This window comes from Phyllostomus hastatus, unplaced genomic scaffold (assembly GCF_019186645.2).
Source record: "Phyllostomus hastatus isolate PE091 unplaced genomic scaffold, TTU_PhHast_1.1 phas_contig_38, whole genome shotgun sequence".
Classification (NCBI taxonomy): domain Eukaryota; kingdom Metazoa; phylum Chordata; class Mammalia; order Chiroptera; family Phyllostomidae; genus Phyllostomus; species Phyllostomus hastatus.
Window position 1 is genome coordinate 13289362 of NW_025333869.1, and position 279551 is coordinate 13568912.

At 37.3% G+C, this 279551-nt stretch overlaps 1 protein-coding gene, 1 non-coding gene and 1 pseudogene across 9 annotated transcripts; 2 read left to right on the top strand and 1 right to left on the bottom strand.

The window, feature by feature from the left end:
* Window positions 1–5800: 5800 nt before the first annotated feature.
* On the bottom strand, window positions 5801–228662 carry CCSER2 (coiled-coil serine rich protein 2). 8 transcript variants are annotated; one of them, XM_045841930.1, is made up of 12 exons: window positions 228438–228662; window positions 187301–188753; window positions 183900–184096; window positions 129350–129440; window positions 120355–120517; window positions 105099–105294; window positions 60854–60937; window positions 51975–52061; window positions 49020–49109; window positions 27612–27660; window positions 19792–19831; window positions 10811–11006 (listed from the first exon to the last, which is right to left on the bottom strand). In XM_045841930.1, the coding sequence occupies exons 2-12, from the start codon at window positions 188712–188714 to the stop codon at window positions 10943–10945; spliced, it is 2475 nt and encodes an 824-aa protein (XP_045697886.1). In that variant the 5' UTR covers window positions 188715–188753; window positions 228438–228662; the 3' UTR covers window positions 10811–10942. The 8 variants fall into 8 exon arrangements, 7 of the variants coding, with proteins under 7 accessions (XP_045697883.1, XP_045697888.1, XP_045697890.1 ...); XM_045841928.1 differs by having other exon boundaries at window positions 27612–27696; XM_045841931.1 differs by lacking the exon at window positions 19792–19831 and having other exon boundaries at window positions 10770–11006.
* On the top strand, window positions 55733–56423 carry LOC123820872 (annotated as a pseudogene).
* Window positions 71587–71696, top strand: LOC123821228. The gene has a single exon (XR_006786079.1). It is a non-coding gene; the product is annotated as a U6 spliceosomal RNA (small nuclear RNA).
* Window positions 228663–279551: the final 50889 nt, after the last annotated feature.

A 279551-nucleotide genomic window follows, 5' to 3' on the forward strand; every position in this document is an offset into this window, starting at 1 on the left:
TGCCAAAGCTAGATGCTGCTTGTTTGGGGTTTGTGAGCCTTTGAGAGATTTTAGAAAAGTCTGAAGCATTAGACAAGGCAGGCTGTTTGTATAAAATAGCCACTGGCAATGGCTTTGGTGGCCTACCAGTTGAGTGAGGGCAAGGTCTCAGAAACCACCAGCGTGGGGTGAACAGTGCTAGCCAGATTGATGCAGATTCCCATATGGCACCCATCTGTTTTATCTGTGGTGGGGAGGACTCAAAAAGGAACAATGGCCTCTGCTAGCACTTCTGTCTGGGAGGAAGCTGCCTTCTAGCTCTCACCCTGATGCCAGACAACTCGGTTTCTCCCAATATGTCTCTGGTGTCTTCAGAGTGGCTACCCCAGCATTGGAGCTAAGAGATAGTGAGTCTGAACCAGTCTGAGCAAGTCAGTGTAGGCCCTGTAGGAGAACACCTGGGACTCCAGACAAACTGTCTCACTCAGCCACAATTCCCACTGATTTTTACAGCCAGAAGTTATGGTGACTTCTCCCAGCACTGGAACACTGGTTTGAGGAGCCTGCTATGGGACTGGGACCCCTCACTTCTCAGGAGGGACCTCTGCAGCTGAGATAACCCTGCCAATTTTCAAACGCCACACCCGGGTGTGGGACTGAAGGGTTCCACTCTCTCCACCCCACCTACCAGTCTCCATGTAGCTTCTGTTTATCTTCCGTGGTTGGACTTTTGTTCAGCTAGATTTCAGACAGTTCTCAATGATGATTTTTCTATAGTTCAGTTGTAATTTTGATGAAGTTGTGAGGAATTCAAGTACCACATTTACCTATGCTGCCACCACGACAGGAACCTAATGTTTTAAAAAAGAGAGTAAAATGAGCCCTGGCTGGGCGGCTCAGTTGGTCGGAGCATCATTCTGTACATGAAAAGGCTGCAGGTTTGATTCCCAGTCGGAGCACATACCTAGGCTGCAGTTTTGATCCCTGGTTGGTGTGGTGTATAGGAGGCAACTAATTCATGTTTCTCTCTCTCCACCTATCCCACTTCCTCTCTCTCTAAAAATCAATAAAAACATAACCTTGGGTAAAGATTTTTTAAAAAAAAGAATAAAATGAGGTGACACACCTTTGGAAAACCAACTTATCTTAACTCTCTACCAGTGTCAAGTCTGGGGAAGGAAGCAGGCAAGGGAATGATACCTTATTTAAAGATGCTTAATCAACATGCATTACAAAAAACTGAGGGAGGCCAGGCAGAATCCTGTTGTTGTTTTTTTTTTTATTTTAATCATTGTTCAAGTACAGTTTTCTGTCCTTTACTCCCATTCCAGCCCACCCACCCATCCCTCCCCACCTCAAGAATCCTCTTGTCTCGTGGGAATACTCAGAAGCTGGAGAAAGTATAGAAAACATGGATTAACAGGGTCTAAGAGAGTGTTGTATCTTTAGCCTACCTCAGGCAGAGGAGAAGGAGCAGACCTTGCTCCTACCTCCCCCAGCTAATAATCCCAGTGCACAGAGCCACCTGTGCCCTGGTCTGCCCGGCTCATCCTACTCTGAGCCCATCTCTTCTCTCCTCTCAGGCTCGGCAGAGAATCAGACATTAAATGAACACAGTGCTAAGGCACTTGTCTTTGATGTTCTGAACTTGTCACATTTGATTTACAAGTGTTGGGTGGCAAAACAACATAGTTAAGTTTGAGTGACCTAATCAGAACAAAGAAAAAATTGCCATTTTCTTAAGGGGTAGAAAATAATCAGTGGTCAGATAACTTGATTTGCAGTTACAGTCTATTAGAAAAGTGACCCTGAGATTTGGCCCTTAGCTACACAAACCTAAGTACTAATAATGAGAAAAACAGTTAGCATGGGAAGAATTTTCTGTGTGCAAAATGCATGAATACATGTTTGGATTTTCATCAGGTCACTTGCCATGAGTGCCCTTTTCTCTCTTATTTGTGAACAGGGGGCTGTGTGTGTGGTGGTCCTCAGGGGAGGGAGCTCCCACCTGCTCTACACTTCTTGATGCTGGGCAGCTGGACTCAGGCAGACTTTTCCTACTGACTCCAAACCAGAGTGAACAAGTGTGCAGGAAAAAGTACATGGTCTAATTAAAGGCTGGGGAATCCCTCCTTGGCTCAAAACAAGCAGAATTGGGTTCTTCAGCTCATCCAAGAACAGGAGGCAGCAGGGCTGTGGCTGAGCAAACTAGAGGAGTCCTCAATTCTGCAACCAAAGAGTGGTGGGCAAAGCCCTGAGATTTGCCTGTTCTGGTTTCTAGCATCATTAAACCATACTTTAAACAATATATTAAATTGCAAGATATATTCCTTTATAGCCAACATGAAAGTCCAGTCAATATATGAAGAGCTGACATCCCACAGCCTGATCATGCAGTGGGACCCACGTGGGGATCAATCAGTTTATACAGATTTTCACTCCCTGGTACTCCCACTGGGGCAGAGCAGGTATGTCCACAGGCCTAGGAGAGGCCTGGTGGCTCCTAAGCTTCCTGTGGCTTTACTATTTTATCCCCTTCCATTTGACTATGTCCTAGCCACATCAGCTCAGAGAAGGTTCTAGGTGTACTCTGGGTCCAAAACTTAAACAAGGACTAGAGGATTGTTGTAAGAGCCATGACTACACTAGGAAAGCCCCAAGGACAAGGTGACCCAACTCTCACTTCTCAAAAGACTTCCAGACTCCAAAACAGTGTGTCTGGGGAAGAGGGGTGGGATGGAATAAAGGGGACCAATTATTGAATTGGTGCATAGGCAATAGAAATGACATGCTATGTAAAACAAAATGTTTCTCGGATTATAAGAGCAGTCTCATAATTTAAAAAATAAAACAAAATGTGTAAGATGAAAAAAATAAAACCACCCATTCTTATCATGTTCTTTATATAGGAATTCGTATGTATTGGGGTTGTACTATATTAACATTTTTGTTATTTTGCTTTTCTCCCCAGTTATATTTTGAGTAAATAATGTTATAATTTTAATATTCTGTATATTCAAGAGCACTGGCTATAGAATTATTTTGTCATATAGATGAAATAATTTAATCACTTTCATGCTGTCATTTATTTCCAATCTTCCATTCCTTCAAATTGCTCTTCATATAAAGGCATATACATAAATAGCCTGTCATTTGGTTTCGTATTTCTCTACTAGCAAGGTCTATTTTTCATGTTTCATTGTCCGGTCTTTTGTCTGTGGCTGGTCCACTCTGTAACTGAAGTAATGCTTTTGGCACCATTTGTCAATATTGACAAATGGACAAATATAAGTCCATGGTCTCCTTTGCTTCTCCCTTAAATTCTCGGGGAGCTCTAAAAGGCAGATAGATCACTGTTCTACTCCCTTTCTGAAACCCTACTCCACGCTGCCTAGCCCTGGGTCTTTGAACTGGACAGAAGCAGGAACGAGTCTGCAGTGTACATTAGCATTAGTCTGGTACAGTTTAAGAAAAACATGTATTAATAATTCATTCAGGTCCTATTAGTTTTTTGTCTTTTAACGCAATTCATATTTGCACTTGAACTATCTTTAAGTATAGAGCCTCAACTAAAATTTGTCTTGAAAATTCCCTGAAATTCTGAAGTGTTTTGAACTGAACATATCTCAGGCTGGTTGAATGTATCATTGCCCACTACAGATTAAGATTACACGACAATGATGTAATTTTTGTCTGGCTCTATTGTTTTTTATTCTAATACAAATGCACATTTGTGGAGAAAGAATGGTTTTGGAGACAAATTTACATGTGATGGCAAATGTCTCTTTACTGTACACTTAGTCCTCTGACAGTGCTTTGTTGGGGATTTTGTGTCCTGCTGGGACACCTGGATGGTTTCCTCTGCAGGAACTCTGTCTCCCTGATCCCCTGTAAGATCACACCAGGGGCCTGCCACACAGCAGGAGGCATTTCAACAAAGTTTATTGTGAAGAATGATGGACAGGCAGTTACCTTTCACTTTAACAGATTAGCATTTGAGATGTACTTTCACAGTAAACTGTAATCACCTAAAATATAACCTAAGAAGCATTATTCATACTCAAAATGGATGTGTGAATGAATTTATGTATGGATTAAATGACAGATCATTTAGGAATCTGAAGAACAGCAATACCATTTTTATGGCTGAAAAATCAGAGAAATGCCTGTACACTATTTCTTGGTCTCTTTCCTGTTTTCAGGAAAGAAGGTACTTTGGTACTTTGAGGGTTGTTTGGGATAGATAATTAATGAATGAGGACAAGACTCTTCTAATCAGTGGCCCTCAATATTTTTTGGCGCCAGGGACCAGTTCATGGAAGGTAATTTTTCCAGGAACCAGGCTGGTGTGGGGAATGGTTTTAGGATAATTCAAGTGCACTGCATTCAAGCTCACCTCCTGCTGTGTGGCCTGGTTCCTAACAGGCAGACTAGTATAGTTCCTGGCCCGGAAGTTGGGGGCCCCTATAACTAGATGAACTAAATTTCTTCTCAGAGACCAGAGAGCAAAAAATGGCAGGTAACCGAGTAAGAACCAGGCCACATTATACTCGGTCTATACAAGAGAATGGGATGGAAGGAAAATAAAGATGACATAAACTGAATGTTAAAGGCAGACTTCAAAAAGTGAGATCTTATGGGCTGAGGCTAAATGGGAAGGCAGCTTAAGATAGTTGAGAAACCTCAAAATTAAATCCTGACTAATCACCTATGGAAGAAAAGGCAGAGTAAGACTATCTGCTATGACAAAATGAGTTCTTGAATAAAATCCAGCTACAAAAGGCCAGGTTTACCAAGGGAAATGAAGGTATATAAACAAAAATTAACAAAATATAGAAGCAAAGATAATAACAAAGCAGGCAGTTACAGCCCAGAATGAAACCAGGTAAAAGGAGCTTTATTGTTATGTTCAAAACAAGATGATGAACAGGGAATGCAAGGGCACTCCTGAGCTGGATGGCATGAAGTTAAAAACTGCCTGTGGTCAGTCCTTCAGGTCCAAAAGGCAGAAACCACGTGGTTTTCACCTCTGAACACACAACTAGCAGAGTGACTGACAAATATAAGACAACCTATTAAAACTGCTTAAATTCAATTAGCAGCAAAAGTCAGAATTAACTTCTACTGTCTTTTCTGTGGGGGAAAAACTTTTTCAAAATGAAAATGTGGAATGAACATAATGAAAGACATCTGAAATAACTATACTAAATGACATTAAAAAAATGTTTTTGAGTTAGTCCAAGAAAATAACTTACTCAGTTATTACTCAAAGGGCCTTAAAACTGATATAAGAGGTGACTAAGGTGATAAATGCCATTATCAAGTTTATTATGAATGAAATTTCCTTCATTCTCTTTCCAGCATTCATGTAATCATTTTGGATTAATAACATGATGTCAATACCAATGCATCAACTTTTTATTTCCTATTAATTAGTACATATAATTGGAAAATAAATGATAAATTCCCTACTCTTTTTGTTCCTAAAACATTGCAATATTTCACTAAATGTTCTTGTTTCAAGCTATTTTGTACATGTGATCTTTAAAAATAATAAAACAAAGCAATAAAAATTATAACATTTCCCCCTTTTATGCAGCATTCTAATTCAAGGTGCTAATGCTTATTTTTAAAGTAAAAATTATCCAAGTCCTATTCAATTAAGGTTTGGAGTATATGTGTGTGTAGAAGGGAGTGTGTGAAATGACTTTGCAAAAAAAACAAACAAACAAATGAGCAGTATTTAAATATTTGTGTGAAAAATAGTATCCAAGAAAAAGTAACACTATGGAAGTCAATGTTGAGAAGAACAAGAAACTCCTTATAATTATGGACTTTATTTTTATTTACTATGCAACATTCTGAGGAAAAAGACTTTACATTCAGTTCTTATAATTCATTTTACAAGCAAATTCTAATATACAGTATTTACTCTGAACTGGTTTTTTAAATCCATGGGGAAAAAATATTGCAGGTATTAAAGACTGTGGTGTTTTCTGTTTTTAGTTAGTAATGACTTAGAGGCTTTAAATTCTTAGGGTCAGTATTATTTTGTTATGGCAATGCTTTACTAAGGAGAAAATGGATAGCTTTTCCCTATCAGCATTAAAACATAAGATGTATCTTTAGTTAACAGCATAGTTGTAGACTGGTGCCCACCATCACAATAATTTATTTATACATATTCTTTCAAATTACTGCAGCAGAAAAATTGAAGGGAGGTGTGGAAAGAAAATTAGAACAATCTAATCCAAGCATCAGAATTAAGAAAAATAGCAAGGCCATCGTACCAAAGGAAAGTATCAGGTATTTGGATTACAGCTATAATTAATTTTCAAATGTGTGCATAAGCATGCAAACATAACCACCCTAATTTATAAACATGAAAACTACTGTATAAGTTTGAGAGTAAACTAAAATGTGCTGCAGTCTTGTTGATCTTCATTGCAAGCCTATTTGGTGATTCCAAATTATATCCCCAGTGCCCTAGAGACCAGGAAACCATCATGACAACTTTGCTCAGAAATGAAACGTGTACCTCTGTGTCTGTACCACCATCTACACTATAGGAAGATTCAGAACTTACAGCTATAGGAGGATCATGTTCTCTTTGATGTATTGTGTAAAATACTTAAGGGGTCAATGAAACATTCAAAGAATGTAGTGCTTTAATGGAAAAAGTGACATGCTGAGAATATAATTCTGTGAAAGGCTATACTTCAAACAGCAACAATTAGAAATTTATTGCAACAAAAAAGCCACACCTAACAGGAGGCATTTCAATATTTTAGACACAGCTCCCAACAATTAAGCTCATTTAAAGTGCAAATCTGGTATTTTCTTTCATATTCAGGTTTTTACTTGTTAAAATACTTAATAGATTCCCTAATATCTATATAAATACAATGAATAGTAGTCCATATGCCTGAAAACATGGCACAAATTAAAATGAGAATTCAAAAGAAAAATTATTAGAGGGTCTCAGTCCTTATTATAAACATTCTAAATGATTTAACATCTAAATGATGTAATCCTTTAATGCATTAAAATTATCTGCATCTGTACTGATAAACTCCTTGGGGCCTAGACCAAGCTTTCTTTAAAGAATTTGATAGGCATCCCATTAACAGCCAAACATATCATTCTACCTACAGGAGTGTTTCTCTCTTTCACAAATGTGAAACTTAACCAATCCCCAGAAAATTTCCTGGACTTGGAATTCATATACTACAACCATCTTCACTGAAAACACAAGAACTAAGAAAAAGTGATCTGAGTGCTTGTAGAGGGGGTTTTGACACAGAGCTGATTTACAGAAGCACTAAACAGAGATTAAGGCAAGCTACGTCCTCACCTCGTTTCTGATTTAATGGTTAATAAGGAGCAGCCTAACGTAATATTCTTGCAGTATTTAAAGAAAACTGCAGGCAAATACTTTGTTGTTTTGTGAAAGCATCCTGATTTTTTTCCTCTTAAAAAAACCCATATATATAGATTTATAGATATATAGATATATAGATATCTATATCTCGATCAGCCTTCTACTAAGATTAAGGCTCAACAAAGGTACAGAACTTGAACTCATGGGTTGACTCATACTTCTGCAAATTCATCAGGGAGAAAAAAGAGAAGAAAAATATCAGAATAAACAAATTGCAGAAGTCACTATTTTTATGTAATAGACAAAGACATTTCCTTCAGACCTCAGACTAGGGAGTTAAAAATAATGTAGAAAACTAAAACTTTCCCTTAAAGATAAAGGCTTACTTGTAAATAATTTTACAGTCTATGTGTGTAGGTGTTACAAGCTGTGAAGTCAGCTCCAACTCCTGGCAACCCTTTGGATGAGGGGCGTCTGCAATGTCCTGTCCTCACCAGTCCTGCTCAGCTCCTGTGGACTCATGCCTATCACTTACATTACAGAGTCGATCCATCTCATAAGCTGGTCTTCCTCTTTTCCTGTTGCCTTCTAGTTTCCCAGGATTGTCTTTTCCAAAGAACCCTGCCCTCTAATGATGTGCCTGAAAAGTCTCTTATCAACTTCTAAATTAATCAAAACCCTCCTAATTCATCAGTTGATGTTTTACTTTAAAGAAATATAGTGTGATAACATCCCATCTGCAAGATAAAAATTTTCTTTCTCCTTCAAAACGAAGGGCTACACGTACCCACTTAGAGCTGCGGCCATCACTGGTCGTCTCTATGAACAAACCGGAGTTTTGCTGGTATGTCTAGTCACTTTATACTAACAGTATCTGGACAATGTGACACATTTTCTGAACTAGTGTGCTTCTCTTGAAGAAGTGTTGTCGAATGAGAATATGATGCTCTCCTGTTACCAAATCCAAGAATGATTTGTAACCAGTGAATGGCAAATTCACTCTAATGGTAAGGGAAGACTGCATCTAAATGGTAGTAATCACCTCTCGAACTTTACAGTAAAACAGGGGTATCAAACTCATTTTCACCAGGGACCACATCAGCCTCACAGTTGCTTTCAAAGGGCCAAATGTAATTTTAGGACTGTATAAATGTAACTACTCCTTAACAGTTAAGCAAGAGCTCAGTGCTGCTGCCGGGTAGAAACAAAGTGCTGGGCGGGATAAAACAAGGTGGAGGGCCACATTCGGCCCACAGGCCTTGTGTTTGCCACTTGTGCAGCAAAACACATGCTGTTATTTCTCTAAAAGGGGGCACACAATTTCACCAATGTACATTTTCAAAAGGAATCCCTACAAATTTGAGTGATGTTTTGGCCAAAGACCCTTTTGATACATTTTTAAGGTCAGCTGATCACAAATTTACATTGTAAAAGCATATCTCTTTGAAAGACAATAATTCTAATTAAAGCAGAAACAGGTGAATAACCGAAAGAGGACATGATTTGAGAGAACAGGAGGGCAAATTTACTGAACCATCTGAAGAGCGCCCGCAGCATGATTAGGTTAGTATGTCTGGTCCCTTGGGGGTTCCACTGCTACCTTCCTAGCACATTAAATAAACATACTGCCATTGAAATATCTTTTAATACTTTTTAATGAAACATAATTTCCCCTCTCTGTTTGTTTCTAAAATCTACTTTTTAAGAAACTGTCATTCAAACATATACCAACAAAGGGAAACCTGAAAAACTCAGCAAAACAAAAGTACTGTGAATAGCTAGCTTTCAAGATAGTCTTACTTAAGTTTATAATTATTGTCAAAACATTTTAACTTGTTTTGCTGCAGAAAAGTCTTAAATCCCTATTTATGAGATATTTATAGCCCATCAAAGTTTTGTGCAAACATTTCAAGTCCATTATTCCAGTCTTCAGATATTAGCAGAAAGTAAATAAATATACATATTACAATAAAGACAATATATATGCGATGGAACTCTGAAACAGCTATCATGGATCCATAAGCCTGTAGGGCTTAAAACTAAATTACCAGCAAAACTCTAGCACCAACATGTTGTAAATGAATACAGCTTTAGGTACGGGTTTCAAGATATATCTCAAGCTTCCCAAAATTTATCCAGTAGCAAAAAGAAACACAATGGTGTGTGTGTGTATAAAACAAAATGTTTAAGTAATATATAAATGATTTATATATAATATGAAATATTTTAGCCTGGGTTATTTGGTAAATAAACACTGAGAGTAGTTTGCTGATCCTAGGGAAAAGAAAACTTACGTAGACTTCCCATTGAAGGCCTGATCTCCTTTATTTATCACAGAGCTTTTGTATAGACTTTTTAAATATACAAACTACTGGCCAGAACTCTGCTTACAGACTATCATCTTCCATTATCACCAAATCTTTATTTAAAATAATACCATATTCACAAGAGGTACAAGTGAAAAAAAGGATCTGAGAACCACAATTAATGAAGACCTTAAAAGGACTAACTAAGCAAAGCATATTTCTTGCCTGCTAGGCGAAATATTATAGATTTTCTGATGTGCCAAGGTATGGACAACATGATTTAGAACTGTCTGTAGGCCTCTGAGATGGGTAAGCAAACTCTGTGTTTACCTGAGACAAATACACTCAAATGCTATGTACTTCAACCAGTATATAAAATGGAAAAGCCCAAACTAGTAGAAGGATCTATATTTTAATTTTTGAGATTTTGCAAGCTCCATCATGGCAGCAAACTGCATGTAAAGCTATTACAGAACAGATTGTTTTTTAAAACAACAAATTGGCAAGTGATGGCTATGTACTTAATGCATCTTTGGTTTAGGAAGACGAGAATATCGATTAGAAGCCAAACAATCCCCAGAATTCAAATTGCCATTCGGATTCTGCATGATCTCTTTTCTTTTTGTTAGTGGCCTTGGGATGCTTGTCTTGGCCTGAAAGTTTTGAGCCTCTGGTCGGGGGTTGCTTATTTGTTTTTGTTTGAAAGAGCTAGAAGGAGGGCGGAGCTTAGATGCTTTTAGACTTAGATTGTTTGCAAGATTTGTTTGACTAGATGTTAGCTTAAGTTTTGCTGAATTACATGGTGCAATTATTGGTGAGTTCCTATAAGTGGGAGTCCTACTGGAAGATGATTCAGAAACTGAAGGAGGTACCAAAGAATTTAAGATGGATGGCTTAAAAAGCTGTAAGGATTTGGGCTGACACGTGTAGTCCTCCAATGAAGACTGATTTCTTCCAACTCTCTTAGCCTGGTTGACTGCACTTGACTGGGTAAGTGTTTGAGGAGAAGTGGGTACAATCTGCAAGTCATTAATTTGATCATTTGCCAAATGATAAGGCTCTTGAGCATCCATGGTCGTGTTCAAGTCTGCTTCTGAAGGTATACTCTTAGCCACATCCTTAGTGAATTGTGGGCTTGAGGAAAAAGGCCAATCTTCCACACCACTGTTGCTTTCTTGTTGCAAGTTATGTGTAAAGCTTTCATCCAGATGCGCAGTACCTTGATGTATGCCCTGGGTTGTGCATTCACTGTGGTCCTCCGTATGTTGCAATTTTATTAGTTTTCCCTGGGTGTGGTCTGTGAGTCTGGGAAGGCTGCTGGAAGGCTGTAGTACTTGAGGCTATTAAAATTAAAAACAACATTAGCAACAATTCATTTTAGAAATGCCACCTAGAATTAATATAAGTTCCAATTAGTCTGTGTTGGTAATTATTATGTTTTAATGAGAAATATGTAAGAGAAATATGTTCTTTTAAATTAAAAAATGAATTGCATATTCAACTAAATTCATGAGACACAGAGTGATAATGAAACAAAAATGATACAGGCAGTAAACACTAAACAAGATCCAAAATCCAACAGAAAAGAAAAAACTTAAAGTACTTATTTACTGTTAAAGTTTCCTGCCTTAACTGATTCATTAAAAATTTAAAACTTTATGAGAGACTGACAGAAAGATTTCCATAGTACTTTGGTTTAATCTCCATAAAGCATTCAGATAATAACTGTGACCTTCAGAATATTACCAATTTTCAAGATGTTTTTAAAAAGAAAAGCTGTATACCACTTTATCACACTTGACTAGAGGAAGTAGTAATTTAAAAGTGTTGGGGTTACTTTGGTGAGCTACACAGAAAAAAATTTCTTCTCTCACAGGACTTACATTTGATACAGATTATAAACACAGAAAACTCTAAGGTAATTCAGGATAATGAGAAGTACTATAGGCAAGATAGAAGTGGGTAATAGAAAGTAACTAGTGTGACAGAGGAAGTTATTGAAGGTCAAGGAAGATACTATGGTTTGACCATAGTAATTTAGATCTAGGCTCTGTGCTTTAAAGGTCCTGCATATCACATAACACACACACGCGCGCACACACACACACGTTACAAAACACTTGAGTGCATTTGTCACTTCCGATCTATCTTGGCACAAGATAGCATTAATGCCAACTAAAGTTGGCATTAACTTTAAATGTCTACCCTAATGACTAATGGCACTCAGATCCCAGGATAAGGCTTCTTCCCCTGTCTTTGCTTTACAGAGAGGATGGCACATGGTAGGCTCCCAGTAAATATTTACTCAAGGAAGAAATCAAGTATATATTTAACTCTGCTTAACTGGGCATAAGACAGAACCATGTCTCTGCAATGAATCATTTGTTCCCTCATAAATATGCCCTTTCCTTTTTCCCAGTTTTGAAAGGCCATGTCCCACAAATATGGCCTTTCATTCTTGTGAAATTGATGTGAAAATGAAATATGAAACAAACTATCTTTCCCAGAAATAAGGGGATATGAAATTGTCAGAATATGCTATGGAGGACATTGTGTAATATTTTTCTTCATGATATATATTATATCATAAATTTTAGTCATTAAAAATAATAGAAATTATTCCTTTATAATTTCAAATGAGTAAAATTTAAAAACTATAAAAAGTAAAAGTGTCAAGGTACTGTACCTCTATCAAGAATAAGGTTTAGAATAAAGATTATATTCTCAGTTGATATGAAATTCTACTTAAACAAAAAGAGGTTAATACACATAGCTAATGCTATCTTTAATATTCTTGTTGAAAGGTTTTAGAATAAATTGTTTTCACAGAGTACTTATTCTGTCTCACTGCCATATGAGGGATCAACTAAGGTTTTGCTATGGCTAATATATAGAAAACAGATTTCCCTTGCCCAAGAATGAACATCCATTTAGTAAATTAAAAATGATCAGCCTTTGGAATGATGGCTGAGATTAAAACAAATCTGAAACTGCCTGTTACTTGAACTAAAGCTCAGAAGCCCACAGTAGCAAAGTTCTTACAGAGGCCAATGTGCCTTGCACACGTTTCTGGAGCTCACTGTGTGGTTCTCTTCTATACAAGTCAGAGGAAACCGGCCACTTCCATTATTTTTGTGCATTCAGTAAAGACATTGGAATCTTAAAGTCATCTTTCAATGGCCCAAATAGTTTATATGGGGCAGAGCCTACTGATCATGTCCTGATACAGGGAAGGTTGTTATATATGTATAAACACACTCATACACACATTCTCTCTCTGTCTCTCTCTCTGTCTCTCTCTCTCTGTCTCTCTCTCTCTCTCTCTCTCACACACACACACACACACACACACACACACAAACACTTATACTTTGTATAAAATTGTTGGGAACTGCCCTGCCTGGTTTCAGGAAGCTGTAACCCCCCATGACTAAGGCTGAGTGGGAGACCTCCGGACCAGGAGACACTAAGGAGACAAGCTTATCTCCCTGGCAGGAGCACTGCCTGCTCCTTGCCTGGCCCCCATTGCTTGGTTGGTTAGACAATGATGGGTAATACTCCTCAGAGGAGGACGGACCTAAGACAGGCATGATCACGTGAGAAGGCCCTCAGGGAAAGACTCAGGGGGGGCTGTGGAAAAGGGCGTGCTTGACCCCCCACCCCTCGGCTTTGACAAAGCCTGAGTCCTCATTCTGCCTGCGAGACATTCAAATCTGGCTGCCTGTGTCTCCTCTGCCCCCTCAAGCCTGTGACAATAACAATGGGTGGTGCAATCCACACTGGGGACAGCGGACTTCCCAGGATGATTAGACCTGAAAAAAGAATATATAAAATCCTGTGAAACCTGCTTTTCTGAGGATGCTCTTAATTAGATTATGAAGGCTCGGGAAAGAAATGAATTTAGCTCCTTAAGTTCTATAGGTGATAAGACCCCAACTCAGTGTGAGCTTTTTTTAGCCCTTTGAACGTTATCTATCTGTTTGATCCTCACTGCTAGACAATGGTTAATTAGCTGTATCTGTATTCCTCCCCAATAATGCCTAATAAAAGCCTACTCAGGCAGCGGCTCAGGGCGCTCTCCCTCCTTTAGAGAGAGTGGCCATGCCGTCCCTATTCCTCCACAGGACTCGGTAGTCTGTGTGTATTTCTCTCGTATCTCGAGCATTCACAGCAGCCGTGGATACTGCTGGCTGGTATCTGCCACATAAAATAATCTGGGCTGAAAATATCGAAAACCTTGGCACAGGGCTTTGAAACATGAACTTAAAGGACCATTTTGTACTAATAAAATAACTTTTTAAAACGATGCCAATCCATAAACAAATCTACACAGTATATCTAATTTCTGCAACAGAGGGGATGAATCTATTTATACCGACTGCATTATTAGTTTGCCACTGTTTCCACCTTCTTGGCTTCCAGGGTTGGCAATCAGGGATTAGATTATGGCACGTAACTGGGGACTTCTTGAGAACAAAGGTCATTTGATTCAAGGAGGGATGTTTGGCCATGATGGTATAGGGTTGACTTGCTATTTAAAAGATAATAAAATCAAGACAATGACTACTCAAAATTAATACATACAGAATGTTACATTAAGTTCTTATTTTAGAATGTTTAAAATAAATAAGCCAACTCAGTTTTTACTTAAAGTGAAATAACCTAGACTTTAAAGTCAGTGGGTATTTTTATAATAAATCACCAGAGAGATGAATAAACTGTCCTTCAGGAATGAAGGTACTACTAAAAGGAAGAAAAAAGAAAGAGGAAGAGGAGGAGTAGGTGGAGGGGGCAAGGGAGGGGAGAAGAGGGGGAAGGAGAAAGAAAGAAGGAGGAGAAGAAAAGGAACTAAAATCACAGTGTAACTAATTTAAAAGACTCTCCTTGGGATTCCCTTGAAAAAAATGAACATGTCAAAGTGATCATATACTCTTAAGAAACTAGTAAAAATACAGAGCAGGGCCCTAATACTCAAACTAAAATCTACTAAATGAGGGTAGAAAAAACAACCAAGGAGGAGACAGAAGCAGCATGAAATGGTTAACTGAATGGTGATGTTTTCCCCTTTCATCCTCAAAAACAATAGTTTCAAGTTAAAAATCTTGAAGCAACTAAGACCTTTGAAAATATCAGTGACTATTTAAAAGTGACTTCACTGTAATATGTCTATTGCTAGTAAGAAAAACCAGGTATAAATATGTGCTATTGACTCAAAGCAAGGCATGATTTTGCTAATTAGGATAAAGTAATAAACTTATTAAGATAACCAAATCTCCAGAAAAGGGGCACCAGGAACTGTAGATAAATTATCCATTTGCACTGTTCTAATTGCTTATATTACCCCACTGACTACTTATCAGAGAACTAAATGGAAATAGTGCAGATAGAAAGATGTGCTGCTTTTATTAAATGTAAGGAAGCTCCACATAAAATATAAAAGAATTAGAAAAAACAGGTTCTTAAAAATAAAATTGAGTTTTTTAACTAAGAGGAATTAGATTGAATAATTATATTGAAAAAGTCTAAACTACTGCTTGATTACATTAAATCAGTGGATTCTGAATAATGAATAAATAACACAGATTTTTATTTTTACTAAAAGTGGTATGATATAATTTCCCTACCCTAAAATGTATTGCTGTATTGTTTATTTGAAAACTAGTGTGGAAGGCAATTCTACTACAGTATAAAAAAAAAAAAAAAAAAGTCCACCCTGGCTGGCATAGCTCAGTGGATTGAGCATGGGCTCCGAACCAAAGTGTCGCAGGTTCGATTCCCAGTCAGGGTACATGCCTGGGTTGCAGGCCATGACCCCCAGCAACCGCACATTGATGTTTCTCTGGCTCTCTCTTTCTCCCTCCCTTCCCTCTCTAAAAATAAATAAATAAAATCTAAAAAAAAAAAGTCCCTTATATTTTGATGGTTGACAGATAGGAGGGAGCTGGGGAGAATGAGAGAAAAAGGAAAAGGGGTTAAAAAGTACAAAGTACAAATTGGTAATTACAGAATAGTTATGGGGATATAAAGCACAGCATGGGGAATATAGTAAATAATATTGTAATAACTGTGTATAACTACATATGTTGTCAGATGGGTGCCAGATTTATCAAGGTAATTACTTTTTAATTTATATAAATGTCTAATCACTGGGTTGTACACCTGAAACTAATATAATATTGTATGTCAACTGTAATTAAAAAATAACTTTTTTAAAAAAAGAAAAAGTCTCTTGAAAAGATCAAGATATGACTACAGCAAGCACCATGGAAATGATTTGCTCTTGGTATGAGGAAGATTGTGCAGGGCTGCTTACCTACCAAGGGCTGGACTGTCATTAATTACCTACTGGTAAGTTGAACAAAAAGCTGCCTCTTGATATCTAGCAAGCCGAGAGGAGATGTATTCTGATAGCTTGTTGCTTGCAGTACAATTCTCCCAAATACTAAACACTCAATTGTATTAATATAAAGGCAAAATGTTAACAATTCATCTCGATCCCATTCACTACTGCTTCTGTGCCTTCAGACATCTTTAGAATGAATTCTAAATATGAAAGGACCACATGTTCTCATGGATAATAAGACCAACAGGAAGGAATATTAAAGACCATTCATTCATTTTTAAAAAATATTAATGATGTGTCACGCACTGTAGGAGAACATGGAGCCGAACACGATGCTATTCCTGTAATTGAGAAGCCTTGTAAGGGAGGTAGGTAAACAAATGATGAGGCCATGTCTCAAGTTTAACAACACAGGAAACAGAGAAAACATATTCCTGATTAGGGAAGTCATAGAGGGTACCCAAGAATTCCAAACATCTGAACTGAATTTTAAGATGAGTAGGAGTCTGCCAAGTAGACACAAAGGGAGGAATAATCAATGTACAAAGAACCAGTATAGAGCACAGAGGCAAACAAAGAACATAGTATGTTCCAGTAACTTCAAACTGTTAGACTGAATTGGGAGAACAGAAGTCTGGTGAGAAGTAGAGGCAAGGATCAGCTCCTAAAGGCTAAGTAGGTCTGACTAGTGCAGCAGGTGAATTTTAAGCAGCAGAACCATTATGATCCAACCTGTATTTTATAATGTCTCTGGTGGAACCAGTGAGGTATTCAATGGGTGGGGGTGGTGGTGGTAGTGGTGGTGGTGGTGAGAATGTACGCAGAACAGCCAGGTAATATGCTACTGCTAGTAGCCCAGATAATAAATCATAAAGGTCTAAAATTAGGATAGTGAAAGAAAAACTGGAAAGGACTAAAAGAGATTTTGAAGGTGGGACAGGTAAGTGGCTGTTCAGGAGGAATTTAAGATGAGCTCCAGATTTCTGGTTTGGGAGATGCAAGATGAAGCGCTGCCCTGTACACACACACACACACACACACACACTCTGCCTCTGGCTCTGGGGAAATTGCTCAGTCTCAGTAGACCATGACTCAGGGCAAAAGGAACCCCCACCAGCCCTGGAGGGGTTTCAGGAAACTCCTGCAGTCACAAATAAGTGGAACTTTATTATTTGATCCTTGCAACGTGTAAAAGGGTTGGTTACTGAAGCTATAAAATATGGACCCATCCTTAGACTTAAGAGCTAAGAGCTTCTAACTGGACTCAGTAACTTCGAGTTTTACTTTAGTTAGATACATACATTTCAGTACACTATTCTGTTAATTCTCAGATGCAAGAGTTACAAGTGTCAAAGTCAAGAGTGCAGTGACAGGCACTACTGGGTAATTAATTGTGCAAGAGATTGGTAGGCATCTTCGATGATAATCTTAAATGTCTATTTTGAGCTACTTACAAAGATAACAAGAGACTCTGAGCTCCTACAGGCATGTACCATGTTTTATTCATTTTTATCACTGTAGTTGGTATCCCTAGTATTTAGCACATAGTAGAGAATACATACACATACATGCACATTTGCTAGAAAAATAAATAAATAAATACATGAATATTACTGAGTGGTATAATCCAGAATTACTACTTTGGTAATAATTATCAAAATGATACTTCTTTATGAGATCAATGATGCAGCACTAAAAATCAAATAAAAACAAGTTTTAAAAAACACTGATGAAAAACAATCTTATAATTAAACAAAAATGTTTGCCCTAAATAAATTCGGACTTAGCTTAATGACTCATGTATTGAAGGATAGCAAGAAAGATTATGTTTTTTAACTTGAACACAGCTAAGTCACAAATGTTTTTTACTTGGAGACTAAGTATTTCTGGATAAAATGAGTTGCTGTAAATATTATTTTAAGCATTCAGCTACTTTCCATTTCTAATTCTAATAATTAAGTATAATGAATAATTTATGTAATTCACATAAAACACTTATCATAGGACCTCCTAGCATATCAAATATGCACAATTAATGTTACCTATAATTTAGGTATAAAAATGATGAGTTTAAGCCATGTCTTTTTGTAATTGGGTCTTGGAAAAAAAGAGGCACATTCTATAGCAGTATAACAATAAACTAGTTGCTACAGAATAGAGGTTTCAGGGCTCCAAATACATATTTCAGTAATGTTGGTCACATCTAAATGTTTTAAATCCACAGCAGGCCTATGTGATATGACACAGAAGTCAAGGTTCCATGTCAAGGTTCCATAAGGGCCTCTCTGGAGATATACTGAGCTAGGACACACAAGGCACTTTAAAGTTCAGAAAGAGCCCTGGCTGGTATGGCTCAGTGGATTGAGCACAAACCTGCAAACCAAAGGGTCGCCAGTTCAATTCCCAGTCAGGGTACATTCCTGGGTTGTGGGCCTGGTCCCCAATAGGGGGCATGAAAGAGGCAACCACACATTGATGTTTCTCTTTCTTTCTTTCTTTCTTTCTCCCTCCCTTCCCCTCTGTCTAAAAATAAATACATAAAATCTTATTTTTTAAAGTTCAGAAAGAATTTACATATGGCTCTATGAAGAAGCTAGTATAACACAGTATTGAATCATTTAGCTCTTCAAGTCAGACTGATTTGGGTTTTGAGTCCTGAGTCTATTACTCACTATCAGCGAGACACCAGGTAAAATTATCTTACTACTCTGAGTTGGAATTTCATAACTTATAAAATGAGAATAATAACAATAATCTACATCACCTCAAATCACTGTAAATATTAAATGATAATATATATATAAAGTGCTTAATATAATGTCTGACACATTACAAATACTTGAGAAATATTATACTCTGGACTAAGAACAAGGTTTCCTCCTTTTCCAGGGGTAGAGAACCAGACTGTAATTTTGCATATATGATCTCTAATTATCACAAGACCCTAGGTGAAAGGTAATGTTTTCTTTTGGTAAATAAGTAAACTGAGGTTAAATGAACTTAAGTAACATGTCTAATTCACACACCTTAGCAAAGGACAAAGCTAGAATTTGAACCCACAGAGAATTTAAAATGCAGTGCTAAAACATCATTATTCTGTGCTATTTGGGTAATTACAATGACTTTCAGAATATGCAACATAACCAGATAGACATATCCAATACCAACATTCAGATAATGGATAATACCCTATTTCCTTGTTAGCTAATCTATCCTACACAGGATAATTCTCAAACACCAAATGCAAGCCACACTGTAGAGCAGTATTTGTGGGAAACAGTGGTCCCAAGTGGCCCACTTGAAAAAATACACTGAATACAAGGAAAGGCTAATTAGCACTCACCACTAAGAAAAACTTCACCTTTGCATACCAGTTCAAAGATTTCTAGCATTACCATAAGAAAAAAAATACTCATATCAGTTTCTATAAAGATTTTTGTTCTAAAGTCACCAGCAATAATAAGATGGCAGCTAGGTACATCAAGTCCTGATGGAGTAAAAATATTTCAGTGTATAAGATAAAAAGCAGGAAATTTTCTGTAGTGAAACAATGCTACTGCATAATAGAAACAGGAATTACTTAAAATTATTTTCTTGGTACATATGAGTTTATTATTACTAAATACATTTTAAAGGTTAAAAGAAAGATAGAAATAGTGCCATCTGTAACATGCCTATAATTTCATGCAAGCTGACATGCATCATGCAAACCAGGGGAAAAAAAAACCAAAAAAGTGATTTATGAGAAAGGTGGTAGGAAAAAATCTGAAATTGTACTGTACCACGCTTTGTCAGAGAAGTAATGGACTAACTTCTCAACTCCTTGCCAATGGCATAATGGGAGAGCAGAGACAAGAAAAAGACAGGACAATGGCGTCAGAGACCACACACAACACCAAAGAATTGCCATGATTGGGCAACAGCCTTGCCTTTGTTGTTTTTTCTAGACATTATTATTTAATATGTTTATATGAAATAAAACAATTTAATAGAGTTAGACTTTCTTGCTAAAGTGTTATGCTTTCTTGCAAGTTAATACAAATATTCATGTCTACAGAACAGTGTATGTAAAAGTTCTCACATGTTAAAGGAATCACTTGAATTTTTCCAAATAAAATATTCAAAAGAATTTTGACATAATTTAATATTCATTCTCCAAATATCTAAAAAGGTTTAGTTGCATGTAATCCCTTATGGAAAAAGCAGACATTATTTTTAATAATTTCAGAGTCTTCTGCATTATATACTAAATACAGTTTAGTATTTGTTAGTTTACTTTTTTGACTGCTGCTGCATTAAAGACCAATTAATCATAATCTGATCTTCACATATGTCTTAAATATAATGTTCTAAATTATTAATGAGGCTCCACACATCACTCGAGATGGAAGACATGACTGGATCCTAGTACAACTACGGCAGTTCCCCCTTGTCCATAGTTTCAGGTACCTGAGGCTTTAGTAACCTGTAATCAACTATAGTCCAAAAATATTAAGTGGAAAATTCCAGAAATAAATAATTCATGTTTTTAACTGTGTGCTGTTCTGAGTAGTATGATGAAATCTTGCCCCACACCACCTATGATATGAATCATCCTTTGTCCAGTGTATCCACACTGTATATGCTACCTGCCAGTTAGTAACTTAGTAGCTCTTTTGGTTTCATGTCTACTGCCACAGTACCACAATGCTTATGTTCAAGTAATCCTTGATTTACTTAATAATGGCACCAAAGACCAAGAGTAGTGATACTGGAAATTAGAATATGCTCAAGAGAAGCTGTAAAGGACTTCTTCTTTAAATCGAAAAGGTCTGTGTGTATAGAAAGAAAAAATAGTGTATATATAAGGATTTGGCACTATCCACAGTTTCAGGTATTCACGGAGGTCTCATAATGTATATCTTGAAGATGAGGGGAGACTACTGTAAATTAAATGAATTCTGCTTTACAATTCACACGAGCCCAATCATAGCTTCCAAGATTTCTTGGGAAATGCATACTTATTTCCTTATATCTCAGAATGGTGCGCCTTAAATCTCAAAGAACTTAGAAAAGATACTTGATTTGTAAATATAAATTATAAATAAGCAAATTCTAAAATAAGAAATTCAACAACTCTTCTAAGTTGATCAGTTAACTGCTTTTCAAAACTATCAAAGTGAGTAACAGTGACTTAAGTAAGCATTTACTACTCAGGCACAATCAGTATAAGATGCTCAATTTTCATATCTCTAAGACACAGAACTCATTAGCATCTACTTTTGGGATGCAGAGTAGTTCAGAAAATAAAACTAAGTAACATCATAATAGTACAATTCCATTGGCATGATCACATTTATCCAGAGTAGGATACCATAGGAACTAGCTATAGCAACAAATCCAGCTAACAATCCCCAAATCTGCAGAGCAGGTTGTTATAAAAGGCTTATAAAGAAAACAGTAATTGCTGTGTTTCTCATAATTGTAAACTGTTGAGAGAGAAACTAATCCATGCCTAGGTTTATGGGACAGCATACTGGACCATGAATTTGGTGCACATTTCTAGTCAGTTCAACCAATGACTATACTAAACAGCACTCGAATTAGCTGCAAAAATGGACAAAGAACCATATTCTACATTAACCACATATCAAAAACATTAGCTTAGTGTACAATCAAATTATTCAGTTTTTACTGAGTTACCCTGGATTCCATTTCACGGGAAAATATTTTATTTTTTTATGAAAAGTCACTCCTAAAGTTAATTTCTCATTAAAGCACTGAAGCTGATAGACTCCTTATATATAAAATTAGTCATATGGTGAAGCCAATCAGATTGAGCCACATTAATGCATATCTTAAGAGCATGTTTGACAGTTCAACAATATACAACAAGCTTCTCCAGAAAATGCACAGCCTTTAATTAATATCCTTCCAGAAATCTACTTAAGAGAAATGCTAACACTGATCTTTACACAAGAATGACCTGTGCTGCAATATCTTTATTTAACAGGGAAAAATAGAAACAATACCAATGTTCAACAACAGGGAAAAAATGAAATAAATTAGAGTATATCAACATGATAATGTAATATGAAGCTATTAAAATTATGTGTTTAAGAAATATTTACTATATGAGGGGGACCCCCAAAAACCAGAATGATCTTCTGGAGGGTGGGCCCCTTATAGTACAGGCTTCCTCCTGCTAGATGAGTGTTCTAGGAACCCATCTGTATCAGTGTACCAGTTGGCATTGTTGTGAGAGGCTGTATTCAGCTTCAGTGAAGTTTTTTTGAGGACTATTTCAGCACATTTTTCCATTTCATAATGGGTGATTTACAAGTGTACCTGCCCACACTATGCTGAGTGTTCAGCAGTTATGGACCAAAAATGGCACAGCCCACAGGCTCCACCCATCCTATTCACTTGATCTCACCCCAAGGGACATTTTTATTCTCCTAGATGTACAAAAGTCCTCAAAAGGAAACATTTTGCCAATGTGGAAGGGGTGAAACAAGAAATGGCAGAAGCACTACAAGGCATCAAAATTGGTGAGTTCAAAATCTGTTTTGAGCAGTGGAAAAAATATCTTAATAGGTGTATTTCATCAAATGGAGAGTACTTTGAAGGTGACTGAAGTTTAAACATGTAAGAATAAATACACAATTTTTTATAAATAAATTCCATTTTGGGGGGGCTCCTTCCTCATATGAAAAACATTCACATAATACTATGTGGGAAAAAAAGCAAATCAAAAAATTAGAATAAAATATGTAAGTACCATATGTCCTAAGAGAAAGTATTATTTCATGAATCTTTTGTCTGATGAATGTTAAATATACACACAAATGGTGTTGAGTTTCAAATGCATAGCTTTATTTAATGAATACATACAGGTTGTAATCTAAGTGTTGCTTTCCAAAAAGGCTTGTGAAACAACCTGAAGGTTATAGAGAAGCAGGAGGATACAAGACAGTATAATCACCATTCTTAATGTAATTCTGGTAATATCATTAGTTATTATAATATAAATTTAGAAATAAGGCAACATTATAAAAGCCTGCTAGGCCATTAAGACATATGGCTATTGAGACATAAATACGCATTTATATTATTTTTGGTGTTTCAGAACAATTTTGTGAATAACCTATGTTATTCACATATTAAGGTAAAAGTAGGTAAGATTTCTAAATTCCTTTAAGCAAGGTGTTAAACAGCAAATTTTAAGTCATTCTATGCATGGTAAAAAGTTGGTATTATCTCTAAATAAACTTTTTGAAAAGTCAAGAATTCCTAGAAGCATATGCTCTAGCAAGAAATGCAGAAAGCTGTACTTGAACAACAATAAAATTCAAAAGTAATTAAAAAAGAGAAATGTTATTTGAGATTACCATTAAGGCTTTTTACTTTTATTTCTAATAAAAATAACTTTTGTTATTTTCCACTATTGAGTAGGTTATTTTTTCTAATTTTACACTGTTGGTAATTAGAAAGACTAAACCAATGCCAGTTAAGTCAATTTGGACAAAGGCTGAAGTGCCTACTGACAATATATAGGAAGAATCACTACATGGAGATATTTTCTGCTGATCCAGAGAAAAATTTATTTTGAAATTGGAGAACAAACATCCTCCAGTTGACACTAGTGATATACTAAAGAAAAGAAATGCAAGTCAAAATGTCCTGAGAAAGAAAAAATACTTGAAGACTAGGATTTTCCTTCTATCTCCATTTTTGTAGAGTTATTCTTAGATTCAGCAAAGCTGCCAGGCTAGTGCAGCTTTCTGGAGTGACCAGAGCTAAATATTCTGTGCAAACATTACTTATTTCACTCCGCATATGATGCCAGGCTATCTTTTTTTTATGGTGGGATGTCAACTACTTTCATACATTAAAAAAATAGTAATAATAAAGCCACGTGCAGATGGCCTTACTAATGACTAATAGGTAACCCTACCTGGCTTCTACATTTAGAATTAAAGGCAGTTCACTTTAGTGAATGTTCAAGAGGGCATCAGAAAAAATGTATTAATGGAACAGATCATAATGCAGGTAAACTCTCTCAACTATCAACCATCACTTACAGAATTAAATTCTCTAAAAAATTAGAACTAGAAATCACAGATTAACTAAATGTGGAAACAAATATTATTTCACTGAATATGTTTAGTAAAGGAAAGAGAGATCTGAAAAACTAATGGATCTATTCCCATAATTCCATATCCTTTTCTTTCTCTATATTTTATTATTAAAAAATAAAAAATAATGATTTTGTTAGTACATGTGTAGGAGGGTGCAGCCAGAGAGTCCCCAAAAGAAGGATTTGTAATGGGGTTCAGAACTCAAGGTGTCCAGGAAATATTAGAAAGATATACAGGATGTCCTCACCCTCTACCACAGGTGTGAGTTGGGGGAAGGGACACATGGAGCAGGACCATTGAAAGCTGTTTTGCATAGCAGCAGCTTTGCAGCTAACCTCTGGCCAGGTCCTTTAGCACATCTATAACCTTTAACTGGTTTCATAGATATGTTAAATAGCTGTGGCCATGCTCTGAGCCAGGGAGATGGAAGGAACTTTCCCCCAAGATGTAACTGGGAGGCAGGTCCCCCTAGTTACAGTGCCTGTGTGAGAGCTTGGAGATGACTGGCTCCAGGACATGGGGCCACCCCTGCGCAGACTCATGGATGGCAGCCAGTAAAGCTGGAAGGATATTTAAACCCAGACTCAGCAGCCATTGAAGAGAAGCATGCGGCTGCAGCCATGTTAAGGAGGACAACACACTTTTGGCAGGGGGGCAAGGGGGCGCGCACCCCCCGCAACCCCCACCCCCACCCCCATCCCCGCAGCCATGAGAAGAATCACCACGCAGCTTTAGCTGGAGATCCTGGCAACACAGCTGAGGGTGCTGAGAACCGAGAGGAAAGCCTGCCAGCTGAGCACGAATTACTGGGAAGAACAGGGAGCTGCCTGAGCCATGGACTTCTATTTCTTTTCTGAGATACGTTACCCCAGAACTGGGCAAAGGGGGTAAGGAAGGACTGTGTGTGTTTGTGAGTGTGTTAAGGGACTTTGGGGTTTTGATGAAGACATTAAGTCATTACTCTTAAGTCTGTATAACTTGAATAAATAGCTCCTTTCCTTTTCACCAATCTCTGACATGGAGAGCTAAAATTCTCTGACAAAGGGAAAGGTGAACCTAGTACAGGGGGACCCCAGGAGAAACGGGGGTCAATTCGGTAGCATTGTGGGATCCTCTTCCCTGGTGGCCCATCGGGGAGGATCATGGGAGACCACATGCACAGTAACTTTAAAGTAATACAACTACTTGTACATGCGCAGTAAAGCCCACCAAAACTAGCCAGGAAGGATCCGCCTTATAAGAATAAAATCCCTCCAGCCCATGAGGTCAATCTCTACTCAGAGTTGGCCTGCTCCCATGTTCTGTGGAGTGTACTATCACTTAATAAATCTTTCCTCTTTCTTTATGCTAAAAACTCTGTGCATTCGGTTCAATTCTTTGTCCTAGATCACTAAGAACCTGGTTACCTGTGCCCACCTGTGACACATGCTTCAGCTGTTCTGAGGGTAAATTCAAAATAGCTTAGTAGTTTAGAATGTATTTCTTCTCTAAAGGAACCTTTTAAGCTCAGCTGTCAAAAAGCTATGGACAAGTCATCTAGTCACCACTTTCCACAAACAGGGTTCTGTAAGTTTCAATGATCAAGTCCCAGGCCCAGTTCTCTAAGTTGTATTAGCCATGAGAACTGACCTAGGAAAAGACTCTAATGTATATGTATCTTCTCCTAGATGACTTATACATCCAAACTCTGGAGAACCAAAACTTTCATTTTACTAACTTGGAGATTCAAAGAAAGAAGATTTGATCTAGAAAAACTAGAAACACAGATCTTGATAGTAGTGATGCAAGACAGTGCTGCTTCTAGTGTTGCAAGACAGTGCTGCTTCATAGTTGGAAATGAAAGAGAGAGCTCTAAAGCTAAGAGGAAAGGTGGAAGAAGCATTTGAACATAAACAGCCAATAACTCAGGAAAGGAACAAGAAAATTCTAAAGCTACACAAATAAACTAATGAATGAATGTTTCTGAGAAACATGTTTTAAAAATAAATCTATCTGCAATACAGAATAATCAACCTTAAACTTCAAGCCTGTATTACAGCTAGTTGAGGGGAAGGAGAATGGGGGAAAAGAATGGTGGGGGAAAAGAATAATGGGGGTAAAGAATAGGTGCTAAAAGCAAGCTTCAGTAAATTCAAGGTAGGTATATTAATCTGAGCTAAAACTCAACCAGGCTGTTTACTGGCTACAAGCCCAAAATACATTATCATTTGTTATAACTGCAATTGAAATTCAGATTAGGCCACTAGCAATTTAGCATAATTCTTTATATGCCAGAAATCTTTAAATAGAGGAGAAAAGACAGAAAGTTACTTGAAGACAAGAGAGGTAAATAAGGAAAGTTTACAGAAATGGTGGGAGATGGAAAAGGAGAAGATAAATTCCTCTTCTCACTGCACCCACTAAACAAATTAACCTGCTAGTAAATAACTTGATATAAAAACCTATACAAACACTCTATTCTATTTATCTTTAAAACAAACAGTGCAAAAGGGAAGGAGAGGCAGGAGAGGCATAAGAGCCAAAAAATAAACTTCAAACATTGTCTCAAATTCATGTTGATACTTAATCATTTTGGTTAATTTAGAAAAATAAAATTTTATTTTAATAAATCACTTAGCTGCTTAAAATTCCTCCCTTTGGACCTTTGATACATTACATAGATAAGGAAAATTTATGAAAAAATTGATATGAATCACAAATAAGGGTAAATCTATGGAGAAGATATAAAAGTGACTCTGACAATATTTATATTTCTTTTTCATTAACATTAGCTTTTTTGGGTGACTTTTCAAAAAAGATAAAATATAACCAACTTACCAGATATACCCAGGTACATAATATAAAATAAACCTTTTTAATGTAAACAGATTTTTAAAAATCAAACAATTACTAAATCATTAGAAATGTTAGTAAAACATGCATATTCAAAAGCCATTTTTTCTGTACTTGTAAAGTGGCTAATGAATTACAAGGACATATTGTTAAAAGACACCCTTGAAAAATGTTTTAAAAGATTTTTATTTTAGGATACAATGGAATAATCAAAGCCTTGTGATTGGGAAATATTTAAAGAAATGTGCAATAAACCTGTTCCCTAAACGGAATGCATCTGTTCATTATACCACTGCCAATAGTGTACATTTTTAATATAACTAGGTAAAAATTTTCATTCACGTATCTCAAGGTCATGAAAAAATGCATTAGAGACAGACGCATGTCAGTAGGTATAGGATCACTGGCAATAGGTTTCAACAACTTTAGAATGAAATTAACTTCAGAGAGTTCTCCGAAAGGCTCTAGGTGGAAGTCTATTTTCATGCAATCAAAGGAAGTGTTAATTGAGAGGAGCCCAGGGAGTGCTGGTTTAGCACGTGCCTGCAGGTCACCGGGAGAGGAGGTGCTGGGAAGGGACAGATCATGCAGAAGGGAAATACCATGAAGGGGAAGACAGAGCAGGATAGGAGTGAGAGACACAGACTCACTCTGTCTGCGGTGCGGTGGAACAGTCCGTGGGATCCCCTGGAAGGAGCCCTGCCAAGGAGAGAAGGAGGGAGCAGAATACCCACCCTGTGTAGAAAGAGACGGGGTAGGGAGGTATAATAAAAAAGGGAACCAAAAAAATAAAGAAACCATAGTTATACTTCTTTAAACAAACACAACAATAGTGTTAATGAGAAGGCAGATTTCATTTTTTTTTAATATAGGCAGCTCAAATTACTAAAAATTTGTAATTCCAAATCTATTTTTCATATATTTTAAGAAAAAATTACTTCCCCTAATATTTGTAGTTAATACATAAGAAATAAAATATTCTTTCTAGCATACATTACATTTATCATTATATCTCTTTTTAAAGTAGCATATATTCCAGTCTTGCAAAAAAAATGAAAGCATTTAAAAGGGAAGATAGACTGTAGGTGTTAAATACACAGACACTGCATCAATTATAAATTAGGCAATAAAAAAATTACCATGCAAAAACTGTACTTCTTTTGAAATCATAGGTTTTCAGAGAATTAGCAGATAAAGAACATTAGGTAAAGAGAGCAGAACCAACATAGCATTAAGAAGACTCAGGATGTTGTGAGAGTGAGTACTATATCAAAAACGTGACATACAGGCCACAGGTTACAAAGGCATGCTTTTAAATTTGAAAAACTTGTGGCATCTTAGTTTTACTTATTTTAGTACAGGTTTCTGAATTAAAATACATCTGGAATGTCATTTACTTTGATTTCTTCACTTTTCAGATAAAAGTGGGTATTTAATAAAGAAATTATTTGTTTAATGTCACACAAACCAGATTGGGTCTCATGTCTTTCTGTTCCTAGCCTCCTCAGTGACTTTGTTGTCAAAACTACTGAAACACTATCACCAAGGAAAATGAGCCTGTAAATCATATTCAGTTCAATTTGCAAAAGAAAGTATGTATAATTTTTCAAACCAATTAATCTGACATAGAAATGAATTTTAGAAGATTACTAATGTAGTTTATTGGTGTTTACATATTTCAAGAACATTGATTGGTCCAAATAAAAATCTGTTTGACACTTCTCTATCAATAACATTCCTGGCTCAGTTTGGTATAATGAGACACTTTAAATTTAAAAGTAATCCTACATTGTTCACTACAAAATAAGAGATCCCCTATTAAAAAAAAAGTCAATTTTCTATGCTGAAGGGAGGAAAAAGCTACAAAAAACTAAACAGAATGATCTTTAGAATATCCTAATAAACAAAGATCCTGTTTTTTAAAATTATTACACTTCTCCCACTAATTTAGCCATAGATGTTTATGAAAATAGTTTAGAAAATATTTAATAGGATGATTGGTACTCGGCATAGGTATTAGCCAACAAAACTCTATTTTGTTATTTCATAAATGTTTTGGTTCAAATCTTTACACAAAACAAGTCCTCAATCAAGAAGTACATACTTTCCTCCCTAAGAGTTTTAACAGGGCCAAATTCTATTCATGGTCCTGGGTAAAGAAACTTACAGATAGGAATTTTTATATAAGCTAAAGCAGCCATCAGAGTCCTTCTCAAAGAAATAAATTCTCTCTGAAGGTCTGTAGAAATAGTTAGTACTCACTGGGTGCCAAAGGAACTGTGTTTTCCCTTAGATCTTCCATAAGCCCAATAGCCTTGAGAAAGTGACTGCTCTTCTGTGAGCCTCAATTTCTTCATTTATGCAGGTCTGGACTGTGCTATAGACTGAGTATTTGTGCCCCCCTAAAATTTCATATGTTGAAACCTATTCCCCCAGTGTGATGGTTTGAAGGTGGAATCTTTGGGAAGTGATCAGGTCATAAGGTAGAACCCTCATGAATATAAGGATTAGTGTCCTTATAAAAGAAATGTCAGAGAGCTCTTTGAGAACCAAGAAATTGGCCCTCACCAGACACTGAATCTACTGGTGCTTTTAATCTTGGGACTTCCCAGCCCCCAGAAATAAGTTTCTATTATTTGTAAGCCACCCAATTATATGGTATTCTGTTATAAGCTGCCTGAATGAACTAAAGCAAAATGGTTCATATTTAAGAAATTTTTTAATGTTAATTCTTATAATTCAATTATATATCTGTCCTTCCAGTTGTCTGAAATGGATGCTATCCTTTCATTTTATAACTCTCTTTATATGGCATTTAAAACAATCAATTTTGTATTAAATTGCCCCTCCTAATAAATTCTTAGTTCTTTGAAATAATTTTAAGTAAAAGTATTTGTCACAATACCTAGAACCTGAGTTTTTTTTTTTTTTTTTTTTAATCCTCAGGAAGGGATAGAGAGAAACATCAGTGTGAGAAAAAACATCAAATGGTTGACCCTTGTATACACCCAGCCCAAGGATCATATGCACCTGGATGGGGGACTGAACCCCCAATTTGGTTATGGGACGATGCTCCAATCAACTGAGCCACACTGACCAGGGTGAACCTGACCTTTTTAAAAGATGTCAAATGTTCACCTTCTCTGACTAACAGTCCCCAGTACACAGCAGACTCTAAATAATAGTTTACTGATTTAAAATGGATTAAGTTATTGTTTTCATCTAAAAATGAAGCTATAACATCTGCTAGGCCTGGACACATACTACAAGCAGTTAAAAATCTTAAAAAACAAAAACAATGACAACCCTCCTTTCACTCTAAGACCAACATGTCGTGATCTCTGTCACAGGCCTGAGCATGAGAAGGAAAGTAAGAAAACCTTGTGAAATAAATAACAGCCCTGCCTGCTATTGCCAAGGGGAACATATTTATTAAGCTGACTGAATAGTTGTCATCTGAATTTATGTCTAGAAAGGCAAAGAATGTTATTCATTTTATTTCTGCCACTTAAAATGCCTCCTTCCACTTCCCTACATTTCAAACCCATTTTCTAAAAGCTTTCCCAATCCTACCTAAAGTAACAACCACTTCTGTTTATAAGCATCCATATCTCTCGATGGATTCGTGTCTTAGGGAACTTTTCTTCCTCTGTTCATTATGTTGATTTAAATTTTTTCTTCCACTAAACATAGCCACCCTTAGGATAACTGCTTTCTTACTTTTCTTGATATGAACTTTGACTTCTTTATACGTGACTTTCAGAGTAGAAACAACATATTGTAATTAAAATTTAATAGAAGAGGGAACGCCAGTACCAGCACAAGATGGAACAGACACACTTGTCCCCTTTTCTCCTGCAAAGTGCAGCTAAAAACCCTGGATATCATATATAAAACAAACATAAACACTGAAAGGTGAAGCTAATAAGACAGACCAGGTGGGGACCTTTAAACCTGAGGAAAAACATAGTAGTGAATTCCTGGGTTTTCTTTTTGCCTAATGAATCCTTGCTTAGGTGACAGAGAAGCCAGCACCCAGAAGTACCAATAGGCAAAGACAAAAGCAAAAGTAATAACATCTCCAGTAAAACTTGCATCCTGCCAAAGGTGTTACCAGGAAAGAGGAAGCCTAGTAATACCCAAAATTTGTACAAAATAATCTGCAAAACACCATGGGAAAAACTGCAGTTCCAGGTCCCACGATTATCAGAAAAGACTAATTTGGAAGCCTAGGATTCCACCCTTGTCTGGCTCTAATCTTATGTGGTTCTTAAGGTAAGTACAGGAAATGTTTAAAATACTTATAAGTGGGGGAGAAGAAGGGGCATAAAGTAAAGTAAGATTTCTATACTTAGTAGACTACATAAATTTAAATATATTGTTAACACATGGAGACCAGCCTTGAACATTCCCTGAGCAGACAAAACCAGTTTACTATTTCAATCAAAGCTTAATTTAGCTATTTCACAAGGCTAGTTTGACCTGGGTCATTTCCTGTGTATGCCTTTGGAAATCATTAAGTAAAATTTGAACTGTTTCACAAGGTTGATATGAGGTAACCAATGAAAATTCTTATTATCATAACCAATCACTGTCATTGCTTTCTCACTTTATAAACTGCTTTATAACAATATACATATCTCTGGTGTAGTAATACTTATATCTGACAAAATAGACTTCAAAATGAAGGCCATAGAAGATGAAGAGAATCATTATATAATTCTTAAGGGTTCAATCTAATAAAAAGATATAAGATTTGTAAATATATATGCATCTAATACAGGAGTGCCTAAATATATATTTTAAAAAGCCCTGGTGGACTTTAAGGGAGATATTGACATTAATATTGTCATAATAGGGGGTTTTAACACCCCACTGTCAACAATGGACAGATCTTCCAGACAAAAATACCCCAAGACAGATATAGTGGCATTAACACACTAGATCAAATGGTTTAATTGATATTTATGGAACATTTCACCCAAAAGAAGTATACTCATATACATCCTTCTTTAGTGCACATGGATCATTCCCCAAAATAGACCACATGTTAGGCCACAACACAAGCCTTAACAAATTCAAGAAAACTGAAATCATATGGAGCATTTTCATGGATCAAAATGGCATGAAATTATTGGAGTAGACAAAACATTTATTCATTTTTTCCCATAAGATGGCACTAGTAGTGCTCAGATGTCTTTTTAAAAAAATGTTTTATTGATTATACTATTACAGCTGTCCCATTTCCCCCTCTTCACTCTGCACACCCCCTCCCACCCACACTCCCCTCCTTCAGTTCATGTCCATGGGTCATATATACAAGTTCTCTGGCTTCTGCATTTCCTATACTATTCTTACCCTCCCCCTTTCTATTTTCTACCTATCATCTATGCTATTCATTCTCTATACCTTTTCCCCATCTTCTCCCCCTCCCACTCCCCTGTTGCTAACCCTCTATGTGACCTCCACTTGTATTTCTGTTCTTGTTCTAGTTGTTTGCTTAATTTGGTTTTGTTTTGTTTTAGGTGTGGTTGTTAATGATTGTGAGTTTGCTGCCATTTTACTGTTCATATTTTTTATCTTCTTTTTCTTAGATAAATCCCTTTAACATTTCATATAATAAGGGCTTGGTGATGATGAACTCCTTTAATTTCATGCAACACCATTTTGTTAGATTGTATTGTGACAGCTATCATATCAGTGTGCATTTTTAAAAAACTTATCAAAATTGAATTTTTGTGTAGTCATTTTATTAAAGTGGAAGAAAATACACAATATTTTTGGCATATTATACTTTATTATTTCAAGAAAGGTAAAAGCGCAACTGAAATGCAACAAAAGATTTGTGCAGTGTATGAAGAAGGTGCTGCAACTGACTGAACATGTCAAAAGTGGTTTGTGAAGTTTTGTGTTAGAAATTTCTTGATGGATGATGCTCCATGGTTGGGTACACCAGTTGAGGTTGACAGCAATCAAACTGAGACATTAACTGAGAACAATCAACATTATATCATGTGGGAGATAACCAACATGTTAAAAATATCCAAATGAAGTGTTGAAAATCATTTGCACCAGCTTCATTATGTTAATTGCTTTGATGTTTGGGTTCCACATAAGTTAAGCAAAAAAGAAAATGAAAAAAATCTTCTTTAATGTATCTCCACATGTGATTCTCTACTTAAACATAACAAAAACCTTCCATTTTTAAAACAAATTATGACGGGTGATGAAAAGTGGATACTTTACAATACTGTGGAAGGGAAGAGACTGTGGAGCAAGCGAAATGAAACACCACCGACCATACCAAAGGCTGGTCTTCGAAGGTATAATGTGTATATGGTGGGATTGAAAGCTCATTTCAGAAAACCATGATTAATTCCAACAAGTACTGCTCCCAATTAAAGCAACTAAAAGGAGCACTGGACAAAAAGTGTCCAGAATGTCATTAGAAAACACATAATCTTCCATCAGGATGATGCAAGACTGCATGTTTTTTTTTATAACCAGGCAATGGCTGTTATAGCTTAGCTGGGAAGTTCTGATTCATCCACTGTATTCACCAGACACTGCACCTGAGAATTTCCATTTATTTTGGTCTACAAACTTTTAATAAAAAATTTAAACTTCCTGGAAGACTGCAAAAAGGCACCTAGAACAGTTTGTTACTCAGGAAGAAAAAAAGTTTCAGGAAGATGGAATTATGAAGATGTCTGAAGGATGGCAGAGGTAGTGGGACAAAGTGGTGAATAGGCTGTTCAATAAAGTTATTGCTGAAAATGAAAAATGTCTTTTATGTTTAGTTTGAAACTGAATGAAATTTCTGACCAACCCTAAAGAAATCAACCTCAATTAAAAACACTCAAAAACATTCAAATACTTGGAGACTTACAAGCATGTTATTAAATAATGAATGAGTAACCAATGAAATCAAGAAATTTAAAAAATTCCTAAAAATAATGAAAATGAACACACAGCTACCCAAAATCTATGGCACACTGAGAAAGCTTTCCTGAGGGAAGGTCATTGCATTACAGGCTGACCTCAAGAAGTAAGAAAATAAACAATCTAACACTATGACTAAAAGAACCAGAAAAACAACAAAGACCAGAGCAAGTAGGAGGGAAATAATTAAGATCAGAGTAGAAATCAATGACATAGACACTAAAAAAAGTAATATAGAAGTTCATTGAAATCAGGAGCTTCTTCTTTGATAAGATAAAGAGGACTGACAAACCTTTAATCAGACTCATAAAAAAAAAGGTGAGGACTCAAATGAAATCTGAAATGAAAGAGGTGAAATAACAACTGATATCACAGAAATACAAGGTATTGTACAAAATTATTATGAACAACTATATGCCAAGAAATTGGTCAACCTGGGCAAAATGAATAAATTTTAGAAACATATACTCTTCCAAAACTGAAACAGGAAGAAGCAGAAAACCTGAATAGACCGATAACAGTGAATGAAATTGAAGCAATAATTTAAAAAACCTTCCGGCACACAAAAGCCCTGGACTAGATGGCTTCACAGGAGAATTTTAGCAATCATTTAAAAAAGAAATATCACCAATCCTTCTCAAACTATTCCAAAAAATTCAAGAGGAGAAAAGACTTCCAAGATCTTTTTATAAGACCACTATAATCCTAATTCCAAAACAAGGTAAAGCACAACAAAGAAAGAAAATTATAGTTTCTGATGAGCATAGATTCTAAAATTCTCAACAAAATATTAGCAAACTAGATCCAGCAATATATTGTATATGTAATACAATGTATGGCTCAGTTGGTTGGAGCCTTGTCTTCTACACCAAATGGTTGTGGGTTCAATCCTTGGTTAGGACATGTAATGGGAGGCAACTGATTTATGTTTCTCTCTCACATCTCTCTCTCTCTCTCATAATAAATGTATCCTCAGGTGAGGATTTAAAAAGATACCTAGGAATAAATTTAACCAAGAATTAAAAATATCTGTACTTGGAAAGTATAAGACACTGAAGAAAGAAACTGAAGAAGATACAAAAAAGTGGAAGCATATACTGTGTTCCAAGGATAGGAATAATTACCATTATTACAATGTCCATACTACCCAAAGCAATTGACAGATTCAACACAATTCCTATCAAGGTACCAATGGTATATTTCACAGAAATAAAACAAATATTCCAAAAATTTATATGGAACCACATAAGGAAAAGGAACAAAAGACCCCAAATAACCACAGCAATATTGAGAAAGAAGAACAAAGTTGGAGTAACCATATTACCAAATATCAAATTGTAGTATAAGGCCATAGTAATAAAATCGGCATGATACTGGCATAAAAACAGACATACAGGGTCTGGCACAAATAATGCCCCTTTTTATTACAAAATCATAGGCATGTAATCCTGAAACAACAAAAATCAAGCACATCTTACGACACTTTAAGTGAAATGTCCAAATTAAAACTATAAATTACTGCACCCATATTATTACCCTACCAACCACGCTCAAGCAAGCATTACTTCTGCTGGATGCTGTATATTAATGAAACTGAACAGAGAGCCCAGAAATAAACCCACACCTTCACAGTCAATTAATATTTGATAAAGGAAGCAAAAACATATAGTGAGTTGAAGATAGTGTATTCAAATAATAGCATTGTGAAAACTGGACAGATATGTGCAAAAACTGAAACTAGACCACCTTCATATACCAAAACCAAGAATTCAAAATGAATTAAAGACTTAAATGTCAGACTCCTAATCATAAAAATCTTAGGAGAAAGCAGGCAGTAAAATCTCATATATTCCTCATAGCAATAGTTTTTTTCTAATATATCTCCTTGGGCAAGGGAAACAAAATAAACAAATGGACTACATGAAACTAAAAAGTTTTTGCACAGCAGAGGAAACCATCAAGAAAATGAAACAACAACCCACTGAATGGGAGAACATGGTCATGATACACCTGATAAAGGGTTAATATCCAAAATGTATAAAGAATTTATAAAACACCACCAAAGAAACCCAAACAATCCAATTAAAAATATAGGCAAAGGACTTGAAGATACTTGTCCAAAAAGGAGATATAAATGGCCAAAAGACATATGAAAAGATGCTCAATGTCACTAGTCATCAAATAAATGGAAATTAAAACCACAATAAGATTACCACCTTACACCTGATAGAATGGCTATCTATCAACCACAATTCAACAAACAACAAGTGCTGGCAAAAATATGGGGAAAAGGGAACCCTCCTGTACTGTTTGTGGGAATGCAGACTGTTGTAGCCACTGTGGACAGCAGTGTGGAGTTACCTCAAAAAACTGAAAATGGAATTGCCTTATGACCCAGCAATTTCACTTCTGGGATTATATCCAAAGAAACCCAAAACACTAATTCAAAAAAATATATGCACCCCTCTGTTCACTACAGTGTTATTTATAATAGCCAAGATTTGGAAGCAGCCCAAGTGCCCATTAGTAGATGAGTGGATAAAAAAGCTCTGGTACATTTATACAATGAAATAGTACTTGGCTTTAGGAAAGAAGGAAATCTTACCTTTTGCAACAGCATGGATGTACCTGGAGAGTATTATGCTAAGGGTTCCTTAGCATAAGGAAATAAACCAGTCAGAGTAAGACAAGTACCATATAATTTCACTTATATGTGGGATCTAATGAATAAAAGAAACAGACAAAATAGAGACAGACTCACAGATACAGGGAACTGACTGACAGGTGTTCAGAGGGGACGGACATTGGGAAGGGCTGAGTGAATATGTGAAGGGATTAAGCAAAGAAAAAAACCTCATAGATACAGATAACAGTATGGTGATTACTAGAGGGATTAAGGAAGGTGGTAGGTAGAAGAGGGTATAGTGGGGATAAGAGGTGATGGAAGGAGACTTGACTTGGGGTGCTGAACACACAATACAACATACAGATGATGTATTATAGAACTGGACACCTAAAACCTATATAATTATTAACCAACACCACCCCAATAAATTTAATAATTTTTTGAAAAAGAGTTGTAGGACACAGTTAAAGCAAAGATAAAAACAATAAATCTCAAATTGTTAAGCTGAACTTCCACCTTACACAACTTGGGGGGAAAAAGACCAAAATACACTGAAAGTAAATAGAATAAAGAGCAGACACTATTAAAATTGAACATAGAAAATTAGAGGTAATTAAGGAAACAAAAAGTTGGTTCTTCAAGGTCAATAAAATTAACAAACCACTAAGGTTGATTAAAAAAACAGGTAAGACAAATTAAGGAATGAAACAGGGTATCAGTACATATCCTCCAGCCATTAAAAAGATGATAGGGGAATACTATGAGCAACTTTACAGTTATAAATTGGACAACTGAGAAGAATTAGACTAATTCCTCAAAACCATAAACTATCAAAACTCATCCAAGATAATAGAGATCATCTGAATATGTCTAAAACAATTTAAAAACTCCCAAGAAAGAACTCTCCAGGCCCAGATGGTTTCACTGGAGAGGGTAATCAAATGTTTACAGAAGAACTGACACCATTTCTACACAGTCTCTTGCAGAAAACAGAAGAGGAAAGAACACATTCCAACTCATTTGTTAGACCAGAATTACCCTAACACAAAACCAAACAAAGATAGTACAAAGAAATAAAAATGTAGCCCATTATCCCTAATGAATATAGATGTAAAACAATCCTTAATAAAAATATGACTGAATAGAATTCAAAAATACATAAAAGAATTATACACCATGACCAAGAGAAGTTTAGGGCAACAAGATTGATTCATTATTCAGAAACCAATTAATGCAACTAAAAATCACATGTTCACATATATTCATATAGCAAAAGCATTTAACACAAAATCCAAAACACATTCATGATATAATCGCTCAGCACCCTAGGAATAGAGAAGTTCTTCAACTTGATAAAAAGCATCTCTCAAATGTCTACAGGCAACTTTTACTTAATAGTGAAAGACTGATGCTTCCCCCCTTAGATCAGTAACATAGCAAAAATGCCCACTCTCACCATTTTTATTCAACAAACTACTGAAAGTCCTCAGAAGCAGTGTAATATAAGAAAATGAAATAAAAGACATGTAAATCAAAAGAAAGAAAAATGTTCTTATTTGCAGATGACATGATGGTACACACAGCCAATGCAATCTACAGAAAAACTCTCAGAACGAGTGAATTTAATAAATTCACATGATAAAAAGATCCATATACAAAACTCAACTGTATTTCTAAATACCAGCAATGAACACAAGGAAACAAATTTAAAATACAACACCATTTTTAATCACTCCAAAAAATGAAATGCTTAATAAACCTAAGAAAGCATATACAGAACTTGTATTCTGAAAAGCAGAATTTAGTGATTAAGATCAAAGTAGTTTCAAATTAATGGTGAAATATATCTCATCATGGATTGAAGACTCAACACACTAGAAATATTAATTCTCCCCAAAATAATATTTAAGTATAACACATTTCCTGTAAAAATCCTGGCAAAAATTATTTAAAAATACAGACAAGCTTATACAAGAAGTATGTGGAAAGGCGAAGGAACTAGAAATATACAAACAATTTTGAAAAGTAGTAATAAAGTAGAAGGAATCATGGTAGTCAATTTAAGACTTATTAAATAGCTATAGTATTCAAGACAGTGTGGTATTGGTATAGGGAAAGACACAAAGATCAAAGGAATAGAACTCAGAAGTTGATCCACCCAAGTACCATCAACTGATATTTGACAAAGATACAACAGCAATTCAATAGGAAAAGGACAGTCTTTCAAACAAATGGTGCAAAGCAATTGTATTAGTAAGAAAATAATGAACTTTGACCTAAACTTCACATCTAGCATAAAAATGAACTCAAAATAGATCACAGATTTAAATGTAAAATGTAAAGCTATAAACATTTTAGAAGAAAAAACTTTCAGTATCTTCAGCTTGGTGAAGAGTTTAAACATAACACAAAAAGCACAACCCATAACAGAAAATCAGTATGTTGGACCTCATCAAAATTAAAATATTTTCCTCTGTGAAAGACTCTGAAAAGACAAGCTAGTGAGGGAAAGTACTTCCAAACCACATACCAAATAAAGGACTCATGTTGAGAATATATAAAAATATACATATATAAAAACTCAAAATGTGAGAGTAGAAAAATAAACAGTCTAATTTTCAAGTGGGAAAAGACATTTAGAGACATTTGAACGGAATGGCAAATACACAAAAAGATGTCAACATAATTTTTAGCCATTATAAATATAACTTAATATATATATATAAATTAAAACTACAATGAATTACCACTACATACGTACCAGAACAGCTGAAATAAAAAATGACGACAACACTATGCTGGTGAGGATGCAGAGAAACTGGATCACTCATACAATGTTAATGATAATCTAAAATGGCACTACTGCTCTGGTGAACGGTTTTGGCAGTTTCTTTAAAAACTAAACATACAGTTATCATGAAATCTAGAAATTGCGCTACTGGGCACTGATTCGAGAAATAAAAATGTACACCTACACAAGATCATCTTCACATGTATTCATAGCAGCTTTACTTGTAATAGCCAAAACCTGGAAACTCCAAAATGTCTCTCAATATATGTGGTCAAATACATGGTGGAACATTCATATCATGGAACCCTACTCAGTAATAAAAAGGAATAAATTACTGACAGACACAACTACTTGCATGGATGTCTAGGTTGTGCTGGGTGAATAAAGCCAATCTCAAAAGCTCACATACTATATAACGCCATTTATATATAATTATATACAAAACTATAGATATGGAAAACAGATTAGTGGTTTCCCAGAGTTAAAAATGGCGGGGAAGAAGGGAGTGGTTGTGACTATTAAAAGGCAGCACAAAAGGAGAACTTTGTAGTGGTGCAATGATTCTGAATCTTAAATATGGTGGTTGTTACATAAATCTACACAAGTGGTAAAATGGCATAGAACTATGCATACAGTAATGTCAACTTCCTGCTTTTGATATTATGCTATGTTTACATTTATGTAACACAGAGGATATTGGGTAAAGATACAAGACATCTTTCTGTACTATTTTTCAACTTCCTATGTATCTATAAGAATTTAAAATAAAAAGTAAAGTAGCAGGTGCTAAAGGCACCGAGATGATCAAGACAGTCTCTGCCATTAAGAAGTCCACAATCTCATGGGGGTAGGTAGAAACACAGAGAGATAATTTCCACACAGAGTACTAGCGACAGTCACAGGCCCTAGGAGCTAAGGGGGTGCAGAAACCTAACCTCTCTGAGAGAGTCAGAGATGGTTTCTTGGAGGATGCCCGTGTCTTCAGAAAAGGAAAAAAAGAAGGGAAAGGACATTCAGGGAAAAACAAGTACTTCAGGGACAAGTAATTCATGGGATTAACACTTTAAGCATTACAACAAGTTTATGGAGTGAGTGGTATAATTATTCCCACTTTTTTCAGGAGAGAAACTGAGGATCGAAGAGAGCTGAAGTAGTTTTATTTAAGGCAGCTCATTCTACCTTTGCAAAGCTTTGTTAGAAAGTCCTTTCTCATACTCAACTCAAAATTTTAACACTGAGCTATAATTTCCACCTACAGGGTTCAGTTCAATTCCCCAAACTTTCCTCACAAAATCGGTATCCCTCCCAGTGATGACAACAAGGAGGAGGATTTTTATATTGATGACTTGATGAAAATAATATAGGAGGACAAATGGATAATTAAAATATACATCTTTAATGGTTGTATCCAATAAGATAAGTACAATGTATTTGACAAAAACTCATATATTAAAAACTTCATAGAGGGAAAAAAAATAAAATAAAAAGTAAAAAATTAAGATTAATAAAACCATAATGCACATTAGAGTAATACAGAGGAAAATTATTTGAAACACTGATTATATTAATAGGGTCATAGTTTCCCTGGGGAAAGAAGGGAAACATGTTTAAGGATCTCCTTATCTCTATAAACTAAAGCCTATAGATTCCAAGTCTTCACAAAAAAAAAAAACAAACCCCTCCTTCTGTGAGCTCTAACTGCAAGAGACAAAGTAAGGAACTAAGAGCCAAGTCTTTCAGAACACTTGCCACTCTTACCGCAGATCTCAGACAGCTGCTTTCTCTTACAGCAGTGACGAAAACAGGTGAGAGTTACCACCTGAGGTTAGAGACTGGTGGATTTTTTTTTTTTTGACACTAGGGGATTTTTATCTTAGCACTCAAGAGATATATAAAACTCTTCTTGATTCAGGAAAATTAGTTTACATGTCTCTCCCTCTTTTGTGAGAGCTTAGGAAGCCTTCTGGGAGGGTCTTATTTGCTCCCAAAAGAAGTCTGGCACTTCTGAGTTTTCCCAGTGGATGAGCTCTACTATAAAAGATTTTGTTCCCCACACACTTTGAATCTAAATTTTTACCTAACTTCTCCTACACTTTTCAAGTTCCAGTTCTACAAATTCAAACATCTCTACCCTTTGGCCAGAATCTCAAACTCAAGTGATCAAATAAATATATATAAATATATATAAATACATACATACATAAATATATATATATATATGAGGACCCCTCAAAAAACCCTAAATATTATCTTCTGGAAGGCAGACCCCTTGTAGTACAGGCTTCCCCCACAAGGTTCTAGGAACCCATCTGTATCAGTGTACCAACTGGTGGTGTTATAAGAGGTTGTGGTCAGCTTCAGTGAATTTTTTTTAAGACTCAAGCATTTGCCCATTTCATGATGAGTGATTTATGAACACACCTGCCCACAACACACTTTTTGACCAAAAATGGCATGACCCCCATGCCCCACCTTCCCTATTCACCCGCTCTTGCCCCAAGTGACTTTTTTTGTTTCCTGGATGAAAAAAGTCCTTAAAGGGAAACATTTTGCCGATGCGAAAGAGGTGCAACAAAAAACAGCAGAAGCACTAAAAAGCACCAAAATCAATAAGTTGAAAAACTGTTTCACGCAGTAGGAAAAAAGTCTCCATAGGTGCATTACATCAAATGAAGAGTACTTTGAAGATGACTGAAGTTTAAACATGAATATATACACAATTTTTTCAGTTTTGGGGACCCCTTATTCATAAATATATATATGTATATATATGTGTGTGTGTGTATATATATGTATATATGTGTATATATATATGTAAACATAGATGTCTAAACATATATTTATGAATATATGTAAATATATTTATATTTATGAATGAGGGAAGACCTATATATATATGTATATATCCAGCAGTTTCCTTCCCTAATAAAATCCTTTCTCTAGGTTTTCCCATTTTTTATGATTGCCATGCCATCTTCCCAGTCATCCAGGCTTCCATTCTTCACACCCTTCTCATCCAATCTTATATCAAGACATCAGATTCTGTCTCAGTGAACTTCTCTCCTCTCAATGAGAGATCAATAACCAGAGATCAGTCCTTATCTTCTTTCTTCTCTTGCTTGGCCTATTGTAATACCTTTCCAATCTTCATTCTGTGCTCACTAGGATTATTCATTCCTGCTGGATCCTTGTGTTAAGCACTGGCAGAAAAATGAGAGAAAGTTCTTGCCTCAAGACATACTTTCTCCTCTCACGTTATATTTTTCTTATAGCAAAACATGGTTAAGCCTGTTCCTTGATAGAACCTTCTGGCTACAGAATTAAGTGGAAAGTTCTCAGTAAAATACCTAGTCTCCATAATGTGATCCAAGTGTTAACTCTCCAAATTTCTCTTTTCTCTCACAATATTCTCATGTAACCATTACTTTTATCATCACCAATAAGTATACTAATACATGACCAAGTACAGTAAGTGATTTTAAAATAAAAAGGTAACAACCCAAGTATTACAGAGTTTTAATAGTACAAGAAATTTCATCTGGTTGGTAGAATTTTATTTAATCCAATGCAAGGTATATTCCTTCTGAGAAAGGTAATAAGCAGTCCCTCATGTCCAGGACTGATCTCATAAACGATCTCACAGAATACCAAAGTTACTCTGAGACCATGATAACATAAAACGAAATAAGACCACTTCATAGCTTTGTCTAAGTGTAGAATAAAAACAAGGTTACTGTACCATTTGCAAAATACCACAAACTTTTCCTCTTTCTGATAGTATCTAGTCTGAGTAAACCCCTGCTTCCAGTCACCGAGGAAAAGCTCAAATCCTATAAAAGGTTCTTTCTGACAGGCTGTATTGAGATGGTTCCTCATATTGTGTTCTCCCAGGCCACAAATAATCCTCCCAACTTGTTTCACAGGTAGGCTTTGCTAAAGGTCATTGATACTTCACTGCTCTGAATGATCTGGATGGCTATATTTGTTTAGAAATTTTAGGATTGGGTAAGAGAAATAGTATTATTTTCTGCTATATCAGGAATATTAATGTAACCCTTTGGCAGTTTCAGAGCATACTACTGATAGGGGACTCAAAACTTGAAAAATTTTAGCTTAAGGTAAATAGCCATAAATCTAGCAAGTAATATGTATGTTAAGCTTTTTGTTTCAGAAACCACAGATAAGGCCCATCTGGCACCTGAGAAAAAGCGGCTGACCTTCTGGGGTTCTGGCTAGAGATTACCGCCTGGAGACATCCGTACCAGGCGACTACCCCTCCCCCTTGGAATTTCAAGGCTTTCACCGACCCGTTTGTCCTCCCCCAACCCCCTTATAAAAGATCTGGCCAGGAAAGAAAGGGTAAGATGGTTTGTTAGGGTATGAACCTGCCATCTTCTCAGATCACCGGCCACCTGAATAAAGCGCCTATAAAAGATTCAATCACTGTCATTGGTTATTGGATTTGGTAGTGACAGGCAGCCTGAACGCCGGTGCCTTTTCTGGTTACATACTAAACAGACATTCTCTAGGGGAACAAAAACTTTAGTTACATTTGACATTTAAAATATAGTAATTTTCTAAAACATCTGTAGAAATGTTTTTGAAAATAGCGAAGAAAAAGAAAAGTAAGAATGTTTCAGCAAATAAAGGCCTAATAAAATTATCACTCAGCTAGCACAAACTAAAAGGGGAGCAAGTTTTGTTACCTCTTTTATTACCTCTTAGGAAAGCTGACTGATTTCTTCGGAAGGACTGATTTGATCAGGATGCTTCTTGGAAAGCTAAGAGGATGATCCATGTCTCACTGACTGCTGCCTAACATTAAATCCTGAAAGTAAAATCTCTCAGTGTCCTGCCTGCATTCTAATGTACAAGTCAGTAAACTAAACTGTATATTACATTGCACAAATGAAAGGGATCCTAGCAGTAGAAAACTTCGGGCTATCCTTTGTTTTCTAACTGCACTGCGGACAAACTTTGCTTCTTTCAGTGATTTCAAAAATGCCTCTCAATTATTCTTATATTTGGTAATGGAGGGCACAGATTTAGATACCCTAAAATTTATGACAAGGTAAATCAATTGCTATAATAGCCGTACTTAATTTGTTCCTAGCCTTGAAAAACAATTCTGTTTCTCAGTTATTGGTTTCAGATCCAGCCATAAAAGTCACAGTACTACTGTTTATAAAATCAGTGTTAAAGACACATAATAGAATGGAATGGAATGTGTCAGCAACATAGATGGTACCTGTCAGCATTGAGCTCATTAAAACACAGGCCATATTCAATGGTCAATATCTAATATTGACTAAACATTAAACAATTTAAAAATAATTGCATGACCACATCATAAATCTTACTTGTTTAAATATAAAAGTATATGTATACTTCATTTAAAATACTTTTAGTGGCATATTTTAAATATAACTAACAGTGACTACAATAAAGGGCCTTGACAAAGATATAAACCCCTTAATTCCCTTTGGAAATACATACAAATAGTACTGTGACATCTCTTTAATTGGGAGAAAATGGTACATCTAATTAAAATCAGGACATTAATCTCATATAAAAATTAATCAATAATGCTGCCCACTTCCAAAATCAGGAAGGCACATGATATAAAAGAAAAAGGACTCAGGAGAAAATGCTCTTAAGACAAATCTTTGAGTTATATTGTTTCTTGCATTTAACATTTCATTTTATCTCCCAAGATAAAATTTTAAATACTACAAATATGTTATATGGATTATTACAGCAGACTCCTAAAATCTCTACCACATAGCATAAACCTGAGCAGCTGTTTGTCTCTGGTCAGGGAATTAATCACAGCTTTTTCACATGAGGAAAGAGTGAGATTAATACCATTTTAGGCACATCTGAAGTTTCTGTAAGCATCCTGCGTGCTGGGACTGTATGTATCTTTTTCATGTTTGCACTCAAAGATTAGGAGAGTGCCCAGAATAGAGTAAGCACATGAATATCTGTGAATGAATAAGTGAGTATCTGCTTTTCTTCCTTTCCCCTGATCTACTACCTTATTTCATCCTCTGGTGTATTTCCTGTTGGTTCTCTACTATTAAAAACTTATTTGCAGTAATTAGTTGATACCAAACTTCTTTTGAAAACATTTAGAAACTTATGTTGGGCTCAACACATTCAAATTTAATTACTCTGCTGCTATTGGTGGTCTACCATTCTCCTTCTTCTGACAGATTCTGACTGATTCTTCTGTGTATTGTTCTTTTATTCCCATATCCTAAATAGTTGCTAACAAATATTATAGGCAGTAACTCTCTCTTCTACTGTCCTTCTCTGCCTTCCATTACAGCCAGATTTCTTTCTCCTATTCCAAGAAATGTTTCAGGAAATGCTTACATATGCCTCACAAATCTCTGAGATAGACCCTATAATCCTCAACTAACTGGAAGAATCTCGAGGAAGGCATTTAAATGTTTAACATATTACAGGAAATGGTGAAGAACAAGTACTCAGATTATTACTTTCAGTCTTCCCAAAGGGTTAATGTAGGAGACCGATCTGTTAGGTGTGGGCCCAGCTCCCAGTGGAAAGCAAGGTCCAATGCACAGGACCCACGCCCACGGACAGGTTCTCCCATGGTGATTTAGGCCTGCAATGTGCCTAGGCTGCTCTGAGTCTTGCTTTTGCTAAAAACTCCCTTACCCTGATTTGCAGCAAACATTTACTGCAAAGTAACTTCCTAAAACCCATGCTAAACCTTCGAAGGATTAGTATAACCAGTTCAACTACTTTTCCCCTTTCATTTGCAAATATCTTTCTTCTGTGATGTGACTAGCGGCATTGGCTCCTGTTTTTTCTCTAAAAGGTGACCACCTAAAGCCAACCAGGGCATAGTAAATGAGGACCATCATGTAACATGCCCAGAAGAAATAAAGGCCTGTCATGGTGGAGGCCTCGGCTTTTGGCTCCTCTTGAGAGCAAAGCCGCCCGCCCTTTTCTTCCACAGGACTCAGCAGTCCATGTGAATTGTCTTTCCCCCATCCACAATGTGGAGCTGGGGTCGGCATCAGGTTAGCCAGATCAAAAAAAATTTTACCACCCTGGCTGGCGTAGCTCAGTGGATTGAGCGGGCTGCGAACCAAAGCACTGCAGGTTCGATTCCCAGTCAGGGCACATGCCTGGGTTGCAGGCCACAGCCCCCAGCAATCGCACATTGATGTTTCTCTCTCTCTTTCTCCCTCCCTTCCCTCTCTAAAAATAAATAAATAAAATCTTAAAAAATTAAAAAAAATTTACCTATACTAAACTTGGGGAATTTTTTAAATATAACATGTTTTGATTCCTCAAATTACCACCTAACAAACTAGATGTTGCCAAAAATGAGTCTCACTGCATCTCCTCATCCCCATCATCAACATCTTGTTTAAATATGTTCTGTTCTTGTTAAAAAAGAACATGTAGAATAAGATGTAACTTTTTAAAAGAAAAAAGTAAAACCTTTGTTATTACAATAAATGGTTTCCAAAGTAATTTATTTTAAATGAAACCAACAAAGTCTAAAGAATATAAGATCAGAGAATAAAATAAAAAATTAAGATGAACATTTAATAATTAGCACTTAATTAAATAAATATATGTAACTATTTCTTTAAATAAATACTGCTATTTTCTCAGTAATTCCTGGATAAAATTTTATATTCTACCTTCAAATGAACTTTAACACTACTTCAACTATTTCTCTAAACATACATCTATGTTCCTGCCAAAATTATATTACCCAACTGTATCTTCCCACCTCTCTGCCTTTACTTGTATTGTTCCTTTTGCCAAGAATATATCTCCCATTTCAATCTGCAAAACTTCTTTCTGTCCTTCAAGGCTCTTCAGTGTGCTTTAGGGGAAAGAAACCTTGGACTAAAAACCAGCAGTCTGAAGTTAATAGTACTAATTCAGCCACTGGGTAATTATGGAAACTTTAATATGCCATTTAATCTGCCTGGCTTTTGTTACCTTACCTATAAAACAAAGGTATTCAGCCAGGTGATTCCTATAGAAATAGATAATAAGGAATCCTAAAGTCTGAGTTTGTTATATGTGCTAGGCTGAAAATTTGACCTTCATTCACCCAAGGTCATAGTAAAGCTAACTCAAGAGTATATTCAGGAATGTCTTGATGTGTTTTGCACCATTTATTTTTGTCCAGTGAGCAGACTTATAAATAATAGCCAGTTTCCAGAACAGTGAAGTTGAGGGAGCCAGAGATGTTACAGACTCTCCAAAGAAGGGCAAAATAGAACTACTCACACTTAATGAAACCACCAATTTACTTAGTAACAATGCCAGAAGACCCAAACATCCCTATGAAGATACTTGGAGAAAGCTGGAAAGCCCTAGCTCAATTTAGAAACAAGAGGCATGGTTTTTCATTTTGCAGTTGTTTCCAAACAGTTAAGTTTCCACATCCTTTGACTTTAAAGAAATACTGTATCATTTCTGTCTACTGGCATCTTTTGCTTTCTATGATTCAACCACGCTTCACCTTCTTCACTATGTTCCTTGATTCTTTCAACTATTCATTTCTTCCATCCATTCTTTCCCAATCTTTTGAACCTTACAGAGCTTACTACACTTTATATCACATCACCAGTTCCTTTATTAAATTGCTTAATGGAGGAATCCCCTTATTTTTCTGTGTATTTCCTTCCACAAATCCCCATTTCTACTTCAGAAGCCTAACTAGACGGGAGAGGCTCACCAAACTTTTGCTGAATAAATTAATTATCAGCATCATACAGAGCACACAAAAGATGCTAATCAGGTGAAAAGAAATAAGTAGTTTATAAACTTTAAAGGCCTACACCTGTTTTAAAAAATGGATTGTTGATTATATTAACCATTTCATTTGTGTTACTAGGATTCCACTGATAAAATAAGGCAAAAGAAGAGTCAAGGCTGGCTTATTAGGCATTGTCTAAAAAAGGACTATTCATTACTTAGCACTACACAATAGGATAATGATAACTGATGATCATATGATGATCTTCTGGCTCAGACACAACCTGAGCTAAATTTAGAAAAACTCAGATTAAATTATTGTCAGTGTACTTTAGCACTAAACATGTTCTGAGATGTATCATTTTTGAAAAACAACAAAGAAGGGCAGACTACATGGTTATTTTCTGTTTAGAACAAACCATTCCTTAACTATGTCTAAAAACATAACCTTTACTGTCTATATCCTAATGCATTTATACTTCCTAACAGCCTCAACATTTGAGAAATATGAGTAATCATAATAATAAAATATATTTGAAAATTTCAACAACAACAAAAAGAACATATGACATCATATATTTTCAAAGAGTTATATGCTGCCAAAGAGGGAAGACTGCATTTTGGACCTCTGTTTCTTTAAGAGTACGGAGAAATAATACCCTCATAAATATAGGCAGTGGGAGAAGACTAGACACTCAAATAAAACGGATTACAATATGCAGAACAGAAAAGCTATTAAATGCACATTCACTTACATAAGACACAAGAAAAGCTATAGAAAGCACATAAACACCTAAGAGACAAGGAAAAAAACAACTTGCTAAAAGAAATTAATAGCTATTACAGATTCAAACTTTTTAAAGACTAGAGTAAAAACAAGGTGGAATAAAACATCAAAATAGTAAATGACAAGAGAAGGGGTTATGGGTATATGCTACTTACAGGAATTCTTCTCCAGGGTGTTTGAGTATATTTATCGACATATGTGCATTTTTCCTCTTTAGATTTGTGGTGACAGTTACATCGAGTTGCCTGAACAAAAATGCAAATTTTTATACTGATGTAATATTTCAAACATATCTACATATACAAAGAAATTAGGGTCTCTTTTAGAGGGTTAAAAAAAGAGCGGCAAACATCAAGATCTATCAGGTAATCTTCCATCTTATTCAGAGACTGGGTTTGAGAGTCAGCCAGAAGGCTAAAATTTGGAATAGTCAAAATCACATTTGCAATCTCTTATATTATCCATAAAATGCACTACCCTATAATTTCATGCATATAAATATATATAGTACTTATGTATACAAATGGAAAATATACATAACAATATATAATATATAAAGAATACAATTGCAAGAATTGAAGTATTTCTCTAAACTATTATGATTACTACAATAACTGCAGCACAATTTCTTAAATTCATTTTTGACTGGTTTCTACCGCATTTTAAATACTACCACTCTGCAAGTAAGACTATCTTTTCACATGTCTAGGACTTTTAAGCTCCTTTAATGATGTGCTGACTTTACTGGACTGTAATACTTTGAAGGATCTCTGCCCTTTGACAAGATAGATCTCAATTCACAAATGAATTATCTTACCATGATTCCACTCAAAGCATACTCATTTAGACATTTATACTACACAAAGTAATGTATCTGTTGTGTAAACTTTGGTCTTTCAAGTAAATACCAAATATTTGAAGAAAAAGAAAAAAGAAGAAAAGACTGTCCTAGCTGGTGTGGCTCAGTGGATTGAGCAATGACCTGAAAATTGAAAGGTCACTGGTTCGATTCCCAATCAGGGTACAACCCTGGGTTACAGGCTAGGTCCCCAAGTAGGGGTGTGTGAGAGGCAACCAATCAATGTTTCTTTCCCTCACATCCCTTCTCTCTCAAAATAAATAAAGTCTTTTAAAAAAAAATGAAAGGATTGAGAATGAGAATTTCTCCTTAGTGTGAAGTTGGAATATAACCATATTATGAAAGGGGACCCAAATCATCATAATTTATTTATACAAATAAATATCCCCAGAATTTATTTATACAAAATCATGTATTTATTCTTACATGTTTAAACTTCAGTCACCTTCAAAGTACTCTCCTTTTGATGCAATACTATATTGATGTTTTTTCCACTGCTCAAAACAGTTTTTGAACTCATCGATTTTGATGCCTTTTAATGCTTCTGCCATTTTTTGTTTCACCTCTTCTACACTGGCAAAACGTTTCCCTTTGAGGACTTTTTTCATCCAGGGAAACAAAGTAGCTCAGGGCAAGACTGGGTGAACAGTAAGGTGGAGCATGAGTATCGTTTCCTTTTTGGTCAAAAACTGCTGAACACTCAGCATGATGTGGGCATGTGTGCTTGTAAATCACCCAAAGGCATTGAGTTTTCAAAAAAAATTCACTGAAGCCAAATGTTGCCTCTCACAACAATGCTAGCTGATTCATTACTACATCAAGATAAAATTTTAAGTTTCTAGTTAAAAAATAATTACCAATATTAAAAAATTATCTAAATTGAAACTAGATCATTCCAATTTCCATATACAAAATAAAATCTAGTTAAAACAAAAAAATCTCTGTAGTACTGACATATTTTTCATTTCTTGTAGTACAGACATATTTCTCATTCCTAAGAAATGAGATAGTCATCAAAACATAATTCAATATATAGTTGACTCTTGAACAATGTGGGGTTCAGGTGTGCCAATTCTCTGCACAGTTGAAAACCTGCACATAACATTTGACTCCCCAAGAACTTAACTACTGATAGCCTACTGTTGACCGGAAGCCTTAAGGAAAACATAGTCAATTAACACATTCTTTATGTTATATGTATTATATACTATATTCCTACAATAAAGTAAGCTACAGAAAATATTATTTTAAAAATAATAAGGATGGAATATACATTTATAATCCTATGTATGTTTATTGCAAAAAAAAACAAAACCAACAAACAAACTGCATATAAGTGGACCCACACAATTCAATCCCGGGTTGTTCATTCAAGAGTCAAGTTAGGGTCTCCTGGTGTTCACTCTAATGGGACTTAGCTTTCAACATATATGGGATGTGTATACAGAAGATAAAAGTAATATAAACTGTTTATCTTAATGCAAGCACATTATTTATTCTATCTTGACTAGTGCAATTCTGGAAATAATTTCCTTTCTGTGTCTATGTACTGTCATATGAAGAGTAAGATTTGACAAATATCTGTGTTTTCCATAATTTAGAAAACCTACTTTTTAGTAATATGCTTTTGACATCCAACAAAGATTTTTCTTGGCCTATTGGTATTTTTATGCCATTATGTTCTTGTTATTCTAGCTTTTTCTAAATCACTACAAACTAAGTTATGTTTAACTTCAAGACAGCATCCATATTATTTTCACATGGTCCTACATTTGAAACTGTAACCACTATAAAATTACGAAGATTCTATTCACCATCGTCCATGGAGAAGAAACATTTCTTCTAACAGAGTTGTACACATAGCTAAGTTGGACACCCAATTTCATTCTGCTACCAGAGAGAAAAATGCCCTGTTTTCAACTCAGCAGTACTCAGTTCTTTAAAAACACATGAAGAAAAGACATTTATCTTTTAGCAATAAAATGACTGATTGTAAATTGGTGAATTTCAAAACCCCAAAACATATGCCACTGAAAATGAATGGACAAAGATTTTCTTTTCATCTTGACTATTTACAGTTTAAAATATAAGTTAAACCACATACTTTTAGAGGGCATATAATCTAAAAATAATATAATAATGCAACTCTGAAAGCCAAAATCAAAGTCAAACTTCAAGTCTGGCTATAGTTTTATAAAAAATACATATTGCTGAGTTTTAAAAAGTCTTCTCTACACACTATAATACTTACAAGCTGATGTTCTAATAGTTGGATTTTTTCATCTTTTTTCTTTATTTCCTCTTTAAGTTGTTTTATTTCATTTAATAAATCTTCACTCTGAAACATTAAAAAATTTAACATAAAATATTTAACTGCATTTAAAATACCCTAATGAGAAACATTAAATCAATGATGAAGAATGAGCAATGATTTGTTCATTCAAGAGAAAAAAATCTCACTAAATTCCAGCTATTAAACTAAAAAAAAAACCCAAAACACATTTTAATGTTCTATGAATTCATTATCTAGTGGAGTTTGACATGTAAACAATGAACAATAATAGCAGCAACAACTAATATTGATTGAGTACTTAACAAGGTGCCAAGAACTAAGTACTGTTAGGTATCAAAGCATTTGATCCTGACCACATCCCCGAGGTAGGTACTATTATCCCCATTTTACATACAAGGAAACTGGGACATAGGCCATATAGTAGAGCAAATTAGATACAAAACAGTAACTCCAACTAAATTTCAAGGAATGTATAAGAGAGGCCTATAATTGGAGGAGGGCACAACAAGCAAAGGGAACAGTGTAATTAAAGGAACAGTCATTTCATGGCTGGTTCAGAATTCAGCAGAAAGATAAATGTGCCTGAAAGGTAACCAGGAGATATTTTCCCAGGAGCCACTTTTCTGAGAATTACCTGAATCAAAGGGAAAATACCCTGTAAACTTAATCTATGAGGATTCCTAACAGTATTAAATGGAAATCTATTGTCAAATTAAGCAGGAATCCAGCTATATTCCCAAGTATAAACTAGGATTACTATATAGTTATATATCCTGAGAAACATATACTGAGGAAGTAGTGGAAACAAGAAAATTAGAATATATACATGAATTATACTATCATCTTTCCAGGCAGAAAAATATGTAAGCAAATAGTTATAATGTGTTGTTACTGAGCAAAGTAGGCCATCTCCTTCAGGTATGCTGGAAACAAAAAAACATTGCAATCTCTTTAACAACAGATCAGAAATAGACATTTTGCAAAAGTTTTAACATAGCAAATAAACAATGGGGGAGAAGAGATTTTTTAAATTATGCTATGTATACTGCAATTGGAAAAGACTATTTATTATATGTATATAAAAAAGATTTCCAGTTAACATTAAAAAATGCATAAATCAAGACTAAAAAAAAGACAGATTGTAGATCATGAAGGATATAATTTTAAGCTATGTGGCAAATGAAACTAGTAAAAATAATAAATATATTTAATTACATAAAATTTAAAGCATCTATACAATTAACATCAAAGTTAAAAGCTGGTGAAAACCTAAGGAAACAGAACAAAGGGTTTATATCTCAAGTATGTAAGAGCCTGTTCAAACACATAACATCATCCTTTAGGCTCCAAAAGACAAACAGCCAGTTCTCACAAATACACACATAACTGGCAAAATGTGCTATTTAATTTGTTGAAGAAATATATTTTAAAGGTATTATTTTATAGGTATTAAATTTGGGGGAGAAATGCTCAATGTGATTAACACCACAACTGATCTTTCTGGACAAATTATGATTATATACAGGAATTACAAAAATACTTGCAGTCTTTGACTTGGTTGGCCCACTCCTAGGAATCTATGCCAAAGAAATGATGCTAAGTAGGAGAAAACTTACAATAAGGTGTTAATCTGAAGGTTTATAGATTTACACTTATCCTACGAGGGAATAACTGAAAGAAAGTACAGCAACTTGATGGAATATATAGCTATCATTCAGTCACTGCTAGGTTCTGCCACTGATAGAGTAAAGGACCCAAAAATGAAATCAAACTACAATGTAGTAAACATTAATAAGCAACATGTATATAGCACTTACTTTATGACAGGCACTGCTTTAAGGGATTTACACATAAAGATAAGCAAAGGAGAATACAAGAGGGAATGTGTTAACTCTAGGGGAGTCTTAAAGGATGAGTAAAAAGTTCTGAAGGTACAGAAGTGTGGCAGGCTTTGGATTTTAGTGTAAGAAACTTTAAGTATTGTATGACAATACAGAGGTGAGGACAAGCACAGCTTATCTGGAGACCTATAAGCAGCAGTATAGTCACACAAAGGTTCTGCTGAGTAATGGGGAGCAATGTGGTTAATAACTAGGCAATGGCCAGATCATAAAGGACCATGAGCATAAAGTATGGCCTAAGCCAGGAAAGACAATTTTGCATTCAAGATGTCTTTGAGAGCTGTTTGGAAGCCATATTTGACAACAACAACAACAAAAATAGGCTAGGGAACTTCTTATCAAGACATAATACTCCAGGTAAGTAGGAGCCTAACTAATGACAGTGATCATAAGGGGGAGAATGCAGAGGAGAAGACTCAAAATTGGAAGCTTTTGGTGATTCACTGCATGTGAGAGAATAGCACAGAGAAGCAGTCAAGAGTAACACCTGTTTTCCTAGCTAGGATGATATGGTGAATGACTGTGCCACTAAAAGAACAGATGAATAAGAGAGGAAGAATATATATGCCCAAAAAGAAATATTTGTGAGTTTAAATATATTATTAAAAGTAGTGGATGGGACATACAGTGGAAATGTCCAGTGGGCAACTGGATTACCAATTATTTAAGAAAGACTTTACATGTTATCAAGTATTTCATGTGTGAAATCATGACTGAAAAAGGTTCCAAGGGAACTGGGCTAAAGATAAAAATCTACATTCCAAAGAACAGAAATGAAATGGGAGAAAAAAAGGTGTGAGGGATTTCAGAAAGAAGTGACACAAAAACCAAGGGATAAAAGCATTTAAGACAAAAACCATACCAAATGTCTACAACGTTAAAATCAGTAGCTATTTTCATTTTTCCATGTTTGCACATGTACTTGAAGGAGTCTTAAGGGGAGTCAAGGAAAAGTTTATTTTTGATTTATTGAATTTAAGACAGAAAAGTTATAGAAATTTAGAATCTGAAGATGAGGAAGAAGTACATAAAGTGGCATAAGAGAGAGTCAAGAACACAAGAAGAATGGGTGATCTTACACAGCACTGTGGCCACTTTTCCCCTGTAGCTGGAACAAAGTGAATGAGAATGACAATTGCTACAGGTAAGTCAAGAAAGCAGAAAGGCAAGTAGCAGATCTTGCTTAATGAACACAAGGCTACCTGAAAAACTTGAAGAGAGTGGCTGAGAAAGGGGCTTGAAGAGAGTTTGTCTGGAACAGTTCATAAGCGGAATGGGAGACGGAATTGTCCTGAGATAAAAAGACATGGCAGGTCCAGTGGAGATTTTAAACCTTAAATATGTAATGACACAGAACTGCTAAACCATTTTGGATGAGATGAACACACAGCTGGGGATCTGCTGATGAAAGTCAAAGAGTCTAGTGTACTGAAGAGAGAAACTATCAGCTACTGCATCTCACATTAAAAAAGAAGAAAGTCTAGGAATGGTCTGCCTAGAAGATACAAGATTTAAATATTGTGTAACAGTATGTCTTTCATGTAATATTAAATATTTAGACAAATAAACACTGGAAAAAATGAAGATACTGATGTAAAAAAGTTGGAATTAATTTTTTTCTTTAAGAAGAATCTCTTTACATGTAAAAAACTTTTCATAAAAAAAAGAGTGCAGAAAAAAGTCAACTTTGCAGGGTCCCAGCAGTTTGGACCGCGGGAGCAGCAGTATCAGCCAGGCGTCCAGGTCTGCGAAGGTTCCCAGCGCAGTGCTGCTCTCAAGCACCCAGGCACCAGCAGCGCCCGCCCCACCGCCACGATGCCCAAGAGGAAGGTCAGCTCCGCAAGGGGGCGGCGAAGGAGGAGCCCAAGAGGAGATCTGGGAGGTTGTCAGCTAAACCTGCTCCTGCAAAAGTGGAAACCAAGCCAAAAAAGGCGGCAGGAAAGGACAAGTCTGCAGACAAAAAGGTGCAAACGAAAGGGAAAAGGGGAGCAAAGGGAAAACAGGCCGAAGTGGCTAACCAGGAGCCTAAGGAAGACCTACCTGCGGAAAACGGAAACTAAAAACGAGGAGAGTCCAGCCTCGGATAAAGCAGGAGAAAAAGAAGCCAAGTCTGATTAATATCATATATCATGTCTTATCAGTGGTCCCTGTCTCCCTTCTTGTACAATCCAGAGGAATATTTTTATCAACTATTTTGTAAATACAAGTTTTTTAGTAGCTCTAGAAACATTTTTAAGAAGGAGGGAATTCCACCTCATCCCATTTTTTTAAGTGTAAATCATTTTTTTTAAGAGGTGAAATCATTTGCTGGTTGTTTATTTTTTGGTACAACCAGAAAATAGTGGGATATTGAATATGGGAGGCTTTGATTGTCTTGGGTGCCGGCTAAACATTCCATAGATGGGGGTAGTTTTTATATCCTATAACACAAAGCATACTAAATGGCAATTTGGAGTCAGTTGTGCATTTACTATGTCTCGAACATTTTAAATTATTTCTATTCTCATGTTTTTGGTAGAAGTGTTTCCTAAAGAAAACCTCTCCTTGATCTTGGCTCCCCTCCATCAGAACTTTGTGCACTCTGTAACATCTTGTTGTGGTAGTCCAGTTTTCCCAGTAACTTCGTTAATGTGCTGTGAAAGACTGAAAATTCAATTATGTAGTATATATATTAAATTGTGAATTAGTCAGGCTTTGATGTAACAGCGTATCAGCATTTGCAGATATTGGTATTTGATACATAAGAGTATCCTTAATAAGATAAGGAAATTAGTCCCCAAATTTTAAGCTGGAAAGTCACTGGAATAACTTCAAAAAAGAATCATAACTACATGATTTTACATTTTTGGTACATATGTTAAGAATTGTGTACAAATTGAAATGTCAGTGTACTTATCTTCAGAACAACCAATAAAATCTCACTTATGGAAAAAAAAAGAAAACAGTCAACTTTGCAAGATAATCAGTGGTTGTCAACAGATGTACACTTAAAAGTCTTTTTTTAAAAAGGACATTCTGTGGGAGTAAAAGGGAGAAAACTGTACTTGAACAATGATTAAAATAAAATTAAAAAAAACTATGGTACATTTACACAATGGAATACTATGCAGCAGAGAGAAAGGAGCTCCTACCCTTCACAACAGCATGGATGGAACTGGAAAGCATTATCTTAAGTGAAATAAGCCAGGTGGTGAAAGACAAATACCACAGGATCTCACCTTTAAGTGGAACCTAATCAACAAAACAAATAAGCAAGCAAAATATAATCAGAGACATTGAAATTAAGAACAATATGACAGTAACCAGAGGAGAGGTGGGAGGGGATAACTGGGGGGACAGAGGGGAAGGGTTTTCAGGACACATGGACAAAACCAAAGGTGGGTGGGAAGCAGGGGAGGGAGGTAGGTATGGCTGGGGCGGGGGATAAATGCAGACAACTGTACTTGAACAACAATAAAATAATTTTTAAAAAGGGCAAAAAAAAGGACATTCTGCAGACTCTCTATTTAGATTATTATATTCACAATATGTGGAAGTGTAAAGTTGGGAAGAAATTTGTACAAGGGCAGGTCGGTCCCATGTTGAAAAGCTATGATTAGATAACAAGATGTGTCTACTCTCCTATATTCTTTAGGGTTTGATTGTTTTATATACAATCCTGTTCCCAATAAGTCACTCCATATCTGGTGAAAAAATTATGCTTCTCTGACCACTAATAGCAGGCTTCGTCACTTGGTTTGTTGTGGAAGTAACATATGCTACATTCAAGAAGAATCAAATGTGATTCTGGCAATGTTCTTTTCCCTCAGGTACAAAAACACTATGTTCCAGGATAGGTAGGGGCTGATCCTTCAGCTCTAATTTCAGAGTGAAAAAAAACATATGAAACAGAGTTCCAGTTGATCTAAAGCCAGTATGTAAGATATTAAAAATTAATAAGTGAGAAATGAACTTTTCTTCTAAGGTGCCAATATTTTGAGGTTGTCAATTAACTAGCATACACTGAAAATAAAATGTAAGAGCAAAGTATTTTATAAATCAAAACTTAAATAAATAAAGAATAAATCAGGACTTAAATAAATTAAAAATACTTGTGGGTACTTAAGAAATAAATATATGTGTCAAAAGTAGTTGCAAAAGAGCCCTGGCAATTGTGGCTCAGTTGGTTGGATGTCACCTTGCAAACCAAAAGACCAGGGGTTTGATTCCTGGACAAGACATTATTAGCCTAGGATGAGAATTCAGTTCCTGTTAAGGGCATGTGTTACAAAACACAACCAACTTATATCTCTTTCTGCCTCCCTTCCCTTCTCTCTAAAATCAATGAGCATTCCCTCAGGTAAGGACAGAAAAAGAAAGTGGCAAAAGAAAAAGTTTTGGAGCTGGAAAGCATTATGCTAAGCGAAATAAGCCAGGCAATGAAAGACAAATACCATATGATCTCACCTTTAACAGGAACCTAAACAACAAAACAAAGAAACAAGCAAAATATAGTCAAAGACATTGAAATAGAGAACAGGCTGACAGTGACCAGAGGGGAGAGAAGAGGGAATTTCAGGGGAGAATGGGAAGGGTTTACAGGAACAAATATAAAGGACACATGGACAAAAACTAAGAGGGGGGAATGGGAGGCAGGTGGGGAAGTATGGGTGGGTGGGCTGGAATGGGAATAAAAGGCAGAAAACTCTACTTGAACAATGACTAAAATAAAAAAAAAAGAAAAAGTTTTGGGAGTTCCAGCCAAGATGGTGGCATAGGTAGAAACCCTTTGCTTCCTTGCACAACCAAAAGGAGGAGAGGAACCAATCTCAAATCAACAAACAACAAGAAGTGCCAGAAAATCATACTGCATGGAACTCTGACAACCAAGGAATTAAAGAAAAAATTAACCAGAACAACCAGACCAGTAAGGTGGCGGAACTTGTGGGCCAGACCAGCTCAGAAAAACCGAGGCAGGGCGGCAGACAGGGCAGGTGGGGCTGGCTGAAGGCGAAACTGAGACTCAAGAATTGCCTGTGGACTACCAGTCTCACGTGAGCGACCGTTGGAAAGTGCGCCAGAGATGAGCAGGCGAACTGCATTGTTCCCTCTCTGGCCCTTCCCCCATAGCAGTACCGCAGAGCAGCAAAGACGGGTGCCCTGCCCCATTGAATGCCTAAGGCCCCACCCCCTTACAACTTATCAGGTATACCAAGACAAAGAAATATGGCCCAAATGAAAGGACACAGCAAAATTCAGAAAGAGAACTAAGTGATGAGGAGACAGACAACCTATCTGATGGAGAATTTAAAGACTTGGTAATCAAAATGCTCACAGAACTGATTGAGCTTAGTCAAAAACTGAAAAAACAAATGAAAGATACCCAAAATGAAATAAAGCAAAATATTCAGGGGACCACAGTGACAAGAAGGAAACCAGGACTCAAAGCAACAATTTGAAACAAAAGAGAAAAATAAACATCCAACCAGAATGGAATGAAGAAACAAGAATTCAAAAAACGAGGAGAGACTTACAAATCTCTGGGACAACCTGAAACACTCCAATATCCGAATTATATGGGTGCCAGAAGGAGAAGAACAGCAGCAAGAAATTGAAAACTTATCTGAACAATGAAGGAAAACTTCCCCAATGTGGCAAATGAAACAAGACTTCCAGGAAGTCCAGGAAGCGCAGAGAGTCCCAAAGAAATTGGACACAAAAAGGAACACACCAAGGCACATCATCATTAAGTTACCCAAGATCAAAGACAAAGAAAATCCTAAAAGCAGCAAGAGAAAAGAAGACAGTCACTTACACAGGAGTTCCTATAAGGCTATCAGCTGATTTCTCAAAAGAAACCCTCTAGGAAAGAAGGGGCTGGAAAGAAATATTTGAAGTCATGAAATGCAAGGACCTACATCCAAGATTCCTCTATCCAGCAAAGCTATCATTTAGAATGGAAGGGCAGATAAAGTGCTTCTCAGATAAGGTCAAGTTAAAGGAGTTCATCATCACCAAGTCATTATTATATAAAATGTTAATGGAACTAATCTAATAAAAAGATCAAAAATATGAACAATAAAATGACAACAAACTTGTAACTATCAACAAATGAATCTAAAAGAAAGAAAAACAACAAAAACAAACACTAAGCAAACAACTAGAACAAGAACAGAATCAGAGAAATGTACATCACACAGAGGGAGTTCAGGGGGGAGGGGGAGGGGAGGAATGGGGGGAAAAGGTACAGGGAAGAAGAAGCATAATTAGTAAGCATAAAATAGATGGGAAGAGATAAAAAATGTTATAGGAAACAAGACTCAAAGAACTTATATGTACAAAACCCATGGACATGAACTAAGGGAGGGAATGCTGGAAGGTTGGGGGTCAGGGTGGAATGGGGATAAAGGGAGAGGAATTGGGAAAACTGTAATATAATCAGTAAAAAATACTTAAAAAAGAAAAAGGTTAACTAAAAATAGACCTAAAGATGAGAATTGTTTAAAAAAGTGTACTTTCCCTAAAATGTCCCTGCATAATTATATTTTTAAATGGGGAAAAAATCTCTTTTTCACTATAGTTTTTCAGTGTTGTGATATGATATATAAGAAGTATCTGTTAATCATTTTAATTTTTATTGGTAGTCATAGTTTTAAAACTATTATTCATAATTATAAAAAAGAATTTTCAAAATTTAATGATATTTAAAATAGAAAGTATCCTGTGCCAGTATCCTGGGTAAATGATTATCCAGCTGATAAATTCAAATTAAAGCCCAACAGGGATATCATTTAAACTTAACCAGGTAGCAAAAGTTAAAAGCAAACTTGTTTAAACTCAAGACAGCAAAGCTAAAGGTTTTAAGACATTTATTAGTAAATGTTTTAATTCTGGTTACTTTACAATTTTGGTAATAAGAAGAATTTTGAAACATTCAGTATGACCACCTAGACATACCTTACATATTTGATCACCATCTTCTGGTTCTGGACTAGATGGTAATGATAGCTGGACATCATGCAATGAACCACTTCCATCATGCTGTCAGAAAAGAACAGAAGTATGAGATTAATACAATAACTATAGGTACGCAAGTCAACCTGAATTCACCCCAGACCAAATGCTAGCATGGTCAGAAAAGAAGATTTTAGAAATCTCCCTTTCATCTATACACTTATAGAAGGAATATGGGAGAGGAAAAAAGAGAGCTAGGAAAAAAGAGAGCTAGGAAAAAGAAAATTTGTGGCAATAAATAACATACTATATGAGTGAGTGAAACAGAAAGCCAATGAAACTTTCAGAGTGGGAAAAGAAATATGAGAAATTTTCTAAAGAATTTTACTGTTCTCTCACCTATAAGAAAACATAAAATACAAGTCAATTAAATCTGCTTTGCTTTCGCTGTGGTGTTAGCAGAATAAAGGAGACAGAAACAGTAATATTAAGTAATGCAGCAAAGCCTGGACACAAAACACATTTGATTAAAAATTATAGACACATGAATATATATTTTGTATCTTACATTACATCTAAGAACAGGAAAAACTAATTTATGGTGTTAGAAATCAGAAAACCAGTGGCTGACTCAGAGGGAAGTGGTTACCAATGGGAAAGGAGCACTAAGTAACCTATCAGGATGATGGAATGTTCTATGACTTGACTATATGGTGGTTACAAGAGTACGTATTAGCAAAATTCAAGCTGTATACTTAAGATTGGTACACATTCAGCAGTTTACTGTATCTAAGCTATACCCTCAATAAAAAAATGTTTAAAAACATTATACTTTCTGTCTTTAAACACAATAAAAAAAATAATAGGACAATATTAAGTCCTACGCCTTCCCAAATGGGAAAAAACAGCTAAGAAATGGCAGGTTCATTTCTTAGGGTTTTCAGGAACACATGGACATGAAGGACACATGGACAAAACCAAAGAGGGTAGGATCAAGGATGGGAAGTAGGGATGGCTGGGATGGGAGTGAGTGGCGGGGGTAAAATGAAGACAACTGTACTTCAACAATAATAAAAAATGTGAAAAAAAAAAAAGAAAAAATAGTCATTGCAATTTTTAAAAATTGGTGTAAGGAAAGTCTTGGCCCTGTGCAAAAGGAAGGATCAGGAAAATTAAGAAGAACTGTGACTCAGTATCATTTTCAAGGAAATACATTTTCTTAAATTTCTTGAAAAAATTATGTAACATTAACATGTTGCTTGGTATTATTTATAACTAATTACTATAAATAATTCTCTGTAAGGGCTGAAAAAATCTTATACTGGATAATCTCCTCAGTCACTGATTATGTCTTATTGCCACTATAGAAATATACTATTCTATAATAACCAACTTGGAAAAAAACTGCAATTATGAATAGTTGGAAACAACTGGGAATAAGAATTATATTTAAAAAACAAAAAAGAAATGCCAGGTTCAAGAATTCACAGACAACCACAAGAAAGATGAACCAGTGAAGAATATATCAATATCCGGGTGATGATCAAGAACTCAGCCACTAACCAAACCAGTATAACTCCAGCTTGGCACCTTGTTTGTTCAGACAGCATCTTGCTGCCGTGGGGAACCCACTGAGTCAATAACCTTCAAGGAACAATACCACTACAATCTTTCTCAGACATATTTGTCCTCAAGGAAATCTCCCAGACCATGGAAATATCTTGCATCAAAACAATAGTGCTAAAAAAGGAGACATAAGCATGTAGGTAAATTTTTTTCATATATTTTATTGATTATGCTAGTATAGTTGTCCTCTTTGCCTAATTTTGTGAAATTCTTACACAAAATTACAGTTCATCCTTGAACAAGATTTGAACTGTACTAGTCCACTTATATGTGAACTTTTTTCAGTAAAAACTGTAAATGCATCTTCTCTTCCTTATGATTTTAACATTTTCTTTTCTCTAGCTTACTTTATCGTAATAATACATTCTGTAACATATATAACATATATGTTAATCAACTGTGTTATCTCTAAGGCTTTTGGGTCAACAGTGGGCTATTAGCAGTTAAGTTTTGGGGGAGTCAAAAGTAATACACAGATTTTCAACTGCATGGGGTGTCAGTGCCCCAATACACGCACACTCAATGGTCAACTTTTTACGTAAAAGAGTTAACCCAAGCACAGGTGTTACACAAAATTAACTCAAAATGAATCACAGAAATATAACATACAAGACTAAAATTTCTTGAAATAAAAAAGTAGAAAAACTGCATGACTTTGTGTTTGCTGATTTTTTAAAATATATTTTATTGATTATGCTATTACAATTGTCCCATTTCCCTTCACTCCCCTTCACCCTGCACACCCTCTCCCACCAACATTCCCCCATTTAGTTCATGTCCACGTGTCATACTTACAAGTTCTCTAGCTTCTACATTTCCCATACTATTCTTACCCTCCCCCTCTCTATTTTCTACCTACCATCTATGCTACTTATTCTCTGTATCTTTTCCCCCTCTCTCCTCCTCCCACTCCCCTGTTGCTAACCCTCCATGTGATCTCCATTTCTGTGGTTCTGTTCCTTTTCTAGTTTTTGCTTAGTTTGTTTTTGTTTTTGTTTTAGGCGTGGTTGTTAATAATTGTGAGTTTGCTCTCATTTTTACTGTACATGTTTTTTATCTTCTTTTTCTTAGATAAGTCCCTTTAACATTCCATATAATAGGGGCTTGGTGATGATGAACTCCTTTAACTTGACCTTGTCTGGAAAGCACTTTATCTGCCCTTCCATTCTAAATGACAGCTTTACCGGATAGAGTAATCTGAGATGTTAAGTCCTTTCTTTTCATGACTTTGAATACTTCATTCCCGGCCCTTCTTTCCTGATGAGTTTCTTTTGAGAAATCAACTGATAGTTTAATGGGAACTACTTTGTAGGTAACTCTCTCCTTTTCTCTTCCTGCTTTTAAGATTCTCTCCTTATCTTTGATCTTGGCTAATGTACTTATGATGGGCCTTGGTGTGCTCCTCTTTGGGTCCAACTTCTTTGGGACTCTTTGAGCTTCCTGGAAGTCTATTTCCTTCACCAGATTGGGGAAGTTCTCCATTATTTTTTCAAATAAGTTTTCAATTCCTTTGCTCGTCCTCTTCTCCTACTGGTATACCCCATGTGATTCAGATGTTGGAATCTTTAAAGTTCTCTTGGAGGTTCCTAAGCCTCCCCTCATATTTTTGAATTCTTATTTCTTCATTCTGTTTTGGTTAAGTGTTTACTTCTTCTTTTTGGTCCAAACCATTGATTTGAGTCCTGGTTTTCCTTCTGTCACTGTTGGTTCCCTGTATATTTTCCTTGATTTCACTTTTCATACCTTTCACTTTTTCCTCTATTTTGTGACCACACACAACCAATTCTGTGAGCATCCAGAGTACCAGTGTTGAACTGCACATCTGATAGATTGACTACCTCTTCAGTGCTTATTTATAGTTTTTCTGGAGCTTTCATCTGTTCTTTCATTTGGGCCATTTTTTTTTTGTCTCAGTACACTTGTTACGTAGTAAGGGGTGAAGCCTTGGGCATTCTCAGGGCAGTGTAATCCACGAGGCTGCTTTGTGGTGCTGTATGGGGGGGAGGGGTCAGAGAGGGAACAGTGCTGCTTGTTCAGCTCTCTGCTGGCTTTCAGTCACTCCCACTGCTACCCACAAGCAAACTGGGCCCACCTGGTGCTGATTCCTGGGTGGGTGGTTTTGTGTACATTCTAGGATACTGTGGGTTTCTCCAAGGAACTTTCCTGTGAGGCTGGGAGTTTCTCCTACTGCCTCAACCCTCAGAGGTTTTATCAGTCTGAGGTTTTGAGGCTTTATTTCCCTGTGCCAGAACCCTGAGTTGTGCAGTCTGTCTCACTCCCCATTTGTTCTTCCTAGTCTATCCACACAGTAACGTTGGACTGCCTGGTATACCAACTGCTGCCTCGCCTGCTCCATCAGCTTCTGCTTTGCTGTCAGTCCTCTCCACTTGGCTGCCCATCTCCACCCCTCCTACCAGTCTGTACAAATGTTTCTTCTCTAACTCCTTGGTTGTGGGACTTCCATACAGATTGATTTGCTGTCGGTTCTGGTTGTTTTTTATTTTTCAGTTTGTTGTTGTTCATCTTTTGGTTGTGCAAGGAAGCAAAGTAAGCTAACCTATGCCTTCATCTTGGCCGGAAGTCTGGCATGCAGGCCATTTTGTTCTTTATGTATTGTGCTGTATACCTGCTAAATCAGAATCTCTAGGGATGGGGCCTGGGAATGTGTATACAGAAAAGTTCAATAGGCAATAATGATTGACAGTGAAGAATAAGTGTTTGCCAAATTTCCAACATAGATAAATTACATTTTTATTGGTGATGTCACGTGGATGTTCAGAATTTGACTTGAGAAGGGAGACAATAATCTAAAGAATAACAAATGTTCTCAGAACACTACCTTAAAAATATTTTTTCTTTTTTAAAAAAGAAAAACTTTACAAGACTCATGTCAGTAAAAAAGATCATCTCTGTTGTAAATGCTTTTATATATAAAACCAGGGATAGGCCTACATACAAGTATATATTTGAGAAAACAGGGACTTTAAAATTTGACTTACTTCCAAACATCAATATTTCTCTGCCTGCTGCAAAGCAGGAACCTCAAGGAATGAGTGATATACAAACACACATCACTTTGCCTTGGACATGGGTATACTTGTGGGAACTATGCAGCAAAACGGGAAATATAAAACATCAATTTTCAGACCCCAGCTAGAAGGCTCAGTTACTTGGAGCATCATCTGGTATACCAAAAGGTCACAGATTCGATTCCCAGTCAGGGCACACACCTCGGCTGTAGGCTGTTCCCAGCCAGAGCAAATAGGGAGGCAACTGATCAATATTTCTTTCTCTCCCTTTTACCTTTAATCTCTCTCTAAAATCAACAAACACATCCCATGGGAAGGATTTAAACAAAAAAATCAGCTTTCAGGGTGAAGGGACAAAATAGGGAACTCAGGGATACACATAACACCAGGCAGATCAAGAAGTAACAGGGACACAAGGATGGTACAATATTTGCAAGTCAATAAACATAATACACCACATACACAAAAGGAAAGACAAAAGTCACATGATTATATCAATGAATGCTGAAAAAGCATTTGATAAAATACAGTATGCATTATGAAAAAAAAAAAAAAACTAGGCAAAGTGGAAATAGAGGAAGACTACTGCAACATAATAAAGGCCATATACAAGAAACCTACAGCAAGCATCACACTCAATGAGCAAAAACTAAAAGCTTTCCCACTAAGATCAGGAACAAGACAAAGATGTCTACTTTCGCCACTTCTATTCAACATAGTATTGGAAGTCCTAACCACAGCAATCAGATAAGAAAAAGAAATAAAAGGTACCCAAATTGGAAAGAAGGAAGTAAAACTGTCACTGCTTGCAGATGACATGATAATGTAACATAGAAAACCCTATAGAATCCATCAAAAAATACCTAATAAGTGAATTTAGCAAAAGAGTGGGATACAAACTCAATATTCAGAAACTGAAGGCATCTTTGTACACCAACAAAGAAACACCAAAAACAGAAAACAGGAAAAAAAGTCCCATTTGCTATAGCAACAAGAAAAATAAAGTACTTCGGATGAACCTATCCAAGGAAGAAAAAAACCTGTACTCAGAAAACTACACAACAGTCAAGAAAAAAATTAGGGAAGACATAAATAAATGGAAGGATATACCATGTACATAGACTGGAAGAATTAACAGCATCAAATTGTCCATACTACCCAAAGCAATTTATAGATTTGATGCAATCCCTATTAAAATACCAATGACATATTTCACAGATATAGAACAAACATTTCAAAAATTTATATGGAAATGTAGCAGGGTGTGGGCAGGCCCCCCCCCCCAGAGGGTTACATAACAAGGCAGAGAACTTGGGTGTCCAGAAAACATAAAAATATAGGATATCCCCATCCCCACAAGTCTCAGCTGGGGAATAGGACGCATGGCATAGGGCCATTGGGAGTTATTCTTCATATCAACAGTTGGCCAGCTTCATACCTGATATGCAAAATGGTTATTTTACATGTCTATAACAGGAAGCTATCTTCATGGATATGTTAAGTAGCTTTGGCCATGCTTTGAGCCAGGAAAATGGGCATGACTTTAGCCCATGATGTAACTGGGAGTCAGCTTCCCTTTACAGCACTTGTGTGAGAGCTTGGGGATGGTTTACTCCATACCATGGGACCACGGCTGCCCAGAATTACTATGGCAGCCCAGAAAGACTGAAAAAAAATACAGGAGTGCTGGCAGGTGTAGCCAATTGTGGGAGGAGCTGGAAAGGGGGTTGCAGAGGAAGATTCGCTTTGGGATTTAAATCCCAGGAACAGCAGCCATATGGGGGCTAACTATGCAATTTTGGGGCTCCTGTTACCACATGGTGTAGGAAGCAGGAGAGCAAGATATGGCAGACATCCAGAGATCTCTCTTAGCAGTTTGGAAGAATGCAGGAGAGACAATGCAGGACTAGAGATAGAGACAATGCAGGACTAGAGATGGAGACAGTGTGAGACACCTTGCAGGGAAGGAAATAGGTGAAAGGACTCTTGTTGGTGGGCCATGAGAAGGGGCCTCGTGGGTTTGGATTAAGAAATGGACATCACAGTGACACAGCTTATGGTGCTGGGAACAGTGGGAGGTCTGCCAGCAGAGCACAGAATACTGGGAAGAACTGGGAGCTAGCCAAGCATGGACTTATGTTTTTGTCCTGAGATACGGTACCCCTGACTGGCCTGCCAGGGCAAAGGGGGTAATGAAGAACTGTGTGTAGATGTGTTTTAAGGGACTTTGAAATTTTAATGAAGACATTAAGTCATTACTCTAATTCTGGATAATAATAATATAATAGTCTTTTGAATAAACAGTTCCTTTCCTTTTCACCAATCTGTGGCATTGAGAGCCATAATTCCACTTCCCTGGAGGTGGGCAAAGAATCCACAGTGACAGAGGGTCCCTGTAATCCCATGCCCGTTCTATAACAGAACAATAAATGATCCCAAAAAGCTGCAGCAATTGAGAAAAAAGAACAAAGTAGGAGGGATCACAATACCTGATATCAAACTATATTACAAGGCCACAGTAATCAAAACAGTCTGGTATTGGCAAAAAATCAGACACATAGATCAATGGAACAGAATAAAGAGCCCAGAAATACAACCAAGTCTCTATGTTCAATTAATATTCAACAAAGTGCGCAGAAGCATAGAATGAGTAAAAATAGCTTCTTTAAAAAATGGTATTGGGAGATCTGGTGGAAATGCAGACTGGTGCAGCCACTATGGAAAACAGTATGGAGTTTCCTCAGAAAACTAAATATGGAACTGCCTTTTGACCCAGCAGTTCCACTGCTGAGATTATACTGTAAGAATTCTGAAATACCAATCCATAAGAACCTATGTACCCCAGTGTTCACAGCCACATAATTTACAATCGCCAAGTGCTGGAAGCTACCTAAGTGCCCACCAGTAAATGAGTAGATCAAAAAACTATGGTACATTTACATGATGGAATATTAGGCAACAGAAAGAAAGAAGGCACTCCTACTATTCTCAACTGCATGGATGGAACTGGAAAGCATTATGCTAAGTGAAATAAGCTAGGTGGTGAAAGACAAATACCATATGATTTCACCTATAAGAGGAACCTAATCAACAAAACAAATAAGCAAGGAAAATATAACCAAATATATTGAAATAAAGAACAAACTGATAGCAACCAGAGGGGAGAGGGATAATGGGGAAAAACAGAGGAAGGGTCATCAAGAACATGTATAAAGGATACATGGACAAGGCCAAAGAAGGGTGGGATCCAGGGTGGGAGGTGTGGTGTGGGCAAAAATGGAAAACAACTGTACTTGAACAACAATTTAAAAAAAGAAACAAAAACAGAACTCACGTTAAGACTACAATCAAAGGTAGCAAATTAGAATTTGTAGCCTCAACCCAACCAGACTGTTTGCCTGCTTATCAACAACAACAAAAAATCAGTATTTTCCATAGCATTTAAACAAGGCCCAAAATTACTAACATACAAACATGCCAAAATAACACAGGAATGGGAATTAATTTGAAAAAGAATTTAATAGAGCTATTACAAAAATTCTCCAAAAGGGCAAATTCTTGAAGGGAATGAAAAGAGAAAGTCTCAGCAAAGAAATAACACATAAAGAGAAAACAAATTGAAATTTTAGAACTGGTAAGATTTCATAACCAAAATTTAAAATACACTAGATGGACTAAATACCACCATCTGAGATGATAGAGTGAACGTGAAGGTAGATCAACAGAAATCATCCAATCTGAACAATGAAGAGAAGTAAAGGTTGGCAAAAAAACCCCAAAAACAAACAAAAAAAAACCCTTACAAACAAATCCCCCCAAAACAGAGCTTGCTAAGAAAAACATAATCCATTAAAGAAAAAATGGATACACAAATCTCAGGTTTGGTAAAAGACATTAACCATATTACTCGAGAAGTTCAATTTAAAAGAACAGAAAATAAAGTATATTCTCTGAACATGAGGGAATTTAATTAAAATTAATCAATAACAGAAGGATAATATTCAAACACTTGGAGAGTAAACAAGAAACTTCTAAACCCCTGGGTTTAAAGGAGTCTCCAGGTAAACAAAAAAATATTTTGAAGGAAAATGAAAACACCACATATCAAAATTTGTAGAATGCAACTAAAGCAGTGCTTAGATGGAAAATTACTTGATGAGATTTTTTTTTAAAAGTGTTAAATCACAACTGTAGCAAAATAAATCCAGAACAAGCAGAAAGAAAATGATAAAGAGCAGAATTTAATGAAACTGAAAATCCAAGAAACAGAAAGAAATCAATAAAACCAAAAATAGGTTCTTTGACAACTGCAATGACTCTAGCAAAACAGCCAAAGTGCAAAAGACGCAAGGCACAAATCACACACTTATCAAGATACAGGGATATCATTACAGATATTTCAGGAATTAAAAACAAGGAAAGCAATACTATGAGTGACTCTAAACACACACATCTGACAATTTATATGAAATGAACAAATTATTCAAACACCATAAACAATCTAAACAATCTAAAATGAAACAACCTGAGTAGATTTATGATTAGTAGAATGAACTCATAGTTTAAGCTTCCATAAAAAAAATATTGAAGCCAGATATTTTCCTGGCAAATTCTTCAAAATTTAAAGGAATAATACACAATCTTAGAGAAAACAAATCAAATTATTAAATTATAAAATTACTCAAATCAATGAATGGGGCCAACATTTCCCTCAGTATAACAAGACTATAGATCAATCTCTCTCATGAACAGAGACACAAAAGACATTAACAAAATATCTGTGAACCAAATTCAACATATAAAAAAAGGAAAAAATGAGAACAAATGGAGTTAGTTGATGCTGGGAATGCAAAGTTGGTTGAATAATCAACAAATAATGAAATTTACCCTATTAAGAGACAAATAATTGATATGATTATCTCAATAGATACAGATAAAGTTGCTGAAAAAATTAAACATCTACTCATGATAAAAACTCAACAGCAAAGTAGGAATAGAAGAGAACCTGTTCAACCTGATGAAGTCCTTCTAAAATATCCTATAATTAACATATTTAACAGTAAAAGACAAGGTTTTACCCCTAAAAGCAGGAACACGACAATCCTATTCACTCTTGTACTACATTTTCTAACTTTAATAAAGCAAAGAAATAAAAAAGATGGACAAAGAGGAAAGGAAGAAATAAAACTATCTCTAGTCAGACATTTTAATTTTTGTTGTAAAAAATCCTAAGTATTTACATTAATATTATTAGAATTAATACATGATTTAAGCAAAGTCCCAAGATACAAAAATATACATATATAGTGAATATACAAAAATCTACTATTTATAAAGTACAACTGAAAATTGAAATTAAAAAAAAACTGCAATAAACCTAAATCCACAAAACCCTAAGCAAACAAAAAACAAAAAAAATCAAAATCTAAAATTAAAATTAAAAAAAATACATAGTTAGCTACAAATCTAATAAAATACCAGGTCTGTCTAGAAAAAGTCCAACCATCGTTAACATAACAAAAACAGTTTGCACGACATAGATGTAACCTTACAGCCAAGGAGAATGGACTGAAATGCACATGCATGAACAATGATAACTTCACTGTACTAGTCAGCGGGGGCAGAAAACATTGTTGAGTGAGCATGTGTACTGTATGGCCATTGCCTTCATAATGACTGAGGGAGTACAGAAACGAAACTGCATCAAATCTTGTGTTAAGCTTGAACAATGCTCCACAAAAAGTATTCAGATGATTCAGAAGGACACAAGTATGGGCAACTGATGACTGACAGCTTCGTCATACCCCCTCACCCCCACATGCATCACATCTTGTGTAGTTTTCTGACAAGACATCACATCACCCGAGTGACTCAGGCCCCTAACCTCATTACCTCAACTGTACATAGTTGCCAAAAATCCTAATTCCATCTTTCAAAATATTTGTTCCATCATTTATATACCTGATAAAGGACTCATATAAATATATAAAGAACAAAAATTGATATTAAAGCAAAAGTTTTTAATGGGCCAAAGATCAGACACTTCACCAAAAAGATATACAAATGGCAAATAAGCATATAGTGCTCTTTTAGGCAGCACATATACTAAAATTGGAATGATACAGAGAAGATTATCATGGCCCCTGCACAAGGATGACACACAAATAAGCATATAAAAACATGCTAAATATAATTAGTTATTAGGCAAATGCAAATTAAAACCACAGTAAAATACCACTGCACACCCAGGAGAAAGGCTTTGAAAAATACTGTCAATACTAAGTACTGGGAACCAACCTGCCCGGTTTCAGAAGCTGTAAACCCTCCATGGCTAAGGCTGAGTGAGCAACCTTCAGACCATAAGCCACTAAGGAGACAAAGCTTATCTCCCTGGCAGGAGCACCACTTCTGCTCCTTTTTCTTCACCCTGCCTGGCCCCCAATGCTTGATCAGTTAGCCAATGATGGGTAAGATTCCTCAAAGGAGGGACGACCTAAGACAGGCACGGTCATGGGGAAGCCCCAGGGAAGGACTTGGGGGGCTACAGCAAAAGGGGGTGATGGACCCTCGCCCCTTGGCTTTGACATAGCCTGAGTACTCATTCTGTCTGCCAGAACTCTCCTAATCTCTTGGCTGCCTTAGTTCCCCTGCCTGACTTAAGCCTGAAACAATGACAGTAATGAGTACAGCCCTGTGCTGGAAAGGGCAGGTTCCCTGGTTGACCAGGCCTACGAAAGAATATGTAAAATCCCATGAAGCCTACTTTGCTAGCACACTCAATGTAAATAATAAGGGTCCAACCATAGAATGAGTTTGTTTCCCCCAAGTGTTATGGCCCTTTAGCTAACAGACCCTGACTCAGAATAAGCCCTCAGAGTTCTTTAAATGTTACCTATTGTTTGATCATTACTGCCTGATAATGACTGATGAACTTTATGTATGCCCTGTATTCCTACGCAAATAAACCCAATAAAAGCCCATTGAGAAACAGGCTCCTGGCCCTTCTCCTTCAAAAGATTGGATACCTTTCCTCCCCAAGCAGACAGATAATGTCTTGGCAGATTTAATCTCATCCCTGGGGGGGGGGTGGGCGCACTTTGGGCAGAGGCCCCCCCCCACAGTAGTATCCTCCTAGAAATTCACGCTAACCCAGAACTTGTGAACGTAACCTCATTTGGAAATAGGATCTTTGCAGATGTAATCAAATTGAGGTCATCCAACATGCCTGGACTCCTTATGAGAGAGAAATTTGGACAGAGACACACAAGTCATACAAAGATCGTAAGGGGGCAGAGATTGGGGTAATCTTAAACATTAAGATGGGGGCACAGATTGGAGTAATGCATCTACATACAGGCCAAGCAATGCCCAGGACTGTCAGCAACCACCACTAGAAATTAGAGAGGTAAGGAAGATTCCTTTCCTTCAGACTTCAGAGAGTGCATTGCCCTAAGAACACCTTAATTTCATTATTTCCAGTCTCTACAACCATGAAAGAATACTTTTCTGTTAGTGGCACCCAGCTTGTGCGACCCTGTTATGGAAGCCCTAGAAAACTAATATAAGAACACCAACAAATAATTAAAGCAAACAAAAAGAGAAATTCTAGATAAATTTCAATTAGAAAAATAAAACTGGTATAATAATATTATAAAAAGGTAGACAAGGTAGAATTAAAGAATAATATAAGGATAAACAAAGACTTTAATTAGTGATCAGAAGAACAATCTACCAAGATGTACCACTCATAAAAATTTATGTAATTTATACATAAATGTACACAGTAAATTTATAGATTTACTGTAATATATATAGTAGTCCCCCTATATCAGCAGGAAATATGTTCTAAGACCCCCAGGGATACCTGAAACCACAGATAGCATTGAACCCTATATACAGGGGCAGGTAAAAGTAGGTTAATAACAATAATAAATATACTAATTAATAAATAAATAATAATATAAGAATAAATTCTATGTTTCAAGTACTCATAACTGTAAGCTGACTTTTACCTACCCCAGACAGTATTCTTTCCTATACATAGCTATCTGTGATAAAGTTTAATTTATAAATTATGCACAGTAAGAGCTTAATAACTAATAATAAAATAGTTGTTAAATAATAAAGAATGACAAAAATAATTATGATAAATTGTAATAAAAATTATGTGAATGCAGTTGCTCTCTCTTGACATATCTGGAATTTTCCATTTAATATTTTTTGGACTACAATTGACCACAAGTAACAAACTGAGGAAAGTGAAACTGTAGATAAGGGGGTAATACTGTTCTAATAATAGAGCCTGAAAACACTACAACAAAATTCACAGCACTGAAAGAAAAATTTAAGAAATCCATAATTATAGCAGGAAGTGAACTATTCTAAGAAACTCACAGATCAAAGACAAAAATTTAGTAAAAATAAGTAAGATATATACAACACAATTTAAAAGCTTAATATAATAAACATACCGCTAATGGATATATAGATAATATATATTTTATTCAAACAAACATAGCAGTCACAAAAACTGACCATGCTCTGAGCCAGAAGAGGTTAACAAACTATGGTTCATTGGACAAATCTAGCCAGCTGCCTACTTTAATTACAGTCCATGAACTAAGAATAGGTTTTACATTTTCAATGGTTGAATTTCTTAATTTCATATTTCAAGCAAAAATATTTATTATGTGGTCCTTTAAGGAAATGTTTTTGTTGTTATTTTTCCTTTTCTCTGCTTCAGAATACAAAGAAAATATCAATATATTCCAAAGAATTTATATCTTATAGATATTATTCTTTATTATTAATGTGCTAAGATTAGAAATCAATTAAAAGTGAAAGCCCCATACACCAAACCAATATTTTTGAAACTGGAAAAATAATATTCTATATAAATTTATAAGAGCCAAAGACAACTGAAAGTTATTAATGTTTAAGTTAAGTTAAGTTATGATGGATATGCCTCCAAAAAAATCCATCTAATTTTTTTTAACAGTCTAGCAGTCTAGACCTAGGAGATCGAATAGGAAAAAAGCTATTATTTCCATCAACGTGCCAGAGTTTAAAGATCCTGAATATACTCTGTAACAATTAATAACACCATCTCCCCTCCACATAACCTTGGCACTAACCAATGGTAGTATTCTCTATTAAACCTTGACTTAAGTGAAAAGTGTCCAAGGCAAAATTAGAAAACAATTTGAGAAAAGCTTCTTAAAGCAGGAGAAAAAGCCTTAAAATGAAGATAAAACCTTTTTTAAAAAGTCTGAATAACAATCATGCATGTAATATTCATTCTTCACTTTACACATTCTAAGAAGCTAACATTTATTGACCTCTGATAGGCATTGTTTGTTCTAAACATTCTGCATGAATTTAAATGCAAAAATAATACTTAACAACTAAAACACATCACTTTACAAAATATGAGCAATTAACAGTTATCTGATTGTCTAAGTATTCTAGGTATTACTGAGTGAAGTGCTGCAGCAGTTTCTGTAAGTTCTACTTAGGATTTTTGAACTCTGAATGCCGTTAACCTTAAATTAATTAACTCTTCTGTGGCAGCATTTTATCAAATATTCAAAGACATAGATAAGCCTTCCTTTACTCTTAAGGGCATTAGGGGAATATTGTCGGCAAACCATCTTCCACTTTTTTGACACAGCACATAAGTAAACTTTTGTTCTAATAATGTAACTCTTCTATACATATTAACTTGCTGGAAAACCCTATAACAAACTCCACCTTACCCACGTGATTCTTCCAGGCGTTTGTAAAAACTGGGATTTTCCTATGAGTTCCAGAGCTGCTGCAATGGACATGGATATTTGAAATGATAAACAAACCAAAAAAAAAAAAAAATGGCAGTGATGACCAACCTCTGCTGACAAGCATCATCAGTGATGTCAACAAAGCTCCCTTATGTTTCAGGAGGAGAATGTGGTATAGTATAAAACACACTCACAAGAAGCATTTTAGAAAAGGAATTAGAGGAAGGGGAGAGATTGAATTTTTTCATTTTCTTTTCAAAGTCACTTTTTTAAAAACAAAAGTACATGGATAAAAAAAAGAGTGTCATCACACAGACTCTAGAACATTAGCTGAGAATTTTTAAGTAATGTTGTAAAATTCACCTATGAGATTTAAGACCTAATGATTCAAACTACATTTGAGAGGCTTTAAAAAAATCATACTCACAAAGCCTGATTTTACATGAGTACTTCAGAGATGAGGTGATCCTAACAGATGTTTGGAACAAAGACATTTTTAAAACAGAAAAATCTAACACATGTTCAAACTGACTAGAGTGTTGTTATATATGCATAAATGTATAATACAGGGTCAGGCACAAATAACACTACTTTTTTATTGTAAAATCTTTTATTACAAAATCATAAGCATGTAATTCTGTAATGTAACAATATCACACTCAAGCACACCATATGACATTTTAGGTAAAATGTTCAAATTAAAACTATAAATTATTGCACCCATATTATTACCCTAGAAACCACACTCAAGCAGGCATTACTTCAGCCAGACCCTGTATTAAAAGCAAATATTATTTACAAATTTTGTTTGTAAAAATTAAATGTATTTAATTTGTACATATCTGAATCAGGATAGCCTTTTCTATCAGTTTCTTTTAAAGATATCACTGAAAAATAATTAGCTGTAAATTTCTTCTAATTTAGTGAAATTTCTACATATAATAAAAATATTCAACTCCTCCAATATCTAAATTTACTATAGTATAAAACAGGAAACTAGATAATTGCCTCTAGGCTACTAAGTTCTCAACATTTACTTTAAAATCCTTCAGTGTCCAATTGTTTTTTAGTAGATACTTAAGTACGTACTTCTGGGTTTTCTATTCTCTTCTGCACCTCTGTATTTTTCTATTTGTGTCAATATTATACTTGGCTCTAAAGGGCCTCCGTTTTTTTTTTTTTTTTGTTTTAATGTACAACAAACTTTAGTTTTGGTGTTAATAATTTTGGGGTCATATTGAAGAATCCTAAAAATAAAGCTGTTGTAATTTCAGCTAAAATTTTATTACATCTAGAAATAGTACTGGGAAGAACTATAGGTTCCATTCATACACTCAGATGATTACGTTATCTTTGTCCTTTATAACATCATTCTTATAATTATTTAATACTTTAGTGTCCTCCTAGACTATAAGGTAGCTGTCATGGTTACTACATAGTCCATGAATGAAGTAAATTTTTATAATATTTAGTCTTCTTTCAGAACATTTTAAAAAAATCACTTATACAAAGTTTTGTAGGTTTCTTTGTAAAACATTACAAACATATCTTGGCAGATTTATCAATGATTTCATATTTTATTGATGCAGTGATTACTTAATTATTTCTAATTTAAATCTATGATTTCTTATCCTTGGAGTCCTGAGTCTAGTACTGTTTATGTACTAGGACAAGTTTGTTTTGGGGGGACTATGACCCACAAGAAGAACTATATTTTATATCACAACTGAGCACACACACATATATATACATATCTATATATACATAAGTATGTGTTCTTGTGTGTATATTTATATCTAAATAAGGATGGATGATGGATAAGTATAGATATCATATTAAAAACACATTTCACAAAACAGTATATGCCTTTATTACATGTGATGCCCTGTTGGGAACCGCCTTGCCTGGTTTCAGAAGCTGTAAACCCTCCATGGCTAAGGCTGAGTGAGCAACCTTCAGACCATAAGCCACTAAGGAGACAAAGCTTATCTCCCTGGCAGGAGCACCACTTCTGCTCCTTTTTCTTCACCCTGCCTGGCCCCCAATGCTTGATCAGTTAGCCAATGATGGGTAAGATTCCTCAAAGGAGGGATGACCTAAGACAGGCACGGTCATGGGGAAGCCCCAGGGAAGGACTTGGGGGGCTACAGCAAAAGGGGGTGATGGACCCTCACCCCTTGGCTTTGACATAGCCTGAGTACTCATTCTGCCTGCCAGAACTCTCCTAATCTTTTGGCTGCCTTAGTTCCCTGCCTGACTTAAGCCTGAAACAATGACAGTGATGAGTGCAGCCCTGTACTGGAAAGGGCAGGTTCCCTAGTTGACCAGGCCTAAGAAAGAATATGTAAAATCCCGTGAAACCTACTTTGCTAAGAATGCTCTCAATTAAATGATAAGGGTCTGAGCAGGAAATGAGTTTGTTTTCTAAAGTTTTGTAGCCCTTTAGCTAACAGACCCTGACTCAAAATAGGCCCTCAGTGTTCTTTGTATGTTATCTATTGTTTGATCCTTACTATCTGACAATGATTAATGAGCTTTACCTGTGTTCCTGTGCAAAATGAACTCAATAAAAGCCCATTGGAGAAAAGGCTCTTGGCCTTTCTCCTTTGAGAGATCGGCCACCTTTCCTCCCCAAGCAGATCATGTCTTGGTAGACTTATTCTTATCGGTGGCGGCCGGTGGGGGCCCTGAGGGCAGAGCACCTCCACAATGCCCCCTGATAGTTTCCATACTATTCTACTTTATTAAGAAAAAATTATAGGAGTAGACAAAATTTATATCAAAACCCACTAATCAGTTATAATGTGTAATTTTAAGAATGTATCAGGTACAGTACAGAAATTGTCTTCTTTCTTTTGTTAAAAAATATTATTGTTGTTGAAGTACAGTTGTCTGCATTTTCCCCTCACGACTACCCCCCTACCGCCATCCCCATCTCCCTCCCGATTCCTCCCCCCTGTTCGTTTTGTCTATGTATCCTTTATAGTTGTTCCTGACAACTCTTCCTCCCTTCCCCCCCTTATCCCCTCCCCACCTGCCCTCTGATTACTGTCAGATTTTCCTTAATTTCAATGTTTCTGGTTATATTTTACTTGTTTCTTTTGATGATTAGGTTCCACTTATAGGTGAGATCATACGGTATTTGTCTTTCATCACCTAGATTATTTCACTTAGCATAATGCTCTGCAGTTCTATCCATGCCGTCCAAAAGGGTAGGAATTCCTTTCTTTCTGCTGCGCAGTATTCCAACGTGTAAATGTAACATAGTTTTTTGATCCACTCATTGCTGGTGGGCACTTAGGTTGCTTCCAGCACTTGGCTATTGTAAAGTGTGCTCTGAACGTTGGGGTGCACAGGTTCTTATGGATTGGTGTTTCAGAATTCTTAGAGTATAATCCCAGCAGTGGAATTGCCAAGTCAAAGGCAGATCCATTTTCAGTTTTCTGAGGAAATTCCATACTGTTTCCACAGTGGCTACACCAGTCTGCATTCCCACCAACAGTGCACTAGGGTTCCCTTTTCTCCACAACCTCCCCAGCATTTATTGTTTGTTGATTTGTTTATGATGGCCATTCCCACCAGTGTGAAACGATATTTCATTGCGGTTTTAGTATGCATCTCTCTGATGGCTAGTGATGCTGAGCATTCTTTAATGTATCTCTGGGCCTTATGTATGTCCTCCTTGGAGAAGTATCTGTTCAGGTTTTTGCCCATTTTTTTAATTGGGTTTTTTTGTCTTCCTGGAGTGGACTCATATGAGTTCTTTATATATTTTGGAGATCAAACCCTTGTCTGCAGTATCATTGGCAAATATGTTTTCCCATACAGTTGGTTCCCTTTTCATTTTAGTGCTGTCTTCTTTAGCAATGCAGAAGCTTTTTATTTTGATGAGATCTCATTTGTTTATTCTTTCCTTTATGTCCCTTGCTCTAGGGGATATATCAGTGAAAACATTGCTGCATGGAATGTCTGAGAGTTTCCTGCATATGTTTCTTCTAGGACTTTTATGGTGTCACTACTTATATTTAAGTCTTTTTTCCACCTTGAATTTATTTTTGTGTATGGTATAAGCTGGTGATAGAGTTTCACTTTTTTTGCATGTAGCTGTCCAGATCTCCCAGCACCATTTGTTGAAGAGGCTATTTTTACTCCATTTTATACTTCTGCCCCCTTTGTGAAATATTAATTGACCACAGAGACTTGGGTTTATTTCTGGGCTGTCTATTCTGTTCCATTGGTCTATGTGTCTGTTCTTATGCCAGTTCCAGACTGTTTTGACTACATCTGCCCTGTAATACAGTTTTAATGTCAGGTATCGTGATCTCTCCTATTTTGTTCTTGTTTGCTAAAAGTACCTGACCTGACAAGTGAATTTGGCAAAACAGCAGGGTACAAAGTCAATATTCAGAAATCAAAGGCATTTTTGTACACCAACATTGAAATATCAGAAACAGAAATTACAAAAAATCCCATTTGATAGAGCAACAAGAAAAATAAAGTACTTACGAATAAACCTAACCAAGGAAGTAAAAGATCTGTACTAAAAAAACTATACAACACTGAAGAATGAAATTAAGGAAGACACAAACAAATGGAAGCATGTACCATGAACATGGTACCATGTTAATGGAAGAATTAACAGCATCAAAATGTCCATACTACCCAAAGTAATTTATAGATTCAACGCAATCCCTATTAAAGTACCAGTGACATATTTCACAGATATAGAACAAACATTTCAAAAATTTATATGGAACTACAAATGACCCCAAATAGTGTCTTCTTTCTTTTTATCTTCATTACTATTACAATCCTTGCTACTCAACAAGTGCTTACTTAATAAAGTATACTGAACGATGGAATAACAAAAAGAATATTAAAGTAAATGGAATTAGCTTTTGGGAGGTACATGAAATTGTGAGCACTGGAAGCAATTAAAAACCCATCACATATTTATTATTGTTATTGCTATTATTGTTAGTAGTATAACAGCTAATATTATTATTAATTGCATTCTATGCACTAGAAACTATGCTCAGTTCTTTGTCTGAATTTCTGCATGCATTCTTCACAACAGTCCTGAGATAGGAGCTACATAGTCTCTTATCTTTTATTAAAAAATTGAGAGAAAGAGAGTTTAAGTAATGTGTCCAAGCTCACAAAACAAACAAGTGAAAGAACTGGTCTAAGTTCTAATTCTAATTTTTTTAAATTACATTTATTCTTATTAACTTTCAACACTGATATCTAGAGATTCAGCATTCTCCAATTATCCCACAGCTAAAAACAACCCAAATATCCATCAACAAGTAAGTGGATAAAACTCTAATTGTGGTACATATACATACAATGGAATGCTATTCCACAATAGAAAGGAATAAACTACTGATACACACAGAAGTGATAAATATGAAAATCATTATGGTGGTTGAAAAAATCCATCAACAAAGAGTACACATTAGATGGTCCAAATTAGGTAACATTCTAGAAAAGACAAAACTTTAGTAACAGAAAAAAGAACAATAGTTTCTGGACCGGATTTAAGAGAGAACTGACTGTAAAGGGCCATAAGAATTTTTGAAGCTATGGAAAAAGTAAACATACTGATTGTGGTGGTGGTGGTTGCACAACTGTATACACTCATCAAAACTCAAACTATACACTTAAAAATGGATACAGTATATTTGAATGTAAATTCTACCTTAATAAAGTCAATATTTTTTTTTAATTTGCTTTTTCTTCCTCTTCTCTTCCCTTTCCCTTCCTGAACAAGTCATTAGGTGAGACAGAGCAAGATAGGTCTCTCCTCACCCCTCCAAAACAGCTTAGCATGGCATTTCAGAGCCTAAGTAGGTTAAGGAATATGTCCCTGCAGGGGGCCAAGTCAGAGCTCCAGTTAAAAGGATTACCATAGAAAGGATGGGTAAACAGTTTGACATCAGAATCAACCCTCAGTGGAATGAGGAGGGCACATATGGAAGGCCTGATGTTGGCTGTCAGACTCCAAGAATAGTGATGTGAGCAACTACACATGGGATGGACCAGAGAGGGTTACCAGAGCTCAAGTCTCATAAAGAGGTAATCTATGTAGGAAGAGGACCAGTGCCAGGTGTAAGACCCAAGTAGAACAAGGGTGTCCATGTGTGGGCATCAACTAAGATGTGTTAACAAGCCCAAGCATAGTGAGGAGGCATGCACAGGGAAAGGAAGACTAGTGTGGGGTATCAGAGCCCAAACAGGGTAAGGAAGGTGTTCACAGAGGGTGGGAAGCAGTCACGCATGTGAATTCAGAATCTTAGTGGGATCAGGAGAACAACTACATAGAGAAGAGGTGACAGTAGAGGTAGAGTATTGGTTACACCAAGGAAGACTGATAAAATGAGTAAATATATTAAAGAAAATAGAAACCAATTTTCTCATTGTTGGAGAGGGGAGTTATAAATATGAAAAAGGAGAAATGCTGTATTTAGACTGGAATTAAAGGTATGAGTATGAAACGTTTTTAACATCTACAAATATATAGAGAAATACAGTCACAGTATGCATACAAACACTCACAAACACACACAACACATCTTAAAAGAGCTTAAGGGCACTAACACTCCAATAGCAATAAGCACAACTAGCCTCCAGGTCTTGACTTCTAAATACCACTCTATACTAAGCTCCTTGACAAAATGGCTGTTTCCAGGTTAGAATAGGAAAAATACAAAATAAGCCTGGGAGATCTTGTATTACCGCAAAGGAAAGAACTACTTGAAGAATGATGGGTACAAGTCAAAAACACAGAAATCAAACTGAAAGAGTTCTCAAATGCCAAATTTTGAACAGTCTTGAGGATCAAAATAAATTATATTCCCACATTAGAACTAATTGCACAAAATAAGAGACCACAAGTATACACTGTAAATAAATCATTGAGTAAATTGAAAATCTGACAAGGAAATTTATTTTTATTTTTTAAATTTTATTGTTATTATCATTATTATTACTACTAATACTACTACTCCTACTACTACTCCTCACCCATCAATTTTAGAGAGGGGAAGGACAGAAGAAAGAGAAACATCAATGTGAGAGAGAAACATCAATTGACCGCCTACCACCCCACATACACCATGACAGGGGACCAAACCCACAACCTAGCAGTGCCCTGAGAATTGAACCCACAACTCTCCGGTTCATGGGATGATGCCCCAACCAACTGAACCACACCAGCTAGGGGAGGAATAGGATATTTGCATAGTTTCAAAATTCCTCTACAAAATACTAACTATAGAGAGGAAAAGAGTATCTTCACAGTTAAGAAGGCTATCAGACGATACCTTTATCAAGTGATCAAAGCTAAAATCACTAAAGGGACAAACCAAAATATGCCTTCTGACAGAATGTAATAAGAACAATATAGCATTGCCTCTGTGACATTCCTGTTGAAGATGCATAACCTGAATCCAATCATTTGGCTACATAATACAAACCCAAATTGAGGAGCATTCTGTCAAATAACTGGCTTATTATATTAAAAAGTGTCAAAGTCATCAGCATCAAGAGAAAACTGAAGAAACAATGCAGTTTGAAGAAAACTAGAGACGTGACAACTAAAAGCAATATGTGGTTCTCAACTGGATATTTCTGCTATAAAGGGTATTATAAGGACAAATGGTGAAGCTGAACACACTCTGAAGAATAGATAGTAATAATGTATCTATGTTGATTTCCTAATTTTGATGACAGTGTAGTAGTTATATAGGAGAAAAAGCTTTATTAGTAGGAAATACACACAACATTTGGGGGTGATGTGCTTCAGCAGGCAATTTACTCTCATGTGGTTCAGGGAAAAAAGTTCATGAAACTTGAAGAAAGTACTTACAATGTTTTTGTAAGAGTGAAAATGTTTCAAAAATGTCTTATATTTTAAAAATAAAATGAAAAACAGATTTCCTTCATGTCACAAAGTGTATCTACAAAAAAGACATAGTAGCTATCACACTTAACAGTCAATGACGGAAAATGCTCCGGTTAAGTTCAGGAGCAAGACACGAACAATCCAATATTAAACTGGAGTTCCTAGCCAGTATGTAAGGCAAGGAAAAATACAAACATTGGAAAGGAAAAACATAACTGCCATTCCTGCAAATTACATGCTTATCTAAATTTTAAAAATTCAAATAAATCTAATGATAAATTATTAAAATAATGGTTATATCAAGACTGCTAGATACTCAATAAATCCATGTCTACTGTATTTCTGTATACCAGCAACATTCCATTAGAAAATGGCAGCACTTACAACAGCTACAAAAACTTTACGTACCGGAAATATGTCGAAAAAATTATATGATGTTTTTAAGGAAAATAGTATAAAATTTTATTGAAAAAATTTAACCTAAATCAATGGACCTACATATCATGCTTTTGGATAATAAGTCTAAATAAATATTCCAAGATGTTAATTCTTCCTGAAATTGTTCTATAGATTCAATGTTATTCCTATTAACACCTCAAAAGAGTTTTTCATAGGGCTCAACAAAATGATTCTAACATTTTATGAAAAAGCAAAAGACTAAGAATAGTTAAGATGCTTTAGCAGAAGAGCAAGGGAGGGAACCATGGTGATATATTATCAAATCTCATATGAGCAATAGTTGGATTATTTAACTTGGCAGTGGGGTAGTGTCACATAAATGAAGATATGTTTTTATTAAAAAGTAGGTACTGCCTATCAGAGAAGAAAAAAATGGACTTTTTATACTTTTAATACTGAACCTACTGATTATTCACATGGAAAAAAAATGAAAGTGCATCTCTACTTCACACCTTATATATACCAAAATCAATCCTGAGGTATTATAATTTAATTGTAAAGGTCAAAACTCTTAATTTTTTAGAAAAGACAGACTATTTTTATTACCTCAGAGCCAAGAGAGGATATATCAGATGAGGATTTCTAATAACATAAACCACAAAGAAAAAGCCTGATAAACTCAACTATGTAAGAATTGAGAACTTCTGTTCATCAAAGAACATCAGAGAGTAAAAATGCAGGCCACAGATAGGCAGAAAGAAGGTATTTGCAACATATATAACCAACAAAATAATTACATCTGGAATGTACCAACCCCCCCCAAATCACACACAGACAGAAACACATGTGTGTGTGCACAAACATTTCATAAACATACAAAGAAGCTCAAATTTATGATTAATTAGGGAAATGCAAAATATTGCCATAATTAAATATCACTATACTCCCACCACATGTCAAAAACTAACAAGTTGAATAGCAAGTGTTGCACAGATGTGGAACAATGGATAATAGTACCTACTACCTAAGGAGAGTGAAACACAAACAATTTTTTTAAACATTTTGGTATTGATACAGTAGAATATTACCATGACCCATGATTCAGAAATTCCACTCCTGGTTAGTTATAGCAGAAGAATCTTTGCACATGTGTATTAGGAAAATGTTCATATCAAAATTCTTTTAAAAGATTAGAAAGAAACAAAGTAGACATCAAGAATAAAATGTACAAAGATATTGTTCACAGAGCAGAAAAATATGGAAATGAAATTAATGAAGAACTAAACATAAAAATATGAATAAACCTTAAAGAAAATGCTGAATGAAAAGAATCAAGTCACAGAAAAATACTTATGTGATTTCATTTACATTAAATTCTAAAGAGGGAAAATAAGTTTTCATAGGGATACAAACAGAGATCATTAAAAATTAACAGGACAAAAAAAGGAAATGCTAGAATCTGGTAAGGGAAGGTGCAGCAACCAAGAGGAATATAGGGAGCTTCTTAATGTCTCACTTTTTAACCTGGGTGGTGTTTCATGTTATTCATTAAATCATACCCATATGTTGCATATGCTCTTTACATGCATATTTCTCAAACTTCTTTTTCCCAGGAGTGATGAAAAAAGTCTAGGTGTATAGAAGCATGAGTTCCCTGGCTTTTATGTGGTTCTCTGCCACCAAGTGGCAGTCGTTCAGCAGCCCCTTAACTCTTAACTGCACTCACCCAGAACGCTGCTGCTGCTGCTTTCCACCACTACCTTCCACTATACACATACACGTGCACAGAAATTAATGAAGGAAAATTATTTGTTTTATCTCAACATTGGAGATAAAAGCTAATAATAAAACAAAACATTTGTATATCATATTTGATAGCTCCTAAAATACCATTTTATCTTTATTTTTATCCCCCAAACAGGTAGACAGGGTATGAACTGTTGGGATCAAGTATTTTGTAATCCCACAGAAAATGTCATAAAGAGACACCATCATAATGTTCTCATTATCCCACCTTAGACTTTTCATTTTCTTTTCAAGGTCAAAACAGATGTTGAATATGATAATATGATAAAAGCAAACAAAGAAAATAATACAAAAAATGAGAGGGAAGAAAGGGGTCATGACCACTTTGAAAAACTCCTTTGCAGTTCCTACTAAAGCTGAATATCTACCTACCTTATGACTCAAAGGTATATACCCAACAAAAGTACATACATATATTCACCAAAAGACATCTACTAGAGTATTGTAGCAGCACTACTCATAACAACTAAAAACTAGAAAATTGCCTAAATACCTATCAACTGTGGAACAAAAGAAGTTGTGGTATATTCACATCATACATTACAATATTCTACAACAACGAGAATAAATGCAAAAAATGGATGACTCACAAATATGTTAAGCAAAAGAAGCCAGATTTAAAAAAGAGTGTATATGAGTTCATTTACATAAGGTTCAAACACAGGTCAATGCATCTATCTTTTCAGAAATCTGGTAGTCACCATTAGAAATGTGAGGTACTAACTGGAAGGAGTTTCTGTTTTAGGGTTCTGGTAACATTCTGTTTCTTGCTGGAGTGCTGGCTACATAGGCATTTTCAGTTTGTAAAAATTCACTAAGATAGACATTTCTGAATGGTACCCTTTTCTATATGCATATTGTCCTTCAAATGTTTGAAATGGGATGTAGAGAATTAAAGGAAGAAAACAAGCCAATTAAAAATTACTTTTTCTAAGAGGGAAGATGGCCACGTGGTAGGAGGGAGCAGATTCCACTTCCCCCTACACTCAGGAGAAAAACCTAACCAATCTAGGGAGGAACAGAGCAAACAGCCAACAGTACACCAGCATATATGAAAATAGGATATCAAAAATTGTTGCGGACACTGAAAAACCAGACAGTAAGGAGAGTGCTTAGGATAATAAGGGCCCAGGGAACAGTGCAGGGACCAGGGAGGTTGCTGCCCCAGGCCCGGCAATCGCTGGCTCTGCCTCAGCACTTGGGGGAGAGCTGGGTCAACTGTTCCCAGGCGAAACAAGGTCTGAGCAACACTGGGGGTGGCGGGGGGCGGGGGGGAGGTCTGGTTTCTTGAAGGCACAGAGAGGGGAATGAGGACTGAGTGGCAGACCTACAAAAGGGCTGTGAACACCCAGGCATAGCCCTGGGAAGACAGCGCGCCCCAGCCTGTGTGACCAAGGGTGGCCTGGCCGCGCCCGTGCCCGAAACCTGGGGAGAGTGTGTTTTGTGGAAGGCCCAGAGCCCACAGCCATGAACCCAGGGAAGATGCGCACGCTCCGTAGGAGGCCCCGAGCCCACAGCAGTAAACCCATGGAGAGCAGGCTTAGGAGGGCCCAGATCCCACACCCAGAGCCCTGAGGAAATGCACCAGACTGACTCTGAGGAGAGTGTGCAGCTAGCCATAGGGACAATACGCACAAGGCTGACTGAGTGTTGAACAGGAAGGGAGAAAAGCCATACCAATCGACCCTCAGCCTGCTGCAGCCAGCAACACCAGAATAACCTATTTTGCCAGTTTGAAACCAACAAGAGGTTTTTTTTTTGTTTGATTGTTTGTTTGATTTTGTTTCTTTTAAAGTAACTTTTTATTTTTTAATTCTTATTATTTTTATATCTCTCCATTTCATTTGCTTCTCTTTCCTTCTTTCTAGTATTACTCCGTCTTCCTTTCCAATTATATCTCTTCTTCCTTCCGCCTTCTGCTTTTTTTCCTTTTCCTTTTCCTTTTTAAATACCCACAACTGAGACAAAAACAAACAAACAAACAAACAAACAAACAAACCTAGAACTGTGAAAAGACCAGAGTTGGACCCAAAGGGGCATCCCAACAGCTGAGACAGTGAGACAAATTTCACTTTGCTATTACAGAGAACCTGCAAATTATTCCATATTTGTATTATTACTATTTTTTTCATTATTCTTACATCTTTTAATTGTATTTTTGTATTGCTCTTTTTTTGGTATAGTCTGCTTTGATTGGCTGCTTATATTGTATCATTTGACAGATTTCCCCAAATCTCTCTTTCATAGTGTATTGCTAATTTACTTTCCTTCACTTCACTTGTGTCCCATTAGCACACTACTCAAGGTCCTATACTCCCTATTCTTGTTATCCAGATCACATAGATTCTGTCATATGATTGTTGCTCTAATATTACTGTAAATAACAGCAATTCCATACAATTGTAAATACTTCATAACACCCCTCCCAGATCTTAGCCCAATTCACAGCTTCTTGAACTCTACTACTGTAGTGGCTAACTCTATTCTGTCACAAACTACACCAATTTACTATCCTTTACTCTCACCTCACCTCAGAATCTCACCTCCCACAACCTCATTGTTCTCTAGATCCAACTCAAAATCCTTCCCTCCCCAACAAGAGTCTTATTGTCTTTCCATCCTTTCCAAAAAGTGGCTAGTTGGGTGGAAGATCACAGTTAACAGTGCACACAGCCAAAGGATCTCCTATCTCTTCTCTACTGGCTGCTACAATAAATATCATAGCATACTATCTTGCTTGTCTTAAACCATTTTGCCTTACCCCTCCAACTTACCAAAAAAAAGAGTAGGTGGAAGCTGTGAACACCAGGATACTCGAGAGACTGCACCACTGAATACCACAGGTGTTCTACCACAGAAGTTAATATCATAAACCCAGGGAGGCAGAATAGATCAATTTCAGAAGCAGAGGCTAACAAGAAGAGTCTCACAAACACTGGGAAGACAAAGAAACAATCTCCAAATGAAGTGAAAGGAGAAAGCCTCAGAAAGAATGCCAAATGAAATAGAGGCAACTCAACTATCAGATATTGAGTTCAAAGCAATGGTTATTAGGAAGCTCAATGAGCTCACAATGAACTACCAGAAACTACAGGGAAGCTACAACGATCTCACTGCAAACTATATCAATGTGAAAAAAGAAATAGAAACTATCAACGAGGGCAAAGGGGAAATGAAGAATACAATTTCTGAACTGAAGAACACAGTAGAAGGATTCAAAAGCAGAATCGATGAAGCAGAAGATTGAATCAGCGAGCTAGAGGACAAAGTAGAAAAAAAACACCCAGAAAGAGCAAGAAAAGGAAAGTGGCTCAGAAAGAATGAAGAGGGATTAAGGGGAATGAAGGAAACATGAAACATAATACTATCCATATGATAGGGATACCAGAAGGAGAAGAGCAAGGGACAGAAAACCTATTTGAAAAAGTAATGATGGAAAACTTCCCTAGTTTGATGAGAGAAAAAGTCACACAAATCCAGGAAACATAGCGAGTCTCAATCAAGAGGAACCCAAAGAGGCCCACTTCAAGACATCATAATTAAAATGGCAAAATTTCAAGACAAAGAGAGAATCTTAAAGGCAGCAAAGGGGAGACAGGAAGTAACATACAAGGGAGCCCCAGTAACATTAGAGGCTGACTTCTCAGTGGAAATGCTACAAGCCAGAAGAGGATGGCAAGCAATATTCCAAGGAATGAGAACCAGAGAAATGCAACCAAGGGTACTTTGCCCAGCAAGGCTGTCAATCAAGATAGAAGGCCAAATATGAAGCTTCCCAGACAAAAGAAGTTTAAAAGAATACTACCTCCACCAAACCATCTCTGCAAGAAATGCTAAAAGGACTGCTTTAAGGAAAAGAAGGAAGAGAGAGAAACACAGGTACGAAAATGGCAATGAATAAGTACCTAACAATAACATTAAATGTAAATGGTTTAAATGCTCCAATCAAAAAGACAGAATAGCTGAATGGATAAGAAAACATGACCCACACCTAGGCTGCCTACAAGAGACCCACCTCGGGACAAAAGATCTACACAGACTGAAAGTGAAGGGCGGGAAACAAATTTTCCAAGCAAACAGACAGGAAAAAAAACCGGGGGAGGAAATACTCATATCAGAAAAAATAGACTTCAAATAAAGGGCCATTAAGAGAGACCCAGAAGGTCACTTCATAATACTCAATGGAAGAATCCACCAATAAGACATAAAACATTTTAATTATATATGCACCCAACATAGGAGCAACCAAACACATAAAGAAAATCTTAGAGGACTTCAAGAAAGATCTTGACAGCAACACAATTATAGTGGGGGATTTTAATGCCCCACTGTCAAAAATGAACAGACCTTCCAAACAAAATATCAACAAAGATATTGTGGCATTGAGCAATGCCCTAGATGAAATGGACTTAATTAATATACACAGAACCTTGCATCCCAAAGAAGCTAAATACACATTCTTTTCAAATGTACATGGAACATTTTCAACCACAGACCACATGATAGGACACAAAACAAGCCTCAACAAATTCAAGAAAATTGAAATCATACCAAGCATTTTCTCCAACCACAAGGGACTGAAACTAGAAACCAACCTCAAGGAAAATACCCAAAACAATCAAAATCATGGATATTGAATAGCATGCTATTAAACAATGAATAGAATGAAATTAGGGAAGAAATCAAAAAGCTTCTGACACAAACGAAAATGAACTCACAACAACCCAAAACTTATGGGACACAGCAAAGGCAGTCCTGAGAGGAAAGTTCATAGCGATACAGGCCCACCTAAATGAGATAGACACATTTCAAACAAACAACCTAACCCTACATCTACATGAACTCGAGGAACAACAACAAAGACAGCCCAGAGCAAGTAGAAGGAAGGAAATAAGCAAGATCAGAGCAGAATTAAATGACATAGAGACTGAAAGCACAATTCTAAGGATCAATGAATCCAAGAGCTGATTCTGAAAAGATAAACAAAATCGACAAGCCTTTCAGAAGTCTCTTCAAGAAAAAAAGAGAAAAGACCCACATAAACACAATAAGAAAAGAAAGAGGAGAGACTACAACTGACACCACAGAAATACAAAGGATTGTAAGAAATTGCTACGAAGAACTGTATGCCAAAATTTCAAAACCTAGGTGAAATGGACAAATTTCTAGAAAAATACAATCTTCCAAAACTCAATGAGGAAGCAGAAAGCCTGAACAGACGAATAACAGCAGATGAAATTGAAGCAGTAATCAAAAAACTCTTGACAGCCTGGCTGGCATAGCTCAGTGGATTGAGCGTGGGCTGCGAACCAAAATGTCACAGGTTCGATTCCCAGCCAGGGCACATGCCTGAGTTGCAGGACACAGCGCCCAGCAACTGCACATTCATGTTTCTCTCTCTCTCTCTCTCTGTCTATCTCCCTCCCTTTCCTTTCTAAAAATAAATAAATAAAATCTTAAAAAAAAAAAAAAGAAAAAGGGATCTTGAAAAAAGAAAACCTCTCGACACACAAAAAACCCTGGACCAGATGGTTTCACTGGAGAATTTTACAAAGCATTTAAGGAGGAGCTAACCCCTATCCTTCACAGACTATTCCAAAAAATCCAAAAGGATGGAAGACTCCCAAACACTTTTTATGAGGCCAGCATCATCCCAAAACCAAATGAAAATACAACAAAGAAAGAAAACTTCAGGCCAACATCACTGATGAACATAGATGCTAAAATCCTCAACAAAATATTGGCAAGCCACATCCAACAATATATTAAAAAGATGATACACCATGGCCAAGTGGGATTCATCCCAGGCATGCAAGGATGGTTCAATATTCACAAATCAGTAAATGTAATACAGCACATAAACAAAAGCAAAGACAAAAATCACATGATCACATCAACAGATGGGGGAAAAGCATTTGATAAGGTACAGCACCCATTTGTGATAAAAACACTCGGCAAAGTGGGAATACAGGGAGCATTCCTCAACACAATAAAGGCCACATATGAGAGACCTTCAGGCAACATCACACTCAGTGGGCAAAAAATAAAATCTTTTCCACTAAGATCAGGAACAAGACAAGGTTGTCCACTTTCACCACTTCTATTCAACATAGTATTGCAAGTTTTAGCCACAGTGATCACACAAGAAAAGGAAATAAAAGGCATCCAAATTGGAAAGGGGGAAACGAAACTGTCATTGTTTGCAGGTGACATGATAGTGTACATAGAAAATCCTATAGACTCCACCAAAAAAGTGCTCGACCTAATACATGAATTTGGCAAAACAGTGGGATACAAAGTCAATATCCAGAAATCAAAGGCATTTTTGTATACCAACAATGAAACAGCAGAAGCAGAAATCAAGAAAAAAGTCCCATTTGACATAGCAAGAAGAAAAATAAAATACCTAGGAATAAACCTAACCAAGGAAGTAAAAGACCTGTACGCAGAAAACTACACAACACTGAAGAAAGAAATCAAGGAAGACACAAACAAATGAAAACATATACCGTATTTATGGATCCAAAGAATTAACATCGTCAAAATGTCCATACTACCCACAAAAATTTACAGATTCAATGCAATACCTACTAAAGAACCAATAGCATGTTTCACAGACACAGAACAAACACTTCAAAATTTTATATGGAACCATAAATGACCCCAAATAGCTGGTGCAATTTTGAGAAAGAAGAGCAAAGTAGGAGGGATCACAATACCTGATACCAAACTATTACAAGACCACTGTAATCAAAATAGCCTGGTACTGGCATAAAAACAGACAGATAGATCAATGGAATAGAACAGAGAGCCCAGAAATAAACCCAAGTCTCTACAGTCAATTAATATTTGACAAAAGGGGCACCAACATAAAATAGAGTAAAAATTACCTCTTCAACAAATGGTGTTGGGAGATCTGGACAGCTACATGCAAAAAAAAAAAAAGAAACTCGAGCACCAACTTATACCATACACAAAAATAAATTCAAGGTGGATAAAAGACTTAAATATAAGTTGTGACATCATTAAAGTCCTAGAGGAGAACAAAGGCAGGAAAATATCAGATATTCTACATGGCAATATTTTCACTGACATATCCCCTACAGCAAGGGACATAAAGGAAAGAATAAACAAATGGGACCTCATCAAAATAAAAAGTTTCTGCATGGCTAAAGAAAACAGTATTGAAATAAAAAGAGAACTAACTGTATGGGAAACCATATTTGCCAATGATACTGCACACAAGGGTTTAATCTCCAAAATATACAAAGAGCTCACACAACTCCACTCTAAGAAGACAAGCAACCCAATTAAAAAGTGGGCAAAGGACTTGAACAAATACTTCTCCAAGGAGGACATACAGAGGGTCCAGAGACACATAAAAAGATGCTCAATATCGCTAGGTATCAGAGAGATGCAAATTAAAACCACAATGAGATGCCACTTTACACCAATCAGAATGGCCATCACAAACAAATCAACAAACAAGTGTTGGAGAGGTTGTGGAGAAAAGGGAACCCTAGTGCACTCTTGGTGGGATTGCAGACTAGTACAACCACTATGCAAAACAGTATGGAATTTCCTCAGAAAACTAAAAATGGATCTGCCTTTTGACCCAGCAATTGCACTTCAAGGATTATATCCTAAGAACCCTAAAACACCAATCCAAAAGAACCTATGCACCCCAATGTTCATAGCAGCATAATTCACAATACCAAGTGCTGGAAGCAACCTAGGTGCCCATTAGTAAATGATTGGATCAAAAAACTATGGTACATTTACACAATGGAATCCTATGCAGCAGAAAGAAAGAAAGGAGCTCCTATCCTTTGAGACAGCATGGATGGAACTGGAAAGCATTATGCTAAGCAAAATAAGCCAGGCTGTGAAAGACAAGTACCATATGATCTCACCTTTCACAGGAACCTAAACAACAAAACAAACAAACAAGCAAAATATAGCCAAAGACACTGAAATAGAGTAGAGAACAGGCTGACAGTGATCAGAGGGGAGAGGGGAGGGAATTTCAGGGGACAATGGGAATGGTTTACATGATCAAATATAAAGGACACATGGACAAAAACTAGAGGGGGTGGAAATGGAAGGGAGGTGGGGAGGGATGGGTAGGTGGGCTGGGAGTAAAGGACAGAAAATTGTACTTGAACGATTAAAATTAAATTTTTTAAAAAAATTACTTTTTCTATATATCCCATATTTTTCAGGTCAGGATCAAAATTCTTACTCAAAATTCCCCAAATTTAGGTAATACAATATAGAAGCATTAAATTAAAATATTTCAAAAGTTCTGGGTTCGAACTGTAATTTGCATTGGTATGCAACTGGGTGACCTTGAGAAATGCAATAAAATCTTAGAATCTCACTTTTTTGACTATTAAAAATAGGATTACTGCTGTCCTCCCTACCCCACAAGTGTTGCTGAGATGAAGAAAGGAAGGTACATGAAAGTACTGTTAAAACTATAAAGTAATTTGGAACTATGTATAACAAATACAAAAAATAGACCAAATGCTAAATACAATGGTTTATAATTCTCAATGGTGTGCAATGAGATTTTGTTCAAGACAACTCTTAAATACAGAGGCCTACTTAATAAAATAAAGGTTCCGTTGCTTGGAGTTTGCCTGAGGGGATGAAGTATGATGGTAAGGAGAGTGCTGGAGACTGCTTTCTTATTTTCCTCTCTCTGTTGTCACCCAAGGTGTCTTCTAGAGTGCCACAGTGTGAGGGTCTTCAAGTCACAGAGACTGGAGTAAAATGTTCTGATTTTATCACTAGTTAGCTCTCTGAACCTCAACTTCTTCAACCATGAAAGTCAGTATCACCTACTTTTCAAGGACTAGAGATAAGGTATATTAGAGAACTTAGAACAATGCCCAGTATGCAGCGCATGACCATTATATAAGTTTTACATGCACAACTCTGTATGACATATGCATTCAGGTTAGCACCAAAATTCACCTATTTTCCAAGCAATTAAATTTGACCATTTTAGTCTAAAACTTGGATGTTGGCAACAACCTTCTACATATTATGACTTAAACCAATCCCTCTGCCAATCATTTTCCACAAATCTCTTTAAGTAATTTTTTAAAAATATCAATTTGTCCAATGTGACCATGTCACTCACCCCGCTTACTATTTCCTACAGGATAATGCCCAAGCTCCTTTTGTGGCACACAGGCCTTTTACAATCTACCCTGAGCCTACCTATCATTCCTGACTCTTCCCTAAAACCCAGCATTTTAACCATATGCAATTATTAACTGATCTTTAACAGGACACATGCTTTTTCAATAATCTTTTATCCCCCCCCCAAAAGTAAATATACATTGTAGAAAATTAGAAAACATATATTTAAAAAAAAAGACATCATATTCTCACCAAGCAGGTATCATCACTATAAACACTTTAATGCATATCCTCCTGGAGACAGTTATATAAATAAAGATATATGATCATGATGTATGTACTGTTTTTATAACCTGCTTTCTTTAGTCAACAGTCTCTATCTTTCCATTTCAGTAAATTTCTACCTCATCTAATACATAGGCCATATTCAAATTTCCACAATAGCCCCAAAATATCCTTTCTAGTTGATCTGTCCAACCAGTATCCAATTCAAAATCTCACATTACACCTATTATGCCTTAAATTTTTTTTAATGTAACACTGTCACCTCCCTGCACCAAATTTTTAGATTACCAACAAGCTAATGAAATGTCACTATTTTTCCTACAGAATTTTTATCAATCTAAATTCGTGTAGTTCTTTCCTCTCTTATTATTCTATCACCTGTTTCTCCTGTAAAAATAAAGTTGTAAGTAATGACTTGAGATAAGAAATTAAAAATAAATGTTCTTGGCTAGAATATATTATATATAATCCTGTATGTTATACATCATTTTGTATATCACATGAGAAGATGTATATCTGGCTAATCCAATTCATTAGTGATAAGAAAACTACTCTCTGGATTAGGGTAGTAACAGTTTAATATCTCCAGTGAATAATTATGTGCTTTTCTCTTACACCATAAAGTAATTTATACAATGCCACTTTGGCACTATATGAACTGTCTGGGAACCCACTGCCCATTCACCTAATGGTTGTAACAATTAATAATCCAGACATAATGCAGAAATTTCATTAGAGTTTTTAATATGACGTTTCTCTAATTCTATCACACTTTCTACATTTATTTGCTAGTATTCTTCAGCAAAGTTGAATTATCTTCCATCAAGGGCTTCTTTAGTTATTAAAATACAGGTATCATTATAAATGCAGCATAAATGCTTAATTCTTTCCTATTAATCCCTCAGTCATTGTAAGAATTGCAGTAGATACCTTAAAGAACCTGTACCTTTGCTCATGCTGATTCCCCTAATCTCCCCAAAATTCTTTACCTGATAAACTCAATTTCTAGTTTGTATTCCCTATAATGGCATTATTTAATTTCTTCACCTCTATTCCCAGAGCAATTTTTTCTCTCAAACATTTTTCTCTCAAACATTTGATTGCATGTTTTTTCACTCCCTGGGTTTGTCTTTCACAGGTACGAGTATCTTACACCAGTGCTGTACAGTTTGATTTGTATATCAGTTCTGGTCCACAAACTGTTTCCTGTCTGAGAAATAATAAGAAGCTTACACCACAGCTTATAAATCAACTAGTCACTAAACGGTTTAGTTTGGATCAATTTTTTTCTTTGGTAGTAAGAATTTGTGAAAGGAGGGTGAAATGTGTTGATTTTTATTCTGACAGTACTACTTTAACTCTCAATGGACCAGTAACAAACACTTCCTATACAAGATACTGTGAACAGTACTACCCAATCATCAATTTACCCTTACTACCAGGTACACAAAAGAACTATAAACAACTGTTTGTAGAGAGAAAAGTCAGTGCAGAAGGAGTGGGGGTCATAGGCATGTTGAGATATTCCTTCTAAGGTGAAGGATAAGTTGTTGTATCTGGATCTTTCCTACAACCAAAGAAGATATACAACGGCAGCCTCTTTGAATTTTAGAGGCAACATATTCTTCATTTAGGTGTGTTATTCTAACCCATTTACCGAGTGACCTGAATAGCTGCTAGTTCTAGTAAGATCCAGAAGTCTCTGCAACAGTTCCTGGCTGCTATGTAAGCTGCTTTGTCACCTGGGTCATATGATCCAGCAGATCCGACAGTGCTTGAAATGGCATTGGCAGAGGGATACTGTTTGGGGACTTTAGCAAGCCTCTATAGGTGAATCTCAGTGCAGCCCCTTAGGAGCAAAGCCCTGCCAACCTCTGTGGATAATTACTCTTTTTTTGACATACAGCTCTTGGCCTGCTACTGGGTCTTAGTGACTAAATGTTTAACAGCAGGTCACCCAGTTACCAATACTGAGCTGCCCATCATGAACTGAGTATTACCTGACACAAAGAGCCATAAAGTTGCATGTGCACTGTAACATTCCATCATCAAAGGCAAGTGGTACCAATGTGAGAGGGCCCAAATAGGCCCTGAGGAAACAAGTAAGTTATATGAAGTAGCCCAAATGTCCATGTTCCCACTCCTGCTACACTGCCTTCTCTCTCCCAACCTGCACTATGGTCTCATGGGGAGTTTCCTATGATCAGCTGACAGACCAAAAGAAGACTCAGGTATACTTTATAGATGGTTCTGTACAATACACAGGCAATACCCGAAAGTGGAGAGCCACAGTACTAGTCTCTTTCTGAGATACCCAGAGAAACAGCAGTGAAAGGAAACCCTCCCTATGGGCAAAACTTTAGGCAGTGCATCTGGTTGTTCACTTTGCTTGGAGGAAAATGGATGTGGTCAATGGTTTGACTGAACAGTCAGGAAGCTAGATGAAACATGACTGAAAAACTGATGACAAGGAAATCTGAGAAAGAGCTATGTGTATAGATTTCTCTAAATATGCAAAAAATATAAAGATATGTGTGTCTCATGTGAATGCTCATCAAAGAGTGACCTCAGCAAAGGATTTTAATAATCAATTGGATAGAATGAATCATTCTCTGAGTACTAATCAACCTCTTTTCCCTAGCAACCCCTGTTATCACCCAATAGGCTCATGAACAAAATAGCAAAGGTGGCAAGGTAGAGGTTATGCATGGAATCAGCAACATGGCTGACCTGGCTACAGTCATTGCTTAGCAACTAACCTGCCAGATGCAGAGATCAACACAGCCCCCAATAAAGCTGATCAGGCACCTGGTAGCAGGCTAATTACACTATATTACTTCCATCATGGGAAAGGCAATATTTTGTCCTTACTGAAATAAACACGTACACTGAATATGGATTTGTTTCCCGGCTCACAATGCTTCTGCCAAAATTACTCTCTGTGGACTTACAAAATGCTTCCCCAATGTAGGTGGGCCTCATCCAATCCATTGAATGCCTGGAGAGAAGCAAAGGTGGAATAAGGGAGAATTCACTCTCTCTGTCTTCAAGTTGGGTCATTGGTCAGCTGCCTTTGGACTCAAACTCATACTGGAATTTATACCACTGGCTCTCCTGGTTCTCAGGCCTTCCGACTCAGACTGGAACTATACCCCCAGCTGTCCTGGGTTTTCCGCTTGCTGAATGATGATGTTGGGATTTCTCAACCTCTATAATCATGTGAACCAATTCTTCATAATAAATCTCTCCACATACACAAAGTTACTATCGCTCTCTCTTTCTCTGGAGAACCCAGACTAATTCCAAAGGCAATTCCTTCAAACTGGTAATAGACATTAAGGGGAAGTCTAGGAAAATGTCAAGGTGGTTTCTCATCTGCTCTTAACAAGCAGGGCTTCTTGATTGGGCCCGGAAATCAAGAAAATAAAGATAAAAATGAGAGACCACTGGATTAAGAGATAACCAGCAATTAAGGCAGGTAAGGTACTTGGAAAATTGCTTGATTAAAATCAATCTAGAATAAATTTATTGAGTACTAGGTAATAGAAATTTTATATAGTTATATGTAAAATTGTCAAGAGCACTATAAAATTCTGTTGCTTCCAATAAGAATCAAGCTAAAACAATTTTTATGTTATTGATATTTTCATTAATCATTTCCCTATAAAAATTTATCTCAATCTTATAAGAAAAATAATCTAATTAAACTTTGCTAAAATAAATCAAGAAAAAGAATTCTGAGTTTCAGGGTCATTGCCTCGGGGTACGCACTTAGAGGAGAGAGTAACAAAGTTAGAGAACACAGGAGATTATGTAACTACCTCTTTCTATGTGAACATACTTCTTTCTGAGCTAGTGTTCAGTTATATCTTAAACAGCTTCATGGTCATTGAAATAAAGGTGACTCCTCCCTGTAATTCCAATCTGTTATGCATAGCTCCAAGAACATACTGGTTGCTAGTACTTATTCAAGATCTTATGTTTGCAAATGAGTGCAAAACCCTACCTCTCTACTGGTAAATCCAGTACACAAATGAGGCATATAGTAAAATGCTAGGAGAATTTTTTGACAAATGGAATGACAAAAACTAAGACAGATAGTTAAAGACTACCTGGCAATTTACAACCAGATAATAAATCACAAAGTCTTATCTTCCCTAACCACGGACAGTTAGAGCAAATGGTTTAGACATTCCAGACTGCTGGGGCAGACCTGCCTTGGTCCAGCCCATCTTTGGTGATATTCTTTAAAGGTAAAACTGACCAGAGAATGACCCTGACTCATCTTCTCATTTTGATGAATCAGCATATTAAAGCAATAGTCCCCAACCTTTTTGGCACTAGGGACTGGTTTCATGGAAGACAATTTTTCCACAGACGGGCAGGTAGGGGGAACAGGAGACAGAGTGCAGGCAGTGATGTTAGTGAAGCTTTGCTTGCTTGCCCACTGCTCACGTCCTCCTGCGTGGCCTGGTTGGGAACCCCTGTATTAAAAGACACACCTGGAAAGCTAATGAATATTCCAAATGAGACCTCTCCTAAAAACAAATAAAAACCCTCAACACCAAGGACCCACTGCAGGCTCTCCCTTGAGCATGTCTATACCCCCTACCCCACTTCCTTCCTCAGGCATGTATCTTTGCTGTCTTTCTTCTAACTCTAAAGGTTCCCAGGAGACCTGCAACCAGGGAGGCAGAGGGCCACCACAGTTCATCCCAGGATGACCTCCTGAATCTGTCTCCATAGGCCCTCCTTCTGCCTCTATAACTTGTTTCCTGAGTCCACCCAGCCCAGTTGGCTCTCTTCTTCTGCCTTGTGACTTACTTTCTAAAGGGCCAAGGCAGCCTTGTCTAGGCTTGACTCTTCTTCACATTTCCAATAGGCCAAGGCAGCACCACATAGCCTCCCTACTGTTCCTGTGATCTTGCCTCTTCTATCTTAAGCCTTTCCTTTATTTCACTGTCCCCAGCTTTAAGAAACATACTCTCAAAACCACGTGAATGTATGCTGTGAAATCTTTCTGCACAAAGTCTAGAACCCACACATTCCAGACTGTGCTGAGATGGACCTGCCTCAGTCCTGGTCCTTTTCCAGTGACATATTAATAATGTGCAATGATTAGATCAAATTTTGAGCCAGTGACCCAGTGAAGCTTCATAAGGAAGCATTTGTACAACTATAGTAATTTTTATAAAATTTTTCTGTTTACTTTAAAAAGGGGAGGGTTTCTGATTAGAGATATGTTTATCTTCTCTTTCTCTTAAATCTCTACTAAAATGGTAGTAAATAAATTTTTCAAAAACATAAACTTAGTAAGTGATTTATCAGGACTAAAAACAGAAACTTAGTGATTTTAGCAGGACTGGAAGAAGACATAACTAAAGTGTATATATATAAAAAAACATGAACAAAATATGCTCTGTAAAACCCCAAAGAGGGCCAAAATGTTAAATACAGAAAAAGGTAAGCACATGACCTGTCAGTGTAAAAATATGTGGAAATTAAATGGAAGTCTGCATAAGGCAAGAACAGACTCCCAGTCTTCTACCTCTAATCTAAGCAAAAATATCAGGTTTCTTCTCTGGAGAAACTACAATAACCTCAGAAGGAAAAATCTCCTGCTTAGTGTGGATACTAAGGATCCACTGACATCCATCCATCACTGTAAAATAAAACCAGCCAGATTATAAGCCAGCTCCTATACAGAGGAACTTTGTAGTTCTTCATTTTTAAATATTAATAAGCAACAAAGAATTATTTGTATGTTTGAAGAAAGATTCTAAGAGAAAGGAAAACAAAATAAATATAATGAACAAAACAACCATTTAGAAAGAGAGATAATGAAGGGAACCTGAGAAATCTTAACAAAACATAACAAAAACATTCTACTTAATGCAGTTACTGACAGAACAAGAATTGAACAATATGAATAAGTATGGTATACAATAAAGAGTTCTTGGACACTGAGAATACCATTGCCAAAATAAGTAATTCAACAGAAAAAGCTGGAATATATAAAGTTGAATAAATAACTAGAAAACATAATCAAGCCCAAAGAAATGGAAAATATGAAAGAAAAAATAAAAGACTGAGAAACAATTCGGTTCTATGATTCAGTTTGTGATTATGAAGAATACCAGAAAGATACGGCGGGGGGAGGGGGGGTACAGGGCAAAACAAGAAACCATAGAAATGACATAATTTCACACTATATGATTCTTCAAAAGAGTCCAACAATTACACATACATTAATTGGAAAACACACAAGTACAATGAAACTCAAATCTCAGCACATCCTTATGAACTTCAGAATGCCAGGAAAAAGATTAAAATGTCAGAAATAAAAGATTAAAAAAATCTCCCAGAGAAATTAAAAACAGGCAAAATACAATGTAAAATGGATTGGAATGTAGTGAACTTCTCTCAGTTGGTAAACTGGATCCTAGAAAAGCAATACATTCATATTTAATGGAAAACTAAGTTCCATCACAGCCGAACTATTAATATCAATGAAATGAGAGTAGATGGAAGAGATTTTCAGTAATGCAGTGAGTGAAAACAAAAACAAAAACATCCATTTGACCTGTCTTAGGAAGTAAATTAAGGGTATACTCTAGAAAAATGAGGGAGTAAACATAAGGGAAAAAAGATGTTATCCAGAAAATAAGAGGACCCTGTCCCAGAGTATAAGAAAAGAAAGTCCACACAGGACAGCCTTAAAGAACCTTGAGACAATAACCTCTTCAGATGCTAAAAGGTTGACTGAGGTGGAAAGAGGGACAGGAATGCTATTTTTCATTAAGAAAAATTTTAAACCATGTACATGTATCATAATAAGCTTTTTAAAATTTAGTAATATTAAAAGGGAAAATTAAGAGGCAGATATATGAAATCTTGGACTCATTCAGCTTTTAACATCTTATTAGCATTCTGGGAAACTTTAAAGATACCCTAAAAAGATTTCACAATTTTCTTCTCATAATTTTGCTGTCACTGAATAAACAAAAAGTCAATTTGATCAGTGTACACTATAAATTTCAGAGGCTATAACGACAGAAAGGCATTAGGAGATTCAGCTTTTTAGAAAATGTCTGGAAAAACAGTTTTCTATTCTTATGGTACTTATACACCTATTCTCTCCTGAATTATACTACTTTTCTCATTACCAGAGGTGGCCTGGTCTTATTAGCATGACATTCAATAATGCTTCATGTTTCAGGACAATAAACCCAGGTACAAAAGGGGATATGTGATATAGCTAGACCAATGATTGACTCTAAGAAGATATTGCATATATTTTAGCTATTTCCCACTCTTTCTACTACTTTGTCCCTTTGACTCTGAAGCTCCTGATCAGAAAATCTTCTCCCTAGATGGGTAAGCAGAGAAATACTATAAACCAGTCTACCTCCTGTTACAGTAACCTGTATGTCTGTATACTTCAAACAGGAAATCCTTTCTGCCTTGACAAGAGTCAAAGAATCACATATCCAAAAAGGATCCTCTGCTTTCTTGCTCCCAGTCTTAGCACAGAAAAGTTATATCTACAAGAGTGGAGAAGAATAGTCCAGAAAAATCCATAACCAAGTAATATAAAACAATTTACAGGACTTTAACAGAATATTTATGTGAATCATCATCACTGATACAGGAGAGCCATATTTTATTTCTGAGATATATCATGAGTTTGATTTTAATCAGCTCCATAAATTCTAAAATGTGGTCCCTACTCCTAATTAGCTGGAACATACAACCCCGAGGAAGATGAAAAAGTTGAGCAGAAAAGCCAGAATGTTCTTTCTCAACAATAATTTAAGCTAATTTTGGTTAGTCTACAAACGACAAATACAGATTTTTTGTTTAGTTAATACAACACTAAACAAAAAATATCACTTTAAAATTAGTATTTTATTCTTTCGTTTTCTCCTATGCGTTTGACCTTGTCTGTATGTGTTATATGTTCAAACAAAAACAGTACCATTGAATCAGATGCCAGAGTTCCCATGAAGATGGAGGCATAGGTAGAAACCTTTCACTTCCTCACACAACCAAAAGGAGGATAACAACCAATCTAAATCAATAAACATCCTAAAGTGCCAGAAAATCAAACTGCATGGAACTCTGACAACCAAGGAATTAAAGAAAAAACCAAACAGAAAAACCAGACTGGTAAGGCAGACCGCTCAGGCTCAGAAAAATTGCAGCAAGGCAACTGAGGGGAGGAACTGACTTAAGGGGAAAACAGACTCAGAGCTGACCGTGGGCTAAGGCTGGGGCTGCCGAGGGGAGAGATACTTCCAGTCTGACATGACAGTCTGTTGGAAAGTGTGTTAGAAAAGAGCAGTCAAGCTGCATTGTTCCCACTCTGGCCCCTCCCACACAGGAAGAGAGCAAAAAGGGTTGCCCTGCCAGGGTGAAGACCTAAGGCCCCACCCCCACCCCCTTACAACCTATCATCACCTGCACCAAGACAAAGAAATATGGCCAAAATGAAAGAACACAGAAAAACCTCAGAACTAAGTGATGAGATTACCAACCTATCTGATGGAGAATTTAAAGCCCTGGTCATCAAAATGCTCACAGAACTGACAGAGCTTGGTCAAAAAATGAAAGAACAAATTAGATACCCAAAAAGAAATAAAGCAAAATATTCAGGGAACCAACAGTGACAAGAAAGAAACCAGGATTCAAAGCAATGATTTGGAACAAAAGGAAGAAATAAACATCCAACCGGATCAGAACAAAGAAACAAGAATCCAAATAAAGAGAGGCTGAGGATTCTCTGGGACAACCTGAAACATTCCAATATCTGAATTATAGGGGTGCCAGAAGAAGAACAACAGTAAGAAATTGAAAACTTATTTGAACAAACAATGAAGGGTAACTTCCCCAATCTGGCAAAGGAAATAGACTTCTAGGAAGTCCAGGAAGCTCAGAGAGTCCCAAAGAAATTGGACCCAGAGAGAACACAACAAGGCACATCATCATTAAGTTACCCAAGATCAAAGACAAAGAAAATCCTAAAAGCAGCAAGAGAAAAGGAGACAGTTACCTACAAAGGAGTTCCCTTAAGGCTATCCCCTGATTTCTCAAAAGAAACCTTACAGGCAAGAAGGGGCTGGAAAGTCATAAAAGACAATGAGATTCCTCTACCCAGCAAAGCTATCGTTTAGAATGGAAGGGCAGATAAAGCGCTTCCCAGATAAGGTCAAGTTAAAGGAGTTCATCATCACCAAGCCCTTATTGTATGAAACATTAAAGGGACTTATGTAAGAAAAAGAAGATAAAAAATATGAACAATAAAAGGACAACAAAGTCACAACTATTAACAAATGAACCTAAAAGAAAAGAAAAACAATGAAAACAAAAACTAAGCAAACAACCAGAACAGGAAGAGAGCCAGAGAAATGGACATCACACAGAGGGAGTGCAGTGGGGAGAGAGAAGGGAGGAATGAGGGGAAAAGGTACAAGGAAGAAGAAGCATAATTAGTAGGCATAAAATAGTTGGGGACAGATAAAGATGGTATAGGAAACAAAAGACTCAAAGAACTTATATGTACAACTGTGGAAATGAACTAAGTGGGGGGGAGAGAATGCTGGAGGGTTGACAGGCAGGGTGGAGGCGGGATAAAGGGGGAAAAATGGGGAAAACTGTAATAGCATAATCAATAAACAATAGTTAAAAATAAATCTCTTTTATAAGTTAAAAAAAAAAATAAGAATCAGAAGCCAGATTCAACCATCAGTGCACCCTGTATCTTTTAACAAGTGACATCACTGCCATGAGTCTAAATTTTATCAAATAAAAAAAATAAGACTGGGAAAGATTAAACTTGCAGGTTTCAAAGAAAAGTGAAATTACATGGTTATGTAAGTGAAAACTGCTGTTTCTTATTTTCCACTTAGCTGAACTTACAATAGCAATCACTGACAACTGAATGCCTACTATATTTCAGGTATTCAATCTCTCAATTTACAACTACAATAAACTTAAAATGTAGGTACTATAAAAGCGAGGAAACATAAGCAGAGAGATTGGCTTACCCAATTATTACACAGCTCATAAATGTTGGGGACTATACTGAGACCATGAATCAAAATCCCATGTTTTTTTTCCTCCCATAAAAATTTCTATCATGTATCATTTACAAGCATTATTTTTACAGAAATCAAAACAGACATTGAAACCCAACTATTTTTTTTTAAAGTAATGTCAATCCATCTTGAAACTCAAAATATCACAGCTGAAAATGTTCATTATGTACTCACCTGGTGCAGGAGACGTTTCAGTTTGAGCAACTGAGTTTTTACAGCAGTACAATCCTGGACCATGTGCCGGAGGGTCATCTCATCCAGTATCACTGTGTTTTCAGGTACATCTACAAACATCTTCTGAGCCTGGAAAAAGGGGGTCCCTCCATAGCTTTCAAAATGACCCAAAGGAGATTCTCTGTAGGGAGAGCCTCTGGAAGGGCAGGAGAAGAATTTGGAAGTAAAAGATATACAACACAGTTTCAGAAAGAAATAAAGGTAATGAAATTATTGCAATGATTACTACAATTCATTTATCATTATCACAAAGACTGACTTTTACCCACCTCAGACACCTAATTTGTTTCCAACTGGACAATCAGTACAATCAGTTCTAGTTGTCACTAGAATTATCTTCTGTACTCCCTTTTGTGTTTTTTAATACATAAACCTTAATCCTTAGGAACTTGAATAGATAGAAAAAACTGGGGAAAGGCCTTGTCTGGAAAAAATTAGTTATTTTTCTTTTTTCCTGCACTGTTTGTCTGCTTTTCATCTTTTGACTTAATTGGCCTCTTAAACATCACATTGTTTTTAAGCCCCTTAAATATGCTACCTATGTTAATAATCAGCTTTGACATACTGCCAGATTCCTATTCCTTGAAAGTTCCAGCAGATGAGACTGATGAATGCTTATTTCTTCATTTTTACATTGTTGATAAATCATCTTTTCCAACAAAGATTAAACAAGGTTTTATAAATTTTGTTTCCTAATCTTAAACTAAATTTTTAAAACATCGACTCCAAAAACTTGTAAGGCTCCCTTAGTTTCATACAACATAAATTCTGAATAATTTAGAACTTTTTTGTTTGAACATTCAACACTAGGGATAATGTGGTTCATAGACATGGAAAACAATGTTTTAACCAGAAGTTATAACTACAGCAATTTAAAAGTACTGCATTCACATTACACATAATTTCACATGGTTCTTAAGACAAGAACATGCTGAAAAAATACTCTCTCCAATATCATGGCTACATTTTTTCACTATTAAAGTTAAATCCATGATTCATTAACTCTGCAAAAGTCATAATGCATTAAATTTCAACATATTGAAAAATCAGCCATATTGAATTTCTACTAAATTTTGTAGATTTAAACAAATATTCCCAAATCTCTGAATTTCAAATATTCAATATAAGATTTATTTTCACAATGTTATTTTTGTCTGAAACTAATTCTCTGAAAGTACTTCAGGCCTGATTTTTCTTTTAATCCCCATAAAAGGTTTTTAAGATCTTTTAAATTGTTGATCCAAAGGTAAGATCTTAATTCATTCACATAATTCTGCTTCATTTTTATTGCTTCTAAATATGGTTGCATTATTAAATTTCAAATACTGATCTATGAATTAGTAGGCATTTACCATCCATGACTGACAATCTATACAGAGTGATGAAAAATATATGAAATAAAAAGTTAACAAAATAGTGAGACAAAAATATAGAGTCACCTGGCAAATAAATAGCAGAGATAATGAGTCATGTTTTCAGAGAAAAAAGCTGACATATTTTCTTGGGTAGGAAAGAACTTTGGGATGAACTATAAAGTATGAGGTTTGAGTGACAAATTAAATGCAAAGGCTTTCTAGAAAAAGAAAAGTAATGACAAAGTGTAAGCATGATTTTTCAGGGACAAGGAGACTCTTAAATATAGCTTATGAGGCCAGAGAGATCCTGAATCCAATTTATTCTTCAATTTTATCCCTTAAAACATCTGCCTTTCTTAGACTGACATCTTAATCCACAGCAAATTACCTGAGATTGCCAAAGCATGGTATAATCTCTCTCATCTCCAAAACCATATCCTCAACCCCTCTGGACTTTTGGCCAGTCCACTCATCCTGTCCTCCACTGCACACGATCTGGAGAATGATTAACTTCTCTTCATCTTAAATTAGTTGGCATTTCCTCAAGGAAAGCTTCCTTAATCCCTTAAAACAGAGCCTGGTACTTCCATAAGTGTCCTTATACAGCCCTCTACTGTATATTGTCATAGTGTATTGTGTTCATTCGTCACCATGCCAAATTAGAAACTCTATGAAGACAAACTGTGCATTTTTCTCTCGATCAGAGACAGTTGGGTTTTTTGTTTTTGTTGCTGTTGTTTTCACTGAATGAGTAAGGAGCATTGATTTTAACCACCAGGGTTTTTTTTTTTAAGTTTCCATCTCTGAAATTCTAAAATTCTTTAGTTATGACATTAAAAAGCAATACTTTATAATCTGGAAACAGTCACACTAAAAATTCCCAGTTAACAATTGAGTTAAAGTTTAGTTTTTAGTTTCCCAAGTAAGTCAAAGAAAAATGAGAGAGGGAAGAGACTGAAGGAAACTAGTCTACTGTCTACAGCATTAGAATCTGGTATGGACTAGGGGCTTATATTAGGTTGACATAAACATGAACTACATTCAAGGAACTAATGAATTAAAAACAGTTCAAAGGAATAGTCAACAAGTCTTGATCATTAACTAAATACATGGATAAAAAATGGCATCTAGAAAAACCACAGCAATGTTAAAGAAACAGCTCTAGTTTAGGATTTAGGTTTAATTCCTGGCTGGCAGTAACTAGCTATTGAAAATACTATTATTTGGGGGCCATAGTTTCTTTAATTCTCAGTGTTCTCTACTACCTACCAAATAAGGTTCATATGCCTTAGGCTGCATTTTAAATACTTCCATCACAAGATGCAAACTAAACTTATATCTTCTCCTAGTACTGAAATGCCCTTCCTCCAAAAGTTCTTCTTGATAAATGTGTATACATACCACCTCTAATTAGACTGTAAGCCCTTTGAAAACAGGGCTATATCTTACTCATTTTTATATTGCCTACACAGATTATCTGAGTTCAAATACTAGCTGTTATTTACTAAATATGTAACACAAAGGACAAGTTATTTTATCTGTGCTTCATTTTTCTGATCTATAAAATGAGGATAATAAGAGTACTCACTTCATTAGGTAGCTTTATGGATTAAATGGGGTAATATATGTTAAAGCTCAGAACAATGGCTGACATATAGTAAATGTTAAATAAAAACCAATTTCTATTGTATAACTATTATCAATAATTTCCAACTTCTTTATGTTGAATATTTTTTCTAACATAAATGTCAAAAGAATAATATACTGACATACACCCTTAAGCTACATTTCCCAATTGGTAAACACTGACACAATATGCTTCATACATGTATACCTAAATCATTACTAAATCTGACAGTAAGTTGGTTGTAACATAACACCTCACTAGAGGACCATTTGAAGTCTGCTGAAAAAAAAAATGGGTATAATTGAGAATGCCAAGAGTCAGAAGATGACAAAAATGGAACAGAAAGCAAATATATAATAAAGGTTATTTTCATAAAATAAAATAGCACTATTACAACAGGAGGGGAGAAAATAGGACAGAGAGAATTTGAAATTTCACACTGTGAGAAGATAATAAAGTTCTCATGAGAGAACCTGAACCTTTGAATTGAAATAGCAGATAAAACCACTTTCTAAGAGTGCAAGCAAAAATACAAATCCAGGGATGAAGACAAAGAAGGTGAAAAAAATAAACATAAGACAAAAGAGGAATTACTAGATACCTCATATTAAGGTGACACGCACAAATTTGTATTTTATACAAATTTTAACAATCATGGGTTTCTAGTAGAGAAATTATATGGTGAAAGCAACAGAACACCGCAAGCTGTTTTGCAGAATACACTCAAAGTCAGCAGTGTTAGCAAAGGCCACAAATGTGCCTTTGAGGTCTTTGTGGACAATTATTGGCCAGGTGGGATAGTAGATATGAGGAACTTAACCAATGTATGTATAAGTGAAGGCAAACATGAGTTCAGTGGTTATAGAAGCATGAGAAAGAAATGCCCACAATCGCCAATATTATTTAACACTGTTCTATGAGTACAGCCAAAAAAACAATAAGAAAAAAAATCAGAATAACCACAGAAAGAAATCTCTAAGATATCAGCGTTTTTTAACCCATTAAAATGTAATCCATATACAGTATCAGCACCTGATATTCAACACAAACATCTAATAACCACATTGCTGCATAATCACTTATAGTTTTAAAGGAATCTCCTAAAATTACATGGCTATAACTACATATTTCTTCTTCACTTCTATTCAAGCTTCTTGATTACCAATATGTGTGACTTTGTGCTTAAGGTTCATGATTCATAGGTTATGCTGCCAAGTGGAGATGTGTGTGTGTGTGTGTGTGTGTGTGTGTGTGTGTGTGTGTGTGTGGTGTGTGTAAGGGAGAGAGAGAGAGATTTTTCAAGAGAAAAAGAAAGGTCTTTTTCTTCATTTATTTAGTGAGTCACAATCTAAATTCATAGAACCTTAAAGTTAAATGTGTATATTTTCATGTTCATGTTAATAGTTCTTAAAGGCTTGATTCAATACAACCTCAATCAAAATCCCAACAAGTTATTTTATGGATATTAACAAAGCGACTTTAAAGTTTATATGAACAGGCAAAAGGCCCATAATAATCAACGCAATATTGAAGAATAAGGCCAGAATACTAACTCTATCTGACTTTCAGACTTACTATATAAAGTCATAGTAATCAAAACAATGTAGTACTGACTAAAGAATAGACAGATTAATAAACTAGAATAGTGTTCAGAAATACACCCACCCACATAGAGCAAACTGATCCTTGACAAAGAGCACAGCCAATTCAAAAGAGAGGACAATCTTTTCTACAAACAGTACTAGAACAACTGGACATTCATATGCAAAAGAAAAAAAAGACCCTAGATACCTTTCACAAAAATTAACTAAGGTCAAAGACCTAAATGTAAAATGCAAAACTGTAAGATATCAAAGGAAAAAAACCAGGTAACCATGGGTTTTGCAATAACTTTTTAGATACAACACAAAAAGTACAATCCATGAAAGAAAACAATGACAAGTTGGATTGCATAAAACTAAAAATGTCTGCTGTGAAAAACAACATTAAGAGAATGAAAAGACAAGCCTCAGACTGACAGGAAATATATGTAAGATATATATCTGATAGAGGACTGGTATCTAAAATATAAAAGGAACTCAGAACTTCTGGTCAACATGGTAGTGCAGGCAGACATGGCTTGCTTTTTAACTCAACCATATCAAAATTACAACTAATATATAGAAAAACCAACATTTGGAACCATCAGAAATCGAGTTGAATAGAAGTCTGACAACTACAGAATTAAAGAAACCACATTCAAACAGACTGGTAGGAGGGGTACAGATGTGGAATGGGCTGGTTCCACACCCATGTATGGTAGATAAAAATTCAGGGGGATTATCTCGAAAACAAGGATATGTTTTGTTTAGCTCCATACCAGGCCCCTCAGCCCAGGATTCCAGGGCCAGGAGGAGAAGTCCCCACAACTTCTGTCTGCAAAAACCAGAGTAGACTAAGTCCATGGAAGAAACTGCTAGAGCCCCAAGCAGTTCCTCTTAAAGAACCTGCCCATGGACTCACCTACTCAGACTCCCTCTGAGGTCTAGCACCAAGGTAGAAGCTTGAAAGGTACCAGTGGCTGAAGCATCTGGCATCAAGGTGAGCAGAAGCCATTGTCCCTTTTCTAAATTCTCCCCACACAGAACCACAGAGCCAGCAAGCTAGTGCGATATGTGCGACTCCATCAGCCTGGCTAACACTGTTTGACCCATCCTGGAGATCCCCAGAGACTCTGCCCCATCCAACTTACTGGCCCACCCAAGCTGCTTTTCCATATGAATAACGAGTCTTGGCTCATGCTTCACAACGTCCTAAATCCTCTGGAACAAGCAACGGCTGACAACAGTAAGTCCCAGGTTTGGCACTAGCAGCAGCCAACCTATATTCACAGCTTGGCTTCACCTGGGAATCTCCTAGCCCAGCACAAGCAGTAGCCATCTCAGATTGCTTTATGGCTCAGTAGGGGTAGCCACAAGCAAAACACAGGTGGAGGCTAACTTTGGCCCGCACCACCCAGGAAACCCCAGGGCCAGCTATGGATTATGTGGGAACATCACCACCTTGCCCCTACACAGCTGATCCTCCATGGAGGCTGGAAATTGGTGGTAAGTGGTCACAGGCAATTCCTGCACCTGATTGGCCTAGGTAAATCCCTCCCATTGATCTGCCAACAGCAACCAAGACTCAACTAGGGAGAAGGGTGTACTCAGCCCACATGAAGGAAGCACCTCAACTACCCAGCTTGGGTGATAGCGGAGGCTGTGCCAGCAACTGGACCCTACAGGACACCTACTACATTAGGCCACACTACCAAGACAGGAAGTCAAAACAGCTCTACCTAATATATAGAAACAAACACAGGGAGGCTGCCAAAATGAGGAGACAAAGAAGCATGCCCCAAATGAAAGAACAGATCAAAACTCCAAACAAAGAGCTAAAGAAAATGGAGATAAGCAATCTATCAGATGCAGAGTTCAAAATATTAGTTATAAAGATGCTCAAGGAACTTAGTGAGGACCACAGCAACATAAAAAAGATGCATTCAGAAACAAAGGATACACTAATTGAAATAAAGAACAATGTACAGGGAAATAATAGTAGAGTTGAGGAAGCTGAGAATCAATGATTTGAAACACAAGGAAGAAAAAAACAACCAATCAGAACAAGAAAGAAAAGTGAACCCAAATAAACAAGGATAGTGTAGGCAGACCCTGGGACAACTTCAAAGAGGCCCAACGTTCACATTATAGGGGTGCCAGTAAGAGAAGAGGAAGAGCAAGAAACTGTAAATCTATTTGAAAAGATAATGAAAAAAGACTTCCCTAATTTGGTGAAGGAAATAGACATCAAATCCAGGAAGCACAGGGAGTTCCAAACAAGATGGATGCAAAGAGGCCCACTCCAAGACACATCATAAAATGCCAAAGATTAACGATAAAAAGAGTATCTTAAAAGCAGCAGAGGAAAAGCAGTTAATTCACGTAGGGGAGTTCCCATAAGACCGTCAGCTGATTTCTTAAAAGAAGTTTTCCAGGCTAGAAGGGACTGGCAAGAAGTATTCAAAGTCATGAAAAGCATGGATCTACAACCTAGATTACTCTATTCAGCAAAGCTATCATTTAGAATTGAAGGGCAGATAAAGAGTTTCCCAGACAAGAAAAAACTAAAGGTGTTCATCATCACCAAACTATTATTATATGAAATTTTAAAGGGATTTATTTAAGAAAAAGAAGATCAAAACTATGAACAATAAAATGGCAATAAATACATATCAACAATTGAATGTAAAAAAACAAACTGAGTAAACAGGAAGAACAGAGACAGAATCATGGATACAGAGAGTGTTTTGATGGCTGACAAATGGGAAGAGGGTTTGGAGGAATGGGTGAAGAGGTGAGGGGATTAAGAAGTATAAATAGGCCCTAGCTGGTGTGGCTCAGTGGATTGAGCACCAGTCTGCAAACCAAAGAGTCACTGGTTTGATTCCCAGTCAGAGCACATGCCTGGGTTGTGGACCAGTTCCATAGTAGGGGGCATGCAAAAGGAAATCACACATTGATGTTTCTCTCCCTCTTCTTTCTCCCTCCCTTCCCCTCTGTCTGAAAATAAATAAAATCTTTAAAAAAAATTTAAAAAAAGAAGTACAAATAGGTAGTTACAGAATAGCCATGGTAATATAAATACAGTACAGGTATTGGAGTAGCCAAAGAACTTGTACGCATGACCCATGGACATGAACAATGGTGGGGTGGGGTGCCTGAGGGAATGAGGGGTGCTGAATGAAGGGGGGCAAGGGGGAAAATCAGGACAATTGTAATAAATAATTTATAATTAAAAATAAAATAAAATATACAAGGAATTCTTAAAATTCAACAAGGAAACAAGTCAATTTAAAAATGAGCAAACATAAACAAACATCTAACTATACAATATGTACAGATAGCAAATAAGCATACAAAAAATTCAACATTACATATCATTAGGAAAATGCAAATTAAAACAATGAGATATAACTACACATCTATCAGAATGGTTAAAATGCAAAACACAAAACCAAATTCTGATGAGGATGTGTAGCAATAGCAGCTCTCTTCAATGTATAGCCACTTTGCAAGACACTTTGGAATTTTCTTACCAAACTAAACTTTTACTATGTGGTCCAGCAATTGTGCTTCTTGTTTTTACCAAAAGGAGTTGAAAACTTACGCACAAGTGTTTAGCACAGCTTTATTCATAATTGCCAGTTTTGGAAGCAATTAAGATGTTCTTTAGTAGATGAATGGATAAACAAATTGCAGTACATCCATACAATGGACTGTTATATAGATGTAAAAAGAAATAAGCTACCAATTCATGAAAACATGGGGCGTAACCTTAAATGCATATTGCTAAGTGAAAACATCCAATTTCAAAAGGCTACATACTGTCCATTTCCAGCTACATGGCATTCTGGACAATGCCAACCTACAGAGACAATAAAAGGATTAGTGTTTGACAGGAATATTGCTAAGGGTGGTAAGGCTGGGGAAGGGGAGGGGATGAATAGCTAGAGGACATAGGATTTCAAGGGCAGTGAAATTATTTTGTATGACATCGTAATGGTAGATATATGCCTTTAAACATTTGTCAAAGCCTACAGAATATACACACAAAGAATGAATCCCAATGTAAACTATGAATGTTAATAATAATGTATCAATATTGACACATCAGTTGTAACAACTAATGCAAGATGTTAATAATAAGAGAAACTGTATAAAAGAAGGTGAGAGAGTACATGAGAACTCTGTATGCTTAATATTTTTGTAAACCTAGAGCTGCTATAAAAATGAAGCCTATTAATTAAAACAAAGGGAAAAAATGACAATGAAAAGGAAGTACTTCCAGAATGGCAGAATAAATATCTCCAAAAATTCACTCTTCCATAAAAGCACTGAGAACACTGGCAAATTAGTCAAAATCAACTTTTTCAGAACTCTATAAATCACTCTAATCCTTGCAACAATGAAGGAGCACTTATTAAAACAAACAAACAAACAAACAAACAGCTGAATCTTGGTGAGGCCAACAAACTCTGAGGCATTTTAATTTATTCTACTGCCATACCTACCTCACTAGCTCTGTGGTAGCTTGAAAAACAAGTCTTACAAGTGTGGCAGCTATGAAATTCAGCAATCACTAGGGGATGGGCTGGTGGGCTGGGAAGTAAACTGTGTTGGAAACTCTCAAAAAACACCATTTCCAGACAACTGTTACTATGTGACCTTAACTGGCACCTCCCTAGAAAAGGCCCATTCACAGCATTTGTAGTTGACCTGATAAGGAATTCATTCTGTGGAAACAGCCTTATCTCTTGTGTATTTTTTAAAAACATTTTTTAAAAATCAGTGACAATTGTTTAAAATTCCAGTTGCCTGAGACAATGATACCAACTGGGGCAAACAAGATAACCAAAAAACGTCTACTAAGGAAAACCTGAGGAATGAGATATCTATAGGAGGTTTTGAAATGCTCTAATATATTCTTGGGCATAGAGAAGGACATGCACATATATAGGGATATGTGCACCTTTGGCCATCTTGAGCCTCTGAGCAAGCAGGAAATGAAAGCTAAGGCAGAACTACAAATTGCTTACCAGGTTGTTGAAGGTTTCTCTAAACATACATACATAAAGAGCTCCTTGGCAAAGGCTGGAATACTTATTGGTTCAAGGCATTAGCTCATAATCATTAGCTCAACAAACTAAAATATGATAGGCTAAAAGAGAGACATATCATATTTATAAGTTTAAAGCCAAAGAAAAAGTGAGAATGCTGAACACAGAAAGAAAAAAGTAAACTATTATGTAGAAGACGTGTTCAATAAAATTAACAGCTGATTTTTTCATCAGAAAGCAAAGGAGTTGGAATGTTAAAAAACTATCAACCAAGAATTCAATATGCAGTAAAACTATCCTTTAAAACTAAAAGAAATTAAAACATTCCCTTGCAGACAAAAACTGAGAGTTTGTTCCTATCAGACTTTCCTTATAAAATATATCGAAGTTAAAAACTTCAATACCTCCTTCTCATTAATGGACAGAACTAGGAAAAAGGTCAGCAAGGAAACAGAAGACCTGAATAGCAGCACAAACTAACAAAACCTAAAAGACATCTATAGGGCATATGTAGAGATGAAACTACTAATCAAAAAACTTGCCACAAGGAAATGCCCAGGCCCAAATCTCTACACTGGTGAATTCTACAAAACATTCAGTGAAGAATTAACACAAATCTTTTACAAATTCTTCTAAAAACAGAAATTTAAAAAACATTTACCAACTCAAATCTATGTGATCATAATACCAAAACCACACAAAAACATCTCAAGAAAACAAAAGATCAATATTTATTATGTCTACATAAAAATTCTCAACAAAATACTAACAAACTGAATCCAGCAACATATAAAAGGATTATATACCATGACTAAGTAGGATTTATACGAGAAATGCAAAGTTGTTATCAGTCAATGTCATACAACAAATTAAGAGAATGAAGGAAAAATGATTTTAACAGACACAAATTTCATTTGACAAAATCCAATACCCTTTCATAATAAAAACACTTAACAAAGAATGAATAGAAGGGAACTTCCCCAACCTGATGGAGTATGTATGAAAAACCCACAGCTAACAACATATTTAACAACAAAAGACTGAATGTTGTAATCCTCATGTGAGACATAAGATGCAGATGGCTGCTCTCACCACTCCTATTCAACATGGTACTGGAGGTTCTAGCCATAGTAATTATACTGGCGAGAAAAAAAAAAAAAGTATCCAGATTGGAAAGAAAAAAGTATAACTATTTCTAGTCTCAGATGACATGATCTTGTATATAGAAAAGCCTAAGGAACTAAAGAGCCAGAGGGTTATATGAGCCATGTATATGAACATTAGAAGCCCTTAGGATTGTGGCAAAGCTTACAATAAAGAGGGAAAGTGAGTCAAAGTCCAAGATGTCTGTAAACTACAGTATGGACCAGTAAGGAGGAGCTGATACAGCCAAATACCCTAAGTGTCAAAGGAAAGAGACTGAGTAGTAATTCATTCAGAAGTAGCAATGAGAAGTAAACCCAAGACCCCACTCAAAACTCTAAAGAACTAAAGTAACTAAAAAATAAGAATTCTTCATTCTAAGAATGCTGGTGGGGAATCACTACATTTGGGAAAGAGGTTTCAATTTCAATCAGAAAATGTACAAAAAGAGGTCAATGTGTGAGTTTGTTAAGATCTGAGAGAATTCCATATAGCATAATAGAAAGTATAGGGAAAAAGGGAGGTCTGGGAGAACAGAGGGTGAAAAATTAGGCCAAGTGAAAAGAGAGCACAGTATTATAATAAAAATACAGGTCCCCAACTTAGGGTGGTTCTAATTACAATTTTTCAAATTGATGATGGGATGAAAGTGGTATATGTTCAGTAGAAATCGTACTGAGAATTCTGAATTTTGATCTTTTCCTGGACTAGCAATACGTGGTACAATACTCTCTCATGATGCTGGGCAGCAGCAGTAAGCCACAATTCCAGTCAGCCACATGATCACAAGGGTAAACCACCAATACTCTGTAGTGTATTCATTGTGTTAGGTGATTTTGTCCAACTGAAGGCTAATGTAAGTGTTCTAAGCACCTTTCAGGTAGGCTAAACTAAGCTATGATGTTAGGTAGGTTAGGTGTATTACATGCATTTTTGACTTACGACATTTTCAACTGACAAAGGGTTTAACAGAACTTCACTCCATCATAAATTGAAAATTTTGTATAGTGGAAATAGATCAGTGTTTCTGAACCACCAGTCCCCTGAATTATGGATAAGACATAATCCTATAATTATGACAATGTCAGGAACTGAAGGACAGACAGAACAGGGAACCAACACCCAAGAAGTCATAGAATGGAAAGAGAAACTTTTATACATGCAATATTAAAAACGATCTGGGATTAGTACACCAAACCTTTTTATATCAAGGCACAGAGAGAAAATGATAGTTTTTTTTTAAAGATTTTATTGATTTATTTTTAGAGAGGGAAGGAAGGGAGATAGAGAGAGAGAAACATCAATGTGTGATTGTGCTGGGGGTTATGGCCTGCAACCCAGGTATGTGCCCTGGCAGGGAATCGAACCTGCGACACTTTGGTTCGCAGCCCGCGCTTAATCCACTGAGCTACGTCAGCCAGGGCAGAAAATGATAGTTTTAAGGTATGCTGGAGTAAGGGTTGTCTTGCAGAAGGAATCTCTCTCTACCACCCATCCCCATAACTAGCTCTAGGGGTCTAGATGTCGCAAACTCCAAATGAGATGATTAACTTAACTCTTCATGACAAAATGGTATGCCATAGCACATGTGTTGGGAAATTCTGCGCTACATGAGTCATATTAGAAACCCCCAAGAATGCTCTGCATTTCTCTCTCTTCATTAAGAATTACCAATGTGGTAGATCACTAGTCCTTCAAAATACATTGTATAGAAGAGATTTGCATCATATGTTTTGGGAAATGGCTACATATTCTATCTTTTCCCACCTTGTGCAAAATCACAATACTATATACATGAAAGGCACTGTGGAATCTATTGAAAACCTCATTTAACTTTGTTTAATTTGTTCATTCCCACACTCATCTGATCAGCGATATCTACACCTACTGACATCCAGGAAAATTATTTTTGGAAAAGGTGGCTTAACTTTTCTGACAGATAAACTAATCAGCCTCAGCTTGATCATTCCCAAGGACAGAGATTACCGCCACCAAGTAATCTGTTCCATTTGTATAGTCTGATTAATAGCCTCTCACTTTAAGCTGAAATTTGCTACCCTTTATCTTAAATTGCACAGTTTTGCTACCTACAGTTAGAAATCACACCTATTCATTCCTCCAAATGACCTAGCAATCCAGTTCTAAATGTAGAGTAGTTCTTTGAAAATGCCACACTATTTCATAAATGGTTTTGCACATTATTTTTTTATCTGAATATTCATCCTTCTCCTACAGAAACCACTCCTCTGCAATCTCTACAGTCATACTTATCAGTTCAACAGTAACTTCCTTTATATACCATTATCCCAGACAACAACCAGTTGCTGCTTGCTTCTACAGTCCTATAGATACCACTCTATTGAAGCACATGTCATCACTACCCTACACTAATACTGCATTATAACTATTAACAATCTGTCACTCCCACAGACTCAACACCCTGTCAGCAGGAAGTATCTACTACTCATCTTTTTATGGAATGGAAGAGGCACATGAATCTTCTACCTAACCAATAATTGCAATGATTCCAACTGAGCCCACACACTGCATAATTCATTTTATCATCTTCAAAACAATGCTTCAAGAAGCTATTACCATTCCACAGCTCTCACGCAATATACAAATTTATCCCAGCTTGAGATTTGAGCGGAGTTCAACATATAAGTTCTCAATGAATATTTGTGAAATGGTTGAAGAAATCTTATCTGAAGTATAAGCAATGGTTCACATTTTAGTTAGACTTCTAAATTTTCATAATCGAGCCTTAAATTTACCTTTTTATATACCAACCATCAAAGATGAGGGAAGTAAAATCTTCAAATGAAGACTATCTTTATATCAGATTTGTGTGTGATAATACCAACTCTCTGACGTCCACTCCTTATCAAAAGCCCAGATGTGAGAAACGGAACAGCCAAAATAATGACTGAGAGGATATGTACTGCATGCATTCTTTCAAATCTGCTAAATTTTATCCTTGCATCAAATTATACCAATAGAGCCCTGGCTGGTGTAGGTCAGTGGATTGAGCGCGGGCTGGGAACCAAAGTGTCCCAGGTTCGATTCCCAGCCAGGATACATGCCTGGGTTGCAGGCCATAACCCCCAGCAACCGCACATTGATGTTTCTCTCTCTCTTTCTCTCTCTCTATCTCCCTCCCTTTCCTCTCTAAAAATAAATAAATAAAATCTTTAAAAAGAAAATGAGTTTCTTTAAAAAAAAAAATTATACCAATAGAAAGATCTTTAGTTGGACATCATTTCATGACACACTGTAGAACCACCTTTTCTCACTTGGACTAAAGTTCTCTGCAGCTTACTGAAGAACATAAGTAAGAAATGAACTTAAGGAATTTATCATTATTTCTACTTTGGGAAGCTCTCTGAGACCTGCCCACTATATCACAAGGCATTTTCCTTACAAGAATGCATACAAAGCAATCTTTTTTTAGGTTTCTGTCTCATAAAAGCCAATCTTTTCAGGAGAAATGTGCCCTTTATTTTATGTATTCTGTAACTCTCATAATAGATCAAGTTTTGTTCTTTGCTTTTGCTGCAAGGAATGTTACAGCCAAAATTTTTTTCTTACTTCAAGAACTAAATGAGGCCATATGTTTCCCTTCCACTACTTCTTTTCCCAATTGTATTACTTGTATTGTAAATTAGCTCCAAAATAACCTCAACTCCCCAGTGGAACACAAGGAGAGTAAAAAGGAAAAAGAAATTAACAGCTACCACTGGGTGCCTACTGTAAGCCAGGCAGGCACCCGATCCTTAAACAGTAAGGAAAAGTTATTATAAGCTATACTCTACAAATGATAAACTGAAGTACAGAGGATTTAAATAAACCACTTAAACTCACAAAGCTAATATGTGCCAGGCCAGGGTTTGATCCCAGAGCTGAATGACTACAGAGCCATATTGTACATAAGGTCTAAACAAATTAAAGACTACTATGTTATGCTTTGAAAGGAATAGAATTCTAGCACTGCACAGTACCTTCTTTTGTTTTCTATAGTACTTGAGAAATTTTTAAACTTCAACTTATATACGCCAAAGACTTGGCACTAATTCTACATTATTCAAAAAACAACAAATTTCAACAAAGTCAACATTTAATCATATGCGAATGAGAACTAGAAAATCACACCAAAACTTTAAGTCCAAATAGCAGACATAAATAAAATATTTATACTTATGATAAAGTTAACAAAAAAAGATTTGAGCCAAAAGAAAAAATTAGACATGCTATTCTAAATAGTACCACATTTAGTACCACAAACAGTACTACAAATCCTGCATGTTCATGTTTAACTTGCAATGTTTATTGATGTCCACTAAAAACCAGGCCCCACCCAAAAATAAGATTTTTGGGGGAGAGGTAAAGGGGAAATTATGACTCAAAATTAATCAGAAGATAGAAAATTAGACTCACCTGCTCAAGTCACTTTTTCCATGGTGATGATAGCGGTCAGGATGGCTGAGGTGGTAATGTTCTTGTCCACTCCATCTCTGGGGTGGCCTTTTCCAAAATCCTTCCTGAGACTGCCGGACACTTCTGTCTGATCGATCAAAGCGATTCATATTGTCACGCTCCACTAGGCAGATTCAAAAGTAAAACAGTATAAATGCGTACATACTCTATAAAAACTAATCATTTACAGTTTGGCCATTAAATGCTGCTGAAATTATAAAACATTCTAAAAAATATCAATCATTTGTTAGCTAATCACAAAATCAAGATTTCCAGAAGAAAAATAACCAGTTCTTTGGTAAAAACTGGAGTTTATATCATTTGAACTGAAGAAAATTATTAAACCTTCATATCACAGTCACTTAATAATTAATGGTCCCAGTTTTAAAACAAGCAAATTATACTTGAAGTCAACATTATACATTTTAAATACCAATAATCAGTTTTAAGTGGTTTCATCATTATCACTAGTTGGTTCTGACTTCAGAATGAAAATAAGATTTTAAGTCTAGTAGAGAATTCATTTCTGAAAATGAATGTCACAATTTATTTTCCCTGATTTCAAGAAGCACAAATTAGCTTTTCATCACAAACAAATCATATTTTTTAATTAAGCTCACAGTTTTACAAAGACGCTTCGATCTGCCTGCCGTAAAGCTTGTTCAATAAGTTTAAAATGCCACGGAAAACAAAGCCAGTCCTTTGCAGCAACAAATAGTACACTCCCTGAAATCCAAATGCCACAAAAACACGAAAAGAATCTCTCTGAAATACCCCATGCTTCTCCTTCACTTACCCAAACACTTTTTCCTCACATATCTGAGCACTCACTAAGAGAGTTACTTTGTACAAGGGAGACATTGTGTTGCCTGCTGCCTACTCCGACATAGTTGCGCACAAGGCACTGACAAACAGGCCTTCCTTCCTGCTTGATTCCCAGCCCTCCCTGTGGGAAGCCAGCCCAGTTTACCCTGTGATTCCATCTTCGCCCAATGCTTACATAGCTACTGAGTTAGGACTGTTACTAAAAATATAACTCAACACTAATCCAAGCTAGGAACAGGAAAGGATTCTGTAGTTTGAGAATTATTACACAAGAAAGTTCTTATCGTGCATGTTCAGAATTCCTTGTGATAAAAAAGCTTTAAACATCAGTGTAATCCCTTATTTAAAAAGAAAACCTCATTATTTAAGTGACTGTTTTCACTTAATCTAAAACTTGAATTTGAAATGCAGAGTTTCATTACAGTATACCAGATGAAAAACAAACTTTCACACTCCAAAGAAAAAATGATGCACTTAAAGTATAGATGTTCATTCTCATGTACACTGAACTCACTGTAACATATTTCTTCTAAATGCATAATTCAAATAATGTTTTAAAAGACAATGAAATTTTGTTTGAATTCATTAGATGAATAAATTTTGGGAAAACAACTATATGTTTTATAGTTTTTAAAAAGACTTTTTTAAGAAAAAAATTTAAAAGAAGCCTTACACTGGAAATTATTTCAAACAATTTCTTATAAATTAAAATCTACTTTTTAAAATTCAATTATAGAAAACCAGCCTGGTAGGTAAATAAAAGCATGGTGACCATGATGCCTCCCCCAAAAAAATCATTAGTAGAAAATGAAATTACAAAAAAAAAATCTAAAAATAACCCTACAAAGGCATAAAACTGTGTTTAATTTATATCTGTATCATACTCATAGACTTGGTTAAGTTCCTTAAGTATTTCTACATGGCATTAAAATGTTAACGTTAGTTTAAGCAATTCTATACCGCTGAGAGATAATCTATACCTACTTTTAAATGTTCTGAGTTCATATTTTTTTCAAGTCAGGCAAATAAAATTCAACTCACTCCCCACACAAGAAATTCTATAATAACATCTGATATGTAATTAGCACATCATCAACACAGTGCACAGAGTAACAAGAAGCAAACAAACCAGGCAAACAGGTCAGAAGATAAGATTAAATACTGTGGGAAATTACAATGCAAAAATGGATGTGAGGGCTTTTCTGTTTACTAAAGGTTGTTGGTACTATACACAGCCTTTAAATTAAAGTACCTTAATTGAAATATGAATTCAAAACTGGGCATAATGAAAAATGAGTACTAGAAACAAACATTTGTCATGACCAAAAAAGATGACTGGTAGAAATTGAGAAAGAGAGGCTTACTTCTCAGAGAAAAGACTGTTCCAAGATTTTGTAGGATGGGTCCTGCTATACTTCTACTTGAGGCTCCCATCAGTTGCATCTTAATATACTTTAAAATGTTACTAAGAAGATAACGTGAAGTAACATCAGTGGTAGTTTCTGAAAAAAGGTTGAGTTCTCCAACAGAGTTAAAGAACTAATATAGAAAGAAAATGAAAGCAAATGAAATTACAAAATGGAGATAAATCAAAACTAGTTTTCACAGCCAATAAAGAAACGAGACAAAGAAGACTATGAAAGGAAATAAATCCTGAATGTGTGATATCATAGGAAATGATGGGGCAAACCTGCAAGCATCCTGGTTTGGAAAAGTTTTAATCCAATATGCTGATCAAAACTATCTATACACAGCGGATTCAGCTCTAGCTGTGAGTTTATGACTGATGAATAAAGGTCTTTTGAAAGAGGTTCCCAGCTCCCAATGTAAAAGGCAACACATTTTAGTACGTAGGGTTTTTTTACTCTAAGTAGGAGACAGATAATACCAGGATTTCTACGCTCTGAGGCAAAGAAAATCTAACACAGCTAACTGACAGGTATGGCAAAATGGAGATGCCTATGTCTAACACTCATCATACTCGTTTCTTCTAATTTGATAAAGGAACAAAACATGAGAGCCAAAGTTGTCTAGCTTACTTTTCTGGTAGCTTGTCCTAAGAAGGTAATGGAAGACACAGATAGTAATATTTCCAATATGTTGACTAACAATTGGCTATGAAGATAGTGGGAAGAAATTATACATCACAAAGCCCCCAAAAAATGTGTTTTGCAGGATGTTTTAAAATTTGATCAGGAAAAGTTTTAACTGAAATTTGGCTTGAAAGAGGAAAAGCCTGTGTAAAAAGGAAAAAAAAATAAAACCATGAAACTTGCTATTACTAAATACAATCAGTACTCAAAAATATAAATTTCTAAAAGAAAGTACAGTAACTGGAAAGTGGGCAAGAACAATACTACTAACCTCATAGGGGCTATACTTCAATAATAAGTTTAGCAAAAATGTGGCCTTAGGAAAAATAACATAAGTGTGATTTAATAGGCACCATAACTTGGTGGGGTGGAATTCATGAGGTAGACATCTTTTCAACTCAGAAAAGTTTAAAACCAGAGTGAGTAGAGGAAACAGCACATATAAGAATGGATACATAATAGAAATGTCATAAGTCTGAATATTATACTGTGAATGTGCCAAATGCTAGGCTTTAATCCATAGGCAAAGAATGACTATCAGAAGTTCCTGGGCAAGAGAGTAATACAACACAACTACACTTTTGATATAACTGTGAAGCCTGAAAAAATAAATAAGACAGCTACTAAGAAGTGTTCCTTGTGTCTAACTGGGCTCAGATTTTAAAAAACAGAGCCTAGCAACCATTTGTACACAGAGGTCTCTCACACAAATTATAATTCACAAAGAAGCCTGGGCTGAACTGCCTGCCTCTGTGCTGAACTGACTGGCTCTGCTTTAAACTGCCTACCTGCACTGGGTTTCCACCATCTGAGACTGCCCATATAAAGAAGTTCCTAGAATCATATTTCAACCAATAGGATTGAGGCTTTCTCCATCCAATCAGAGCTATAAAGCTCTGAGCAGCTCTAATCTGACCAATCAGGACAGTGCCTTTGGGACCAATCAAACTGAAGATTTAGTGCTAAGTTGCATGAGGATGGACCAATCAAGAACCGAGGGTGGGGACTCTGTCCACACGAGCCAGCTTCCTCCAGCTTTGGGAGCATACTTTCCCTTTCCACTGAAGATTGAAGACTGTGCCTCCCTGGTTGAGTTAATAACTGAAGATGTCTCATCAGAGCAAGGCAGAACAGCTCATCGAGGAGCAGAGCAAAGCTGTGTAGCTAGAGAGGGGCCTGGCCCCAGGGCTAACTGGCCCCAGAACTGTTCTATTAGACAATTCTATCACAATTGAGTTGTTCCACAGCCATGCTGTTTTTACAGCCGTGTTGCATCACAGTTGAGCTGTCTGCGTTGAATAAAGTTTCCTTCTTCATCACACCACAAATTGGGGATTCCCATTGGCAATGAATTGACACCAACTATCACCAGTTGACATACAAAACTGTTCAGTTAAGGAGACATTTTAGAACAAATCTCAAATACCTAATGGTCTGCCAAAATACATTCAGATTCCAAAACTGTTTCCTTAAGAGATTCCTCGATCATGGTAAAAGAAAAATATAAAAGAATTAAAACAATTTATCTTTTACATCCTCCTGAATTGTAACTCAACCCAAAAGTCCTTTCTCCTGTTATTCCTCTTCCCTCATTCTATGCTCCTTGATTTCTCTCTGCACAATCTCTCCCTCTGACTTGTTAATTTTCCCCCAAAGCTGGCCAGAAACCTAAAAACCTATTAAAGTTAAACCTCCTTCAGAAGAGGGGTTAAAACCCTTTAAGGTTTTGTTTTTTTTTTAAGACCTGGTGTCTCATTCTGAGCTGAGAGCCATGGCTACATACTTTCAAAGGTCTAAACAAGGTCGTTAGAAATTTGCAGAATAATTTAGAACAGTATTAGGAATTGATAATCCAGAGCGCCCCACCCCCCCGCCACCTCCCCGACCTACACCATTAAGCTCATACATTAGAGGAAACTCCAGAAGAAAAAAAAAAAAAAAACACACACAAAACCCAGAATGGGAGAGTACAGTGCAAAGAACTTGAAGATAACTTAGGAACCCATGACATTGTATAGAGGAGGAAAAAAGTTTTTCTCTATGCTCTTAAAGTCTGAAAATTAAACTGACAATACAGATTAACAGGGGAAAAGCATACAAATATATTTAACATAATACATGACATGGAGCCTTTGTAAGGAAATAAAGATCCAAAGAAACCATTAGACCTGTGTATTCTTATGCTATGTTTGATGAATACTAGGCAGTCATGAAAAAATATGACTGGTTAAGGAGTATTAGGTAATTGTAGAAAACCAGGGAATATTTAGCAAGGCCTATTGTTTAGGATTATCCTTGATGTCCTTTTGTCTTCAAAGAAAAGGATGTATAGGGAGGGCAACTCCTACATGAGGATTTTATAACCAGTTTCAGGAAAGAAGGGCAGAGGGGGGAAAAGGTCCAAGTGTCTTTTCCCTCCTGCTATCTTCTTAAATTCTTTCAGCTTAAAATACTCAATATGCCAAGGTGCCATATTTTGGGGTAGGGAGTCCTGAACCCAACTGCACACACACACACAAAAAAAGAAGTTAGAAAAGGCCTTTCAGAGGCTGTCAACAAAATATTTTCTGTGAACACAGACTGGACTCTGATTCAGCTCTGTAAGTAAAGACAAAACCACTGCAGCCTTCAATGATAGACTAATACCCTTAGATAACATTCAAGAGTAGATTCTGAAAGAGATGTGACCCTATCTTTCTCCTCACTTTTCTGTGAAAAATTTTAAGGCAGAGATACTGTAAATGGCTTCACTGACAAACTTCCAGTTCTTGGAAAGAACCTTAGAAAAAAAAAGCAGAATGAGACTCAGAATATAGTCCTTCACATATAGCAACTAGATACCTCCACCATACTCAGTTAAATACTGGAGGAGAGAATCTCTCCTCTTAACACATTTACAGATAATATAAATAGCAAGGCATTCAAAAAATAAGTATCCTGCCCCGGATCGTGCGGCTCAGTGGATTGAGCACCAGCCTGCCAACCAAAGGGTCACTGCTTCAATTCCCAGTCAGGGCACATGCCTATGTTGCAGGCCAGGTCTCCAGTAGGGGGTGTTCAAGAGGCAACCACACATTGATGTTTCCTTCCCTCTTTCTTTCTCCCTCCTATCCCCTCTCTAAAATTAAATAAATAAATAAAACCTTTAAAATATGTATTTTTAAAAAAGTGTCCTATATTTCATTAAGAAATAAAATAGAAAAAGCAAAGTGGGTGATGAATCAAAATGTTCTGAGAAAGAAACCAAGTACCCAATTTCTGGTTTCACCCTTAAACTCAAAGAGAAATTTCTCTAAATATTTAAGGACAACCTTGAAATGTTTTGATACCGATACTACAATATCAACCTACTACTTCTACATAACCTCCCCCTGTGTCACCAAACCACTTAGGTTTGAGTAAGTCCAATAACTCTCAAACAGTTCTCAAATCCTAGTCCAAGAAACATTCGACCAATATTCATGCCTCCTCTGTGCTACCATATATGCTGGTTTATAGGTAATGATTTACTATATGTATGCAATTGCCAGATAAATATTCTCATGGCTTCTACCTTGAAATCACAGAAGAGTCACCTATTCATAGTGAAGCCATTGCAAACTTTTGTCCAAACTGAAGATCCCAACGAGGTAACAGTCTTCTTATTGGCAAATATTCTACCCACATTTGTAGAATTAGTGAGTTGAACCCATCAATGTTCAGAGTGATCCATCCAGAAACTTGACTCAAATTTGCCCAGTAGCCTCAAAAACCAGGTTCTAAAGAGAACTCCAAACAATAGTCAAAAGTATGTTACAGGACTCCTTAAACCCTGTTTGGTCCTCTTAACATTCATATCCTCCCAATCAAAAAAACTCCATGGTTGGGTGTAGTATTATTCAGGATCTCAGAGCTACAAAGACACTAGTCATTCCCTAATTACTGGCAATGCCAATCTTAAACACTACTTTATCTTTAGTGCCTCTGAAGGCAACATATTTTAGGTTCATGTCCTGCTTTATTCAGTATCCATTAGCTCAAAATCAATATTTGCTTGTCTTCTAGGAAAATCTATAAAATATGTGAGATGTACCTCAGGGATTCCCTCAGACTTTTCACAAGTTCTAACCAAAACCTCAAAAAGTTTAAGTTTCCTGTGATTCTACTTTTATGTGATACGTGGATAACTTTTTGTTGTGTTCTAAAGATAAGACAGCCTCTAAGACCCACTCCATCTCTACTTCCTGTTTTAACTCAGAAAGGGGTAGTTTCCAATGAGAAGTGGTTATAATTCTGGAAAAGTAAAATGCACTATTTAGGATGTGATTTATACCCATTAGATAAATCCCTTGCTCCTCACAACCAGCCCTTAAAACTTCATATTAAATATCCTGAATCATAAAGTCTCATTATTTTCCCCTATAATTTTCAATGCTTTATGTTTCTCCTCTGTGTTCTACAATATTTTTCTACTTGATCTTCCAGGCCACTAACTCATATTTCAGTAGCAGCTATTCTATCATCTTCTGAACCATTCTGTGGGAAAATCTTCTCTTTACAGCTCCACAAAATATTGTGTTGCAATGGCCTCTCCCAAGTGCTCTCATTTTCATCTCCTTGAGTCACTCTAATTCTGGGAGTTCTATTGCTTTCCCTGTTCTCCATCTTGGGTGCTAGCTGTGATTTTTCTTTCTCAGTTGACTGGAACTCAGTTTTGGTAGCTAGAGTATCCCAAGTGACAGCAGAACCACAAGAAGGTACAAGTCTCTACCCCAGGAGTAGAGTAGATACTGTTATCAGCTTGCCACTCCCTGCTTTAATAGAATTATACATTTAATGTCCTCTGTTGCAGAACTTCTCATTGTGAATAGTGTATATCTCCCAGTACCACTGGCATAGAGTTAATAGTGTGCTAGTTCCAAGTGAAGACTTTAAGAGATGATATATGTATGTTTCTGCTCACCCTGTTGTCCTTCTGCCATCTGCCATGAGAGAAACCTGCTCCAATTTTTCCTGCTCTCAAAATGAAAAATAAGTAGACCTGAACTCAGTCCCATAGCCTTAGCCATCCCAGCTAATCCACAGATCCACAAATGAGAAAAGTAAATGTCTATTTTGAAAGTCACTGAGATTTTGAGATTGATTGTGACAGAGCATCCTGGCAGCACACACATACACAAAACATACAAAAATAAGCCTGATCAATGTGAAAAATGTAAGCAGCAACAGGCTCCTAGTACCTTAATAATGCACTAAAACCACACAGCTACCTTCTCTGAAATACCATTGTATTTTTCTAGCATCATGTATAAAAAGAACTTCACCACCCTTTTTAGTTCATCGCTGATCCCTGGGAGGCCAGAGAGACCAGGCAAATGTTGACTAACAGTGAATCTATAGATCTCCTGAGCCATTCCTCTTGCCAAGAGTGTCCCCATCTCAACTTATATCCCAGAAGCTTTACTAGGCTGGTCTCTCATTCTTGACCAGTCCTTAAGATAGAAAATCCTACAAATGCTATGTCAGTAGGGGTACAAGCACCCAGGCCCCGTTTGCATATAGATTATCTAAAGCCCCACTCCAACAGTTACTGGGGTCCACAGGGGAAGACAGACTGGATTTCAGAATAAAAAGGGTAGAATGATTTATTCAGAAGGTCACAATTTTCCCAGATTGATCTTTTAAAAATATTTATTAACAATAATTTTTAACTGATACATCACAAGTCAAAAGAATTTCTTGTTGGAATCAAAATGAGAAAAAGGGAGAAAAATTATGTATGTATATAGGGGAAGATAGGCCAAATCCTATCTACTAATTTTATGGTATAGATATATAATATTATTGGGTCATGCAGATAATGTCTAGGACCTACAAAATCAGGTTTTAAACATTTACATAAATTTGCAATGAACCTATTTAATATCACTTAAGCTTGATTCTCAGTCTAAAAAGTCTTCTTCCACTGAAATTAGGAAGTCCATAACAAATATCAAATTGGCTTATAGTCAAGTAGCTAAACTCTTTGCCTTTAAAGGTTCAATACTGTCCCCACTTACCATTTTCAAGAGGTGCATCCTCAGGCAGATCCACATCCAGCATAAGGTCATCCTCCTCAAGGTCACATGATTCAAGATTATTCAGAATATCCTGTGAACAAAAGCAGTAAAAATGCTATATGACCTAGCTCAAGGATGTGTGTAATCATTAGTTCTTTTTTTTTAAAGATTTTATTTTTTTATTTATTTTTAGAGAGGGAGGGGAGGGAGATAGAGAGAGAGAGAAACATCAGTGTGAGGTTGTGCTGGGGTCATGGCCTGCAACCCAGGCATGTGCCCTGACTGGGAATCAAACCTGCGACACTTTAGTTCGCAGCCCGCGCTCAATCCACTGAGCTACACCAGCCAGGGCTAATCATTAGTTTTAAATAAAAACATGACTATGTGATAATCTGAATTTACTCAATGTTTATTGTTATAAAAACAGATCTTGTTGATAAAATTTCTTAAATAAAAGGTAGACTCAACTGGTTTACCTGATTAAGCTATTTGTAACATTCTTCTCTAAGGTATTCCTCCCCAATACATTTTAATTTTTATTTTGAAAAGCTTACAAACTTTAAGATATTGTTCTAAGTACTTTATAAATATTCATTTATTTTTCAACATAATCCTATGATTTCATGACTAGAATAATTGCCATATTATATATCATGACTTTAATACACAGAGAGTCTAAATAATCTGGCCAAAACAGGATATAAACATAGGATAACATAAATAATCAAAGATAATAAAAGATCTCCTAAAATTTATTCATATTTGGTATAGGAGGTTTTGCTTTATTATCTCTAAGGACTGGATAATTTATATAAAAGTAACAAAATAATCCTTGAATGATGTGATTATTCCATTCCTTTCTTGTGCCAAACCTACCTACCTAACTTTAGTATGGTACCAAAAGTAACTCCTTGGTTTGCTTTAATTCATTTGGAGTACTCAAATTTCTATTAGCAGCCCATCCTGTTCTATTTGCAATCTTACTAGCGATCATCTATCCTTAAAAAGGTAATGTTTTATCCTGGCTGGGTGGCTAAGTTAGTTGGAGTGTTGTCCTGTACACAAAAAGGTTGTGGGTTCAATCTCTGGTCAGGGCACATAGGGGAGGCAAATGATCAATGTTTCTCTCTCGCATCGATTTCTTTCTTCACTTCTCTTCCTCACTCCCTCCCTCTCTCTCTAAATCAATAAACATATCCTGGGATGAGGACAAAAAAATGTTTTGCTTTCAAATACTCTTGTTCTAAAATCTAAATAACTAAATAAAAATAAATTATAGTCCACTAGTGGACTTTTAATCCAAGAATGATTCAATACTGCAAGATTTTTCCTCTGTGTGTGTGTGTGTGTGTACACACACACATTCATATACATGTAAGACGATAAAAAGATCACAAATCCAGAAATTTTTAAATGACTTAGAGATGGCCTTGAAAAACTTATAGAAGAAGCATATCAACTTTATTACAGATGATATGAATAAATTAGATTGTTCCTTAAGTCAGGTATTGCATCCAAATCTTTTCAATGTTATGTTGCTGGACCTTCCCTCCAGGATCCACTGAGAAATAAAATAACTGTAATTATAAAACAGCTCTGGATAATTTTTTTTAAAGAGAAAGGTTTCTTTTAAAAAACAAGATTTTATTAATTATTTTTAGACAGAGGGGAAGGGAGGGAGAAAGAGAGGGAGAGAAACTTCAGTGTGTGGTTGCCTCTCAAGCATCCCTCACTGGGGACTTGGCCCACAACCCAGGCATATGCCCTGACTGGGAATTGAACCAGTGACCCGTTGGTTGGCAGGCCAGTGCTCAATCCACTGAGCCACACCAGACAGGACTCTGGATAATTATTAATCTTAGCACAAGAAAGAGGTATTTCATAAAACCTCTTTGGAATCATGAAAAATTTGCTATCCTTAATATAGTCTACCTAAAAATCAAGAAAAAAGATGAACATGAAAAAAATTGACAAAGGCTACGATGGACAGATCACAAAATAAATATAAAACAAATGGCCAATAAATATGATGTAGGAAAGAACACTAATAACACCAGTTGACTTATCATGGTTGAGAGAAATCTAATACTCATGTAAAATCCAAATAGCGTTAGATTCATATAAACTTTCTTGAGGCCAATGTCTCAAAATTTAGCTAAAATCTTTTTAAAAGAGGTAAATTTTTCCTTCCTAAGAATTCATGACTAAGAAATAAATGCAGAAAATTATACGAGTAAAAGTATGCAGCTTTGTTCGGATGGCAAAAAAGCAGAAACAACCTAATAGCCCAACAATCGAAAAATATTGAAACAGAAAATGGGAGATAATCGTACAACAGAATATTATGTTACTTTTAAAAATAATAAATATACTTGTAGACATGAAAAGATGTTAATTGGGGAGAAAACAGACTGAGTTGTTTCTAATCTTTTGCTCTTAAAAACATGTTTCAATATATCCTTTTAAGTCTAAGAGTACATTTAAATAAATGTATCTAATTGTGTATCAAGCTGATGGCATAACACTCAGAAACTATCTCAAGTAGGGGGAAAATTCTCAAACTCTTTTCCGTAATTATAATATGGATGGCATTATAGATGTTATTATTCTGAGATTTGTGTACACATGGGTATAAATGAAAATAGCTGTATTGGTGTTTGCTGAAAAATAGATTCTCTTCTTAGGAAAAAGAAAATTGAAATGTAAAAAACAATGAAAATAAATAAAATCTCTATGTTCCTGAATGTAAGTGGGAAGTATCAATATGAACATGAAATGTTTTTCATCTTAAAAAACAATAAATTTCTTCCACTGAAAAGGCCTAGATGTTAACTGAAAAAAAAAAAAAGGTCTTTAATATTACCTGTTACTTATCATAAAATTATCTGTTCTATGAATAAAAACAACATTGTATAATATGCATACAAAAAAATTTGGAAGGAGGCTTGGCTGGTGTGGCTTAGTTGGTGGAAGCGTCATCCCATAGATTAAAGGGTCGCAGGTTTGATTCCTAGTCAGGGCACATGCCTGAGTTGTGGGTTTGGTCCCCTGTTGGGGCACATGCAGGAGGCTACTGATTGATGTTTCTCTCACATATCAATGTTTCTCTCTCCTGCTCTCTTTCTTGCTCCCTTCCTCTCTCTTAAAAAGAAAGAAAGAGCCCTGCTACTGTGGCTCAGTGCATTGAGTGCCAGCCTGCCAACCAAAGGGTCACTGGTTCAATTCCCAGTCTCGGGTACATGCCTGGGTTGTGGGCCAGGTCCCCATTAGGGAGCGTGCAAAAGGCAACCACACATTGATGGTTCTCTCCCTCTTTCCCCCTCCCTTCCACTGTCTAAAAATAAATAAATAAAATCTTTTAAAACTATATTGGAAGGAAGGAAGGAAGGAAGGAAGGAAGGAAGGAAGGAAGGAAGGAAAGAAGGAAGGGCAAAAGATAAAAATAGGAATACATTTAAATATCTGGAAGATGATAAACCAGAGAAAGTTTTATAATTTTCCGTTACGGGAGATAATATGAGCTTATGCTCTTTATATCCTTTTTGATTTTTCTGTAATATGGACTTAGTGCTTTTATAATAAGAAAACCATGTTAGTAAAAGTCTACCTACCTTTGCATCAACAGGGAAGTTCCAATTACACAAACCTAGCCTACTTGTGGGAAGCTTCAACCCAGCCATTCCTTCACAACAATAAAAAGCAGAGCTACCTGTCCCTCCTGCCTTCACTCAAGCCGGTCTGTACTGATTTGGGTACCTGCCATGATCTTCCCAGAAAATCCTGTTATCTGACTAATACATCTTTTCACACCTTGTTAGTACATGTGTGACATTAGACTTGACATCCAAACAAATTTGGGGGGAGGGGAGTTGACCGAAGCTACACTTATACGTCAGCCGAAGCTACACTTTCAATAACTCAACACAAATAAAAACCAGTCTATGTTAAGGGACAATTCTGGGCACTGGATATAAGCATGTAAAGACAATCCCTATTTTTGTTGAGAGTTTAACTAAACTAGTCAATGATACCACTGCCTTGGCATCCATTCTGTATGACCAACCAGCCTACAGGGGCCTTGAACTCAAACTAGTCCCTCCATGAGCACATGTCCTAGATAATAGCCCTGGAGTCACAGGCAAATGGAAGTTCCTCACATGCCATCCCTAGTAGCCCATGTAAGCAACAGTCTCTGCACCTCCCAGGACCTTCCCCTTGGGCACCCCTTGGATAAGACTCCTGTGAACTTAACCAAAACCCTGACCTTTTTGGTTTGAACTGACCCACCCAGCCTTATCCCAGTAACCGCAAAACACTTCAGCCAGACCCTAATAAAGGTACATGCCCCCAGGTCCTACCATTCTCTCTGTCTGCACTTGTAGGGGCATTTGAAATATGCTGAATACTTTTTCCAGACCTGTCATAAACTTCTCTCTTTCAATTTTCCTTGTAGTCTGTTGTCGAACTGGAATTCACCATACAACATCCCAGAGCTCTACTTAAAAAATATTAATTTAACCAAGTCACCATAAACCTTCAGGGGTATTTGTTTCCCCTCAGACAGTTCCTTTATCTTGGCCAGTATGGCTTAGTTGGTGGAATAAACCTTCAGGGCTATTTGTTTCCCCTCAGACAGTTCCTTTATCATATGATAATTGCCCAAGTACTGTGACAACACATCGGATGGGGATCTAAGTTTGGCAAGTCTGAGACAAAAGAAAAAGCAAATGTGGCCTCTAGAACATGAAAGAGAAGTCTGCATTAACAGTTTGGTAAGAGCAAGAACACAAAAATCATAACCTATTCTGTGTATTGGCAAAACATTTAAAGGACTGAAGTAAATACTTTAAATGTTGCAGGCCTACAGACAAAATCAAGTATAACATGTAGGGATGTATATAACCATTTAAAGTGTAACCACTTGAAATGTAAAAAAAAACATGGTTGGTAGACTGAAAAAACAGGTGGTTAGGCAAATTTGGCTTACAGGATATAATTTGTTGACTTGCTCTATTCAAATAACTGCAATAGCTCATTAACACTTATTATGCATTGAATGTTTATGCCCCACCCCACTCTTGCTGAATTCATATGTTGAAGCCCTAACCCCCAATATGAAGATATCTGCAAATAGGTCCTTTGGTAGATAATTAGGTTTACACAAGGTCATGATAGTAAGGATTCCATGATGGAATTAGTGTTCTTGTAAGAAGAGAAAGAGACCAAAGGCACACCCTATCTCTCTCCCCACCACATAAAGATAGTGAGAAAGCAGCTGTCTGCAAGCCAGGAATATGGTCCTCACCAGGAACTAAATCTGCCAACACCTTCACCTGGGACTTCCAGCCTCCAAAAGTGTGAGCAATAAATATCTGTTGTTTAACCCACTCATTCTATGGTATTTTGTTATAGAAACCCAAGCTCCTAAGACAATGCTCAAACACAGTATGAAAGGGGAAGAGACTAGTAGATCTAAATCACGAACAACTTACTCAGGACATATTAAAGAGTATGGGACTTTACTTCAATGACAGGAGTATGAATAAATTATAAGAACTGACAAACTGAGGTTTGTATTAAAGAAATATTATTCTGGCTCCAGTGTAGAGAATGGATTTAAGTGGGAAAGAAAAACCAATTTTGTGGCTATTGCAAGAATCATGTGACATTTATGGTGGCCTGATATTAATCAGTGTCAGTGAGAATGAAGAATAAGCAGTGATGAGACATGTTGGGGACCAAGGTTTGTAGCATCAAAGTTAAATGAGAAGTAAAAAAGGTGTCAGGAATGACTCTCTAATTTCTGGCTTGAGAAACAGATGATTCTTTTCTTCACTGAAATAAAGTATAAAAAAAAGACCAGAGGTAGTAGAAGAATAAACAATTATCATATAATTTTAAAACCTGACAATTTTTACATGACTGTTGCATCTCTAAGAAGACATGTCCAGCAGATAACTGAATATATAGGAGTGTGGAGCTGAGCACAGATTTGAGGTGCTGGAATCTCCACCACCACATGAATGAAAATGGAAGAGATAGTGCAGTGTGAGAAGACTGGATTCTAATGTCTGTCTCAGACAATCTTTACTCTATTCATCTTTATAGGAGGTCTGTGTTTTTCCAATATCAGATTTTGAGAAGTTATATCAGAGATATATGATTAAACCTTTCAGTAACTGTCCAGTCAAAGAGAAAAGGAAAAAAAATAATCTGAAGTATGGTGATTGCTGGGGGAGGGGGATACAAGGGAACTTAATGGTAATGGAAACAAATACAATAAAGATTAAATAAAAATAATCTGTTATAATTTTTATTCACCAGCCATCTGCACAGGCTACAAATCACATTATTATAGATAGAAAGGAAGCCATGTTGCATGAAGATTGATTAACATGGAAAAGACTTTCTATTCCATTTATCGTAGCAGGTTCTTTCTATGACTGGAAGCCAGCACTTGTTGGCAGCCCACATCCATATGCACCTCTTTTAACTGGGAGACCATCCAGTACAACCATTAGTTGGGAGTATGACAACATAAACCTAAATGTGTATACTCACTGGGTTCCAGAGGCTCCCACAAGCTTCACTGGAATTAAAATTCTGAGCACACATTAGCAGAATTGCCAAAGGACTCCTCTGGCCTAATGTTTTTCCATTCAAATAAACTAGAAGATGGTGGGCCAGTGCTTTCTTAGAGTTTCTCTTTTACTAAAAACTGGAGACAATCTAAATGTTTTTGACAAATAAATGGCATAACTATTTGTTTTATATTTTGGTATTAGTTTATGAGTTTGAAAACATATACAAGTTTGTGAAAACACCAATGCAACCAGGACACAAATTTCACCCTAAAAAACTCCCTTGAACTATCTAGTTATAATCACACCCTCTACCCACCCATAACCATGCAGACAATATTCTGTTGTCCATCATAGTCTTGTCTTTAAGAATGTCACATAAGCCCTGGCTGGCGTAGCTCAGTGGATTGAGTGCGGGCTGGGAACCAAAGTGTCCCAGGTTCGATTCCCAGCCAGGGTACATTCCTGGGTTGCAGGCCATAACCCCCAGCAACCGCACATTGATGTTTCTCTCCCTCTCTCTCTTCCTCTCTCTCTCCCTCTCTCTCTCCCTCTCTCTCCCTCCCTCCCTCTCTCTCTCTCTCTCTCCCTCCCTTCCCTCTCTAAAAAATAAATAAATAAAATATTAAAAAAAAAAAAGAATGTCACATAAATGGAATAATTTTTGAGACTGGCTTCTTTCACTCAGCAGAATGTCTTTAAGGTTCATCTAAATCATTGAATATGTTAATAATTCATTACTTTTTACTTCTGAGTAGTGGTATTCCATTGCATGGATGTACCAGTCCTTTACTTCAATGTCCTTTACTCAATGAAGGACACTGGTTTTTACAGTTTTTACCTACCTAAAATAAAGCTACTATGTGCATTCATGTAGATGTTTTGGTAAGAATTTAAGTTTTCATTTCTCTAGGGTAAATACTCAGGAGTGAGACTGCTGGGTGATATATTGAGTACATGTTTAATTTTACACAAAACTACTAAACCATGTCCTGAAGTTGCTGTACATTTTGCATTCCAATCATCAATAAGACTAGCCTTTCCAAATACCCTTCCCCAGCTTCGCTGCAGATGTGAAGATAGCAGGCCTTGTTCCCAGTTTGAGACTCTGGTCTCGGGTTGCAAAAAGGGCAGTGGAGACCTTATTCATGAGTTGTGTTTGTCTAATCTAACCTATGTTGGGTTTACCTGAATGACTGGCACAAAGTACTTGTCTGTGTTTGCCTAACCTTGAATTCACACAGGTCAGAAAAGCATTGGGTAATGCTCAAAACATTATAAAACAAACAAATAATCCACAATCACCCTATGCCAAAAGACAATAGCTGAGACATACTGAAAGACTCAAATGTCTGGGGAAAGAATTTCCTTCAAAAATTAGTAATTCAAAAGGCCATGTATACTGGAGAATTCAGACAGCTACAAAAAAGCCCAAGGCAGGATGCATTCTGAGTAAGGGACCTAAGAAGATCCAACTCTGGCTGATTTCTAGACTCAGAAGGAGCAACTGAAGCATCCAACTCTGGCTGATTTCTAGGCTCAGAAGGAGAAACTCAACACAGAGTCAATGTGCAAAAGAGTTTTCTTTAAATTTTGACTGAGATTTATTTTTTATTTCTTTGTTCTTTCTCTACCTTCCCCCTTCCTTCTTTCTCTCCTTTCATTCCCCTCCACCCCCTCTCTCTCTCTTTTTCTGGCTTCTAACATTTAAGAAAATCTCTGCACAAAATACTAAAACACAAGCTAAAGTAATACTGCCTTCATAGACAATACATGATTAAAAAGACTTTTACAAAAATAATTTAGAAGAATCACTATAAAGCAAGTAACTGTAGCATATAGCAAGTAACAAAAACCCTAAGGAGAGTTAAGAATATGATTTCCAGAGTTGGCTTATTAAAATATTCAAATTGTCCAGTTTTCAACAAAAACTTACGGGCAAGCAAAAAGAATATCACCCATTCCCAGAAAAAATAATATTCAATATTAACAGAAATGATCCCTGAGGAAGTCCAAGCATTAAACTTAATAGACAAAGACTTTAAATGGTCTTAAATATACTCAAAGAGCTCAAGAAAACCAAAAACCACAGGCAAAGGTAGCTAACCAAGTAGAGACTCTCAGTGAAGAGCAGAACATAAAGGAAGAAAAAAGAGAAATTCTGAAGGTGAAATTATAACAACTTAATACTCACTAAAACTTGTGGACACAAATCCAGAATAATTGGAGGAAGGATCTCAAAGAAATATTTACATACTGTTGTTCACTGCAGTATCATTCAAAAGTTACAAGGTGGAAACCTAAATAAATGTCCATCAACAGATGAATGAATAAAATATAGTATATATCCATATAATATAATAGCATCTGTCCTCAGAAAAAGACTGTCATAGGCAACAACATAGATGAACCTTGAGGATACTATGCTAAGTGAGACAAGCCAGTCACAAAACGAAAAATAATTACACTTATGTGAAGTACCTAGATTAGTCAAACTCATAGCAACAGGGGCTGTGGGAAGCAGGAAAAGGAGTTGGTTCAATGATTATAGTTTTAGTTATGCCACATAAGAAATTTCTAGAGATACTGAACACAATATGGAAATGATTAATGCTACTATACACTTAAAATGACTAAGATTATAAATTTCATGTAATTGTTTTTTACCACAATCAAAAACTCAGGAAAAAAGAAAATTACCTGACACTTCTTAAGCATTAGAGGACTATATGTTATAACTTACATTTACTGATACCCACTTGCTTCTAGGTATTGCAGTAAACATTTCTATTATTTCATTTGGTCCTCATGAATGGAATATACATATGATGGGATGTTATTCAGTTTTAAAAAGAAATAGACTACCAATACAAGCTACAATATGGATAAACCTCAAAAACATTATGAAAAGCAAAAGAGGTCAGACACAAAAGGTCACATATTTGCATGATCCCATTTTTCTAAAAATGCATAAATTCATATAGACAGAAAACAGATTGGTAGTTTCCAAAGGTTGGAGAGGGGTAAAAGGAGAGTGACTACTTAATGCATATGAGATTTACTCTGGGGTGACGAAAATGTTTTAGACTAGTGATAGTGGTTGTACAACATTGCAAATGTACTAAAATGCCACTGAAATGTTCACTTTAAAATGGTTACTTTTATGTTATATGAACTTTGCCCCCCCAAAAAGAGCTTTTAAAAAATAAAAATTACTACTCAGATATCTTAGAAAATTACTTGTACATTTAACCTTTGATCTAAAAGCAAAATTCTACACATATATCACCTATATACAAAAAACCCAAAGCTATTAAAGCATTATTTATAATAGCAAAAACACAATGTATATGTTTAGAAGCTAAGGAAGGTAGATACATACACACAGTGAGGCAAAAAAGTAGGTTTATAGTTGTGAATACATGAAACACAGAGTTTATTCTTGTATTGTTATTATTTTCCATGCAACTATAAACCTACTTTTGCCCAATCCTGCATGACTGCTTTTTGAAAAAAAATGAAAGAAAAAGTAAATTTTAAAAATTTGAACAAAATCTATGTTCATACCCCTTTCCCTACTTATCCTCTACAATATGCTATTCTTATGAAAAATAAATGTTATTTGGATGCTTGGGTTGCTTCCAATCTTCTACTATAACAAATAATACTTAAATGAATTCCTAAAAATAAAAATAAAATGATATACACATATCTGACTGTGTATCAAGTTCATGGAATAACCATTCAGAGAGAAATTTTTTCAAGTAGTAAAAAGAAATTTTAAATCCTCAAGTTGTTTTCAGTAATTATATTCCTGGTGGTGAAATTCTGTTACCTTCATAGAACAATAATCCCATCAAACCCTGCATTACTAACAGTAGCCTCCATTAAGACTTCAATTGGTTTTGATTTCACAATACTAGCTATGGCATAGGGGCCTTTTCAATTAAACATTTAGGTTAAGGAGACCAACCAATTCACATAAAGCCTGTTTAAAGGCTCCAGTTTTCATCTGAACTTAATCCCATCAACTAATGCATTTCTGTATTGTCTCAGTTTAAAAGTAGGACATCAAAAAGTTTTCATACCAAAGCACATGGGGTTCCTGGGTCAAGGAGTCCAGAAAACTCTCTTCTATACCCAGTGATCATTTTACTCACTCATATACATAAAGCCTTATGTTCCCAGAGGGGTAAGAGACAAAGGACCCTGGACTTTCTCAATCTTCATCTTGACTAATCTTCTAAACCACTGTCCCAGGTGATTCTAGATCCCCTTTTTTCCCCACTTTCATTTTTCTTTTCAGCTTCTTCAATTCCTCTAAACTGGTGTAAATAGAGCCCTTCAGTTTAGGGTTTAGGGCCCTTTAATGTTGTGGACCCAGAATTGGCTCCCATTAGCACACTCAGTCTTCAATAGTACTCATTAACACCTTTGCTTCAACCTCATCAATATCCAATATAGTCACCCCATTTCTTAACAAATTATTGATCCCTAATGAGATGACTCCCTTGGCTCTCCCCTTCTATCTTTCCCGTTTTCTTATTAATGGCTCTAGTTTTTATTTTCAGCATCTTTAATACCTATAAAGGAAACTGAGACAGCAAATCTGATGAGGTTTCTTGGATAGTAACGTGGTTTTACAGCAGTATGGTTACATCGGGTGACTATGTAAAAGGCCCCCACTTAACCAGGCCAGTTACAATGACCTTGACCTTGTCAAGGGACATATTGAGTAGACATTTAAAGCCAGTTCAGCATGGCTTGCTATAAAATGTATATCCACTTTATCTGGGGTGCTCCAAATTGCATTTATAGGAGAAAGAAGTCCCACTTCCCAAGTAAACAAACTTCACAACAGCTTTTATCCAATCTACCTACTCCCTTGGGAATAACCTGCTGTATATTGCCATTTGTGATTGTTCTATAGTGAGTAGTGAGTCCTGTATCAACCCAAACATTCTCTTCCACTCTGTAACATCATTCAAAACCAAAAATACTGCCCCTAAATTAATCCTGGTCACAATACATTTTAGTAAAGGTTCTTCAGGAAATTGATGATACTGATGCACAAAATGAGACAATTTCTTGGCACCATAACCCTTGGTTTCAGTAGTTTGTTGGTTTTGCCCTCTCCCCAAATGCACTACCTTCAGGGTAACCAGAAGTCATAACACTACTGTCTATTATCTTAGAATAATCTTTCCCATTGGGGGTAGCTTTAAGGTTATTAGCTGTAGCTCAAACTGACTGAAACTTAAACCTGGCACAGCCTCAGCACCAGCCCCAGCACTATTACTTTCATTTTAGTTACTACAGGTAGTAATAAAGAGTATTGTCTATTTAATTTGTTTCTTATCATTCTGCATTTCCTTAAGTATCTAGTGAGCCATCTTATTAGGAATTGGATCTACCACCATTTCTAAATTCCATTGCACAAGTTCTGCCTTTAGTAATGAATCACAACACAGCTTCAGTTTCTTATCAAAAGTGACTACAGAGCCATCCAAGAATCAAAAAATTCCTCACCCCTTCCCTGTCCTTTCATCCTTTCTTTTTGAAAACAATATATTTCAATGAGTTGGAGTTGTCTATCAAATTCCACTTTTTTATGACACTACCATCCAGAATTAAGACAAATTTCACAGGTGAAAGGCACAGTCTTCTGTAAGACTGACCTTAATTCAGACACCACCAGCCAAAGCTCAGGGGTTCCCAGGCCCTGCACTCGAGATCAACTGGCTACAAAGCTGGAGGTTTCCACTATTCCCTCAGGTTCAATAATTCACTAGAATAACTCACAGAACTCAGGAAAGCAACATACATTATGATTACAGTTTTATTATGGGGGGGGTACAAATCAAACCAGCCAAAAGAAGAGACACATAGGGCAAGGCCTGAGATGGTCCTTCCCAAATCTGAGGCTTCCACGTTCTCTCTCTCCCTGTCAAGTCAAAACAGGTCATCTCCTTAGCACACTGGTGAGAGTATTAACCAGGAATGCTAACCCTGGTATGCAGTGTCCAGAATTTGTATAAAAGTTTCATTACACAGGCATGGTTGACTGAATCATTGGCCTTATGATATAGCCTACTTCCTCTGTTCCCCAGGAGTCGGATTGAGATCACGTGACTCAACATCCAAACCCTCTAATTACATGTCTGCTTTTCCATATGTGGCCTACCCCCATCCAGAGTCACCTCATTAGCATAAACTGTAAGGGCCCACTATGAACAAAAACACTCCTATCATCTGGAAAGCTCCAAAGATGTAGAGTAGGGGTATCAAACTCATTTTCACTGCGGGTCACACAACCTCATGGTTGCCTTCAAAGGGCCGAAATAATATTAGCACTGTAGAAATGTAACTACTCCTTAAGTGTTAAAGAGTTGAAATTACACTCAGCCTTTTGAAGGCAACAGCAAGGGTGATGTGGCCCCTGATGAAAATGAGTCTGACATCCCTGATGTAGAGGCTCCCACACAGGAACTGGAACAAAAGCAGCTACATTTTTTATTATACAATACAAGACTTACTATAAGACAAAACAAGACAATAATTAAGACAGCATGTTATTGGTAAAAGAACAGACACTTAGATCAACGGATCAGAACAGCAAGTTGAGAAGTACACCTGCACAAATATATTCAACTGATTCTGACAAGCAATTCAATGCAGAAAAAACAAAACAATCTTTTTAACAAATAGCGCTGAAATTCTTACACAAAATTACAGTTTACCCTTGAACAAGATTTGAACTGTACTAGTCTACTTATATATGAACTTTGTTCAGTAAAAACTGTAAATGTATCTCCTCTTCCTTATAATTTTAACATTTTCTTCTCTCTAGCTTACTTTATTGTAATAATGCATTCTGTAACATATATAACATACAAAATATGTGTTAGTCAACTGTGTTATCTCTAAAGAGATAACAGAGGTCAACGGTGGGCTATTAGTAGTTAAGTTTTGGGGGAGTCAAAAGTAATACATAGATTTTCAACTGCATGGCGTGTCAGTGCCCCAATACACCCATGTTCAAGAGCCAACTGTTTATGCAAAAAAGTTAACCCAAACATAGGTGCTACACAAAATTAACTCAAAATGAATCACAGAAATACAAAATACAAGACTAAAATATCTTGAAGTTAAAAAAAAACTAGAAAAACTGCGTAACTTTGTTTGCTGATTTTTAAATATATTTTATTGATTATGCTATTACAGTTGTCCCATTTGCCCCCTTCACTCCCCTCTACCCTGCACACCCTCTTCTACCTACATTCCCCCCTTTAGTTCATGTCCATGTGTCATACTTATAAGTTCTTTAGCTTCTACATTTCCCATATTATTCTTACCCTCCCCCTCTCTATTCTCTACCTACCATCTATGCTACTTATCATCTGTACCTTTTCCCCCTCTCTCCTCCTCCCACTCCCCTGTTGCTAACCCTCCATGTGATCTCCATTTCTGTGGTTCTGTTCCTGTTCTAGTTGTTTGCTTAGTTTCTTTTTGTTTTTGTTTTAGGCATGGTTGTTAATGATTGTGAGTTTGCTGCCATTTTACTATTCACATTTTTATCTTCTTTTTCTTAGATAAGTCCCTTTAATGTTTCATATAATAGGGGCTTGGTGATGATGAACTCCTTCAACTTGACCTTATCCTGGAAGTACTTTATCTGCCCTTCAATTCTAAATGAAAGCTTTGCTGGACAGAGCAATCTTGGATGTAGGTCCTTGTCTTTCATGACTTCAAATACTTCTTTCCAGCCCCTTCTTGCCTCTAAGGTCTCTTTTGAGAAAGTAGCTGATAGTCAGATGGGAACTCCTTTGTAGGTAACTGTCTCCTTATCTCTTGCTGCTTCTAGGGTTCTCTCCTTCATTTTAATCTTGCCTAATATAATTATGATGTGCCTTGGTGTGTTCCTCCTTGGGTTCAACTTCTTTGGACTCTCTGAGCTTCCTGGACTTCCTGGAAATCTATTTCCTTTGCCAGATTGGGGAAGTTCTCCACTATTATTTGTTCACATAACTTTTCCACTTGTTGCTCTTCCTCCTCTTCTTCTGGTACTCCTATAATTCGGATGTTGGAACATTTGAAGATGTCCTGGTGGTTCCTAAGCCTCTCCTCATTTTTTTTGAATTCTTGTTTCTTCATTCTTTTCTGTTTGATTGTTTCTTCCTTCCTTCTCATCCACTCCATTGATTTGAGTCCCAGTTTCCTTCCCATCACTACTGGTTCCCTTTACATTTTCCTTTATTTCACTTAGCATAGCCTTCATTTTTTCATCTAATTTGAGACCAAATTCAACCAATTCTGTGAGCATCCTGATCACCAATGCTTTGAACTGTGCATCTGATAGGTTAGCTATCTCTTCATCACTTAGTTGTATTTGTTCTTGAGCTTTGATCTGTTCTTTAGTTTTGGGCCATTTTTTTTTGTCTTGCGCCTGTTATGTAGTAAGGGGTGGGGCCTTAGGGGTTCACCCAGTGAGGCCATCCAGTCGCTGCAGTGTGATGCTATATGTGGGGGAGGGGTCCGAGAGGGGACAATGGCGTTTGCTCCGCTCTCTGCTGGATTTCAGTCACTTCTGCGCTTCCCCCAAGCAAAGTGGGCCCTTCTGGTGCTGATTCCCATGTGGGTGGGTTTGTGTGCGTTCCAGGGCCCTGTGGGTCTCTCCAACAAACTCCTGTGAGGCTGGGAGTCTCTCGGCACCTCAACCTCCACAGGTGTCTTCAATTGGTGTTTTGAGGCTTTATTTCCCTGAGCTAGGACCCTAGATTGCCTGGTCTGTCTTGTTCCCCAGTTTCTCCTGGTTTATCTGCGCACGAATGTGGGACCACCCGGTTCCACAAGCCACCTTGAACACCAAGCCCCTCCATTATCCGCCACCTCCCTGGGTCCGCCTGCTGCCACCTTGCGCGCCCACCAGGGTCCACCAGCCATGGCTTTTTTTTTGCCTTTTTGCTTCAACCCCTCTTCACCCAGCTGCCTGACTCTACCCCTCCTACCAGTCTGGATGAATGTGTCTACTTGAACTCCTTGGTTTTCAGACTTCCATACAGTTCAATTTTTTGTCAGTGCTGGTTGTTATTTTGTTTCTAAATTTATGTTGTCCTTATTTTGGTTTTGCCAGGAGGCACAGTGTGTCTACCTATACCTCCATCTTGGCCAGAAGTCCTGCTGATGATTTTTTAATTTATCAATAGCAAACTTGTGAAAGAAAAAATTAATATGCTGGAATTTATTGAAACTTCTCCTCCGTAAATGACACATTTAACATAATGAAAGGACAAGGCAGAGACTAGAGAAATATATTTGCAAAACACATATCTGATAAAAGACATCCAAAATATATAAAGAACTCTTAAAACCTGACAATAAGAAAACAAATTTAAAAATAAACAAAAATCTAAACTGACACTTCACCAAAGACATACAATGACAAATAAGCACATGAAAAAATGCTCAAACGAGTACCACTGTACACCTCTTAGAATGCCTAAAATCCAAAACACTGATAGGGGTTCAACTGCTGGTGAGGATGCAGAGAAACTAGTACTCTACTCTCACTAACTGCTAGTGAGAATACAAAATGATACAGCTACTTTGCAAAAACAGTTTGGCAGTTTCTTACAAGGCGTATTAAACATAGTCTTACTATATGATCAAGCAATCTTACTCTTTGGTATTTTTCCCAAATGAGTTTAAAATGTCTATCCATGGAAATATCTGCATGTAAATATTTATGTAAGTTTTATTCATAATGGCTAAAAAGTAGAACCAACCAACATATCCTTTGATAGCTGAATGGGTAAACAAACTATAGTAGATCCATACAATGAAACATTATTCATCAATTAAAAAAGAGGTATCAAGCCAAAAAAAAGGCATGGATGAATATTTAATGATTATTGCTAAATCAAAGAATTCAGTATGAAAAAGCTACATGCTGTATGATTTCAATGACATATCATTCTTTAAAAGGCAAAACTACATAGTCTAAAGATCAGTGTTTGCTAGAGGGTCAGTGAGGGGAGGGATAAGTAGATGAAGTACAGGAAACATCTTAGGATGGTGAAATTATTCTTTATGATACTGTTATGGCGAATAAAAGACATTGAGCATTTGTCAAAATCCATTGAACTTTATAGCCAAAGAATAAACCTTAACACATATAAAATTTTTTAGGCAGTCAGGGTCCTTGGAGGGAATGTAGGCTGTCACAAACACTTAAATATATTCCAAATGTATGAAACAACTTCACTGAAGTGGGTGAAGGAAATTCTAGTGCTGACCTCAGTAACTCTGGAAATGAATGGAGTCTGTAAGACTAAAAGCAAAGGAGTTCTATATCAAAACTATATTCTGGTTGATAAAAATGTTTGCTGTGGGGACATACATTTAACAATTCTGAAATGGCTATAAGTTACATGGAAATGGAACAATCAAATGGATAGCTGATAGTAAGCAGCAGGTTCCTTACTGGATGAGTGCCAAGTTACAAAAAATCAAGGGAAAAAAGCAAGAATGATGCATGTAGTAAGGGATCAGAGTTGGAGACATTCTCCATTAAAAAAAAAACTTATAAAAACTGGCGAATTTTTGTGTAACTATTTAATATTGAAGATGAAAGAAAACATGCAATATTTTCAGCATATTATGCTTTATTATTTCAAGAAAGGTAAAAACGCAACTGAAATGCAATAAAGATTTGTTCAATGTACAGAGAAGATGCTATGACTGATCAAACATGTCAAAAGTGGTCTGCGAAGTTTCATGCTGGAGATTTTGCTACACAATGCTCCATGATGGGGTAGACCAGTTGAAGCTGATGACCAAATCAAGATATTAATTGAGAATAATCAAAGTTATAACACCCACAAGATAGCTGACACACTCAGAATATCCAAATCAATGAAGTTATTGGTGAAAATGAAAAATTTGTCTTTTATTTCACAAAAACAACTAAACAGATTATTTGGCCAACCCAACAGTATCCTGAATGGGATTCTGGAACAGAAAAAGTGGAGGAAAAATGAAAAATCAGAATATCTGAATAACGTGGACTTTAAGTAATGAGATCAATATTGTTTCATTAATGTGACAAATGTACTATACTAATATATGCAAAGAATAGGGGAAACTGGATGTTGGGGATACAAAAACTCTCTACACTACCTTTGCAGTAATTTCATAAATCTAAAATTGCTCTAAAACAAACATTTGCTCTAAAAATTGCTCTAAAAAACAAACATTTATTCAATTTTTAATGACAATAAGATGTTACTGTTAACTTTTCAGAAGTGCAATCATGAAACTGTAACTATCTATGTCTTAACAGTATTTAGGACATAGTGTCTGTTAATCAGAAACTGAGAAATAACTATTAGTAAGGCATTAAGAAATATCTACATATGTGTATAAGTACCTATGTACATATAAATATTGTATGACATTTAAATCATGATGTCTAAGACTTGCTCAAATTAATCCCAGTAGGGGAAAGGAATGGGTGAATAGTGATGAATAAAAATGTTGAAGTTATTGTTGAAGTCAAGTAATTCATAATAATGAACCCCCAAAACTGTTTGAATATGCTTTAAATTTTCCATGAAGAGTTAAGTAACTGCATTACTTAAAAATTTAACAAAAAAGATAAAAGAATAAAAGTTTTTTAAAAACAGAGGACTTCCGGCCAAGGCAGAGGCGTAGGTAAATACACTTTGCCTCCTCCCACAACCAAAGGAAGAACAACAACAAATTTAAAAACAAAAACCAACCAGACTTGATAGAAAACCAAACTGTATGGAAGTTCAAGAATCAAAGAGTTGAAGAAGAAACATTCATCCAAATCAGTAGCAGGGGAACAGACAGGCAGCCAGGGCAGAGAGGACACACAGCAAGATGGCAGCTGAAGGACTGGGGCGGGTGAGGTGGGGGCTGTAGGAGCGGGCAGTCCCACATTTGCCTACAGATAAAACTCGGGGAACAACTGGGGAACAAGACATATCGAGCAACCCAGGGTTCCAGTGCAGAGAAATAAAGCCTCAGAAACCTCTGACTGAAAAAACCAATGGGGTTTGAGGCAGCAGGAAAAACTCCCACCCTACAGAAGAGTTTGCTGGAGAGACCCACAGGGTCCTAGAATGTATACAAACCCACCTACCTGGGAATCAGCTCCAGAGGGCCCAATTTTCTTGTGGGTAGTGATGGAAGTAACTGAAAGCCAGCAGAGAGCTGAACAAGCACCACTGTTCCCTCTTGGACCCCTCCCCCATATAATGCACCACAACACAGTGACCTGGATAGCCCCACCCTGGCAAATGCCTAAGGCTCCACCCCTACTACATAACAGTCACACCAAGACCAAAAAATGGCCCAAATAAAGAACAGACCAAAGCTCCCCCCAAAATACAACTAAGTGATAAAGAGAAAGCCACCTTATCAGATGCACATTTCAAAACACTGATAATCAGGATGCTCACAGAATTGGTTGAATATGGTCACAAAATAGAGGAAAAAGTGAAGGCTATGAAAAGTGGAATCAATGAAAATGTATAGGGAACCAACAACGAGGGAAACAAAACCGGGACTCAGATCAATGGTTTGGACCAAAAGGATGAAATAAACATTCAAGTAGAACAGAATGAAGAAACAAGAATTCAAAACAAACCAAGGAGAGGCTTGGGAGCTTCCGTGACAAGTTTAAACATTCCAGCATCTGAATCATAGGGTTGTCAGAAGGAGAAGAACAAGAGTAAGAAATGGAAAACTTATTTGAAAACATAATGAAGGAGAACTTCCCAATTTTGCAAAGGAAACAGAATTCCAGGAAATCCAGGAAGCTCAGAGAGCTCCAAAAAAGCTGGACCCAAGGAAGCACACACCAAGGCACATCGTGATTACATTACCCAAGATTAAACATAAGCAGAAAAATCTTAAAAGTAGCAAGAGAAAAGGAAACAGTTACCAACAAAGGAATTCCAACAAGACTATCAGCTGGTTTATCAGAAGAAACCCAGTAGGCAAGAAGGGGCTGGAAAGAAGTATTCAAAGTCATGAAAGGAAAGAACATACATCCAACATTACTCTATCCAGCAAAGCTATCATTTAGAATGGAAGGGCAGATAAAGTATTTCCCCGATAAGGTCAAATTAAAGGAGTTAATCATCACCCAGCCTTTATTATATGAAATATTAAAGGGACTTATCTAAGAAAAAGAAGATCAAAACTATGAACAGTAAAATGACAACAAACTCACAACTATCAACAACTGAACCTAAAAAAACAAAAACGAACTAAGCCAACAACTAGCACAGGAACAGAATCACGGAAATGTAGATCACATGGAGGGTTATCAGTGGGAAGGGGAAGGGTGGAGAATGGGAGAAAAGGTATAGGGAGTAGGAAGTATCAATGGTAGGTACAAAATAGACGGGGGAAGTTAAGAATAATGTGAAATGGAGAAGCCAAAGAACTTATAAGTACAACCCATGGACATGAACTAAGGCGGGGGAATGATGGGGGTGGGGTACAGGGCAGAGGGAAATAAAGGGGCGAAAACAAATGGAACTGTAAGCACATAATCAATGAAATATATTAACATTTTTTTTTAAAAAATGAACAGAAATAGGAGAAAAAAGAGGCTCATGTGAGATATAATAACCAATTATTAGAAGTTCTAGAAAAACAGCACAGAAACAGTGGAGGGAATACTTATTTTAAAAAGAAAAACTTCCAGATGTAAAAAGGATAATGCAGCAAATTCCTTATTTTAGATGAGCTCAAAAATGCTCTTATGTTGTTACAATTATTACCTTGTAGGTACCCAAAACACTCTTAGTGAGTGAAAATAAATCCAGACTAACACTCAACCCCAGTAACTTCCAATCCAGCTAGTCTTCCTCCTGTGTCCCCCTCCCATCATGACACCAAAAAATACCTGCCCAGAGAAATTTCAGGAATAGTATTATTGCTATAAGACTCTTCTTGAAAAACTGAGGCACTTAGACTAATCCTAAAGAAAACTCAAATGGCCAGAGTGATCAAATTTAAATACACTTATAAAATATCACAATACAAGCATTATACAGAAAAAATGTCTCTAAAATAGAGCTGGTTCCTAGATCAAGAGAACAGAACAACAGGGCTCTGTTGATGTGTCTATACAAATTCTCTACAAATCATACCCTGGGAAACACAACTCTTTACAAAAGAAGACTTCAGATGTAGTTCAAGTCTTTTTAATTCTTCTTTTGGTCTGAAGAAATAATTATTTTAGATTTTCCTCCATTCCTCTCAAGAACAAACCTACCTTAACACCTAGGAATACCTTAGAAAAATATAAGCACAGCATATACCATATTTTTCAGACCATAAGTTGCACCTAGATTTTAGAGGAAAATAGGGGAAAAAATTTTTGAAGCAAAAAATGTGGTAAAATATTTAATAACATAAATAACATAATATTTCACCAATGTAAATGTAAACAGAACTCAACAGCAGCATTAACAACCATTATTCCTCCCAAAAGGGGGGGGGGGGGGCGTTGCATCTTATAGTCCGAAAAATACAAGTAAGTTCACAGACCTAAGAGCTCCAAGGGAAGAAATGAGTACTTGTTGTTTCATCTTGGGGTCTCCATGCTGAAATTATGACTTCTCACAAAAAACTTTAAAAATTTTTACTACAATAAAAATAGGAATTCCAGAGAAATAATTTTCCTGATAAAGAGAATAATTCAGTGAACCCTGATGACTAAGAGTTCCTGGTGGCTAACTGGGAGCAAATTTAAAAAAAAAAAAAAAAAGCAGAGCCTAGGCAGCCATTTCTGCACAGGCTCTTCTCAATCATACTACACTTCAGAGAAGCCACTGCTGAACTGCCTTGCCTGCCTTTGTACTGAAGGATTTTGTACCGACAAATTTTGTCAACAGCCTGCCTGCACTCTGGTTTCTGCTGTCTGAACCAACCCTTCTAAAGGTTTCCTGGAATCCTATTTCAAACAATAAGACTGAGGTTTTCACCATTGGAGCTGCACAGCTCTAACCAATCAGAGTAGCTATATTCTGACCAATCATGGACCAGCGTTGGGGACTTCTGTCTATATAAACCAGCTCCTCTTAGGCTGAGGGAACCACTTTCCAGGAAAGACTGTTTCCCTAGCTCACCAAAGAAGTATAGCCAGAGCAAAACAGACTGGCACAGAGCAGGGTAGAATGGAACAGACCTGTCAAAGCTAACCATGGAGAAGCATAGCCATATAGCTGAAGAAGGACCGAGCCCCACGGTGGTGCTGTTTTCACAGCAGCTGCATTGCAGCACTATCCGTTGTTTCACAGCACTGCTGGTTTCCTAGTTGGCTGTATCACAGTCAAGCTGTTGGCACTAGTTTCCTTCACTGCACCCCAAATTGGGGATTCTTGTTGGTGTTTGAATTGGCACCACTGGTTGACACCCTGAAACCTATGAATGTCAGGTTACATAGCAAAAGAGGAATTAAGTTTGTAGGTGGAATTCCTGTTGCCAATCAACTCACCTAAAAACAGGAATATCATGGATTATAGAATGGGTCCAATGTAATCACTCCTTAGAGTAGAAGAGGAAGAAGGCAAGCAAAACAGAGAGAGAGGGAGGGAGGGAGGGAGGGAGAGAGAGAGAGAACCAATGGTCAAAAAGATAAAATGGTGCTTGCTTTAGAGATGAAGGCGGGGAGCATGATTCTCAGGTACATGCTAAAATTTGGTAAAAGGAAATGGATTGTCCTCTAGACTCAGCAGGACTGCTACCCAATTTTAGCCCACAGAGACCTGTGTCTGACTTCTAACCTATAAAAACTGTTAAGATTACAAATTTGTATCATTATACCGCACTAAGTTTGTGGTAACTTGGTACAACAGCAAAAGAAAACTAGCATATTTTGTTTCCTTAAATTCTATAATTAGACTTATTTGTTTCTTCTGTTTAAATTCAATCCTATTCCTGTTGCCTATACTTTTGTTAGGCAGTTTAAATATTTGTTCCCTCCTTTCTATGTTACTTCCCAGTAGGCTGCAAGAGTGACAGGCCAACACATAACCACACTAGCATCTAAAAAGGAAGCAGTCAGTGTGTGATCTTTTTTGGGACTTTTGCTGGCTGCAAATAAATTCTCTCTGCCCTGCCAGTCCTGGAATACGTTGTGTAGCTCAGCAATAAGCCTAAGTCAAGTTCTACTTGACTTGACTTAAACCTTTACAAAATTTACTTTAGCCCTTATAGGTTTCAGATGAATAATTTTTGCTATAATGATTATAATAATAATATTGATAGGTAGCAGACTTCAATTAGCATGTATGTTTGTCAAGAGTTTAGCTAAGCTACACCACGGCAGCTTTGCCTTGGCATTCATTTTGTTTGGCCAGGCAGCCTGCCAGGGCCTGAAACTGACAACAAAGCCCTAGATAACAACAGCCTGCAGTCACAAGTAAATATAAGTTCCCTGCCTCCCAGCACCTTCCCCTTGTGAGACCCTTAATAACCCCTGCCTCTCAAGAAGATGAACAAAACCCTGCTCCTGGTTTGAATTGACCCATCTGGTCTTAGTCTAGAATGCACAAAGCACTCTAAAAAAGGGCATGTGCCCCAGGTCTTGTCACTCCCCACCCCCATACCCTGCCTTGACCTTCCCATGTAGCCCCTCAGGGTGTGTGGTGTATTTCTTCCAGGACCTGTGGGTAGGAACTGACCCTATCTCAATTTCTCTTGTAGTCTTTTGCCTCACTCTCCTGTTCCTGGGACTCCACTTAACAAATACTGATTTAACAACAATGTAACAATATTTAATAAATCAAAAGGCTGAGTGTGTTAGTGATTTAGTGTAGTCCTCTTGCTGGATGATGGAAAAATGCTGATTTTCCTTCTTTTAGATTTAATTTTCTATACTTAAACCAGTCAAGTTACAGTGCATCTGAGAATACCCATTATAACTGAGCATCCAACTCACTGTATATTACATCAAACGCAGTATCAGAAATATTGTTTTAGAAACAGCTTTTTGTTTCATTACACTTAAGAAGTTCATATCTTTTATTACTTAGTAATAAAAATTACTAAGTAGTAATTAAAATATCACAGGATGAAATTTATGAATATATTATAGTAAACTCATAAGATTGATTAATTATAGCACCTTAAGATTTGCCAGTAAGTTTTGGATAAGAGTGAAAGGGACTGAAATGGTATAGAAAAATACAGTATCCAGGGGCAAAACACTGGACTGTAATGCTGAGGAACATTTTCACATGCAGAAATTTCTAAATAACTGAAAAGGAGCTGGGATGGACATAGAGTAAGGTGATAAAAACATCCCTTTATTTAGTTTACAAAACTAAATATACACCAGGATAGTTGCTGCAGCAGTTTATAATTGTACAATATTGGAAATAAGCTTAACATCCATTGACAGGAGAGTAACTGAATAAACAATGTATCTCTACAAAATGAAGTAATATACAGTGGTAAAAAAAAATCTCTGTGAAATGATATGAAATAAATCAATAATTTCAATGAATCATGAATGTGGAGGGGGAGGGGGAAGCTCAAACTGAATACAAACAGTAACAAATGAACCTAACAGGATTACAAATGAGTAACAACCACAAGGATGAGAACTAAACAACTAATCTAAGTAAACATCATTTGTCTTTTCAGCTTGATATGCAATATTTTCCCTCCTTTCCACCTTCTTACTTCCCTAGCTTTGTCTTCAACTACTTTTCACCTCACTGTATACTCTAAGCAGTGCTAATATTCCTCTAGCACATCATGATTTTGTGATACCTCCATGCTATTGTACATGCTGTTCCATATGCCTAAAATGCTTACCTTCTTTTTCTTGGGAAATTGGTCAACTTTCTACTCATTCTTTGAAACTCAGCTAAGATGTCACTTCTTCTAAACTTTCTGAACACACACATACACACAATTAAACCTCTCTTCTGCATTATTTCAGGATCACATGCACACTAATTATAGAATGCATAATACCATTTATAAAACTATAGTATGATAAAAAATATATACATATACTAGACTGAATTCATTAAGGACAAAGACAGCCTTATCCACATCAGTATCTTCACCACTTGACAGTATGCTTGGCACATGGTAGAAGCTCAATAATTACTGAATTGAACTTCATATTGGGATAGACTTAATCTATAAGAAACAATATAGAACAAAGAAAATTATTATGTTTAAAGGGTCACAACAACTGTATTTGATATATTTAAACTTTTTTCCAAACATAAAAGTTACATTAATTGGGCAAAAAGAAGCTATGCTAATAGTTAGAAGCACATGAGAGATTCAACAGGTTGGCAAAAAAAGCCTTAAGAAAAATTTAGTTTCCTCATTTCATTGTGTCCCTTATATATAAACTAACTGAATTGGATTAAATCCCTTTTCTGCCTTTAAATTCTATATTCTGTATCAATAGCAGTGTGAGATTTTAATTTACCTATGACAGTCTCAACTTTCTGTAAGCTGTCCCTCCGCTGTCATATCTATGCTAACATGACATTTTTAGTTACTTCTACCTTGCTATTATGACACGTGGTATCTTAGAAACTTCCTTTATGAAATAGGTTATGTCACAATGAGTGTGAAAAAAAATTGAACAGTATAAAATAGTACCTTTAGTTTGTTTCTATTTATTTTGATTGAAATGGTACTCATTTCAACAAGTATGTATATGTTACATCCTTATTTAGTGCTAGAGACCTAAAAGAGAATAATGAAATACATAATGATACAATATTCAAGATACATAATAGGAACTGGAGGTTAAATACAACTAAACAGACAAGTATCAGGTGAGAACAGGACATGGAGAGTCAGTCAAAACAGAAGTTTAGATTTAACATTATAAGCAATGGCAAAATAACAAGTCAAACTGGCAATTCAAGATGGTCTGGGCAGAATAAATGGAAGCAACAATACTAATGTCAACTTCTAAAAATGAGCAAGTGACACTCTTCTCCCCTACAGTCAATGAACAACAGAAACTTGTCAATTGTACCCTCCTAGCCCATTTTCAAAATCCATGCCACCCCCCCATCCCTGCTGCCCAGATCTCCCTTCTATACCACCTTAGCCCAAGCTACTACAATCCCCCATTGGAACAGTAGTTTCTAGCATCTTGCCTAGCTCCCTTCTAATTCAATCTTCATAGAGAGAATTTTTAAAATACAAAATCGAATTATGCCCCTTTCCAGCTTAAAATCATCCAACAGCTTCCTTTCAATTTCTCTAGGTAAAGATCCAAATCCTTTGAGTTCCATAAAAGCTCCTTACTAGCAGCCTCCTTCCCCGCCACTCCTCCCCTCTGTGTCATTGTACACTCAGTGTCTTCAGGCCTTTGCACAGTTCCTCAAATGCTCCATGATCTTGAAGCATTCTGATACGCAATTCACTAAAACACATTAATATTCTTCCAATTACATATACCCTTTTCACCTATTGTATTTTTAAGCTAACTTAGCCTAAACATCATTTCCTGAAAAAGCCTTAGGACCTAACACCCACAGGAGAACAGGTTTTCAAATGATACTTTCACACTTTGTAATTCTCCTCTGCAGCACTTCCCTCACTTATCAACTGCAGATAACAAGTTAATGAGTTAGCTAAATAGCTCATCAAAGTGCCACTAATGATTAGTGACATCAAGCATCTTTTCATATGTCTATTTATCATCTGTATGTCTTTGTAGAAATGTCTACTCAGGTCTTCTGCCCACTTAATTGTATGTTTTTGTTTTTTTGTTAAGTATTAAGTTGCATGAGTTCTTTATAAATTTTGGATAATAACCCCTTACCAAATATATGACTGGTGAATATCATCTCCCATTCAATGGGTTATCTTTTCATTTGTTGATGGTTTCCTTTGCTGTGCAAAACCCTTTAGTTTGAAGTAGTCCCATTTGCTTACTTTTTTTCCTTCTGTTTCCCTTACCCAAGAAGGTATATCACAAAAAAATTACTAAGAACATAATGTCAGAGAATTATTGCTTATATTTTCTTCTAGTTTTATAGTTTCAGAAAAAAAAGCAAATTAAAACCACAGTAAGATTATCACCTCACACTTGTCAAAATGCCTAACATCAATAAATGCACAAACAACAAGTGCTGGTGAGGATATGGAGAAAAAAGGAACGCTTGTGCACTGCTGGTAGGATTGCAAATTGGTGCAGCCACTATGGAAACAATATGGAGGAGCTCCTCAAAAAAATTAAAAACACAAGTACCTTATAACCTAACAATTCCACTTCTCGTATTTACCTAAAGATATCCAAAACACCATTTGAAAAGATATATACACCCCTATACTCACTGCAGTGTCATTTACAATAGCCAAGATATGGAAGTCACTCAAGTGCCCATCAACAGACAAGTAGATGAAGAAAATATGCACATATACAATGGACCATTATTCAGCCATAAAAAGAATGAAATCTTACCATTTGCAACCGTATGGATGGACCTAGAAGGTATTATGTTAAGTGAAATAAGTCAGAGAAAGACAAACACCATATGATTGTACTTACACATGCAATCCAAAAAACAAAATAAGCTGCTGTACCAGATAACATCCTTGTGCATAACTGGGGCTGACTGTCCCCCACCCCAGAGCCACTCTGTAGCTCTTTTAACCAAGAGCTACAGAGTAGGGGTTAGAGAGAATAAAAAAATCTAAAAAACAAAATAAACAAAATATAAAAAGATTCACAGATACAAAGAACAGATAGTTGCCAGATGGGAGGGGGAAGGGAACCTGGGGCAAAAAAGGTGAAGGGATTAAGAAGTACAAATTAGTAGTTACAAAATAGTCATGGGGAGGTAGAGTACTGTAGGAGACCATTCTGCGTGGCATGGGCCCAACTCCTACTCAGAGATACACAGGACCCACACCCACGGGTAGGTTCTCCCATGGGGAATCAGGCCTGCAATGTGCCTAGGCCGCTGAGTCTTACTTTTTGCTAAAACTCCCTCACCCTGAATTGAGGACATTTACTGCAAAGTAACCTCCTAAAATCTAACCTCCTTTGAAGCTAAACCTTCAAAGGATGAGTTTAACCAGTTCAACCACTTTTGCCTTTTCCTTTGCAAATATCCCTCTTCTGTGATGTGATTAAGGGAATTGGTTCCTTTGTTTTCTGTAAAAGGTAACCACCTAAAGCAAACTGGAGCATAGTAAATGAGGACCATCATGTAATGTGCCCAGAAAAGAAATAAAGGCCTGTCATGGTGGAGGCTAAGGCTTTTGCTCCCCTTGAGAAAAAAGCAATGCTGTCCCTTTTCCTCCACTGGATTTGGTAATCTGTGTGAATGTCTCATTTCATCCATAATAACGCAGAAATTGTGGGCTGGTGTCTGCATCAGAGTACAGCATAGAGAACATAGCTAATAGTATTGTAGTAACTATGCATAGTGCCAGGTGGGTACCAGAATTATCGGGGCGGGGATCACTTCATACATTATGTAACTGTCTAACTGCTATGCTGTACAGCTGAAACTAATGTAAAATAATATTTAATGTCAACTGTAATTAAAAAATTAAAAAATACTAAAGTTGAAACACATTTTAAAATGAATATAAGCAACACTAAAATAGCACCTATAGCTGTCTTAATTACTGTATCCTTGGTGCCTTATACATAACAGCAGTTGCTCAAATATGCTGAATGTAATGATGGATGCCTTCCATTGTGGGCCAGAGAAAAAACAGTACTAGGAAGGACAACAAAGAAAAAACTGAATGCCTAAAAAGTTTACACAGATGTATATTTGGTTTAGAAAAATAATATTTGAATCATTAAAATTATGTACAGTGTTCTAAGTAAGGTAGGGGTTAGCAAACTTTTTCTAAAAGGCCAAACAGTAAATATCTTAGGTTTGTGGACAATACAGTCTATGTTGCAACCACTCAATCCTGCCACAGTAGCATGAAAGCAGCCACAGGCTATGCATAAATTAAAGAGCATGGCTGTGTTGCAGTAAAACTTTACTTACAAAACCAGGAGGGCAGCCTGCAGGTTACTGTTTGCTGGTCCCTATTAATATGCCCCAAAGATAAAAGGGATAAAAATTTAAACAAATGCCAAAAAATGTTTTTTACATCTCTATTGTAAGCTCATAAAGAATCTTTCTTTGAAATACCATACAAACCTCTCCAAACTTTGAAATGGAAATAGACTATTTGTTCATTAGTAACACATGTGGAACCGTCCTTTAATGGTGAGAATTAAGTATGTTGCTTCTCTTAATTTGGATCATGAGTTTCTGCTAAGGTATCAACTGTCTCTTCATGCGTATTTCTCAGTAACTAGAGTAGCAGTAGCACAAAGTGGGAATTTAAAAATACAAGCCGAACAAATGAATGAACCAAAAGGAAGAAATATATAGAGGAAGTCCTCCATATATTAGCTTTTCCCCTTTCAATCTCCCATTCTTCTTTAGCTTGGTACAAAGACAAAAAAGAGGGGACACTGATAATCTAAACGTTATGATTTCCAAACCAGGCATTTTCCAGTAAGATTGCAATGGTATAGTAGATAATAAACTGGGAGTCAGTTATTCCAGGTTTTAATTCCTCTGTGTCTCTTAAGTGACTGTGTGACTTAAGCTTTCTAGGTCTCAGTACCTTTATCTATAAAACGAGGAGATAAGACTAAGTATTTCTAATGTCCTTGATGCTATGGCATCTAATTTTTCTGCATATAAAAGAAACTACAGCTTTACCAAATAGTAAAAGGCCAAGTGGATGAAAGCAAATGCAAAATCTCACAAAACTGAATAATGGGGAATATTATTGTGATAGGTATAACATATCTAAAATGAAAATTCAGACTAAATGTTTAAATCTAGGTAACAAAGTGTATATATGCCCAATGATGAAGAAAACAAAAGCTGGGAGTTATAAAGTAAAGCATCCTTCTTTTACCTTAAATCACAGTGCAGCCTAACCTAGTATGCTGAGTATATACTCACATCTCAACAGAAACAAAAGAAAATGTGAAACAATTAAAATAATCAAAGGAGTTAAAATAGTTTATAGGAACAAGACAGAACAAATACTTTATCCCTCAGTCATAAAGAATCTAGATCCATGACAGGATGGGTAGACCTGAAGAACATTATGCTAAGTGAAATAAGCCTCTGAGAGGAAGATAAATACTGTATGATTTCACTCAGACATGGAATCTAATGAACAAACTGAACTAACAAGGAAAATGGGGACAGACTTATAGATGGAGAGCAGGATGACAACTAGGAGTTGAGGGGAGGTTAGGGGGTAGAGGGATTGAGCAAAAAGGAAAAGGGACTCATGGACATGGACAACAGTGTGATGATTGGTGTAGGGAAGGAGGTATAAGGGGCCTAAATGGTAATGGGAAAAAATGCAATATAAGATTAAATTTTAAAAAGAAGCTAGATATGGAATTATTTTAGTTAGCTACTGATGTAAGACAATCAATAATATCAAATATGCATTTATCATGCACATTTAATAAATAAGGATATCATTATACTTTGTAATCTATAGAGTGCTAATCTAATTTTATATTGGATTTGCCAAAAAGTTCATATTCACTGTTGGGTTCTATTATCTTCTGCCATCTTTCAGGCAACTTCATAATTCCATCTTCCCAAAATTGTTCATCCTTTTGAGCAAAAACTGTTCCAGGTGCTTTTGTAGTATTCCAATAAACTGAAACATTTTCCATGAAAACTTTGTAAAGACCAAATTAAGTGGAAATCCAAAGGTGCAATGTCTTGTAAATACGGCAGATGAATCAGAATTTCCCAGCCAAGCTGTAACAGTTTTTGCCTGGTCATCCAAAAACATGCACTCTTGCATTATCCTCATGGAAGATTATGCGCTATCTGTTGAACAATTCCAGGCGCTTCTTATTTGGTCTAATTGGGAGCAGTACTTGTTGGAATTAATCATTTGGTTCTCAGGAAGGAGCTCCTCCTAATAGAGAACTGCCTTCCAATCCCACCATATACACAAGATCACCTTCTTTGAATGAAGATTGGCCTTTGGTGTAATGGTGGTTCATTTCACTTGCCCCACAATCTCTTCTTCCACATTATTGTAAAGTATCAACTTTTCACCACCAGTCACAATGTTTTAAAAGCAGAATGTTTTTGTTACATTTAAACAGAGAGTGGCATGAGGGAATATGGTCAAGAAGGTTTTTTTTCACTTACTTTATGTGGAACCCAAACATCAAAGCAATTAACATAACTGAGCTGGTGAAAATGATTTTCAAGTGATCCACACTTGATTTGGATATTCTGAGTATGTCATCTACCTTCCATGTGGTATAATGTTGATTGTTCTCAACATCTCCATTTGATTGCTATCAACTTCAACTGGTCTACTGAACCAAGGAACAATATCCAGCAAGAAATCTCTAGCATGAAAATTTCACAAACTAATTTTAACACTTTCAGTCAGTCACAGCACTTTCTCCATACACTGCACAAACCTTTCTCTGTGTTTCAGTTGCATTTTTATCATTCTTAAAATAATAAAGCATAATATGTCAAAAAATATTGTGTTTTCTTCCATCTTCAATGTTAAAATGGCCTCACAAAAATTCAATAATTTTGAAGTTTTTTCTTTTTAAATGCATGCTAATATGACAGCTGCCACAATACAATCTAACAAAACTGTGCTGAGTGAAGTTAAAGACAACTAAGCACTACTACAGTCATCTTATGGAAAAAACAAAATGAACTTTTTGGCCAACTCAAAATTTATTTGACAGTAATGGCTACTATTTTCAAGTCAGTGTCTATAAATTATTTTCCCTAGAAAACAGAGTTGAAAATACCTAAAATCTAAACAAGGCCAATGATTTCATCATTCTATTTACTCTTAATTTCCTTTCTTAGAAATGAGTCATTTTTAAATTCCATGTCAATTCACAGAAAATACTAATACATACACACACATATATACAAGATGCTATAAGTTATTTCCAATCATCATATCAAAACAAATATTAAGAATGAAAATATCTCCAAATAATAAAACCTATAATTAGCTATCACAGTAACAATCTTTAGTGAAGGCCACTTGAATAACTATGCCATCAGTTTAGATGAACTTAAGTGAAAAACTGAGGAAAGGCAGGACTTCCGGCTAAGATAGAGGTGTAGGTAGACACATTGTGCCTCCTTGCACAATCAAAAGAAGGACAACAACAAATTTAAAAACAAAAACGACACAGACCTAATAGAAAATCAAATTGTATGGAAGTTCAACAGTCAAAGAGTTGAAGAAACATTCATCCAGACCACTAAGAGGGGCAGAGACAGGCAGCTGGGGTGGAGAGGACTCACAGCAAGATGGAGACTGGTGGAGCAGGTGGTCATACCTTGCCTACAGATAAAAAAGGGGGAACAACTAGGGAGCAAGACAGGCCACACAACCCAAGGTTCCAGTGCAGGTAAATAAAACATCAAAACCTCTGACTGGAAAAAAATCTGTGGGGGTTGAGGCAGCAGGAGAAACTTCCAGCCTTACAGGAAAGTTTGCTGGAGAGACCCACAGGGTCCTAGAACATACACAAACCTACCCACCTGAGAACCAGCTCCAGAAAGGCCCAATTTTCTTGTGGGTAGTGATGGAAGTAACTGAAAGCCAGCAGAGAGCTAAACAGAGGCACTGTTCCTTCTCAGACCTCTCCCCCACATACAGTACCACAACACAGTGACCTGGATTGCCCCACCCCGGCAAATACCTAAGGCTCCACCCCTACTACATAATAGTCACACCGAGACAAAAAAAAAATGGTCCAAATAAAAAATAGATCAAAGCTCCCCAAAAAATACAACTAAGCGATGAAGAGATAGCCAACTTATCAGATGCACAGTTCAAAACACTGATAATCAGGATGCTCACAGAATTGGTTGAGTATGGTCACAAAACAGAGGAAAAAGTGAAGGCTTTGAAAAGTGGAATCAATGAAAATGTAGAGGGAAACAACAGGGAAGTGAAGGAAACCAGGACTAAAATTAATGGTTTGGACCAGAAGGAAGAAATAAATATTCAACCAGAACAGAATGAATAAACAAGAATTCAAAAAAAAAACAAAAAACACACACACACACACACACACACACAAAGAAGCTTGGGAACCTCTATGACAACTTTAAATAGTCCAATATCTAGAGAATTGGGAAGATGGCAGTGAGGAAGGAGGGAGCAGATGCCACTTCCCCCTACACACGGGAGAAAAACCTAGCCGACCTACCGAGGAACAGAGCAAACAGCCAACAGTACCCCAGCCTATATGAAGATAGGAGACCAAAAATTGTAGAGGACATTGAAAAACCAGATGGTAAGGAGAGTGCTTCAGGACAATATGGTCCCAGGGACCAGTGCTGGGACAACGGTGGCTGCAGCGCTAGGCCCAGCGCCCGCCAGGTCTACCACAGGGTTCTTGGGAGAGAGCCAGGTCAACGGCTCCCTTCCCTGACAAACAAGGATTGAGGAGCATCAGGAAAGGCCTGGTTGCTCGAAGTCACAAGAGAGGGAAATAAGGATTAAGTGGCAAACACACAGGGACTATGAGCACCCACGGAGTCTGTGGACACCGGCTGGCAAGAGTTGAGAGCTGAGCTGTGATGGGCCCTGACCCAGATAGTCCCTGGTCTAGTTGGAGAATTGGGCTATGCAAGAGGCCAGGCCTCTGTATGGAGCAGCAAGCTTGAGAAGGAATTTCTCAAAAAGAAAAAGTGAAAAAAGAGACACTGTTTGGGGAATTCACCTGGAGCAGCCACTCCACCCTCCTCCCCACCCAGCCTCGCCAAGGTCTGGAGGTGGCATGGAAGGCCCTGTGTGTACTCCCGTAGCCCTGGGAAGAGTGTGTGACCAAACCTGAGGGACTGGAGGTGCCTGGTTAAGTTCGCATGTCTGCAACCCAGGGAGAGTGCGATCTAAGGAAGGCCCGGCGTCCACACAGCCCCAGGGAGAGTACATGCCTGAACCTATGGAACTTGCAGGACTAGAGACTGCTGGGAAACTGTGCTGGAGGATGACTGAATGCAGATCAGGAAAGGAGAAAAGCAAAACCAATCACTCCTCAGCCTGCTGCAGCCACAAACACCAGCAAAGCTGGTTTGGCCAGTTTGAAGCCAGCATGAGACTTTTTTTTTTAAGTAATTCCTTATTTTTTATTTTTATTTTTTTATCTTTTAACCCTTCCTTCCTTCCTTCCTCCTTCCTTCCTTCCTCCTTCCTTCCTTGTTTTATTCTTCATTCTTTCTCTCCCATCTTAACGCTTCCTCTTTTTTCTAATACCCACAAGTGATACAAAAACCCCTGAACCTGTGAAAAGACCAGAGTTAGACCCAATGTGGGGGCATACCAATAGGTGAGATAGTGAGACAAATTTCACTTTTCTACTCGAGTACTTGCAAGTTATTGCATATTTGTATTATTATTTTTTCATTATTCTTACATCTTTTATTTTATTAGTATTTTTGTATTCCTCTTTTTTCTGTTTAGTCTTCTTTGCTTGGCTGGTTAAATTATATTGTTTGACTGGTTTCCCTTGTTCTCGCTTTCATACTATATTGCTAATTTACTGTCTTTCACTTCACTTGTATTCCATTAGAACACTACTCAAGGTACGATACTTCCTATTCTTGTTATCTAGATCACACAGACATGTCATAAGATTGTTCCTCCATTATTATTGTAAATAATACCTGTTTCATACAATCTTAAATACTACACAGCACCCCTCCCAGATCTTAGCCCATTTCATGGTTCCCTGAACTCTATTACTGTTGGGGTTAACTCTATTCTCTCACACATGACACTTATTTTGTATCATTTACTCTCACCTTACCACAGGATCTGACCTCCCACAAGCTCAATGCTTTCCAGATCCAACTCACAATCCTTTCTTCCCCACAAGAATATTATCTTCTTTACACCCTTTCAGAAAGTGGCTAGTTGGATGGAATATCATGATTAACGCTATACACAGACAAAGGATCTCCTATCTCTTCTCTACAGGCTGATAATGTAAATATTATAGAATACACTCTTGCTATCTTAAACCACTGCCTTCCCCCTCCAACTGATCACAAAAAAGAGTAGGTGGAAGCTGTGAACACCAGCATACCTGCTGGAAGAGGAAACCCAACAACAAAGGAATGACTAACAGATAACAACAGAAGCTGGTAAAGGAGAAAGTTGAAGCCTCACTAACTCAACCCAGGACCTACCTGGAAAGACAACTAAATAGTGGAGAAAATACCCAGTACATACAACTGAACAAGAGCAAGAGAGAATCCTCAAAAGCATATACACACGGAAACCAGCTTCAACACTACCTGCCCACACCTGAAAAACAAAATACAAGAGGTGGTGGACAAAGTGACCCTCAGTTAACTAGCTGGTAGGAAGGAACCGCCAAGGAAAGACCCAACAACAATCAAAACCCAAAGAAAAACACAAAGCCAACTTAAACGACAGCCCAGACCAGTGAGCTTGGGAGATCAAGGAGACGGCACCACTGAATCTCACAGGTGTTCTACCAGAGAAGTTTATGCCATAAACCCAAGGAGTCAGAACAGATCAATTTAAGAAGGTGAGGCTAACAAGAAGAGTCTCACAAACAATGGGAAAACAAACAAAAAAAAATCCCCAAATGAAAGGAAAGGAGGAAGCCTCAGAAAAAAAGCTAAATGAAATAGAGGCAACTCAAATATCAGATATTGAGTTCTAAACAATGATTATCAGGAAGCTCAATGAACTCACAATGAGCTACCAGAAACTACAGGGAAGCTACAACAATCTCACTGCAAACTATATAAACATGAAAAAGGAGATAGAAACTATCAACAAGGGCCAAGAGGAAATGAAGAATGCAATTTCTGAACTGAAGAACACACTACAAGGAATGACAGCAGAAGACCAGATTAGCGAATTGGAGGACAAAGTAGAAAAGAACACCAAGAAAGAGCAAGAAAAGAAAGAGGCTCAGAAAGAATGAAGAGGGATTAAGAGAAATGCAAGACAATATGAAACGTAATAATATCCATATAATAGGGATACCAGAAGGACAAGAAGAAGAGCAAGGGATAGAAAACCTATTTGGAAAAGTAATGATGGAAAACTTCCCTAATTTGATGAGAGAAAAAGTCACACAAATCCAGGAAACACAGAGAGTCCCAATCAAGAGGAACCCAAAAAGGCCCACCTCAAGGCACATCAAAATTAAAATGGCAAAATTTCAAGACAAAGAGAGAATATTAAAGGCAGCAAGGGAAAAACAGGAAGTAACATACAAGGGAGCCCCAATAAGGCTAGCAGCTAACTTCTCAGTGGAAACCGTTCAAGCCAGAAGAGAATGGCAAGAAATATTCCAAGGAATGAGAACCAGAGACCTGCAACCAAGGCTACTTTACCCAGCAAGGCTCTGAATCAAGACAGAAGGCCAACAAAAGAAGTCTAAAAGAATACACCTCCACCAAACCATCTCTGCAAGAGATGCTAAAGGGACTGCTTTAAGGAAAGGAAGAAAAAGAGAGAGAGAGAGGGGAACACAGGGATAAAAATGAAAATGAGTAAGTACCTATCAATAATAACCTTAAAGATAAATGGATTAAATGCTCCAATCAAAAGACACAGAATAGCTGAATGAATAAGAAAACATGGCCCACACCTAGGCTGCCTACAAAAGACCCACCTCAGGACAAAAGATCTACACAGATTAAAAGTGAAGGGCGGGAAACAAATTTTCCAATGAAACAGACAGGAAAAAAAACCCAGGAAAGAAATACTCATATCAGAAAAAATAGACTTCAAATAAAGGGCCATTAAGAGAGACCCAGAAGGTCACTTCATAATACTCAATGGAAGAATCCACCAATAAGACATAAAACATTTTAAATATATATATGCACCCAACATAGGAGCAACCAAACACATAAAGAAAATCCTAGAGGACTTCAAGAAAGATCTTGACAGCAACACAATTATAGTGGGGGATTTTAATGCCCCACTGTCAAAAATGGACAGACCTTCCAAACAAAATATCAACAAAGATATTGTGGCATTGAGCAATGCCCTAGATGAAATGGACTTAATTAATATACATAGAACCTTGCATCCCAAAGAAGCTAAAAACACATTCTTTTCAAATGTACATGGAACATTTTCAACCACAGACCACATGATAGGACACAAAACAAGCCTCAACAAATTCAAGAAAATTGAAATCATACCAAGTATTTTCTCCAACCACAAGGGACTGAAACTAGAAACCAACCTCAAGGAAAATACCCAAAACAATCAAAATCATGGATATTGAATAGCATGCTATTAAACAATGAATAGAATGAAATTAGGGAAGAAATCAAAAAGCTTCTGACACAAACGAAAATGAACTCACAACAACCCAAAACTTATGGGACACAGCAAAGGCAGTCCTGAGAGGAAAGTTCATAGCGATACAGGCCCACCTAAATGAGATAGACACATTTCAAACAAACAACCTAACCCTACATCTACATGAACTCGAGGAACAACAACAAAGACAGCCCAGAGCAAGTAGAAGGAAGGAAATAAGCAAGATCAGAGCAGAATTAAATGACATAGAGACTGAAAGCACAATTCTAAGGATCAATGAATCCAAGAGCTGATTCTCTGAAAAGATAAACAAAATCGACAAGCCTTTCAGAAGTCTCTTCAAGAAAAAAAGAGAAAAGACCCACATAAACACAATAAGAAATGAAAGAGGAGAGACTACAACTGAGAACACAGAAATACAAAGGATTGTAAGAAATTGCTACGAAAAACTGTATGCCAAGAAATTTCAAAACCTAGGTGAAATGGACAAATTTCTAGAAAAATATAATCTTCCAAAACTCAATGAAGAAGCAGAAAGCCTGAACAGACGAATAACAGCAGATGAAATTGAAGCAGTAATCAAAACCTCTTGACACACAAAAACCCTGGACCAGATGGTTTCACTGGAGAATTTTACAAAGCATTTAAGGAAGAGCTAACCCCTATCCTTCACAGACTATTCCAAAAAATCCAAAAGGATGGAAGACTCCCAAACACTTTTTATGAGGCCAGCATCATCCTAATCCCAAAACCAAATAAAAACACAACAAAGAAAGAAAACTTCAGGCCAACATCACTGATGAACATAGATGCTAAAATCCTCAACAAAATATTGGCAAACCACATCCAACAATATATTAAAAAGATCATACACCATGACCAAGTGGGATTCATCCCAGGCATGCAAGGATGGTTCAATATTCACAAATCAGTAAATGTAATACAGCACATAAACAAAAGCAAAGACAAAAATCACATGATCACATCAACAGATGGGGGAAAAGCATTTGATAAGGTACAGCACCCATTTGTGATAAAAACACTCGGCAAAGTGGGAATACAGGGAGCATTCCTCAACACAATAAAGGCCACATATGAGAGACCTTCAGGCAACATCACACTCAGTGAGCAAAAAAATAAAATCTTTTCCACTAAGATCAGGAACAAGACAAGGCTGTCCACTTTCACCACTTCTATTCAACATAGTATTGCAAGTTTTAGCCACAGTGATCAGAAAAGAAAAGGAAATAAAAGGCATCCAAATTGGAAAGGGGGAAACGAAACTGTCATTGTTTGCAGGTGACATGATAGTGTACATAGAAAATCCTATAGACTCCACCAAAAAACTGCTTGACCTAATTCATGAATTTGGCAAAACAGTGGGATACAAAGTCAATATCCAGAAATCAAAAGCATTTCTGTACACCAACAATGAAACAGCAGAAGCAGAAATCAAGAAAAAAGTCCCATTTGACATAGCAAGAAGAAAAATAAAATACCTAGGAATAAACCTAACCAAGGAAGTAAAAGACCTGTACGCAGAAAACTACACAACACTGAAGAAAGAAATCAAGGAAGACACAAACAAATGGAAACATATGCCATATTTATGGATCCGAAGAATTAACATTGTCAAAATGTCCATACTACCCACAAAAACTTACAGATTCAATGCAATACCTATTAAAGTACCAATGGCATATTTCACAGACACAGAACAAACACTTCAAAATTTTATATGGAACCATAAATGACCCCAAATAGCTGCTGCAATTTTGAGAAAGAAGAGCAAAGTAGGAGGGATCACAATATCTGATACCAAACTATTACAAGACCACTGTAATCAAAATAGCCTGGTACTGGCATGAAAACAGACAGATAGATCAATGGAATAGAACAGAGAGCCCAGAAATAAACCCAAGTCTCTACAGTCAATTAATATTTGACAAAGGGGTCACTAACATAAAATAGAGTAAAAATTACCTCTTCACCAAATGGTGTTGGGAGATCTGGATAGCTACATGCAAAAAAATGAAACTTGGGCACCAACTTATACCATACACAAAAATAAATTCAAGGTGGATAAAAGACTTAAATATAAGTTGTGACATCATTAAAGTCCTAGAGGAGAACAAAGGCAGGAAAATATCAGATATTCTACATGGCAATATTTTCACTGACATATCCCCTACAGCAAGGGACATAAAGGAAAGAATAAACAAATGGGACCTCATCAAAATAAAAAGTTTCTGCACGGCTAAAGAAAACAGTATTAAAATAAAAAGAGAACCAACTGTATGGGAAATCATAAATATGGTACCAATGATACTGCACACAAGGGTTTAATCTCCAAAATATACAAAGAGCTCACACAACTCCACTCTAAGAAGACAAGCAACCCAATTAAAAAGTGGGCAAAGGACTTGAACAAACATTTCTCCAAGGAGGACATACAGAGGGTCCAGAGACACATGAAAAGATGCTCAATATTGCTAGGTATCAGAGAGATGCAAATTAAAACCACAATGAGATATCACTTCACACCAATCAGAATGGCCATCACAAACAAAGCAACAAACAAGTGTTGGAGAGGTTGTGGAGAAAAGGGGCCCCTAGTGCACTGTTGGTGAGACTGAACACTGGTACAACCACTATGAAAAACAGTATGGAATTTCTTCAGAAAACTAAAAATGGATCTGCCTTTTGACCCAGCAATTCCACTTTGAGGATTATATCCTAAGAACCCTGAAACACCAATCCAGAAGAACCTATGCACCCCAATGTTCATAGCAGCACAATTTACAATACCAAGTGCTGGAAGCAACATAGGTGCCCATCAGTAAATGAATGACTTAAAAAACTATGGTAATTTACACAATGGAATTCTGTGCAGCAGAAAGAAAGGAGGAGCTCCTACCCTTTGAGACAGCATGAATGGAACTGGAAAGCATTATGCTAAGCGAAATAAGCCAGGCTGTGAAAGACAAATACCATATGATCTCACCTTTCACAGGAACCTAAACAACAAAACAAACAAACAAGCAAAATATAACCAAAGACATTGAAATTGAGAACAGGCTGACAGTGACCAGAGGGGAGAGAAGAGGGAACTACAGGGGAGAAAGGGAAGGGTTTGCAGGAAAAAGTATAAAGGACAGGACAAAAACAAGGCAGGGGTGGAAGCAGGAGAGAGGTGTGGAGGGCGGGGTGTGTGGGCTAGGATTGGGGTAAAAGGCAGAAAACTGTACTTGAACAACAATTAAAATAAAATAAAAGGGAAAAACATATTTAAAAAAAAACACTCCAACATCTGAATCATATGGTGCCAAAAGAAGAGGAAGAGCAAGCAATTTAAAACTTATTTGAAAACTTAATGAAGGAGAACTTACCCAGTCTGGCAAAGGAAACAGACTTCCAGGAAATCCAGGCAGCTCAGAGGCCCAAAGATGCTGGACCCAAGGAAGCACACACCAAGGCACATCATGATTACATTACCCAAGATTAAAGATAAGGAGACAATCTTAAAGGCAGGAAGAAAAAAGACACAGTTACCTACAAAGGAGTTTCCATAAGGTTATCAGCTGAATTCTCAAAAGAAACCCTGCAGGAAAGAAGGGGCTGGAAAGAAGTATTCAAAGTCATGAAAAGCAAGGACCTATATCCAAGATTACTCTATCCAGCAAAGCTATCATTTAGAAAGGAAAGTCAGATAAAGTGCTTCCCAGATAAGGTCAAACAAAAGGACTTCATCATCACTAAGCCCTCATTATATGAAATGTTAAAGGAACTTATCTAAGTAAAAGAAGAAGATCAAAAATACAAACAGTAAAATGACAACAAACTCACAACTATCAAGAATGAACCTAAGAAAACAAAAACGAACTAAGCAAACAGCTAGAATAGGAACAGAATCACAGAAATGGAGATCACATGGAGGGTTATAAGCAGGGAACAGGAGCGGGGAATTAGGGAAAAGGTCCAGGGAATAAGTAGCATAAATGGTAGGTAGAAAATAGACAGGGGGATGGGATAGTATAGTATAGTATAGCATAGTATAGTATAGTATATAATAGTATAGTGAATGTAGAAGTCACAGAACTTACTTGATGGGATAGTATAGTATAGTATAGTATAGTATATAATAGTATAGTGAATGTAGAAGTCACAGAACTTACTTGTACGACCCATAGACATGAACTAAGGAGGGGTGGGGGGAATAAGAGTGGAAAGGTGGTGGAGGGGAATAAAGTGGGGGGAAATGGGATAACTGTAATAGCATAATCAAAAAAATATGTATTTAAAAACAACCGTAACTGAAAAATTACATTTGACTAAATTGTGCATATAACTTAATATTTATTTTATAAATCAAATTTACAAGTTATTAAAACTAAATTTGTTAACCTCGAAGAATGAATTTTTAAGTTAATAACAGTATTATTTAAAGGACTGAAAAGAATGTCTTCAATTATGTTAGGCAACAGAATAACAGCCTCCTCAAAGATGTCCAAATTTTAATTCCTAGAACCTGTGAATATATTACGTTACATGACAGAGAGGAATTAAGATTATAGGTGGAGTTAAGATTGCTAATCAGCTGACCTCAAAATAAGGATAGTATTCTCGATTATCCAGATGGGCCCAATGTAATCACAAGGGCCCTTAAGTGGAAGAGGGAGACAGAAGGTCACAGAGACATGGTATGAGACTCAACCTGCCATTGCCCTCTCTGAAGATGGAAGGGCACTATAAGTCAAGCATGAGGGAAGCCTCTAGAAGCTAGAAAGGGCAAGGAAACAGATTGTCTTCTAAAGCACCCAAAAGTAACGCAACCTTGCCTACATTGTTTTTAGCCCACTGAAACCCAGACCCATTTTGAACTGAGCTCTAAAAGTCAGATAATGTTTGCATTATGTTAAGCTAAGTTTGTGGTAATTTGTCACAAGAGAAAACTAAGACACCAATAGATTTATAAATGTATTTTTCAATAACATCTAAATATGACTACAAAAACTATAACAAAAATCAGAATGCCTAGCATCCTTAATGAGATTCTTTAAAAACAAATAATGATGTATACTTTATCTACAGAAATTTACAAAAAAGGTGGTAATATGTGCTCTATTTTTTCAAGTAAATAGTAATACTTTCCCCATTGAAGTAATTTTGAATCAAATGTCTCTTAAGTCTTTAGGATTGAGCTGATCCCAGATTCTTATAAATCTCTCTACTGCAAGATGCTGTGTACCTTCCTGATTGATAATAATTATAAACTGACCATTGCGATAACCTAATTCACATTTCCTAAAAATCAGAGTAGATTACACCAAATTTTGACTTTAGCCAGTGTTTGAAAAATGAAGCTTTTAGATCTCTGGACCCTTCTAGACCCAACTTTCTAGATTAATCACATAAACATCTGTAGCAGATCCTATAAAAATCTAGAAGCATTTATTACATCTAGAAGCAGTTTTCATAATTTTCATGAAAACTTTTTGTCATTGATTTTGGTAATAAAACAGATACACCTGCAGGTTTGGGAATGTTGACACTGTATCTATTTTATTAAGATGTCAAAGAACACCGCCATAAATAGTCCTGCAAATTGGCAGGTACAATAGGGAGTGGGGGCAGTGATGCATGAAGAGTCATAAACTGCAAGGTGAGGAAGGCATACACACAAGAGACAGCTGAACATGGGGAATTAGAACCCAAGTAATGTGAAAAGAGCATCGTGTGCAGGTTGGCCTAGCACAGCGATTTTTCGTTTTACCTCATGGCTCACATAAACGAATTACTAAAATTTTGTGGCACACCAAAAAATATATTTTTTGCTGATCTGCCAAAAAATAGGTATAATTTTGATTCATTCACACTGGACAGTTATTGTGTTGCTGTTGTCGTTTTTTAATTTGACAATCTAAGGGAAAGGGTCTCAGTGCCCCTGACTAAATAGTCCGGTATTGCATGTTTTAAAAATTCTTATGGCACAAAAGTCGAAAATTGCTGGCTCTGTATATCTGTGCTTGAGCACACCAGAGCTAATTAGATTATACTCATGTTGGAGAGCAGAGAGGGAGGATCCTAGGCATAGGGCTGGCTATGGATATGAGAATGTAAACAGAACACATGTGGGGGATGGACTGGTGTGAGAAGTCAGAGCCCACACAAAGCAGGAAGGCTATCCACATGCAGGGCAGTGGGCTACTGTAGGTGTTTTAGAGCCTAAAAGTGAGAAAGGCATCAATGGGAAAGAGTGAGTGGTAGCAAAGGAGGGCAGTTAGTTACATGATCAAATAAGTAAATATTTTAAGAATAACAGAAGCCAGATTTACCACCATCAGAGATGGGAGATAACAAATACAGACTAGAATGAATCCTATAGGGATGAATTAGAATTGGAGGTATTAGTGTGAACACATAGTTTTCAATATATATAGATAACACAGAAATAACTATAACACACATATTCTCTACCTCTGGCTGCTGAAGATGCCTGGGAGCAGCAACTTTTCAATAGCCTTGAGCATACTAACCCCCCCCCCCCCAACTTGGCTTCTAAACAGCATTTTCCATTAAAAAGAATCAGGGCTCTTGGATAAATGGCTGAATACAGGTCTACAGCAGAAAAAGTATTAAATGAAACCGTAACATCTTGTACAAGAAAGCAAAGGAATGCTCAAAGAATGATAAATATAGAAGAAAAAGACATAGAAGTCAGCTGGAAGAAGCACTCACTGGCCAGGAGACTAAAGAGGCTAAAAATTTGGGATATTTTTGCTACAGATGTTATTAATCAACTAGAGAAACTTGAATAGCTTCTGAGGATTAGATGGTAGTAACGTATCAATGTTAATTTCATGATGTGAATGGTTTACTATAGTTCCATAGGAGAGTGGTGTTCTTTCTAAGAAATATATATTAAAGTATCTCAAAAGTGATAAGACATCAGGCAGGGAACTCTCAGACGGCTCAAGGAAAGAGTCATTTGCACTTTTTATGCTTTTTAATATGTATAACTAACTACACTGGTGTGTGCATCACTTTGTGGAGATCAATACCATGTATCCCAATCTTCTCCCCATTATTTCATTAATATGAATAAATGGAAAAAATAACAGTCTCCATAGTGACCTCTGTAAAAATGATCATAAGAAGGCTATTATTAACAGTGAAAGAAAGGACAAACATGTATAAGGTTAAAAGTTCAGTCATGAAAATAGCCTTATGGACTACAGGACAAAATCTGAGACTTTGTTCTAAACAAAAACAATAGATTTTAAAGATAAATACAAGGAATTTAATATTGATGCCAAATCTAGGGTAAAACCCAAGGGAGGGGTAACAAAAACATCAGAAAATAATAATTTTACAAAAGTAAATAAAAAACTTCATAGATAATTCACATCACTGGCACATTACTATCCAGACTTCTAAATTCACTTCAAAATATCAACAGGTTCTATCTTTGTATAGGAAGAAAGATAAATAACACATAGTAGTGTTCTTACCTTCAGAAGTACTTCACTGCATGTAGGGAGACCAATAAAAAGTAGTACACTACAAGACAAAATAAAGTGCTAAAACTAGGAGAAAGCAATATGGTTAGAAGCAGAAAGGAAGGAGTGGTTAATTCTAACTTAAAGGAATTGTTTACTTAATACCTACCTACATACACTGAGGCAGTATGGGGGGGGGCAGGGAATAAAAATGAAAAGAGGCAGCCTTCACTTATCTCAGAAGAAGAAAAGTAGAAAACCAGAGTGTGTCTAAGAAGTGTTACAGACTTTCATCATCAAACAGTTAACTTTTAGGGGGAGGGGAGAGAGGAGAAATCTGAATATAGCTTTGGAGGATGAATAAACTTGGTAGGCAGAGGAATCATGGGAAGAAGGCATGCCGGACTAAAGAACACCATAGGTAAAGGCACTGAATGGGAGCATTTAGAAAAATGTAAATAATGCCAAATGGTCTTTGCACAGAGATGCAAGTAAGAGACACAGTATATTAAAAGGCCTCTGCATGGATATAGATTTAAAGAACCATTACCATAATCTCACCAGAGTTTACTGAAAACAGTCTGACAGTGGTATGAAAGGCTGTTAAATGGGGTGAAAAACAAGAAGAATGGAGACAAACTGCCACCACCTCCAAGACAATATTTGTAAATATACTTTAAAGAAATTAAAACATCCCCAGTAATCCTCTTAAAGTAAAATAGCCCAGGTTACATTAACTTACAGTATGACCATGATACAAATAATTTTAAAAATAACTGGGATTTTCTTAAAACCTCAAAATAAAATTAAAAGAGGCAAATACAAGCCAGATTTGATATTCTTCTGCTATGTTATGGACTACAGAATATTCTAAAATTCAGTACAAATAACCTAGGAAATTCATATTCCCACATAAACAATTGCTGAGAATATTATTACATTCAGTATACACTTAAGTCTCAATAAAGTCAAGTAATAACAGTCACCAAGGCAGAAACTCAAATCTAGATGTTCATTCCCTTACTAAAACTTAAGAAATGTGTAATAAAAATGTGTTAACATTATAACAAATGAAGGTATAACAAAAATAAATTCAAGGTGGATAAAAGACTCAAATATAAGTCATGACATCATAAAAGTCCTAAAGGAAAACATCGACAAGAAAATCTCGGACATTCCATGCAGAAGTATCTTTACTGATATGTCCCCTAAAGCAAGGGACATAAAGGAAAGAATAAACAAATGGGACCTCATCAAATTAAAAAACTTCTGCATGACTAAAGAAAACAGCAGCAAAATGAAAAGAGAACCAACTATATGTGAAAACATATTTGCCAATGATACCTTGGACAAGGGTTTGATCTCCAAAATATATAAAGAACTTGAAACAGTGTGCAGCCAAGAGGGTGGCCCAAATAGGGATTTGGAGTGGGGTCCAGAACTCAAGGTGTACAGGAAATATTAGAAAGATATAAGGGATGTCCTCACCCCTTCCCTCCACAAGTGTGAGTTGGGGGAAGGGACACATGGAACAGGAACATGCAGGGCTATTTTGTACAGCAACAACCTTGCAGCTAACTTCTGGCATGGTCCTTTAACATATCTATAACCTTTAACTGGTTGCATAGATATGTTAAATAGCTATGGCCACACTCTGAGCCAGGGGGATGGAAGTGACTTCCCCCTAAGATGAAACTGGCAAGGGGCAGGACCCCTGGTTACAGCACCTGCGTGAGAGCTTGGACAAGATTAGCTCCATGACATGGGGACACACCTGCCCAGACTCACAATGGCAGCCCAGTAAACTTGGAATAATACAGGAATGCTGGCAGGTGTAACTGATTGTAGGAGTTGGAAATAGGGGTACAGAGGAAGATTGGTGTAAGAATTTAAACCCAGACATGGCAGCTATTGAGAGAAGAACCATACAGTGTTGCCAGAGAGGGGACCCCCACAGCCTTGGTGACAGAGAACCACAAGGTTTTGGCCAGAGTGGGGACCCCCACAGCTTTGGTAGAAGAGGACCACGTGGCTTTGGGGTGCTCCCTTTGGTCACGTGACCTAGGAAGCAGGAGAGACTTTGCCTGGAAGAAGGGTACAAAGACCCTTGTTGATGGGCCATGAGAAGGTGCCACATGGCTTTGGATTAGCTGGAGATCCTGAACAGAGACACAGCTGATGGTGCTGGCAGCCTGAATTACGGATGTCTACTTCTTTTCCTGAGATATGGTACCCCAGTTTAGGGCAGAGGAAGAAGGAAGCACTGTGTGCATCTGTGGGTATCCTAAAGGACTTTAATATTTTAATGAAGACATTAGGTCACTTCTTTAAGTCTGTATAGCTTTAAATAAACATTTCTTTTCCTTTTCACAAATCTCTGGCATTGAGAGACATCTTTCCTCTGGCAGCAGACAAGTGAACGTAGTAGGGGGTCCTTTCGGTAATAGTATATCATACTCCCACTTGGCCCCTGTTCTGTTACAAACTCACAAGACTCCACTCCAGGAAAACAAACAACCCAATTAAAAAATGGGCAAAGGACTTGGACAGACACTTTTCCAAGGAGGACATACAGAGGGCCCAGAGACATGTGAAAAGATGCTCAGCATTACTAGCCATCAGAGAGATGCAATTTAAAACCACAATGAGATACCACTTCACACCAGTCAGAATGGCCATCATAAACAAATCAACAAACAAGAGTTGGAGAGGTTGTGGAGAACAGGGGACCCTAGTGCACTGTTGGTGAGACTGAACACTGGTGCAGGCACTGCGGAAAACACTATGGGATTTCCTCAGAAAACTGAAAATGGATCTGCCTTTGACCCAGCAATTAATTCCGCTGCTGGGATTGCATCCTAAGAACCCTGAAACAACAATCCAAAGAACCCATACACCCCAACGTTCACAGCAGCACAATTTAAAATAGGCAAGTACTGGAAGCAACCTAAGTGCCTATCAGCAAATGAATGGATCAAAAAACTATGGTATATTTACACAATAGAATACTACACAGCAGAGAGAAAGGAGTGCCTATCCTTTGCAACAACATGGATGGAATTAGAGAGCATTATGCTAAGTGAAATAAGCTAGGAGGTGAGGGATAAATACCATATGATCTCACCTTTAAGTGCAACCTAATCAACAAAAGAAAAAGGCAAACAAAATATAACCAGAGACATTGAAATTAAGAACAATCTGAGAGTAACCAGAGGGGAGATGGGAGGGGATAATGAAGGGAAGGGTTTTCAGAAACGACTATAAAGGACACATGGACAAAACCAAGGGTGGGGGTGAAAGCAAGGAAGGGAGGTGGATTTGGCTACAGTAGGGGGGAGTGGCGGGGGGGAATGCAGACAACAATAATTGAACAACCATAAAACAATTTAAAAAAAAATAACTGAAATCTCTAAACAGTTGGAAACTAAAAAAAAAAAAGAAATGAAGGTATAGTTACTTATTGGTGTGTCAAAAATAGTCAAGCAAAAGTTGGAATCTAAATTTTAAAGTGAAAAAGATTCTATTTAAATGATAAGAAGGTTAAACTTACCTACTATGTGAAGATAAGTCAAGGCTAATAAAACAGAAAAAGAAAACTAGACACTTTCAGGGATTATCTGGTTCAACTACTTCTTTAGGCTTCCTATAAATATCCTACCAAAAATAAAATGACTCCATGTGATGATTCCTATATATTTTAGTGTTAGGAAATTAGAATAATGATAACATTGTAATAGTTCCAAGTCCTCTTCAATGAGAGCTCTCCTATTGGTTACAACACTGCAGCAAAGAGGGTTCTGAGTATGGCTCACTGAGTTTACAAGAGGAAAAACTGTTTTTGCCTAAAATTCTGCAAGTATTGTACAATATGATTCTGATAATTCCTACTAGAAGAAATTGTTATATTTCACCTTCTAAAAAGTTAAATATCAAAGATATTAAAAGTTTATTGAGTTTAAAAAATGCTCACTTATCCTGAGTAGATAGATACATGGCTAAAAATCAAGACTACCAGACAGAATATAATAGTTAGTAAAGTCATTCCCAATCTACCAGTATCTATTTACTTTGAAATGCATCCAAATCTGAAACAGGAGTTAGTAACTGGTCCATAGCTACTTCAAAGTATTATTATAAAAATATTAAAGATGATGAATAAAAAAAGATATTGCCATGTAATGAACAAAGAAAAGTTCAAATCAGTACCTGTGTCAGAGTTCTCAAGACCACCCCCAGGTTAGGTGATTCACAAAGAAGAATCACAGGATTCAGAGTAGAGTCATATTCAAAGCTAAGGTTTGTTCTAGCAAAAGGACACAAAACAAAATAAGCAAAGAAAAAGATACATGGGGTGAAACTGAAGAAAATCAGGTATAAAGCTTCCAAGAGTCTTCTCCCAGTGAAATCCACATAGGTGGTGCTTAAGTCCTCAAATAAGCAGGGACAAGACATGAAAAGTGTTATCTATTATAGATGTTCCTAAGAAATTTGGTGATTTTAATTGGTGCTAGTTACATCAGCACTTCTACTTAGCACATACCAAAACTCCAGAATCTCAGCAGGAAAGCATGTGCTCAGCATCAGCCACATTGTTAGACACTTCAGGCACAGAGAGACACTCTGATCACTCAGGTAAAGTTTTATAACACTGTAGAACAGGGATGTCAAACTCACTTTCACCAGGAGCCACATCAGCTTCACAGTTTCCTTCAAAGGGCCCAATGTAATTTTAGGACTGCATAAATGTAACTATTCCTTAAGTAAGGGAAAGGAGCTCAGCACTGCATCTGGTTAGAAACAAGGTACCAGGCTGGATAAAACAAGGTGGAGGGCCAGATTCGGCCCACGGGCCTTATGTTTGTCACCTGTGCTATAAAGCAACTGTTTACCAGAAAGAGCCGGCCTTTCTAAGAACAGGCAATCTCAGGACTGCTAAGTTAAGTCTATTCTTCTCCCCAAGTATATTATGGAGGAATATTAATGAGAGTAAACCATTATGTTTCATACCAACTTTAGATGGATTAAAGGCTTAAATGTAAAAAAAAGTTAATGCAACTAGAATAAAATAATAATAAATAGCTAACATTTACTGAGCTCTATATCCCTGACATTACATATTTTATCTTTATGATCTTCTTTAATGTTCATAGCAACCCCATGAGTTATTCAGAAAAGATACTCAAAACACTCAAAACCAGTATCACATGGCTGCTACATCATTTCAGTGTGTAATTTCTAATATCAGCCCTGGAGATACCAGTAGGTACTATTATAGTAGTACCCATGATAATTATCTCCATTTTAATTTTTAGAAAAGAAACAAACATACAGAATTCAAGATATACAGCTAGTACATGACAGAGATGGAATTTTTTAATTTAGCTTGCTCCAGAACCCTGACTCTTAATCACTGAGCTATATTGCCTCTCAATATTTTAAAAAAAGAAAATGCCTGTATAGCCCTAGGATGAGAAAGGATGTCTTACACACAAACACACAAAACCCATAAATAAAAACATAGTTTAATCACATTAAAATGTAAAACTATGTATGGTAAAAGGCATAATAAACAAAGTTAGAAACCACTGGCTGAGAGAAGATTATTTATGACACTCTTAATAAGTATTCAATTTAGGCAAAAGAAACTTTTCCTTACCAATAAAAATAAAGGCAAAACCAAAAACAAAACAAAATTTAGCAAAGTAAGTAATTCACATAAAAGGAAACCAAACAGCCAGTAAAAACATGAAAAATGATAACAATAGTAACAGATATGTAAACTAAAATGACACACTCACAAGACTGGCTACAATTTGTAAAAATCAGATATTGGCAATTAGGATAAAGATGATAAGCAACAAAAATGTTCATTCACTTCTGGGAAGCATAAACTGGTAGAATTAGTTTAGGGAGATACTTGACTACATCTGGTAAAGCTGAAGATCCATATATCCTCTGATCCATTAATGGTATTCCTAGCTTTATATCCTAGAGAAACCCTGACATGTACATCAAAGACACATGAATAAGACTGTTCACTGCTTCAATGTCTTGATGTTTTTTAATATTACTGAGGAATAACTCAAATGTACATTAGCTGGGGAACAGAGAAATACTGCTATATTTAAATAATATTATATAGCATATTATACATATTATCCAGCAGTAAAAATGAACAAGCTACACCTATAATATACATATACATGTAACACAAACAAAATTGAATTAAAAACATTGCAGAACATTATGCATCACTTAAGTTAGTTGTAAAACACACATACAAAGCAGTATTATGCATTGTTCACAGATAAGTGTATTAAAAGTTAAAAAAACTAAATATGGCCTATATAACATGGCTTAGAATTCACTGTTTTAAAGACAAACACATTAAAAGAAGCCCACTGTTACATTTATTACTATAATGCTATTGAACACACTATCTACTATGTACTAAAGCCTTCTCTTTATGTGACATCAATGCACATATTTGAGGGGGAAAGGCTGAAAAAGGTCAATGTTCTAACTTCATGTCAAAAGTTTGGAAAAGAAAAGGCAAAATCAAACTAAAAGAAAGTAGAAAGGAAATAAAGATATGAGCCAAAATCAATAAGATAAAAAAATAGTAAACATACACAAAAATCAAAACCCAAATTTGGTTCTTTGATATGAAGAAAAAATAAGGATCACCAATTACCAATATCAGCAATGAAAAAGTGGACATCACTACTATAAAGATGTTAATAAGATAATTCTGAACAACTTTCAGCAACAACTGACAACTCACATGAAACTGACAAATTCTCAAAAGCCAACACAAAAAGAAATATACATGTATATTTTAACAGGCCAAAATCTATCTTAAAAATAAAATCTGTTATTAAAAACCTTCTCACAAAGTAAACTTCAAAGTCAAAAGGTTTCATTAGCAAATTCCTTTATACCTTCAAGGAAGAAGTAACATCAAGGGCACATAAACTCTTGCACAGGACAAAAAACAGGAAAACACTTCTCAACTCACTTATGAAGTCAGAATAACACTGACACCAAAATGTGACAAAAAAAAAAAAGAGAGAGAGAGAGAAAGGGAGCAGGAGTGCAAAATCTTGTTCATGATCATAAATGCAAAAATCCTAAATAAAGTATTAGGAACCAATTCTAACAACATTTAAAAGGATAATACATCACAATCAAGTGAATTCATTCCAGGAATGAAAAAGTAGATTAATATTTGAAAATCAAGAAATGCAATCTACCACACTAACAGCAAATATATAACAGAATAATAATAATCTGAATAATGTCAATAGTAGAGAAAGCATGTGGTAATAATTAACATTCATTCACAACAAAAATTCAGTAAATGAAATAAAAGGAAACTTTCTTATCTGATAAAAGATGTCTATTGATCACCCCCCAACATACATGCACATATATATAAACTTAAATGGTAAACTATTAACTTTCCTGAAATTCTATCATCATTTCGATTCAACATTATATTAGAGGTCCTAACAAATGTAGTAAAGGGGAGGGGATGGTAATGGAGACTTTGCAAGTGGTATGATTGTACAGTACATGTAGAATTCACATCCACAGGCAAATTATTAGAATAATAGGTGAATTTACCAAGGTCACTGGAAAAACAGGTCAAAATACAAAAATCAAGTATATTTGCACACACAACACAAACTTAAAAAACAAAAATGTAAAGTACATTTAAATACTTTAAATATTTGAAGTATTTATAACAACAAAATCAAATACCTAAAATAGAGCAAATATGTATAAAATTTTACAGACAAGTACAAAACATTAGCAAAAAATATTTCTAAAGTCCCAAATAAATAGAACAAGTATTGACATACATCATGAATTGGAAGACTTGCTATAGTAAGTATGTCAATTTTTCCCAAATTCATCAAAAATTTCAATGTAATCCCATCCAAAATTCCTGCAGGTTTCTTGCAGAAATTGACAGTTTCATTTTAATATTTACATAGATTGAAAAAGATGAGTTAAGCAAATCTTGGAAAAAAACAAAGATGGAAGACTTACACTACCAGATGTTGATAGTTATTTTAAAGCTACAGTAAATAAAACAGTGTAGCAATGACATAAGGATAAGCAAAGAGACCAATGAACCAAAAGAGTCAAAAAATATATGACAAAAATAACCTTAGAGTAGAGAGAAGGAAAGATGAATTTTCAAAAAAATAATTAATCTTGACCTCTACCTCACACCATGCACAGGAGTAACTTCCAGATGGCTTTGTAGCTCTAAATGTTAAAGTTTAGAAAACAAATATTTTAGAAGAAAACACTATCACAGTATATCTTACATTTTTCAACTTCTGCCATCAATCCTCCATTATTTTTCAGACTGCCTCCCTTTTAGACCAGAAGACCTAAAATCTTAAAAACTAGTAATGGTCAATCCAGGTGCATTATGAACTGTCAAAAGCTATTCTGTCATTAAGTTACAGGAACTGTGAACTGAATGTGGAGAACCTTCTGAGAAATGTCAAGTACTAAGTGGATTATTGTTGCCATCTGCTGGACACAATGTTCATTTCTACTTCAATCATGGTTGCTTTAAAGAATCCTAGTAATAAGCACATAAGACCCTAAAATGTAATATTTTCTTAACTTCTTTTATCTAATAGGATAGAGTATTAATTCATCTATTAGATGAATTAAATCTGTAATCTCTTTATGTTTGTGCAACTTAATGAAACTTTGTTAACAATGGTTATTTTTTCCAAGTTACAGGTTTATGAGTATAAAAAAATTGCATTGCCTGAAATCCACTTGGAATTTAATACACCCACAAAGCCTGCCAATTTTCCATACACCTACTGAAAAATCATATTTTATATAATAAATAAGTAGAAGAGTCACTTTAAACACACCAAGTACACTTTAAACATATGGTATATCATACACATTACTTGCAACATTTCTTAAAATACACATGTATAAATAAATATGCATGGCAGGTCGTCTAGTACTCACCCATATTTGGTTTCCTTGCCTTCCAAGCACGTGGGAAAATTGGTTATTACAAAAGAAGTACAAAACATTAGTTTGGGTCACAAGCTGTGGGGTGAAAGTTCCATGTGCCATCTGTAGGCCAAAGCTAGTAATTGCATGTTTGAGACTCAGGCACTCTTCCTCTACCACCCCAGTAGTGACAAGACAGGGCCTCAGAAGAAGATGGTAAAGTCTCAAGGTAAAACAGCTTAGAGCACTTAAGAGGCTGCTCTAGAGTTGTTCATACCTACAATAAACTTTGTAAGAATAAATAATGTTTTATTGTGTTAAGCCCCTGGGAGTTGGCACAATGTTACCGAGCCTAGCCTAAGCCAGGGTTACTCAAATGTAGCACTACTGACATCTTGAGCTGGATACTTCCTTGCTATTTGTGCTGTCCTGTGCATTACAGGACATTAGGCAACATTCCTGGCGTTTGCCCTTTATTTACCAATAGCACCCCTCAATGTGACAGACAACCAAAAATGTCTCTTGACATTGCCCTTCTCTCCACTTTGAGAACCATTAGCCTACCTTAACCTGAAGAATACAAATGTCTCTATGTATATATGTACGTATTACAAATGTGTGTATAAGAGTACACTTATTTAACCACGCCATGTGACACAAATATATGCTTTATTGTGTATTAAGACCAGATGTTTTGTAGGCCCTTAATGGATACAAATTTCCATTCTCAAACTAGGAGAGTAGTTCACTAACTTAAAAATAATTCAATCAATATCACAAGTCTCTCTAGCAGGAGTGTGCAACCTGCAGCCTGCAGACTGCATCCTGCTCAGGACAGCTATGAAAGCAGATTAAGACAAATTTGTAAATTTACTTAAAACATTATGAGAACTTTTTCATGTGACATGTGATTACATGTCACAATGTATTTAATGTGTGGCCCAAGAGAATACTTCTTCCAGAGTGGCCCAGAGATGCCAAAAGGTATCACACCCTTGCTACAGTAAGGCAAACAAATCATCCCAAAAGAGTATAGAATTCCATACATACTATGCTGTTCATTTCGGAGGACTCATAGCTCCCAACTGGGTGGACATTTCCAATGGGCTCCAAGCCCTCTTCATCCCACATATACGTTCCATCAGAGCTATCAGATGGAGAGAGTTCAAATGAAGAACCAACTCTGTAGTCTGTATCTGGTGAAATCAAGTTATTCCCAGAATTATGTTTCGTACATTCACTCCTTTCTTCAATTGGTTTTTTAAAAAGAGAAAGAGAAACAGTTATTAATTCACAAAATATAATTATTTCTCAGGTTCCAAAAATACAAATTGTTTTTACAAATATTATAAAATGATAATTTGATATATTATAGCAAAAAATTTAGCAAAGCATTCATACCCGTAGCATTTTCTAACTTCTAAACCATAAATAAATCCAAAGGTGAAATCTTGAAAATAACCTACTGAAATGTTTCTCAATAGATACAAAGAAAATTCACTGGGTCATCTTTCCCTTCTACAACATTTCTAGAAATGTAAGTAAAGCCTAATATTCCTTTAATATTTCCTACGATACTTACATTTAAGTACTAGCCAGGAAACTCCTCCCTCTGTATATTATATCTTTTTAACCTCATAGATACCTCCTTATAAGGAAAAACGTTATTCTGGCAAACACTCCTAACTAGAACACTCTCTCACAGTCAAGGGTTATACACATCTCCAGGTATGGCCCAGTGCCTTGACCAGGCCACATGCCTTTATCCAATCCCTTCAGTTTGTTCTTCTTTCAGGCTATATGAGCATAAGGATAAATTTTCTCTGGCACTCAGTGCTAAGAAAACCAAGAATAAGAGGAAATGTTTAACATATGCTATCTCACTTTCCTTAACTAAAAAAATAAAGCTCCTCTGAAAGTATTACCTATAAAGACTGCTCTAGCAAGAAATCTAAGTCTCCTGTTAAAAAATTAAAATTTCCTAGGATAAGAAAATTCATTAGATTAGACATAACTGCTTACTTATCCTTTGGTATAGTTTTACCCCTAAAAAATAGCAATGATCTATTACCCTAAGAAAAGAGGTGGTTTAAAATGGCATGCCAGACTTCTGATCAAGATGGAGGCATAAACATGCCTCACCTCCATAAACAACTACAGCAAGAAATATAGCTACACTACAAAACAAATATCACCAAGAAGTGTCATAAAATTGAGCTGTGTGGAAGTCAGACAACTAAGGATTTAAAGAAGCCACATTCATCTAGACGGGTAGGAGAGGCAGAGACGTGGAGAGGTACAGAGAGGTGTGGAAATGTGCTGCAGAGACGGGAACAGGCAGTCTCACATCCACGTGTTGTGGATAAAATATAGGAGGAATACTTTAGGAGAGAGGGATTCCAGGCCCAGAACAGACCACTCAGCCCAGGATCTCAGCACCAGGAAGATTAATCCCCATAACTTCTGGCTGTAAAAACCAGTGGGGGTTGATGCAGCAGAAGAAACTGTGCCCTCTTAAAGGGCCCAAAACAGACCTAGGACTCATGCAGACCCAAGTCCTCTCAGATTCAGCACCAGGGCAAGAGCTGGAGGGGTACCAGTGACATATGGGAAGAAAGTGAAGTGCAAGTGGGAAGACAACTTCCTCCCAGACAAAACTCCAGAGGCCAGGTAGTGGTACTGTCCCTTCTGCAAGACCTCCCAAACACGGAGCAAGAGTGGAGGCATGGGTTGCCCTGCCCTCATGATTACCTAAGTCTCTGCTCCATACAACTTAACAGGTGTGCTAAGAAGGGGAATCAAATCATCAGCTCTACCTAATACACAGAAACAAACACAAGGAAGCTGCCAAAATGAGGAGACAAAGAAATATGACCCAAATGAAAGAGCAAAACAAAACTCCAGAAAAAAAAACTAAATGAAATGGAGATAAGCAACCTATCAGATGCACAGTTCAAAACTCTGGTTATCAGGATGCTCCAGGACCTCACTGGGTACATCAACACCATAAAAAAGACTCAGGCAAAAACAAAGGCTGCATTAAGTGAAATAAAGCAAAATCTACAGGAAACCAACAGTGAAGGGGATGAACCTGAGAATCAAACCAATGATTTGGAACATAAAGAAGAAAAAAGCATTCAATCAGAAGAGAAGGAAAAATAGTTTTTAAAAAACCAGAACAGGGTTAGGAACCTCTGGGACATCTTTAAATGCACCAACATCCAAATCATATGGGGTGCCTGAAGGAAAAGAGGAAGAGCAAGAAATTGAAAACTTATTTAAAAGAATAATGGCCCTGGCTGGTGTAGCTCAGTGGATTGAGCGCGGGCTGTGAACCAAAGCATCGCAGGTTCGATTCCCAGTCAGGGCACGTGCCTGGGTTTTGGGCCAGGTCCCCAGTGGGGGCCACAGGAGAGGCAACCACACATTTATGTCTCTCTCTCTCTTTCTCCTTCCCTTCCCATCTCTAAAAATAAATAAATAAAATATTTTATAAAAAGAAAATAAAAATAAAGAATAATGAAAGAAAACTTCCCTAATTTGGTAAAGGAAATAGACATACAAGTCCAGGGAGCACAGAGTCCCAAACAAGATGGATGGAGAAAGGACCACACCAAGACACATCATAATTAAAATGCCATAATTTAAAGATAAAGAGATAATCTTAAAAGATGCAAGAAAGAAGCAGAGAGTTACCTACAAGGGAGTTCCCATAAGACTGTGAGCTAATTTCTCAAAAGAAACTTTGCAGGCTAGAAGAGACTGGCAAGAAGTATTCAAAGTGATGAAAAGCAAGGACCTAAAACCTAGAATACTCTGTCTAGCAATGCTATCACCTAGAATTGAAGGACACATAAAGTGTTTCCCATACAAAGTAAAACTAAAGGAGTTCATCCTCACCTAGCCATTATTATACGAAATGCTAAAGAGAGTTATATAAGAGAAAGAAGATGGTCAAAATGATGAACATTAAAATAGCATAAAACTCACAACTATCAATAATTAAATCCAAGTAACAAACTAAGCAAACAAGCAGAACAGGAACAGAATCATAGATATGGAGATCCTGTGGAGGGTTATCAGCTGGCGGGGGGAGGGTCAAAAGAGGGGAAAGGTGCAGGGATTAAGAAGCACAAATTGGTAGGTACAGAATAGACAGGGCAACGTTAAGAACAGTACAGAAAATGGAGAAGTCAAAGAACTTCAACAGTCAAAAAAGAACAAAGGTATAATACTTTAGGAGAAGAATGTTTTTATTGATATTCTAAAGTGGAAAACTGGACAGGAAGCAAAAGCCACAAAAAAAGAAAAACGTTGCCCCACTACTATTTTATCTAGATTCTTCCCTCCATGAAATTGATATCATGAAATTAATCAAACATAACCCTAAATGTAAATTCAGTAATATTATCTAGAAGAAAGCATATAAGCTTAAGGATATTAATATTTACCAGAGACACTTATATCTATCCAGTCATCAGTTTTACTGATGGATTTTTCATTTTCCTTGGGGGAATCAAATACATCCTTTGATGGTACATTTTCATGCTTTTCTTCTTTGAGAGAAATTTCCTCTGGAGTTATTCGAGTTCTGTTAGAATCCTCTATATCTATAAAATCATCACTGAAGTCTTCACTTAAATCATTCTTATCAGATGATGACAAAGAAGACAAGGAAATGTCATCCACATCATCACTCAAGTATCTAATTTTAGCATCATGCTTCATGGTCTGACCATTTTCTGTTCTATAATTATCATTTTCAATTAGCTCTTGGTCCTTGTCAGTAGCTCTGTCCTTAGCCAGAAGTACAGTATCTTCCTTTACATATGTGCCAGCAGGTGAATTTTTGTTACCATCTTCTGTGATAGTCCCAGAAAATGGAGATCGACTAGATTTCAGTAGAGGGGGATGAGCCATCCTATAACCCAAAGTGGAAGTTATACCTGGGCCATTTGGTATCGCCAACTTCTTTCCAGTAGCAGCATAAGGCCTATTAAATCCATACCCTAGTTCATTCCCACTGAATACTTCTGACTGCTGGGAGTTTCTTGTTAGCACAGTTGACCTCAGAGGCACTCTAATGGGCAGCTGTTGGTTCTGATAAGGCTTACTAAGATCTGCAGCTCTATTGAAGGAATGTGATCTGGTTATAGATGAAGGTGGAAGGAATGAATTCTGAATGGAATGTGAAAAACTCTGTGACCTTACCATTTTTTCACAAGTAAGAGATTTAATATTGTCTAGGGATTGTGCTAAACTTTCTCCAGAACTGCTTCTGGTAGCACAGGAGTTTGCTCTAGGCCTTTGTATGCTACCAGCCAATCGATTTCCAAAAAATCCATTCAGCTGTGATTTTGGAGCACTGATTGAAGAATATGAAGTCCTTCCTAATAATGTGCCTTTGGTGAATTTACCCAAATTAGATGGTCCTGGCAAAGACTTTTGTTTTAACTCTTCTGTAGATGATAAGAGCATAGTGGATGGCTTTACTAACTTTGATGTGAATAAAGAAACACTTTTCAAACCTCCCTTTATCCCATTTTTAGCAAACATTCCTTGAGCAGGTGTATGTTTTTCAGGATTAATTACTTTATCAGGTGAACTTTGGGTATCATTAGACTCTTCAGTACTTTGTGCACTAAGTTGGTATTTAGTTGCCGGTCTCCAATTCAATGGATGAGATGATGGACAATCAGAGCCATTATTTTTTATGTAACTTTTCACATTGTTACTCTTGGAAGTTCCTAATAAATTAACGGGTGCCCCACTTGACATTGGCTGCAGTGTACTTCTTACAGATTTTGTTCCATACTTTGGCAACTTGGAACCCAAAAAAGCCTTGATTTGTGTTTTTTCTTCCATGAGCTATAATGTACATTTGTTCTTAAAATTCGACAAAATCTGAGGAGGAGAAAAAAAAACAGATTACACATCCCTAAATAAGGACAATTACATAGATTATTACATGTTAATGCATATTTTTTATATAAATGCAACAAAGCCCAAAAACTACTCATGATTCTTACAGAACTCATAAATGTTGAATGCAATGATTAAATTAATAACTTTATGTTAGAAGAAAATGAAGAATACTTTATAAACATTTTTATATACCTGATCTATGAATGATGATAGCAAAATCCAGAAATAATAAAATTAGATTACTAAAGAATATATTTTAAAAAGACACTTCTGTAGCACACTAAAATGTAAGACACTTATATTTTAATTTTAATCCAAATTATTTTTTTACATTAGGTACTATTATATCCTTTAACAACAAGAACATGTGATTTTTGGTTTATTTATAAGCATACATGATCTTATAAACCCAGACTACATGTTTAAGATTTCATATGGGAAGGATATAGGTAAAGAATACAATACCACCAAAAAGTCTAATGGCATTAAGGGCTGAGATATCAGCTGTAATTTTAAGCAACAATCTTAAAAGAATTTTTAGCCAGTAATATAAAAAGACACTACAGTTAGTGTCTGAATAAAAAAAATATAATGATTTAATAAAGTTGATTAGTCCATTAATCTCAACCTCTCCAATTTATTTTAAAGGTAACACAACAAACAGAAAAAGATTCAATGCACAAATAAGAACATAAAACTAGAAACAATCAGTGTCCTTTATTTAACTGTTTAATAAATTACGATATGTCATATGATGAGATTAAAAAGATGAGATAGAAATGTTAAAATATTTACCCTAACATTAACAGAAATGTGATATGGTCATAACCTACATGTTCATTGAGATTATATTAAATTCTATAAAAGCACTCACAAGAGCAAAATGCAAAAAAAAAAAAAAAAGGAAAATACATGCTTAAGGGTCACTGATGTTTTTAAACTTATGTATCTTATATTGTCTTTAATTTGTTAGTTTTATTTTTTTAATTTACTAATTAGTTCCAAGTCATTCTTGACCTTAAGAATTTAGAGAATTTCCAGAGTATATGTGTGTTATTAATTATGTCAAAAGTAATACTTAGGAAATCATATTGACTTTCAAGTAAAGATGGTGGGGTGAAACAGAATTACCAAACTTCTTGTCGCCAATATTTTTTTAAAAAAGGAAAAAATATGCATATGTGTGTATGTGTGCATGCATGTGTATAATTTTTTTTAGCAAAAAACCCACCAGCTGCTGTCAAACAAGAAACTGTTTAAACTAAGTACCTCTAAACTCTAAAAAGTGGGCAGAAACTCTAAGATTCTGTGCAGTATGGCCTGGCTCCTAGCCTGATTACACTGCCTGGAAGCAGTAGTGCGAAAAATAGGTGAGTTAATAAAACTTGAAAGTTTTAATGAATATCCTCCAGTTTGGAAGGAAAGATCCAATTTGGCATGCCCTAGAAAAGTCTAGAAAACATCTTCAGCACAGGAGCTTTGAAACCTCAGCTGAGGCAGAGTGGCCATCAGAACCTGTTGACTTTCAAGGCACTATTCTGAACTTCGGGAAGAGTCTGCTACTACAAATATATTACACCTTCAACAGGATAGAGTGAGAACACTTAACAAAATCTAAACAGACAGGAAAGACAGAGAGCCTGAGGTGTCAGAAAAGCTCTTCCCCCCAACACCACCTTATACCCTTCAACTAAAGAGAATACAGAGAACACCACAAGGTATATTCAGGTGGTGCAGTAAAAGAACAGTCAGAGCTAAGGTGAAAAAGGCTTGGGGAAATAACTCATTGCATCAGGGCAAATACAATGTCTGATCTAGCTATAGATAGATCAGATAGATCTAAGCCTGTACCAAGCAAGATAAAAAGTAATCTGTCACTCAACTGTATATGTAACAGTGGATTCTTTTGACATTGTTTCTGTAAGTGCTGACTCTAATAGATATAAGCTTCTAGATGAAGAGCATGTTTGTATAAGAATCCTAGGAACTAAATTCAAAAGATAAAGACTCAGACCTTCAGGCATCCTAGCTCTGGGAGATTTGCTGACAATGAAGCCAAGATGTCATAAAATCAGGATGACGGAAGCCCAGGATGACTAACCCAGGATGATGCATACTGGACCATCATTTGCCTTATCAGAATGGACTGTGCTAGTCTTTACATAGAAAACTTTCAACCTCCTTCCTTGACCTCTTTGTTCTGTTCCCCTCTCCCTCCTTGTAAAAACCTCTGCCTCCACTGAGATAGTGGAGATGGGCTTTGAGACGTGAGTCCTGCATCTTCCAGGTGGCCAGCACCTAAAAATAAACCACTTTTCTTTACATCAGCACCTGCTTCTGGTGTATTGGCTTTCATAGCAGCAGGCAGCCAGAATGGCAGTTTGGTTACATATAAACAAGGGGGTGGAAGGAAGGAGAGATACAAGTAATGACTATAGCATGAAAAACAAAGGAAGAACCCAGTCTGAAAAGAAAAATAAAACATAAAAAAGAAAATAAGGAAATCTCCAGTGAGTTCTTTGTAACAGAGAACAACCTACAAAGAACATATATTTAATAAAACAAATGCTCAAAGATGAAAAGACAAACCAAGTAAATTGAGAAGTTATAGACCTAAGAAATCAATTAACAAGAACAACGAATTTGGTGGAGGAGGAAGCAAAAAAAATAAAAGAACCAAATGCAAAAAAAATCAAACTGATGGCAACAATAAAAATCTTAAAATAACCTGAGTACTGAGGGGGAAAAAAGGCAAAGACACCAAAGCAATTAGAAGATATAAGACAGACACTGAAGAGAAACATAATTAGTACACCTGAAGTAGGATACCTGAACAGAAGAGAAAAAGCACACAGACATAATAGAAAATATCCCTAAAATAAAGGAGAAAAAAAATCTACAGAAGAGAAGGAAAAGTAACTAAACCATAGATTCAAATACATATCAAGGCTAAGTTAATAAAATACCAAAAACAAAGACAATTCTTCAAGAATAAAGGCAGAAAAAATCACTTTGTAAAGAAAATTTTAAGACTTCGGAATAAGCAAGAGAGTACTAGATATCCTTTCAATGAAATGGCTGGAGCTTCCATGGTAATTTAATCCTATAGGAATTATCATTGGGCTATTTTACAACTCTGTGAAAACAGAGGTTAACATATAGAAAATTAACAGTAATGCATATAATTATTGTCTACAGATGCGCAAGTAAATTGTCCTAAACAGCTGGCTTCCTTCCACTGCTGTGGAGGAAGCCAGCCTTGTATCCATTTGCAAATTAACTTTTTAATATTCCTGATCTATAAATGTACCTGTTCTTTGCATTCTCCTTTGAACCAGCTATAATATCTCTCTGACTACCTTGTAAATAATAAGATAAATAAAATCTTAAACATGTGTTCATTTGATATCTGAATGGAAGTCATCATTTTTTCTCTTCTAAAATATATCCTTTAACAGTTTGGAAATTCCACCAAGCTTCCTAGTAGATTCACCCAACAGAGCTGGGTCATTTCTTTGCCAGAATGGCAGATATCACAGCTTAAGCCCAGACATGTCTTTGTCTTCCAGAAGTGAATCAAGAACAGCAACAGAACTTTGCTAACTCTGTCTTTCTAATTTTAATTTGCTTCTCTTCCAATTTTGTCTTGTTTCTGCTTTTATTTTTGGGTTTTTTTCTTTTATGGTCAGCAAGTTATTCCCCTTGGTGATAACAATGATTGTGAATTTGATTTAATACATTGCCATTTAGGAATCTTTATGAACAAATTAATGGTTACATGGGTGGCCAACCCATGGCCCGTGGGCAAAATGCGGCTCAACACGAAATCATAAATTTACTGAAAATCTTTTATTTTTGTGCTCATCAGTAAGCATTAGTGTTTGTGTATTTATGTGAGGCCCAATACAACTCTTCTTCTTCCATTTTGGCCCAGAGATGCAGAAAGGTTGGACACCCCTGGCACATATCTGTTCTGCGTTGGGTGAGAGAAAAAGAAAAATCTGATTCATTAGTTACTTGTTCATTTATCTCTTTTGTGTACCTGTTTTGAGCTCAAATCAATTTAGAATATCATGCTGAGAGAAAGGAATTTGGAATCTGGACAGGTCCAGTTTTATATTTCTGTGTTAACTCTACTGCCATGGCTAAAATTATAAAACTGGAAATGATAAGGTCTCTCGGAGCTTGTATGGTTATGTGTCTATAATTCATAAAGGTTTTTACCTTTCTTTGTGAGTATATAAGACTTTCCTAACTACAGAGTTAGAAAATTATATTATAAATTATATTATAAAAACTTATACAGCAACTCTGTTCTTATTGGCTAACAGAAATAAATATGCAGTTACATAAATTGAATACTACCAGAATTCCCAGAAAAGATTGTCTAATATTTTAATTGTGTTATACTTTATAACTCTTACAGAAGCTGACTCAGAAAAGTTTTAAGAACCAAGTTCATATAATTAGATCATTTCAAAGTAAGAGAGAATGCTAAAACATTGATAAGCATAATTTCAAGTTCATATGCTTTTGCTTCTTGTTATATGCTACATACAGAATTTATCTTTGGAACACATAATGTGTTCATTTTTGCTACTTGAGAATTATACACTAGATCCCATTTTTATAAAAGTAACTAATGATAGAAATAGATATCACACAAACATATGTGTGTACATATATTTAAACATAATAAACTGTTAATAGTGGTTACCATGAGAGAAGTGAGAATTAGGTGAAAGAAGGCTTCCTTTTACCTTTAAATAATTATTTATATATTTGCATATGTTCACTTCTTTCCATTTAAAAAACTTCTAACTAAAAATTGCGTTTTAAAAATAAAACCCATCTATTCAATACCAAAACAAGACTTAACAGTTCAATCTAACCAAAAAAATTATTTAAAATTAAGTTCAATATTATATAAAATATATTTAAAAGACATAATAGAATAATAGAATAATACTGGGTAAAAAATATTTTTTATTCAGTAGATTCCATTTCATAATTCCACTTCATAAATTCCATTTCAGTTTCTCCAGACTTCAACCTAAGTTTAGTTATGTTTTACTTACCAATTTTATCTTTAAAACTGATTCTAAATTCACTATTTCTATTCCACAATTCTAGTGCTTACCCTCACCTTCTCTTTCTGCATTACTACAAAGGCTTCCTTCATTATCAAGACTCAGTCTTTTCTGGCCAAGATGGAGGCGTAGGCAGACACACTGTGCCTCCTCACAAGACCAAAACAAGGACAACAACAAATTTAAAAAAAGACAGCCAGAACTGACACAAAATCCAACTGTATGGACGTCCAACAACCAAGGACTTAAAGAAGAAACATTCATCCAGATCCGTAGGCGGGGCGAAGATGGGCAGCCAGGCGGAGAGTACTTGAGGAAAGACAGCAGCTGGAGAACCAAACAAGGCAGCTGCTTACAGACTGGGCAGTCCCACATTTGCATACAGACAAACCAGGAGGAACAGCTAGGGAGCAAGAGGGACTGCACAACCCAGGGTTCCAGTGCAGGGAAATAAAGTCTCAAACCACTGATTGAAAACACCTGGGGGAGTTGAGGCGGCAGCGGGAGAAACTCCCAGCCTCACAGGAGAGTTTGTTGGAGAGACACACAGGGTCCTAGAATGTACACAAATCCACCCACCCAGGAATCAGCACCAGAAGGGCCCAATTTGATTGTGGGTTTTTCGGGGAAAGTGACCGAAAACCAGCAGAGAGCAGAGCAAGGGGCATTGTTCCCTCTCGGGCCCTTTCCCCACATACACATACAGCATCACAACGCAGAGACAAGGGTTGCCCCACCCAGGTGAACACCTAAGGCTCCACCCCTTACCACATAATGGGCACACCCAGACCAAAATAAAATGGCCCAAATGAAAAAACAGTTCAAAGCTCCAGAAAAAATACAACTAAGCGATGAAGAGATAGCCAACCTATCAGAGACACAATTCAAAATGCTGGTAATCAGGATGCTCCAGAACTCACTGGTACTTCAACAGCATAAAAAAGACCCAGGCAGCAATGAAGGTTGCATTATGTGAAATAAAAATCTATAGGGAACCAACAGTGACGGGAAGGAAACCAAGATTCATATCAATGATTTGGAACAGAAGGAGAAAAGAAACATTCAGCCAGAACAGAATGAAGAAACAAGAATTCCAAAAAAATGAGAAGAGGCTTAGGAACTTCCATGACATCTTTAAACATTCCAACATCCAAATCATAGGGGTGCCAGAAAGAAAAGAGGAAGACCAAGACATTGAAAATTTATTTGAAAAAATAATAAAGGAGAACTTCCCCAATCTGACGAAGGAAATAGACTCAGGAAGTCCAGGAAGCTCAGAGAGTCCCAAAGAAGTTGGACCCAAGGAGGAACACACCAAGGCACATCATAATTACATTACCCAAGATGAAAGATAAGGAAAGAATCTTAAAAGCAGCGAGAGAAAAGGAAACAGTTACCTACAAAGGAGTTCCCATTAGACTATCAGCTGATTTATCAAAAGAAACCTTGCAGGCAAGAAGGGGCTGGGAAGTAGCATTTGAAGTCATGAAAGGCAAGGACCTACCTCCAAGATTGCTCTATCCAGCAAAGCTTTCATTTAGAATGGAAAGTCAGATAAAGCGCTTCCCAGATAAGGTCAAGTTAAAGGAGTTCATCATCACCCAGCCCTTATTATATGAAATGTTAAAGGGACTTATCTAAGAAAAAGAAAATAAAAAATATGAACAGTAAAATTACAACAAATTCATAGCTACTAACAACCGAACCTAAAAAAAAAAACAAAAACTAAGCCAACAACTAAAACAGGAACAGAATCACAGAAATGGAGATCACATGGATTCAGTGGGGGAATTGGAGAGGGGAGAGAGGAGGAAAAGGTACATAGAATAAGGAGCATAAATAGTAGATAGAAAATAGACAAGGGGAGGGTACGAACAGTGTAGGAAATGTAGAAGCCAAAGAACTTATATGTATGACCCATGGACATGAACTAAACAGGGGGGATGCGGGTGGGAGGAGGTGTGCAGGGTGGAGGGGAATAAAGGGGGGGAAATGGGACAACTATAATAGAATAATCAATAGAATATATTTTTAAAAAGAGACTCAATCTTGCTTCTACTCAAACTGGCAACAATTATTCCCTTAAGGCACAGAACTGATCATATCATTCTAATGATTAAAAACTATATGTGGCCCAGGAACAACAAAATACTGAATAAAACTCAAAATCTGTTATATTGAGATCCAGCTTCTCTCTGGTTCTAAACTCTACCGTTGCAGTATTATGCATTCAAGCCAAAATGCATTGCTTGTCTTTCCCCAAAATCCATCCTATATTTTCTTCCATTTATGCTTTTGCTAAAGTTGTAAAGACCACCTGAAGGTCCTACCCTCAAGGTCCAAAATCCCTACATCCACAAATCTTTCTCACTAGAATTAATCTTGCTTCCTTGTCTATTCCCTTTATACCAACAATATAGCTAAGTTTGTATTATAATTGTATGCATGCCTACTTAACCCACAAGAAAGTAAATCTGCTGAGAGCATAAACTGAGCCCCATAAAACTGGAGTCTGCTATGGGACCACAAATTTGATAGATCCGCAATTTTTAAGTAAATTCATAATCTCCTAGTACAAATGAACTTAATAAATAGTGAGTCAAGACTGAAGAATAACTTTGCTTTGCACACCTGTGATTAACTGGCAGTAGTTGCCTTGAGCAATATGTAGAAAAAGATTCTGAAGTCAAATGTAGACTCTATTATAAAGCACCACAACCAAACAGCAATATCTGCCATGAGCAGAAAAGAGAACAGTGGCAATATCCATGCCAGATGACTGCTATCTCCATTTTTGATAATGGTCTTTACCACAAAACACACTCCCACAAGAATAAAACACTTTCAGGATAATCATAAGGAAACTGGAAATGATATTAGATATAAGGGTCATTTTGCAAATAACTCAGGTTAAGGATTCTGTTCTCTAGTGAGTTAGTCTATAAGACAGAAAGGACATTTCCCTGACTGTCACAAGTACACTGAGTACTGAATGTTCTATTCTTTCACTTTTCTCTGCCTCTATTTACTATCTAAAATGAGAATAATTTATGTTATCTCCTAAAAACATCTAAAGGATTAATAGCTTAGAGTCACAAGATCAGCCCACAAGAAAAACATACTGTTATTCCAAAATATCTGAGATGCTACCACTTGGAAAACATAAAAGCATTAGAGCCTGAATGTACTATTTCCTATCAAGAATATTCATTGATTTCTAAATGCACAAATAATTGCAACATAAATACCAATCATCTTGGACTATGGTCTTAAGTCTAAGCTAGGTGAAGATGGTGGAGTAGGTAAACGTGATACTCATATACTCCCACAACCACATCAAAATTACAACTAAACTACACAACAATCAACATTCGGAACCATCTGAAATCTGAACAGAAGTACTATAACTAAGGATACAAAGAAGACATATCAAAATGGTAGGAGGGACAGATGTATAACCCACTGGTTCCACACTCACGTGTGGCAGATAAAAACCTGGAGAAGCCCTGACCAGCATGGCTTAGTTGATTGAGCATCGTCTTGCAAAGTGAAAGATCACTGGTTCATTTCCCAGTCAGGGCACATGCCTGGGTTGCAGGCCCAGCCCCTGGTTGGAGCTTGTGTGAGAGGCAACCAATCAATGTTTTTCTCCCTCTCTTTCACTCTCCCTTCCCCTCTCACTAAAAAAGAAAATAAAATCCTAAAAATTCTTAATATTAAAAACTGGGAGGAATATCTCAGCTGCAGAAGTCCCCACTGAGGATTAAGGGAACCCAGTCCCACAAGAGACCACCCAGCCTAGGGTGCCAGTGTTGGGAAGAGAAATCCCCATAACTTCCGGCTGTGAAAACCAGCAGGGATTGTGGCTGAATAACACTGAGAGCTTCTGGAGTCCTTTTAAGGGCTCATGCACAGACATACTTAGGCTCACTTGCACTGAGCTCCAGCACTGGGACAGCAGCTTGCAAGGCCCCTGGGACATACGTGGAGAAACTGGAATGTCTGGTCCTCAGGGCAACAGCTAGAAAGGCAGCTTTCTCCCAGAGAGAAGTGCTGGCAGAGGATATTCTTCCTTTGCTGAGCTCTCCTGCAACAGAGCCAGGCAGGCAAGTAGGCACCACATGAGAATCTCCATCAACCTGGCTAACACTGTTTGCCCTGCCCTGGTGATTCCCTGAGACCCTGGCCCACCTAACTTGTGGGTCCTCCCACAAGTGTATTTCTATACAAACAGCCAGTCTTGGCTCATGCTTCAGGTTTTCTTAAAATCTCTCAAAAGTTCACAAACCCTAAATAACCAGCATCTGGCCTCCTGTCATGTATATCTTGCTAAGTGGCTCGGGACCAGCACCAGCAGCAACTAACCTTGGTTCACAATTTGGCCTCTCCACAGCACTTCCAAGTCCAGCAAATTAGCAGCCCTCTGCAGATCACTTTGTAGCTCATGCCAGGTGGCCTCAGGCAGGGCACAGGCAGTGGCTGACTCAGGCCTGCACCTCCTAGGAGGCCCCAGAGACAGCCTGCCCAGTGTGCAGATTCAATCCACACCAAAGCACCACCCACCACCTCCATGAGCAACACACTCAAGGTGTGGACTCTGAGCACCAGAGCCCTGCTGAAGTGAGTCCTGCTACTGAGCTGGAGCCCCTGCACAGAAGATCCTCTATTGTGGTCGCAGTCAGTCCCTGCAGCCAATAGGCCTGGAGGCAAATCCCTCCCATTGACATGTCAACAGCTGGATGACTGGGGAGGCTGTGCCAGTGGGCCCTATAGGACACCAACTACATAATGCCTCCCTATCAAGACCAGGAAATGTAGACAGTTCTACCTAATACATAGAAACAAACATAAGAAGGAAGCCAAAATGAGGAGACAAAGAAACATGTCCCACATGAAAAAACAGAATAATATTCGGGAAAAAGAACCAAATAAAATGAAGACAAGCAATCCACCAGATGGAGAATTCAAAACACTGCTTCTAAGGATGCTCAATGAACTTAGGTGAAGAGTAAACTCAGTGAGAACTTCAACAAAGAGAAAACATAAAAAGAACCTGTCAGAAATGAAGAATACAATAACTAAAATAAAGAATAAGTTACAGGAAATCAGCAGCAGAGAAGCAGAGGACTGAATCAGCAATTTGGAAGATAAGGAAGCAGGAAATAATGGATCAGAACACACATATGCACACACAAACCAAAGAATCCAAAAAAAAAAAAAAAAAGAGGATAGTTTAAGGAGTCTCTGGGACAATTTCAAACACACCAACATTCACATCATGGGGGTGCCAGAAGGAGATGCAAGAGAGCAAACTGAAAACCTGTCTGAAAAAATGGTAACAGAAAACTTCCCTAACTTGATGAAGGAAATAGTTCAGGAACTGCTAAGTCCCAAACAAGATGAACCCAAAGAGACCCACATCAAGATACATCACAATTAAAATGCCAAGGTTAAAGACAAAGAGAGAATCTTAAAAGCAGCAAGAAAAAAGCAGTTAATTGCCTACATAGGAATTCCTATAAAACTGTCACCTGATTTCTCAACAGAAACTTTGCAGGCCAGAAAGGACTGGCATGCAATCATTCAAAGTGATGAAATGCAAGGACCTCTAGCCAAGGTTACTCTATCCAGCAAAGCTATCATTTATAACTGAATGACAGATAAAGAGCTTCACAGACAAAAAAAAAATCTGAAGGAGTTCATCTCCACCAAACCGGTATTACAAGAAATGTTAAATGGTCTTCTTGAAGAAGAAAAAGATTAAAAATATAAGTAATAAACTGGCAATTATACACATCTGTCAACAACCACTTTAAATGCAAATGGATTAAATGCTCCAAAAGACATACAGTAGCTGAATGGATAACAACACAAGACCTTTACATATGCTATCTACAAGAGAAACCTCAGATTGAAAGACACACACAGATTAGAAAATAAAGGGATGGAAAAAGATATTCCATGAAATGGAATTTTTAAAATGCTGAGGTGGCAGTACTTTACCAGACAAAATAAACTTTAAAACAAAGGCGATCACAATAGAAAAAGAAGGACCAGCAACTCCAGTCTGGGTATTTAGGCAAAGAAACCCAGAACCCTAAATTGAAAAAAAAATATATAACCACGTGTTTACTGCTACATTATTCACAATTGCCAAGATACAAAACCAACCTAAGTGCCCATCAATAGATAAATGAATAAAGAGTGGTATATATACAAAATGGAACATGACTCAGCCATACAGAGAATGAAATTTTGCCATTTTCAACAACATGGATGGACCTACAGGGCATTTTGCTGAGTGAAATAAGTCAAACAGAGAAAGACAAATGCCACATGATTGCACTCATATGTGGAATCTAAAAAACAAAATAAATAGGCATAACAGAAACACACTCACTGAATCAGAGAATATTTTGACAGTTGCCAGATGGAAGGGGGATTAGGGATATGGGTGAAAAAGGTAAAGGGGTTAAGAAGTACAATTGGTAGTTACAGAATAGTCACAGTAATGTACAGCATAGGGAAGATAGTAAAAAATATTATAATAACTATGTATGGTGTCAGATGGGTACAAGATTTACCGGGGTGATCACTTTGTAAGTTACATAAATGTCTAATCTCTGCATTATACACCAGAAACTAATATAATATTGTACAAAAACTGTAATTGAAAAATAAAAAATTATTTTAGGAAAAATTACCCTAGTTAAAAGTAAAGTCTAAGCTAATCTGAGGACTCAATTCTAAAGTTTCCATATATGCTTATGTTATAAATTATGTCACTTCATTTGTTGATGACCTACCTTCTGTTTCTAAATATTCAAACTTTCTCCCACATTAACTTGCAACTTTGAAATAAAATAAGACATTGTGAATCTAGCTCATTTCAGAAGCTATGCTATCTTGATGTGTATTTTACCTGATAGGCCTATGAATGAATGGAAAAGATGATGTGGTATTTGTACAATGGAATACTACTCAGTCATAAAAAATATGAAGTACAGCATTTTGTGACAACATGGATTTTGAAGGTATTATGCTAAGTGAAATAAGTCAAATGGAAAAGGACAAAAACTATGACTTCACTCATATGTAGAATATAAAACAAAAAAGTAACCAAGTAACAAAACAAAACAAAAACAAACTCATAGATCCAGACAACAGAATGGTGGGTATCAGAGGAAAAGAAGGATGGGAGTGGGCAAATTGGGTAAATGGGGTCAAATATATGGTTATGGAAGGAAACCAGATTTTTGGTGGTAACACATAATATAGACATACAAAGTTATAAAGTTATCTGAAATTTGTATCTGAAATTTATATAATATTAACCAATGTTACTGAAATAAATTTAATTAAAAATAAAACTTGCTAACAAAAAAATGGAGTTACAATAATCTGAAAAAGTACATGTTGGCTACAAAATCTAATGACATAATCTCTAAAACATTTCAATACTGACTGCTGGTACAGGGTTTAGAAAGAGTTCTGATATTTTCAGAGCTAGTTTCTTTAAGAATAATTTTTAGAAGTACAGCAGATTTACAGTACTGGTATTTCACATTTGAAAAAATTTTCAAAACTACTCACAAATTCCTTTTTAAAGAACAAATAAATCAAAGTTTTTTGCTTTTAAAAGGATCCACAATTGGATGAGAAGGGAAAAGTAGTAGCAAACATTAGTGAGCACTTACACAACAGGTGCTTACCACTCTATCCTTATTTAATTTTCTTAAGAATACAAGGTGGTGAGTTTTATCCATTTTAAATAGATAAAGCAAGGTTCAGGAAGGCTAAAATTCTTGTCCAAAGTCACAAGTTCCTAAATTACTGAGGAGGATTCAGGTTCAAGTCTACCTGATTCCAGGGTCCATGCAAACTGCCCTCCTGACAAAAGAATAAAATATTCTGAGAGGCTTACTGCTAACTACGGACAAGAGTGATGGAAGGAGCTGGACAGCTAAGGCTAGAGAAGTGAAAGGACTACAAAGGACCTAAGTATTAATTAAAGGAGAAGTTTTGCAGAAAAACAGAGCCAGCATTCTGTCAAACTCCTTTCATATCCACTGCATTATCATCCAAGGAACCACCCACTCACATTCCTTTTTTTAAGTATTCAAATAGCTTTTCAGAAGGTAGGAATTGCTTGTATTTCAGGGATTTAAACACGCATAAATTCACTACTGAGTTCAAGAGCAAATAATTAACTGAACAATGCTGGTGACTACATACCTATAACCAGTCACTTCTGGAAACCTGCTTTCACATTCATGTAACTACATCTGAATTTTAAAAACAAAAAAAATTTTTTTTCACCTTGTGTTACCCCAACCATCACCCCCCTGTTCCCTTCTCCTCTGGTTCTCCTGGCTTTCATCTGTTGCGCAAGCTGATTCAAAGGCCTGATTATGGAAATTAAATAAGCAAAAATGACACCTTTAGCTGAAAGCAAAAGTTTAACAGTTGAACTTCATTAGAGATTCTTCATGGTTTTAATGAAAGCACATCAAATCTCAGCAAAGCCTCATTAGTGAATCAAGCTGACCTCTAAGCTACAACTTTTTACTTGGGCAGATGGGGATCAAAGCAACTTATGACAGTTAGGCTCTAAATGATTTGTGGTTTAGAAACATTAAACAATGTTATTAAATGTAGATTCATAGTGTTATTACCTTCTGAATTTTAATTTAAGGGATAAGGAGAATACTAGCAGATAAAGAGGAAACAGAAGTGCCCCTGGCCAAACCACAAAAACTACCTCCAAATTTTACCATTTAGTTCAGGTAAAACTCACATGAATGTGTGGGGTATACATCTGCCATTAAGGTGCTAAGCAGGGGCTAAGTAAAGATAGGCAACAAGCTACTGGAATAATGATGAAGCCTAATATCTGAGTAGTTTATATTGCTTTTTAAAATAGCATACAGGCATAACAATTAACCATAGACATTTTACAAACAGTAGGTGCTTGAAAAAAATCATAGCATACAATCACTTGCATTTTGGTCTGTTTAGGGCCTGCTGGAGCAAAATTTCTAAACTAAATTAAACAGGCAATGAGAACTGGGTTTGGAGGGTCAGGTGTCAGGGAGAAGGTGACTGGGTAAAATGGATGGATGGATAATTATTAGGCTGTAAGTTCACTGATGGTACAAACTGGGGCTTGTTATACCAGTATACATTACCCAACTCCAAGCTTGTTCAGTATATGGTAGACACTCAATAAATACCCCAAAATAAAATATTTTGTTAAAATTTACATGTATTGAAAGTATAGTATCATAGAAAAATAAATTTTAATAGTAATTCTGACATACTAGAATACAACACAGTAATAAAAAAAGCTAACTATTGGTTACATCTAAAAACATAAATAAATCTAATAAAATCCTTTAAACAAAAGAATCCAGATATTTAAAAGTACACATACCATCATTCCATTTATAGGAAGATAAGACTTCCATTTCCACTTTGAATAGAGACCACTGCAATGAATTTCACTACTACCTAACAACCTACAAGAGCTAAATAATATTCAAAATCCTAATTTTTCTTGAGCCTATCAGAAAGCTGACAATAAGGTAAGCAAGACAAATTCCAAAAGGAGCCAAGATCTTCCTAGGAGAAACAAGACGCTTTACCAGTTTTACTTTTGGCAGAGCATAAGAGAAAGAGGTAACCACCATAAAAGGAGCAACAGGCTAACATTTTCATGTGTGCTTAAAAGCCAAATGTGGAGTAATAATGTTATGGGCCTCAACCTGGTTGGTTAAGGGAAACACATGAGAGCGCCCCCTCTCAATGGCACAAGCATGCAGGAGGTGATCAGAGGTTGTACTGGAACAAGGACAGTCCCACCTGCTTCCCTGCATCTTTCTATCCTATAAGGACAGCTTTAAACTGCTTCAGTAAAGGCTTAAAACTGATGGGGCAGTAAACCCTCCTACCTTTGCTGTATTTCAAGATAATCAAATAATCAAGATGATAAAAGGTTTCTCAATAGAAGAATCACACTAATAAATGCAGAAAAGTAATGGAATCACAAAATAAGAAAATCAATTGTATCTGGTATTAATTAGCAAGCAATCCCTAATGCACTAATAGATTCAGGTAGCAATTACTAATGATTGCTAAATCCATTAGGTAAGACACCTGAACCTGAATCAGTCTTCAGGCCCTATTATGAGACGAGGAAATATACACAGTACCACCTATTAAATATTCTTGCCAAAACAAAGTTAATCTGAATCCATCCAAGCCTCTAGACCTATCAGCTTACAAGAAAAAGAACATAAAAATATGTTAAAACACTCAAGGACATAATCAGTCAAATCTAGAATGTGAAAAATCTGTAAGAAGGAGGATTCAGTTCCTTTCCTCAACAAATAAATGGAAAGAAAATGTTATAAGTTTAAGAGACACATTAACCAAATGCAGTGTGTGGACCTTGTATGGGTCCTAATTTAATCAAGCCCCAATAATGAAGAACTGTTTTTGAGACAATTCAGCAAAATTGAACATGGAACGGGAACTGAATCATATGAAGGACTTCACTATGTTTGTTGGCAGTGATGACTATAATGTTGATACTTAAACAAGAAGTCTGTGTTATATTAGCACTACAAATACCAAAGTCTAAACATGAAATTGTATGTTGGGATTTGCTTTGAAATAATCTATGAAATATCATTCCCTACCCCTGCTCAAAAAAGGTGTTACAGATACAATAACTGGTAAAAGCTGAATGGTAATATATCGGGGGTCTCACCACACACCATACTGTTTTCTCGACTTATTATGTTTGAAAGAGTCCATACATAATTTTTCCTTTAAAAAAGTAAATTCCAAATAAGGATGCTTTCATAAGAGAAAGAGATATGTAACATACTACAGATTATTCTACATAGTCCTCCTTGATTTAGCATTGATATTCCCTCACTCTCCCCCAACCTCTATTCAGAGAACTCCCCTGCCTGGTTCTCTAAACATAACCCCTCCCATGTAACCCCTCCCATAAACGATAAAGGGCTTTTACATTAGCAGCACCATAAGCCATAAACTGATCTAACCAAGGCTTGACAGGTTCCAGTAGGAGGAAAATTGTGTTGGAAAGTGGTAAAGGGTAATGGTTAAGAGTGTTGTGGAGTTGTCCAGATTAGAAATCTAGGCTCACTACTCCCTAGAAGTGCAGCCTAGGACAAATTACTTGGTCATCATTAAGCCTGTTTTTTCATATGTAAACTATGGATAAATAATAGTATCTAATCATAGCTTTTATCTTAGATGACTATTTTCAGTTTAACAGAGCAATCTCAAGGAGCCAATCTGGCCCTGTTATTTTGACACTTCCCAAGGGATATTTTGTGAAAACACTAACAAAAAGTAGTATGAACAACAGGCATCCTTGATCACATCTGAGTACTGCCCTGACACAAAGATTACAGATGATGCAGAAATGGCTGTTGCATATTACTTTGTGGTTCACATAGGTGAGACATTTAATCATTTATTTTTTAAGTACAACAAAATGTTTCCACAAAAATGGCCAGGTTACAACACAATGTATCCAACCAAGTTGTTACAGAACAGAACAAGGGGGGCCTGGGACAATATACTATTATTGAAAGAAGGCCCCGGGTCTGTTATGTCCGCCGCCAGAGGAAAGACGTCTCTCAATGCCAGAGATTCGTGAAAAGGAAAGGAAATGTTTATTTAATGCTATACTAACTTAAAGTAGTGACCTAATGTCTTTATCAAAAATCCTCAAGTCCCTTAAAGCACCCACAAACAGACACAGTCCTTCCTTCCTTCCCCCTTTGCCCAGTCCAGAGTACCGTATCTCAGGAAAGGAAATAGAAGTCCATGGCTCAGGCAGTCCTCTGGTTCTTAGTTAGTCCTCCATCTCGACTGGGAGACCTCCCTGCGTTCCCGGCACCCTCGGCTGAGTCGCCGGGATCTCTGCTAAAACCAGGTGGTGGTTCCCCCTTCTAAAGCTGTGGGGGTCCCCACTCTGGCACAGGCACATGGTCCTCTCTCCCAGGGCCACGGGAGTCTCCACTCTGCCAAAGCCGCGTGGTTCTCTCTCCTCAGGGCTGCGCAAGGTTCCTTCCTAAAGCAGCATGGTTCTCTCTCAATGGCTGAGGTCCTCCCCATTCTGCTAAAGCCGCATGGTTCTCTCTCTCAGGGCTGCAGGAAGGGGAGAGTCCCCACTCTGCCAAAGCCGCGTGGTTCTCTTTCCTAAAGCAGCACGGTTCTCCCCCTCAGGGCTGTGCATGGCTCTCCTTCCTAAAGCAGCACGGTTCTCTATGGGATGCAGGAGTCTCCACTCTGTCAAAGCCGCGTGGTTCTCTTTCCTAATGGCCGCCAAGTCTGGGTTTTAAATCCCCGCGGCCAATCTTTCTCTGCAGCCTCATTTCCGACTCCTCCCACACTCGGCTTCACTTGCCAGAATTCATATCCTTCCAGCTTTACTGGGCTGCCATCATGAGTCTGGGCAGGTGTGGCCCCATGTCCTGGAGCCAATCATCTCCAAGCTCCCACGCAGGCGCTGTAGCTCGGGGATCTGCCCCCAGTCACGTCTTGGTGGGGAAGTTACTTCCATTCCCCTGGCTCAGAGATGATCACAGCTATTTAACATATCTAAGCGACCAGCCAAAGGCTATAGATATGTTAAATGACCGCACCAGAGGGTGGCTGCAAGGCTGTTGCTATGCAAAACAGATCTCAATGGCCTTGCTCCATTTGTCCCTTCCCCCAACCCACACCCTGGGTGGGGGGATGGAGACATCTTAAAATCTCCTGGACACCTTAAGTTCTGGACCCCATTTCAAATGCCCATTTGGGGTCCCCCCTCTTGGCTGCACCCTGTAACAAAGTCACAATGTGACGTATCCATACGTGGTTTCATGTCAGCATGGCACGAAGCCCCTCTACAATACGCCCAGCTCACATCATATTTAAGCTTTGAAAGCACAGTATTTAATATATAAAACAATATATTAAATTAAAAAGATCATATTAATATTAATCTCAAATATTACTGAACAACAAGTGTTTAAACAATAAACCAACCTGGTGAAATCAGGGAACAAATTTTTCTGATAACCAAACACTGAGTGATATTCAGAATTCAATAATATACATAGAGCTAGACCTATACTGACACCTAATGTAAGCTCTCTGACAATTCAGAAAACATCTCAAGATAACAGGATCTTTCTCAGTTATTAAAATGACTCATTTATTTCACTGAAAAACCAATTAGAGATTTCTAGCTAAAAGAAGAGCTGGATTGCAGTCTTCCATTCTCACAAAATTTCAGGAAAAAAGTGTACAGTCATTTTGTTCTAGATCCTTCGGAGCTGCAAGTGCCCATAAAGCAGATAAATCAAGTTCCCTGTCAACTGTATAAAATAGTATTAGTACAGTAATGCCTAAGTTAAGTAATCCTTTGAAAATAAAACTTTAAAAAGTCACCTATGTGCTAAGAGTTAGATGTTCCCATCACTTTGAATCCCTAACAGTGGGAGGAAGTTACAAGGGTCCTTTTGAGGAACAAACTTCACAAAACAAATGCTGAAGGTCCATAGCCCCCAAATAGAGAAGCTCTTCTACTCACTATCAACTCATAAGCTTTTTACATGTGAGCAAAGCAAAGTGAACATACAAAGGAAGGTATGAATCTCTTTTCCCCTCAACATCTCAGTGTGGGCATGCCTGTTAGCATGAGCATGTTATGAAGTCTGATACTCATCAGAAGACAGGTTTTTCTTGCATGAGCCAACTACTTGAACTGATACTCAAAAAAAAAAATGCAAAGAAAAGTTGATCTTTGGTCACCATCTGATTTTCCAAAAACAATTTTGACTTTACAAGACTTTTAACCTACTTGTTAACTAAATCTAACATCTAATGAGATATTCTATTTTGTAGTTATGTATGCCCTCCAAATCACCAGAGGCAGTGAAACATAGGTAAGAAACTTAAGAAACAAGTGTGTTGTTCTTTATGAAGTCTAGAGGGCTAATCTCCATCTAGCAGGAAAGGGAAAAAAAATCAGAGTTGAAATTACAAGGAAAAGAACACATAACTAAAAAATCATGCATTAAAGCACAGTCTCTTCTCTAACAAAGCTATTACTGTATGCTCTCCATAAATACTATCACAGTGTGATCCATAATACCATTTATTTGTTAACTAAATATTTACTGAACACTGATTATGTGCCAACCACTGTACAAGGTACTGGGAATACAGTTGTGACTAAAACAGGCATGAACCTTATATTCCCAGACCTAATGGTCCTGCAAAGATCAGACAGCAAAATATGCATACAAATAAAACTTAATGTTATAAAATGTGGTGTCAGGGCATACACTGAGAATGAAGTTTAATGTACGGAAAGTGGGTCAGGGAATTTTCAAGGTTTGTGTGAACTGTGTAGTCAGTAATCAGCCCAGAATTGTTCCATGACTTATAAGGGCTCATGGTTGATTTTTTAGGAGTTTTGGGTAACATCTGAGATTATATAGAACTGGCTTATCAGCTTCTATATATAAAATCCTGTTTTCCCAGGTTAAAACAGGTACCCAAACTCATGATATTGATTTTTTCCCCCAACCTTCCACAAACCACACTGGGTTATTAAACTCAATTAACAAACCAATCCCTTCCCTGATGGCTTCCTTCTTGCTTAACATTTTTTTTAACTTGGAATGTCAATCCCTACTCATATATAAGGCACCTAACTCTTTAGAGTTTTTCAAAAAGAAATATAAAACTCACAGTATAAAATACTATTTAAAAAAACCTAAGTGACAAAAGACCCAAGATAGCCACAGCAATTTTGAAAAGACAGAACAAAGTTGAAGGTATCATGCTATCTGATATCAAACTATACAAGTCTATAGTACTCAAAACAGCATGCTACTGGCATAAAAACACACACAAGATCAATGGAACGCAGGAACTACTATAAAAGACACACGGACAAAACCAAGGGGGGTTGGAAGCAAGGTGGGGAAATCTGGGGTGCAGGGGGAGTGCTGGGGAGTAAATGCAAACAACTATAATTGAACAACAATAAAATAATTTTTAAAAAAAAAGATCAATGGAACCGAATAGAGAGTCCAGAAATAAACCCATCCCTATGTGGTCAATTAATATTTGACAAAGGAGGCAGGAACATACAATGGGGTAAAGACAGTCTATTCAATAAGTGGTATTGGGAAAACTGGCCAGAGACATGTAATAAAATAAAACTAGACCACCTTCTTACACCATATACAAGAATAAACTCAAAATGGATTAAAGACTTAAATGTAAGACTCAAAACCCTTAAACCCCTAGAGGAAAACATTGGCAATAATACCTCTGACATGTCTCTCAGCAATATTTTTTCTGATACATGTCCTCAAGCAAGGGAAACAAAAGAAAAAAATAAATGGAACTACATGGAACTAAAAGTTTTTGCACAACAAAGGAAACATCTAATAAGGGGTTAATATCCAAAATTTATAAAGAAAGAACACATACAACTTAACACCAAAAAAACAAACAATCCCATTAAAAAATGGGCAGAGAACCTGAATAGACACTTCTCCAAAGAGTAGATACAGATACATGGCCAACCTATCAGACAAGATTTTCAACATCACTAATCATAATAACCTTTTATCAGATGAATCATCGGTGAGTATCTTCTTCCATTCGGTAGACTGTCTTTTCATTCTGTTGACGGTTTCCTTTGTTGTGCAAAACCTTTAGTTTCCTTTGTTGTGCAAAACCTTTAGTTCAATGTAGTCCCATTTGTTCATTTTTTCTTTTGTTTCCCTCACCCAAGGAGATATATCACAAAAATTATTAAAAGTGATGTCAGATTATTTACTGCCTATGTTTTCTTCTAGGAGTTTTATAGTTTCAGAAAAGTGCAAATTAAAACCACAGTGAGAGATCAGGTCACATCTACCAAATGACTATCATCAATAAATTCACAAACAACATGTTAGTGAGGAACCCCTGTGCACTGTTGCTAGAGGTAGAGTGGTACAGCCACAATGGGAGACAGTATGGAGGTTTCTCAAAAAATTAAAAGCAGTTCCACTTCTGGGTATTTATCCGAAGAAATTCAAAACACTAATTTGAAAAAATACATGCACCCTTATGTTCATTGTAGCGTTACTTACAATAGCCAAGCTATGGAAACAACCCAAGTGCCCATCAATAGACAAGAGGATAAAAAAGCTGTGGTACATATATATAATGAAATATTACTCAGTCATAAAAAAGAATGAATCTTATCATTTTGATAATATGGATGGACTTAGAGGACATTATTTTAAGTGAAATAAATTAGAGAAACATAAATACCATATGATTCCACTTATATATGGAAATAAAATAAATGAACAAACAAAATAAGAATGGGCTCATAGAGAACAAAGTGAAGGCTGCCAGATAGGAGAGGGTTTGGGGGACTGGGTAAAAAAGGTGAAGGGATTAGGAAGTACAAATTGGTAATGACAAAATAGCCACAGGGATGTAAAATACAGCATAGGGAATACAGTTAATAATGTTGTAATAAGTATGTATGGTTTCAGGTGGGCACTTGAAATATGGGAGGGACCACTTTACAAAGCATATGATTGTCTAACCACTATAACTGTACACCTGAAACTAACACATAATGATATTGAATGTAAACTGCAATTTAAAAAAAAAAACAAATTACAAAAGAAATGGGACAAAAAAGACATGACTGTGCTCTTCAAATGCTCTTCTTTGTCTGATTTATTACATAGTATTTTAGATAATTACTCTGCAAATTTTAATAGCAACTAGGACACCCATACTTTAATATTTGTAGCAAGTAAAAATCCCCATACTAGTTAACAGCATTTAATCAATCCCCAGAGTATTTATGTAAATAATCTTTAGTTGACAAATATCAAAGAAGATTAAAGCTAGGTGCATCTATCAATTGATCATAATATAAACATGAAGACCATGAAATATAAGAAAATCTTATTGTGCTTCAGACCAACACAATGCAATCTCTCTGCTGGGAAGTTCTGCTTTAATCCACTGCATACCTCCACCTCAGATTACTACACTTTTTTATTAAGCACCTATGACAAGATCCTGAAACATAAACAAAGTTAGATATAATACCTGCTAGAAGTTCATGATCTGGGAAAGGAAGGGATGCTCCAATGACATAATGACTTACAATATATTCATTCAGTCATCAAACATTTACTGAAAGCCTATTATGAACCAGGATCTGTGCTGGAGGCTGGAGATAAAATAAGGTACCCTGTTGGGAACTGCTCTGCCTGGTTTCAGAAGCTATAACCCACCTATGGCTAAGGATGAGTAAAAAATCCTTGGGACCATAAGCCACTAAGGAAACAAAGCTTATCCTCCCAGCAGGGGCACAGCCTCTACCCCTTTTACTTCACCCTGCTTGGCCCCAGGTGGATGACTGGCTAGACAGGTAAGATTTCTCAAGGGAGGAATGACCTAAGACAGGCACAGTCACAAAGGGGCCATCAGGGAAGGACTTAGAGGATGATAGAAAAGGAGTGTGTTGGACACTCACGCCTTGGCTTTGTTATAGCCTGAGTCCTCATTCTATCTGTAAAAAGTCTCCTAATCTCTTGGCTACCTACTTCCCCTGCCTAACTTAAGTCTGAAACAATGCCAGAGGTGGGTGTGGCCCTGTGCTAGAATTGGTGGTTCCCCAGGACAATCAGGCCTAAAAAAGAATGCATAAAATCCTGTGAAACCTGCTTTGCTAAGAATGCCCTCAATTTAAATGATAAGAGTCCAAGCATAAAATGAGTTTGTTTCCCCAAGTTTTATGGCCCTTTGGTTATCTGACCCTGACTCAGAATAAGCCCTCATAGTTCTTTGAATGTTATCTATTGTTTGGACATTTCTTCGTGACAATGATTGATGATGGACTTAACTATATACCCTGTATTCCTATAAAAATTAAACCCAATAAAAGCCCACTGAGGAACAGGCTTAAGGTTCTTCTCCTCTGAGAGACTGGCCACCTTTCCTCCCCAAGCAGATCATGTCTTGGTAGATTTATTCTCATCCACTGGTGAGGGCTCTGTGGGCAGAGCCCCCCCACCCCCACCGGCCCACAGCACCCTAGTACAAAGACGCCTAGACAAGAAAATGGCAACGAAGTGCGTTTACTGCTATAGCACAAAAAGAAAGTGCCTGGGGGCACACAGTAAAAAGTGCTTAAGTGGAGAAGGGGATAGCATAAATGGCTTCACAATATATAGTAATGGCCTCAATATATAGTAATTAAAATAAAAGACACTGAATGTGAAAAGCAATTAAGCCTGAGTAAAGAAGACAAGCAAAAGCACAGAGAACCAGCATGAAACATTTAGGAAACTGTTGTTAAACAAGGGTAGAGAACAGGGTTCAAAGAAATGTGACAGAAAAAAGAGAACACTGGAGAAAAAACAGCCTGCAGAAGGCCTCTGGTGTCATACTAAGAAATTTGGACTTTACTAAACACAGTTGGGAAATCAAAGGGTTTTAAGCTGAAAAACAATGGCCTGACCTCAATTTTGTAAAGTCACTCTGATTTCAGTATAGAGGACGGACTAGAGGAAGAAAGGTTAGTCAGTTATAACATGAGACAAGTGGCAGGGATTATAGCAAAAAGGTTAGAGAAAAGGTACAAATACAAAAAATATTAGCAGTATTGAATCTTATGAATTTTATCACAATAGTGGGCACAAAATAAGAGCACAGTATTTAATGAATAAATGGATAACTGAATGACTGATTAGGTATAGGAGATGAAAGAGAAGGAAAGTTTCAGGATTCCAGGCTTGACAGACTAAACAGGATGATACCTTTAATTGAGGGCAAACGTGCCTGGAGAAGGATCATAAACTTATGATATCAAGCTGAATTTCAGGTACCTCCAGGCAGTGCAGGTGGGGTGTTTACTAGTCACATAAAGGAGTCTGAAATACAAGGAAAGGGTCTTAATGAGAGGTGATAATTTATGAATTGTCAACACAGACATAATGGTCAAATGCTCCACCAGAAACAGGTGAGGTAACCTGGGAAAGATGTAGATCAAGGAAAGAGAAAGGTTAAGGACACTGCCCAGGGGATCAACAACATTTAAGGGATGGACAAAAAGAAAGCAAGGAAGAAAGAGAGGGAGGGAGGGAAGGCTAAGAATGTTGATCTGAGAGGAAAGAAAAGAAATGCAAGAGAATTTGAAAATGGTTAAGAGGCAGTAGTGTCAGATTCCACAGATAAGCAAAGAAAAACTAATAATTGAATAGTATGACTGGACTTGGTAGTTTGAAAGTTTAGTCACCTTTGCCAAAGCAGTTCTTCAAGAGACAAGATATGGCACAGAAAACTTACTACAGCAAGTTCAAGAGTAAAAAAGATAAAGAAATGAAATCAGGAAATTAACCACTTCTTTTGAAGAAAGAAAAAGGCAATAACTTGATAGAATATAAAGGCGATTGCTTTGGGGTGGGAGGGGTTACCCTCTTTTCTGTTTCTAAGACCCAAGGGAAAAGCTAAAAAGGTTAAAAATAAAGAAAATGGTGGGAACACATGCTGGAGCAAGATCCAACAGGAGATGAGATAAAGATACACTTCCAGTCCTGTTATGAGACCTGGAATGCTAGTCAGTAAAACAAATCAGAGGGTCTGATTTATAGCTGAGTAGAAAAAAAAGGTGTCAGCTTGAAAGGCACACTGCTCAGGGCCCTAGCCCTGGGGACACTGAACACTTCAGCTACAGTACCCACATAAACTGCTGGTCCCACTCACCCACCTTAGTCAGGACTGGCTGAGTCTACAGGATATGAGAACTGGACTTGCAGCTAAATGGGGCTGGAGAAGGCAGGAACTACATCTTACTAAATGGTATGAGCAAACTCAACCAGCAAGAGCATGTGGAACTTTAGTGATACAAACAATTTCAAAAGTAAAAGTGTAATGAAAATTATATACAGTAGCTTAATTTAAAAATGCTTTTTTAAAATTCTCAGCTTCTAGCACAATGTCTGACACATAACAGACATCAGTGTCTTCAAATGAATGATGTTTCGGGGTTGGCTTCAGGCCGATATCCCAAGAGATAGAAACAGCTGTGGAAGGTAGGCTATGCAGTGTCTCCATGACCTGGGCAAGAAACTGTCCTTCCTATGAGACCAGCAGGGTGGAAAGACCTAAATATCCCTGCTGAAAACAAAAGAGGACACCATGACTATGAGAGACCTTAATGATAATAGCTAATTTTAACAAGAACAGTGTGTGTGCAGCACTGTGCTAAATAAGCAGTTTATAAGAACTATCATATCTTAACCTCACTACAACACAGGACAGGTACATTTATCCCCATTTCAGAGAAGAAGAAACTGAGGTTTAGGGGTTAAGTAACTTGTCCAAGTTTATACAAATAATAAAGAACCAATACTTCTGACCAAGTCAGTGGCACTCAGTATGAATGAGTAGTGGTAGTAGTAGCAACAACAGTAATAGCAGCTCACACTTTTATAGCTCTTGCCATGTGTTAGGCAATGTTCTTAGGGTTTGATATATATTTACCTGTGTAATTCTCACAACTACTTTTTGAAGTAAATATAATGTTTATTTTATAAATGAAGATACTAAATATAGAAGGGTTAAGTAGTTTTCCCAAGATTACAAAGCTAGTGAATGGTAGGACCAGGATTAAAAGTTAACCATTACCCTATATGATCTCTCTCCAATTCATTTTCTTAAGCCACTCAATATACCTGTGTTTTCAAACTGCTGATTATTGTGACAGTAGTTTATTCTTTTACAACAAGCAAGTTTTGTTGTCAATGAAAATACTCGAATAGAATTAACTACCCTATTCTTTTTCTAGTACCCTCTCTAGTGCTAGACAAGAGAGCCGAGATGCTGAGGGTGGCAAACTGCAGAAAAAATTATGTAATTAATATGTTTAGCCTTTTAATGGGTAGAGACGAAAACAATCAAATTTAGCAATAAAAAATATTCAAGAACTATTCATGGAGTACAAATCCAAAAATCTGTTTCTTCTAGTATCAGTGTAAGTTTGTACAGAATAGAAAAAGAAAACATTCAAGAATTATTCAAAGTAACTATAAAGTAAATTTCAATTAAAAATTCCAAAGAATAATCTATTTTTGAAGAGATCAACACTTCAGGAAACTTTTAGAAGAATATGAGGAAAAAGGTCGGGACTGAGAAAAGAAAGCTGAAGAAGATGCTCAATTTAATAAGAGAAAAATCATGTGGCCACCAAACACAAGTATGCAAAATTAGAAGAAAAGGAAAGTTACCGGAGCCTCTGAAAGAACTAAAAATAACAATATAAAAATTGCAGTTTTTCAAAACAGAAACAGACTCATAGATACAGAGAAAAAAATTGATGGTTGCCAGAGGGAGGTAGGGTGGGGAGATGTGTGAAAAAGGTGAAGGGGATTAACAGGCACAAATGTCCAGTTACAGATAAGTAACTATGTGGATATAAAGTACAAAAAAGGGAGTATGAGGCCTGTCCAGAAAGTATTCAGCCATGCAATATGAAGAACAGTAACATCTATTGAAGACAATGTAAGATATGAGAAACATTTCACCGATATGTCCCCGATATAGAGCAAGGGACTTAAAGGAAAGAATAAACAAATGGGACTCAACAAAATAAAAATCTTCTGGATGGCTCAAGAAAACAGCAGCAAAACAAAAAGGAAACATACAATACGGAAATCAGGAGTCTCTCCTGGGTATTAACTGAAAGTTAATAAGCAACTCTTCAAAGTACTACTCAAACATATTAACTTACAATTCCCAATACTAAAGCTCTCATTTTTGTCTATTCAGTCTCAGTATCTTTCTCTAATTAACTACTATTAACTGGTATTTCGACACCAAGTACTATAGTACTTTCAAACTTTAAATTATTTTTTTAGCTTGTTAAGAAAATGTCCTATAAGATCCTTTCTGGCACTTATCCCAGGCTGACTTCATTTTCCATATATCTTTTTTCACTTGTACCCTCTAATCCTTATCAATCATATTCTTAATTCTTAAGCAAACTCCTTATAAAAGCATAAATTATATTTCCTAACCATGTCATCTAATAAAAATATTTAGAAAACTGACCTTTAATGGACACACATGCATTAGTCTATAGTTCAAACAATGTTCTAGGGTGGCAGACCCAAAACTATTCTGCCTTTGGCATTCCTACATATAATATAACCAGCATGCCATTTCCTATAGAAAATACAGGACCAGGCAGAAGACTTACCTTGAAGAGGCTTTTTGCAATAGTCTACTCAGGATTTTAGAGCCTGGTTCAAGGAAACAGTAAAGGGAATGGAAAGGAAACAATAAGGGATAGAGGAACAGAAATCAAGATGATTCTCGGGTTTATAATGTGAGTAACTGAGTGACTGGCATCATCATTAATCAAGACAGGAAAATGAGATGAATACATACTACCTGGAGCAAACCACGTTGTTAATTTTTGATACTCACTCTGTTTCATGTTTTCTACTAGACAATCAGATGGGCATTCTAAGTAGCAAACCTAAGGACTAGAAGTGCTTAGCAGAAAAACGGGCTAAGGAAATGAACACAGAAAGGAGATAAGAACACATGGCAGAATGAAGGGAAAAAAAGAGGTCAGCTTGAAACCTCAGGAAACATGAACATTAAGGAATAGGAGTTAGTAAAGACCGCTCAAAATGAATAGGTAAAAAGAGCCCTGGCTGGTGTAGCTCAGTGGATTGAGCGCGGGCTGCGAACTGAAGTGTCGCAGGTTCGATTCCCAGTCAGGGTACATGCCTGGGTTGCAGGCCATGACCCCCAGCAACAACACATTGATATTTCTCTCTCTCTATCTCCCTTCCTTCCCTCTCTAAAAATAAATAAATAAAATCTTAAAAAAAAATAAATAGGTAAAAAGGAGAAAAAAGAAATAGGAGAGAGTGATGTCATAAACACAAAGGAAAAGAAGGTATTAAAAACATGGGCATGACCATGTAACTTCACAACGGATGTAACAATTAGGAACTGTGTCCAAGGAGAGATACAATTTCAGTAAGTAGAGGAAACAAGAGTAAAAATACTGTTGGGAGGGGGCATGGCTCAAACAAACAAGGCAAAAAGGTATAGTGTGTTTACAACAGTATGTAGAAGAGTTTTGCTGGAATGGAAGGTTCACGTAGCTGAAGACAAAAAAGAAAGTCTAGGCCAAAGGTTTTGCATTCCAGATTTTACTCTTTTTTGGACTTTATTCTGTGGGAAGGAAAAAGAAAGATAGGTAGCTTTTTTTCCCCCCCAGACAACTACTCTGGTGACCAGCATCCATGACGAACTAGAATAACAAAGAGTTGCAGCAGGGCAAGCTATTTAACAGTCCTAAAATTACCTGAACATAGTAATGAGGACCTACCTAAAGGAGGCTGGCAGGAACCAAGTAAGAATTAGGGGGTGCATGAAAGAGATAATCTCTACTCCTAGGGTGCCCCAGATTTTCTCCTACCACTATATTATTATACTCACTACATTGTATCATAATCATTTGTTGACTGGGACCCTCTCTTTATCAGCCTCTCATCATTAGTACTAACAGATCAGGAACACCATTTGTTGAATTACAACAGAATTCAGTAATGATAAGATATAGAAGTGAGACTTAAAGATATTGCAGTGAAACCTAAGTATTTTAAATAACAACATAGTGATAGAGAAAACACTAATGAAGAAGTCAAGATCAAATTTAAGGAATTAATTTAAGATATGTTTAGAGTGGAGGGTGTCTAAGATCAACATCTAAATAGAAATGCCAAAGAGAAAAAAATTACATCACAGAGGAAAACATTCAGACATTTAGACAAAAATGGATTTGCAATGTACATGTACAATAAAATCAACAAATCTTATTATTTGCTTATAAGAGCAAATACTTAATAATTTCTTAAGACACTTTGAGATCTGACTCTGTCTTAAACATGCTATATGAATTGCTCACTTGTATATTTTTTACAAATTAAATTGATGTAAAAACCCAACCAAATGGGTAAATCAAAACTTGGTCAATGTTGAATAATAATTTGCTTTACTCCATCATTCATTCAAAGAAAATTTGACTGATTATAAGTTTGTGTTGGGACAAGGGGGTCTAGACACAAAAGCAAATAGAGTAAAATATAGCAATTACTACAATGAAATAAACACAAAATATTATAGGAACACAAGTAACAGAGAACAGAGAGTATAATGGAGAATAGGCAGAAGAGTCATTGATAAAAAAATATGCCTAAAAGCTTTCCTAGAAAAGGAAACACTTATATTGAGCTTTTAAAAAGAAGTGATTTAACAAGATAGCTAAGAAGTTGAATGGTATTCTGGATAAAAAGGAACAGTATGTGCAAAAACACAGAGATGTCAAAGAGCTTCTCATCTTCATGGAACCATGACAGAAGATGAGGGGCACAGCTCACAGAGGACTTTCTGTACACTGGTAAAAGAATTTGACCACTACCCCATAAGTCCTGTGGTAAGAAACATCAGATGTGCATTAGAACCCCCTGGGAACACTCCAGATCCCCTAAAGCAGAAAGCAAGTATGGGGAGGTAGCCAAAAAAAGAGGGCAAACTAACTTCCATAAACAGGAAGCCACAGCAGATTTTTAAGCAACAACAGAACCTGATCAGATCTGTGTTTTAGAAATCCAAAGTCAGTAGCATGGGTCAGTGGCTAAGGGAAGAAAATCTGAAGGAAGGCGAGCAAAAAAGATTAAGAACCTACTGCAAAGGTAATTGAGAACCTACCACAATGAGCCCTAGTAAGATGGCGTGGTTGTTTAGAGTGTCACTCCATATACCAAAAGGTTGCAGGTTTGATCCCCAGTCAAAGCATATACCTTCATTGCAGATTTGATGCCTACTAGAGGCAACCAATCAATGTTTCTCTTTCTCTCTCTCTTTAATCAAAAAACATATCCTCAGGTGAGGATTTAAAAAAAAAAAAAAGAAGCTACTGCAATGATGCTCCAGCACTAAATATTGACAACTACTTATTCAAACATAAGTGAACCACAGAAAGAGGCACATAAAGTGCTCTAACTGTAATATGGGCTTTCAACTTAATTTTCTGAACTCATCTCAGATAGCAATTCAATAACCAGAAGCAATTACAGTACAAGTGTGGTCAGATACATTACAAAAAGGAAAAAGAGTGGCTATCAAATTTTCCCCTTAAAAATGGTTCATTTATACTTTATTTTAAAAATTTTTTAATTTATTTTTCTTTCTTAAAAAGGTAATGATAGTAAAATTACCACAATAGACAGAGATTACCAAATCAAAATTTAGAACTTACCACTGGGCAAGCACTGTGCAAAACTGCTGAGAATGATAAACAGGTAAAAGTTACCAGACAAAAATAGGTTAGGAAGAAAAAAGACCAGTTAACCCATTTACTAGTAATTCCTAAAATCAAAAAATTACCCACATATAAAAACTACAGTTTTGAACCGATAAAAATTCATCAAAGTGGGGGGAGGGAATGTTCTTTAACATCTCTCCCAGGCAGCCACTCTCTTCATTTGAAAAAAATAGGTTAATATATAAGAATATATGTATGATAATGATAGACCTTGGGTACACAGATTAGGATACAATTAATTTCATTTATTTTTCAAAGATATAGTTCCCATAACTTTTTTCTCTCTTGGATTATTCCATCAGCTATAAATACTCTAGTGATACAAATATACTAGAAAGGTACCCATCTAAAAAAAAAATCGTTGACTCTACATCCCCTCCAGCAATCACCCTACTGATCTCAGCTTCAATTTACAGCAAACTCCTTGAAAGGATTGGCTGCCTCCAATTCCTCCCCTAAAGTTCTCTCTTAAACCCACCCCAATCAAGTTTCATCTCTACCACTCCACCACAAACAACCTATTAAGGTTACCAGTGATTTTCATATTGTTAAATCTAACAGCCACATCTTAGTCCATGACCTCACAGCATCTCACTCAGCTGATCACTCACTCCTTCCTTCTAAAATGTTTCACTTGACTTCAGTGGTACCATTCACTCTTAATTCTCCTTGTTCCTCACTGGGATGCATGTTAGCCTCCTTTGCTAGCTCCTGCCCTAACTTGCCCCTCTCTCTGTCCCTCTATCCCTCTTTCTCTCTCTGTAAACATTCCAGGATCCCAAGGCAAAGTCTTAGGATTTCTCCAGCCACATTCACTTCCTAGGTCAGGGGTGTCAAACTCGTTTTCACCAGGGGCCACCTCAGCCTTGAGGTTACCTTCAAAGGGCCAAAATAATTTTAGCACTGTATAAATGTAACTACTCCTTAACTGTTAAGGAGTTGAAATTACATTTGGCCCTTTGAAGGAAATCTCAAGGCTGATGTGGCCCCGCTCCCCCCGCCCTGAAAATAAATTTGACACCCCTGCACTAGATTATCTTAATCAATTCTCACATCTCTACGCCAATGACTAAAAATTTATTATCTCCAGCCCAGTCCTCTGCCCTGAACTGCAGACTCATGTATACCAAGGTGTCCAGACAGTATCTCTACTTGGACTGCTAATTTAATATGTTCAAAACTGAACTCATTACTTCCACCTAAAACCCTGCTTATCCTGCAGCTTCCACATCTCAGTAAATGGCAGCTCCATTCTTCCAGGTGTTCAGGCCAAAATCCATAGCCCATATCCAACCTACCATCAAAATCTGTGGGCTCTGACATCAAAGTGTATACAGAAGGTGAGCACTTCTCCCCATCCCTGCCTAAAATCACCATTGTCTCCCATATAAGATTACTGCTGGAGCCTGCTGAAGGATCTCCTCATGCCCTGCCTCTAACACTCTAAAGAGCAGTTGAAAGGTCTATTTAAAAGAAGTCAAAACCCTTCCATGGCTTCCCATCTTCAGAATAAAAGTCAAAGTCCCACTGGCCAACAAGGCCATATATGATTTATCATGCACCCCTCTCCCATCCCCTCATGCCCCCCCCGCCACCACCTCATCCACCACCAATCATTTCCCTCAATGCCTCCCCTGAACTACTTGCTACTCCTCAAATGGGACAAGCATGCTTCAACCACAAGACATTTGCATTCTTGTTCCATCTTCCTCACATGTTCTCTCCTCTAAGGTTTGCTCAGATTAGATCACAGTATCACTTCTTCTACATATCTGTTGTAATACCATTCATTAGTACAACTTTCTCTAACCACCTTATATAAAACAATAGTTCCCCAACACATGTTATTTCCACCTTATTCTGCTTTGTTTTTCTCCACAGTCCTATAATCGCAGACATATTACATATATACTTGTTTATTTCTTATATGTTGGCATTAGAATGTGAGTGTCACAGGGCAGAAAATGTGTTTTCCTCACTGTACTATTACTAGCAAGCACTCAGCAGGTATTTCTTGAATGGGCAGATGACATGAATGAGGAAACTCCACTCAGCATCTGGTCTCAAAGTCTGTGTTGAGGGCATTTACAGTGTATAACATGTCTTGGAAAGAAGTTGATTGCAAGAGTGGCCACAACATTGGCAAAGTTTTCAACTCTAGCTGAAGCCAATAATAAATAAAGGTTGACAAGTCCAGACTATCATAAAATGAAGAAAATAAACTTGAAAAAATTAAAAATAAAAATAAGAATAAGGGGAAAAATGGCCATCCCTGACTCCACATTTCCTATAAAGAAATACCATCCAGCCCTGGCTGGTATAGTTCAGTGAACTGAGTGCAGGCTGTGAACCAAAGGGTCGCCGGTTCGATTTCCAGTCAGGGCACACACCTGGGTTGCAGGGCAGGTTCCCAGTGAGGGTCACATGAGAGGCAACCACACAGTGATATTTCTCTCCCTCTTTCTCCCTCCCTTCCCCTCTCTCTAAAAATAAAGAAAATAAAACCTTTACAAAATTAAAAAATATATTTAAAAAAAGAAATACCATCTAAATATTTCCTGTAAACTGGCCTACCAACTCAGATCGAAATATCACCAGACCCATTCTACACACTTAAATTGCCATTATGAATATTGCCTGCTTTTCTAAGCTATGTCTTTAGAGAAAATTTTAACTCCCAACCCTAACACTGGCTGCCAAGACATAATGGTCACAGTATGCTCTCAAATTTCTCCAAAGCACTCAGGCTGCAATCAAATATCATTAATAAGATGACAACAATTCAAAGTACCTTTGGTGTCTGCCTATCTTCACTGTCCCTAGTGTATGCTCAGGCATCAAAGACTGTGATATCTTGGTATTGGGAGTAGGGATGTGGGAGGGAGAGGGAAAGGGACTGAAAGGGGGACAGAGAGAAGGTGAGGGTAGAGAGGGAAAGGGAGAATGAGTTTTTAAAAAAACAGGACCTGGATTATTTTTTGCATTTTAAAGACAGGTAGATTGACAAGGAATAGAAAGCACCTACTAAGACATGTCTCCTGGACTTTTCAATATCAGACACCAAAACAGTGACCACAGAAAGACCAAACTCTGAGAAAGCCAGCATTTCACTCTCACATACGGAACTGAAGCCATGGGTCAGGAGGCCAGGCCAAATTGGACAGCTGGGAGAGGAAGGTGGTGAATCATGGAAAGGGATGAGAGGAGTAATTACCCATGTTTTGTTTTATTTTTCTTTTTTCTTCCCATTGTACTAAGCAGGTACAGAAAGTGAGCAGATGAAAATGGGCAGGAGAAGGCAGAGTGAAGGGTAAGGATGCTCTTGGGTAAATGGTAGCAGAAGAAATCAAGCACAAATTACTTTTCTAAGGAACATGTCTTTGAAAAGCAGACATATGAATTAAGTTAGGAATTGACCAAAGAAATTTAAAACAGGGCCCCATACCTTAGTTAACTATAGACCTGTCCAAAGAGTCTATAGAAAACAGAAATTCTCTATAGAGAACAGAAAATCTTCAAAGAGAACAGAAATTCTTCATTATTTGGAATAATGGTCCTGTGGCATTATTAAAATCAACAATCCTCAAAGATGATCCAACTATATTTAAAACAATCTACTCATCAACATGCAAAAGTAAACTGGTAAAAAAATACTCAGCTCTCTCGAACCCAGCCTTTAAAAATCCCCTGCCTTCCCAATGGCTCCAAATCTCAAAATAACCAATTAAAAGTTTTGAAGTCAGAGAAATAACACTGAGGGCATTCAAAAGGAATCAACTCAGCAGAGAAGAGTTGAAAACTCAGAGACTACACCTAACATACTCTGTTTGATCAATTCAGTTAAAAAGAAAGGAGGGTTCTGATTGGGTGCTCTCATTAGGCTGAGTCAAATCGCAGCACAAAATCAGCCCCTGTCCAAGCAGATGCAAGAAGCTAAAAGAAGCAGGAAACAACAGTATACACTGAGAATGGGAAAAAGGTATGGGGTGTGTGTATGGAGGCGGTGGTGCTGACTGTGTAACAAAGGAAAAGACAATTTGGCTCTATACAACCATTGGCCACCACCATATCTAGGGCACACCAACCTGAATTTGCAGCCAGAGGTGACATTCTGCATTTACTTCCTTGCTAACACTTTCTGCTCCTTAGCACTACTCCCCAGATCTGATACTGATGGCTCTCCCCTATCGCCTCCCTTTCTACAGCTCCTCTTCCTCCATCCACTCTCTCATTCTGGTGATCTAGTATTTCCCACAGGCAGTTCAGTCTCTTGCCCTCATTGTATATTAGCTCATGCCTTCTACTCAGTCCCATTCTTAACAAGCACATAATCCAGTGTGGAAGGTAGCTGTGTCACTAGATTGGGTTCAGTACACCATAGTCAATGCTATGAAAGAAATACAACAAAGGGCTGTGAGCACATATTCATCTGTCATTACCCTATTTGATATTCTCCAAATCAACACTCCAACTTCCCATTCTCTTGAAAGTCATTTACTAAGTACCACATCTTTCCATCACATCCCCTGATCTCCAAAACTACCTTGCAGTTCAGACTTCATTTCTCATATGATTTATTGCAACCACTTTCTATCAGTAACACAATTTAATATATTTCCACACCGTTGTACCAGACATCTCCCTAAAAGACATAACATACCATATCATCCCCTTGCTTTGAAACATCTGTTATCATTCCAATGCCTAACAAAGTTCAAATCCTTACCACAAAAAAATAACCTTATATAATACATTTTTTTCAAATACAGCCTTTTAAAAGTAGGAAGACGAAGTTCCAATTTCACTGCTTACCAGCTATGTTACCTTTGGAGCATCACTCTTCCTAAGCTTTCCCATTTGCAAAATGGGGGCACGAAAAGAACCTACCTCTCTTGGGGTTGTTATCAAGAATAAGAAGGCCCATGCCAAACACCAGCACAGTACCAAGCACTCAATCAACATTAACTATTACCCTGGGATTTTTCATCTATCTAGAATGTCTTACTTCCCAAAGAAAGGACATAATCAAGGTCTTACTTTCATGTATTTTAGAATGATTAATAGTAAGAGTTAAATCATAAATGGCCTTCTGGTTAATCCTGAACCAACCAAAACTTCAATTAACAAGAATACTACTTTCATGAAAATTTTGGCTTGTCTAACTTTATTATAATTTATTAAAAAAACAAGTACCCATTTATTTAAAAAGTAACTACATTAGTTTTGTTTGGTTTCCTATTCAAATTCAGGAAGGAAAACAGTACCTTACCAATGGAAACTCACTTATATATTTAAGAATGTGATTCTCTACAGTATAAAATCCACATGAATTAAATTCAATCTCAACTGCATAATTTCCTAAGATACATAAATATAAAAAACAAATTCTAGACACTTAAGAAAATAAGTGTGCATCAGACGATGGACAGCCAGTCATACAGACCTCACAATCAAAAGATGAAATCACAAAATTTTGTTTAAAAGTCAACAATTTTAATAATTTTTAAAACTACAAAGTCTACAACAATAAACACAACAAAAACAAAACAAATCAGAAACATATTTCAAGGGATTAATATATTTCTGATATTAAGTACTAATGGAAATTAGTAAGAAGATCCTAGCAAACATATGCACAAAAGGATAAACAATTCCAACAAAGGAGAAAATAAAACTAGGAAAATACTGCATTTGCTATTCTATTGTAGACAGTATGTTAGACAGCAGGTCTCCTTACACTCATTTTTAAAAAGCAAAAGCCTATAAAAGCATGATAAAACTGTCAACCAAATTGCGGGAGGCAGTGTAAATCAATACAACCTTTCAGAAATCAGTCTGCCAATATTTTTCAAAAGTGACAAAAACCTTCATAACTTCTGACCATATAATCCCTCTCCGAAAACTTTAACCTAAAGGAAAGAAGCCTAAAACGAAGGACAGCTATGTATTAACTGCATTACTTGCAAAATCAGAGGCAACTTAGATGTCCAATTTTTAAAAATAAGAAACTCAACTCATAATATAATTTGAATGTACAAAAATTTTAGGAAAAAAAAACATTAACCATGGAAGCAACTATAAGCATTACATTTGTGCTCTGATTATAGTATAAAATCATAAGGTGAGAAATAAATAAGAAAAAATTAAGTTTGTTTTTTTTCTTGTTTCTTTGACCATTGTTTGTAAAATAAAAGGCCTGTTGGAATTGATCAGGCCCACCACAGTAAGTACACATTTTAAATTGATTTTTCAGAAGTATAAAATCACAATTTTTCCCCCCAAAAAACTATCACATAGAGTAATCAGATAGGCTCTTCTCATATACAAAGCAGCCATACATGTAATTTTAGCCATGCTATTAGCCAGCTGGAACACTGTTATTTTAAAATCTCATTTTACCACCAAAACCTAACTGTATGCATGATCTACATATGGTGAGCAGAAGCCATTTGCTATGGGGCATTTGGAGAGAGGGCCTCAAGTACTGAGGTTAAAACTATTGGATCAAATGGAATATTAAGCTTAGCTTTCTCCTATATCCCCAAAGGAATTATCATGTTTCTTAGCCACTAAAAGGCTAAGCATTCAAAGAGGAAGAACGTATAAACCAATTTGCTCTGCCTCTGAAAATTGGGAACTTTCTCATTTTCTCCCAAAAGCACCACAGAATAATGAAAAATACATAAGCATGAGGTCAGAACATGTGGGATACAGGTGATTCTAACCTCAAATAACTGGCCCTTTTGGGCTTTAGTTGTTTAATGGGTAAAACTTTTAAAGATGAATCAAATAATCTGTTAATTCTTTCAAGTTCAATATTCTATTAATTTAATAGAATTAAAACTGCCCACTCAAAATTCCCTACTCAGATTATAAAGCAATTATTAAGACTTAGAATTAGGAAACTGGGGGCAAAGGTAAAATACACAGATGGTCAAACTTCTGGATTGTGTCCCAGCCAGACCTGTTTCTTTCTATATGCCCACATGATCCTGGGCAAATTACTTTGCCTCAAAGTCCTAAAATCAAAGAAGTAATCCTTACTGGCCATACCCTTTTGTTCTTGTGTTACACAACACACTGGTTTCTTCTGTCATAACTGGGGTTTCCCTCCTAACTAGGAACAGTAATTTTGACTTCATTCTTAGAAATTTAAAAATGCCTTGTTTGTGCATTCATCTTTTCTAAATTTTCTGGTATTGAGAGAATTAACACATATTGCAGATCTTAAAATTATAGTCAAGACTGAAAGCATTCCTCAGAAATGTATTCAATAAATAGTTTTTGAGCACCTGTGCCACACAACAGTATGTGCAAAGGTCCCTTTCCTTAAGAAGCCCAAAAGTCTGGTGGAGACAAACAAGCAAATCATTAACTACTAACTGACAAATGCTTACTGTATAATGTACAATATACTATTGGATCAATCAAGACAAGTGGGACAAGATGTCTGGACAAGATTCAGAGGTGATATTTTGGTTAGGTCTTGAAAGGCAAGTTGTTTACTAGGTAAAGAATTCTCAACAGAGTGAGTACAGTGTAAAACCACAAAGGAAGATATCATTTTCAGAAACCTCTATGTAGTCTTTGTATGAAGAAGGCAGGCAAAATGGTAGAAAATGAAATTAAAAACATACACTAGTACCAGAATTGTAAAGGACTTGGACTTTCATCAAATACAGATTATGGAGAGTCACTGATGGACTTTTAAACGTGCAACCAAAGTCCTATCTTCCATCATACAGTCAAAGGAGTTGAGTCAAGGCAACAAACAAAAAAATGCAGGTCTGGATGCAGAAAGAATAAACTGTGTTTATTTAAATGGAAAGTTCATGCTTTCAGGATGGCTTCCAGCAGTTTCTTACTATGGCATATTAATACAACACTCAAGTAAAATTACAGGTAAAAGTTCAAGATGGTGTGTTTTCTTTAAGGATTATTTGAAGTCAATTTTGTTGAGAACACTAAAGAAAACAACCAAATGAGAAAATTCAAAAGGTCTATATAATAAATTAAGAGAGGCACACAGTAATAACATCTGAGAAGACTGACTTCAGGAAAAACATCAATAAATGTTTAAATCCTTATCACATTTTAATTTCCAATAAGACACGTTTTGTGCCTATCCTTTGCAAGAAGAGGATATTTTAAATTCCTTTGGTTAAAGAAGAGCTTTATCACTAATAAAGAAGAGCTATCATCACTAACTTCTTTAAACTAGCCTAAGAGAAGATTTTTTAATGGTAAAATTAATAGGTTCCGTTATATTTTAATGCTCAGGAAAAAAAGAAGAAAGTATCTTCAGATGACTATTTGGAGAAGCCTAAAACTCAATTCATTTCATCAATGAGAGTGAAATATGCATATGCCAATCTGGGACCACTAAAGAGTCCCTGCACCAGTAATTTCCACAATGCTAGGGCCTAGTCTTAGAACAGCAAGCCTAATTGGCTAGGTAGCGTACAAAGATGAATTTGCAATTATTGAAATTCAAACTCAAGCTTAGCCGCCAACGACTACCTCGAAGAAATCATTCCTCCTTTTACTCAGACAAAAAAAGTAAGTACGCATGATACAGATGTACTATAAAGATAGCAGATGTCTAAGAAGGAGACAGAAGCACCTGGATCTATGGAAGCGGCGTGGTTTGCCAAAGTTTCATCTCAGGATGTGTTTAGGGTGTGTCTTTGTTGTGGCCCAGTAATAACCACCCTCCCCACCAAAAAAGCAGTCATTGGGGCACCCCGGTATTTCCCCCTATCAACCCTCACAACATCCTGACTCTGAAATCACTGGGCATCTCGGCCTCGCCCTGATTTCTCCGAAGGGAAAGGCGGCAGCCCCAGAGGCCGAGGCCCCAGGCGCTCCTTGTCACAGCCCGCCGGGCTGGGGGCCGAGGACGTCTGCCTCCCGTGGTCACGCCTGTCTCGCCACAGGAGGCTCGCTGGGGACTCCAGAGGGTCACCCCGGAGGGCAGGAGGCCGTAGGGCGCCAAAGCCTCCTCTCAGGCACCTTGGCCTGAGCACCCGGACCGGACCGCGCCCCCTACCCAATCAGTCGCAGACGTTCTCCCAGTCCCCCCCTGACCCAAGCTCGTACCGTGCGGCCGCGTTCTTCCTCGCCGGCCGGCCGCGGCCCACCTTCGGTTCACCCAGCGACCTACGGTCCAAGCACCGCAGGTAAGGGGAAGGACCCCCTGTCACATCCCAGCCAGCCGTGGGGCCCGATTCGCAGCAGCCAACATAGCGCCAGCAGCTAGGAGGAGTGCCTAACTCCAAAGCCACCCCACCCGCTCCCTAGGCCGGCGGCGCCGCCGCGACTCCACCCTCCAGAGCCCAAGGACAGCGCGCGCGCAGCCCCGCCCCGGGACTCCTTGCGCAGGCGCAACCCCTAGGGCCTGGACTCTCAGCGCCTCGCCGCAAGACTGGAACCTCTCTGCCCATTTCTGGCCCAGTCCCTGCCCTCTCCTCAGCCTTTCCAAGGCTTCGCCCCGCCTTTCCAGACCTTCTTTCTCTGCCACCTGACTCATGGCTTGGCTCCGCCTAAACTACCTCAGGGGTCCAGAGGCTGACCCCACCTCTAACCGGCCTTGAGGAGTAACACGTGCTGTTTGACCTAGGTCAAAAGTGTCAACTCCACCTCCTGACACAGAAAAGTTATTAGTAGACTTAGCCTTGGAACTGACAGGTGCTTCCCTCCACCTTTTGTTGATGTGGAAACCTCCAACGTTTTGTGTTTGCAAATTCATCCCTGTTTGCTGCCTTCCAGTGCTCTAGAGTCTGCCTGAACCATATACCCTCTCCACTACACCAAAATATGAATTGAGATCTTGCTGAGCCTGAGGGAAGGGACCAGCAACCCTAAGTGCTTAGATTTGGAGCAAATCCTTGTTGCCCTCAATCTGGATTCCTTTTGCCAAGAACCAGGCCCTTCCGTTTGGGGATTCTATCACCCACTGAAGGTCATTCTTCCCTAGCCATCTTCTTGATGGCTAGGCCTGCTTTGAGTGTCCTTACTCTGGGGGCCTGCAGGGTCTGGATGAGTGTTAAAGATCCAGGCTGCCCTTATCTGGAGATAGACTCCTTGTTCTCTAAAATTCTTGGGGCCACAAATAAATAACATTTCCGGAGTATTTCTTGAAAAGTATCTATTTCTCCATGTCTCCAAATCAGTGATAATCCAGGGAGAAAGTATGATTTACCAGACTAAGACAAGGGTCAAGCCTGACTTGTAGAGCCATATTTCATTTAATAATATACTTCTATATTTGGAAAATGAAGTGTCATTTTTAATATCAACATCTAGAAATACAAATTGAATTTATTGGATGATAAGATGCATGTTTAAAATGTTGAAAAGACTAGATTTAAACACTCTGCAATTTATCTTTGGATTAAGTCATATCATTAGAAAGGCAAATACCAAACTGAAACTCTTAAACACACCCCGGAAGAATATCTCTCAAGCGATGCATTTACATAAGGTTTGGGGTTTACGCCATCAGTTAAATTAAGAGATGGTGCAAGAGATGGCTCCCCACAGCTTGTCTCTGGGAATGAGGAAGATACTACATACTGAAGTCTCCATATGAAGAGCTAGGAAAGGAATCTCTCAGTTCCCAACACCAGAAAAAGTTATATGCTTATCTATACTGCCAGGTTGTTATCTGGTGACCCCTGGAACACTTGAGGTGATCATGTTTTCTTTGGCAGCTCTTAAGTGCTAAGTCACTTTTCCCTCTTTCCCTCTCTCTTCTACAAAGTTTACTGGATGATTGCTGTGTGGTAATAGTTTCCAGATTCATTACTAATTTGTCTTTGTCCCAATTCCCTCATCTTCCTGATTATTATGTCACATTAATTCTATCAGCCATGTCAAATTACATAGAGGGAAAATTTTAATATTTAATACAAATATGAATCCCTAGAAGTCTGACCTATGAGGGTCTGAAAACTGCTTTTAACTGAGGTTAAGGATGAGGAGGCATACTAAGCTAAGCAGTGCTTCATAAATTTTAGCACGCATCAGAGTCTCCTGGGGGGCTTAGTAAAACACAAATTGCTGGGTACCACCCTCAGAGTTTCTCATTCAGCAGGTCTGGAGTGGTACTCAAGAATTTGTATTTCTAATAAATTCCCAAAAGAACAATACCCCAGGGAACCACACCTTAAAAACCACTGCACTAATGTACCTCTTCAACAATCTATGTTGCAATCAGCCAAATCAGGTAGAAAATGACTAAATCCAAGGAGTCCTTGAAGAACTGGATGAGAGTGTTGGATACTGTCCTGTGGACAAATTTCACAACTGTGACAACCTTCAACACAGGCTAGGTGAGACAGGTAAGAGCTGAGAAAGTGAGGGCATGACCCCAGCTCCATGAGCTAAGAGAGTAAGAGAGAAGATTAAAAAGTCAGAGACAGATGATATAAAATTCTACGGTGGGAATGATTGTAGACTAACAAGCTCTCCTTGTGTGTGTTGTTTTGTTTTTTTTTTGACAGGTCTAGTGGTATCAGAGCACAGAGTCAAGGAGTTGGATAATCTATCGGAATCCAAAGTATATGGGGGATGATGTTTCTGATTTATAGACATCTGTATGGAGATGAGTCTAGAGAAGAGATAACAAGCATACTTACACATTTTCACTATTCATATTTGGTTACATAAAAAAAGTATCTACAGTATAACCATAATAGACAAAACAAGGAAAAGGCTTTTCTCACAATTCTCATAATTGGTGCAGCCACTGTGGGAAACAATATGGAGGTTCCTTAAAAAATTAAACATAGAATTACCATATGATCTAGCAGTCCCACTTCCAGTTATATATCCAAGGGAAAGAAATGGTTATCTCAAAGAGATATCTGCATCCCAAGTTCATTACAGCATTATTAACAATAGCCGACACATGGAAGAACCTAAGTTTCTATGACATATGAATGGATAAAGAATATTTGGTATATACATACAAAAGAGTATTCCTCAGCCATAAAAAAAGAAGGAAATTTTTGCTAATAAGGATGGACCTTGAGGACACTACACTAAATGAAATATATCAGAAAGAGAAAGACAAAAATTGTATGATCTCCCATATATGTGGAATCAAAAAACAGCCAAATTCATAGAAACACAGTGTGGGATGGTAGTTGTCAGGGGCTGAAGGATAGGAAAGATGTTGGTTACAGGGTACAAACTTCTAGTTATAAGATGAATCCACTCTGGAGATTGAATATACTACATAATAACTATATTTAACAATACTGTTATCACATACTTGAAAGTAGCCATCAGAGTAGAGCTTTAATGTTCTCACCATAACAACAACAAAATGGTAATTATGTGAAATAAAGGATGTGTTTCTTAACTAACATTAATAATTACAGTAATAATTTCACATATATAAGTGTATCTAATTATCACATTGTATATCTTAAACTTATAAAATGTTACATCTATTATATCTCAAAAAAAGTTGGGGGAAAATAACAAATTCATTATCTCAAAATTCTAATTGAATACATTCAAGCATTCACCTAATAAAGCCACTGTTAAACATTGCTGGGCCCAGTCAAAAAAAAGTCTGAAGGCCAGAATTTTAATTTTAATTTAGGGTCTCATGAGACCAAATCTCCTTTTGTTCAGTTTTTTAAAATGAATGCAATATTCTCTCCTTTCATGTGGTGATCCACTTATCTCAACACCATTTATTTTAAAAATACATCCTTTTTTAAAAAAATGGTGCTAGAATCACTGAAAATCTACATGGAATAAAAAATTAACCTTGATATCTATCCCAAAATTAAATGTGAATATTAAAATAACAAAGCTTGTTATAGAAAAAAATAGGTGATTATGTTCACAATTTGGGATAAACAAATTATTTCTTAGAACCCAGAAAATACTAACTGTGGGTGGCCTTGTTAGACTGGAGTTAGGATGGTAGAGTCAACAATCTTGGTACTTGAGTTCTGGCTAAGAAAGGATCCAGAGTCAACACTCAAACTATAAGAGAAAGTTGATTTAGAAAGTCACAGAGATAGAAGAAGTAAGCTATAAAAGATACGGCTGAGGAAAAAGAAATTACAGAGGTAAAAGAAGAGCTCTTGGAGCTTAGGGGAAAGAGACAAGCAAGGAAAACACACCTGGAGGAAAGGGGAGAAGGGAGGGGGCGGGGAAGAAGAGGAAGGATAGAAAGTGGGGAAAGGCAGAGGTGTGCTCCATAGAGAGAGCCACACTGGGTCTTTTGTCCTGAGAGTTTTATTTAGAGGTACCAGGGGAGGATCTCAATAAAATAGTCATCAGCCTGAAGGTGTGTCTCCTCAAGGTCATGGTCTCTATTGATTGGTCAGTGCCAGGGCAGGGGGTCATTAGTCAATGCAGCTGGTTCTAATGTCAGCCATGGCATCACTCCATCTGGTTTTGCTGCTTTTCTTGCCCTGGATCTGAAGCATGATTGAGGCCTAGATGTCATCTCTAGGGGTTAGTTACTTAAGGGAGTTGTCAGACATGGGCTTGTACTCTTGCCTGATTGTTAGGCACCTAGGGATTTCCATGTTGGTGACTGTCTGCACCTGGCCTATCATTCCTACTTTGCTCATGACTATCTAACTGCCTACTGTATAATCATAAAAGAATAGATTGCTAAATTAACTTCATCAAAATTAAAAATTTCTATTCATTAGGACATAATTTAGAAACTGAGAGAGAAAACCACAGAATTGGAAACAAAAACCACAAGATAATTATGAATCTGAAAAATAATTTGTATTAAGAATATTTCTACCTGTCATGATGGTGGCATAGGTAAACACAGCTCATCTCCTCACACAACCACATTAAAATTACAACTAAAATATAGAACAACCATTACTCAGAACCATCAGAAATGAGGTTGAATGGAAGTCTGACAACTAATTAAAGAAACCACATCCATCCAGACTGGTAGGAGGGACAGAGAGGCTGGTCCCACATCCATATGTAGTGGATAAAAATTCACCAAGAATATCTTGGGAGTAAGGAGTCCCAGCCCCTCAGCCCCAGGTTCCAGTGCAAAGAAGAAAAGTCCCCACTTCTGGCTGCAAAAATGAGCAGGAATTAAGTTGATGGAAGAAACTTCTGGAGTCCAAAGCAGTTCCCCTTAAAAAAATCACGCATGGACTAATCAGACTTACTCCCTCTAAGCTCCAGCACCTGAGTAGCAGCTTGAAAGGCATCAGTGGCATACAGGGAGGAAATGAAGTATATGGAATCAAGTTGGGAGCTCCCAGACAGAAAGATGGGCAGAGGCCATTGTCCCTTTTCTGAGGCCTCCTCACTCAGGCACAGAGCCAGCAGGCAGGTGACAGATATGAGACTCCATCAAAGTGGCATTGTTTGCCTTGCTCTAGAGATCCCCTGAGACTCCATCACACCTAACTTAGGGGCCCACACAAATTGTTAACTGTGATTTTTTTCATAGAAATGACTGGTCTTGGCTGATTCGTCACAGTTTCATAAATCCTATGAATAAGCAATAATGGCCTCAGTAACTCCCAACCCCTATACTTCTTAAGTGGCCCCAGGATAAGTAGCAGCTATCTCAGATTGCTTTATAGCTCAGGCAGGTGACCCTGGGCAAAACACAGGTGGGGGCTGAACTTGGTCTGCACCACCCAGAAAACCCTAGGGCCAGTGAACCCAGTAGACAGTAACAGCACACACCAGAACACCACCGCCCTACCCCTGCACAGCTGATCCTCTCTAGGGGAGAGAGGTTGATAGTCAATGGTCATAGCCAGTCCTAGCAGCTGATTGGCCTGGGTAAATCCCTCCCATTGACCCACCAACAGCAATCAAGGTCAACTATAAGAGGAGGGGGTACTTAGCTCACATGTAGGGCACACCTCAAGTACCCAGCTTCAGTGATAGGGAGGCTGTGCCACTGGACCCCACAGGACACTTCCTACATTAGGACACACTACCAAACAGGGAGTCATAGCAGCTCTACCTAATACATAGAAACAAACACAGGGAGGCTGCCAAAATGAGGAGTCAAGGAAACATGGCCAAAATGAAAGAATAGATCAAAACTCCAGAAAAGCAACTAAACAAAATGGAGAAGAGCAATCTAACAGATGCAGAGTCCAAAACACTGGTTATAAGCATGCTCAAGGAACTTAGTGAGGACCTCAACAGCATAGAAAAGGTTCAGTCATAAATGATGGATACACTAATTGAAATAAAGAAGAATTTACAGGGAGCCAACAGTAAAGAGATGAAGCCAAGAATCAAATCAATGATTTGGGACATGAGGAAGCAAAAAAAAATAAAATAAAAAAATAAAAACCCAATCAGAACAACAAGAAGAAAAGAGAATTCAAAAAGAAAAAAAAAATGAGGATAGTGTAAGTAAGCAGCCTCTGGGACAAATTCAAGTGTTCCAACATTCACTTCATGGGGGTGCCACAAGGAGAGGCAAAAGACCAAGAAATGGAAATCTACTTGAAAAAAATAATAAAATAAAACTTCCCTAATTTGGTGAAGGAAATAGGCATGCAAGTCCAGGAAGCACAGAGAGACCCAACAAGATGGATGCAATGAGGCCCACTCCAAAACACATCATAATTAAAATGCCAAAGGTTAAAGAAAAAAAGAGAAGCTTAAAAACAGCAAGAGAAAAGCAGTTAGTTATCTACAAGGGAGTTCTCATAAGACTGTCAGCTGATTTCTCAAACTTTGCAGGCTAGAAGGAATTGGCAAGAAATATTCAAAGTGATGAAAAGCAAGGACCTATAGCCAAGATTGCTCTACCCAACAAATACATCATTTGGAATTGAAGGGAAGATAAAGAGCTTCCCAGACAAGAAAAACTAAAGGAGTTCATCATCACCAAACCATTATTATATGAAATGTTAAAGGGACTTAAGAAAAACAAGATCAAAACTGTGAAAAAAATTAAATGGCATATCTATCAACATATCTATCAACAATTGAATCTAAAAAAACAAACTAAGTGAACAAGAACAGAGTTATGGATACAAAGAACATATTAATGGTTGCCAGGTGTGAGGGGGTCTTGGGGGAGTGGGTGAAGAGGTGAAGGAATTAACAAGTACAAATTGGTAGTTAAAGAATAGCCATGGGGAGGTAAAATTCATGTAGGAAATGGACTAGCCAAAGAACTTATACACATGACATATACACATTAAGAATGGTGTGGGAATTCCCTGAGGGAGTGGGGGGTGCTGGTGGAGGGGGCAAAGGGGAAAAAGTGGGACAACTGTAATAACATAATCAATAAAATATCATTTAAAAAAGAATATTTTAAAACTCACTCAAATCAATAACTAAAAGGCAAACAACCCAAAATTTTTAAGGACAACAGCCTTGAACAGACTCCATAGAAGGATATGTAAATGAGCATATGAAAAGGAGATTAACATAATCAGTCACCAGGGAAAGTGGCATATTAAGATGAGATATCACTTTACACATACAATAATGGCTAAAAATTTTGAGATTGATAACACCAAATGCTGGCAAAGAATATAGAGCAACTGGAACTCTTGTACACTGCTGGTGAGAATTTAAAGTGTTAGAACTGTTTTGAAGCTAATCTCAGCAGTTTTTTATAAAGTTAAACATACCCTTTCTTTATGACTCAGCAACTCCCCTTTTAGTCATTTACTCCAGAGAAATGAAAACATGTCCACAAAATAACATAAACAAGAGTGTTCACAAGAGCCAAAAACTGAAAATAATGACACATCTATGAACCAGTGCATGGGTAAGCAGATTGTGGTATATTCATAAGTGGAACATTAGGTCAACATTAGAAAGAAATGAACTACTGACACATGCAAAAGAAATCAGGCTCAAAAGAGTCCATAGTGTATGGTTTTACTTATGTGGTATTCCAGAATAGGAAAAATTCACCTGTGATGACAGAAATCAGAACATTAGTTGAGTGGTTGCCTTCAGGTGGGCATCCAGTGATATTGAGTGAAAAGTGGAAGGAGAAAACTTTCTGGGTGTCTGGAAATGTTGTAAATTTTACTGACATTTGTGTATAAATTTGTTAAAATTCATTGGCCTATACAAATAAAAGGTATGCATTTTATATGATTATTATACCTCAATTAAGAACAGTATTTTGATTTTATTTTTATTAAATTTATTGATATCAGCTAATAAAATTATATAGGCTTCATGTGTACAATTATTTCACACATTATCTGTATGTGGCATTGTGTGTTCACCACCTAAAGTCAAATCTTCTGTCATCATATATTTGACCTTCTTTGCCCTTTACTACCTCCCCCTGACCTCCCTTTTCCTCTGGTGACCACCATACTGTTGTTTGTGTCTGTGAGTTTTTGTTTATTTGTTTGTCTTGTTTGTTCATTTGTTGCTTTCAGTTTTATGAGATCTATCTAGAAAGTTTTCAGCCATGTAATATGAAAAATAGACATTTTTTGAAGAAGATAGAAAATATAAGAAACATTGTACATAGGACAATGATGCCTCAGTCTCCTTCAAAGTAGGCATCTTGGGACCTCACACAGTTTTCCCAGCATCCCTTCCACTATTCAAAACACTTTGCAAAATCCTTTGTTGGAATTGCTATCAGCTGCCCCATTGTATTTTCCTGAATTTTACTGATGGTCTGAAATCTCTTCCCTTTCAAAGTGATTTTAGTTTTGGGAAAAGCTAGAAGTTGCAGGATGCCAAATCTGGGCTGTAGGGGGCACTAAGTCACCTGGGTGATTTGATGTTTTGCCAAAAAATTCTGCACAAGATGTGATGTGTGAGCGAGTGTATTGTCGTGATAAAGCTGCCAATCACCAGTTGCCCATAGCTGCAGCCTTCTAAATCACCTGAATAATTCCATGGTGGAATGTTCTAGTTTAATGCAAAAATCTGATACAGATTTGTTGCTCTACTTCTCAGTCATTGTGAATCCCACGGCCACACATTGCACAAACTCACTCAATGTCATCTACCAACCACACTGACTAAGACAGTAAAGTTATCATTGTTCAAACAAGTGCACTCCAGTCCACTCTCTTCGATTGCCAGGTTACATCGATGTCCCACAAACCATTCTCATTATATTAGCAATGGCTGCAATTTTCCGGGACAGACATCGTATATTCCCACATATGAATAAGATCATATGGTTCTTGTCTTTTTTTGTCTGATATTTCCCTTAGCATGTTGTTCTCAAGATCCATCCATGCTGTCACAAATGGCAGTATTTTATCTTTTCTTATGGCTGAGTAGAATTCCATTGTATATATGTATCCCATCTTCTTTATCCATTCATCTATCAAAGGATACTTCAGGAGAAGTTGGAAGATGATAGCAAGGTAGGTGGAAGCTTAACCCACTTGCTCATGCATACAACTGGGACACTTAGCTGATCTTCTGAAGAACAGAATGAACAGCAATTGGAATCACAGCTTATATGAAGTTTGGAAGCCAAAGATTTCAGAGGATGCTTAAAAACAGATGGTAAGGGGATTTTGGAGGCTGACAGGAAGGTCCCTGGTCCCTGCACCAGGGACCATGGCTGCCGTAAGAGCTTTGGAGAAGAGCCGGGTCAGCAATTGTAACTTCACAGCTCCCTTCCCTCCCAGAGTAGGGAAGTCAGTCCCACCTAGGAGAGACCTAGATGCTTAAAGTTTCTGGGGAATAAAATGCAGTGGGAGACACACAACAGGAGGCATTCCCCAGCTTTGACTGTGGTCACTGGCTCCACACTACCAGAGAATTCAGGGAGCAGAGAGACACCTAGAGATGGGAGAAGAGTTGAGCCATGACTGACCGTGACCAAGAGAGTCTTGGGACTGGTCAGAGAGTTGGGCTGTACGAAAACCCAGGTATGAAGAACGGCAGCCCACAACCAAGGAAAACTCACTCAAAAAAATGGCACACAGCCACTGGGTAAGGACCTCTCCCATGCAGTAGCCAGGCCAGTAGCCAGGGAGGAGGAGGGGCTCCACATGGACTGATCAGAGAAGGGCAGCAAGGGCTCAGAGAGTTAGCAGTTCCCAGAGAGATTTAATTTAATAGAGGAACTAAACTGCCCTGAAGGGGGTTTGAGAGTAAGCAGCACCCAGGCCAGCATAGAGGAAGGAGGAGGGGTGTGAGTTGATCATAATCAGTGTACCTCACAGGCCAGGCAGCACAACATGGTGGATTAAAGGTGCTGTCCTGGTTCAGATGGACAATGGGAACCATGCAGCACTCGCAAGACAGGCTGGAGGCTGGGCACCTGTGAATATTGCAGCCCAGTCCTGGCCCCCATCCTTGTAAAACCACAGGAAAGGAAAAAAGTGAAGGCCAGCCCCTCTTTGACTACAGCAGCCAGGAAGACCAGCAGAACTGGCCTGGCAGGTTTAAAGTCAGCAGCAGGCTTTGTTTTCCCCTCCAAGAGTGAGACAATAAGATCTGGAGCTGTGAAAGGACCAAAGAACCAAAGATAGATCCAGAGAGAGATCAAATGCTAACTCCAACTGGGAATCTGAGACAAATTTCACTTTGTTATCCTACAGAACTTGCACTTTATTTTTTTATTTTCATTATTATTTTTTAATTATTTTTATTTCTTTTATTTTACTTTTTAAATTTCTCTTTCTGTTTACTTTTCTTCATTTTGTTTGTTTAATTGCATTGTTTGGTTTTCTTTGTTCTCTTTTTCACATTGCATTCACATTCACATTGACATGATTATATCAATAGATGCAGAAAAAGCATTTGATACGGTACAGCACCCATTTTGATAAAAACACTCAGCAGTGTGGGAATAATTATGATGTGTTTTGCTGTTGGCCTCTTTGGGTTCATCTTGTTTGGGAATCACTGCACTTCCTGGACTTGTGTGTCTTTTTCCTTCACTAGGTTAGGGAAGTTCTTGGTCATTATTTCTTCAAATAGATCTTGATCACTTGCTAACTCTCTTCTCCTTCTGGTAGCCCTATGATGCAGATATTGTTACACTCCTTGTTATCCCAGTCGTCCTATAAATTCTTCTCATTTTTTAAGAATTCATTTTTCTTTTCGCTGCTATGCATTGGTGTTTTTTTCTACCTTGTCTTCAAAATAACTGATTCATCCGTCTGCTTCATCTAATCTACTGTTTATTCCTTCCATTGTATTATTTATTTCTTTTTTTACTATCTTTTAATTTAATTTTTAATTTAAATTATTTTATTGTTGTTCAATTACAGTTGTCTGTATTTTCTCCCCACGGCTGCCCCCCACCACCTCCAAACCCACCTCCCTCCCTTGCTTCCACCCTCCCCCTTGGTTTTATCCATGTGTCCTTTATAGTAGTTCCTGGAAACCCTTCTTCCCACTGTCCCCTCCCTGTCCCCTCTGACTATTGTTAGATTGTTCTTAATTTCAATGACTCTGGTTATATTTTGTTTGTTTTTTTTCTTTTGTTGATTAGGTTCCAGTTAAAGGTGAGATCATATGGTATGAAACACCAATCCAAAAGAACCTATGCACCCCAATGTTCATAGCAGCACAATTTATAATAGCCAAGTGCTGGAAGCAACCTAAGTGACCATCAGCAAATGAGTGGATCAAAAAACTATGGTACATTTACACAATGGAATTCAATGCAACAGAGAGAAAGAAGGAGTTTATACCCTTTGCAATAGCATGGATGGAACTGGAGAGTATTATGCTAAGTGAAATAAGCCAGGTGGTGAGGGACAAATACCATATGATCTCACCTTTAACTATATTATTTATTTCTAATATTGAATTTTTTATTTTTGACCATGCTTTCTATGTCATGATTTCTACTTCTTATTTTCATGCTTTTGAGCATCCTTATAATTACTGCATTAAATTCCATATTTGATAAATTGCTTGCCTCCATTTCTTTTAGCTCTTCTGGAGAATTCTATTGTTCTTTCAGTTGGGGCTGTTTCTTTGTCTTCCTATTTTGGCTGCCTCTTTGTGTTTGTTTCTATGTATTAGGTAAATTTGCGAAGATTCTGGAGCATACTTATGACAGATGTTGCCTGTGCTCCACCATGAGCAACCTGTTTGGAGCTATCAGCAATTCACGGCTTGTAGTTTCCTCTGCTGGGCCTGTGTATGTGCAGAAAGAACCAGACTGTGCACCAAGGCTGGCCTTTACCAGCACCATGATCAGGGGAGGTTCAGACAGAGTCTCAAAATGCGCAGAGATCCATCTTTGTCTGCAGAGTTTCTATTGACTAGGCTTAATCAATGAATGTCTTCCAGGTGTACTCCTCAGCAGCCCAGCTTAAGCTCAACAGAGTCGGGCAAAAGGGATTGCTGTTGATGGGGCTATTGCTTCCCTTGAGGCTGAAGATGCATGGAGGGGAGTGCTCTGCCCAAGAAAGATGCCTTCTGTTGTATGAGGATATCTCAGCACAGGGATCCTTGTGGCTGACTCTGTAGCTCTCTCCTCAGAGCCTCCAACCATAGATTCACTTCACATGGTTCTAGTTTGCTCTGTTCTCCCTATGCTGAAGCCCAGGGTAAGTGGCTGCAAATGAAATTTTGTGTGTTGGCTCTTTAAGAGGATCTCTGCATCTCCAGACATCCCTCCCTGGTGGATAGAAACCCCACTGCTTTTGGCAGCCAGATGTTTTTTTGTATTTCTTTCCCAATTCTTGTGCTTTAGGCTGGAGAGCTGAGCTTGGGGTTTAGACAAACACTTCTCAGGGGGTACCCATTGACTGCTGAAATATCCCTTCAGAACCTCAACTGCCACCCATGGGGGGCAAGGCAGCCCTCTCACACCTCTGCACTTTAGGCTGAGACCAGAAGAGTTAATAATCATGTTGCTTGTCACTACTAGAACCAATAAGTAGAGACAAGGATTCAATCTTTATGGTCACCATATACACATGCCAGCAATTTGAGAAAATGGCATATTACATAACCTCCAAAACTATCTTGACATACTATCTCAAGCCAACATTTTTATAAGGAGAAGAAAGTATAGTTAAGGTGTTTGGAAAAAAGGATAAGAGTTTCAATCCAAAGACAATTTTCCTAGTACTTCTTTATCTGTTGATCAATAATTCTATATCTGTGTTCCAGACATTCATCCTTAAAACTCATAGGCTTGCAGAACCCCTAGAGCACAAAGTTTGAATTGCTTGTCAACCTCATGGAGTCAAGCAGGTCATGCATTCCAGTTCCTGGAGTAACAGCCTTCCATAAGCAGTAAACACTTAAGTCTATCAACTAAGGCTAAAATATTTAATTCTTGAGTTCCCCCTATCACTTTCAGTCTCATTGTTGTGATGTGGTTTCTTCTGTAACTCTTTGGTTATAAGGCTTCTCTTCAGCTAGTGTTCAGTTGGTTATTCAGGATGGTTTTTCTATAACTTAGCTGTAATTCCAGTTTGGTCCGGGGAGAAGATTAGTGTAGCTCCCACCTACTCTGCCCCCATATTGAATCTCCTGTGTTTTCATTTTTATTGTACAAAGTATTTAAAGCTATAGTGTTTCCTGTGGTAAGTCCTTTAGTAGTATCACTGGAATTCTACATCATGTTTTAATTATTATTATGTTCAAGAAAATTTGCAATTATCTTTTTACTTTTATTTTAATTCAAGAGCTTTTTAATTGAGAATTTTTAAATTGTCAGGAAAAAAGAAATTTTAGATTTTTAAAAATTCTGTCATTAAAGGCAGGCTGCATGAAGGGTGAAGAAGGAGGAAAAACTGGGACAACTATAATAGCATAAACAAAACAATAAAATGTTAAAAAATAAAAATAAAATTCTGTTAATAATTTCTAGTTTTATTGAATTATGGTCAGAGAATGCTATTTGTATAATTCTGTTATTTGGAATTTCTTGAGATTTTCTTGGTGGCCATTAGGCCAATATTTGATTAAATTTCATTAATGTTCCATGTACACTTGATAAAAAAGGTATATTCTCTTTTATATAGGTATAAAATTCAATATAGTTTTTTTAAAAAATATATTTTATTGATTATGCTATTACAGTTGTCCCATTTCCCCCTTCACTCCCCTCCACCCTGTATACCCTCTCCCACCCACATCCCCCCTTAGTCATGTTCATGTGTCGTACTTATAAGTTCTTTAGCTTCTACATTTCTCATACTATTCTTACCCTCCCCCTATCTATTTTCAACCTACAATCTATGCTACTTATTCTCTGTACCTTTTCCCCCTCTCTCCTCCTCTAACTCCCCTGTTGCTAACCCTACATGTGATCTCCATTTCTGTTGTACTGTTCCTGTTCTAGTTGTTTGCTTAGTTTCTTTTGGTTTTACTTTAGGTGTGGTTGTTAATCATTGTGAGTTTGCTGTCCTTTTACTAAACATGTTTTTTTTTTATCTTCTTTTCTTAGATAAGTCCCTTTAACATTTCATAAAATAAGGGCTTGGTGATGATGAACTCCTTCAACTTGACCTTATCTGAGAAGCACTTTATCTGCCCTTCCATTCTAAATGAAAGCTTTGCTGGATAGAGTAATCTGAGATATAGGTCCTTGTCTTTCATGACTTGGAATACTTCTTTCTAGCCCCTTCTTGCCTGCAAGTTCTCTTTTGAGAAATCAGCTGACAGTCTGATGGGAACTCCTTTGTAGGTTACTGTCCCCTTATCTCTTGCTGCTTCTAGGATTCTCTCCTTCATTTTTACCTTGGCTAATGTCATTATGATGTGCCTTGGTGTGTTTCTTCTTGGTCCAACTTCTTTGGGACTCTCTGAGCTTCCTGGATTTCCTGGAAGTCTATTTCCTTTGCCAGAATGGGGAAGTTCTCCTTTATTATTCGTTCAAATACGTGTTCAATCTGTTGTTTTTCCTCTTCCCCTTCTGGTACCCCTATAATTTAGATGTTGGAATGCTTAAAGATGTCCTGGAGGTTCCTAAGCTTCTCCTCATTTTTTTGAATTCTTATTTCTCCATTCTTTCCTGTTTGCTTGTTTTTTTCTTCCTTCTGGTCCACTCTATTGTTTTGAATCCCAGTTTCCTTCCCATCTTTATTGGTTCTCCGTGCATTTTCCTTCATCTCTTTTATGGTAACCTGCATTTTTTCATCTAATTTGTGCCCAAAATCAACCAATTCTGTGAGCTTCCTGATCACCAGTGTTTTGAACTGTGCATCTGATAGATTGGCTATCTAGGTCACTTAAAATGATGAGTCCTGGGGCATTGATCTGTTCTTCTGTTTGAGACATCTCTCTCTCTCTTTTTTTTGTGGGGGGCGGTCTGGTCGCTCCTGTTACAGTGAGGGGTGGAGCCTTAGGTGTTCACCAGGGCTGGACACCCCAGTCGCTAGATGTGATGTTGTATGTGGAGGTGGGGGTGGGGGCGGGGATGGGGGCGGGAGGGGGAGGGAACAATAGCAGTAGCTCCATTCTCCTGGGACCTCAGTCCCTTCTCTGGGATCCTGGGTTGCGAGCTTTGCCCTGGTCCACAATTGCCGCCTCACTGGGTCTGCCAGCTGCCGCTTGTGTACTCAGGATCCACCCGCTGTGATCTTGTGTGCCCCAGATGCCTTACGCACTCCCGGTTGCCTTATGCACCCAGTTCTCCCTATTCTCCATGTGCCGCGACCTGCACCGGGCTGCTCCTCTCTGCCCCTCCTACAGGTCTGGATGAACGGGTCTACTTCAACTTCTTGGCTGTCCGACTTCCATTCAGATAAATTCTCTATCAGTTCTGGGTGTTATTCTGCCTCTAAATTGTTGTTTTTCTAATCTTGGTTGTGTGTGGAGGTACGGTGTGTCCACCTATGCCTCCATCTTGCCAGAAGTCCAATATAGTTTTATAGGATCTGTTAATCCCCCATTCCCATTTATCAATGAACAGAAAACCAAAATTATAACACACTAGAGGTCAATCTCTGACATGGAAGACGGAGGCCCAGATAAATAGAACTTAAAGGAATCAAACTGCAGGAAGAGTAAAATGACCCCTTAGACACTCCCCTCTCAAAATATATATATTTAACATATATATAAATATATATATATATATGTTTATAGAAATAAGAAAGAATATAGTATCTTTTAAAATAAGAATAGATGTCCTAAAAAGAAGAAGTGTTCTGAAAACACAAAAAGCCCTTGGAAATAAAAAAGATACTGTCATAGTGAAAACTCATTAAAAGGGATAAAAAATAAAGTTGAAGAAATCTTCCAGAAATTGAAAAAAAAAGAAAAAGAGATTGAGAATAGGAGATAAAATGATCTAATTAGATCTCCTGAAAACTTTCCAGATTCTGGGATAATACAAAGAGGAAGACCCTTACTGGCAAATGATTCACTCTGGGACTAGGGTTCAATAGACCCTCTCACAAGGCAGGCAGGGTCTTAGAGCTCAGACAAGAGAAAGTGTTCACTCCTGCAGTTTCCTTTCCCCACTCTCTTGCCTCTAGGTACAAAACAGAGATTCTCTGCTCTAAAATCCCTCCTGGGTACTCTAACAGACCCAACTATAGTCCTCTGCACCCATTTACACTAGACCTGACCTTTCTAGTTCATACAACAGATGGAACCACTCAAGGATAGGCCAGGCACTGGACCCTGAGTCCCAAAGGTCTTCTTCCTGTCCTCTACCCCAGCCATTTCTTAGTATGCCAGCTCCAAATCAATCTAATACCTTTCTTACAAACTTTCATTTTGCTTCTTTTCTGTCATAGTAGGGCTTAAAATGATTTCAGACAAAGTTTCTTAAAAAAGAGCTCTATTAACAATCCAAAAGGGTCTTCTAAGTTAAGAAGGGCCCACCAATCCCTAGAAACACAATGACCACTCTGCTTCTGCTAAAATGACAGGATATGTTTTAATTGTTTTTTAATGAGTCACTATTCTGGAGGATGGAAAGAAGGCTACTTGTAAAAGAAGCAAAGACATCAATGCAGTTTTAGTTTTTATATCCAGGAATAAAACGTAGAATTCCAGTGGCTCTTAAGGCAAATGCAGAAGGTGCACTTGTACTGATATGGAAAACTACCAGGAAGCAAGTGATATGTGTGGAATGTGTGATGCTAAAGCCTGACCACGTGGCTCTGAATCTTGGCTTTGCCACTTGCCAGGTATACTTTGTGAGGCCTTGGGCAAGTTACTTTCTCTGTGCCTCAGGGTTCATGTCTGTAAATGGGGATTAAATGAGGTTACCATGAGAATAAAGTGAGGTAATTAATATATGTAATCCCTTAGAAAAATGCCTGCTATATATGAAGTGCCATATAACTAGATATTATTATAACATGCTACAATTTATGTAAAGAAATTAAAGATATAAAAAAAATGTAAATTTACTTACACTATTATTCGGATATGCAGATGTGTTAGTCTACTCAGGCTGCCATAATAAAGTACTACAGACTATATGGCTTAAACAACAGAAATGTGTTTTATCACAGTTCTGAAGGCTGAAAGTCTAAGATCAAAGTGTTAGCAGAGTTGGGTTTTTTTTTGCGGCCTCTCTGGCTTGTAGGTGGCCATATTCTTGCTCTATCTTTTAACATAGTCTTCCCTCTCTGTCTTTGTCTCAACCTCCTCTTTTTTAAAGACACTAGTCAGATTGCATTAGGGCCCTCATTTTAATTTAATTTCTACTTTAAAGACTCTATCTCCAAACATAGTCATATTCTAAGGTACTGGGGGTTAGGAGTTCAACATATAAATTTTAAGGGGATGCAGTTTAGCCCATAATAGCAGAGAAATTTAAGTTATTTTATTTGGTCATAACTAATCTGGCTTTCCCTCCTGAGTCTTTACTTGCTGATTTTTTAGAAAAAATTAATAACATATTCATCTGTTTAAAACTTGGACATAGCTAAACTTTAAGAAGTCTTCAGTTATTTAGGGGTAAAAAGGTCCATCTCAATGACTGCCTTTATTCTCTTCTTCTCTCTTTAAAAAGGAGTCTGAATATGTTGGGGGAAAGCTAGAGCTTTCAAGTCTTTATGGTGCTAGGGAAGAGTTGAGGTCCTCAAGCATGATGTCTCCTGCCTCCCTTGCCCCTGGAGCAATGTTCCTTGTTTAACCTTCTGGGCAGAAGACTCCAGGTGAGGTAGCAGGAGATATAGTTCTCTTGGCTTGTTCAGGGCTCAGTAGTTCTCTCTGGATTACTCAGTCTCACCTCAGATCCTGCTAACACCACAGAGTCTGAAATCTGTTTGTGATCCTAGGCAGTTGGTACAACAATGGGCCAAGAAGGAAAGGAATGATGGATGATTCCAAGGCTTGAGTCACTGGGGACATTGTAGAGAAGACTTGAAATAGAGGGGGCAAGCATGCAACGTACATGACAGATGTGAGTTATTATGCAGCAGCATCCACTTTGATTTCGTATAGTATATGGAGCCCAGAAGCAGCTTCTTAAAGCAATATAGACAATAAATCAGTTTGGTACAGCTGAACACTTCCAGGTGACTCATCTGGTTTAGAGTTGGGCAGAGTACAGAAAGCAAGGAACCAGCAACTAGCTTCTCTCAGAAACTAGACAAATTTCCCTGGACCTTTAAGCTAGGTAAATGTGTCCATGCACCATTGATGATACCAGTGATAAGAAACCATTGGCTTAGTGACCTGTGGGCTGCCTTCCTCACCTCTTCCTGTTGGATCCTATGCCATTTCTGCTCCCAACTTGCCTGGAACCTGGGACAAATCATGGAGAGAATCCCAACTGGCTAGAGCCAGTTCTCCCAAAATACATAAGAAAAGGGTGTATGTCCTTGAGGAGCAAGTGACTTGCTCATGATGGAGAGGTAAGAAGCCTATTTCCTACACTATGGGTCAGGAAGGTGTTAGGCTGAGTTCCATGAACACATAGGTGTTCAGGGTCTCACATAAGTAATTGGACAAATTGGGATCCAACCTCTCAAAAGAAAAATTCCAAACTACTTTGTATACCCCTGTCTTGCTCCTCATGCACAGTCCACAATCCACTCTCCAGCTTACCCACTGAGTACGGCTGAGGTTTCAAGCTGAAGAATTTACTATGTAGGTTGGAAAGGAAGGAGCTGAGAATGGCTTATAGCTTTTAAATCAACATCCATAAATTAACCATTGCCATTACTAGCAGCAGAGATTTAAATGTAAATATTAAAATCTATTTATTGAGAATTTTGAATGTATGGTAGTTGGTTACTTAAGATAAGGCAGAAATTTAAAATATCAGCAAAATTCAATCTGACAGAAGTTACAATAAGACCAAAACTTTTTTCTCCCTCATGGAAAAATCAGGAGGTATGTGGTTTGAGGTTGGTATAGGGGCTTGGTTCTATTGAGTTCTCTTGAAGTCCTTTTACCATCCCTAGGATGTGGCCCTTATCTTCAAGGTCTAAGTGAGCAACTGTGTTCTAGGCAGAAGGAAGGAGAACGGAATGAAGAAATGGCAAAAGGCATGCTACAGCATTCTCTTAAGGAGGGTTCCTGAAAGTGGCCACAAGACACTTACACTTGTATTTCCTCAGCCAAATATTACTTTATGGTGATGCTTACTTTCAGGAAGGTTGTTCTTTCTTCTCTGATGTTCTATACCCAGATTCAAAAATCTATGGCTATTGAAGAATAGGAGAATGTATATTAGGGACAGGGTTTTTTGCCACAGATGACTTCAGTACAGTGTCTACTTCTTCCCTTCAATTCTCTCCTGTACATTATCCTGAGCACACATGGACTAAGCCAGGGAAGCCAGGGAAGCCAGAAGGCTCTGCTTGACATGCCTGATCCATGGAAATCTTTGGGGGAAAGAACAGGAATTGAAAACAAGCAGGAAAATTGAGCAGTTTTCTATTCTTTCTATCAAGTCACTCTTCACTGGAAATATTATACAAGAAACAGCAAACAGGCAGGCTTTCGAGCATATAAGAGGGGAGACTGGAGAAGGGAAAAAAAGGTAAATTAGACTGAGGACAGGGACCGTGCCTTCCTGTACACAGTTATATGCTTGGGGCCTAAAATACAATCTGTAATACAGTGGGCATTCAAAAACATTTGTTGAATTGACAAGAAAATGGCTAACTTTTTAGGAAGTATGATGTATGATTAAGGCATAAGGAAATTGAGATATCCTGTAGCCCTGGGCCCTAAGAAGGATGTTGACTGTTCTCTGTGGGAAGTGACCCCTTGTTTATCTTACAAAAAAACATGCAGATAAAGCAGACTTGCTGATTTCATATTGCTGAGCCTTACCCTCCCTGTATAAATGCCATTTGTCTGTTTCGGCTGGGGAGGTTTTGTGACTCTGGGCTCCTTGCCAGGCGTCAGCCTGTCATTGTTGAAGGTCCATAGACTCTCTTCCAGAAAAAGCTATTTCCCTTTTCAGCTCAGCTGTTCTGTGGGAGAAATAAAAGTCCTGTGGCTAGAACGGCTTCATTCTTCTCCACCATGGCAGGAAAGCCAGGGAGAGTTGCAGGGATGGTGCCAGTCCCCGAGGGAGGAGTGAACTGCAAGATGTACCTCTCACTGGAAGCTGTAGTGTGGGAAGCAGAGGGTAGGACTGGGGGTCCCCAGAATGTCCCAAGACATTTTCCAAAAGTCAAAGCCAAATATATAATGGTATTAACAACAAGTAGCAGCTCTCTGTGAACTGAAATGGAACTCTCTCCAAGTCATGATGTCAAGGTGGAGAAACCAGGTGCAGCATAGTATGAATGGCATGCTACAATTTGTACAGGGAAGAAAATATGTGTATGTACAAAAAGTATTTGCACATTCAAAGGCCATCTCTTGGAAGATACTCAAGAAACTGCTAACAGTGGTTGCTTTTGCAAAGGGGATTCCGTTACTAAGAGATGTGGAATGAAAGGAGAATTTATTCCTACTGTATATCCTTGTTTAGGTTTTCAGTGCTATACCATGTGCATAAAATGCCTATTCAAAGTAGGAAATAAATAAAAATTAGAAAAATAATAATAAAACACAATTTAAAAAGACAGTACCAGATTCATTGGTTGGAACAAGAAGGATTAGAAGCCAAGGATGTGAGATGCAGAAAAGCCAGGAAGGAGCCAGGACCATGCTGTGATGTGAGCAAGCCAGAAGGAGAGCAGTGGGTGAGTGAACACCGGAGACAGGGAGTCATTTTCTGGGTCTGGTGTTCATGGCATAGGGGGTAGCAGCAATCTCAAATATATTTCACCTCACCGTAATTCCCTTCTAGGGGCCCCCAAAATTGAATTCTGTAAAATGTACAAAGTTATATTATTGAGAGTTTAATGAGATGAAAAGATGAGGAACAAGTCTTTGGATCTGGGACTTTTGCAAATCCATCCAGGTCCTGGCTACATTTGGTGCTACCTGCTAGCAGATGGTTGCCCCAACCTAAACACTCACAGGATTGATTTGGGGTTGTATGGCTGATTCAGAAATCCAGGACAGGAGCAATAGGACCGGGATTTCTTAGCAGGTTCATGTCCAATTGACCTGAGACAATGGGTCAGAAAATCCCAGGAAGTTGGAGGTCATATTCTCTTCATTTTACTAACTAATCTCACATTTTCTAACATCCCCCTTCCACTGAGAAAGATAAGAATTTTAGCTTACCCCATTTGCAAAGCAAGAAGTGAGCTGAGGGGAAAGAAGATTGAAGCACCAATCTTAATAGATCAACATTTCCATTATGTCCAAGCTTACATTATTTATGGGGCAAACTATGGCAGGATTTTAATATCTAAAGAAGTTAAAGAAAGTGGGAATGTTACATGTTGAACTAACAGGGTATAGCTGAATCATGTAAAGAGATAAATGTCTAGTCTTACATGTTTTGTTATATAAAAAGAAATGCAAGGGGTGGTGCTAAAATGAAGGAATGATGCAACTAAAGGGTGGCAGAGAAGGTGTCCACCATAAAGACAATACTTATATTGGACACTGTTTATGTAAAACTACATGTTTATATGTGAATGTAAAATATATCTCTAAAGTTCAAAATGATTAAAATAAACTAAGCTTTCCAATCAAGATATTACAAAAAAAAATAAGAAAAAAATCTGCTCTGGTTGGGTGGCTCAGTTGATTGGAGTGTTGTCCTCTATACCAAAAGGTTGCAGAGTTGGTCTCCCTCTGGTCAAGGCATATATGGAAGGCAACTGATTCATGTTTCTCTCACATCGATGTTCTTTCCTCCTCTCTCTTTCTCTCTCTCTCTCTCCCTCTCTCTCTCTCTAAAAAAATCAATGAAAAACAAAATCCTTGGGTGAGGATTAAAAAAAAATAAGAAGAAACCTTTAAAAAAAGAAGAACATCATAAATGTAACAAAATTATTGAATCTGAAAATAGGAAAAGAGTACAATTAATAAATAAAATTAAATAAAGAAGCATAAATAAGTAGACAAATATCTGGCAAATATAATAAAGAAAAAAGGTAACACAATTACTGCATGAATTAAGGACAATTTTTGTAAATATTAAACTATATATATTTTAATACTCTATAGATCATGTTTTCCAGAAGCCATCCTTCCACTGTGGCCCCAGGGAAGGTGACCAAATGTCCACCAAAGGAAGAAGGAGGCATTAACAATAGAGAATAGATTTCCAGACACAAGAGGAAGTGGAAGAAAGACTTTCTGAGATGAAAAGAGAGGAGAGAGAGAGATACATAATGGTGTCAGATGCCAGGGATTGAGTTTACCTCTATCCACTTTCAGGTTCCTATGTTAAAGTGGGGGAAGATGAGCCCTGGCTGGCGTGGCTCAGTGGACTGAACACCAGTCTGAGAACCAAAGCGTTGTTGGTTTGATTCCCAGTCAGGGCACAAGCCTGGGTTACAGGCCAGGTCCCCAGTAGGGGGCACACAAGAGGCAACCACACATAGATTTTTCCCTCCCTCTCTTTCTCCCACCCCCTCCTCTGTCTAAAAATAAATATGGAACATATTTTTTAAAAAATAGATGATAAAGAAAAATTACACCTTCGGCTCAAAAGCCTAAAGCAAAAGGAGCTTGTGTTCTTTTCCCATTTGGTACTTTGGAAGAATGCTTCTCACAGGGGTGACTTCACATCATTTTAGGGGAGAGGAAGTACTATGAATGCTCCTCAGAGGAAAAGCTAGAAGAAGCACAGCCCCACCCAGCACCCTTGCTTCTCTGTGGAATGCAAGGAATCCAGAAGTTCTCTTAAGCTTCCAGTATCTTGTGGGGTAGGCAGTTGAGTTGTGAGAAACTGTGAGTCAGCCATAGGACCACTTTGGTGACAACAAGATGACCCCTCAGCAGAGGCTGTGTTAGAGGTGTAGACTAAGACTGCAAAGTATGGCCTTTGGACCTGCCTTATGTGGGAGCCTGTTAGAAATGCAAACCCCAGCCCAGATGTACTAATCAAAATTTCTGGGTGTGGTGCTCAGGAATCTGTTTTGACAAGCTCTCCAGGTGATTGCAGTGCTGAAATTTGAAAAACACTGCAGAGACAGCTTGGACAGATTGATGGAGAAAGTATCTAAACACTGAAGGTTTGCAGGAGTGTGTGTGTGTGTGTGTGTGTGTGTGTGTGTGTTGGGATGAGCACTTCAGGAACCTGCTAGACCCTATAGGCAGATATAACAGAGTACACACCATAGAGAATACCTTATTGTAATTTTAGAGAAATTTAAAGGCTGTACTCCTTTGTACCTGAGTAAACTGTGTGAACTTTTCACTCTGACACAAACATGTAATTTTAAATAATGAAATACTGTTTGTAATTGACAATGGGTGCTAATAAAGAATGATACAAATATGCAAAGGAATATAAAGTAGCCACAAAAACTATGTGGTTGACTCTTACTGACAAGTGTTCATAACATTCACTGGTTTAAAAAAATTTATAAAACAGTAAGACAAGATTCATTTTGAGAAGTGGTATTCATCGTGTGTGTATGTGTATACACTTGAAACAGTGTGCAGCTAAAAGGGGTACACCAAATAGGGATTTAGAATGGGGTCCAGAACTCAAGGTGTCCAGGAAATATTAGAAAAATATATAGGATGTCCTCCCCACCCCCTACAGGTGTGAGTTGGGGGAAGGGACACATGGAACAGGAACATGCAGGGCTGTTTTGTACAGCAACAGCTTTGCAGCTAAACTCTGGCATGGTCCTTTAACATATCCATAACTTTAACTGGTTGCATAGATATGTTAAATAGCTGTGGCCACTCTCTGAGCCAGGGGGATGGAAGTGACTTCCACCCAAAGTGAAAGTGGGAGCGTGGGCAGGCCCCCTGGTTACAGCACCTGCGTGAGAGCTTGGACAAGATTGGCTCCATGACATGGGGACACACCTGCCCAGACTCACAATGGCAGCCCAGTAAACTTGGAATAATACAGGAATGCTGGCATGTGTAACTGATTGTAGGAGGAGTTGGAAATGGGGGTACAGAGGAAGATGGGTGTGAGGATTTAAACCCAGACACGGCAGCTATTGAGAGAAGAACCATAGTGTTGCCAGAGAGGGGACCCCCACAGCCTTGGTGACAGAGAACCACAAGGTTTTGGCCAGAGTGGGGACCCCCACAACTTTAGTAGAAGAGGACCACGTGGCTTTGGGGTATTCCCTTTGGCCACATGGCCTAGGAAGCAGGAGAGACTTTGCCTGGAAGAAAAGGGATGAAAGGACTCTTGCTAGTGGGCCATGAGAAGGTGCCACATGGCTTTGGATTAGCTGGAGATCCTGAATGGAGACACAGCTGATGGTGCTGGCAGCCTGAATCACGAATGTCTACATCTTTTCCTGAGATATGGTACCCCAGTTTAGGGCAGAGGAAGAAGGAAGTACTGTGTGCATCTGTGGGTATCCTAAAGGACTTTGATATTTTAATGAAGACATTAGGTCACTACTAAGTCTGTATAGCTTTAAATAAACATTTCCTTTCCTTTTCACAAATCTCTGGCATTGAGAGACGTCTTTCCTCTCGCAGTAGACAAGCGAACCTGGGGGGGAGGTCCTTTTGGTAATAGTATATTGTACCCCCCTTGGCCTTGTGTTCCATAACAAACTCACAGGAAAGGAAACTTGAAATATATACACTGAATATACTCACACTGAATACATTGTGGTTATTTTTAGGGGGTAATATTATAAGTAGTTTTTTCTTATCTGCATTATCTGTTTTTCTAAAGCAAATATAAAATGTTGTGTAATTAAGTTACACAAAAAATTGTGTAAGAATGTTTATCAAAGTAAGCTGTAAGGAAAAGATACCCTGACATCTTCTTAAGATGGCAGCATAGGCAGACATGGCTCACCTCTTCCCACAACCACAAGAAAATAACAACTAAGCTATGGAACAACCATCACTCAGAACTGACAGCTATCAAACTGAATGGAAATATGACAACTACAGAATTTAAAGAAACCACACCCATCCAGACTGGTAGGAGTGTCAAAGATGTGGAATGGGCTGGTCCCACATCCATGTGTGGTGGATAAAAATTTGAGAGGCATATCTCAGGAGTAGTCCCATCCCCATATTAGGGCCCCCAGTCCAGGGTTCAAGTGCCAAGAAGATAAATCCCCACAACTTCTGACTGCAAAAACCAGAGCGGACTGTGTTGGTGGAAGGAACTGCTGGAGCCCCAAGCAGTTTCTTTTAATGAACCCACACACAGACTTGCTTATTCAGACTCACTCCCTCGAGGCTCCCTCGATGGGGTGGTATCTTGAGGGGCACCAGTGGTGTGCAGAGGGAGGCTGAGATGTCTGGCATCAAGGAGAGCAGAGGCCATTGTCCCTTTTCTGGGCCCTCCCTCCAACAGAGCCAGTAGACTGATGCCTATCTAAGATTCCATCAACCTAGCTATTATGGTTTGACTCACTTTGAAGATTCCCAGAGACTCCACCCCACCCAATTTACAGTCCCACCCAAGCAGCTGTTTCACAGGAATGGTCTTGGCTCCTGCTTCACAACTTCCTAAATCTTCTCAAACAAACAGCAGCTGGCCTCAATGTGCCCTAGGACCTGGAACTAGCAGTAGATTCATAGCTTGACTTCACCTGCAAATCTCTAAGCCCAGCCCAAGTAGCAGCCATCTCAGATTGTTTTATAATTCAGACAGTGTTACCCCAGGCAAAACTCAAGTGGGGGCTGATTTTGTCCTGCACCACTCGGAAAACCCCAGGGGCCAACCAGCACATGTAGTGGACAGCCATAGATCACATTGAAGTGCCAGTGCTCTGCCATTGCTTAGCTGATCCTCCATGGAGGATGGGAATTGGTGGTAAGTGGTCACAGCCAATCCTTGCAGCTAACTGGCCTGGGTAAATCCCTCCCATTGATCTGCCAACAGTAACCAAGGCTCAGCTACAAGAGAAGGGTATACTCAGCCCACATGAAGGGTGCACCTAAAATACCCAGCTTGCTTGATAGGGGAAGCTGTGCCACTGGACCCTACAGTACATCTACTACATTAGGCTACACTACCAAGACATGGACACCTAAAACATAGAAACAAACGTAGGGAGGCTGCCAAAATGAGGAGACAAAGAAACATGTCCAAATGAAAGAACAGATCAAAACTCCAGACAAAGAGCTAAAGAAAATGGAGATAAGCAGTCTGTCAGATGCAGAGTTCAAAATACTGTTTATAAGGTTGCTCAAGGAACTTAGTAAGGACCTCAACAGATTAAAACAGATTCAGTCAGAAACAAAGGATACACTAATTGAAATAAAGAACAAGTTACAAGGAAACAACAGTCGAATGGAGAAAGCTAAGAATCAAGTCAATGATTTGGAACATAAGGAAACAAAAAACAACCAATCAGAACAGTAAGAGGAAAAGAGAGTTTTAAAAAATGAGGATAGTGTAAGCAGCCTGTAGTACAACTTTAAGCAATCCAATTCTCGTATCATAGGGGTGCCAAAAGGAGAAGAGAAAGAGCAAGAAATGGGAAATCTATTTGAAAAAATAATGAAAGAAAACTTCCCTAATTTGGTGAAGGAAATAGACATGCAAGTCCACGAAACAGAGAGTCCTAAACAAGACGGATACAAAGAGGCCCATCACAAGACACATCATAATGAAAATGCCCAAGGTTAAAGGTAAAGAAATGGGAAGATGGGTGTGGGAGAATGGATGACAGATGAGGGGATTAAGACGTATAAATAGGTAGTTACAGAATAGTCATGGGAATGTAAAGCACAGTATAGGAAAGGGAGTAGCCAAAGAACTTATGCACATGACCCATGGAAGTGAACAAGGGTCGGGGGATTGCTTGAGAGAGTGGGGAGTGCTGGGTAGAGGGGAGGAAAGAGGAAAAAATCGGGATAAAAATATGCTAATCAGGTAATAGCATAATCAATAAAATGTAATTTTAAAAAATAATTTAAAACATAAAAATAAAAAACCCCAAATTTAGAATGAAGATGGCTTATTAAAATAAGGATAAGGTCATTTTATAGAAGCAGAAGCTGAAGCTACAGGTCCCCAAGGTCACACAGCTTGAAAATGGCAGAGTTGGGGTTCTTGCCCCAACAATAGGACTGGTACATCTGCATCGTTAACTAGCAGTGTTGTGTTTTCAGATTTGCCACTAACATGGTATAGCCATACAATGAGGCCAGATATTATTTAGACCAAATTTCCAAAGGATATACATTGCATGAAAAAAAATGCCTGTAAGATAATGTTAAGTGCCAAAAAGTGAGATAGAGAGCTGTGTAAACATAAGTGTCTACCTCACCTTTTCCAAGGCTAGCTTCCTCTCAAAGGGAAGGGAAGGTTTCAACGTATAATTCTCAGGAGGGGTCATCGCAGGGTGGAGGTGGAAGTCAACATCAGGAGCTCTTTCCTGACCATGACCTGCTGGATAGCTGGTCTCTGCCAGGTCACCTATGCCTTGGTTGCTATTTATCTTCCAAGATAGCACAGATTTGGTAAGGATGTGGGGAGGCCTCTCTCCTCACACCCCATCCCATAGTCCATGTGACCTCATTCCCCAACACTAGCCATACAAGCCAGCACACTTCCATTTTCCTAATATTTGCATAGATTTGAGATTTTTTAATGAAAGTTATACACATACATGACTAAGAGTACTAAGAGGAAGATCATGAGGAGGAGGATGAGGACCAAGATGAAGATAATAAAGCAATACCTTACACTACCTCTGACCACACCCCAGCTCTCCCTAGCCAATTATTTTTAATCATAATTTATTAATTTTACTTTCTATAGATCCTGATTTAGCTCTCTTTCATCACCTTCCCCTCCTTTCATTCTCCCTATATAGTTCTTTACTATTTTTGTTTAATCAATAAATAGAGGCTACTTTTTTATGTCTATGATGACAATGTTCTTTGTAGAGGTAGCAGGTGTGTTTTGACTGCATTTTCTTTCTGTATAGCTTTGTGTTCTTCATTCCTGGAGTCCTTACATTCTTTCTTTTCTTTGAATAAACAATAACCACAGAAACAAGGCTTCCATGGTATCAGGTATGGAGTTACCTCGGCTTTTTTCCAGGAGGCAGAGCTCCCTTCCAGTGACATCTGCCTCCTCTGATTTGGGCCTGCTATCTTGATGTCAGTCAGGGACTTTGATCAGGGTAGAGAAGATTTGCTATGCACAAGGTGGTAACTAGCAGTTCTCCCCAGAACCTGAAGGGGCAGCAAGGAGGGGATATACCTCTTTACAGAGGGGACCCCTCAGAACATAACCCAGGTCCTAATCCTGTGCTGGGCCTGCTGCTTACTCCTGTCCCACTGTGATGATGCCTCTTCCTTTAAACCTCATTTTGAGCAACACAGTCTCTCTCCATCTGAGGAGCAAAATTTTGCTTCCCACACCCATCCCTTCATAGAGCTGTACCAGAACCCAAGTCTGAGTCTTTCATTTCATGCAGTCCCCTGGGCTTCCACAGGATGATGGGGAACTGCGACTTCACAACTTAGTCACCTGAGCATTCTGGGTTGGGAGGGGCTTTGACCCTCCCATGGTCCAAGTGGACACTGCCATTGGGTCAGCTTTCCTTTGCTACCTCTCCACCAGTGTGATCTCAGGCTCTTCTGCTTCTTTAAATTAGGTACCTTTTAAACCCATCATCACCACTGATATGTCCAAAGGACAAACAGCATTGCTAGTTATCAGGGACAGTGCGCAAACCCACAATGAGGAAGGCGCTTTTCCTTGAACAGCCTTAAAATTAGTGGCACACCTCCCTTTTCGCTAGGAGTCAGCACACTGTTTTATTTCCTGACTCCCCTTGGTGTTGGCCTCCAAAATAAAGAAGACACATAATGCTCGGAGGAGGGTCCCTTGGTTACCTCAGGAGGGGTTGTGAAATGACCCTTCTAACAATGTCTTCATTTCATGCTCAGCCAAGAGCCTTTGTTCCCCAAATCCTTTTGAATAAAATGGAGATAATAGCCAATTCTTCCCATTACAATGATGTGTGGTTGTTTCCAATATTACATATATCGGGGAAAAAATAAATAGGAGGGAAATACACCAGTATATTACTAGTTGTTTTCTCTGGGTATGAACAAAGAAGTGATCATTTTTCTTTTTTATACGTTTACACAATTTTCCTATTTAAAAAAACTGTATCTACCATGAGGTGCTATTTAACAAATGTTTAAACATATTTAAAAATATATATAACATACCAGGGGTAAGAGAGTCCATCTTGAGTTTGAACGGGAAGCAGACCTATTTGGACACATCTGACCATTAGGGTGATGGAAACAGAGGTCTGTTTGCAAAATGGGCACTCTAGGATGTCAGAGACTGTGCAGAAGACAAAAAGAAAAAGAAAGTAATTTATTTTAAGGAATTGACTCATAATTGTGGACGTTGGCCAGGCTGCTATCCATAGGCCAGGCCAGTCAGCTGGAAACTGAGGCTGAATTTCTGTTATATAGTCTTGAGACAGAATCTCTTCTTCTCTGGGAAACATCAGCTTTTTGCTCTTAAGGCCTTCAGTGGATGGGATGAGGCCCACCCACATTATGGAGGGTATTCTTCTTTACTTGAAGTCAACCAATCATAAATGTTAATTACATCTACAAAATGCCTTCACAGCAACATTTAGATTAGCATATGACCAGATAATAGGCACCCTAGTTTAACACCTTGACATAAAATGAACCATTACAGGATCTGAAGGAAGTATGTGGAAGCCCAATTGGGCATATTTAATCCACTTGGACTTCTGGGGGATGCTTACCAGTCTCCTGACCCTATTTTAGAAAAAGACAGAGCAGAGGACCCCACCCATCTTCAATGTCTCGCTTTATAACCTAGAGATGAAAACAAAGTAGAAAATGTATTTCTTTACCTTAGGTGGACATCTTGTATCCAGAGACCCACTGCTCTGGGAACATCTGCCTCCCTCAGATTCTGACTATTGAACAATGATATTTGGGGGCATTTCATACAGATGCATCTCCAAGAAGAAGGAAAAAATAGTCTCCTGAACCTGAAAGTTGGGTCTCAGTTCCAGAAAAGATGAAGTTTGGCAAAAATGCTAACACCAATATAGGTATAGTGATCTTATTTGGAGATAACAGCAAGGAAGTGTTAGGCCACAGATCTAATAAAAGGGATGACTGAAGTGGAAAGTCCCGCTGCCCATTGTGCCTTTGTCTCCTGACCCTCAAAAATGAGCTTTCAGACTTGGCAAGTTAGGGAAAAAACACACAGATAGAAACCGTCACCATCCCCTCCCTAGATAGGAAATTGTGAGAGAGCATACTGCTGCTCTGTTGAATTTTAACAACAGCAATCCACATAGTGAAAGCTGAGCTCTCAAAACCATGTTCACACTGCTGGATGATGCTGTGGCTTCACCAAGCACCTCTGCTCCACTGACATGGCCTTTGCCTTGGTTTCACAGTGATGTCCCATTAGCCAGAGATTTTGGGTGGTCTTCAGAAAAGCAGGGGAGTGAATATAGTTTCACGATGTTCTGCGATGCATTTTCTTGGTGTAATTATAAAACAGGGTGTTTTTCTTTAGAAGAACAGCTCCATTGGTTTTATATATAACATCTTGTTCCCCCTGGACCTAAACATTAAAGGATGGTCTGAGAGATGCTGGCTCTTGCTCCTTCCTGATGACCTAGATCTTAAGTGGATCTGGCTCCACCTGCAGAAATTCCTCCCCTGTCATTCATTCACAAGTGTATTTTAAAAACTGTACATATCTCTTAAACACCATGAAGGCATTATGTAGATGTGATTAACATTTATGATTGGTTGACTTTAAGTAAAGCAGAATACCCTCCATAATGTGGGTGGGCCTCATCCCATCCATTGAAGGCCTTAAGAGCAAAAAGCTGATGTTTCCCAGAGAAGAAGAGATTCTGTCTCAAGACTATAACAGAAATTCAGCCTCAGTTTCCAGCTGACTGGCCTGGCCTATGGATAGCAGCCTGGCCAATGTCCACAATTATGAGTCAATTCTTTAAAATAAATCACTTTCTCTTTCTTTTTGTCTTCCTTCCATCTCTCCCTCTCTCTCTACATACCTCCCTTCCCCTCCTCTCTTTCCCTCTTTCCATATTTATCCTATTGGTTCTGTTTCTCTAGAAAATTCTGACTGATACTGACACAGACCCTTTCTTGACCAAACTTAACCAGGCTTATCTGAGAACTTGTCTTGATCAGGTCCCATCCTTGGCCTGCTGTGCCAAGTATAACCAAAGAATCCTATTACACCAGTTTATTAAAAATCCACCCTCCAACACACAAACACTGGTATTCAGTCAAACTCCTCCTTCTCCACCTTTGATAGTAGATCAAGGTTCTCTTCTTCCTTACCCTTGATACCTCACTAAATTTATTTTAGTAAATTTCTATCCTATTCTTCACCCTGTTCTGGCTATAAATTCCACTTCTCCATGTTTGCATTTGAAGTTGAATTTAGTCTCTCTCTCCTAATGCATTAGTGTTGAATAAACTCTGTCTTACCATTTTTAAACAAGTGTTCACTGAATAATTCCTCTTTAATAGTACAGCCTCCAAACCCAAGGCCAGTTAGTATAAGAATTTTATAATATCCCAGAGTTAAACTCAGTTTTTTATGTGGTTGCTATTTCCCATGTCCCTGCAGCAATTAGAAATACTGAAATCAAGAATAGCACATGGGCTTTCCTGGGGTACAGCAAGGAGAGGGAGTGGAGAGACTGCATTGTACTCTGTCCACTAAGGAGTGTCCACAGAATGGAAGGTGTTAGCTCTAATGGATGGGAAATCTGAATCTCTTTAACTCAGGTGGGAAAACCAGACATCTGGTTGCAATCTGGTGTGAGGTAGGACCCAGGAAGTGCAGAGCAGATTGTTTAATTACAAGCCACTTCTTATATGGATAGGATGTCCTTTGTGAATTACCTTCAAGACCCACAGGGACATTTGCAATATCAAGTTGCAGGGAACATTGGGAAGCCAGATTAGGTCATCACAGGACTGGAGAACCTTTCTAGAAAATAGCTGGTGATATACGGGGAAGTGGTGAGTATTCATTTGGCTGAGGGAGTCACAGTGACAGCTGGCACATTAAAGGAAGTGCCATCATTTTTTTATATTAGGACATGGGAGCTTCTTCTTCCCAAACTCTGGACAAAAGACCACAAGATCCAGGTGGGGAGCCAGCTTCAGACAAGTATCCAGCAGACCTGTCAGAGACCAGACCAGGTGGACAGGGACAAGAGAAAGGGTGGCCCTGGGATTCAGTGGGCATCCGACAAGCGGCTCAGCTGGTGCGCTCAGGCCATGATGTGATGCTGTCCTGATTGGGGATGGTTCAAGATGTGGGTTGGGCTGCCTCTGTAGAGGAATGTCACTGACACTCCAACAGGGAGTGCCTGGGGCAATGAGACCAAGTCCATCCTATATTTCCAGCTCTGCCTTGGGAAATATGGAGACATGCTAAGGAGTGTCTCCTTTTATTGTTGAAAATCTGCAACTTTTCCTTCAGCAACCTGCATAATGATAATGATAACAATAAAAATAGCTAAAGTTTACTGAATACTTTCCATAGATCAAGCACATAACATATATAATTGCATACAACCAATCCTATTATCCCCATTTAATAGATGGGAAAACTGAGGCTTGTGGAGTTAAGCAAAAGCCTCCAAATTCCATACCTAGTGGAAACTTAACATGAATGCAGACAACCTGCATTGACATTTAACCACTATGCTATTATGTTGGCAGTTAAGGCTTATCCCAAAGTATGGTTATTGCTGAACCGATATCCTCCAGGCATAGCTCCAATATAGGCTCCTTGTCTTAGTGTTGGAAGTCAATTCTGTTCACTGGGGATCTAACCACACCACATACCAGGAAATCCCTAGGTTGTTGTCAAGCATTATGCTCTTTGGCTCATGTCACTGTCCTAGGGAATTGCTACTTCAAGTCTTCAGGGGTGGCCTCACTTTTTCCCACTAAACAGGTGTGTGGCTATTTGCAGGCTCTTTCCAAAACCAAAAGGAGCTCCTTTGAAGGTTGAATAAGGGGATATAAGGGAACAGTATTCCCTAGCTTCAAGTAGAGCACTATAATAATAAATAAGCAGTGATATTTATTACCTAATCCAAATGCTCTTTAGTTCTTCTTAGATAGGTCAAGGGTCTGAAGTATTGTTGATTTTTTGGAAATAGCAGCATTCATAGTTAAGCTTGGGCTTTGGTCTAAGACAGACCTGGAGTTAAATTCTTTCCCCACTGCTGATTAGCTAGGTGATATCCAGCAAGTTACTCAGATTCTCTGTACTTCACTTTCTTACTCAGTAGGGAAACAAAAGCAATGTTATGAAAACTAAATAAAATATTTATGGCCTGGCTGGTGTAGCTCTATGGATTGAGCATGGGCTTGTGAACCAAAGGGTTGCCAGTTCAATTCCCAGTCAGGGCACATGCCTGGGTTGCGGGCCAGGTCCCCAGTGGGGGGCGCTCAAGAGGCAACCACACATTGTTTCTTTCTCTCCTCTCTTTCTCCTTCCCTTCCCCTCTCTCTAAATATAAATACATAAATTTTTTAAAAAATGTTTATGAAGTATTAGCCCAGTGATAAACATGGAGTATAAGTTCTGCCAATGTCTGTTCTTTTCTTCCTCCTTGTTAAAAAAGCATGTGGGTGCAAAGACAGCACACATCAGGCCAGAGGCCTTGGATAATTCTAAGTTTTTTTCATTTTATTTTAAGAGACTTTTTGTTTCTAGGGATCTCCAGGTCTTCAAGGCTGTGTTCCCCATGGGCCCTGCGAGGGGAACAAGTCCCTATGCTCCTACTGGGCAGATGTGGGACCAATGGGATTACTCAGCACTGAGGTCAGTTACAGCACTTGCTCCATATTTCTTCATTCCAACTCACCTGGGAAACTGCTTCTGGCAGTGGTAGAGACAGACGCTTTTGTAGATCTTCTGACTACTCTTCCTTCTTCCCACTTCCTTGGATTGCAGGTTGGCTCACAGGTCTGTGGTCAGCCTAGGTTTGGCTTCTGGTCATTCTTCATGGTTAAGCTTTAGAGCTCTTCCCTGGAGTCATTTGCCCAACTGATGAAGACACTAAGTTGGGTTGAAAATGAGAAGACAGGCCAGTTCCCACTGCTTCTGATTCAACATTAGTCCTAATGACCAACTCCATATTCAGGAATATCATAAGTATTAACAATTCTGATACATAGCATTTACTGACCTTTTACAGTTTAGATACTATACTCAGTGCTTTACCTATATAATTTAAATCAAGTGAAATTAAACACTGAGCATTCAATAACTGTTGCTTTTACTATTGTTTATTTTCATTTAATCTTCTCAAAAACCTGATGAGTAGGTATTGCCAACCTCATTTTACAGATGAAGAATCTGACAATAGTAAGCAAGGTCTGTCTAGAAAGTATGCAGCCACATGCTATGAAAAATAGAGACATTTATTAAAGAAGATACAAGATACAAGAAACATTGTACAGCTGTGGCTGGAGTGGCTCAGTGGATTGAGTGCCAGTCTTCAAACCAAGGGGTTGCCGGTTCAATTTCTAGTCAGGGCACATGCCTGGGTTGCAGGTCAGGTCCACAGTAGAGGGTGTGTGAGAGGCAACCAGACATTGATGTTTCTCTCCCTCTCTTTTGCTCTCCCCCCTCTCTAAAAATAATTTTTTTAAAGAAACATTGTACACAGGACAATGATGCTTCAAATCCCCATCAAAGTAGGCACCTGAGACCTCACACAGTTCTGCCAATTGCCATCACCTGCCCCGTTGTATTTTGATGAACCTCATCAGGGATCTGAAATCTCTTCCCTTTCAAAGGTGATCTTAGTTTTGGGAAAAGCCGGAAGTTGCAGGACAACAAATCCGTGCTGTAATGGGGCTGAATCCTCCGAGTGATTTGATGTCTCACCAAAAAACTCTGCATGAGCAGGCACATCGTCTTGATAAAGCTGCCAATCATCAGTTGCCCATAGCTGCAGCCTTCTGAATCATTTAAATAGTTCCCAGGGAGGAATGTGCAAGCTTAATGCAAAATTTGATGCAGATTTGTTGCTCTACTCACTCAGTCATTTTGAATGCGACAGCCACACAGTACACATTCTCACTCAACAGCATCTACTGCCCCCACTGAATAGAACAGTGAAGGCATTTTTCACTCATGTGCCTTCCAGTCCACTCTCCTTGGCTGCCAGGTTACATTGATGTCATGCCAACGGTTCTCGTTATATTAACGATGGCTGGACTTTTTCTGGATGTACCTCATATACTGAGGCCACTCAGCCAGAAAACAGCAGAAACAAAGTTAGACCTCAGGTCATTGGGTCCTAAAGCTATTATCAGAACATTATGCTTCTTCTTAAGTTGTCCCTTGCCATGTCGGCAGAGGTCAGCAGGAGTACTTCACTCTATTTCTACTGAGTTTAATCCAATGGCATAATGCAGCTGACTGATAGGGGCTTTCAAGAGCTGATTGTATGCACCTCTTCCAAACTATGTTGTTCACATGAGATTAACCATGGTGGGCATACATACACCACAGAATTAAGTAAACACTACAAATCATGGTTTTCTAAATTTTTCTAGTGGTACAGCTTATCAGCACACCATTGGGCCAGTCTCTTAGAATAAGACATGAGTAATGCCAAGAGCTATGATTTATGGCTGTTTTTGTCTGTGGCTTTCTGATTACTTATATACCACACAAGAGAAATAGGCATTAACATGATTGGTGTATTAGTTATCTATTGCTGCATAACAAATTGCCCTGAAATTTAGTGGCTTAAAATAGCAAACATCCATTATCTCTCATAGTTTCTGTGGGCCAGGAGTTTGGGAAAGACTTAGCTGGATGGTTCTGGCTTGGCGACCCTTATGAAATAGCAGACAAGATGTCACCTGGGCCTTCAGTCATCTGAAGCCAGAGGTGGAGGATCTGAGCAAAGTTGACTCATTTACAAGGCCAGCAAGTCCACACTGGCTGTTGGCAGGAGGCCTCAGTTCCTGGTCACATGAACTTCACCATAGGAATGCTGGAGTGTTTTCAGGATGTGGGAGCTGGCTTCCTTATCTGGCTTCCAAGAGAGCAAGATAAGAGCTACAAGGTGTTTTGTAACCTAGCTGTGAAAGTCAAATTCAAATTCTGCCATTTCCACAATATCCTGTCGGTTAGGTTACCTCAGCCCTATTCAGTTTAGGAGAGGACTATACAAGGGCATGAATACCAGGAGGTGAGAATCATTTGAGGATCTCTAAGGCTGCCTACCAAAATCTGTGGTTTAGGGAAATTGTAATTTGTTCTTCTGTCAAGGGTGGTAGCAAATCATTCTCTCCTCAATCCTGTGACCACTTGCCTGTATTAAATAGCTTTTTCTAAGCAATAAAGAAGGGGGTGGCTATAGGATAAGCAAAAAAAAAATGACTGTCTGCCACAATATTATACATTCTTTAGACAAGAAACCCTTCTTGTGACCACCATACAATTGGCCTTTACATGTTTTCTTCCAGCTTATTAACTAGAACAAATTGCTCTTGTGTCTGTTATGCTTGGTTTGCATAAGTCAACTTTGTGTCTTTCTGAATATACACCCTTTTCATGGGCTGGGGATGGATCTCTGGGCAGAGAGAATGGAAAAAATGAGGCTGATGTACAAAATAGAGTTTTATCATCTCTGAGGAGACAAGGATAAATGATGCTTCTACCACATTTGGCCAGATCACAGGTGCATCGGTCTGAAGGACCTGCTGCTTGCTAGGTTAATACCCAGACTGAAGGAGAAAGTTGGGTGACTGATCCCTGGATGCTGCCTTTGGAAGTATTTAAAACATTTTCAGAGCAGTGTACAATGAGGGCAAAAAGGTGAAAGCAGTTTTTATGACAAAGTATTTGTGATTATTAACACTGCATAATATAAATGGTACAAATGAATTCTGAGGCAGTAGATGCTGTCACCTTGACATCAGACTGTGCTCTTTACTCAAAACTTTAATGTGAAGAGCTCAAAATTCTATGTACTGAAAACATTTTTATCCCTTTACTTTGTGAAAGGATTTCAATAAAGCTGATGCCACAGGTCCTCCTTCTGGTTTACTCCAACTCCCAAACTGAAGAATTAAATCCAAGGATTCTCAAATAAGAAAGGTATTTTTTCTCCTAAAAGAGATAGCTGGGTCTGGGACAGAATGCTTTGAATGTAGCTTTCTTCAATAATTAGATCATTTGTCTCACTGGCTTATTATGTAGAAAATCACACCAACAACAAGCTATGCCAGACTCAGTTGAAGCATTTGTGATGGGATCCGCCAGATAGGCAGGTGAAAGAACTTCTCTAGACAACAGTATGTGGACTTCAGCACGACACAGGATGAATACCTCAATAACCATAAAGACAGAAGTGAAAGATGGGGACTAGATGGCAGTATCACAGAGAGAGTCACAATTGGTTGTTTTGAAAGGGTCCTAAATGACAATTTCTATCTACCTGAAGTGAGGATCCTTTTATTCTCCTAGAAGCTATTGAATGTGTTTCTGTCAAAATCCCTCTAGCAAGGTCTTTTGCAAAGCAAAGGGTGTTAATATTGAGGAAGTCCAATTTAGCAGATTTTCTTTTTATGAATCATCCTTTTGGTGTCAATTCTAAGGACATTGGGCCTGGTTTTGTATCCTGTAGATTTTTTCCTTTTGTTCTAAAAGTTTTGTAGTTTGACATTTCATATTTATATCCATGATCCATTTTGATTATTTTTTTTGTATGAAGTGCAAGACCTAGGTCAAGTTTCATTCATTTGTTTGTTTCTATGGACATTCAATTGTACCACTTCCAATTCTGTTCCACTGTTCCATATGACTATACTTCTGACAAGACTGAACTGTCTTGGTGACTGTAGCTCTATAGTAAGTCTTGAAATCAGGCAGATGGATTTTTCCATTTCTTCTTCCTTTTCACAAGTTTTAAGGTATTTAGCTTCCTTTGCCTTTTCAAATGCATTTGAAAAATCTATATCTACAAAAATCTTTGCTAGGATTTTGAAAGGAATGGCATTGTACCTGTATATCAGTTTGGGAGAATTAACTGTTTTGAGTCTTTTAATTCATGAACACAATGAATTGATTTCTTTAATTTCTTTCATTAGCATTGCATAGTTTTCAGCTTATATGTTTTGTTGAACTTACACTAATTATTTCATGTGTGAGCAATTGTAAATGATAATGTATTTTAATTTTCACATGCTATTTGCTAAAATATAGAAATAAAATTGATTTTTGCATATTTTTCTTCTATTCTGTGACCTTGGTGACCTCACTTACCAGTTCTAGGAGTTTATTTGTATATTTGTTGAGATTTCCTACATTTTCTCACCTGTAAGTAGAGGCAGTTTCACTTCTTCCTTTCCAGTCTCTATGCTGGTTATTTCCTTTTCTTGCCTTGATTTCACTGGTTAGAACATCCAACATTCTATTAAATAAGAGTTGTGAAAGCAGATATCCTTGCTTTGATCCTGATCTTGCAAAAAAAAACATTCAGTTTTTCACTTTTAAGTGTGATGTTAGCTATACGTTTTTGTAGATGTTCTATATAAGTTAAGGAAGTTCCCGTCTATTCCTATTTTCTGAAAGTTTTGGTTATGAAGGGAGGTAAAATTTTACCAAAGGCTTTTTCTACATTTATTGATATGATCATGTGATTTTTATTCTTTAACCTGTTAGTATGGTGAATTACATTGATAGATTTTCCCATTTAAAACCAGTTTTGTATCACTGGAAAGGTACACTCTTGATCATGTTGTATAACTCTTTATGTGATATTAATTTGTATTTGCTGATATCCTCTTAAGGACTTTTGCATCTATGTTCGTGAGGTATGTTCATCTGTAGTTTTCTTGTCTTTGTCTGGTTTTGGTATTAGGTAATGACAGCTTCATAAAATAAATTGAAAAATGTCCTCTCCTCTTCTGTTTTCTAGAAGAAATTGCATATAATTGATGTTATTTCTTCTTTAAATATTTGATAGAATTCTCTGGGCCTGGAAATTTCTGGGAGTTTTTAAATTATAAATTCCATTTTCCTAATAGTTGTATGGCTATTATGTGTCATGCCCTGGACAGGTGGCTTAGTTGGTAGGAACCTTATCCCTTACATGAGGAGGCTGTGGGTTTGATTTCTGGTCAGGGCACATACTTAGGTTGCAGGTTCTGTTACCAGTCAGGGTGCATACCAATCGATGTTTCTCTGTCACATCAGTGTTTCTCTCCCTCTCTCTTCTTCTCTTTCTCTAAAATCAATAAACATATCCTCAAGAGAGGATTTAAAAAATTATCTTTAATATTGGATGGATTGTGTTATCTTGTCCTTTTTAAGGAATTGGCTTTTTTTATTTGTTACTTCAGGTCAAATGGCCTTAGATCAATCAATATCTTCTCTCTCACCTCAAAAACACCCCAACTAAAAGAGTATGATTCCTCAAACCTTATCAGTGCTAAGGTCCAGAGAGTCAGAGGGGAGGACACTTTCTGTTCTAAAGATGAACACTTCCTGGGCCAGGACCTAGAGTTAGGAGTCTGCTCCTCCTAACCCATCTCCGAATCTATAATTCATCCATGGTGCCCCTGGATGCTTTCAGCCCTGTTTGTCTGTTGCTTGTCTCTGTACTCTGTCTTCCATTCTGATCAATACACAACATAATGGATCCTGGTAATGGACCATGGTTTCTATATCAATGTTGCTTCTATGGCACAGGACCATGGTGCAAACAAAACTATGCTGTAAGTCACAGGATAATGACCTTACACCCTGACATTCAGTCCCTAGTACCACCTTCCCCTAAATCCCCATGGGCAGACCCTCTTCCATCCTGCTGCAGCCTTGAACATAGGGAAGATGCGAAAAGTCTTATGAAAGACATCTATTATATATTGATTTTTAAATGACTATAAAAATGTATTCAGATGTATAAGAAACTTCTATAATGTATGGAGCTTGGAGGTTTTGTCAGTGTGATGTAAAGCCTGTGTAAAGGAAAGGAAGGTGCCAGGCAGCAGTATCAGAATGCAAAGTGGCACCTTTTTGCTCTGGTGAGGCATTGCTTAGGGAAATGATTGGGAGCCAGCTATATTTCAGAGACTTGAATTTGTGTCACCTCCTCAGGGAAGCCTTTCTGGGTCTCCCCTATACATTTTTAAATTTTAACTTTCATCTGAGCTCCTGTAGCATTTTAAATTCATATACCATAAGATTGAGATATATCATGAGATATATATTGAGATATAAGTCACATAAAATTCACCTGCTTTAAGTGTAGAATTTAGTGCTTTTTGCTGTATTCACAAAGTTATGTGATCAATACCACTATCTAATCCAGAGCATTTCAATATTAAAAAAAAAAAACACCAACAAACGGATATCCTTTAGCACTCTTTCTTCCACACTTCCACCAAGTTCTGGCAAACACAATTTATTTTTTGTCTCTATATATTTGCCTATTCTGGACATTTCATTTAATAAAACAATATAAAATGGGATCTTTTTGTATTGGCTTCTTTTGCTTGGCATAGCATTTTCAAGATTTATCCATGCTGTAGCATATATATGCACATCATTGCTTTTTTTATGGCTGAATAATGTTTTATCATGTGGATAACCTACATTTTATTTATCCATTTATCAGTTAATTGATATTTGGGTTATTTTCATATTCTGGATATTATAAATAATGTTTCTATGAACACTAATATACAAGATTTTGTGTAGAAATATGTTTTCAATTCTCGGGTAAATATTTAGGAGTGGCATTACTTGTTCACATAATAACTATGTTTAATTTTTTTGAGGAACTTTCAAAGTGTTTTCCTAAGTGCTGCACCATTTAGCATTCCCACTAGCAATATATGGCAGTTCTAATATCTCTACATCCTAGTCAACACAAAATTTCAACCTTTTTTATTTTAACCATCCCAGTATGTGTGAAATGGCACCTCATTATAATTTTGATTTGCATTTCTCTACTAACTAATTATATTGAGCATTTTTCATGGGATAATTTGGCACTGTATATCTTCTTTGGGGAAACATTTATATAAATCCTTTGGTTATTTAAAAAAATTGAGTTACTTGTCCTTTTATTGTTGCTTGTAAGAGTTCTTTATATATTCTGGATACTAGTCTCTTATAAAATATGTGATTGGCAGATGTCTCTCTCAGCCTATGGGCTGTCTTTTCACTTTCTTGAGTGTCCATTGAAGCACTTAGGTGTTTAATTTTAAAGAAGTTCATTTGATCCATCTTTGTTGTTGTTGCTTGTACTTTTGGTATCCTACCTAATAAACTACTGCCTAATACAAAGTCATGAAGATTTATGCCTATATTCTTTTCTCAGAATTTTATAGTTTTAGCTGTTATATTTAAATCTGTGGTGAATTTGAGTCTATTTTGGTAAATGGAGTGTGGTGTAGGTCCAATTCTCTTGTGGATATTCAGTTGTCCCAGCACCATTTATTAAAGAGACTATTTTTTCTCCATGGAATTGTCTTGGTATCCTTGTTGAAAATTAGTTGACCATATTTATAAGGGTTTATTTCTGGACGCAATTATATTTATTGATCTATTGGTGTACTCTTATGCCAGTAGCACCCTGTTTTGATTACTATAGCACTAAAGTAAGTTTTTTTTTTAAAGATTTTATTTATTTATTTTTAGGGAGGGAAGGAAGGGGGAGAGAGAGAGAGAGAGAGAGAGAGAGAGAGAGAGAGAGAGAGAGAGAGAGAGAGAAACATCAATGTGCGGTTGCTGGGAGTTATGGCCTGCAACCCAGGAATATACCCTGGCTGGGAATCGAACCTGGGACACTTTGGTTCCCAGCCCGTGCTCAATCCACTGAGCTACGCCAGCCAGTAAAGTAAGTTTTTAAATCAGGAAGCATGAGTCTTCCAATGTTGTTTTTTCTTCAAGATCTTTTTGGTTGTTCTGGGTTCTTTGCAATTTCATGTGCATTTTAGGATCAGACTGTCAATTTCTGTAAAAAAAAAAAAAGCCAGCTAGGATTTTGACAGGGATTGCAGTAACTCTATGGACTAATTTGGAGAATATTGCCAGTTTAATAATACTAAATCTTCCAGTCCAGGATTATTGGATGTCTTCCTATTTATTTGTGTCTTCCTTAATTCCTTTCAACAATGTTTTATAGTTGTCAGTGTACAAATCTGGTACTTCTTTTGATAAATTTGTTTTAAAATTTATTTTTAAAAAATTGTTGATGCTATGATAAATGGAATTTAAAAATTAATTTCTAGGTTACTAATTGTTAGTGTAAAAACTACAATTGTTATTTATAGTTTGATCTGGTATCCTGAAAACTTTTAAACTTTTTGTATTTGTTTATTATCCCCAATGATGTATGTGTGTGGTTTCCTCAGGATTTTTCATATACAAAGATATGTCATCTTTAGATAAACATATAGATAGACATATAGAGGCAAATAGGTAGTTTTACTTTTATTTTTAAATCTGGTGCACTTTATTTCTTTTACACTGTGTCATTGCCTTCCAGTACAATTCTGAGGAGAAATGTTGAGAGTGAACATTCTGCCTTATTCCTGATCCTAGGTGGAAGGTTTTCGTCTTTCTCCATTAAGTACTATGTTTATTGTGTTTTTTTCATAGACACACTTTATCAGTTTGAGGAACTTCCTTCTATTTCTAGTTTGTTTAGTTCTTGCTTTTCAGGAGAAGATGTTGTGTTTTTTGTTAAGTGCTTTTTTATGTCTGTTAAAATGATCACATATAACTGGAATGCTTCTAAAGGCAGTTTTAAAGATAGAGTCTCTTCTCGTTGCCTCCTCCTCTTTTTTTCTTTAGCATAAACTCAGTTCATTCCTAATATCTGTCTACCTCAAATAGGCTTAGAATGATTGATATGGGTATGCGTGCCAAACTCCAAGCTACTGAAGTGAATAATTTCCTGCCTTTCTATTCCTATGCTTCTTTTTTTATGGTCTGAATATTGACTCTTCAATTAAGACCATTTTTTTAAGTTTGTTATAATTTATTCTAGGTGCTGATGGAAACTTTACCATCTTATGATCTTTCAGATCATCTTTCCCTTTCCCTTCTTCCAGCCTTCCTCTTCATCCCAGTGCTTCACTGTTAATTGAGCAGCATGTGAGGAATCTTGAGCCAACTTTCCACATCACTTAAGATGGCAGTCTGCCTTCCAGACTCACTTTTTCATCAGATCTGTCTTCATGCATTTAGGAAGGTAAACTACCAACAGGAAATCCTGTCCTGTGTTCTGAGGCCATGGACAAGTGTGTGCCACAGATCAAGCTGTATGGTTTTAAAATGAGTAGCCTTCATTTTCTGTTCAGTAAAATAGGGACAATGTCCTTTCCTCCTTCAGGAATGCTGTGAGGACCAGCTGAGCAATAGGTATGTATATGCCCTTTGAAATTTGTAATAGCTCCAAGGACATTGAAAGCATTTTGTTATGAAAGGTGCTTCTAAACTTGCCATTTACCTGATACTGTCAGGCTTGCCTGAGTTTTGCATGTATTGCTTTTATCAAAATGTACCCTCGTGAATATCATGGGGTTTAGTTGATATAATTAATTGATTTGGATGAAAGAAAGTAATTTGAGCTGTGTTTTTTGTTGTTGTTCCATTTCTAAGCCAGGACAAGATAAGTACAAATGTCTCTTTAAAGTACAGCAGTTTAGGTAAACTGATATTGTCATTTCAAAAATGTTTCATTGAACTTTATTTTGTTTTATAACATATTCTTATATAATGTTGAAAATATTACTTCTCTGTATTTTGCTAAACAAATTATAAGCATTCTAGTAATAATGTTTTTCAACTTTTTTCCTTTGGATAAATTGTTTAAATTGATGAGAAATGTATTTTCTATTAAAATAAACAACATTTTAGAAGGAAATATGATTATGTGAAGAGTAATGTTTTCATCAGAATTGTAAAGCTTTTGGTCATTATTTCTTCAAATACTCTTCCTGCCCATTTCTCTCTCATCTTTTTTTCTGGAACTCCTGTTATGTGCATGTTGTATGCTTGATGGTGCCCCACAGTCTTTCAGACTGTATGCATTTTTCTTTCTTCTTTCTGTTCTTCATACTGGAAAAATCTTCAATGGCCTGTCTTCAAGTACAGATTCTTTTGTCTGCCTACTCAGATTTGATATTGAGCTCATCTAGTAAGTTTTTCTGTTGATTATTGTGTTTTTAAAATCTAGAAATCTTGACTTTTTAAATAATTTTTCTTAATTGATATTCTATACTTGGTGAGAGATCAATCTCATAGTTTCTTTTAATTCTTTGGATAGTTTTATTTAGTTTTTTGAACATGTTATTTAGTTCTAAAATATCCAATTTATGGTCTTTGTCTAGTAAGTACAACATATGAACTTTCTCATGCACTGTTTCTATTGACATATTTTCCTGTTTCTTTGCATGCTTTATAATTCCTTTGTTGAAACAGAGATTCAGCGATTTTTCCTTAATAAACACTTCCAGGATTGTTGTAAGCTTTTGGTTAATATCCAGGGCAATGAAAGCATTCATTCTGAGACTTTATTGGCAGTGTTCTCATTGCTTCTATGGACAGGATTTTCAGAGACCCTTATTCCATCATTTCTTCTGAGAGTCTATAGCACTTTGAATCAATCTCTATACTAGCACACCTAACAAGTGATAATGTATAACCTCCTTTTTTTTCCTGATAAGCTTGAGCTCCTAGAAGGAAAGTATTGCCTTATTCATTTCTTTGTGAGTGCTTGGTAAGTAACAGACTGTTATTGAAGGAATGAGTGATTGAACTCCCAAAGAAGGTGAAAAAAAAGTTTCTTTGTTGTCTTGGAGTGCTATGACTTCATTTCTTAATCCTAGAGAATCTTGGAAAAACTACTATTGTGTTTGCATCTAGGTAGTTCTGGGGATTTCTAGCTCAACTGTGTCACTTATTTATAGAGTGTCCTAAGACAGTGTACATCTTAATTTAGAACCTCAGTTTTCTCATGCATGCAATGTGGATAACAATACTTAAGATCATAATATTGTGATCCTAGTATGGTTCAGAGGATTACATGAGATGACATGTGTAAAGCCCAGAGCTGTGTCTGGCAATGCTGCTCATAATTATGAGTGTTTACTTTTCTTGCCTTTTCTAACTCCAGGGAGCCCTTTAATTATTTCCTGTTTAACTTGAGCAAGGGTTGGCAAATGTACCAGCCAACAGCAACAGATGAACAATGGTGTCTTAACTCTCTCATGTCTCAACTTCTACAAAGGCCTTCTTTGAAACCCAGGCAGGCTAACAATAAAGGTGCTCCATCCATGGGGCACATGCACTGACAGAGTTGTGAACAGAAAACACATGCTGCCAATTTTGTCCTCTAAGAAGTTCTGAGCTTTTTAAAAAAAAGAAAAGAAAAGAAAAGAAAACACTCATTGCTTTGTGGTGCTGGCCAGGTATGGGGACAAGGACTGTAAGTCAGATTTCCTGGAGAGCTGGAGGCTTTAACAGTGGGGAAAGGTAGGCAACTTCAGGATTTACCCACAGATGCCTGGAGAGCAAAGTGGAGGGGGCCTCATACCTTCCATGATGATGGACCTAAGAAAAGATAATGGGGGGCAAGTTATACTGGGATCTATCTAATTTATTTATACTCCCTGGTATGGTTTTTCTCAAAAAAAAAAGACAGAAAAAAGAAAGAAAGAAAGGAGAAAATCTTTAGTTTTTCTTTTTTTCATTTTAGAACTGATCCAATCTGAACCCCTTATTAGATAGATGAAAATGTAGACCAGGAAAAATTCAGTGACCACCCCTGGTCAGACAGGAAAGGAGACACAAAGCTGGAATTCCAAAGTGGGTGTTGTTCTGACTGGGAGTACAAGGTTTCTTCCATCTTATCTGCTGCCACCCTAAGTCACTTTCCACAGCACCTGAAAGTACACCTGAACCTGTGTTGTCTTCAGTCATGTACAAATCTCATCCCTAAGAATAGTTTATCTCATCATAGAAGCTTGGATTTGTGGAGTTTAAAGGCTAGATTTAGAATCAGGAGGATGGGGTTCAAACATAGCTCTGGTCTCATCAGTTAACTTGTGTCAATCTCAGTTTTTTTCACTGAAACAAGAGGGACTCCAAATCACCTTTCTACTTTTCTGCTTTGACTGTTCTAAGGATCACTGGAATAAGAAATGTGAAAAAGATTTTTAACTCCAATTTTCTTTAATTCACATGTCCACTAAGATCCTCCATTTATTCCCTTAGTAGCAAAATACTGATGCTCATGGCTTTATTTGATTTGGACAATCCTAACCCTGAACCTCTCATCAGAATCCTAGACCACCCTTCTCCTTCTGCTGATTTCTGGACTATCAAGGAGAGTCTGTGCTAGTGGATAGGAGATGTCATTCTGTCCCATACCTAGAGGATGCCATGTGATATGAATGATTCCACCCAGGGTAATTTCCTTTAGCTCCTGCTCATATTTCCAAATGCTCACTGGACTCAGATACTTGAGTATCTAAGAAGCATCTGTATATATCCCCCTCTAAGCATATGAGAATTCCAAAACCCTACCTGTCATCCTTTTTCCATGCTTCAAATCTCTTATAGTTCACATGATTTGCTCAACATCTATGCTTTTCTTCCTCAATATGTAGCACTTACACCATTTGGTTGGGACTGACTACACCTATACCCTCATTGGTTCAAGCCATTAAGGTAATCTCATCCTCTTACTTCTGGTGATTATTTCTAGTAACTCCACTTTAAGCTAATGAGTTCATTGACAACTGATGTACAGTGGGGTTATTAAGCCAACTATCTGATTCATTCTCCTGGCAATAGGATTTGTTCATAGATGGCTCGATCAATCCCAACATCGATGTGTTTCTTTTATAATTGTTGGAAATGATGCTTTTTCCTCCTCCACATGAATGGAGATATCTTGCGACTATGTACACATCTTGCTCTTGACGCCCTCTTACAACTATGTATGAAGTCACCATAAGGATAAATGGATACAGAGAGTGTAGGGAATAAATGGGGCAGGACTGAGAATCATAGAAAAATAAAGCTAGAGCCCTGATCAAACCTTGCCTGAAACCTGCATATATCTCACCATTTTTTGTGTCTGTAAGTTGCCCTTATTTTCTAAAGGTAGTTAACATTGTGTATACTATTTTGTTTCCTAAAATAAAAAGCATCCAAACTGAAAAACTTATTGAAACCACTAGCAAGTTCTGTTGTATCTGCTTCCAGAACCACATACCATATCTGTTAGCTTCTCAATTTCCACCACCATAGCCACTACCATCGCTGTCCTAGTACAAAGCAACAGAACTCTAGCCTGGACTCTTGTAACAATCCTATTTCACCTTCCTACTTGCAATGTCGACCTCTCCAGTGTAATCTCCACCCGGCAGCTAAAATGATCAGCTAAAAATGCAAATCAGACCTGGTTATTTTCCTGATTAAATCCTTTCAAATGCTTTTGCTTTCTCTTAAAATAAAGTGTAACCCCTTTTCCATATCACCCTCCTCCCCTACCCGCCATATTCCTGCTGAAAGTGGCCCCTTCATTTCCTATGGCTTCTCCTTGACTCCATCTGCTTTTACCATTATGAATCTTTATGTTTCTTGGACAGCCAAGCTCTTTCCCACTTGCTGTTCCCTCTCCCTGGAATTCTTCAACCTTGCTTTCCACCCGACTGCCTTCTTCTCATCCTTTAAGTCTCAACTCAAATACCACCTTCTTAGAGATGTCTTTACTGACCACCTCTCCCAGTTACTTCCTATCTTATCCATTGTTTATCTCCACCAGAGCATTTAATTATCATTTGTAATGATATATTTTATGCACTTGTTTATTTTCACTAGAAAGTAAGTTGCTCACGAGGACCTTGAATGTCTTGTTTAAAATGCACCCTGACTCAAAATTAAGCCCAATAAATATTTTTTAACATTTTTTATTGTTGTTCAAGTACAGTTTTCTGCCTTTTCCCCCCACCCGTCCCCACCACCCAAGCCCTCCCCACCTCCCTCCCCTGTTTCCACAACCCCCCCTTGTTATTGTCCATGTGTCCTTTATAATTGTTCCTGTAAACCCTTCACCCTTTTCCCCTATAATACTCTCCCCTCTTCCCTCTGGTCACTGTCAGCCTGTTCTCAATTTTAGTGTCTTTGGTTATATTTTGCTTGCTTGTTTCGTTGATTAGGTTCCTGTTAAAGGTGAGATCATATGGTATTTGTCTTTCACCACCTGGCTTATTTCACTTAGCATAATAAATATTTTTGAATGAACATGAAAGACCATTTCAGCAACTTGAAATCTCCTAGGGAGGTGTCCCAGGGTGCCACCCAGTGGTAGGCTGAGGCCTGCCATGGAGGTCGGGGATCTCCGCAGCCTGATGATGCATTCAAACATTGGTCTGAATCGCTGGACAGGTGAAGAGACTGAATGAACACCTCAGTCAGCTGCTGGGAAGTGAAGGCCAGGCAACTGGGACCATGAGTCACAGTGCACTGCTGTGGCCACATACATCACAGCTTCAGTACTCTTGGCTTCACTTGGGAATTGGTTAGAAATGCAGAATCTGAGCCCCACCCCAGCCAGACTCTGAACTGGACCCTGTACTTAACAAACAATTTGTGTGTACCTTACGTTTTGAGATCTTGGCTGTCTAATACCTGGATATGCACTGCCCACACTGACACCCAAAAATCTCTGGACTGGAAGTCAGGAGCTAGGCTTCCTCATGTACTGTATGACCTTAAGTGAGTATGTTTGACCTCTTTATGCCTTAGTCTCTCCATCACTTATAAGATCTGACCCTATTATCTTATAATTAGTGTCATGGCGATAAAACAAAAAGCCTTGGTCTGGTGCTGTCCTGCTCATCTTTGGGATTTGAGGAATTACTAAAAGAAGATTCAAACAAACCATATAATGACATGCAGGTGCATTAAAAAAGAAATGGATTTCTAGAGAGAAATGTATATGCATATGTGTATGTGTATATATGTATATGTATAAAAACAGCAAAGATTGACCTCAGAGATGACTCACAGTAAATTTTACCTAAATCGTTCTTCATAAAACAGAAGTTTTTTTAACACCTCTGTTTCCCCAAAATCAGTGGTTCCTAATCTTGGCCACACATTAGAGTCACCTGGGAGCTTTTAAAAGTCCCCACCCTAGCCAACCTTTCAGACCAGTTACACCAGAGTCTCTGTGGGAGGGACTCAGACATCAGAAAAGCTCTGCTGTGCTTCTCAAGCTCTACTGCGCACAAAAGTCCCCTGGGTGGTGGTGGGGCGTGGGCAGAGGTGCTGGTAGTTAAAAAAACACATCTGAATTCAAAAGGTCTGGGCAGAGCTGAGAATGCGGTTCTGACAAGCACTCTGGTGAGGTGAGGCTGATGCTTCTGGTCCAGGGACCACTCTGAATCACCCGGCCCCAGACAAGTTTGAGAATGCTGTGGAGAATTAAATGAGGTAGACATCGATGGAGGGAATCTAATATTTTTGAACACCCACTACATGCCATGTGCTTTAAAATATGCCATCCCAATGAGTCCATTTTGGTGAGCCTAGAACGAATTCAGAAATAAGAAACTTGTTCAAACTTGGCCTCATACTTGATAAAGGGCAGATTCTGGATTCATGCCCAGGTCTTTCCAGTACTCAGTCCTAAGTGCTTTTCCAAGCTGCTATGCTGTCTGTCTCTCACCAACAAGAGCAAAGGACGGATGTGTGTTTCAGCAGCTGCAGAGGGAAGGGCAGCTGGGCTGAGGGTGCCCTGCAGGGAGACAGTGGAGGCCATTATAAGAGCAGCTGTGTGGATGGAAGGAAGGACAGGTGGGTGGTGTCAGGGCCAGGAACATCTTCAGCCAGGAGCAGCAAGTTACCTCAACCAGGATGAGAGGAAAAATTGAGGGATTATAATTTTGGCCTTCACCCAGGGCTTTTCCAAATTCTTTATCTTGGAATTGTTGCCATCACCAAATGCCATTTATGGCATATCCGCTGAGGTTCAGCTGCTTCTTTGGCACAGTACTGGGAAAGCCTTCCTGTTCTGCACCCCATGGTTTAGTGTGCTCCCACATGTAATATCAGCAAAAGGTGCTATCACTCCAGTTTCCAGATTAACAACCCAAGTCAGAAAAATTTAGGGACTGCCCCAACTTCTCATGATTAGAGAGGCAAAACCCAGATCCACACCTTCTAATCAAATCCCACGTGCAGGAAGGCTTTAGAAGTTTACATCTAGTCTATGGCCAAACCACCCTGAATACGCAGATGTCTTCTGATCTCAGAAGCTGAGCAGGGTCTGGCCTGGTTAGTACTTGGATGGGAGGAGTTTGTATCTACTAGACTTTCAGTGACCATCCTACAGGCAGAGGAAAGGGGAACTCTCTGGGCTATCTGGGAGTCCTGGCAGAAGGGCATGCAATTCTGCTCCCTTCAAGAAGAGGTGTAGAATCACATAATTCATTTGAGGTACAAAACAGCTAGCCATCAGGATGCTGCATCAAAAGCAGGAAAGAAAGCTTGTCTGAGATTCTGTTGAAATAAAAAATTCACCCACGCAGCGTTGCCAGGGAACTTCCAGGCTCTTCAGAAGGGCACCTCCGGGGCTGAAGGCCCAGGCAGAATTCATCATTGAGATAGCACTGCCACCTTGTGGTAGAAGGTAAGCCTGTGCTGTCCTAACCTGCCAGGTAGACGATTATGAGTAATAGACATTTGCTTCCCCTATTCCCTCCTTTTTTCCTCACTTACCTTATATGACAGGATACATAGTGATGACATTTACTGATAGAGGG

What these genes read in the sequence shown, in the direction of transcription:
- CCSER2 (XM_045841927.1), bottom strand. Translation starts at nt 188,714, where the DNA reads ATGGAAGAAAAAACACAAATCAAGGCTTTTTTGGGTTCCAAGTTGCCA. An exon ending in GATAGATATAAGTGTCTCTG is followed by an intron (nt 184,097 to 187,300) that starts GTAAATATTAAT and finishes AACCAATTGAAG; the next exon opens with AAAGGAGTGAATGTACGAAA. An exon ending in CACCCTGGAGAAGAATTCCT is followed by an intron (nt 11,007 to 49,019) that starts GTAAGTAGCATA and finishes TAATTTTAATAG; the next exon opens with CCTCAAGTACTACAGCCTTC.